At 35.0% G+C, this 252,178-nt stretch overlaps 12 protein-coding genes and 1 long non-coding RNA gene across 26 annotated transcripts; 5 read left to right on the top strand and 8 right to left on the bottom strand.

Moving 5' to 3' along the window:
* Positions 1–1,962: 1,962 nt before the first annotated feature.
* Positions 1,963–12,926, bottom strand: LOC120348413 (sodium- and chloride-dependent betaine transporter-like). The gene is made up of 13 exons (XM_039418526.2): positions 12,704–12,926; positions 12,362–12,493; positions 10,871–11,055; positions 9,298–9,386; positions 9,022–9,154; positions 8,207–8,341; positions 6,746–6,849; positions 6,542–6,635; positions 6,083–6,226; positions 5,575–5,712; positions 4,747–4,953; positions 3,947–4,120; positions 1,963–3,531 (listed from the first exon to the last, which is right to left on the bottom strand). Exons 1-13 carry the CDS (start codon positions 12,846–12,848, stop codon positions 3,409–3,411), a joined length of 1,803 nt encoding a protein of 600 aa, XP_039274460.2. The 5' UTR covers positions 12,849–12,926; the 3' UTR covers positions 1,963–3,408.
* Positions 12,927–15,018: 2,092 nt separating this feature from the next.
* Positions 15,019–145,956, bottom strand: LOC120341953 (uncharacterized). Of its 6 annotated transcripts, XM_078111550.1 has the most exons (117): positions 145,597–145,956; positions 145,348–145,421; positions 144,841–145,013; positions 133,866–133,944; positions 125,496–125,641; positions 123,737–123,900; positions 112,893–113,058; positions 112,399–112,541; positions 105,220–105,385; positions 102,807–103,104; positions 102,059–102,303; positions 101,285–101,392; positions 100,685–100,846; positions 100,073–100,306; positions 99,681–99,861; positions 99,039–99,142; positions 98,694–98,830; positions 98,293–98,449; positions 97,793–97,980; positions 97,565–97,682; positions 96,944–97,117; positions 96,458–96,647; positions 96,108–96,322; positions 95,603–95,718; positions 95,347–95,521; positions 95,169–95,219; positions 94,730–94,963; positions 93,867–94,064; positions 93,326–93,452; positions 92,860–92,988; positions 92,556–92,697; positions 91,133–91,331; positions 90,572–90,777; positions 89,851–90,126; positions 89,255–89,378; positions 88,453–88,575; positions 79,842–80,029; positions 79,337–79,490; positions 78,357–78,484; positions 78,166–78,272; positions 77,903–77,997; positions 75,401–75,494; positions 74,828–75,031; positions 73,996–74,116; positions 73,767–73,883; positions 73,380–73,483; positions 72,566–72,718; positions 72,220–72,343; positions 71,884–72,045; positions 71,636–71,799; positions 71,020–71,159; positions 67,962–68,393; positions 64,937–65,114; positions 64,640–64,699; positions 63,522–63,720; positions 62,882–63,065; positions 62,212–62,453; positions 61,593–61,686; positions 60,963–61,230; positions 60,555–60,691; positions 59,883–60,066; positions 59,024–59,157; positions 58,248–58,534; positions 58,050–58,167; positions 57,271–57,431; positions 56,776–56,914; positions 56,401–56,536; positions 56,038–56,177; positions 55,825–55,943; positions 55,376–55,493; positions 54,845–55,052; positions 54,324–54,465; positions 53,467–53,655; positions 52,736–52,862; positions 51,997–52,158; positions 51,426–51,578; positions 50,754–50,905; positions 50,525–50,642; positions 50,328–50,441; positions 50,001–50,153; positions 49,477–49,621; positions 49,257–49,384; positions 48,877–49,001; positions 47,970–48,135; positions 47,393–47,535; positions 46,563–46,781; positions 45,699–45,841; positions 44,971–45,154; positions 44,468–44,572; positions 44,012–44,155; positions 41,679–41,880; positions 40,740–40,962; positions 40,279–40,527; positions 39,844–39,988; positions 39,396–39,541; positions 38,672–38,852; positions 35,711–38,301; positions 35,468–35,602; positions 35,029–35,091; positions 25,780–34,775; positions 25,466–25,546; positions 25,287–25,387; positions 24,927–25,069; positions 24,641–24,747; positions 23,935–24,031; positions 23,342–23,477; positions 23,129–23,198; positions 22,303–22,577; positions 22,068–22,153; positions 21,494–21,742; positions 19,363–19,533; positions 18,922–19,006; positions 18,499–18,669; positions 17,760–17,925; positions 17,302–17,459; positions 16,672–16,856; positions 15,019–15,928 (listed from the first exon to the last, which is right to left on the bottom strand). In XM_078111550.1, the coding sequence occupies exons 1-116, from the start codon at positions 145,879–145,881 to the stop codon at positions 16,677–16,679; spliced, it is 29,619 nt and encodes a 9,872-aa protein (XP_077967676.1). In that variant the 5' UTR covers positions 145,882–145,956; the 3' UTR covers positions 15,019–15,928; positions 16,672–16,676. The 6 variants fall into 6 exon arrangements, with proteins under 6 accessions (XP_077967676.1, XP_077967682.1, XP_077967687.1 ...); XM_078111556.1 differs by lacking the exons at positions 144,841–145,013; positions 145,348–145,421; positions 145,597–145,956 and adding an exon at positions 137,886–138,083; XM_078111561.1 differs by lacking the exons at positions 112,399–112,541; positions 112,893–113,058; positions 123,737–123,900; ... (3 more) ...; positions 145,348–145,421; positions 145,597–145,956 and adding an exon at positions 107,828–107,978.
* Positions 126,763–128,583, bottom strand: LOC120339040 (uncharacterized). Its single transcript, XM_039407084.2, has 2 exons — positions 128,031–128,583; positions 126,763–127,857 (listed from the first exon to the last, which is right to left on the bottom strand). The coding sequence occupies exons 1-2, from the start codon at positions 128,057–128,059 to the stop codon at positions 127,527–127,529; spliced, it is 360 nt and encodes a 119-aa protein (XP_039263018.2). The 5' UTR covers positions 128,060–128,583; the 3' UTR covers positions 126,763–127,526.
* A 5,556-nt stretch (positions 145,957–151,512) lies between the features above and the next one.
* LOC120348130 (uncharacterized) lies at positions 151,513–153,040 on the bottom strand. The gene is made up of 4 exons (XM_078112324.1): positions 153,014–153,040; positions 152,145–152,288; positions 151,891–152,003; positions 151,513–151,703 (listed from the first exon to the last, which is right to left on the bottom strand). The coding sequence occupies exons 1-4, from the start codon at positions 153,038–153,040 to the stop codon at positions 151,616–151,618; spliced, it is 372 nt and encodes a 123-aa protein (XP_077968450.1). The 3' UTR covers positions 151,513–151,615.
* LOC120348120 (arylalkylamine N-acetyltransferase 1-like) lies at positions 152,888–155,179 on the bottom strand. The gene is made up of 4 exons (XM_078115893.1): positions 154,880–155,179; positions 154,666–154,809; positions 154,420–154,532; positions 152,888–153,935 (listed from the first exon to the last, which is right to left on the bottom strand). Exons 1-4 carry the CDS (start codon positions 155,036–155,038, stop codon positions 153,725–153,727), a joined length of 627 nt encoding a protein of 208 aa, XP_077972019.1. The 5' UTR covers positions 155,039–155,179; the 3' UTR covers positions 152,888–153,724.
* Positions 155,180–157,604: 2,425 nt separating this feature from the next.
* On the bottom strand, positions 157,605–159,337 carry LOC144422126 (uncharacterized). Its single transcript, XR_013475154.1, has 3 exons — positions 159,183–159,337; positions 158,973–159,117; positions 157,605–158,216 (listed from the first exon to the last, which is right to left on the bottom strand). It is a non-coding gene; the product is annotated as an uncharacterized LOC144422126 (long non-coding RNA).
* Positions 159,338–165,005: 5,668 nt separating this feature from the next.
* On the top strand, positions 165,006–174,512 carry LOC120348452 (L-sorbose 1-dehydrogenase-like). 5 transcript variants are annotated; one of them, XR_013475067.1, is made up of 13 exons: positions 165,006–165,167; positions 166,989–167,049; positions 167,662–167,806; positions 167,930–168,203; positions 168,372–168,492; positions 168,668–168,893; positions 169,506–169,610; positions 170,271–170,395; positions 170,882–170,957; positions 171,028–171,175; positions 172,445–172,553; positions 172,923–173,055; positions 173,889–173,920. XR_013475067.1 is itself a non-coding variant. In XM_078111578.1 (13 exons), the coding sequence occupies exons 1-13, from the start codon at positions 165,062–165,064 to the stop codon at positions 174,022–174,024; spliced, it is 1,749 nt and encodes a 582-aa protein (XP_077967704.1). In that variant the 5' UTR covers positions 165,008–165,061; the 3' UTR covers positions 174,025–174,512. The 5 variants fall into 5 exon arrangements, 2 of the variants coding, with proteins under 2 accessions (XP_077967704.1, XP_077967708.1); XM_078111578.1 differs by having other exon boundaries at positions 165,008–165,167; positions 172,939–173,055; positions 173,889–174,512; XM_078111582.1 differs by lacking the exon at positions 165,006–165,167 and adding an exon at positions 165,333–165,928 and having other exon boundaries at positions 172,939–173,055; positions 173,889–174,512.
* A 2,873-nt stretch (positions 174,513–177,385) lies between these two features.
* On the top strand, positions 177,386–199,953 carry LOC120348294 (L-sorbose 1-dehydrogenase-like). Its single transcript, XM_078114897.1, has 13 exons — positions 177,386–177,528; positions 178,212–178,272; positions 178,539–178,683; positions 178,791–179,064; positions 179,208–179,328; positions 193,052–193,277; positions 193,674–193,778; positions 193,908–194,032; positions 196,092–196,167; positions 196,743–196,890; positions 198,983–199,091; positions 199,363–199,482; positions 199,669–199,953. Exons 1-13 carry the CDS (start codon positions 177,423–177,425, stop codon positions 199,808–199,810), a joined length of 1,758 nt encoding a protein of 585 aa, XP_077971023.1. The 5' UTR covers positions 177,386–177,422; the 3' UTR covers positions 199,811–199,953.
* Positions 182,127–183,604, top strand: LOC120337032 (L-sorbose 1-dehydrogenase-like). Its single transcript, XM_039404790.2, has 3 exons — positions 182,127–182,285; positions 182,840–182,956; positions 183,146–183,604. Exons 1-3 carry the CDS (start codon positions 182,203–182,205, stop codon positions 183,279–183,281), a joined length of 336 nt encoding a protein of 111 aa, XP_039260724.2. The 5' UTR covers positions 182,127–182,202; the 3' UTR covers positions 183,282–183,604.
* Positions 199,954–203,426: 3,473 nt separating the features above from the next.
* On the top strand, positions 203,427–209,013 carry LOC120348522 (sulfotransferase 1B1-like). Of its 4 annotated transcripts, none has more exons than XM_078111607.1 (7): positions 203,427–203,658; positions 203,953–204,066; positions 204,680–204,789; positions 205,193–205,328; positions 205,656–205,771; positions 208,223–208,393; positions 208,826–209,013. In XM_078111607.1, exons 1-7 carry the CDS (start codon positions 203,457–203,459, stop codon positions 208,874–208,876), a joined length of 900 nt encoding a protein of 299 aa, XP_077967733.1. In that variant the 5' UTR covers positions 203,427–203,456; the 3' UTR covers positions 208,877–209,013. The 4 variants fall into 4 exon arrangements, with proteins under 4 accessions (XP_077967733.1, XP_039274600.2, XP_077967736.1 ...); XM_039418666.2 differs by having other exon boundaries at positions 208,223–208,379; XM_078111610.1 differs by having other exon boundaries at positions 208,223–208,369.
* Positions 209,014–209,053: 40 nt separating this feature from the next.
* Positions 209,054–216,289, bottom strand: LOC120348495 (protein regulator of cytokinesis 1-like). Of its 2 annotated transcripts, XM_039418630.2 has the most exons (9): positions 216,150–216,289; positions 215,826–215,949; positions 215,358–215,579; positions 214,669–214,892; positions 213,438–214,292; positions 210,984–211,258; positions 210,633–210,788; positions 210,260–210,354; positions 209,054–210,060 (listed from the first exon to the last, which is right to left on the bottom strand). In XM_039418630.2, exons 2-9 carry the CDS (start codon positions 215,919–215,921, stop codon positions 209,866–209,868), a joined length of 2,118 nt encoding a protein of 705 aa, XP_039274564.2. In that variant the 5' UTR covers positions 215,922–215,949; positions 216,150–216,289; the 3' UTR covers positions 209,054–209,865. The 2 variants fall into 2 exon arrangements, with proteins under 2 accessions (XP_039274564.2, XP_039274568.2); XM_039418634.2 differs by lacking the exon at positions 216,150–216,289 and having other exon boundaries at positions 209,056–210,057; positions 215,826–215,995.
* Positions 216,290–219,646: 3,357 nt separating this feature from the next.
* LOC120325546 (nuclear receptor subfamily 1 group D member 2-like) lies at positions 219,647–227,907 on the bottom strand. The gene is made up of 10 exons (XM_039391666.2): positions 227,843–227,907; positions 226,353–226,444; positions 224,812–224,956; positions 224,653–224,722; positions 223,602–224,322; positions 222,518–222,661; positions 222,089–222,238; positions 221,551–221,650; positions 221,327–221,437; positions 219,647–221,003 (listed from the first exon to the last, which is right to left on the bottom strand). Exons 1-10 carry the CDS (start codon positions 227,886–227,888, stop codon positions 220,780–220,782), a joined length of 1,803 nt encoding a protein of 600 aa, XP_039247600.2. The 5' UTR covers positions 227,889–227,907; the 3' UTR covers positions 219,647–220,779.
* A 9,049-nt stretch (positions 227,908–236,956) lies between these two features.
* On the top strand, positions 236,957–248,673 carry LOC120325545 (nuclear receptor subfamily 1 group D member 2-like). The gene is made up of 10 exons (XM_039391665.2): positions 236,957–237,035; positions 238,460–238,551; positions 239,938–240,082; positions 240,172–240,241; positions 240,867–241,575; positions 241,938–242,081; positions 242,362–242,511; positions 242,946–243,045; positions 243,159–243,269; positions 248,549–248,673. The coding sequence occupies exons 1-10, from the start codon at positions 236,990–236,992 to the stop codon at positions 248,671–248,673; spliced, it is 1,692 nt and encodes a 563-aa protein (XP_039247599.1). The 5' UTR covers positions 236,957–236,989.
* The last annotated feature ends 3,505 nt before the right edge of the window (positions 248,674–252,178 follow it).

Here is a 252,178-nt window from a genome sequence, read left to right on the forward strand (position 1 = left end):
TGGCTCGTTTTCGTGTTGTTGCTTGCTATTTGACAATTTTTATGTGTGTATCTGAAATCTATGTATAAAGTAACTGATTCGATGATCATTTTATTTTCTGAAGAGTTTTAGTTTAGTTCCCGCAATCGAATGCGATAGATTAGGCTAAGTTTTCAACCGATATATCAAAATGATGGATTTAATTAATTTTAGTGTATTTAAAAATTTATCCCTTCAGGTAACCTGAACTGGTACGTCTACGGAGTTCGACTGTACGAGTGTCGGTGACACTCTGATACTATAGACTAGAGAATCCTAATATATTTTACTGTTGGTACATATCTATGGTAATACCGTTCTAGGAATTTGAATTGTCGGAGAAACCACAATCAGGAACAAAAGTATGTCGACACGATGCCAGATTTGTTAAAAACATATATGTCTTCATACTAGTACCGAATATTTATAAATAACTCAAAAACTTCTTTATAAAGTCGAGTTTACTCGCGAATTCATGTCGCCGTATCCGATCAATATAAAGGATATTAACAGCATTGAACACACGTTTCTTCTGAATGGTAGACGGAGCGATAACACGTTCTTGATTATTGTCAACATTTTCAAGGTCCAATGACGCCCTTGAGACATTCTTGATTCGTCTTGTTTCTGATATTTCCATGTTTCGATTTTAAGTATATATACCTGATCTAACATTGTCCGATACCTTTGTAGCAATCCTACCTCAAACCTGAAAACGACGAAGTTGAGGCAATATTTTCATAGTTATTAAATACTAATTAGCTGTAATTTTTGGTGAAGGTTTTTCAGTTAAAAATTTTGTTACTAAAGCTCCAGAATCAGAGTGTATCAACCTAATTGACGTTGCAGCTACTTTTTTACATTGGAAATCGCTTTCTGAATGAAATACCAGAGTTTGAAAGCACAACGCGACAATGCGTCTTATTTGTCGTATAGCTTTTCTTCGAACTTCAGCCCAGCTAGCTTCATAGTTTGTCTTCATATTTCAAATCCCAATCCAAATACGACAAATAAATTTAATTCAATTTAAAACTCTGTTATGAACATAACAAAATGCCAGTTCAGATCAACAGGACGTCAATAATCATTGTTGTCTAATACACTAGATTGCGCTAATCCGATTTTTCATTTTCAAATCCGTTTGCATTCTAAATAGATAGACTCCATATTGAGGTGAATATTTTTCACAATCGGGTTATTCGGTGAGATTAAATTTTTTCGTGACTTAAGATTACTTGTGTAAATTGCTTTTATGTCAGTGATATCTAATTTTATCTGGGCCTCACTTGGATCTGGCTGTTTGCTTATTAAGATGAGAGTCAACCGCACCCACTTCCGCAACAAAAGACAAATACAAAAATAACATGAATTTTCAAAATATACGACGTTGATCGTGGACCCCTATCCCTGTTTACTGACGAGCCAAGCTCTTATTCTCCCCAAATATCTTAGGCAGTAATCACAATTGAAATGTTGTGAAAGTAAAACTGTTTACAACAACTCTAAGGATTTAAAATATGCTATTAACCATTCTTATTCTTTCATTCGTTCTTTTTTTTGATACATTCTATAAATAAACTACTCTTATTCACCACAGTTTTATAGCTATTGTTTTGCCTCTATTCTACCTCAAACCTGTATCAGATATGTAACCGTAAAATGGGGAGCCCGATCAACCGTCGTTATCTACACGATTTTTCGACAAAACATAGCGATTGAATTAGTTGCACGATAGCAAGCAATGGAAAGAGCACTGTCGATTTTCAGCAAATTTTACTTTTTGCAAAGATTGCACTATTTGTAATGTTTTGGAAATAATTACGAACTATTGGCGAATCTGAGATATTTAACCCGCAACGCGAGTAATAGAAGTTATAGTGCGGTTCCATATATTTACGCATACTTGCACTTGTACGCGGGTAAAAAATCAAAGTTCCATGATTTCTGTGTTTTCTAGTCATGGACGACACACTCACGTGCATTAGCACTTTGCATAATAACGAAAAACAGACGTCAGTTCAATTGAAAACTGACGCCATGTCGCCCAAGTTATCGTCTCCCTTGTATAATGCTAAAAATAATCATTCCATTTAATTAGCGTTTGCAAGCGAATAAACTAATCAGCATGAATATCATTTATTATAGATTAGTTCGTAGACAAGGTGATCTATTCATAATGACGTTAACTAAATGATGTTAATAAACTCCAAGATGAAAATCAACAGATTTAAAATATGATTGATCCATGTCGCATATTTGCTTCTAACAATCGTGGAATGAGATTAAAAAGCAAAGTCTGAGACGGTGGTAAAGCAACGCCAATTATTCTTCAAGATAAGAGCGATTAGCTGTTAGATGTAAATAACTTAGCTGTTACGTTCTTTTCCGCCTTGAATAACTTGGATCTATAACGTAACGTTACGCGAATGTAACGTGTAAAGTTGATCGCTGAGCGATGCCGGAAACACATCGAACATTAGATATCTTGATAACGTTTTAATACATCTACTTCACATTTTGGCCACCGAAGGTTATCTTTATCAAATTAATTAATTTATCACATACTAATAACTATTAGTCCACTTGGGCCACTTTGAATAACACATTTTGCCAGAGAGCTGAGCAATATCCTAAACAAAACCACCCCGGCTATACGGTGGAACGACATTTAACGTGGGCATTGGTAGCTGGAAATAAACACTTATTAAAATATTCAGTCACTGGTTTACTACCAATGGTCAGATGACAGGCAGAGAATGATTCAACAACTACATTGGACGCCAAACATGTTGAGGCATAGCAATGGATTGCATATATATATAATTGATTAATTGTTGGGTACAGCCCTTAAATGACTGTATGTGCATGTTGGGTTGGCTGTATATGCATGCTAGCAAGCTTTATATTTAGTTTATTGGCTGTGCATGTGTATCACTATAGTAAAACATTCGGTTGAGATGAGAGAATGAATTTTTGAAAAAATAAAATGGTCCGATTCATCTCCGCGGTCGCAAATGTAGCATTATGCAAACCATGGACTGTTGCCTGAAACAGCGGGCATTAAAAATTAATCCGCTTCTGGAACATCCAATTGTACGTACAACACTAAAAAATCGTGTCGAAAATTCCTTCAACTTGGAGTCGGGAATCGAAGTTCAAATTTTAGTAAACCAAGAGTCGAAGCTGGAGTCAGCTCAGAGTGGAGCGGGTAAACCAGGACTCATCATTAAAACTGAAAATTTTCTAACCTAAAGAGGGTTTATTAACACCATTTACGGATAAAGTTACGTCACATTACATTGATATATATATATATAATCGGTTTGCTCAAATTTAAAGAGATGTAATATTAAATTATTATACGTAAATAAATGAGTCATTAAATACAAGTCAAACATTCTCATCGTTTTTCTGACAAGAGAAATTGAGAGACTCTTTCTGTTCAGGTTCTTCGTCGATGGAAACCGGTCGTCTGCTATGAAATTGCTTTGGCACAATAGTCGAACGAAGTTTCTAAAAGGAAGAAAGAAGGATTAGGCAGTTATCTAAAACAAAAATTTTATTTTAATTTCGTCTGTAAACATGGTCAGATAGAATTAAAGACATACTATTTCAGCGCATGGTTCAGGATGTAAACTTACAGACAACCGAGGTTGCTGAGGAAAGTTTCTCAACTTCCAGTATATCAAAAACCACAATCGGGTCTCAAGCCAATATCACAAAATTTTGAATACAAAAATTCTTATCCGACATTAAGGCTTGACTTTGAAAAGACGACCTTGTGTCATGATGCAACACGAACTAAAAATGCCATTCAAAATCCACAACCTACTGACAGAAATTACTGAAATGTATTATTGGTAAAATTGTCGTTTACATGCAAGACAATACAACCCATTGATGCTCAAACAGTTCGCGAAAAGCTTACATCCAGCAATGAGTCTCCTTTTGCTTTCCAGAGCACCAAAATAGCCAGGATCGGAACGCACAATATGGAATTGAGTGCAGTCATCCATCCCAATACGTTTGTCCAAACCGGATATACATAGTTTTGGTCGTATTTGAGAGGTTGGTATGATACCAGAGAATTGATCATCAATATCTGGAAAAATGTACTAAATTTAAACAAACTGTCTAATAGAACACTGAGGCACCTACACTACATTCTGAATATTCAGACAAAAGGTTTTGAAAATAGCTATAGGTGTTTTTTATACTTTATCCCGAAGCTTCATCACTTTCAATATTTTGATATTTATTTTTATGACGTTTCCACATTTATACTTGCTGATGGGCCGCAAAAAATGTAATTAACGTTTCGACGATCTGTCACTGAAATTTTTTTTTTATTATAGCCCGCAATGCTATACCCCAACTTATAATTGAAGATGGCTCCTTTAAAGCTGGTCTTCTACAGTTACTAATGCGAAGGCTTCATTTGAAGTCCCGTCCCGCTGTTTCCATGGTCGATGCTTGGAGTGGTTTTCTTATGGTGAATTTCATTGATGCTTTTTTATGAAATAAGCGACTTCTGGTTATATTAGGTCGACCAAATGTTAACTTTTTCCTACAATTTACTGCTCAACTCAAGTTGTATTATTTTTTTTATTAATTACTGTTAGGCTACATCACAAGTGTCGTTGCTCGATAACCAGTTTTGTGATTTTTTTGACATTCTGTATGAAGTGAGTGCACTTACAAATAAACTAATGATTACTGATTACTTACCAAACTTGCAATTGGTCCGATGTACTTCCAAGAAATTATCATCCACAGTCGAGGCACGTTATATCCGATCATGAGATTTATATCATCAAGCATTTTGTCTCCTCCATATAGCCAACCGATAGTGATCATCTCAGTGAATGCCATGAAATACAAGCACCATCCACTAACCGAGTACGAGTTGAATATGTTCAAAACATATTTTCCTCCCTAGATCCATGACAATTTTTGTTCCATTACACATCAATAATTAAAAATGACGCATTATATTTCTAAATGATTAAAAGTATCCTAATTGTCATTTTTGATTTGTTACCATAGAAACAAGTCGAGTTTGTTCGTATATATAAATATTTGCGGCAATTGAGATTGAAAATAAACTGTACTACAAATTATTGCTATATTCAGAAAATGATTGTATGAATATTTTTGAGGAATGCTCAAATATATGGACACCAAAGTCTAATAACCATGCGATAACCAGCCTATGCGATATACTTTATCTGATCATTCAAAAACTTCAAATTGCTAATCACTTCCCAATGTGTAGCGATGCACATATTGGTAAGACTGCAGATAGGCAGTGAGCATCGTTTTTGTTGGGAAGAATCGCCCTGAAATATATACTGGAAATTTGAAAACAATTTAGAGTTCACTTTCAGAAAAAAAATAACACTAAATGTCATCTCAACAACGACAACAATTTAACGAAAGAATCTATATGTACATTTTGTGTCCAATAAATTTGAAAGTAATGTAATCTCTACTGCTTGTGTGAATATATATATTGCAATTTTATAAACAATTATTACATTAGGTTATAATATATACCCGTGTTGTCATAGGCAGTCCAGCAAGATACATTATAACGACTACGATTGCGATTACAACCTCATTCGAATATTTCTTTTTGAACAATTTTGGGGAAATGTCTCTCAAACACGCCATGAATGTTTCTTGATATACGAACTGTAAAGTGATAAAACGTTTCAAATTGAGATTGTGAGAGATGGGTATAAATAAGCGTCTGAATCTATGACAACCTATATGCACTACAGAAAACAGACACAAATCAAATAGAAGTGTTCGGAATTACTAGAGCTACGATTTATAGAATTCTTTTATAACAAGCTTCTTCTCTGTGAGCAATGACTTGAATTACTTGAAGTAACATCATCTATGACACAAAAGAAGTGCCAGCGGAAATAAATGTGCGCTGTTAGCGCGCTAGTATATGCAATTATCTATAATCTATAATTTGATTTCTTATGACAGCTACTACTACCTTGAGCAACGTTGCATAAAATACATAGCATTAGGCACCATAATGTATACTCACCAAACTATCATATCCCAAGAATATCAATGCGAGAAAAAATAGAGCAATCCAAAATTGAGGCAGGGGTAGCAAAGAGAGAGCTGTTGGATACGCAACAAATACTAACCCCGGTCCTGAAGCTGCAACTTCAGTGACGGTCGTGTTCTGCTCATAAATGTTGAAAAATAGTTAAACACCACAAACTATAGGATGTTTCTTTAAGCTTAGAGCCGGAATAGAAAGTATCTCCCCGTGTTTTGCACTTTTTTATCATGTATCAACGGTTACAAGATGAAATACGCTTAGAGGTCAGTTTCTCGCCTTTTTCACTTATATTACATGTGATGTAACAAATTGCGATATCCCATTGGGTTCCTTCTTTTTCTAACTATGAAAACATATTTAAAGATTAAGCAACTTATGTGAATTTCCCCACTGCTCTAAACCGCTGTTAAAAAAGAGAGTACAATTTACACTGACCTTTGTGTGAGCCAAAAATCCTAGTACGGAAAATATGGCGAGTCCTGAAATAAAACTTGCTCCTGCATTTGCCGCCGTCAGTATTATAGAGTCTCTGTAAAATAATTTATTAGTTGGTAAACGAATGGGGAATATATACTAAAAAATGTTACTCCATTATATGTCTAGCAATATTAGTTTTAATCGTGCATAACATGATCTAACCTGAAAAAGTTATGATTGTACTTGTTGTAAGCGCTGAGAGCTGTAAGTCCTCCAGTACACGTTCCAAGAGAATATAGAACTTGCGAAGCTGCGTCCGACCAGAGCTGAAATAAATTACGATATATGAAATAAAAACAGTATAAATAGCATGTTTCTTATATGTAAAAAAATTATCTCGAAAGAGAGTGTATGTGGCGATCAACCACCTTTTCCGTTTTTGATCTTCAGTTATGTCCCGGGTCAGTTGATACGGTTTCTATTTCGACATCCCATATATGTCACGTGCCACGAGCGTGCGCTTTTGCACACTCTTGATCGAATCAGACTCAATGTCAGTTCGTTGTTTTAGATTGTCCTTTGCTCTGCTGTCAGTGGAAGTCTATTTGTTTATTATTGATACGTGGTCTGTTTGTTTACTTGATCTAACGTTGATCAAGCTTGTTCGTCCTACATCTGTATAGCCTAGTTGGTAGCCGAAAAGTTCATTGCATATACAGCCCTAACGCGACTATAATATATATTACTGCAACAATCTACTAGAAGGCCGGACGAAAATGAGCTTGTGTTAATAATGTGCAGCCGGAATCTTGAATTACATAGTATAGTCTTATTTTCCTGCTACAGCCTCCTTACATTACCATAAAGGCACAAGGGTAGGATAGGGAGTTAGTCTCGCAAAACCCAACTCGTAATTACGCAACAGTGTGCTGTAGCCTATTCATGCATTTCCATCGTTATATTATCTTTAGTCAATCAAGTAGAATAAACTCGATATTATTACTGAAATAAATTTAATACATAGCGCAAGTCATTGACAACCGTATTTGTCAGACGAAGAATTTAGGAATACAGGCGGGCAACATAGTATAAGACGGAGATCTTGATCGAAACGCATTTGTCGCCTTTGCGGGGTCAAATTTTAGAGAAATCATTATGACGAAGCTGAATTTTTGTAATACCAATAATTAACGTTTTTTTCATACAGACTTTTGCAAACGAGTACTATGTTTCCCCTAAAATAAGACCGACCCTGAATTTTGAAAATGATTTTAATACGAACCCTCCCCGTAAAATAGAACCTAGTCAATAACGCAAAATTTTGTTTGACCCATCAGTCGATAGCAAGAAATCTCTCCTACACGGTTTAAATGATTGAACAAAATGCGTGCGAGAAGAAAACGTGGTATTCATAAGTAAATGGACATCGGTTTTCATACTTTGTATATTTGAAAATATCGTAATTCTCTACTTTGTACTTTTGTTTTTGATGAATGAAAATAAAAGAAAAAAAGCCTTAGTGATATTTTTCGCAAGAAAATTGGAATAAGATCCACTCTTATTTTCGGGGAAACACGTTTTTACGTGTGTTTAATTCTATGCGTGAGTTTGAAGTAAAAGCAAGTTACATCTTCAAATATTTTCCGAGTTACGGGAATCAAAAATTGAGAATGAGTAGTCTACCTCCATCCTTTTTAAGCTGACGAAATCTGGTTTTAGATAAACTTCCAATCCGTCCAGCGCTCCTTCCAAAGTTACGCCGCGTATACACACTATGGTCATCATAACCAAAGGCAAAGTTGCCGTAACGTAAACAATCTATAAAAAGAAGTGTAAAGTGTTGATGAATATAATAAATCAGCAAAAAAATTAATCCAACGGAAAGTTATGAAGTAATTAGCGTTTGGTATTATATGTGAATTAATCTGTAAATAAAACAAGCAATATAAACTGTTCATCTCTTCCACGCGAAAAAAAACTTGCATGAACATTTTAATTGAGCTTTAGGGAAATTTTAAACCAGAGCATAAAATCGTACATATTATTGTTTTAGTCCAAATTTTTTTTTACTCGAGGCTTAGGTTTACATGTATTTCTTCTTCCGTATGATGGGTTCAAAGCTGTAGCGCCAAAGTATGTTGTCAATCAAAATTGGCAAGCCTGAGGGTTCAAACCTATTAGCTTATGGATCAAGTAAGGGTAGGCCTTCCGATTAATGGAGCCTTTCTGCTTTTTTGCAAATTTTCATACTGAAAAACGTCTATATCTCCTAAAATTGGACTGGGATTTTTATTCTGAGAGGAAGAAAGGCATTTTAAAGATTTTTTTAATTTTAAGACGCGGGGAATAATTTTTCTAACATCTTGATAATTTAGTGTAATTTAAATTTGATACAAAAATAAAAACTGAACCTAGATATTTAACTTGACAATATTAACACGGCAGTTAGAAAATGTTTTTGTATATACTCATTTCAAGCTTCGATTATCAAAATCTACCTTGCTTGTCCACCCTATTCCTTTCCAAATAGCAAAATACGTCCCAATCCAAATTACAGTAAAACAAATGAGTAATTCCATTTTTATACCTCCAAGCTCATTAATGTCGGCTGTTGTATCAAGAATATGGTTTCTAAATAAACGAAAGTCAAAATTGAATTCAGTTATTATTGTGTAATGCTACAAGCATAAAAAATTCATTTCTGTAAACCTATCAATTTAGTTTTGAGCTGATATCCTAGAAATACTAATTTCTTGTAATTTTAAACAACTTACTCCCAAAATTCTTCTACAGATGAAACGTATGTCAAGTTGTGGTAAACAACGTCAGAGCTTGTGTTGGTTGAAATCTGGTCAGTGGAATTCTTTTGAAATATAATATTAATGATTAGTGCAAACTAAAGTTGTTTCATAGTGTAAAGATGACTTTATCAGTGTTATGAAACGAATAGCATTCGTTGTTTCATATGATAAACAATTTATTACATCATTAGAGTTGTCTCTCATATAGGTCTAAGGCAGGGATGGGCAACCTGACCCCACGGGTCAAATGCGAAAATTTGTACAGTTTGAATGGTTTGCGGCCCGCGAATAGAGTTTTTAAAAAAAAAAAAAAAAAAAAAAAAAAAAAAATTCAGTTTCATCTGGTACCTGCGAATAATTCCAATCCCTATGCGTATCAAAGTCTATCCTGAGTCCAATTTATCAACTATGACGTTCAATGCCTCAACAGCTAGCAACGAACAACGCATGTCGCGAGATCAATTACCAGAGTTTTTGTGCCTGAAAACTACTGACTGGAACGCCTATGGTAAATAAAGGTGCGGCCCAGGGTTTCACCCAATTATTTGTATCTGACCATTCTGTATTGGAGGTTGCACACTCCTGGTCTAAAGAATCACTTGCGGGTAGTTGTATCACTATTTTTTGATCGAATGTTTGTTCTACAAATCGTCACGCTAATAACCGAATTGCGTATGTCATTTTTGGCGATTTTGAGTTTTTTTTATAAAATAGGTATTTATGTAATGCTGCGCACCTGTCAGTTAACTCAGATTTTGTTTTAAGGATTCCGAAACCCATGAAAATGGAGATTTAGTATGACATGCACATTTGTGCAATTGTTTCGTCATAATGAATTATCATTGTTACTGCAGAACTGTTGTGACGTCACAAAGGCAAAATAACCTCGGCGAAGTATTTTCGAGTTTTTGCATCTCGGATTCTAGCTTAGCCGTATTAGTTTGAATTTATACTACAGTATAGGAAGACGTGCACTTGTGATATTTACTGTCCGATTCAAATTCACCTTGGTTGGCTTTCACCGTCCGAGTCAAATTCACCTTGGTTGGCTTTTATATTGGGTGCATTGCTGTTTTGTTATTTATATTTAATCTTATTTCGGTGGGTGTGCAGAACGTGTTATATTGATGAAATATATATTTTTAAACAGAAAAAATAATCTAATTGAAACTGATTAGCTATTTTGGGGATTAGACATTGTAGATACTGAGAACTACATTCGGTTTTGGAATGTTTAGTTTTCAGGACTGGTGCCTATAGTAAAGTTGCAAAATTGCGTATGTCCACAAGTCATAGTCACAGTGCGCCATTATGACGTCACTAAACTGCGTCATACAAATTAACTTAAATCCGGCTACGATCAAAAAATTGAACCATGGCAAATTATTGACTCTCAATGACATAACAATATCATTAGGAAGGTTTTTACGTTTTTCTCAAAACTGCTAAAAATGACTTACGCAATTCGGTTATTAGCGTGACGAAATTTTAATATTGTGACCCACAAATAAGAAAGGCAGAAGTATTTTACTTAGGTTTGACTCACTCCATTGAAGTCAATTGCAATCTCGGACAAAGGCAGACAATTGAACGAGTTCCATTCATTATTACATGTTGTCCATGGTTTGGAAGCAGAAAAACTAGCGACGAACCATCGCAGAGACCATGCCAAAAGAACTGGGTAATATAGATTGTAGTAGAACATGAGAAACAGCACAGCATATCCAATACCTGAAAATAATGGTTCAAATACAAGATTTCGTAATAGGAAATGTGCGCCTTGCAACTTTTGTGGTATAAAATCAAACAAGAAGTGTGAAATGACTTATTGTTAAATGACTACATGATTTCTATTTACATTAAAGATATCAATGGCACACTGAACCCGATATGCGACTTTAGTCTTGCATCTAAGATGTTGTCTAATTGCAGTTGACACAATACTCGGATTGAATCAAGTCAGAACCAGAACTACGCTGGGTGGGTAGAAGGGAATTAAAAACGAATCAAGAGTTTTTGTATAAACAATTTTCATAGAAATGTCGTTGATAATTTAGAAACACTGTAGTATCTGCAATCACACCTACGGAGACTTAGTTTTCGATTAGAATGAACGTAAATGTTTTGGAGGGAACTAGCGTAAAGAGCTCAAACAAACATAGTTCTTCATATATATACAGTCACATTTTGTAACCAAGCAAGAATTTTAAATTACATTCAAACGTTGTGCTGTTTTCAGGAAAGATGTTCGTGCAGCATGCTTATTTATTGATCATAATGCAAGTAAATGTAACGCGTTGGGTTTTGTTTTTTATCAATTCTAAAAAACGTCTGTTTTAAAACAAAGGATTGTTTTAAATTAAATGTTTTTTGTATTTTTTATTGGAATACTCTCTGCATCGCCGTGAAACTACGTCTAAATGCGTTATACCACATTCCATATGAAGAATTCAAATCGTTGACAATGAAGCGTTTGGTGTTTATACTGAATCTATACTGATGTTTTATATGTAATCATAACGAGCCGTGTAATTCACGATTTTCGACATACTGCGATACATCAACGAAGGACCTAGAAGTAGTGATTTATCTTAGACATAAACCAATTTGAATTAAGAGAACGTTGAATTTTTGTATTAACTACGTCAAACACCCGAAGCAAACTTTTTACCTACATTATGTCGTTCAGGTATCGTGTTTTAGGACCATGCCATGCATAAATTTTATCTTTGTGGAAATTTTGTTATCATTGATAAGTAAAGTTTTTGTTTGTAACAAATAAAAAGCAATTCAAATATAAGTCATTAAATTAATAATACAACTTTTTTGAACTTCTTCATTGCTAGCACCGATATATTAGTCACTTTTATACTCTTTAAAAAGACAGGTGGCTAACAAAAATTTCCACGTGAATTACTTATTTTGACAATACAAGTTTTTTACTTCTGCTTTGAATAGTTAGTTATTGAGGCACGCTTTTTAACTTACTTTGTATATCATTTCACATTTTTACAATTTCAAGTTTGTATGTACATACCTTTTGTTAGTGGAACAATATTCCAGGCTTTAAAAGAGCTCTGACCAGTTAGCTGTCCAAGAGCAGTTTCCATAGTAATCAGGGGAAAAATTATAACAAAAACACACGCCCAGTATGCAATCAAAAATGCACCTAAATAAGATGATAATTATTTTATATGTTAAATATACACACAAAAAGCCAGAAGGCTCTGGATTCTAGAAAGACCTCCATTAACCCTCACGTTATTCCATTTGAAATTGATATTGGTAACGGTTTTTCTGTTACTATTGGACAATTTTTATTGAAAACCGTAATTCTGTATCATAGTACAATTCTATATAGATCTTGTAAAATTTTTACCTCCGCCATTCTTGTAGCACAGATATGGGAATCTCCATACATTTCCGAGCCCAATCATGAGACCCAGTAAGCTGAACAAATAGTCAAATTGCTTTTTCCAGGTAATCGCTCTCTTCTCTGAGATGGCATTTTTCTGTTTTCTCATTTTGTGAATCGTTCGTTAGCCGTGGTGGTAGAAAAAAATTAATTTACTAATATTCCGATTAATTACTTCTATCCTATGGTGAAAATCGCAACACAATAATAAGAATTAAATACGGAAGTTGTCGCTTTATTTAGCTCGATAACTTCTACCGAAACAGATGTCATAAAGCGCGTAATTGGATGAGTAATCACTGTGAGTACGATGCGGTGTCATGTTCATTGAACATCGTTATATAATGACTATTGAAATGAAATGATGCAAGAGAAATAGCATTATAAATAAATATAAAAACTCGGAATATGTGCAGTCTATCTTGGATTTTGCTTGTCTGACTACATTTGGAATATTCAATAGACGTATTCGAAAACCTGTGTAATCAACGCCAGTATTATGACGAATATTAGCCATCGAAGTATCAGACGATACCTCAATACCATATAAGTCAGAAGGCCAATTACAAACATTTGAATATATGGGCTATTCCAAGTGACACTATAGGACAATTCCAGAAATTTTGCATGTTGTTGGATGCAATATATTTTCACATTTTCAGCTACATGTTTTGTTTCATTGTCCAATCAGTTGCTTTATTGAATATGTAAAAAATTGCAGAAAAGTTACACCCAAGACTTACTTAGTAGATAAAAAAAATATAGTAAAATATAGGGTGACACTACAGGACGGCAAATCCACCATGCACTAACAGTACGTTGTGTTGTGCTGTAAATTTTTGCGATGGTACAGTAGGAGCCCATAATATTTTCTGGTACAGTAGCTGAACTACCCCTCTATGTGTTGCTCAAGTTACTTAATGTAACACTGTAAATCCATGCCAATAATGTGCATATTGTATGTGACACTACAGGACGTGACACCACAGGACATTTTTCCACTTCGGAATAGCGCCCTCTATCATCTCTTAAAATTCTGGTAATAAATCGTAATATGGGTGAAGAAATGTCCTACAGCACTGCAAACATTTAAACTTCATTAACTTAATTCCAGTGCGTCAATTCCATATGAAATACCTGTACCACACAATCAAACACTTTGTGTCAGGAATCATCACAAAATATGTCAATTATACCAAAATTTCTACATTTCAGGCCATTTTTTATAAACCATCCGAAACTTGGGTGAAATTTTAAATTGTTCGATGAAATGAATGCAGTCCAATAAAATTCCAATGTCTTTTGATATCAAAAATAAAAAAAAATTACTTTCACTACACTTTTTAAAAAATTGATGGAATTCAACTTTTGCTTGGAATGGCCCATATATATATTTACATAACAATATATTTACATACTAAGAAGTTCAAAATATCCCCAGATATTTTCGGGCGTTCACCATCCCTCTTATAAATGAACGTTGTGTAGGCGATGGTTACTTCCGCTCCGCATGCTGGGTAATTAAGAATTATTTTCATCACAGATCAAATTTTTAATAACTAATCGGAAACGGATACTTTACCTCAGGCAAATAAGTTTTCTTTATGGTAAGCAACTAGACTATAAAATAAAATTTCATTGGTGTTACTAACCCAAATTCGATAGTAGCTATTATATTATGAATTTCTAGTTGTACACGATTTTTATACTAAGTACCTTAAAAACCTCTTTCATTCGTAATATGCTTGTTGGCTGCAACACACTTCGAAAATTATCGCGAGACAGTATACCACGACATCTCATACCGTGCCTCGCAACAACTGAAAGCATGTCGGAGACAACAATCGATCGTTTCCTGACTTCGTATATATACAGAAAAGCCGTTAGCGGAAATACACAAGGAATTCGACGCTCGGGGACACCCCGATCAATTTTTTGAGCATGCATGACCTTTTTTGATATCGGAGCAGTTCATTTGTTTGGTGCTCAGACCATGTCAGAGAGAGTCACTATTTCACATATTTCGTTGTGTTAGTATGTCGCCGTGTTGTCCTATTCATAATAAACTTGCAAGTGAGTTATCAAAAGTGTGAAGTAAATGTTCCAAATCGCTATGATCTTCATGGTCGATGTCATTTGACATCGTTCAGGTGTTCAAGTGTTCTCATGTACTTTACAAATATTACCTCTCATTAGTGTGCAGATATCAGAAATAGTTTTACCACAACGAGGCATATTTTTATTGACTTCAACCCAAAAAATGAACACTACACCGAGTATTTGAAGCATTTTCTATTTATTTCATTATCGAACATCAAAATAATATATCTATGTTTCAATACATAATAATGCGATAAGTAAGATACGACTAATAACATTCAAATCAGAAAAAAAGGAGGAGTGTAGCAAAAATGCAATATATGTAACGATTATATCAGCATTGGCGATATCAGATTTAATATGAGATCTGCGCTTTCAAAGAATGACATCATTAATGTCTTAAAATGCCGACAAAGAACGGTCGCTTGATATTGACTTTAATGAGGAAAAACCTACTGGTGGAGTGAATTACATTAATTAAAAAAAAGTACATATTTAATATCGTAAACTGTAAAATCCCAAATCTTCCATCACTGTTTTGACGCTAGATATATATTGTGGAGCAAATAGTTAAAGTAATCCTATGAAGTGAGATCCGTGCAATGTTTTGGGTGATAATGGATATAATACTATAGCAACAGACTATCCATACCATTTGGAACATGGTGAGACCAACGTGGTACAAGTGGGACCCAAACATTTTCGAGACACCCATGAAACGATATTTGATGCTACACAATCATGAAATCACTACATTTATACTACGGCGAGTGAGGGAAACGAGATTGTCGAATGTGCGATATTTGCAAAGTTTTAGATAAGTCTACCCCTTTACTATCGTAAAAACAGGCATGATTGTGTTGAATTCATACTCGTACATTAATGGGTACAATACATTTATATAAAATATTATTTTTTAATGTAAAAATAGTATGGTTTATCACTCTAATTGGAAGATTTCAAATGCATGCAATAACAATACAAAAATAATTATAGTATTTTATAGGCCGCTTGTCTTCATTGGCATTATATTCTTTTCTTTGGTAAACTTAAGAATTATTTCCCGATTCACAAATATATCTGAAGTGCCTAAAAACAAATAGAATTGAGATAAAATATAACGTGTTATCCTCCAATTGAAATAAACAGCAAATTTTGATAAAAAAAAACGGGTTACAAAAGACCCAGCAGTTTGAGATTAAAAAAATTAACAACCTTCTAAAGCAGGGTACTCGGTGGGTCGGATTATTACAAAAAATACTTCGGCATTCAGTCTTTGTTAAATGCTCGACACTCTCTGTCAACTTCACGTACGTTTCTTGGGATATTCCATGGTTAATAAAACTTAATATAAAATCTAATTTCTAAAATCTATCCATATTTAGAATCTAAATATAACTGATAACAATAGCGGGGAATGTTTACAACGCTCTCTGCTTTGACCTTATATTGTTTGTTTACCAAGTGTGCTAACCAGTGGCGTATCCAGGGGGTGGTTTTGCGGGTCGACCCCCCCCCCCCTCTACTTTTGAAATGTAAAAAAAATAAAATCATTTTTCTGTATCACAGATAGCAATTTCCCGCAGCTTGAAATGCTTTTTAGACTCCCAATACTACTAAAAACACGCGTATTCCAGCGTTCGATCGGACCCGCTAGCAGTTTCGATCTAACTTTTTGGCAAAAAAATTTCAGCTCAGAAAAGAGCGATTTTCCCAACAAGCATAAAAAAAAAACATAAAAATAACGAAAGTAAAGCCACAGCAATCTACTAAGTGTTTTGTGTCTCGTCTCTTGTTAGAAGCAAAAAGTGACTTACTTAAAAACACCTTACCATGATTAATTTGTGGATTGGATCAGACTGCATAATCGTCTGCACCATGATCGTTTGATATCTCCAGTTTTAGCTCTTAAGTTTGCTTGCCAAAAAATATTTTCTCTTTTGCCAGTATCCGTCGTTATAATGAACGTCCGATCGTCAGCAAAATCAGGGGACTCTTCAACTTGGAGTTGTTTGATCTAAAAATGTATACTTCAAAAATAACTAACTTGAATTATGGTTAGAATTACTCTCACCAAAGTAAAAGTTCACGTTATTCGTATACATTTACAACAGATTAACTTCACTAAATTCAAGTGTCAGTATGGTGGACTTTATAATCCGGAACGATGGGGATTGTCAAAAAACATTGTGTTTCTTTTCATTGTGCTGAGCATTGTAGCACATCCTATTGTTGATAATTACATGCTCAAAAAAGCAATTGGAAGTCCTATTATAGTTTAATTAGGTATTTGAAAGTATTGCAACGCTTTTGAAGTCAATGGGTAAATCGGCTTGATAATTTCCCTGACATGCCAAGGATCGAAGATGAGATTGTAACAAAAAAAACATTAAAGGTGAGGTTTTCAAACCAATTTGTTGACACTCGAAAGCACGACGAATAAATCATCAACAATCACGTACCTCAAATTGTCTGTGATATTTTGAATGAACAATTTTCCGTGATCCGACACGGCGACTTAGTTTGCATACAAGCAGATATTTGTCGAACAAAAACAATTGACGCATTTTACATTTTTTGTGTGTTGGTACAAGAGTGGAATCAAGTAGCTGAAATGCACCTGAAACATGTTTTAAAAAACGTGGAAAAAATTCGAAAATTCTTTTGTACTTTCTACATGAAAATAGTAAATTATAGTGTTTATGACTAATTCGATGTTTGTATTTCGATGAACTGTCTCTCTTATACACACAAGTCAAATCAAGAGGCAATGTTAGCTGTCTGTAGTTTACACCAGTCAGATTCATCAGAGGTATTGTCTTTTTAAGTAACATCTCTGTCATTACCGCCAATTTTTGACTCCTCAAAATACTTATCCGCAACATTCTACAAATTAAAAACGTATTTACATACAACTTACCCTCTTTTATTAGCTGTCCAAGAATCGAAGCATCCTTCGGTTTACCTTCGATTTCGCACCAACTTTGCATTAGATGACTACGTTTCGGAATGTCATCCAATATTTTTATTGCTTTTTTGTAACTTGATGCTAAATTAGAGCTTGTTGCATCTATTCCAGAAAATTGCTTGACAGGAGAAAAATTTAAATTTAGTTCAGAAGGTAATGTACATTACCAAAGTCTGAGCTAAAGTAGTCATGCCAATATATAAAAAGCTTAATTGGTAGGCAGTTTGATTTAAATATTTTAGATAAAAAATTATAGGTGTGGACATAGGGTCGGGGTTTTACGACCGACAAACATCAAGATCGAAAGATTCTGCGCCAATCCATAGTATTCAGTTATTTAAACCGATACTTTTCGGAACTTCTATTATGTTAATATATTAGTAATATTTTTTATTTTTTTCAACATAGATGATGAGGCATTCAAGTCATTGTGAATCATCGAAAAACAGTGTTTCAAAAAAGGGTCGAGCGCTGTTGTCTTACGCTTATCGCTTTTTTAGCACACTTGTCTCACTTTGCCACACTTTTCGAATTTGTCCTACACTATCCCCATATGCCCTTTTTTTATCCCGCTTTCCCCACTTGTTTCCCGCTTGTTTCAGTTGTTCCTTATTTGACCCACCTAAACTTTCATTTATTATTACTTCTCAGAATTACATCAAACAAAAATTATATGTTAATATGACAATACCTTCAGAGTCGATCGATACTGTTCAATTCTTTGAATTGGTTTCTTGTAAACCTCTGTCATATCGAATCCAACTTTACACGACAACTCGTGAACGCCTTCCACTAATTGAGCTTGTGAGTTGAAGAGTTTGGAAGCTTTGCTGGTGTTCATGAAATGACTTACGTGCAATTGCTGTAAAAAATTTAATCTCGCTCATCCGCGTGGTATTTATTTTAATTTAACTAAAACATCTTTACAAACACAAAACTTGGGTATAGTATGGCAAGAGGTAGCAGACCAATTATTATTCATTCTACAGAATTGTTAATCGGTTATGTTCCAAGCATTGTCGGTCAATTATTGACAAAAAATTACAAAACAATATTAATAAAGATAAGAAACTACTGCAGAATAGCCGAACAAAAGAAGATATTATATATTCACCTCAAAGTGCTTGGCGAATTCAAGAAAAACGTCTGGAAGGTGACTGACGTCGGAGAGACAAAGAGAGAGTTCGGGAAGAAGAAGGCTAAACGAGAGAGAAAGCTTTATTGTGTAAAACGAGAGATTATTTTCATCTCTCACATTTAATTGCATCGGTTTTAAATTTGTTAGAAAATAGATGAATCCAGCGTAATGAAAAAAAATTATTTGTGAATTAAATATGTAAAATTGATAGCTCTAATTACTGAAATGAGAAGGAGGGGCAAAAACAAGCAAATGAAATTAGTACTAACCACGGTATACCTGGGCAAAAAGAGGGAAAATTTCAAGTATGAAAGGCTTTATTAGCATCATTTCACATTTTGAACGTATTTACTAAAGCAGAATTTATCGATACTTTTTGAGCATACAATGAGTCCGAACAACTAAACATGTTTTTACTTTGCATGGAAATGATAGAGTCCTTCCAAATCACCAAATATTTCGTGAATTCTGTCATCAACCGCAGCAGGAAGATCAGAGCTTTCTTTGATTATATGATCAGCTCTTCTTAGTATTGAAACAAATTCTTCCTCTTCAAAAATGAGTCTTTGCACCAGTTGTGTGATGTAACTAAAGTTTTAATATAATCTATTGCAAAAAATAGAAAAATCATGTTGCATTGCAGATTGGGGATCCCAGGATCTAGTTCTATGTAGTTATCCCAGACAGATAGAAAGAACTCCGCTTGGCTATACCGAACCTTAAGCCAAAGCAGCTGCTTGTATAGAATAGGGTTACCATATTTGACAAAGCAAAATTCCGGACAGTGCATGAATATTTTCGGCGCTACCGAAGTATGTGCACCAAGATGGCGCACAACCTATACTATGTTCAGGTTGTGCGCCATCTTAGTGCACATACTTCAGGAGCTCCGTATTTTCAGGAGACCATATATATGCGCTACCGAAATGAGAAGTATTGTCTTCAGTCACAAGCAGAATCTCACACCAGGCGGGTAAGCATTCTCTAAATATAGCTCTAAATAAATCTCAACTTCAGAGTGGAAAATAATAATGAGAATTAGGTTGTGCCGAAAAGAAAGAACAGCAATTACATGCTTAAAACAAATTACAGGCACGCTTGTAAGTCGAGTCACTACAAATTTACTCTTCTGACCATGCATATTTTTCTGGAGATCTAATTCTCCTCAATGGGGCATTTACAGTTGTCTCCTGTAAATGCCACACATTTTTTCAAAAGCATCATTTCTTCTAAGGTGTCTATTACATAAGTGGCTATTGTGTCGGCAGTCTCGTTTGCCTTGTTCGTAAACTCAATCAATTTTGATTGCAAACCACCTTTCATCCAGTCAAAATATTGAATAATTGTAGGAAATAATTTCAGTTCATTGCAACGCCAAAATCGGTGCGATATCGTTTTCTTCAAAACTTTTCAGAACAGCATCGATAGAATATTGCGCAAGTAAGCTAGTAACAACTTTTTCTGTCTTTATGCGGCCACTACTAAACTTCTTCGTTTCATTAGAATCAGGAAAAATCTTTTTGAGTAAAACAGTACTCTAAAAAACAAAGTAATTTACCACCAGACTAACTGAACCAAATGGCTTCAGGGACTAGCACTTTCGATCCCGAATTCCTGACTAGCTTTTCATTCAAATAAAAAAATCCACAAGTAAAGCTTCGTGGTATAAAACTTTTGTATTCTGCTAACTTAACATGGAACTAACTGCTATCAAATACACTTGCAGCTGCTCAGCTAAACGGGTAAAACAGTCAGCGAATAATATTCAGAAAGTTCTAAGTGGTAAACATCATTGATAAGGAAAACGCTCTGTTACATCATAATTCCACATAACCTCATAGTATTAGCAGTGTGCACAGTACGATTGCAGATGCAGTAAAATTCCGGATTCCGGACATTTGAGCATTTTTTAAAATTCCTCCCGGACGTAAAATTTAACCCTAAATTCCGGATATGTCCGGAATTTTCCGGACGGTATGGCAACCCTAGTATAGAACCTAAGTAAAGATTCGATTAACGTGATCATGTTTGAGGATTTGAGTTTCATCTGACGTTGACTCATCATGACTTTCTGATTGTGAACTATCGTATGTTTCCCGGACTATGACACGTTCTTTTACTCTGATTGTAAGGGTCTTTGGGATAGTTTGAGCTTTAAATACAATTTTAATGTTAACGAGTATTTATATTATTGTGAAAGTTGTTAACGACAGTAATCAATACCGTTAATGATAGCGAAAGCACGGTTAGCTTGCGATATTTTTTATGGTAAAAACATACAACATATATAGTTGAATCTTTCAAAGCGAAGGTTGATTGTAGTCATCAGTTCTGCCAGTTACAATAATTTATGACTCACATTCAAATATAGAAACATTCAATGACACCAGATACACGTTTTGTAGAGTTGACATGACAATAAAATTCAAAAAGTAATTAAGCGTGGATTTGAGTTCAACCTCAATATAAGTAGTAATAATGATGTACGAGTAAGTTACATCTAATCAGTGCAATTTAGTTTTCGCATTAATGAAATGTCATTTATCACCTTCCTGACAAAGATGCAATTTCCGTGTCCACATATATCGACTCCTCGGGTATTCCTGCCAGCAACACAGAAGCGTTGACACTCTGAAATATGTCCGATTTTATATCAGGCCAAGACGAAACAGTAAAAAGTGATTCGGATACAGTGTCATCCAAGTCAAGAGATGTTGGTTTATTTATAGATCGACTCGCGCTGCATTCCGACATTGGTAAAGGACTTGCAAATCTTTGAAATGGAGACATATCTGACCTGTGATAAAAACAAAATTAAAAGCTGTTTATGGAAAAATATTTGTATTTAGCAGTGGTAGAGTGTTGATTCTACTTGAACAGTTATTTGTAGAAACACAATGCCGCATAAATGCGGTACATCGCAAGTGGACAAATGCTTTTCAAATTGAAATTATTTTCCCGTATTCTCGAATAAGCATGTCCTTGCTATTTTTATACAACATACTTTAGATAATTCAATTATGACGACCAAGCAACGACTTTCAGTCTACCTTGTTAACGCAACTTCGGCGTCCTAAACGAGAAAAATTGAAATGTTATCAATTCTTCAAACATGTACTTACTTGAATGATTGTGAGGAATTGTTTGTTGAAGCCAGCAAAACAGCTTTCCTCAAATCATCTTCTGAAGTAGATTTGATCCTGATGACCTACAAGAAACATAACTATTTGTTGAAACATTTTCAAACTGAATTAAAAAGCGAATGAGGTTGCTTTTAGAGAGAAATACAAAGGATTCAATTTGCTTTCAGCTTGCGCTATATTACAACAATCGATTTTGCTTTCAACATTAAGATACCTCTTGAGCGTGATTATTAACTGATTCCTTTTCTGTGTCTCCAGAATCGATCGATGTCGATCTTTCGCTTGATCTTTCAAAATAGTCAGGCGATGGAGGTCTTCGACGCCATTTTCTTCTTTGTCCTACTTGTTGGCAGTCGTCGAATGAAGACGGAGAAGACGTTTCATCTGACGTTGACTCATCACGACTTTCTGATTGTGAACTATCGTATGTTTCCCGGACTATGACACGTTCTTTTACTCTGATTGTAAGGGTCTTCGGGATAGTTTGAGCTTTAAATACAATTTTAATGTTAACGAGTATTTATATTAATGTGAAAGTTGTTAACGACAGTAATCAATACCGTTAATGATAGCGAAGGCACGGTTAGCTTGCGATATCATTTTTTATGGTAAAAACATACAACATTTATAGTTGAATCTTTCGAAGCGAACGTTGATTGTAGTCATCAGTTCTACCAGTTACAATAATTTATGGCTAATTCAAATATAGAAACATTCAATGACACCAGATACACGTTTTGTAGAGTTGACATGACAATAAAATTCAAAAAGTAATTTAGCGTGTATGTATTACGAACTGCAAGATTAGTTAGGACTTAGTATAGGCAACCAATAAAACGTAAAAAGCTATTGAAGTTTCACAATGTCCAGATGCTTTCAAGTTGGCATAACTTAAATTATCATACCTTGGATAAAGTGTTTGCATGAGGCGTGAAAGTGACATCTTTTACAGGTAATTCATACTATGATAAGACCCTATACGCTGACCACTACCTAGGCGTCTTTACCTATTGGGTCAAAACAAAAAAATGTGGAAGTACCTGACTTTATTGTCATCGATCCTTCATTGTTGGGAAAATCTTTTCTTGTGGTACTAACTTCTACATTTTCCTAAAAAAGACACAAAGTACATAATGTAGGTGGTATTTGTATAATAAATTATTCGCTTTTTCATATATTTTCATGTCAATCTTGAAACAAAGTGTCTCACGAAATGATTTCAGTCGACAATGGTAAACTAATTATTAGCCTACCTCGGGTTGTAATTTGATGATTCGTAACATTGCTGAACTAGAAGCGAATCCAACATCATTTAATGCAATACATGTATATTCTGCTTCATCTTCTATTCTTACTCGATGGATCTTTAGTATGTTTTCCTTCGTGTATCTGTAACAGGGTAGTTTCAAATAACTCCAGGTTTATTTTTAGCTAATAATTAATCGTATAGGACCAAATAAGAGTAACATTTTATAATAAGATGAGAGTGGTCTGAAGAAAAAAATGCAGGAAGTCGAATATAGTAATCGAGTGACGACAACTGAAATCACAGATTCATTTTATATCAAATGTTTTTATATATACCAAAAATTTCATATTATTATGTAAATATTATCGTTTGAAACTGAGCCAATTAAAAAAGGGAAAAAAAAGGATTAAATAATTTAGAAAGACTGAAGGTAATCATCACATCCCATTCAGCCAACAATACTTCTGTTACATTGTGGGCGAAAATTATTATTTATTCAAAACGCCTTTCAACATTCGAGTGAAAATTTGAAACCCTTCTCGCCGCCATCTCAATATATAAAAATTAAAGCAGTTCTTCGAAAACAAGGATACATACATGTCATGTTTTATCTCCACACCAGCAGCGTTTTCGTTCAATATTTCAACTTTTCCTGGCACAGTTCTCTGCCATCGCAATGATGGTTGCGGATGACCTAAAGAGTAATATAAAATATTACCGGAATAAATCTAGCGGAACCGTTAGTAATACCTTGTCTGTTTCACTCAGTATTATCCAAACTTTTATGATTGGATTTCGTGAGCGTTATATTCACTAACGTGCCTAGAAACGAGTCTTATGACGTCACGTTTTCTGATAGTATGTTTTATTACAGCTTTGAACTTCTTAACTTGTTTTCAAATTCACGTCATCACAAAATATATTCGCTTATAAATACGATTTTATAATTCACGCAGATTTTTTACAGTTCCATCGATGACTTCATAATATTTTGGGGGCAAAAATTAAATTACGGAAATTCAATGTGACGTGTTAATCAATTTTGCTGTTGAGTAAAAACTAACTATAACGTCCTATTATGACAGCACAAAGTTTCAGTTTATAAGCCCGCTATCAGCGGAATCTTTTGTACTTCCCAGATTTTATTCACATATATATCTTACACATGTTTCTATTAATCTCGAAGGTAGATCTTTTTCATAGGGTATTTCACACTTTCGATCAAGATAACGGTTTAAAAAAGTGAACATTGATGTGAAAAGGCTACTATAAATCAGCTTCTTTTTCAGAAAATAATACAAACCTGTAACTATGCAAATGAATGTTGCAGTTTCGCCTTCGTTCACCTCTTGATCTGCCAGTTTTACGACAAAAACAGGTTCCTCAGTTTGAAGTGGGAAATCTTCAGATCTGTAAAACAAATAACTGTTTGCTTGTTTTGAAATGCGAGCTTGTTTTATGAATTAAAAATCACTATAAGCACAAGCCCGTGAAACATTGGTCTATCCAGCGCTTAGTCGTAAATTTTAATACCTGTAAAATAATGCTTTATTATATTTATTAATCTCAAAAAAAGGATATAAAACCACCTTTCAAATATACAAGACAATTCTTCTTCAACGTTTGCAAAGCTTTCCCGCTCGCTATTCGCTTCATGCTTCATTGTACCGAATGACTTTTTATCCTCGACAGAAAGTCCACTTCCATATGTAACCCATGAACTCGAAGCAATCTATTGCAAAATCATAAAAAATACTTAGATACTATGTTTAGATGAGATCTCCAAATAGTATGATATTAGGGCGACCGAATAGAATCTTTCATCAAATTTATATAAAAAATAAACTTAATATTAAATCGACCCATTGTATTCCATCGATTTTCCTAATGAAAATGTTGCTCGGATATAAATCGTATCTTCCGCCTCTCAAAAACGAAAATATACTTACTCCCAACCCTTCGCCGCCAATGGTCCGAAAAGATTCTTGCATTTCCAGTAAGTCAACATGCTCCTGATTATTCATATTCAAATTATCTGTAAAATCTTGTCCTGAAAATTGAATTCGGTAAAAGCTGTTTTAGCTTTTGCTTTGAATATTTATTGACTGACAGATCATTTGAAACATACCGATATTCGAAATATAAATCCCTTGATTTTTTGCTTCGCTTGTCTGGCATGATAGATCCGCTTCACTTTGAGTTGTGGGTTCTGTGGGAAAAAGAATTTGTATAATTTAAATTTACCAAATAATTTTTTTCTCAGTTGAAATCAACTAAGGTAGCGTAGCCTGGCTTGTGTTTATATATCTCATTTATATGCAGTTTTGTAATATAGGCAGTGAGATACTACTTAGCGTTACTTCTACTGGATTATTTGATTTGATTCTACAGATTGTGATGGTCTACGTCTAGTTAAAATCTAGTCTAAGTTTATCATAATACCTTCGGATAGTCCAAACATTCGAGCCATCTTCTCTTCAGCTGTTTCATTGGGCAGTTTTATGTCTGCAAAATTTGGGAACGATACATTAACAACTTCATCAAAAGCAGTCGAAGTCTCTTCAGTTTGATCAACTCCAACAATAATATTATTTCCTCGATCTTTTGTTGGGAGTGTTGAAGTTTGTGGCCGAATGCCAGCATTATCATCTTCGTTAGATTTCTTGCTTGTCGATGACTTATCCAGGGTTGTCGCTACGCCTGTTTTCATATCTATAATCAGTGATGCAACATTTCGTTCAGTTGATGGACCTTCGCGGACAATTACTGCAATCGGAGATCCAGTAGTCGTCGTTGAATAATTGCTTTGAATTTGCGAGGTCGTATTCACGGTATTTTCCCTTTCCGATGAAACAATTTGCGAAGTAGGTATATTATCTACAAACTCTATACTTATGCTTGGATCTGCTCCGTCCAAACAATCGTCGTCAACAGCTACAATTTCACTGTTTTTATGGATTATTTCCCCAAAACTGACATTTTTATTGTCAAAATTTGTTTTCTTATTTTCGTCTTGCATATCATTCACAAATTTAGTTTTTTTTGTCGTTTTGCTGGAAGATTGCATTATCAAACTATTTACAACATTTTGGTGATCTACAATTGAATTGTCATTAGTAGAATTCTTCTTGCTTACAGTTTGTTTCCTAATTTTACGCATTGACTCTGCAATAGATTCTGTCATTGTTTTGGAAGTTGTCATCGTAGTATCAGTCATCGAATAAGAGACAGAATTTTCTTCATCGGATGGTGGTGAGATTGTAATCTTAGTTTTACTAGCATTGGTGAATTTTCTTTGAAGTGCTTCAACAATATTTGCTGCTTCAACGCACACGGATGATGAGTCTGCAGTACTGGACCCGCCAACAAATCTCCTAACACCAATTTCGCTAACGTGATGGCAGAAATCGCCCTCACCAGATGACTTGATAGAGTTCAGAGTTGCGTCTGGTCTCTCAACTTCTAATGGCGTGTTGGATCTAGTCGATTCAGATGATTCAATGCGAAGAGCATCTGATATTGATTCCATATTTAGGATGTTTTGAGTTAATTCCGTCTCAAATGGTGTGTTGCACCTGCTCCCGTGAGTTAATTCAAAACGAAGAGCGTCAGATATTGATGCCACATTGATGTTTTTCTGAACCAATTCCACCTCGAATGGAGTGTTGCACCTACTGCCTTGAGTAGATTCCAAGCGAAGAGCATCAGATATTGATGTCATATTGACGTTATTCAACGTTGTTTCATCTCCAAATGGACTGTTGCATCTACTTGCTTGAGATTCCAAGCGAAGAGCATCAGATATTGATGTTATATTGACGTTAATTAACGTTGTTTCATCCTCAAATGGACTGTTGCATCTACTTGCTTGAGTAGATACCAAGCGTAAAGCATCCGATATTGATGTCATATTTAAGTTATTCAACGTTGATTCATTCTCAAAAGGACTGTTGCATCTACTTGCCTGAGTAGATTCCAAGCGAAGAGCATCAGATATTGATGCCATATTTACATTATTCAACGTTGATTCATCCCCAAAAAGACTATTGCATCTACTTGCTTGAGTAGATTCCAAGCGAAGAGTATCAGATATTGATGCCATATTTACATTATTCAACGTTGATTCATTCTCAAAAGGACTGTTGCATCTACTTGCTTGAGTAGATTCCAAGCGAAGAGCATCAGATATTGATGCCATATTTACATTATTCAACGTTGATTCATCCTCCAAAGGACTATTGCATCCACTTGCTTGAGAAGATTTCAAGCGAAGACTGTTACTTTCTTGAGATTCCAAGCGAAGAGTATCAGATATTGATACCATATTGACGTTATTTAAAATTGTTTCCTCTTCATATGGAGTGTTGCACCAACCTGCTTGAGAAGATTTCAAGCGAAGAGCATCAGATGGTGGCACAGTATTGCGTTTATCTTGAATCATTTCTTTTTCAAATGGCGTGTCGCATTTATTCACTTGTGTTGATTCTAGACGAAGAGTATCAGATATTGACTCCGTATTAGGTTTATCTTGAATCGTTTCTTTTTCAAACGGATTGTTGCCTCTGCTCACTTGAGTTGATTCAAGACGTAGAGCATCGGACATAGACTCAGTATTGAGTTTATCTAGAAGAGTTTCTTCTTCAAACAGCGTGTTGCATTTCTTCATTTGAGTTGATTCCATACGTAGAGAATCGGAAAGCGACTCAGTATTGGGTTTATCATGAATCGATTCCTCATAAAATGGCGTGTTGCATCTACTCACTTGAGTGAATTCCACGCGTAAAGCATCGGATAGTGACTCAGTATTGAATTTATCTTGAATCGATTCCTCTTCAAATGGCATGTTGCATCTAATCAGATGAGTTGATTTCAAACGTAAAGGATCGGATAATGACTCAGCATTTAGATCATATTGAAAAGTTTCCTCGTCAAGTGGCGTGTTGCATCTACTCACTTGAGTTGACTCCACACGTAAAGAATTGGATAGTGACTCAGTATTGAGTTTATCTTGAAGAGCTTTCCCCCCAAGTGGCGTGTTGCATCTACTTACTTGACTTGACTCCAGACGTAGAGCATTGGAGAGTGATTCAGTATTGAGTTTATCTTGAAGAGTTTCCTCTTCAAACGGCGTGTTACCCCTGCTCACGTGAGTTGATTCCAGAAGTAGAGCATCGGATACTGACTCCGTATTAAGTTTATCTTGAAGAGTTTCCTTCTCAAGTGGCGTGTTGCATCTGCTCACATGAGTTGATTCCAGGCGTAGAGCATCAAATAGTGAATCAGTATTAAGTTTATCTTGGAGAATTTCCTTCTCAAGTGGCGTGTTGCATCTGCTCACATGAGTTGATTCCGGGCGTAGAGCATAGGATAATGACTCAGTATTAAGTTTATCTTGGCGAAATTGCTTCTCAAGTGGCGTGTTGCATCTGCTCACTTGACTTGACTCCAGACGTAGAGTATTGGATAGTGACTCAGTATTGAGTTTATCTTGAATAGTTTCCTCTTCAAACGACGTGTTACATCTACTCACATGAGTTGATTCCAGAAGTAGAGCATCGGATACTGACTCCGTATCAAGTTTATCTTGAAGAGTTTCCTTCTCAAGTGCCGTGTTGCATCTACTCACGTGAGTTGATTCCAGACGTAGAGCATCGCATATTGACTCACAATTGAGATTATCTTGAATTTCCTCCTGTTCAAATGGCGTGTTGCATCTACTCACGTGAGTTGATTCCAGACGTAGAGCATCGGAAAGTGACTCAGTATTAAGAATTTCTTGAATTGCCTCATCTGCCATAGGCGTGTTGCATCCACCCACTTGAGTTGATTCTAAATGTATAGCATCGAATAGTGACTCAGTATTGACATTATCTTGAGTTGCCCCCTCTTCAAATGGCGTGTTGCATTTACTCACGTGAGTTGATTCCAGACGTAGAGCATCAGATAATGACTCAGTATTAAGATTATCTTGAATTGCAACCTCTTCAAATGGCGTGTTGCATCTACTCACGTGAGTTGATTGCAGACGTAGAGCATCGGATGGTGAATCAATATTGAGATCATCTTGAATTGCCTCCTCTTCAAATGGCGTGTTGCATCTACTCACGTGAGTTGATTCCAGACGTAAAGCATCGGATAGTGACTCCGTATTAAGATTATCTTGAATTGCTTCTTCTTCAAATGGCGTGTTGCATATACTCTCGTGAATTGATGCTAGACGTAAAGCATTGGATAGTGACTCAGTATTGAGATTATCTTTAATTGCTTTCTCTTCAAATGGCGCGTTGCATCTACTCACGTGAGTTGATTCCAGACGTAAAGCATCGTATAGTGACTCAGAATTAAGATTATCTTGAATTGCCTCCTCTTCAAATGGCGTGTTGCATCTACTCATTTGAGCTGATTCCAGACGTAAAGCACCGGATAGTGACTCAGTATTAAGATTATCTTGAATTGCCTCAACTAGAAATGGCGTGTTGCATCTACTCACGTGAGTTGATTCTAGACGTAGAGCATCGGATAGTGACTCAATATTGAGATTATCTTGAATTGCCTCTTCTTCAAATGGCGTGTTGCATCTACTCACGTGAGTTGATTCCAGATGTAAAGCATCGGATAGTGACTCAGTATTAAGATTATCTTGGATTGCCTCCTCTTCAAATGGCGTGTTGCATCTACTCACGTGAGTTGATTCCTGACGTAGAGCATCGGATAGTGACTCAGTATTAAGATTATCTTGAATTACCTCCTCTTCAAATGGCGTGCTGCATCTACTCACGTGAGTTGATTCCAGACGTAGAGCATCGGATAGTGACTCAGTATTAAGATTATCTTGAAGAGTTTCCTCTTCAAATGGCGTGTTGCATCTACTCACGTGAGTTGATTCCTGACGTAGAGCATCTGATAGTGACTCAGTATTAAGATTATCTTGAATTGCTTCGTCTTCAAATGGCGTGTTGCATCTACTCACGTGAGTTGATTCCAGACGTAGAGCATCGGATAGGGACTTAATATTGAGATTATCTTGAATTGCCTCTTCTTCAATTGGAGTGTTGCATCTACCCACGTGAGTTGATTCCAAACGTAGAGCATTGGTTAGTGACTCAGTATTGAGATTATCTTGAATTGCCTCCTCTGCCAATTGCGTGTTGCATCTACTCACTTGAGTTGATTCTAGATGTAGCGCATCGGATGGTGACTCAGTATTGAGATTTTCTTGAATTGCCTCCTCTTCAAATGGCGTGTTGCATCTACTCACGTCAGTTGATTCCAAACGTAGAGCATCAGATAGTGACTCAGTATTAAGATTATCTTGAATTGCAATCTTTTCAAATGACGTGTTGCATCTACTCACGTGAGTTGATTCCAGACGTAGAGCATCGGATAGCGACTCAATATTAAGAATATTTTGAATTGCCTCTTCTTCAAATGGCGTGTTGCATCTACTCACGTGAGTTGATTTCGTACGTATAGCATCGGGTAGGGACTTAGAATTAGGATTATTTTGAATTGCCTCCTCTTCAAATGGCGTGTTGCATCTACTCACTTGAGTTGATTCCAGACGTAGAACATCGGATAGTGAGTCAGTATTAAGATTATCTTGAATTGCCTCCTCTTTAAATGGCGTGTTGCATATACTCTCGTGAGATGATTCCAGACGTAAAGCATCTGATAATGACTCAGTATTGAGAATATCTTGAATTGCCTCCTCTTCAAATGGCGTGTTGTATCTACTCACGTGAGTTGATTCCAGACGCAGAACATCGGATAGTGACTCAGAATTGAGATTATATTGAATTGCCTCCTTTTCAAATGGCGTGTTGCATCTACTCACTTGAGTTGATTCCAGGCGTAAAGCATCGGATAGTGACTCAGTATTAAGATTATCTTGAATTACCTCCTGAAGAGTTTCCTCTTCAAATGGCGTGTTGCATCTACTCACGTGAGTTGATTCCTGACGTAGAGCATCGGATAGTGACTCAGTATTAAGATTATCTTGAATTGCTTCCTCTTCAAATGGCGTGTTGCATCTACTCACGTGAGTTGATTCCAGACGTAGAGCATCGGATAGGGACTTAATATTGAGATTATCTTGAATTGCCTCTTCTTCAATTGGAGTGTTGCATCTACCCACGTGAGTTGATTCCAAACGTAGAGCATTGGTTAGTGACTCAGTATTGAGATTATCTTGAATTGCCTCCTCTGCCAATTGCGTGTTGCATCTACTCACTTGAGTTGATTCTAGATGTAGCGCATCGGATGGTGACTCAGTATTGAGATTTTCTTGAATTGCCTCCTCTTCAAATGGCGTGTTGCATCTACTCACGTGAGTTGATTCCAAACGTAGAGCATCAGATAGTGACTCAGTATTAAGATTATCTTGAATTGCAATCTTTTCAAATGACGTGTTGCATCTACTCACGTGAGTTGATTCCAGACGTAGAGCATCGGATAGCGACTCAATATTAAGAATATTTTGAATTGCCTCTTCTTCAAATGGCGTGTTGCATCTACTCACGTGAGTTGATTTCGTACGTATAGCATCGGGTAGGGACTTAGAATTAGGATTATTTTGAATTGCCTCCTCTTCAAATGGCGTGTTGCATCTACTCACTTGAGTTGATTCCAGACGTAGAACATCGGATAGTGACTCAGTATTAAGATTATCTTGAATTGCCTCCTCTTTAAATGGCGTGTTGCATATACTCTCGTGAGATGATTCCAGACGTAAAGCATCTGATAATGACTCAGTATTGAGAATATCTTGAATTGCCTCCTCTTCAAATGGCGTGTTGTATCTACTCACGTGAGTTGATTCCAGACGCAGAACATCGGATAGTGACTCAGAATTGAGATTATATTGAATTGCCTCCTTTTCAAATGGCGTGTTGCATCTACTCACTTGAGTTGATTCCAGGCGTAAAGCATCGGATAGTGACTCAGTATTAGGATTATCTTGAAATGCCTCCTCTTCAAATGGCGTGTTGCACCTACCCACGTGAGTTGATTCCAAACGTAGAGCATCAGATAGTGACTCAGTATTGAGATTATCTTGAATTGCCTCCTCTGCCAATGGCGTGTTACATCTACTCACTTGAATTGATTCTAGACGTAGAACATCGGATAGTGACTCAGTATTGAGATTATCTTTAATTGCCACCTCTTCAAATGGCGTGTTGCATCTACTCACGTGAGTTGATTCCAAACGTAGAGCATCGGATAGTGACTCAGAATTAAGATTATCTTGAATTGCTTCCTCTGCCAATGGCGTGTTGCATCTACTCACTTGAGTTGATTCTAGATGTAGAGCATCGGATAGTGCCTCAGTATTGAGATTTTCTTGGATTGCCTCCTCTTCAAATGGCGTGTTGCATCTACTCACGTGAGTTGATTCCAAACGTAGAGCATCAGATAGTGACTCAGTAACAAGATTATCTTGAATTGCAATCTCTTCAAATGGCGTATTGCATCTACTCACGTGAGTTGATTCCAGACATAGAGCATCGGATAGCGACTCAATATTAAGAATATTTTGAATTGCCTCTTCTTCAAATGGCGTCTTGCATCTACTCACGTGAGTTGACTCCCAACGCAGCGCATCCGATATTGACTCAGTATTAACTTTATCTTGCAGAGTTTCCTCTTCAAGTGGCGTGCTGCAGCTACTCACTTGAGTTGATTTCAGGCGTGAAGCATCGAATAGTGTCTCGGTGTTGAGGGGATCTTGAATTTGTTCTTCTGCAGATGTTGTGTTGCATCTATTCACTTGAGTTGATTCCGAATTTGGAGCATCGAAAATTGCCTCGGTTATGAGATTTTCACGATTCATTTCCTCTTCAGATGGAGTGTTGCACTCACTCGCTTTTGATATTTCTAGGCAAGATTCATCAGAAATTGGCTCGTTAATGTGGTCATTTTGAATAGGTTCATCTTCAAATGACGTTTCACAATTATTAGCTTGACCTGATTCTTGGCGAAAAGTTTGTGATATTGATCGTGCATTGACAGCGTCATAATCTGAATCATCTTCGAACGACGCGCTGAACCAACTCGCTTCAGCAATTTTGAGACAAAAATCATTCGAAGTTGATGCGATGTTGGAAGTAAAATTTGTTAATTCATTTGTCATGTTGGAACAACTGGATTGTTCATTTTCTTCACATAAAGGCGCATGGAGTGCCATTTGATTCGCATCTACTTGTTTAGTTAATTCTTGTCTAGTATCATCATGAATCGGATCCGAAATCGTCTGCTCTTTGTCGAGTTTTTTTGTGCTGGAGTGCTCTTCATCACTATTGTCAAAGATTTTTTCCCAAGACAGTTCATCAACTGCAGTTGAAAATTGTGTTTGTGATTCGACAGTGGTATTTAATGACATTGAGTGTGTATGCAAGTGTTTGTCAATATATTCTTCAGTTACATCACAATCTTCTTCTGTGTGTATTTCCACTTTAATCAATGGACGAATATTTTTATTTTCATGTTCAACTTCGTCGCTTACGGATGTCATCTGCTGGCATGAATCATCAACCCGGAATACTGTAAATCGCGTTCCTGCGACCTTGTAAACGAGTTCTTCACTTTTGTAACCGCTTGGTGGTCTACTATTATCAACAGATATATTGTCTTCGTGGCCAAAATCCTCGTCCTCAATTGGTGCCAAAGCACTCTCACAAAAAATTTCGTCTCTCACTTGCTTTAAAGAAGATGTATGTTCTTTATCTATATCTGGCAAACAAATATCATCGAAAAATTTGTCGTCATCTTCATGAAATTCAATTCGCATATTTGTTTGCACGTTAAGCTCATTGTCAGTTGTCATAAGCCAACTACTTTCTTGTTCTCCTTCTGGAATGATTTCAAGTTTTGACACTTCTTCTTGAATTTCATGAATGTTACATTCCATGTCAAGATCAGTTTGACATGAAGAAACTGTTACATTGGATTCTTGATCGGATTCAACGTAAGGGTCCACTTGTCGATTGTATACATCTTGATTCAAAGTTGAAAGCTTTACAGGAATAGTGAGTTCGGGTAAAACTATTTCCGCAGTTTCGTCACTCAAAACGTTGTCTAAAATCTGCAACATCTGTATGGAATTTGGTTCATCTAAAACATTCGCATCACTTTCAATGAAGTGAGAATCTTCCAATTTTGTGACGAAAAACAAATCTTGCACTGTGGATATTGTTTGACATTCAGCAATCTTAGCTGTTTCAAATTCGTCATCACTGACAGCTGCTTCGGTGTATCCAACGTCCAAGTAAGCGCTACTCGCAATGGCTTGTTCAACGGGTGTTCGGTAATTCACAGACCTGGCAACATGTTGATGTTCGACAAGAACATTTTGTTCTCCTTGATTCGCCATATCTGGTGAAGCAATAACAAGTTCCCGTTCGCCGAACGCGAGTTGTATCTGAATGTCAGATGTGTGTTCTCTGAAATATGTATGTATATACGATTTCACAATTGCAATTTCATACAAGTTTAGGACAAGTCATGTGCAGCTAATGTTTAACTTATTAGCATTGTTCACTTTAACAGCAGTTGTTTTACGACCCATTTGCTTCATATAGACGAGTGATGTTTGCAGTTGTTAAAAAATTGCAGTCAACTCCTCATCATTTATCTCAATTACTTGATCATACCTACATTGCAAGTGCTTCAAACAATTTATAAAAATGTACATACCTTATATTTGCCTCATGATCTTCTGCTTCTGGACTTGAAGATCTTGACGAATTAGACCCACATCTGGCATGAAATGATAATAGTTTTTTCGAAAAACGGTGATAAAAAAAACACCTTCTTGAATCTTGAAGGCAAAATATACTTTCTCGAAGATAATATTTCAAATGATTCTCCAATCATCAATAGTAAAACTTATAAATCATTGTCGAGTAATAATACAGTTTTGCCAACTAAAGTCAGAGAATTCGGATCCAAATAGCTTCCCTATAAAAAGAAGACAGCAAATGCACAACACCCCAATAAAATTCTGCTGAAGCGTAATTTCGAAATAATAATGCATTTAGAGAGTTAGAGAGGTCATGTGAGAGTTTTTACCACAGCTGCGCCAAACAATTCCATCTTTAATAGCCCCTTTTCAGTAAACATTTATCATACTCACAGTGTGTTGACATCTGACATTGCACTTATATAACTTTCGCCTTCGGTTGGAGTGGAATCAGTAGCAGTATTATAGCTATTCAATGAAGTCATCGAAGAAGCCATACTCAGGCAACTTGCATGCGGTGTTGGAGATCTAAAACACAATTTCAAGATCAGAATTTGATCAATTGTGGGCGTGCTGGCCTAGTGGTTGAAGCGTAGGACTTAACTATGATATCAGAGTAATACGAATTACACTTACTTCTTGTGCACAATATCATCATCATTTTCTTTCGAAATTTGCATCGTCGTTTTATCTTCTCCAGTATTCATCATTTCAAGTTGTATCCGATTTTCTGTAATTTCTTCCCGGTTGTTTTCACCGTGTTCTGTGATATCCTCAACACTAGTCATATAAGGTTTTTCAAATTGCATATCAGTATGTACCCGCTGGCTCGTCACCGAGAAATCGTTTGATGGTATGTTTTCAGATAAATCAGTGTAATCTTGTTTATTCGCATCAGATTTCTGGTCGATATCTTCTAACAAATTTGCATGATCACCATCTTGAATTTTTTGAAAATCTCCGCTCACTGTGCCGTCAAAACTAAGACTAGTGTTGACGGCAGAGATATCTGCTTCATCATATACAATCGACTGATCAATTTCTAATACACTGATTTCAGACGAACTTTCACGTGTAAAATCTTGTAGACCAGCTGCCATATTTTCTATAAATGATTGCGATTGATCATGGCTATGGGTGAAGTTGTCATCAATGATTGTAACTTCGACTTGCTTGTAATTTGATTCTTTGACTCCATAATTAATATCAAGAATCTCATTAACATATATTGCATCCAGCATTTCACTGTCCGTAGGCGCTGATGGAGACTCTGGTCCCGAATGGATCTCTTTATTCAAACTATCTGGGAATTGTATTTGTCCATTTCTCTCAGTATCAACATTATGTTGCACTGGTCTGTCGTCGTACACTTGTAACCCAGTCGTGCCTAAAGATTGAAACGTTGGTATGTCGTCATTAATTGTTTTCTCATGTTCGTCAGTAACATTGGATGTCTGGTCGCTTGAATCAGGGTCAATTTTTTCAATGTCATCCGTAGCCGTCTGCCTCACCGTTATATTATTGTCGACTACTCGGCTAACAATGAATGCCTTCATCTCATCAGGGTCATTTTCGAATGATTCTGTCTTTTTTTCATTCACTACACAAGAAATTATGTCTTGAAATTCATCTATTTTGCCCATGTTTTCTTTGATAATGATATTATTCGATTCATCATCAATTCCCTCACAAGTAGTAGGAGTAGAAGACACGTTGGAAATATTAAGAAATTTCTCAGAATCAGCTTTCAAAAGTATGCAATCGCTTGTCTCCCTATTCTTTTCGGGGGATTTAATTTCAACAGGGGATTCCGACCTTTCCACGGTGTCATGTTTTTCTGTTGAAATTTCAAGTCCAGTTTCATTGTCCAGGTTTTGATTATTATCACCAGTAACAAATTCACTCGACGATTGTATGATTTCAAGTTCGTCCAAACCAGAGGACGTTTCAGTCAAATGTTCCATATTGAGGTTTGAAACAGGACATGTTTCTTTAAATATTTCTTCAGCATCGCGGGTCTCACAAGACTCTGACGTACCGCCGACAATGTCTGTATATTCCTCAAGTTGAGTAGATTTTTGCTGGTCTTTAAATGTTTCGCTCACAGCAGAACCGATCACAAATTTGTGTGTCTCGTCAATATCGTCATTGTCAACAGAAGAGATATATGTTCCAATCGGAGATTCCTCCAATTGGACTGTTTGTGCAATATACTCTTCATTGTCGCATTGTGTGTTTTCGTCTTCTGCATCATGGCCAGAATAGGTTATTGCAACAACGTTACTTGATGGGTTTACATCTTCTGGTAACATCTTAATTTTATCGTTTATTTCAATATTTTCGCTCACGTCCACAATTTCCGCATGAGATTGATTTTTATCTCCATTGTTTCGGTTTTCAAGAACCAATGGTTCCACATCCTCTTCTGATGCCAAACTTTCTTCAAAAAAAGCAGGCTTCAAACCATCATTTTCGTTTATATCTTCTTCTGTCGTAATTGATTCAGTTGTACTTTCTGTATTCAAATTATGATCTAAACAATATTCTTTTTGAACATCATCGGGGGATACTGATATAACGCCATCATATTCTTCCGATGTTGAGGGCATGTTGTTCTGATTAGTAGATTGCACTCCATCCGTTTCAGCGCTTACAACGTTTCTTGATATGTCGGCTCCATCTTCAGTTTCTTTACAAGGCAAACAAGTTCTTTCAGAGATTTGAGCATAAACGTTACGTAGGGATTCATTTGAAATATCACCAAGCAACGATTCACCATCAACGTTCTTCGTGGATTTAAACTTACAATCAGTTTTCTTGCTAGTTTCATCGATTCGTGTTGCATCTCGATTTGTAAATTCAGTATCGGATGAGATAGGTGTGCTGTGTTCATTTTTATCTTTACAAATTTGTTGTTTCGAATTTATTTTTTCGCATTCAAGGCTTTCCGCTTCATCTTCAGATCTGACGTCATCAGTTGATGATGTCATTGAATATGACGACACGGAATTCGTATTTTCCGAAGATAAAGATAGTTCTTCTTCGTTGTCGTTTTCCAAATGCTTCATTTTTTCCATTGGCAAATTTATCGTTAGGTTGGAAGATGTTTTTGCTACGTTTCCCTCATATAACGAAGCAACACATTTATACATTCCGCTATCAGTGTCTTTGGCATTTTGAATACTGAGCCAGCGCTGGAAACCATCATTACCAAAAACATACTTCTCCTGTAAAAATGACATTCCATTATTATTAATGAATAGATTATAGATTTAGTATGAATATAAAACTTTAGTTCGCTTTAACTTCGATGAAGAAACAAGAACAACAAAGCGGCTCATTCACATTGAAAACCGCCGCCTATCTTTTTCAATTTTTAAACCTTGATCTTGCATCTGATTTGCCATTACAATTGTCCAATGAATGACCCCAATTGTAATAATAACCGACATTGACCCAATATTTTATTATTAACATGAATATGCTCTATCCATACCCAATACCCTATTAGTGTCAATAAATAGGATTGTAAAAAAGCGTTCATTTCATAATATCTATGTGGAGATTGCTAAACAGTATATTTATGTAATTACTCACATTTGGCTCAATGAGTAGTTGATTCTTGGTCCAAATACACTCAACTGATGGGTCTGAAACCTCACAAGAGAGTGTTGCAACGTTACCGAGTATACCTTGTACATCAGTAAGGGGAGTCAGAAACTTTATAGCGGCATCAACTTGAACATGACATGACGAACATATGTCATTGGCTATACAACTGTAAAGAATAATGGATTCACGTATAATTCAAAAATAGACTTTTGTAACATTGGATAATAAGCAAGATGCCATAAGTGACAATGTCAATTTTTTCAAGCATGATTGTGTACATTGGCTCCTACTCATAGCATTGTCAGTTTTTAGTTGCGTTTCCAAAATTTAGTTAAATAACTTGATGTTTATTTTTAGTTTAGGCGAAGTAATTGACCCAAAATTGCTGCAGTATACTAGACTGAGATTAGTCATCAGTATTTTTTTCAAACGCAAGTGGGTAGGTATTTTGAATCAAAATAACAAGAATGATCATGTAAACAGTTTGTTTGTAAACCATTCAATTTCAAAATGAACAATAAAAGTTTGCACATTTAAAATGTAGGAAGAATTTTTTCTGGGGACAACCATCCAACGGATAACCATTCGTGTGCGACTGGTGCGAGGAGTAAAAAGAAAAGAAAACAATAAATTGATTGCGCGGGAAAACGACAAAACAATCAGGTAACAAAATTGAAATACGGTATTGCGAAAAATAAGCTTAGTTCACCTGTAAACACCAGTATCTGAAAGTTGTGAATCTTCAAGTACCAATTCTCTAAGTACAGAATCTTCGAGAAGCATAACTCGTTCATTTTCCTCAATTATATGACCGTCTTTCTTCCATATAGTGTGACCACGAAACGATTTTGAAATCTAAAATAAATGGGTTAAACCATACGGCAACATTGGCATAACTACCATGTAGATGGTAGATATACAGTAATATATACATATATACGATCAGAGGAGTTGATTGGAGAGCATAAAAAAAATTAAAATAAAAAATATTTTGTGCATTTGAAATGTTAAAAATGGAGATGAAATGGACTGATGATTTAATTATTTTAAGCCATCAATTAATTTAATCTTTTTATAACTTGAGGCAACCAAGATAAATAACATGTCATAAAAGAAAAAGCAAAAATACTGGCTGATGAAATCTGAAATCACATTACCTGAAAAACTATTTCTACGCACTGTCCTTCCTTCACACGAATATCTTCAGGTTTCCTAACGAACTCTATCGGACACGTGATTTTGACACCGTCACAGATAGAGGTTTCTCCATGCCCAACTGAATTTACAGCCACAACGCTTAGCCTGTACAGGAAAATAGTATAAGTTGTTAATGGAGGGGCATAGTGAATACATGGAAAAATTATAACAATATTCATAAACAATGAATATAAACTAGTTGTTTCCAAAATATGAAAGAGGCATTTACTTTGGTAGTGATCGGGTCAGCGAACAGGATTTTTTTTATTATTGCCTTAATAAGATTATCACTTCGATCAACACGAGGCAGTATTGCTGGGCCAAGGGTCTACTTAGGTCTGGCGTGAAAAATTCAATTTATCCCATTATCGCTATCCGTAAATAAAAACACATACCTATACTCTACGTCATATTTAATCTCCTCTAACGTGGCACTTAAGGTGTCGTCAGACGAGGCTGGCACTTCTTTGTATGTCTCTACGGAATCATCTTTCGTTAGAAGAGATACAATGTAATGTTTCACATCGCTTCCATCATTACTTGCAGGAGGAATCCAGAAAACATCCAATGAGTTGTTGTCGAAATTGTATTCGTGTGATAGGTTGCAAACTTTGCCGGGAGTACTGACCACTGCAATTGTCGACCTGCGGAAGAATTCAGATTTTAACTTCTTCTGATTGAGTTTTTGGGCGCTTCAGAAGTATGTGCTCCAAAATGGCGCACAACCTGATAATTCTAACCTGGTACACATACTATGTTCGGGTTGTACGCCATCTTGGTGCACATACTTCGGAAGCACTAGTTTTTGTGGTAAAAAAAAAGTTAGTGCACTAAATCTGTCGGGAAAATATCAAACCTTGACTCGGCGTTTCTGCATTTGAATTCCAATATGGCTTCATTCAGGCTTTCTTGAATATTATCAAACGAGAGAGAGTGTAACTTCCCGATTGCTCTTCTGCGCACTTTTCCACATCCTTCCTGCCACGATGATGTCGATACCTTCTCTCCGTTTATGAACCATTCAACTTCATCGCGATCAACAGATAATGTTAAAGTACATTGGAATACAGCGCAGCTTCCTAAAGAAAAATACAACTGATATAGACAAAAATATGACATACAAGAACCTCGTAGAACAAGGTGAAAAAACATGCGCAACTGGTATGAAGCAAACGGTGTTTTTCTGTCAGCGTTTCAAACGTCTATACAGCCAATACTTTTTATTCTGTTTTAGGTCTACTCATTTCTATAATGAAGTACGTATGTATAGACATTCGAAATATGAACAGAACTATCACGTTTCATATGTTTTGCAAGTTTTACTACACATATGTGCCACAATTAATAGGTGGCCGACATCATTTAGATTTTTTTAGAAGAAATTGAAATGGAAATAAGCAATGAAACTATTTTTCGGAATTGGATATAACATTTGTAAAACAGATAGACAAGTACTTTCATACGTGATTACCGACATGTAATTTAATGAGTGATTGGGACGTCCGTGTCTATTTTCTCGTAGAGTAAAACAGTAAAAATTAACGCATGGTGGTTAGGTACTGACTGACTTGTTGGGTTGAGTGATAAGATAAAGTTGGTAATTATATCAGAATTCTGATTCGTCACTATACAACCGTGTAATAAGTTTGATAAACTATGTCAAACTGTAAAGTACGCGCCAAAAAACTCATGTACACTCTACGGTCATCCAAAGTTGTAGTGTGCAAACATTTTGAAAAACTATCGTTTTACCCACTTAACATTGACTTGAATTTTAACACCAAATTAACTTTACCTAGTTTCACTTTTGTAGTACTTTGCAGAGGTGATTCGAATTGCACTTGATACTCTGTTACAACTAGATGGCCTTGAGTAACGCAATTCCCTTGTAATGCCTGACAGGTATATAAACCACGGTCAGATACAGAAGGAGATTTGATTTCAAGATAATGAATCTTCTTGCTATTTCCAGATGAAATAGCATGCTTTTCTGAATCCTGAAAAATCAATGATAGTGTGTATATGCAACCTTCAGTAACTTTATCAGCATAAAGTTACTGAAGGTTGCAGGTTAGATGGAAGAGTCTGAGTTTGGCATGTTTTCACGAGAGTGGAAGCTGTAATCGTATTTTCGAATTTCCATCAGTCGACAGTCGGAATTTCGGACTTTCAAAGGTGATAAAAAAAGTAATTTGATACAAGATCTCGAAAAGTAATAGGTTTACTAAGCGTTTTAACAGTCTTCCAGAAAACAGCAGTAACTAAATCCGAGTCTGTATTAAGGGTAAATTCGGATGATTATATATATATATATATATATATATATATATGGTCCCAAATTCCACTTGAATTCGAAAGTAATTAGTAAACAGAAAAGATGGCGAGACATGTGAATTGGAATAACGAGTCCGTGTAAGAAAGATAGCGGATCATCACTATTGAAGATAGAATCAGGCGTTCTAAGTCAACCGCTATTAGAAAATATATGCTCACATAATAAAATTGACATAAATAGAGGTTGGTGGTTAGATTGTCTAACGAGAAACAGTTATTTGCCAGTGTTTTGGAATATCTCGTACGCATGATTCTTGGAAAAAATTTAGTGGTCAGTAGCGACAATAACACATTTTCATAGACGAGCATAAATTTATTAATTTACACGTATCTTATTTTAATACCTATATAATAATACCTAATACTTATATACTATTAAGAATAAACAACATGTGTTTTTATGCTTGTTTGTGTAATTTGACTGGGATAACTAATAAGTGGTAACTTAACATTTACCGAATTTTGTAACAAATATTCAGTTTACTTTTAGTTTGTTTGTTTAAACAAAAGCGCTTGACGTTATTATTTCAATTAATGCTCAATTAATTTTTACATTCTATTCACAAGGGTCAAATATATTGGCGATTGCCAATAACTGATATGAAATATGATGAAACAAGTCACAGTAGAAAAATGTGTTGAGTCCAACCAGTGGCGAAAGCAGGATTTCGTTGCGAGGGCCCCATTTAAAATTTGAATATTTTTGACGTCTTAATATGATGTCATATTTTGCATTTTACGCAACAATGAAAACCTATTGTGGTGTTTTTTGGATCCCCGGAAACTATATTATTACATCAGACATGATTTTATTTTTTGGGGGGATATGCGTTAACTGCAATCTTGCAATTCAATCGAACAAATTAGGAAGACAATAACCACAATAAAACGTCATAATACCAAAAAACGTGACGTCTAATAAATATTTTTTTATCGGTCTGTGTACGCGCAGTTTAGAGATTTTGAATCAAAATTCCAGGTCATTTCATTACACAAGATTTAAAATGGGCAGGGTATGCATAACGGGGATATTATTGCATTCCAAAATATGGTAACTCTCCACAGGACCGGTTACTCAGTGTATTTTCTGGAGTCAAAATCATTAGTCCAACCATTATCACCTAAAAATTATGATTATTTTTAGAAAACAATACTTGTTTATGAATTTGATATTTTGCTTTATATCAAAACTTCATATATAAAATAAGGGTTTTGGAACTTGGTAGGAATTATATTCTCCAGATTGACTGGATTCTGACCAAAAGACCTACATTCAAATTAACGCACCTATTATCGTAACGATCTCAATACTAAGTTACTACTCACCCAAATTACCCAAAATAGCACACTGGAGTATGTTTTTATGCAGTTTTATTGCAAATATCAATTAGAAAACTTTAAAATCTATATAATTTTAAATCAAATAAAAAAAATATAAAATCACACCCTTTTTCATGCAATTTTTTTTTTTTTATAAAAACATACTCCATTGTGTTACTCTCACTATTCTAAGTATTTTTTTCAACGTAAAAAATATAAAAATTGTGTTCAGCACCTAAAAAATTGTTACCCACAAAATTGTACTATTTAGAAGTCTGCAATATTTTTATTGCTTTATGTACACACCGAGCACGTGTGATATATGACGTGCGTTACATGGCAATTTTAATCCTTCATATTGGTAGTTTCGTCAAAACCTAAATTTTCCTAAATTGACTTAAATCGAAACTCGCTCGAGGCGTGGGAATATTTCGAGCATCTACGATGTCTTCCCAATAGATCTAAGCTATGTACTTTTAATTTCTTGTGGTCTTTTTTCCATACGACATCTGTGCTTCCAGAGAATTCACATTCCATTTGAGTACTCCCTGCATCATCTCTGACGTAAGCGTCTTCTATCTCACGCAAAATTGTCACAGGTGCGGGGCGTACTACAACCTGAATATTGAAAATGAATACACTTGAGGATGGATTGGCCTTATATAAATGTTATTCCAGGTTGTGGGACATATAATTATGTTGAATGCCAAGTCGATTGGAGTTACTGCAATAAAATCGACTAACAATCGTCAGCGGTATTTCAATATATATCACGGGTTAATTATGCAAATAATTTTCATATAAAACTTTACCGTCTATTTTGTAACGCTGGGTCATAATTCAGCTTTTATTTCTAATATGTAAGAGCGGTTTAGGTTATTTTATGATAGAATGAAAAACGTAAGATAGCCACTAATATAGGATACATGCCTTTGAAGTACTGAGAAGTCTTTCTCCCATCCATATTTCATATATTGCCGATGATGAAATTTGCGATTTCACGATTAGTAATGTGTGCTTTGAAAAATGTTCTCCCTAAAATAAAATGAAAAATCATGAATGAAATATAAAGATTAAGTCGGGAATAGCATTTCATGGGGGAAAGAGACGCAAAAAGCAATACTGGTCTTCGAGCCGCGATACCTTTGCTGAACTCTAAACAGTAATTGATAAAATGAATAATGACAAAAGTCGATCAGGGAATATTTCAGAGGAATTTTGCGATGTAGTACGTCGATATAACCAGAAGTTGCTTATTCCACAAAAAACTATTTTTAATGTCTTTGATTACCAGATGAGTTTTTTCACGCCCTTACTCCGTATAAGTCTCTGCACTAGAAACTACGAATAGGTAATAAATAGGCTACTGTTTTCGAATTACCGGAATTCATTACTTATTCAGACTGCTTTAAGTTGGTATTCTAAGTTCGAACCTTTTCTGTATACGTTTGAATTTCTGTTCCAACTATTTCTCCGTCTTTCTTCCACGTAACTTCAGCTCCCGAGTACGATAAAGTACATTCCAATTTCGTCTCCATACCCTCAGATAAGGTTACATCGTGAAGTTCCTCAATTACGTGAACCCGTGGTTCGCGGATTTTGATCTCAGCTGATGTTCTGAATTAGAAGAAATTGGACAATTTTGATGTGTTTAGGTGCAAATATGCAAATGCATTGAGGTAAAAACACGACCTATAAGTACGGGTCATATTGTTTGAGATGAAGGCTAATCTTTGGATTTTCCAAGTAAGTAGAATCTCCAATACGCATTTTACGTAATGTATGAAGTATGGGTATTTGCTCGACCAAATTCAAAAATTTTAACTTCTACTTCATAAATGAGACGACATGATTAGGTGCTCGACTAGAATCGGACGACTTACATTATTTGCAACAATCAAGTCGAGCTCAATGAGAGTGAGAGGATTTGACTTGACACTTTTGTTGGAGTCGAAGCTTTAATTCACAAAATTCAATAATGATTCCTAAGATTGGAAACTGGCTTGGACTAAAATTACGTATTTCACATCTGAGATTCAACTCAAATTCGGTCGTCAATGGTTTTTCTTCTAGTCCTGCGTTTAGACAAATTCGTTTTGATTTTTTCGTGCTTGACTTCATTAAGTTTTTGAATTATATTTAAACAATAGTTCCACCATACCTTCTATTTTTATATCTGCACGTATAATTTCCTTCGTCGTCATATCTGGCATCGGTCAGTTTCAGAATGTGTTTTGTACCTTCTATTGATATCGACATTTTCTCTGATTCTTCAATCTTTTCACCATCATATAACCAAACCGCCTGGAGTGGGAGATTCAAGAATAAATATTTTGATTGCGTGTCCATAAGAAGTTTGCCAAGCCAAGCTCTTCATGGTCGATTTAATTAAGCTTAATTTGTATAAGAGGCCTTAGCAAAATTAACAAGTTCAGTGAAAATGATATTGACTGAAACACATAGTAGAGTGTTCATGATCGAATTTTTATTTCATAGAAATAATATCCACAGCCTGGTTTCGCGATAGTTGTATGTATAAGGGTTCAAATGGAATTCAGCTGGCGAATAGATCGGGAAAGCCATGTACAGGGCGATTCAAAAGGAAAAATTACATTGATTTTCCAATTACTTCCACGAAAATAAAGAAATTTGTTTAACATTTAACATTTAAACTTTTGTTCGCGTATGGTTGTACCCAACCCAAAAAGTTTTAATAATGGAAGCTTCGCACAAAAGTTATGTTCTCTCCAGATCTAGAATATGTTTCAATGCATGGATCATGTTTTTTTTTCTTGGGTCACGCTTTTACCTAGGTCATAGGATAAGCGTTCCGATATATGGGATGGGAAACCCATCTGCTTTATTGCAATGAAACGGGCTGAAAATGACAGAACTTCCATCTTCAAATATGTGTGTATGACTTTATATCAATTCTCATTTAATTACTACTAAAATCTACAGTAAATTGACGACTGCAACTTAATTCTGTTATAAATACGAGTATAATTCATAAATATTAACTTACATCCAGTTCAGGCTGATTGAATTCGCATTCCAGTATGATGTTATCCCCTACTCGAACATTTGTGTCAGAAAGTCGTCGTACTATGTTCACCGGACGATCGGATACTGTTAGTTTGCATGTAGATACCACGTTCTTAGCAGCTTTGAAAGAGACAGCGGCAGAATCTTTAACATTGCTGATTTTTAATACTCGCAATTCATGTTCCTTGTAAAATTCAATCTGAAAAAGAGGTTGGACTTTATTACTATCATTTTTTCGTTTATAGCACGTTAAAAAATATTTTTAATTCAAAAAATTTTCAAAATTTAAAAAAATAGATAGTTAAACATTATACAGGATTTTTCATTAGTCAAGTACGTACCATATAAATTGTCCGTGACACAATGCTGCGTTCTATAAACATGGCTCATAACAAACTATCACGACTATTCGACCATCTATTATTTTTCAAATCACATTTTAATTGTCGATACTGAGCATATTATATACAGTTTGTCCCCAAAAAATAACATTCATAAATTTCTTGGTTACTTCTACAAAAATGAAGAAAATTTAAGTAACACTTAATCTTATGTTTGCGTATGATTGTACCCAAAAGTTCAGTAATATATGACGCTTTGTACAAAAGTTGTGTTCCCTCTAGGATATGTTCCGAATGGTCTATTTTTGATTAATCTTGTAAATGGGTAAATATTATGGGATCTTCTTCAATCCTAAACTATGTAGGATTTTGTGATGTACAACCCTGTTTTGTCATCACACTGGAATGCTTTATTGATTTACAGAAATATACTAAAAACAATCTGTGGACAAAAGTGAACACCGCTTACATTATCTCCAAGGTGTAGTCTCACGTTATCCAACATCCATTCTCCATCGACTTCAGCACAGGATACTTCGGTTCTAAATTCAGCTTCTTCCCCAACATAGACTTCGACGTTTTGTAATTCTTTGATAATTTTCACATTGGGTACTAAAATTATCATATGAAATTACTATTGTTATAAATTATGAAAATAATATGGGCATGGCTGTAACTCAAAAAAAAAAACTTTCCAGCCAGTAAAACAATCCCGTGATTTTATGTATTCCTGTTGTAATAACAAGCGATACTGTGAATCTTAATTCGCAGTCGGTGGTGAACAATTCCTCATATATTATATAAAATAGCCTGTACAATTTTCTTTTCATACATTTTTTTTATGTTGAAATAAACACATATATTGTGCACATAAACTTCCCGACATCGGTAGTACTTCAATAAATTAATTATTGATTAATTAATCAATTATTAATTATAAATTACAGCCGATTCCGCATATACATTTCCACTGTACTCATGAACTATTATGCACTTTAGAACACACTTTGAGTAAATGATCTCTAATGCTTCCATATTTTACTTACGTCGAACAAAAAGTTCGCATGCACATCTATATCCACTGTCGGCAATTATGCAAGAATATTTTCCTTCGTGATGAACGGATGTTCGTTCGATTGTCAACCTACGAACCGTACCTTCGTTCAATAATCGAAACTTGAGAAACGAGTTGTCTTCCGATTCGGGTACAATCTGTGCAACGAAGTGTTTCGATTTAGCATTTTAGACAAAGAATATGTTTAGAAAACCACATAGATGAAAATCCCGTTTCGATTTCTTCCATACAATGTCCCGTATAGATCGGAAAGGGCACTGATAGAATCATAAGCGATCATTGAATACTTGTGCAAGATAGATATTTGCGCTACAGACATATTAAATACCGATTGGACTCAAACATTTTGAATGAACATTGTTAATAGTAACGATCCACGCGGAAGGGAATTCCGCAAAAAGGTGAAAGTGGAAAGTGTGGTGCAAGTGGCACACCATATATTTGACACACCCGAGGTCCTTGGAAAAAAATCTTGGCATAGAAATTTTGTGGACAACGGGGAAATCCATAGTCAGGAAAATTTAAGAAACGTTTCTTTTTTGAGTCGAACTTACTAACAACAGATTTCATCATTTCTGAAAACTATGTCGACGAACAAATAGCTAACAGTGCACCTTAACCGTTTGCTTTGGTCGTCTAATTTCGAAATCAAAAATAAGAACTGGTTCGCTGATTACCACGACTTTTAAAAACAGGTTCGCGCAAACCAGTTTGAACCGCCAGAATCTCACCACAGTCAGTCATATGGATGACAACTATAGAGTGAAATCCAGTGGTAGCACATTTTTCGTTCATACAAAAATCAGGTTTGTTATTTTATGACACAATAAAAAAAAATCCATTACTGCATATACACTCCCCAGGCTAAAAATATCTACCTCAATATCGTCCCTGTACCAAATAACGCTGGCTTCTGCATCAGAAACTTCACATAAGAACGTTGCTGTCTTCTTCAAGTCAATCACTTGGTCGAACAGCTCTTTTGTAAATATTGGCGGTGGCTCTGAAATGAAATTAAGGTTATATCAGGTTATGTGTAAATTGGAGTAACAAGATTGTAAATTTATTCTTTTACTATAGCACAAATTTAGATGAAACGCGGCTGATGAAGCTTGAACCATACATCCTATATTACATGATCGGTATTGTATCTCCGATGCATACCCTTAGTCATCCTAGTTTTTCGAAGCGCAATTTGATCGCACTCTACTTTCTAATTCTTCACAGCTTTATAAACAAAAAGTAAATGTCTACATACTTTTTACTACTAAGACAGCTTCCGTCAGAATTTTGTCTTCAACCTTCACACGTATCAAACCAGAATCTTTGAGTTCTAGTTTTCGCATGTGTAATGCGTGCCATCTACCTTCACTCGCAATTTGAATCCTGAATAAATAAATAAATAAAATAATGTGTATTTGTTATTCAATGCATAAAGATGTCCATTACAACAATGAGTAACTGTATATTCGTTTTACCTCTTTTCCACATTTCTTAATACTTTTCCGTCTCTGAACCACGTTACTTGTACATTAGGTAGAGATAGATTGAGAGTGAACGAAGCGTTTCCACTCAAAGTCGTTTCAACGTCCTCAATATCTTCAACTATTTCAAGTATTGGAGCTATAATAAAAGTGGTAATGATAATATCATTTAATACGTATAGTGCTATACCTTTCGATATGCAGGTATGAAAAGGGAACCTAAATTTTGGAAGAGATACCCCCATGCTATTTGTCATTTGAGTTTTGCAAAATAAGATTTTTGCATGCCCCATAGAAAAGCTTGCTGAAAGTGTGTTTCGGCTATAATAATTGGCACCTGTTACTGACCTATGATCAGTTTATACCCTCGCAAATATTGAGATTGATTTGGTTTATCGAAAGATACATTGAATAGGTTAGCAGACGAAATTACAATAAAATACACCATTCTTGGCTTAATTCAATAATACGTCTAACCAACTTATTTCTATTATAAAATACTAATTTTATAACTTCACCTTCAACTGTGAGCTTTGCCTCAGTTGCGTCGACTTCCGTGTGGCATTCATACATTCCAGCATCATCAAATAGAATATTTTTGACATTCAGTGTTCGTGATCTTCCAACTTTTGCAATGACATATTTCTGAGAACTTTTTAAAACTTCTTCACCTGTAATTTAAAGTTCAAGATGAACAGTTTTAAGCAAATACAATAGCAAAATAATTTTTTGATTTTTATTCTATCAAACGATAAAGTTCAATTCACTCTCCTACAGTATTAAATACCCGTTAATTATAGTATTTATTTTTACTTAAATATATATCATCTTTTTTGCTACACAACCTTTTCTCCATTCCACAGTTGCAGATTCTGCTGAAACCTCGCAAGTAAAAATGGCGTCTTTGCCTTCTAGTACTGAGATGTTGGATATTGGCTTGGAAAATATTGCGGGAGGAGCTGAAACAAAGACAAATCTTGGTATGGATGTTCATATTGTATTTAAATTGATCTAATTATTATGTCGTAAATCTAAAGCAAACCTTTAACACTAAGTGTAGCTGTGGCAACCAGATCTTCGCACTGAAATTTTACGACGCCGCTATCCGGTCGCATTAACATTCGTACAGTCACGCTGCAAGTTGTTCCAGAACATGTCACCTGTCGTGTGAAATAGCTATGTTATTATGAGATTACGTTTCGAGAAAGGAAAAGTGAAAGGTGGAAGAGAAAAACGAGAGAATAAGCGAAGAAGAGAAGAAGAAAGCATACTTGAGATCTGTTAGAGTTAACGATGCGTTTATCGTTTAGTTTCCAGGTTGGACTGTCAGTAGGTTTTCTTGAAAGCTTAATTTGGAAAGAAGCAGTATCCTTTTCATATATTTCAACATCTGACATTTGTTCAACGACTTCCAGAGGTGGTACTGAATAACGAAATCATTCACTGTTAATTGTTAACTACTCACATATGCTGAATACAATTACATACTTACTCAGATTGTTGAAGATTTTTTGTTTTTTAAATGGCATTCAATTCAACAAAACTTCGGCGAAATAAGATCATAAGGTTATTTCCACCAAAACGCTTGAACGTTAAACCAGAAAGTTTACAATCGATTTCAACCCCGGGTTGTAAAAAAATATTTTTTTTTAACTCCGACTGACTACAAATTGGTAACAAGTTTGACTCCTACCCGAGCCAAGCTTCTGTGAAACTCCAACTTCGATAAGAAAATCTTCACGTATGCAATCCTTTAATAAACTGTCAACAACGCTTAGTAAATTCAACTTTTAATTTCTATAGAAAATTTTGACTCCGACTCGACCTCCATGTAAAACTTGACAATCGCCTATCAACTTCGATTACAACAGCTGAGTTAAAACTTTTTACTACAAATGTCAATTATCAAAATACGAATGAATGTATTTTAACATTTCCTTCACCTTCCACGATTATTTCAACGGTGGTAGTATCGTGTTTTGTTTCGCATGTGTATTTTCCAGCGTCTTCCTTAGTCACATGATTGATTGCTAGAATCCTCTGGTTCGGGTCATCGCCATCCACTTCTTCTTTTATGCGCTGAGATATCGTTGCACCTTGCACAACACAAAGTGAATTTGAACAAAATCTTCTATTCGCGTATTTTTGCAAACCACACTCTATTCTTGTTTAATAAAAACCCGTCATCGTTTCATAACAATTGAATATATAAGTAATATTTTTAAAACTCTAGGATTATGTAAGTATTACTTGTTTATCTTATGTGTTGACTTCTTCGAGACTCACTCAAATAAATTTTTGCTAGAGTTTAATTACGTTGAGGTTTACAAATAATTTGCAATTTAATATTCCTCTGAATGAGATTGAGTAAGCTTTTCGAATACCGACTCGAAAATTTATAATAATTCTTTTATTGCAATGCATTCATTATTATGAATTAAATTAAAGTATATTTTTTAAAAAATTATTCTTTGAACCATACAAGCTTCTTTAAAACATTAATTTTGTCATTACCTCTATTCTTATTATGGCTACTGCTAGTCAGAATCAACTTTCCATTTTTCAACCATTTGACTTTAGAATTCGAGTCCTCCAACGTAACCCTAAGTTTTAAATCTTGGTAGAGCACAACTTCCATCATAGATGGCAACTTTGTGGATATCATCTGATGCCGCTCTAAAAGTAAGTTAAAAAAAATATTTCAGTTTTACAACCAAGTCTGGTCTGCTTATGGACCAAATGATGTCTGAACTTGGCCGAATAAATAAAACAGTTTGTTGAGGTTTAGTAAGTTGAAAATAAGTTGGTTTATCGAGGAAAAACTAATCAAACGTTAAATATTCATGAATTTTCAGAAAATTATTGGATTTTAACTCTTGTTTAAATCTTATAATAAAACACTAAATTACATTTAAGTGAAAACAAATGACTTGGATTACCATGAAATTATGAAATACTGCAATGAAGTGCACATTCACTAAGCAGAAGGATGAAAAAATATGACGTACGACAATACTGGAGTTTGGACGAATTTTATTCATGTAAAAAAGTTGCCTAATCAACGCCTCCTGAATTGGGCGATGGAGCTAATTGGACAATTGGGCTAGATGTAAAGATTGATTCATAGCTTGCAATGTTAACAAAGAAAGACTGCGCAGCGCAATTATTACCACCAGATCAACTCCTATTTATTCATTCTGGTGATTATATCGATGCGTGAATAAGCAGGGGTTGGGTTTTCATTGTTTACTACCTTTGATGAAAATGTCATATTCAATACAATCGTTAATGTCGGACTTGATGCAGCATTGATATTTTCCAGATGTTGAAAGCTCGATGTTAGAAAAACGCAGAATATGTTCTTTTCCTTCGATAATCTCCTGAAAATAAAAACAGTCTACTTGAAATATAGCCACGAAAAAAGTTCCCACAAAACGTCCATATTATATTAGTTAGGTAAATCTGCACATGAATAAACTAACAAAGCTGCGACGTTAGGAGTTGCTTGCGAAAGCAAAGTGAATGAGAGAATCAGCGGAACAAGAAGTTTCCTATCAAAAATCTATGGGTCGTACCTCTGTAGTGCGATGTAGAGTAGAATGGTCTTCCGGAAAACATATATAACGAATTGACGGAACACACCTCACGCACAGTGAGAATGAACGAACTCGATGTCGATCAGTTTTTGAGATAAAAGGTACACAAAGCATTTAAAGCATCGAGTGTGGCCAAAGTAAGAGCCAAACCTCTGCTTACAACTGTACATGTAAGTTACTGTGTAATCTCTTACAAAGGCTTGCAAAGGGTACATTAAACAAGCCTCTATGAAATATATACATATAAATGTGATGCGTAAAGTCCAGACAGTGATAGAACAATAAAAAATATTTGGAAGAAATTCATTCCGATTTATTGATATGCCAGAAAACAGAGTACCAAGAATAATTTACTATATTATTACTTTTGTAGATAATTATTTTGAACCTGAATATTTTCATTGATAAAATCAATCGGTTTTCCGTCTTTCATCCAAACCACCTCTGTTTCAGCATTTTGTACTTCGCATCTTATTTCACCCGCTTCTTTTCCTTCATTTAAATTTACCAGGACCGCTTTTCCTTCCTTTGATTTATTCAAAAATTTTGAAAGATTTGCTTCCGGCTCCGGTATTTGCTTGAAATTCAATTAATAACGAACAGGTTATATCAATGTAAAATCTATTAATATTGCATAAAAGTATTATTACCCGTATTGCAATTTATTTTTAATTTTAAGAATTGTATGCACATATAATGGTTATGTCTTACATATTATTTACCAGTATTAGGAAGTCATTCACTTTGATCACTAATTTCCATACGTGAACCTGCTTTGTGCACATAGACATAGACTGTCGAAGGTTCGATATCGTCAATCGATCTTCTCTATCATCGTAAATATTTAGATTTTAACGGTTTGTGACAAATTATATATGCGGTAAAATGATATATTGACATTTTGCTACACGCTTCAAATTATCTCGCGAGGTACTAGTGCGTTGCAACGATTATTTTGAAAACCCCTGTGTTGAAGCAATAAAGGTGAGCAACACGCAATTTTTAATTCTTAATCTAGATTCTCAAAGACAGTGCCCCTCATCAGGTTGTTGCATTTATATTTGTCCTATTAATATAAGCGAAAAGATATAGTGTTCCTTCATGACAAAACTATATTGTCTAAAAAAGTCACAGCACGTACCAACAAAAGCATTGTAGGATTGATATTATTGAAACAAATGAAATTTAGCTCATTCATGTCAGGAAATAAATGAACTAAATCGGACTAAGAATTACATTATTTACCTCTATCTGTGCTTGTTCTTCGACAATTATTTTCGTTTGACAATGATCTTTATCTACCGTACATTCTATTATACCGGAGTCGTTTATTTCAACATCCTTGATAATAAGTTTTAACAAATCGTCTTCTTGCTTTATCACATATCTTGAAAACAAAATAGTTCACCTAGGTAAGTGCGCTATATTGGGTAGTGGCTAGGTTTGATAAAATACATGCCATGAGTGTTTAGCTTGTCATCCAACACTTTAAAATGTGGAATATTGAATATGTTCTACGGTGGGTAATTTTTAACAGAGATAAAATACAAGTCAATATATATTCAATGTGTTTGAATTCGGAAATGCAGACAAGTTCAGTTGAATAGCGGTTTATCTATTTTTATAGTTTTTTCAAAACTGAATGAAGGCGTCTATGGTCGTAAACCGAAACATCAACTTCTCATAAAGCTAATTTTTTAAATCAAACTGGAACAAAGTATTCCTAGAAAATATTAACACTGGCTGAATACCTATACTCAACTTACTTTTTGCTCTTTGGGGCAATGATTTGGTCATTATGAATCCATTTTGGTCGACATTTTGATGAACTGGAAATTTTGAAGCCTATTTCAACGTCTTCTCCCGGCGTGGCAGACATTGTTTCTGGAGGGGTTTCCACGATCTTTTGAAACGGTTCTGTGTCGAACCAACTTTTAACATACAGTTCAGCGCTCGATTTCGCTCCTGCCTCATCTGTGATATTAAAGGACAAGTTAATATCAAAATGCATTTACGGGTAATTATTGCAAAAATATAATGTAGTTATCTGTATATAACATCTATATATAAGTCTTCGAAGAGCACCACACAATTTGCCAGATAGGGCCCTTCGAAAGATTCAAAGATACAAATGAGTTAGGTATCCAGAACATTACGATGGCAATAATCTTATACCAATTCTTGAATGGCTACAGTTTTTTGAAATATGATACTTTTTTCCAGGGTGTTATTATTATAACAAAAAGCAGAAATAAATGGGGATTATGAAATATGTACAATATTACAACCAAACTGACCAGGTAGACAAAATTCAACAGTTCCAGCACCAGTGCCTTTCACATTTTTCATTGTTAATGTTTGATATTCAGCTTTCTTTTCTATCACAATATCATGATTGTTTCGAAGAAGTTTTCCCTGGAGAAAATCATATTTATAGAATTTTTTATCATAAACAAACTATAAAACCAGTATGAAAATTTTTCAGGGAGATTGTCGAAACCTTCGAGACGTAACTACAGTAAGCTTTTTGTAAAGGTCCAATATAGCTGACTGAAACATATTACATTCCTATTTACGAGGTATGTAGCAAAATGGTGTAATGTGGCAAATTTTGCCAAGTAAAATAAATCAATTTTGAAAATTCAAATTCAAAGCAAATTGAATTTTCAGCACCTAAATATTAACATGCATTTAGTTACCATATTCATATAAAAATATACATATTTAACCAACTTCCACCAATTACCTTGTATCGCCATTGTCCCAAGGTTCTCACGTTTCGAGAAAGTGCAACTGTAAAAGTTACATCTGCATTTTCTACCATCGTGGCATCTTGCAGTCCATTTCGTACTGTGACTGGTTTTCCTGCAAATTGTAAACAGTGTCTATTGGCCTAAATTCGTCAAAATAAATCATGAAACGATGAGAATTTAAAAGTATTTTATTTGCTTTTACTTACCTTTAATGATAAGATTTGATACGGTGGTAATCTTTTTGTCAACAGTACTGAATTCTACTCTCGCGCTTCCGGTCGCAGATAAATTTCTCATGATCAATGAGTGAGATTTTCCAGTTGAGTGTATTTGACAAGATTCTCCCCTTAAAATAAAGCAGAAAATTTAATCATTTGAAGCTTTTGGCGATGTGCACATATCGAAAAGTACCATATGTATCGTTTGTAATGATTTCTTCTTGATTTTTCACTCGTAAAAATGAATGAGAAAAAATTTAAAAACTTTATATCGGGAAGTATTGAAGTCCCAAAGTAGTAAAATCAAGTCTAAAGATTCCTTTTTACTGTAATACATGAAGAGATGATTACCTGGTTACGAGTTTTACACCGTTAAGAAACCATTCAGCCTGTACATCCGCCCTATTGAGTTGGACAGTGAATTGAGCTGTTTCTCCTTCATCAATCTCCTTATTTTCCAACCCATGCAAACAGCAAATCTGTGGGGCTGCAGCGTTGAAGTCGTGCGAGAGAATAAAAGTAAAGAAAAAAAGAGTCAAGAGAATTGAGAAAGAGAGAGGAAGCGAGAATGTAAAAAAAAAAGTAGATGGAAACTGAAAAGGAGAGAAATATGCATCGGAGTTGAATAAGATGGCGAGTTCCGTGTGCAGCTTATTTGATGCTGTGCTAAATAGTAAATGCTCAAAAGCTTTGAAGGTCATGTTATGGTGATCCAGCTTTACATACCGACAAAGTATTTTTCCGATTCTGTTGCTTTTTTGCTGATGCCAACATTGTTTTTGGATCGCACTCGAAATATGTATGTCTCTTCAGCAAGAAGTTTTGGAATTGTATAAGAATTCACAGTGGAAGATACCTCAGACACCTGCAATAGTTTAATTGTAAAAATCTCGTTTTTTGGTTTGTCAGTGCAATAGCACAAATAGAAATTAAATTACAATGTAAAGAAAAAGTTGATCAACAATTTTTATGAACCAGAATGTGTGAGGAAAATGAGAGCTAAATACTCAAAATACTATTGCAGATCAGACAAAGTTTTTAAAGTAGATGCCAGTCCTTTTTATTGAAAGCGGCTTGAACCTTTTAAGACAAAACGATGACTTTAACTATTCAAGCGCCAACTCGCAAAAATACTTTCAAAGTAAGCATTAACGAGGTTGGAAGTTGATAAATTTTCTGAGGTTTGAGGAAACAATCATTCTTTCAAATTATCAAGCATACCTTCTGCCATGCGTCCTCTTTGAAAGTTTTCTTTTCGATAACGTACTTTGTGACGTCACATATTTGTGAGGTCGAATTAGTTGTAGATTCAGCCCAGGAAAGTCTAACTCGCTGACCATCCAACTGAGATAATCTAAGTGTTGCAGGTGGTATCGGAAGAGCTGTGAGAAGAGTTTCACGGTCTTATACATTTATTACATTGCGAATATTTTTAAACTGATTAAACTACTAAACTTCATCAATAAATATGATTAGATTGCTGCAATTTATTTTATATCTAAGAAACTAATGATTAATAGAGCCCAATGGTGGAGGTCTGTCTTTGAAGTCCAAATAAAATTGCTTGAAGAGACAGCGACAATTCCTATGCTTATGGTCGTGATTGTAGTGCTACACTTTTTATCTGACCGAGGTAAGACTCTTCAGCAAAGAATTTTAGAACATTCAACTTTATTCTTGATATATATATCATCGTTGCATTGCCATCGCAATGACATAGAGCCACTTGTCCCAAGCGGGAAGAAATTCCTCCCGGGTAAGAATTTTGTCGTTCTTGAAGAGGAATTTTGCTTTGTATTTGCTGTTGTATTACTAATATTGAAGTAGTTTTTATGTCAGTGAGTAATAAAGAGTTCCGAATAAGCGAAGAGAAGAATTTTACAAAAAAGGTAGAGGAAGGATAACGTCGCGTGGCTCCAGCTGATAGTCACGTTATGCTAATAGTAGACAAAATATTTTCAGAAAGTGCAAACAATCATATTCATCACTGAAAATCTCACCTTCAACCTCTAATGTTGTTGTGCATAGAGAACCATTTTCAAGTTTGAAAGTTACTTCTCCGGCATCCTCTGGTTTGATTTGTCTCATTTCAAGACAATACTTTTCGTTAATTGAAATCTGAATTTACAGAAACAGAGTTATTTACCCTTCTCACTTTTAATTATTCTGGTACTTTTTTTCGAAGTCTTCACACTTACTGTACATCGATCCATGCATTCTAGTTTTGTGCCATTCAGTTCCCAGGTGCATGATTCATTCATCTTATCAACACTGTGCTGAATGACCAAGGTACCCGTTTCAGGTACTTTCATGTACGTTGGAAGCGGATTGGTGATAATCTGTGCTGATGTTGTCAATTCCTTTGCAGGTACAATAACGCTATCCGTTTCATCGGTTTCGACCGGGGTATTCTCAACAACGCCGCCAATGAGATTATCTGAATTGTTGGGCACTGAATCGTGTTGATCAGCTGAACTTTTCCCATCTAAGATTGAAAAAATGTTTAAAACACGATTCGATACACTTAAAATAGTTAATATTAGTATCGGCGTATGTCAATTGCAATTTTTGTCCCTCCAAGTAATTTGAATTAGTATCTGTGGCAAAATTGGTCACCTAACTAACGGTGTTATTATCAAGGATTCTCAAACGTTAATTTCTCGTTTACTTTTTGGTAAATTTTAAAAGTACTTCCAAAAAGAGATTAATTTTCGTAATTTTCAACGTGGTCAACAGCACCATCTGGGCACATACTTTCTGGCTTGCAAAAATATTTTTCTAAATCGATGCTTGTTAGAGGAAAAGGTGATTTAGTCAAATTCCAGCCATCTTATATCTCGTTTGAATCCGATCTTTTTGCATTGCCACTTCTTCCTCATTTTGATCAACATAATAAAATTATATTCCTACAGGATTTATTTTACAACTCGCGCTTAAACCGGCAAAAACAAAATGTATTTCTGACGTAACTTACTTGAGCTGACGTCATCATCGCTACTTTCATCACAGATTTTGAGAGTGCTTGTTACTGTCTGATCTTTAACTGTACATGAGTACTGCCCGGAATCTTCCAAAGTAACATTTTTGATCACCAGCTCTCGCAACGAACTTATATACAAATATAGAACAATAATGAAATAATATTCAATTGATTACAATTTATTGAGGCATAGCAAGTAGTGACTCAATTTCATATTTCCACGTAAAAAACATTAGTGGGGGCCTCTAAAATGGCATAGTATTCGAAACAAACGAGCAATGCTCAAATTAAAACCGCACAATTTTGTTTGGCATATCAGGTACCATAAGACTCGAACTAAAATTGAAAAAAAAAATAAAGCAATAGTATTTTAAATTTAAGTACTGAAAATTTGAAATCTGGTGATCCGTTGGTTGCGCAGAAAATCGACTTGTTCTCCACAAGAACCCAACAAACACAAGAGATTAACAAATCTATACATGGTTCATGGTTTTCAATGATAAACGTGGCAACACGGATCTCGGGGTTGGCCCACAGCCTTTACCGGATCGTAATAAATATGAAAAGCTATATAAGGAATGGAAAAAATATGGTACCTCCCTACGTAAGTGGTAACTGGCGTATGGCCCTGTTCCGGAGAATATTAAAATCCCCTACATTATTTATGTATATAATGGAATGGCATAATTAGAATTGGATATTTCAATTAATAAAAAAAAGTCGGGAAATAAGATACATCATGAAAACTATTAAAAATAAGAAATTTACTGAAACATTATGTTTATATTAGTCGCTTTTACTCCTTTTAGTCCTACTTGAAGCAACTTTTCATAAGACATTATAAATTTCTCACCCTTCATTGTTCATTTCATATTTTTCCGTACTTTGGTCAACTATCACATTATCATCTTTTGTCCATTTTGCAGATGATTCTCTGGCAGTTTCTTCCAAAACACATCTTATTTTTGCATCAGCACACTTGTGGAGTGTTATTGAACTATCGGGTGGAGTTTGGAAAACCGGAACGACAAGTTTAGCTAAATTAAATTTAGTTTAAATCAAAAGGGCGAGAAATTCAACAATCATCTATATTTATAACGTAACGGCTAGTTAGTAACTACTGTCTCAAATTACCGTGTCGTACTTGTCCCACTTGACCAAAATTATGAATCTCACGTCATAGTAATAATTTTATCAATCATAATCAAGAACAGTGATAGAAGTGGTACAAGTAAGACACGTGTGGGACACGTCAAGCAAGTATGTAACAAGTGGACAAGTATTGCATAACAAGGATAAGCGTGCAAAAAGAGAACAATTATGATACAAGTAAAACACGACATTTTTAAGACATCAGATTCAAAACAATCTGGAGAAACTGGATTGAAATCTGATTTTAATTTACAGCAATGATTAACCCGAACTGTTCTGGTACTTTATCTATTAAAATTGATGCATTGTCAATGCTCATTTTAAAAAGTGCACAATTGTATATTTTATACACTTTGTTCCATAGACAACCTACCTCGAACGTGTACGATTAAGTTTGATATGGTGATTCCAGCTGAGTTATAAGCCACAACTGAATAAGATCCTTCGTCAGTCTTGTTAACACGAACTATTTTTAATATGTATTTATCATTTTCTGACGAAACTACATATCTGAATTGTAAAATGAAACATTTAACCTTGCGCAGTAGCTTAAAATATTCGTTAGTATACTAGCATGAATTATGAATTATTTTCACAAACAGACAATAACAGATAATTCAAAGCTGCAATGACGCTTTAGTATGAGAAACTCGAAAACTAGTTTTCTGTGGTAATGTACAAATATTGCAAAACAGATAATTATTATGAGCACCGTTTACTTAAATATTAATTGTTATGAGCACCGTTTACTTTCCTACTACAAAAATACTACATATCACACCTATTTCCACTGCATATTCGTTTTCCTTCTTTATTCCAGGTTACTTCTGGCTTTGGTGTTCCTCTAACCATGAGTGAAAGTTTGATCGTCTTCCCAGCATGAACCCAAACTTCCTTCGGGGGTTTCTCAATGTTGCGCTGAACAACTGATCCCCGTGCTGTATGAATTTGTTCATCTTGATGTGTAGCACCAGTAGAAAATTGAATGCTCGGAGGAACGCAGTTTTCTCTTGCTTTTACCTCGAGTTGAGTACTACAGGACACCTCACCTTGAAGTTGAATATTATAATGTAATTCAACAAAATAGCATTTTTCAATATGTTGATGATGGGAATAAGAAAACAATGCCAAAATATATACACAGAATTCCAAAATACACTCAAAAATAGCACTATTTGGAGTGAAATACTAAGCCTTACAATACTTGAAAAAAAAATTAAAAATAGATGTATTATCCTAAGCGCGAGAAAAGCTATTTTCACCACATCAGCGAACGTGTCATAACACAATAATAGGCATGTTGGTATAAAATGACTTTGACTTTTTTAATGCCAATTTGACATTATGGTATTATGGTATACTCAAGAGTAAGGGTTATAATCAATGTATAAAATCGACTTTTGCGACGCACCTATAGGATTGGTAGCAGTACACATGTAAGTTCCTTGATCTGACAATTTAGTCGAACAAATACGAAGACAGTGATGTCCAAATATATCTTCAACCTGAAAAATAAAAAATTAATATTATATTTCATGTTTCTTTATTATGAATAACACCAATTTGTTTTTCACTCACAACAGGCCCATATGATTAGCCCATCTTTGTCACTTCACCCAGTGGGGAAATCTGATGATTATTTACAGATTGCGAGCTTGCGTACCCCCTTATAAGTCCCGTGTCCGGATGGATCATAAGAAACTTAAACTAAGGTAAAACTGTAACTTAAGTTTCGTAATACAACCAAACACTCCAATCAGCTAAATGGCAAAAAATACATACACAATGCAAAGAGTATTATGCACACTGAAGACCATTGGTCGTAAACAATATGTATCATACGCTCCACAGAACAGATCAAGCAAACTGGCATATTCCAAAAACTATGTGCGTAAATAGTTCGTTCTGTTCGTTCAATAACAAGCCATCGTTTGTCTTTAGAACCGCATAGTCCAATATTGTTATTCAGAAATATTACATAAAGTACATTACTCCATATGGTAAAAGACGAATTTTATAATAACAATCACCTTGAAATGCATATTGGTTGCAATTTGGATTCCATTCCGAAACCATGACACAGTGGGTTCAGGTTGACCAAGCACCGTACATCGAAAAATAGCTTGCAATCCAGATCTGACTATCGCACGATGAGGCCGGGTAATAAAAGCAGGAGCGACTTGGTTCAACTTTGTCTCTCCAGATGTGGAAGGGCCAGAATGTTTCTCAGAATTTTCATGAAATGTTAATGGTTTTCTGATTGTAGATTCTCCTGTTATGTAAATAAAATGATTTCAATAAAAAGAAAATAGTTCACTGTAATATCAGCATGTTCAGCATGTGGAGCTAATTATAAATATAGTAAAATCACCGAACACAATCTATCACTGACACTGACATAATAGTATACATAATGATAAAAGTTGCATTAGGATTGAGTCATTTCATCGGAGATTATATCTGGCATAGTGTTTCATTGAGTGCTTTTGGTCAGAAATTATTCTATCAACATCTTTCTAACAAAAATATAATTTGTTTGGTCCATCGATTGAGTTTTTTTTCTTTTATTTCAGATTTTTGTATAAAATATTGGCATTGAATTTTTTGGTTTATGAAAGAGTCTTGTTTAAGGTGTCCCAGTGTACAAATTTGCGTCACTGACATAGTTACGTGAATTTAGAAAATCAATTATTCACATACCGTTCATTTTTAAGAAAGATACACAGTGTGCAACTCCTCGCTCATTTTCAGCAACGCATTCGTATTTTCCTTCATCAGAGGAGCCTGTTTTAACGATGATTAAATCGTGTTTTCCTCCCTGGCCTAAGTTCATTTGACGCCTTGAATTTGCATATATCACGCGACCATCTTTTTTCCAGTGTATCTAGTGAATTACGAAACTAAGTTTATATGAAATTAGTATTTATATAAATTTACGGATAAAAAATCTAGTTCAACAAAGATTGATAAAAGTCAGAAAAGACTGAAGTCTGAAAAAAGTACTGTGCTAAAATCCGAGCCGGAGCTTTCAGGGGAGAGGGTGGGAGATTAGACTACTTATAGGTGTGTTTTGGATGAAAAACAAGGAAACAAAAATTATTGTTTAAAACATCATTTTGAGTTCGAATCGGTTCTTTCACTAAGACATTAGTCCGTCATAAATTCGGTAAAAACAATATTTCTCTTCGAGCTAAGAACTTCGTAGAAGCCTTTAGATGGGAACTAAGTAACATATAAAGCTTCATAGAGAACATTACAATATGTAAAACACTTTTTATGATTGTGGTATCGCAAATACAAATATTTATTTTTATGTTTTTCTCAGAGCATATATACTTACTTTTGGTGTTGGAATTCCCGCAACTGTACACTTGAACACTACGGTGTCCCCGATCATAAATTCAGCAGACTCGGTTCTAGTGAGAAACATTGGCGAACCATCGAATTCAACTGATTGGTGCTCTGGTGGTTCAACATACAAATCCACATGACAGGACGTCTCTCCCAAAGTATTGATTGCTCGGCATTCGTACTTGGCGCTGAGAAGCAAAGTGTATATATATATGATTAGAATTTGTGATTAGATATCGCGCTTCGGCAATTACTTCAAGGAGGTTTACACCGCGTTTTGTAAGAAATGTTCCCTCAATTTATTTATGGACAAGAGTTTGTGTTCTGGAGAAGTCTTCCACTCTTTCGCAATATCTATTTTTGTAGTAATGCAAGTCTTGCGAAAATCAATAAATTTTATTGCGCAGCAGATTCGTATTTGTTCAGCAAACTGAATTCTTATCCAAAATTTGATCCAGTTATTATTTGCTGGTATTATTTTCTTGCTTTAAAAACACCAGAATCCCAAATATGCTTCAAGTGAGCCAACTTGGCTGTCTATGCCGCCGACCAATAATCTGGCATTTCTGAATTTTCACCCATGTGCTTTCTTGTTTCTGGGTTTTTAGTGAGCACGCAGTGAGTCGTTGAGCTCCGGAATTTTGTCAGTTATAAGTTATATTTTTATGTTTATTTTTATTTATTTAGCTACTATTTGAGTGATAGTCATAAAATAGATTAAATTGTGTGTAACTGCCGGAAGAAACTGACTCCCTGATGTCTATTCATACTGCGATACTGCAATAAAGTCAAAGCAACAATTGTTGTATGGTCTATTTGGGAAGGGTTTTTCCTTTATATATTTCTGGTGTAACCCGCACATTAAATCACGCAATATTACTCCATATCATAGTTAGGTGATAGCAACAGATATTACCTTCTGGTTTTGCCTAACATATTTTCGTCAATCCGAGGCAATTTGTATAGCTAATGGCGTCAATTAAGATATTATTAAAAGGCTAATAAACTCGGCAAATATTAGGTTATGGGTACTTGGGTAGTGTTATTCAAACAGTTTCAAAATTATATTCTAATGACACAAGTCGTATTTATGTGAAATGCCCTTACCTGTCATACCAATGTGTATCCAATATTGTAAGAGAGGCGTTGTTTCCTTCCTCTGCAAAACTACAAAATATGATATATATCATTACAAACAGACAGCATCATGTCGGTACGATCGTACGACTTGTTACGTTAATAAAATAACGATTATGACTTGATAAGTCGAACGCTCAAGTAATGTAGCATAAAATGGGCAGAACAGGTATAAAAGATATATGATATGCGAAATGCGAATATTTATACATGAATGTTGCTTCCAACATTTATATAGTTTCAACATTAAAATATTTAATACCCCACCTGTAACGAGTTCCAGGAAACACCCTTGTTCCATACTGATACCATTGAATGATAGGAGCTGGATTTCCCAGTACTGAACACTGAAGAACGGCATTCACTCTCTCTGGAACTGACTGGTCTTGTGGCTTCTTCACAAATTGCGGTGATAAACCTTTCAACTTTTTATGCAACATGAAATCTGAGAGAGATAATTGGGGAAGTTAGTTATGACATCTCTCACTTCTAATCCTCTCTAGCCCATTAATGTGGTTCTACTCTTCCGTATCTACAAGCTCCAGTGCGAAGAAATTTAGATCCTCGGCGATTTTCATAAGGTGTTTTCATATATTTATTTTTCAAATCTCAGCATCCGCACAAAACTTTACAATTCGGGCGGATGCAAACGTTCTGAATCACACTAGATATTGTTTTTGTCATTATATCGTCACCTTATGCCAGTAGTACTGAAACTGTGAGTGCAGATTCTCCGGGGTCGCCTGACTTCCACTTGTAACGTAAAATATGGCACAAGTCCGTAAGATTTGAAATATGGATAATGAAATTTTTGCTGGTGATGATGCGAAATGTTTGATATATATATATTTGTTTATAATTGGAAGTGCTGTGAGCATCTTTGCGTACGTACATTCAAAATACTTTAATTACGTAGTAAAATGCAATTTAGTCTAGTGACACACCAATTAATAATTTTAATCACAAATACGAATTTGACGTTGTGCATTCACGTGTTCAGGTATGTCTGGATATATGCTCTTTTACAGTTGAAATAAGGCCCGCCAAGTCACTGTATATACGAATGAGCCTAATTTTAAAGTCATATATCCAACTACTGGCAGAATTTTGTCCCAAATCTCATGCTAGCTAGAAATGTACCGTTAGATCTAAACAAATATTTTATTACGTCTACTCAAAAACATTGCACACATAGTGATGAAAGTTACATATTATTTGAGTATCGGTAGCGACGGCTTTTCATTTGTATCAAATCGGTATCTGCAAAAAATGATATCGTTAAATTTCTAGCTAGATTGAGATTTAGGGAAAAAAATCTGCCAGAAATTAGATATATAGTAGGTCGGGAGAAGTCGGACCCACTAATAAGTTATTTTGAATAACTCTTCAAATAATGTCGCAGCTGCATTCGTTCTACGTTTGATTTATGCACCCACCCTCCAGCTATCTTGTCACATTCGCACATTGTTGCCATAGCAACGAATCGAAATTTACGCCCGATTTTCAACTAAAAAAATATCGGAGTAAGTTAAACACTTTGTGGGCAAGACGAACACACACCAAAATAAACTTGATGGTGTCTAAGATTTCGGTCATAAGACCTCGGTCAACGCCTAGATGGCCCAGGATTATGTCTCTTACATTTTTTTTTAAACAGATCACTTTTCTTGCATATTAAAAAGTATGTCCGTCTTACCCCATAAAGGACATAACAGGGCAATTTTCAAAAGAGTTTGAACAGTTTTAGGAAAACTAAAAATTTAAAATTTAGTCTGCACTTTTTCTTCTTTACACGGACTACCTCTAGAAGTACTTATTTTGTAACTGCTCGGCATAACCTTGGGCGTATTTTATACGCATATGGAAAAAAAATTTGGACAGGGTAAGATGAAATTTTACGCCGGGCCTAACTTCTAAGAGACCCAGTATAAATATGGCGATGAGTGTGCTTTTGATCTTTGTTGTAAAAGGGTACTTAGTACCAAAAAATAATTATTTATAAGTTTCGATGACGACGGCCCATTAACATTCCCAACAGAAAAATGAGTACTGGCAGTCCGCTAAAGAATTTATTCGATCTAATGCAACTACTTTCAACAAATAAACAAAATAGAACCGAGTTCGCAGACTTTTCCGGCTAAAATTATTTATCGCCACCATGGGACTCTATAATTTGACGTTTTTCTATCCCAACAACAGAAACACCCTTTCCCCAAAAAGCACCGCCTTGTAAGTTGTCGAGCCTGAATGTGAAATCTTGGTTCTGTCTTTGTTCGCACGATGTCGCTCTTTCACGCGAAGCGTTTTGAGCGACGAAAAAGCGCGTGGTGTCGCTATTAGGAGGATTTTATTTTGACTGACCATCACACCCCGGGTGTCCGATTTTCCCCGACCTACTATATGACTTTAAAGTTAGGCTCATTCGCACATCCATTTCCTTTCTTTGTTTACCTATCATGAATTATATTTCCGAGTTATTGTGGTTTAGAAGTAAGTTTCGTTTAATCATACTCTATTCGCGGTCAAGATTTGATATGAGTCTGGATAAAACTTTGAATCAGGGAGACGCAGTGACACCTGTTAGCCTCTACGATCTTAGAATGATGTAGGTAGAATTGATATTTGTGAATGATCGTAAACTTCTGACTATATATTTGCCTAGATGTGTTATAATCCTGGGCTTACTGGCGGGCTTGCTACTTTTCTAAAGTTTGCAGTTAGGCTACATGCTTTTCTAATTATTCCAAATAAAATTGAACTGATATCACAAATACTTAAAATAACGTCTGAAATTTCAAGAAAACGAACTTATGATGAAACGTCTCTCAAATTTGGCTTCGCTTAAGTATATCATGAACCGAAGCGTGTTTCTTCCCAAGGAATCAGTGAAAAAAAATATGCCCCATCGCGTCAAACCATTCAGGTTGCGTCAAAATATTTTCAACGTAAATTTTAAGCGCTATCAGCGCAGGCGAAGGTTATGAAAGTATTTACTACAGTGATTAAATCCGCTGTCTATGCTTCTGATATTGCTTCTTACGAAATAGCAAGATTGCAAAAATCGCAAAAAATATACAGCTGCATTGTTCGCATTAATTGAGATAAATGAATAGATTTTTGAAAGTCGTGTGCTTTTCTGAATGTGGGGTCGCGAACATCCGAAATTTGATATTTAACAAAATTTGGGATAGCGGAAAAAAAGTTTAGGAACCACAACCTCATGCTATATGTGGCCACTTTATTTATATATATATATTTACATATATTTAAAATCTCTTGTTGCTTCACGTACCTTTCAAAATCCGAAGCGTGTACTTGATTGTAGTAGTCCCATTTCTGTCTACGCATTCATAACTCCCTTCATCCTGGGCGGAAACATTGCATATAACCAAAACACTGGTTGTCTCGGGAAACCCATTTTTGACTTGATTATGTCGAATGTGAATTCTGTTACTACATGTTGCCAGTATTTCTTCCCTTATGGAATCACCCTCTAGCTTGGAGCCTTTGGTAATCCTAAACCATTTTGGTTGAGTAGCGTCGTCGATGACAACACTAGAATTTCCTTTCTTATCGAAACTATTGACTAGCGACTCAAAAAGAAAGGCAACTGATCCGCCAGGTTGAGCCCAGAAGACTGGAGGATAGACAGAAGTATAAGAGAGAGATGTCGAGCGTGACGAAGATGAAATTGAGTTCAAAGAATCTGATGAATCATTTGAGACTGAAAATATCAAGAAAATAAGACAATCAACATTTAAGTAGATGTACGCCGTTGTTAGCGCGATAATGAGCATCCTGCTATTTTCATATTTTGTGCTGTACTACGGTTTTACTGATTACCTGATTTTATATGACCCCTGGGATTCATAGACATCGTTAATCAACGGTTAAAGAAATGGTGACTGAAATGTTTTGTTTTGAGTTACCTTTTTCTTTTGAATATGTTGGTTGAATTACTGAACGATTGACACAAATTGAGGATAGTTCGGCATAATAACAGTAGCAAACAGTGTCTATGAAAACTGGTTAAAGAAGAAGTAGAGAACTAAGTACCGGTAGACCTTCCTGATTACATAATTTTTTTGAACGAATGCTGAATTTATTTCACTAAAATAGACCATTTCACTGTGCAAACTCTATCTTTTTAAACTAGCATGCATGCAGTTCAAATTCCATGCTTTCGTATTTATGATAGTCAGTCGCAAATCGTTTATATTTCAATATCATTAAAATGGTACAGTAAATCGGACACATACATATAATAATAATAATTCGAGTCAATAATAATACAAAGATTGGTGCAATGATAAAGAAAAACATAATAGCGAGCTGTTCAAATAATGGTTTTGTTGGATCAAGCATTTAGCTTTGAATTCATTAATTATTTTTTATCGCATTAACGTATTGTTGCGGACCATATTGTGATAGAAATTTTTAATTTAACGTCACAATTCTTTCGAAATTTTTAAATTCATAAAAAAATATTCATTCCATAAAATATTGAAGGGCATAAAGTATCGAATAACAATTTTTTTTTATCACAAAACTAAATTCTTGAGATAATATTGTAACGCGAAACACAGTTTTCCATCCACTAGATATAACCTACTACCATAATAAGAAAATAGCTTGATTTTGTGCTTAAGTGATTTTTAATGAATTGTGAGTTGTACCATACTTATTACAAAAATATGATCCAAGCGACACTGCGTAAAAATTTGCCTTTTTACATAAATGCTTTTCATATTGAACTAGAAAACACCAATAACTGCTTATGTCGTATGGGCTATATTTCATCGTTTATAATAACACCTTATCCATAAGAAAGAAACTTGCCTAATCACACACCAAACACACAGTCGGTACAATATACTCAGTGGTTAAAAAGTAGCGTTTTTGAAGTAGCATAAAAGAGCAATCAAGCGTGCAAAATGCAGAATTAATGTGAAGCATTGTGGCTATATAGAAGTGAACATGTCAATTATCGTTTTAAAGAGCTGAGCGAAGCAAATCAATGCTGAATTTGTTTGCTATCTTACAATTTAATTTTTTTTAAATTCGTTAAAATTCGAGATATCAAATGTGTCTATCTGGATTTATTACACTATTTTGATTGAGTTTCAGCCAATTTCCCATTTTTGCAACATTTCAAAATTTGGGGCGATTAAAGTAAAAGGCACTTGAAATGAATAATAAACAAAGAATGACAAAACTACTAAAATCACATAAATACAATAATTTTCTACTGCAAAAAATAAACGAAATTATAACTAAAAATTAAAAGAAAAGAAGCGGAATGAATGTGGCTAAGAGCATCGGCGATATTTAGAGTACAGGGCAAAAAAAACTTTTCAAGTACACTTAAATGATATTTTCAATGAAAATATATACTTGTACCCTTTGATATCATATCTTTTATTCATGGTCGCAAATTCAGTGGAATTTATGGGTAATCCCATAGGAAGAATAATATGTTGTAATGTCTGGATTGAGGGTGGATGGCGTCCTGTGTAGTTGTTATTGTTGGGAGTTATTGAATACGAATTTAGATTTAGACATTGTGCAATTATGAGGTAACTGACTTTTATGACAGTCTGGAAGACAAATATTGGAGATTTTGAACTTCAAATCAATAATGATCAATGGATGTTTCCCCGAGCAGCGACTTCCTGACCTAACAATTGATATTTAAGCAGCCGCTCAGACACTATTTTACTCACAAACATTTTCGATCGTGGTTCAAAATAATGTCTCGTTCTCACACTTTCAAGTGATATTTGTTGGTTTTGTTTAGTTGCAAATATGCTCCTAAAATAAGCGCTAAAATGGTGTTATGGCCATGTGTATGTGTATTTGAATCAATGTGTATTTGTAAAAATCTAAAATCTGTTTCGATTATCTCAGTTTTTTGGTTTCATTATATGCATGCAGTCAAAATATACAAGCATTAAAAATTCGTACGGTATCACATAAACAGTGCAAAAACGTGCATTGCAGTCGTGAAAATAGATTGTTGCCAGAAATGAATTTTAGTGGTACATAACAATTTATAGAGGAGCACTTCCAGCAATTTTTATTTCGTATGGCGACAAGCCAAAATCTGGCAACCAAAATCCAATCCCAAATATTCAAGTTCGAATAATTTCCATTTTCATCCAGGTACAAGGCCTAATGTATTTCATATTTTATACGCCATATTTGATTGGACTCAATATTAAATGTTTGATCAATATACCGTGTAAAATTAAAGTGTATATTAACGTTTGTCACAATGCAAGAGAAACTGTTCACTTGTCCAGGCTCACAATGGTGCTTGAGTTCACGTCATCGGACACGTGACTACATACCTGGCGTAATGACAATCAACTCGGCTCTGTGTTCGGTCTCTCCTTCGCAATTGACAGCCTTGCATGAGTATTCGGCTTCATCCGCTTCGGTAGTGTCCGTTATGAGAAGAGTACAAACGTCATCTTCGGTGTACGAAATCCTGTATCAATTTAAATATTGTTATAATATATACGATACTCATTGGATGTTTCCCCATGTACTGACTTCCCTATTTATATCCGTAACATTGACTAATCAGTAAGATGTCAAAGGTGGCATCGCAATTGAAATTCTAGCATTTGCTCAAATACTTTTTACTTTGGAAATTTTCCAGACAAAGTGGTCCTCGTGGGTTTGCTTGTTAAATGCAATTTTTAGTTGTGTTTCCGAATTTTATATATAGATTTAACAATTCAATAGTATCTTTAAATGACAGGGTTTGAAATGTATTGACACATAATGACGAATATGAAACATGTAATCCAGTTTGTAAGTACCAACTCCAAAAAACAAAAACAAAAAATTAAAGAAACAAAATGATCAGTGTTGAAGGGTCGGGGAGACATCCAGGGTGACAGAAGGATCTTGGGGCATCCCTCAAAAATTGACTGTATTTTGTATTTCCTGTTTACTTACCTGAAATGTCGCGATTCTTTAATCGGTTCTCCGTCTTTATACCACATTATTTCAGGGTCCGGAGTTCCTATAATTGTGCATTCGAATTTTGCTGCAGAACCTTCAATTACCTCAACATCATCGAATAATGTATCGAACATCGGCTTGCAGTTTTCGTGAAAATCCTGAAAAATGGAGTCACAAATAACTGGTCGCAATAAATATTGGCCCCGATCAGTAAAGTGAGAAGAAATAGGTGAATTCCCAACCTGTTCCTCTTCATTCTCCCGCAAAAGTTGGGCTTTGAGTGCCGCTAAAAATCCAGATTCTCTCGGTTGTCCGTTGGATATTTTATTTGCATTGGAGTTTTGTGATCCCAGGTTAGCGAGAGATGCGAGTCGACCTAAAGCTCGGACGGCATTACCAGTTTTCTAAACAGAAATAAAAACTTCGGACGAACATCGGCACAGAAATATAGCAAATTAAGGTATACAGAAAAGCAGTAAGTTAGTATTCGGCCACAGAAGGCAAAAGGCAACAAAATAGAGATGCTCTTATGTACAGATATAGAGTGAGATATTTATCATAATGATTACTTTTCCCACCTGCCATTTTCTTCTTGCAAGAAATCGTTTAAGATTCTTTGTGTTGAGTTTGCTCTTCTGCATTTTGTTTATGTCTTTTTTCAGCCATTTGTGTTCAAGTGCTTTGTCGACTGTGTATCTTTGGCTATAAGCACAAAGGGAAAATAAATGTAGGGCCTGAGAACATTGGCATACATTTTGTATAAGACAACTTAAGCATCTCACGAACTTGTGTAATCGTGCAATGATAATTTCTGTACATACAATTAATATGTTAAAATAGTTGGTTAATAGCATAACATTCGAGAAATTCCAATAATTTTCAAGAGCATCAAGTTTCAAATTGCAACTAAATATTGGGACTTACTTTAGTCTTTTAACGAGCAATTTGCGAATAAAATCTTTGGCTTCGTATGATATATCATCAAAAGCCTCATCTTCAAAATCCCACTCAGCGGCGGTGATGTTTGAGAGAGTTTCTGAATCGTTGTCACCCATGAATGGTGAGAGACCAGATAACCTAAAAAAATAAAAATAGAATCACCATTGGATGAGAGTTAACCATGATGAAACTTAGAGCAATGCTTCATAAGAAGATTTAATTTGGTTTATATCCATTTTTAAATATACCATTAAAATTTAAATCGCATCTCTTAATGTGATATTTGTTGTTCGCTCTTAACCGAAATTTTTAAACCAAGCGACCAAGTACTTAACGATGGTTGAATGCACTACTAGACTATTTCTTTTCAAATTTCCTACGAGTTATTATGAAGCTCGTGATTTGCATTTCTGCGAATATTGCGCCATCACGTAGTTGTGACACTAGAAAAGTCCGACATCTTTTCAACAAAACTGATGCTTCGGTTACGGTACCGGTACGAATGTGAATTGCTATGGCGATGGGACTTGATCTGCAACTTTGATTCGAAACTTTGGAATGATAAGACTGATTAACTGATTAACTGATCTCACTATTAGTCGCATACGATACCGATACAACCAACGGTTGGTGTACATATATATTTGAGCGTTTTATTCAATTTTTATAGGTACTTTTTGTGTTTTATTTTGTCTCACAGAGAATGGATGGACACGCATTTCGCATTTTTTCTAGATTTAAAAAAAATTTAAATCCCACTGGAACCCACATATACATTCCAAAATTTAATTTTACTTACAAAATGTAGCATATGACACCAACGCTCCACATGTCAGTTTGAGGTCCGATAGCATCATAATTGATAACCTCAGGTGCAACAAACTCAGGAGTTCCAAACATCACCTAATAGCAGAGTTCAAAATGAATAAGCTGGCTATAACTGCTAATGGGCATCGCTTTTAACAACTTGGAAAACACAAAATTTGAAGGGGTATATCGCACACTTGTCACAATAGTTTGAATCTCTCTCCATATGCTTTTCTTACTTCTGACCAAAGTACCATAACTAGCTTAACCCATAACATGACACGAATGCCACCTCGTATGCTTACTTTAACCATTTACCTCACATTATAAATCTAAGCCCAACTCAAAACAGTTGGACAAGTAATAATTTTATACAAACCCGTATAACTTCTTTTGGATTATATTTTCTTGCAAGACCAAAATCGATGATTTTGACTTGAGTTCCTGTTTTATTAATGCACATTATATTTTCCGGCTTCAAATCAAGATGAAGAATCTGGAATAAATAAACAAATATAAAAACATTAGAATTCGAAAATAAAAACTTGAACTACATCAAAATTACATTTTACTTTACTAAAATTTCTTTTCATGTCAAAATAACTTACGAGGGTATCATGCATATATTTAAGTCCTTCGCATATTTGAGTCATGTATTTTATACAAGCAGCTTCTGTTAATTCAAAATCTTCGTCGATGACGCGCTCAAATAGTTCACCGCCGGAGACCCTGAAAATTAAACAAAACCAATCAAATTTAAGATACACATAATCGCAATCCCTGGATTTTTATTTAAGCATCGACTTCCTGTTTATATCCGTGACCATGGTCAATCAATAATATCTTAACGGTACGCAAACAATCGAAATATTGGTAGTCGCACAGTCGCTCTTTAACTGGGCGGATTTTCAAGCATGGTTGTGAACATTGACTCGTTTTCGTCGTTTTGACAGGCATTTTCCAATTTTTAGGTGATATGTCGTGTTTAAGTAGAAATTGAAAATATACAGTAATTACTTTGTCTTCTGAAGATTTTAATTTAGTTGTAGCGACTAAAAAACGTCACCATAAAAATGAATTAAACCAGACTTGAATTAGCCGACAGTACTTTATCACGACAGAGGCTTGAATGTATTGAAACAAAATTGTGCTTTTGAGGAAGTATACCCGTTACCGAGCTTTAAATCGCTAAGACGCTTTCAATACATACAAACATTAAAATTTTGTACGAGTGAAACATCCATTACAGAAAGCTTGGCATGGAAACGAACCGGGATTAAAATTTTCTTTTACATATTTATATTGAGAAGTAAGTATTTGCTACATATTACTCAAGGCATAAGTATAATATATAGTCTAGTAGTTGACCGTACAAAGGATTAGCATGACCAACGAAATAGGACTGAAGTTTGAAAATCCTTAAAATAATAATTTACTCACAGATCCATGACCATGGTTATTTCTCTACCGTGACTGTACGCGTCTATTAACTGCACAAGTCTTGGATGACGTAAACTATTCATGACGTCAATTTCCTGCTGGACTGCCTCTTTGTCTTTCGCTTTCAGTGCTCGCATGATTTTAGCAGCATATTGCTTCCCAGTCTCTCGATGTACAACTCGATGAACTTTGCCGAAGCGACCCCTAAGAATAAGAGAGTTTGACATTTGGAGTATTCGATTGAATATTTACTCACGCTACTGGTCCAGTTTGTAGCATTTCGAAGAACTTTGAGGTTTCCAACTTTTTATGTATTCAAGTAAGCCCTTCAGCTGTGCTTAGCAGTATGAGCTGTTGGAGTGCGCCTTTCTACCACAGTAAATACACAAAAATACATGCTTTGTCGTTGTGTGAAGTATAACCTCTACCGATAAACTTGTATAAGTTATATTGAACAAATCCTTTTTGAGGACGACCCCATAACTACAACACCGATTCACTTTCTTATTACCAGTAGAGTGTCATGATTATGCATAAAGTTGATAATTTTGTATTATTTTAAAATAAACTTACTGTCCAAGTCTTTCCTTTGTTTCATATTTATGTGAGAAATTTTCGTTCGCTTTGACGACAACAATGCCATGAGCTTCGAAGTGTTCATCTTCATCTGAATAAATTGAACATAAATATAAGATTTATGAAAATACACAAAATAACACAAGTTTTATCGATGAATTCCTATAACTCGAAACAGAATTTCTTTTTGAGATTGGAATCGACGACCGAACTTACATTTTGGTTATTTCTTATTTGATGGTCAAATTGAAAATATAATGTCTTCCAATCACATGATTCACAAATTTTTTTTGTTTCATCGCTGTATAGCCCAGCTGAAAACTGAACACTGTCCTTGAAACACCCTAAATTTGCCTGGTTAGATATTTTATTCGAAGGATATTCTAATTTTTTACAACGTATGCAACATTTCTTGTGTTGGTGTGCTCCATCATATTGGAATTTCGATTTATATTCAAAGCGGACAATCTTTCAAATTTCAAACTGCACAATAATTTAATTTCTTTCACAAATATCTTGAACTATATATGCCACAAACATCTAGTGCTGTGATTATGATACCGCACAAATATTTTTGCTCTATATCTTTCTATATCATATTTGGGGTCTTACCAGAACAACCGCCCAACATGCTATCAACTGTCATCTTGTGTAAAGAATGCAAAACAAACTCAAAAATGTGAAATTGATCTCATCGCCAACAACAGAAACAGAAAAAAACTTCTCACGAAGTTGTGTTCAGGTCTTATGGACCATATAGCACATAGAGAAGTTTTAAAAATTTCAAATTACAGAATACAATTGTTTTTCAATGTACAATGTAGATTATAGATTATAAGCTGTAATGCATTTACGGACAATAAAAACATCTCAAATCTATTTAGGGACCTCCTGATGTATGCGCACCAAGATGGCGCACAACCTGAACTCAGGTTGTGTACCAGGTTAGGGTTCAGGTTATGCGACATCTTGGTGCGCATACTTCAGGAGCACCCCATTTAATGCTAATTTATATCTGTGCGTCAAATAACAAGAAACTATAGATTGTCACAACGCTGTATTTAGTACGCTAAAGCAATACCCTTATCAAAATGGAGTGCGTTCTAACACTACACTAATACAACACAGTATTTGTTATCCCCTTTTTAATCTTACTCAGAACACCACTCATGTAGAAACCATAATACTGGAAACTGACTTTTTAATTTTATCCACTCTCACATATATTATTTCACTATCATATAATTTTATGTAAACATCTGCACATACTTCTGATTGTAATTTACAGTTTTTCTTCCCGTTACCTCAATTAAAATCAGTCTGGTGTCAAATTATCAGCATTTTTCGATTGATATTGAAACACAGTACATAGCAATTACAAGTATGTAATTTGGAAACCTTTCCCGACCTTTTAGAAAAAAAAACATTTAATTTTGGATTAATTATATATTTTTTGGATGTTTTTCTATTAGAAGAATAAATTTATTGCACGCCTTAAAATCTTTAATGCCGGATGCAAATGACAGAGAATTAATTGCACATTCCAATTTTACAGAAATATTTCTCACACGAAATTAATATATCTTATTCAGGATAAATCAAATTGGGTTTTTCTCCATATTAAAGGTATCTAAAATCGGTAAATTTGTCCTATTTCATAGATCAATATAACACGGTAAAAACATACATGTATTAGAGCGCATTACTGGTCGCTTTCAACTTTTCTAACAGTACTTTATCTTGAGTTAAAAGACCTGACTCTTCTTCGAAAAAACTGGCAAAAAACTTCGATAATCCCTCAATTACTCATTTCTGTAAAATTTGCGATATCACATTAAAATAGATCTATTCAGAATCAGACTGAATAAAATCATAGAAGTCTAGAATACCAAGTTATTCGGAAATAAACATCCTTAGATGACAATACGGCGATGCTAAGCACAAACGACCTTGTTTACTATTTCAAGGTCAAATTCAAGACTCGGTAGACATACATAACCTACGTCTACACTGTCGCATTCTACAGAGTACTTCGTCTAGATTTTGACATTTGTCTAATTCCATATCATTAGCACGGTTCTGGTTTATTTCACCCCTCGTTAGCTGCCTTTTTGAGGCAGTGTTCCCTGTCAGAATTTTCGTATCATAAAATCAATTTCCAACGCCTGTTAACGTTTCGCGAAGGAACACGAAAAGGCGACATTATCGCCTCTTGATTATCTCAGCTGTCCTCTATTCGCTCTTGTCTTATAGAATTATATATTTTATATCATACGTAATTATTAAGATGCTCACTCGTGAATTTTGCTGTTAATATAGGGTCAAACATAGTACAACACTTCAAATTATTTTATAAAAAAAACTCCATTAGGCTAATGAGGTAACTTAAAAACAAAACGAAATCAGTTGAGAATGTAAATTGAGATAAAAAATTTAAATTTGGTTGTGTTTTTTTTTAATGGCCCACAATTGAATTGAAGAAAATTAAATCAAGCACACCTTCAGATGATTCTACCACTTCTGTAACGGTGTTGATGACGTCATCTGATTCTTCTCCAGGGCGACTAACTCCATATTTGTTTTCCGCACATATCCTATATTGAGAATTTTTCGAATTTATGAGCATATAGGTTGATGATCAAATAATACTAATTTATATTTGTGATCTGACTTTGAAATAAGACGAATGATTTTCTTTTGTCTAAACTTTAGCCTTAAATATCAATCATTCACTATTAGTAGATATTTAAATTCGCGATTACCTGAAGGTATATTTTGAATTTGGTTTCAAATCTTTCACGGTACAAGATGTACTTTTTGTTGATGCAACACGTGACCATTTGCGAGATACACTGGACGCAGAGATGATCTGAAAAAATCAAAAATAGTTTTTTAAAACTTGTAAAGATATGAGAAGAAGACAAATACACTGTGGATATAAATACATACGCACCTCTGCTATTTCGACTTGGTACGACGTGATTGTGCTACCGCCATCATAACCAGTTCCATACCATGACAAAACCAAAGATGTACTACTGATGTCACTTGCATATGGTTTCCCAGGTGGATCGGGAACATCTGTGTATACATACCGATATTTATTGCTACTGGGGTGGCGATGGAAATAGCCCTCAACCTTTTTCCGATACACTCAAATCAGTTGGACCAAATCATATAAGAGACAAGCAATTGACTAATTGCAAATAATAAAAACTCTATACTTGACGGTAAAATATATAATTCACTCACATATTCCTCATTTATCTCACTTTCTCAAGTGAGTGGGCACGTTAGGTTAAGTTACTATCTCTCAATAGTTATACGTATAAGTATAGTAAAACTATTTGATTAATAAAAATTATTGGCAGATATCGTTTCGAGAGTAGCATTGATAACAATGGAATTATATTTAAAAACTATTTTTTTACATAATTTATTATTTCACATATCGGCATTGAACTGGAAATAAAAAAAAAAGGACAATCTCGCTAGTAAATCTAATATTTGTATATTAAGTATGTACAACAATAGCACTATTTGATGAGAGCGCGAAATTTAACTCATAGAATGTAACAATGGAAAATGCGACTAAGGAGAGCGAGTCATGACGTTTCAACTTTCAATATTCTCAATTATTCATGTTGTTACTAATTTGTACAATTTCAGTTTCAACTCTCAATGGAGCGTTTCTTGGGCATGATCAGGTATTTTTTTAAATTATTCCAGCTGAAATTTCCCAACAAAACCACGCGTTATAGATAGTAATACGAAAGTACACACATTAATCCCATTTAACATTATCAAAACGCATTCGATCCAAACAAAAAAGTGAAATTTAGATAAGATATCGCCATTCATTTATCAATGCATCATCTAATGGGGGTTAAACTAGGAATATCCGGTTTTAAATGTTACCGATTTCTTTCTTACCCACTATAGACACATTGACCGAAAACTGGTCTACTCCTGCTGAGTTTTTGACTTGAAGGGTATAGCACCCCGAATCGTCTTTTTCTCCGCTACGTATAGTCAAAGCTGCACTTGTATTTGTGACGTCAATACTACATTGACTGCTCGATTTGATCTGAATATAAGACATAGTTAAAAATATGCCAATCAAGTTGCATTTCCTAGTTATTATAAAAAAAACAGGTACAGAAGTCGATTTTATTGATAGAAATCTATTTATTATCTGTTATAGCTTTTTTTTCTCGAAAAACAGTTCGATTATAATGTTTTAAGATGAATAAAAATTTCTACAGAATATTCTTGAATGTAATCATTCGAGTCCAAAAAACTTTTCAGCATAAAATTAAGATTTAAATAATAGATTTTCAAAGGCCGGTTTAAAGAGCAATCACCATGCTTGTGATCTTCCTATAAACAGGGCAAAACTGTCAAATGTAATAATAACCATTTTTGACTTTTAACTCACTTCATTTTTACCCTTTCGCCATACAGACTTTAGTGGTGGTGTTCCGCCTAACGCACAGACCAGACTGACAGGATGTCCACGTATAATGACTGTGTCCTTCGGACCGTCTTTTATACAAGCAGGTACGATCTCTGTAACTGAAGTTTGTTTCTTGACAAATTGAGGAGCAGATCCGCCAGTATGGGGGTCTGAATGTAGATGGATTAAACATTTATAACAAGAAATATAGAACAATATTTATTTTGCTTTCACGTCGATACGAGCAGAGAAATTTTAAGATTGAACTTTAAAAAATGTGGACAGATAACAGAAGAAGCGAACTAGTTCGCGAATGTCCATTCGATAGATAGACGTCATGTACGAAAAAAGAAGGTTTCAGCAAGGAACTTTATAAAGGCTCTCCTAATACACCATCAAATTTACATATATACTTGATATAGTTTTGATATTGGGCTCTCAATAGATGTATCTAAAAATGTTGATGAGATAGAAAGAAAATATAGGCTAATATCTGTAACTTAAAATGGCTATCCACAACAAATAACAATATAAAATTGTTTGGTGAAACCAAATAACATCGTTAAAACACCTGGAACATGAAACAACAAAGTTCCGTGTAAAACTTCAGCAATTGACTTTCTTCCCATTCTCATTCTCTGTCTCTGCAAATGCGCTTCCATTTGAGACATATCTACAGAATTCCGCCCTGCCAAAGACGCCGAAGAAGGTGACCTGTCTCTACCAGAAAATCTGGCATCAATACAATCAAACTCACAAGGCAAGGTACTAGACCTCGCTCGGCTAATTGCTGGAGGTGCAAGGGAAGACGAAGACAACTCCTTAGCAATTTTTGACGCTACCGGCACTGAATCTACTGCCAAAGGTGACGGCTGTAATGGAAGTCTTTCTATAATACGTAAAGGTACAGCAGGTATATCGCCTGACAGTTTCCGTTTTGAAGTGATCAAATGTTCTTTGAAATGTAAAACTTCTGGTCGAGTGTTGACGTAAAACCAGTCCCCGGATTTCTTTTTAACGTCGATTGTTTTTTCACAAACTTTACATAGCCATTCACGATTACGATCTCTTGACGTGGGATTTACTTTTCTTTTCAATTTCTCAAATAAAAGCTTTGCGTTTAAAACTTTTCGTGGTCTATTAAGCGAGGTATGTTGACTTAGGTCCGGTACATTTACACTTTTGTCTTTTTTTGATTCAGACCTGTCAAGATCTATTATATTACTATCGCTCTGTACATTTGGCGTAACAGTGGCAGTCGATTTAGCGTCTAGTAAAATTGGAGGATCTGAATAACTCGGTAAAGTAGTACTTCTGACCCTTTGTAGAAATTTCCCATTTTCGCTTTCACTCAAATCGCCAGATGACGAATGGCGCCTTTTTGCTTCGTTGTAAAGACGTTCTCTTATTGACCTTTTACCTAGTCTGCGTAAGCTACGTTCTCTCTCCCGGGCCCTACGTGATAAACGAGTTGCTCTCATATATTTACTCCTTCGCTTTGCTTTCAAATAATTTTCATGTGTGGAATACCCACTGTCCTTTCTACTAGACACATTTAATTGTTTTTCGTTGTTAATTGACTTTGCGTAACGATTTCTTCGCCTCGACGCGTGATAATAAAAATATTCCTCGGAACTTGACGTCGACGGTGCATTAGAAGATGATGACTCTTTTGGACGATGAAGATCTTCGTCTGTTGCCCCACTAAACTCAGAAATGAACCCTGTAACGTCGTCAGTGCTGGTAGAATACATAAGATCTTTTCTGCGATACGGAGAGGTGGGGTTTGAATGGTGCAGGCGAGGGTTAAGGTAGCCTCCTCTGTCGGATTCGTCTCTTATTGCCATTTCTTGTGTTTCAATCGACATCTCGCGTTTTACAGGGGTTATATTTACTGGGCTATTCAAAGTATAAAGCGATATGTCCTGTTTTAGCATTTCGTCTTCTTTTGGAACAGACCTATTCGAAGCCATTTGAAACAATTTTGCCGCACTTCCGTATTTTTTTGTAATGTCGGGTTTATTTAACGGCCTTTCTAGCAACGGGGTATTTAGTGTAAAAAGATCCTTGAACTTTGACACCACATCCACCGTTTTTGGTTTTGGAGTTGAGGTAGTGAATGCCCCAGGAAATGCTTTCTTCTGTGGCGTTTCGTTTGTTATTTTATTAGAGGCAATTTTCAAATCTTTTGCCATATTTTCAAAAACAGAAAACGTCGACGACATTATGGATGAGAATTTTGTCTGTTTATCCACTCGCAAATTTGGTTTATTTTCTATTGTGTCGGTCTCGGTTTCGTTATTTTTCAAAATTGAACTATCCTGTAAAGTATCTTCAAACATTGGAGTAGTGTGCCGATACTCCTCTTTATTATACAACGTAGAATTTGATTCTGACAAATATATAGTTTCATCACGAACTACGGATTTGTGATTTTGCAACGTCTTCTTTATAACGTCAATATCTTGTACTATATTTTTCGTTGGAGATTTTTCTGATTTGATGTTTGGGGTAGTTCCAATTTGTAGTAGGAAATCGATAGCTTCCTTTTCATTGAAATCGCCCAGCGCCGTGAGATATCCCGTGGAATTAGATTTTTTTGACAAACCTCCAAGTTCGGATTTGTGCGAAGGAGAAGAAACATTAGCAGTCATATACGCACTTGAATCAGAAAATGCATATTGGTCATCAGATACGTTTATAGTTGGCAACTGCTGACTATAATCTCGACGCGGAGTGGAAGTCAGTAGGCCGTGATTGCCAACATTGAAGTTGGGAAAATTACAACCGTTATTTCTATAATTGAACATGGCTTTTTCTCTAAAGTCTCTTCGTTTTTTACGCATATAAGTTATATCAGAAAATCTTCTGAAACCAGAATCGTGTGTATATACTTCGTGGCAGTCTCCATTTGGCACACTTACGCTTGATACTAGAGGAATGGTACCAATATCTCCTCCAACTAGGGATTTTCCCAAATTTTCGTTATATTTTAATGGTACGTCATCAATGACCTCACATTCTATCGTGGGTAGGTGTTCTTCTTCATCTTCAGAGTTTAAAGTCCTGTTGTTGAATGGATTACCATATCCGTTGGCGGAGTCATTTTCTCTAGCTTGGTTATCTTCGAATGGATTACCATAGCCGTTATTAGCATTGTTTTCTCTTTTATGATTTGGTTCGAATGGATTTAAATCTGAAGGATAACTCGCCGAGGAAGCGCTTCGAACTACCGCAGTCAATCCCTGATCTTTTTCAGCAATAGTAACGTTAGTATCGCCTTCTGTCGCCTTTGGGTCTCTTTCAGAAACCAACGGTGAATTTGAAACGGCCGCCAGCTTATAAACGCGGCACTTTTTGCAGACGACATGCTTACAGGCTGGGCACCTTTCCACGCCAATGAAGCTGACTTCTCCCTTGCAGCGCGCACAAACTCTTTTCTTCGGTGTTGCATCTCGTCCGGGGATCAACGCCCCTTCTCGACGTTCACGGGCAAGATCGATTCGCAGTTTCGTTACTCTCTCCTCTTCAGTCTCTCGCAAATGTCGATCGCGCGATAAAACCGCCATAATGGCAGTTTTTTCGCTCAGTGATAACTTTTCGAAAAGATTGGCACCCATCATTTTAGTTTATTTTGCAATTATGAAATCTAATCCTCAAATCCAAGTAAGCAATAGCAGGCACTTTGCCTCATAGGCCACGGACGACATCATTTTAAAGTAACGCTTAATAGTTTAATCACTGTAGTATCTTACTCATCGCCTAACTGAAAGTGAACATATGCAGAATATAATATTGCACGTTCATACACTTCTCTTCCGCGTGCTATTGGCGGTACCTGCGGTAGATCGCTGCAATTCATACGTATAAAAATGCAAATCAACAATGCTGTATAGTGAGCATTGGAGGTGAACCATTACTCACACTCAAAGTTTACACTAGCAAATGCGAATCACAAACGACTATGAAGTTCCCTGTATGCATTTTCACACTTGATTTATTATGTTTGTTATATAGGATGGTACATATTAATAATAAAAGCAATTTCGACACACGACTCGGTGGTCTCGTATAGGTTGATTAAGTTTGGGATTTTTGCAGTACACTATTTAGTCAAAACATAATAAGTAAGATGGTGTCCTCTGAGAATTTAAAACTCAAAATCCAATTGTTTCATTTGATTTGCCTTATATGCCAACAAGCTTATTGAATGAATAGGGTTGACATTTCTACTCTAATATTTCAGTTCTTGTCCCTGTCATTTGGGTGTTTTGGAATAATCTGCAAACGTGAATTCTATCGAAAAGCATAGAATCAAATAAAGATGCTTCAATTTTAATTTGCATTGCAACGAGCTGCCACATAATTTATCAAACTTCTGATTTTTAAAAATGTAAAAGAATCAATTTTAGCTCATGCATTGCCCATTAACAACCTATTTGTTCAAATTTGATAAAAGTTTTGAAATTTGTGGGACATAAGAGTGTTTTCCTATCCCATAATGCAAAGATATTAGCTAAGATTATGAGCCTTGTAACACTATCATATTCGCTAGTAATGATCTTGGTTATCGAATCAATTTTAACATTACGATAAAGATAAAGCGAATCTTATATTAATTACCCCTGCCAGTTATTTTACTCGTTCATCTTTAAATGTGCATATAAATTAGAACATAGCAGCAAGAAAAACTTGAGGTTGCTTGTGATATACTCAAAACACCTTCCTCTGTCACAGACTACCTCCATATTAACTGCGTATTCTACCTGCCTCATTGCATGCAAATAAGTATATCACAATATTTAAGATGCTGACCATACTGCAAGGTTCACTACGTAATGAACTGCACTCTAACAATGGATCTAGGAAGCGTAGTCGACTTCCTGTATATATGGTATGTATATGTGGTACGGGTTTATATTCATTCGATCACTGAAGCAGGTAACACGTCGGTAGAGCTGAAAATGTCAATTCGAATTATAATAATAATAACCGCTAGCTCTAGCCTCGATTTTTCACATTCGATTGTAGATAATTTTCGACCATGGCCGCAGCCTGCAAAATGCGGTTTAATTGCCAAGATAGCTTCAGATTTTCGCGCCGAATGGGGCAAGAATTCATTAGGCCACCTTTGACGAATTATATTTCACAATGCAAAATATAATTGCACTTCATCTTATAATTACTATACTTCTGATTCAACCAATCGACTGTGAATTAAAATTCTAAATTTTGTTGGAAAATCTCATTTAACTCATCAAACGCATTTTTTATTTACTGTGCTGTTATAACACCAATAAAACTTTTTACATTTAGTCATAATCGCCAGATACTGGTCCTTGTTACTTTAAACTCGTTAGCTAGTTCCAGCAGGTTACGTATAGATAGCATGTCGCATGCCCAAGAAAGCATATGTGTTTACATGCGTTGACTAAAACGATGACTGTATATAAATGGCAATTCAAAATTTCATGAAGTGCTGCATATTACTTCCGTCGTTTAATTTTACGAGTTTTTGCGTCATTGGAAGCCTAGATGAGCCGTATTATTTGGGATGTTGTTATCTGCTTCCGGGAAACATTTCGGAGATAACCTGCGAATAACAATAAGTGACCCATTTGAAAAGCAAGAGCATTATGCTGGGGCAATAACGTTAGAAAGAATTCTTATTTGATTATTGAGCGATTTGCAATGGGAAGGTTACAGAAGACTAAGGGTTTTTAATATAAAGTTTACTTTAATATTACGATGGGTTATACAGTTTGATGCTATTTAACATCCACAGTAATTTAAAAAAAAAAATCGGGTAATACTTCCTTCAAGGTCTTGTAAATCTGGCAACACTGCCTTACTGGTCTCGGAAATCTGGCAACACTGCGAAACAATTCGAGTTGGTCAGACAACACAGACCGGTCGAAATAAAGTTCATGTATCATCCAAAAAAACATGCAAATTAATCGTAACTTGACCTTCAATTAGTAATGAATATTGAAACTTACTTATTCAATTTCAGATACCATAGAATACCAGTTCCATTATTATTATGTTTGGACGCGAAGTGTACTTATGGGTCGTTTTGTGATTATTAATATTATGTTGTTGTTTTTGTAAGTATTTCTTTTCTTTTTTTTCTTGTAAAAAAAAATCGCTTTTCACATTAACTACTGGGCCAATTGGTTTGAAATTTTTAGTGGTTAAAGATTATATTTTTTGCTTCTCTTTTTGTGCGCGATGACGTCATCAAAAATTGCGCACGTCGTGGTGGTTCCGCGTTCGCGTATGTCATGAGGCCGCGCGGTACCGGTAGTCTACTAGGACAGATTACATACCCGCACTACTTCGTTTTGACCTTTGTGTCCATATATTTGAGCACCGCTCTCTTGTTTAGTGATAGGGCACCAAAAACTTAAGTGCTTATAAAAAGCATGAACAGGCCCTGGTTGAAAAAGTTACATTTTTACATATACGATAAAAGAGGTCTTAATTTACTTAGTTCTGCGTCACCTTGGCTGGGTTCCTAGTACCCATGACAGAGTAGAAAGTAACCTACTCCAAGTCACCGACGCCATATTGAATCCATCTGACATATAGAATCGTACCTCAATTTTTTTTCGTTGTTCTATAAACTATGTCTACTGCTGCCTCCTTGTCCCAGTTCAGTTAGTCGTGCTTTTGCACATAAATACAAGACGATTTCTTGTGAATATTATACAGAATTATAATATATTTTCGCGTGTTAGTCGCTTCGTTGAATTACCAACATAAGCTTTGCATCTCAATTAGCTAACACAAATAGTAATACAAAAATGGTGAAATTTACCAACTTTTCACAGTAACCCATCATTTTACTGCTTTTTACATTCTACGAAAAACGCGCCATTATTCCACATACATCAAAAACATGCTTGGCAATGGGGCAGTCGAACCCACAATTACTACTTAAATACTTCTTAATTACTTATAATACAAAACAATACAGAGTATAACAATTAAAAAAAAAGTGAAATGACATTATGGTTATTGTTATTGGTATTTTTAATAGTAATTCGGTCAGTAACCATGACGATGATTTTGCTTGATAAACATAACTGCATACAACGGATTGACTTGGATACAAAATGGCAAACATGGTCGTTTGGCGTTAGCACTCATATTCAACTTAAATTGTATGTTTATATATATATATAATGGAAAAATACAAAAGCCACCCAGAAGTAAAGTATTTATAATTAGAATAATTGCAACAATCCGTACATATACTGCTGAATAAAGGCACGTCCGTCAAGTCAAATATTAAAAAGCAACCAAAAATATAGGCACCCCATTTTATAGTAATTTTTTGCGTCACGAAAAGTCCATATCATTTCCCCCCTTGATTTGCCCAAAGGTCGTTTGAAAAGCTTTTCTCTGATAATTTAGCTTTAAAATCCCAAACTAATATTTAATGTAAACATGCTTGAATTTAGACTGATGGTTAATGTAATACATTTTTCGTTTTAACTTGTCAGTATTGCAGAGTACCGACGGGAGAAATACCCACCCAAACAATCTAAATATAACGTATTACCGACTTTTTTTATTGTGATCTACAGCTATCAGCCAATAAAACCCAAATTTTTAATTTTTTTATTCGCCCATGATAGGTAAATATATTCAATTGCTTATTTTTATAATTATATGAATATCACACGCCACTCATATGAAATAATGCTGGTAAGGCAGGTAAAATTTTTGCGAAAGCATAAAAAAGCTATTGCGGTTAAAAATTTCGATCTCGGCCATTTTCATTTCATTTTTGTTCTTTAATCTGATTAAGTTTGGTTTACTTAAAATGCCACCGATGTAACACCGCGGATACTGATAAGAACACTGATAAAATATATAGATAAGATAAACAGTTTGTTCCTGATTTCAACCAAAAAGGCGAGTTATTACTCCGCTGTGCAACGTCTGTGACATGCCTGCCCCTCTGGTATTGTCACTTTGTTCATACATATTGTATCCAAATACTCAGTAACGACGTTCTGCTCTTCTCAACAAGCACTGTCCAAAGCTTATCAGTTCCATTCAGATTAAGTTTATCAGAGTAAGCATGCGTGCCACAATTTCACTGTTAGTAAGTGCAGTAAATTAACTGGATTTTTTCCGTAATATTTCGTGATAAAATTTTGTCAACCATAAATCATATCTGGACCAGAAATAAATAACTGATACGCTCGGTGGTATTATTCAAGTTTCCAACCGAGTTAATATTTTTTAAATCACAGAAAAATACCGGTTAATATACTGATTTTAGTAACAGTGTAGGCTAGGTTATAGGTTAAAGAGAAATTGGCCGCACTGGGTGTGCATGGAATGACACGAGACGTCAGTAGAAGGTCAGTTGTTGAGCATAAAAAGCCCTCAGTAACTTTTATATGCAATGTAGATAGAGAAGTTAATTCATTCGTTCATTTTTTGTAATTGTTAGCATGTCCCTTCTGCGGAATGGTTCTTCCTACAAAGACAACGCTCTGTTTAGGCGTAGATGACGACGATGACGGTCCGGTTCATTCGACACACACTCAGGCGTCCTGGCCACACTCTAACTCACCGTCAGAAATCACGGTGACGCGAGCTGAGCATTTGACAACGCCATATTCGTTTTCCGCCCGGCATTCATATATTCCATCGTCATCTGGGAAGCTTTCAGGGACTTGTACCTTGCACTCATCACCTGTAAATAAATAAGTATACATGTTCATAACAGCACCCTACAAACATAGGAGAAAATTGGGCGGACACCAGAACGTAGTGTGTGTACCAGGTTAGGGTTAGGGCATAATTTCATTCTAATTAAATTCATTTTAGTTCTATTACACGAGTTCGGGGACTAACCAAGTGACTTCCGTAGTATTTGTACCTGGAATTAATATTAGTAATTAAGTTAATGTTCGGCGGCAATTCTAGAGAACATAAACAGTTATATTTTTGTGAACCCAGAGTCAATCTGAACCTGATAAATGTTTTGTACAAAAGCGCCCTAAATAAACACAAAAGGTTACATAAAAATATTTTTATGGCTATCTTCAAAAACTTTGGCGATTGATCTCGAATGCATGTTTATCCTGGCATCAACTTCTTCGTTAAATCTCACGAGGACTAATCCGGAAAAAGACTACAATGACGTAACAATTGAAAAATAAGCAGCAGCTTAGACAATTTTTACTCAGATAGAATTTCAAGCATGATTATAAATAATTGACTCAATTTTGTATTTCGATTAATATTTGTTGGTAATTAATTATCCTTCCAGAATTTATGCGAAAATCACATAACTCTGTCTTTATTTTGTTTTCATTAGTGTTTTTTCCTAGAGATGGCGTGGGATTTTATTACAGATATAATTCTCATACCATTCCTGGTAATCGAAATGTCATTGTCAGCTTGTATTTCCTCGTCTTCCAAAAACCAAGTTACGTTTGGCGTTGGATCTCCAATAACTCGACAGACTAATTCAAATGGTTCAGAGTCATTCACCTGAAAAAAAATAAAAATAAATAAATACAAACATAATTGACAAACAGTGTATTATAAAGGATTCGAAATTGCAATTAATTTTTAATTTGAATAATTTATTTTTAATAAATACATTTTACAAAAAATCATGTAATATACCACACACTCCCCAAAAGTGAATGTTTTATTATGAAAATGGTTCTGTAGCAGGAAAAATAATCTTCAAAAATGTTTCGATTTGAATCATATTTTGAATTTTGTTGGAAAAAAAAATGATACAAACAGGCAGAACTGAGAGTGGCACAAGTGGTGTAAATATAAAAATGTAATATGCAAGTGGTGTATGGTGTAATTGATACATAAATACCGTGATACATTTTGCAACTTTATTAAAATGAAAATCTAAACGCTATTTTCGCAATTCTTGGACTTACTCTGTCAGAGCCTCACTCGGAGCGAGTTTAAATGAAAAAACTAATATAAACCAACCAACCGTGACGTTTTTCAGAGCTTTTAAAAACTCAGGTGCTTTCCCTTTCGGTTCTTCCCGCTCAGCTTTTGTTCTCCTTGTCGTAGGTTCTGCACCTCTAGTTCTTGTTCGTCTAGTTGCTACGGTAGTATGATCCATTTTGATTTTCATTTTGGCGGGAGCAGCAGGAAGTTCAAAACTTTTCGTTTCTTCCGTGTCTACTTCCGGGTCATCTTTGCTTGTGTGACGCTTCGAAGGAGAAAGTACTTCTCGGAAATCGACTTGTTCCGCTCGTTTCATCTATAATTGTGTAATATCTTTGAAATTGCTATTTACAACATACGGATATGCTTTACCCGCGCTTTATCAATAGACAAGTGCATACTCGCTATTGTGATATAATAAAGATATTTATCAAATAATATAGAGCACACGAATTTCCGGTTGTTACGTCATAACTTAAGATTTGATGTGATTATAGTCGATATAGAAAATAATTTGATGATATAATATAAAAGTAAATAAATTGCAATGTCAATGGAGCTTGATCAACATGAAACATATGCGCCAACCATATGGCCAGAGATAATTCACATTTAAACTTTAACCAATTATAATTACTGTAGAAGTCTAAGTGAACTATACAATTTTTTTGCTGGTATTATTCATGGCTACATGTCTTGTATTGAGAGAACTGTTTGACTCATTGTCTTCATGTCATGTTCTGACGTCATAATGAAAATACCTTAGTGTTTTCTTCTTTGTAGGCTTTAGTTACGACTTTGGTTTTGAGTGCTTCGCCTCTAAAATCTTTCTGTTCCGCCATTTTAGATTTTATTTTGTCCTCTTCGTAGGCTTTTGTTCTAACTTTGGTCTTCAAAGCTTCGTCTCTGAAGTCTTTCTGTTCGGCCTGTTTCACTTTAATTGCGTCATTGGTCACTTGCTTGGTTTCTGTAAACACAAAATCCGATATATAAAACTGTAGCCGTCAAAGAGTAATAGTCATGATAGACCAATGAGGAATTAGTTATAATCAATTCGAGTGGCTTTTAACTTAAAATTGTTTGTATAAATATTGTTAAAAGAGCTAGATAAAGAGGCCATCAATTGGAAGCAGCATAATTTTGCAATTCTAAAATATAGAAGTTTTATGGGGTCATGGGTCGGAAAACTGGTCTGGATAGAATGGTAACAGGATGCTGCCAGAATGAAAAAAATAACCATATTTTGTAATGGTTATTCATTGTGATATGGATGTTATAAATTGGGAAACAAAATATAAATGAGTCCGAACTTATCGACTTACCAACTTTTCGGACCAAATTTGACCGAAAATCTTTCTGTTCGGCTCGAAGTTTTTTACGCTCATCTTCAGAAAGTACTTTCGTTCTTACTGGTCGAGATAAAACTTCCCTAAAATCAGGCTGTTCTTCTTCTCTTTTAGATGAAGTTGGTTCCGGGCTGAGTGGTTGTTCAGTTTTCTTCAAAACTCCCCGAAAATCGACCTTGAAAAAAATATTGAAAAGGGGGATTTTTGATTTGTATAGCGTATATAGCATAGACAAGTCAGAATAGGTTATATATTGAAACGGAAGTCAATTGGACAAATCATGACGCAGACTGTGACATCTCGTGTTGTTACCAGTAAAAAATGGGAATTGCTGAACATACTTTGTTCCATGTGAACGACCGAAGGCTTGCACGAATACGTTCATAACTAGTTTAAAAGCTTAAAAAGAGATGATCAGGTTGGCACTAGTCATCGAAGAAGATTTTACTCTCACATTGTTGCCATTTTTCCAGTTGAGTATGATCCTCACAATTGCATATGCTCCAAATAGAGACAGAGCAATTTCAGGCACTGCGTCAAACAGACACCGTGTGTAACTAGTTAAACTATCCATTCTATTCTACAAATCAACAAATAAGTTCCGACACCAAGGGTCACACCAATGTCAGACTATCTATTTAATGTGGCCAGATATTGACGCATAGCGTCTTCTGCTACCTAATAGATGAATTTAGTATTTTATTTTCATTGATATTGAATTCAAATCTATTACCCAGTTAAAATATATATGTTTGCCTTATTCCTTGTATATTTACTCAGAAGACGAAGTCAAAAATTCAAGGTAGAATAAATCCTATTCCTGTGAACTTAGCTTTTAATTTACACAAAACTTCCATAAGAAGCCCATATTTCTCCCCTGCTATACTGCTCACAAATGTAACATTTAAATCTTAATTTGATAAAAACAAATCGCTGTCCTTATCCAAAATGTAAATATCATTCAACCATCCATATAATATGATATTACTATGCTATTGCATATGCATTAGTCCGTGTTGCCATTAACAATTTCTGGCCTTTTTGAGTTCGCGACAAAATACGCCGAATTTGAATGAATCATAGCTATCACTTTTGCCAGTCATTTTATAATTATCATTGGCCACGTATATATCATAATTAATTGGGCATGATTACTAAAAATTAATCAAATGCGTCACTCTCATCCTATATGTCATAGTTTTTAGTTTAGTGTCAATTATGCCTCCTACCCATTTAGCGTGAAATATTGAAATTACATCAAACCATGTATGGCTGGCTTGGTATAATTCAATGTAAAATAAGATAAAGCTGAATGAGAGTTTCGAGGAAGTAAAGTAAATGGGCATTTAAGCCATGAATTAAATTTTAGAGCCATCAAATTCGAAAGTTTGAATTTCACCTGTTCAGGTTGGGAATCTTGAACCATTTTGCCTTTTGACGTAGATTTCTTCAATACTCCTCTGAAATCTTTTTTCTCCTCTTGTTTTTTAGCTGCGTTAACGATCAAGGACACGGTGCATGTGACGTCACCAAGGAGGTTGCTAGGCAACAAAAACAAAAAACATTACGACATATTATGGTTTTCACCAACATAACTCTATATATGAGCGGAATCAATTTTGAAAACATGTACGGCATTAATTACTTCAATTCATATGACGCCATTGATGACGTAATCAACATATCATAATATTTGATATTACCTGCTGCACGCTGCATATCTGCCAGCGTCCTCAATTCTGGTTTCAACAATTTCTAATGAATGCGTGTAGCCATTGCTGCTATTTGCGGCAGTGATCTTCAGTCTCTCGTTTCCAGTAATTGGGCGATTACTAAAATATAAAATTATGAATGTAATTTCAATCAAAATCAAGCAATAGAATAGTAACAGGGGTGCATTACGTGTATTCGATATTTTGTAATTCGTACAAAGCAAAACTGACATAATATAGACGTGTTGTTGAGAGAGAGAGAAACTATCTCACAACAAATTTGCTCTCAGATGACAGCAAAACTGAGTGAGAAATAGAACTCGTACTGGTTTAGCCGAAAATAAGTTCGGCAAAGTTTTGTACTGGTGTGTCAATAAAATTTCTCTGCTGAAAGTTTTTCCCAAAGCGCTTATTTTATAGGTATACAATTATATATGAATGATAGACAAATACGTACCAATATAACCATTTTACTGTCGGAGTAGGCTCTCCGTCAACTTTGCATGTTAATAACGCAGTTTCTCCAGCGTTTACTGTAACAGGTCTGGGTTTCAGCATAAAATTTGGCGGATCTCCGTCAATTTCTACAAAGGAAATGAACAACTTGACGTTTTAATAAAGTATAATTATATAGCATTTAAAGGTACAGGCTATCGTCAAGTAGTCTGTCAGAAATTTATTTTTGCGACAACATTGAACATTCTCTCAAAAATACCATTGGAAACTGACATTTCACCTCTTCCGGAAATGAACTTTCGGATATAAATATTATGAATAGCTGCATTCATTTCAATTTTTAGCGTGAATTAGAATTATTTAAAAAAGCATGTTCATTATTTTCCAAACCAAATTACAAAACTATTATAAGAACCAAATCGAAAATATTGCAATAATTGAAGTCAAAGTGGACAGCAACAAAAGATTTCTAATATTACACAATATGAGTGTAACTTCACAGGATGAAAGATGAATCACAGTGGCAAAACAGCAACAAATACCTTCAACGGTCATTTTCATTTGCGCGTTGGCTTCTCCTGCTGCGTTTTTAGCAACGCAAGAGTAAATTCCGCTGTCTTCTGGAAAAATTTCAGCAAAAACGAGGGTTCTTGTCTCAGCATCTGTTTCATATTTGAAATCATCTGATTCCTCAATTTCTTCGTCGTTAACGAACCACTTAACAACAGGAGGTGGACACCCTGCCAAGGAAAATAAAACAAATGAGATGGTAGTGATGACAGCATTACCTTTTTTCGTGAATACTGTTATTCAATCAAACTTCTAGTGATTTCTATCAACATCTTGAGCGATTTTTTGTGATAAATATGATGTTTAGTTTTTTCACTCAAATATACCTGTTGTGGCCAATGCTCAAGTATTTTAGTTCACTGAAGGCCGAAATTTCATTTTTTTTAATGGTGGAATTGAAAAAAAAATTTTGTTCCAATAAACGACAAATTTTTCTTCGGAAATTCAAAGGGCATCAAGTGTTACCTGTTGTGGCCAATGTTCGAGTATTTTAGTTCACTGATGACCGGAATTTCATTTTTTAATGGTGGTATTAAATAATAATTTGTTCCAATAAAAGACACATTTTTCTTGGGAAATTGAAGGATATCAAGCTTATTAAGCTTTTCTAACGGTATATAAAAGGAGTATAGATACGTCAATGTTTTTGGTATCAAAAGTTAATTTTGTGATTTTTTCCGAGTTGGAGTCGGAGTCAAATTTTTTTCAGTACGAGGCTGGGAATCGGAGACGATTGAAATTTTCTCCCGACTCCACGGCCCTGAATAACATGAAACTGCAATAAGAAATCAGTTAATTGTCAGCAATTAACCATATGTAATGTGTGATAACTTACCAGCAACACGAGCCGTTAGCCTGTAGTTTATCGAACCATCTGGGACGATTCTGTCTTCCAAATCTTCCAAGAACGTTGGAGGTCTATCTGGACCATCATGAGCCGTTGTTTCGTCTTCCGATGATTGCGCTTGATGACTGCTTTGTACTTTGGCCGTTCCATTGGTTCCATTCATATGAGTCATGCTTGTCGTAGGTGTAGATTTCTTGCTTGAAGCAGGAGATTTGACGGGCTCTAAGTAAAGTATATGAATGCTGTTTTATTCGACATACTGACTCATATTTTGGCTACAATCAAAACTACTGTCAGATGAAGAAGTTTAATAAAATGCCTCAAAGTAATGGGTTGTCTAAAAACAGCAGTTATAACCAACTACTCGATTGGTGGACGTTTGAAAAAATAATATAAACTAAGAAAATCAAAAACAAATATTTCAAACCTTTTGGCTCAACTTTGGGTGTGACATTTCGTTTTGGTGGTTTAGGATGTTCTGGAAAGAAAAAAAAAAGAATGGATTAAACGTTTCTCCAGAAAAGTTAAAAATCTTATTTTACAAAAAAGAAACACTCATATTTCAAAATATAAACAATTACAGCTAAGAGCAAAAATCAATATACCTTTAACAGTTACTTTGCAAGAGCACATCACCCTTTTTAGTTTATTTTGAGCGATGCAAGTATAAACTCCTTCGTCTTCCGGGAGTGCTTCCGGTAAAAATAATTCTATGTGACCATCTTCCGCATATTTACAATCGGCATCTGTCAAGGGGTCACCATCCAAAAGCCAAGTAATCTAAGGAAAAGGGACAATTGTGTTAGACAAATATCAAAATGACAAATGAAATGGCATTTTCAAAACTGTAATTTTCCTCACCGTTGGGCGCGGATTTCCTTTTACTTGACATTTCAACAATATATCTTGATCTTCTTGTATGGTCATATCTTCTAATTGGATGGGAAACGAAGGACCTTCTTCCGAGACTTTTTTAGCTAAAAGAAAACAATAAAATTGAAACAAGCACAGATAGTAGAAATTTAGTCGCGTCATACATAGATCTAGTTTAATGTGTGCCACTAAAATGGTGGTCGAATACACAGAAAGGAATTTAGCATATTATAAATTTTAGCCACGTAGCACCTTTGTATCAAAATTGGAGCGAATCCTACAGGAAAGGGAACAGACAGTTTGGACTTAAAATAAACATACTTTATTGCAAATTTCGAGGTTAGAAATGTAGATTTTGTACAGATGCGAAGTGATAACGAGAAAAGGAATAAAGTACGAGAGAATCAGGGATTCTGGGAATAAGGAGCTTTTCGAGAGAATCTTTAAGAAAGAAAAAAGAGAAGAAAATGAGAGAGTTCAAATGAAAGCTCACCTGCTACATTAACTTTGCAACTTGTCTTTGTTTCCCCGCCTTTAGTTTTTGCTATACATTCATATACTCCAGAATCTTCCTTCATGGCGTCTTCTAATACCATACGGGCCACTCCATCTTTATAAGAAGCATCACCGTCTTCAGCTTCTAATTTTTGACCATCCAACATCCATATTATCTGCAGATCAGGCGTGTTTGCAATTTCGCACATTAACCTGAAATGATGTATTGTTAATCCAATGCACTACATAGATTAATTGAAAACAATTGACGAAGAAGGTAAAATTGTAATAAGAGTGTTTGTAATAGGAAGATTGACCACTATTTTTGTGAAACATAAATACACAAACCTAATGTCCTCTCCTTCTTCTAAATTTAGGTTTTGCAGATTTTTCGTAAAATTAGGTTTCTTGATTTCCTGTTTCGCGCAAACCGTAACGACACAGACCGACTCTGATTCTCCAGATAAATTTCTCGCTGTACAAACATATTTTCCTCCATCGCTGCTTCCAGCTTTACGAATACGTACACTGGCTTTACCTATGACAAAATTGATGATAGATTTGAGTTGTTGACGTTTTTAGCCTTCAGCATATCTTTATTATACTGGATACGTCCGATGAATTTAATGCGACATTGTTCAAGTTATATTATGCTATTCGAAAATAGATTTTGGAGAATTCACAAGATGAAAAATGTTTATTTTCTTTTAAGCTTACAATTTCCGCAGTGAAATTATAGGTTGTGTTGGATTTTAAAAAAGAGTTATTGAAGCCTACGATTGTCAGCTACCATTATCGAAATAGCGGTCACGTATAACGTTATTATGTTTCTACCTTCTTCATAGGATGTCTCTGAGTTCAGAACGCTGAGTGATCGGCCATTTCGTGTCCACGTTACGCGTGGTTGAGGATGACCTTTAACCTGGCAACCGAAAGTGACTTCTTGTCCTTCATCGACTTCAACAGATTCGGGTAGTTTTGTAAGAAAACTGGGTGCCTCTCGTTTGGCTGCAATAAAAAATTAATTTGACTATTCTTTTTTGTGTGCGAAGTTTAAAATACCTCTACCTATTAAAACTACAAAAATGTTACCCATTACCAATTTAAGAGATGTTTTTGGTCAGACGCAAAGGTTACTTGAATACAAAATAAACTTACAAACCTAATAGGACTGTAGCTTTTAATAAATAAATATGAGATAAATTGGAATTTAAATTCGAGTTGGTAAGACAATTATACGAAATTAGCCAAGGCCAGAAAGAGGGTAAGCTATGCCCGATCAGGAGCACTATTTAGCCTCCATATCAATTGTATTCTAACATCACTTCATACATAACAATTTTGCGTAGATTGAATTGCTTTTCCGACCCTATGGCTACGCAAAGTCCGGTATATTGCTCAGTTGTCTGTTAAAACATATCAAAAGATTGGCAAATTTTCGCAACGAGTTCTCACCTCTAATATACAACCGTCCTTCATTACTAGATTGGCCGGCAGCGTTTTTAGCGGTGCATACAACGTTGCCTCCGTGATCGGGAGTAACAGAATTTATTGTCAATATTGCTCGTCCGTTCTGAAGAGAAAACAGTTCGTGAAAGAAATGTTTGCAAAATAGTCTCAATGTTTCGTTACTAGCTTAATTTAGACCTTTCGCAGTAACACAAAACGTAATTGCTTGTTTACCTCAAATGATTGTTGTGCTCCTTTAACAAGTTTTCTATCAATTTTCCACGTTATTTCCGGTTCCGGTGACCCTCTGACCTGGCATTCAAACGTCACCGTATCTCCTTCCATTGCTCTCGTGTACTCTTCGAATTTTGAAACGAACTCAGGCGCTCTTTCAATAATTGGAGGCGCTTTTTCAGGTAGTTCTGTATATATAAACATATATTGGTTATAGTAGAATATTGAACATTGTATTTGGTATTGAAATGAAATTTGAAAGTATAGCGAAGCATTGCTTGACACTTTTAGTGTATCATGCAACGCAGACTTTGAATAATTGGTATTTTAAAAGTATTGACAACCATCTTCTATATAAGCACCATGCTTTATGAAAAATGAAAAAAAAATATCACAAAATTTGATGAATTCTTAGACAACTAAAATGAACCATAAATATTTCAACAGTCATGATTACTGGAAGATATTGTTTTGCAAAAAATAAACAAAATTTGAATTACCTGAAACTACAACTTGACAGCTAGTCTGTGCTCGGCCTTCATTGTTTGTGGCAATACAGCTATAACATCCTGAGTCTTCGGGAGTAACTTGTTCAAGAGTAAGTATGGCTGCCCCGCCTTTTAGGGTCATTTCCAATCCGTCTCCCGGTTCCAAAACCTAGTTTTGTTAGAAAAGAATGTATAAAAATCGATGATGTATAAATACATCATCATCATCGAGTTTACAAAAAACTGCAATATTATCAGTCCCAAGACAGAGCAACACTCATTTGGAAAAAAGGAAATGGTTGAATAAGAAATTTCTTATTTATATTCTAGTCGAGACTGTATAGACTTTTTTAGCTAACTTTCTGCTACCAAAAGAAATCAAGGAAAAATAATTAATTTTCAATTTCATTTACCTCTTCATTTAGGCACCATTGCACCCTGGGCTCGGGTGTTCCGGTCAGCATACATTTTAAACAAATATCCTCTCCTTCCTTTGTCTTGATATCAGACAAAGGTCCAGTGAATTCAGGAGGTACGTCTAATCTCTTTTCTGTTGAATAGATAATAAAAAAACAAGTTATAAATATAGAAATTTCAATGACAATTCATCGAACTTTTCATGTTTCTTGTTTCATAATTGTTCGCTCTTCGTGTAATTGTAAAAACTTATGTCTACCAGTTAAATTTCCAGGTGGAAAACATCTATAATTTCAAGCCTTCAAGGATCAATAATTTTGTTTTCAAAAATTTTTACTTACGTTTTATCCGAACTCTGCAAGCCACTGAATCCTCACCTGCATCATTTATTGCAGTACACATATATTGACCGCTACTTGCCATTGATACGTTGCGCAATACAAGTCTAAAAATAACAAATTCATTTTTATGGGAAGCCCATACTATCGTCCCTAGCAAGACTTCACATATCAAAAAAAAGAAATAGCTGAGGTTGGGAATAGGGATGTCCAAAAAAATTCAATTAAACAAAACAAATACTTTCGAAAAAATACCCATTTTAGGATTTTTGATAAAAAACAAAATTATTTTATTCGCCGTTTTAGCTGCGAAATATTGATTTACGCTTTTCAAATACTCAATTTTCCTGAAGTAAATTGAAGTAATTATAATTAATAGCGAGATAGAATTCAAGATGACAGAATCGGTCGAAAATGGGCATAGTTTGGTTCGAAAAGCTTGAAAACCTGAATCATTTCCTATTAACACACATAGCTTCACGCCAACTAATATTATATGCTATTAAATCATGTTTATTTACATAAAATATTTCATATCTTGAATTATTTAATTAAAAATATAATTTCTCGAATATTGTCTATAGGAATTGCCGATTGATGACAACATGATATATCTACATGTGTTTGTTATAAATTAACACCTACTTTGCGATGTTGTTACGATAAAAGCAATCGCCGTCCGAAATTTCTTCTCCATCTAGTGACCAGAGTACTTCCGGAGAGGGCATTCCGCTCACTTCCGCTTCCAGGGTCAAAGTTTCTCCCTCGGCAATTCGAACATCTTTTGGTGGTTTTGTGAACTTTGGCTTGCTTTGTTTTTGCTTAGCTATAATAAGAAATCATGGAACTAAATAATTGGTGATCCCGATACAATTGGCCACCGTTATGTCAGGGCATATTACCGGATAACTTCTTATCATTTTGCGCACCCGTATTCGTCTTGTATTATACTACACCCATACGTTTATTATGCTAATCTATGCTATTTCATACATATTCGGCCAAGATGCAAAATCCATTTTATGTCTATAGCTTACTTTTTACTGTCACTCTGCTGCTACATTTCGAGTCACCAGCATCGTTTTTCGCTAAACAAAGATACTCTCCAGCATGTGAGGACTTCACTCCAGATACCCTCAGAGTAGCGACTCCATTTCGAACGTTTATATTCGTATTCGCCTCACGGTTCGAAATAGGAACGCCATCTTTTGTCCAAGTCAATTCGGGTGTAGGAGTGCCGGTTATTTCGCATTTCAATTCCAAGTCTTCGCCTGGAAAAAAGAAATTTTTCTTTGTTGATTGAGGAATGTACAAGGATTTAGGAGTTGCTGGTCTGATGCCGAATATCATCTTCTGTGATACCCGAATTATCATTAACATTATCCCTTGCACTTACTGTCTCCTAAGGAGACGGTTTGAATAGCAATTGCGACTACATAAACATCTCTACTCCTAATCGATCCTCAAATCACATCGTACGGTAAAAATTTTAATTACGGTGAACGTTGATTACTAATCATTGTTTACCATTTTATCAAGGCAGACGTGACGAATTGATAAAGTATTCGAACAGTGGAAATTCCACTATCGTTGAACTTCTTTTAAGCTTTAACAGAATTTATAGTAACTTTTTTATTTATACGGCAAACCTTCTAAAACTTGAGTGCTTGAAAGCCTTCTTGTAAAGGTTGGTGCAACTTGATTCGATCTTCTTGATCTGTATGGTGACGTCATAGTATCTTCGTTGGATGAAATCGAGCGTGACGAAGATGTGGATATGCGTGATGAAGCTAAATTTCTATTTGTCGAATCTATAATATAGAAAAGATACAAATTAAGGTACTCCCGTAGTATGTGTACCAGGTTAGAATTGGGCCATAATTTTATTCCTATTTTTTTTTTATATTTTAGTTCCATTACGACTTCTGGAGAGCCCAAATTAGGGAGTATGTGGAAGGATAGCTGTTCAAAAATCAAAATTCGGTATTAAATAACAAGAAAGCAATGCTCGAAGATATGGTACACGCAGATTAATGACTAACGCAATGTCAGGAATACTTGACTTAAAAAAAAAATAATAGTAATAGCGAAATCAGATATTAAAAATATGAAATTTATTGAACTATTATTGCGAGGAGGAGCAATTTTTACAACAATCCCAAACAGATCAATAACAGCAACATCGCACAACGATCCATGCTTGGGTTAACTTTGGGTGTAAAATTTCTTTTTCTATCCATGATACTTACTTATGGTAATTTCAAGGTGTTGTGACTTGTTGCCGCGAGTAGTGTTGTTATTGAGCTTATCTGTAATTTCATTGCTATGGACAACGGTACGACTTGGCTTTTCGTAACCTGTATATTAGTACAAAAAGAAAATGATATGGTTAATAGAACCGTAAAAATATATACTTCTATAAAAATATATAGTTTTGTTTTCAACGCGACTAATAATGCATTACATTCAAAAAAAAATTGCAGATAATTTATCTCAAATTGATATACTCTTCGCAAATGATACTTAATGAAACCTATTTGGTCATGGCCTACAGAGAACCGCTCCGTGGCCAACTAGATGGGCCGAGGACCCAGTTTGAGGAAGCCTGTACCAGCTTATTTAGAAGGAAAGCAATACACACACCAACTGAAGTCGGGCCATGTTCACAACACTACGTAAGTAGTCCACTTCTAGCTGGCGTGACACAACCGTTTTGCATATGTTATTCCTAACCCCCACCTGACTACGTCGTTCTAAAATTACGTCATGCAATAACATATGCAAAAATAGTTGTGCCACGCCAAACAGAAATATTTACGTCGTTTAGTGAACATGCGCCCGGAGGTATGCTTCATATCGACCGAGACGAATACTAAGAGCTCGGACAAACTACATCAGCCAGATATTTCGCCAGCTCATTTTTACACGGCTATGCTAGACAGAATTTTTCATATTTGTCACAGTGAGACGGATCAATCATAGAGCAAACGATTGGCAGTAAACAATTGCAAACACAAAAGTACCTTTGCTTCCCGCTCCAAGAACATGAACATCCACGGTAGCTGTTTGCCTGCCCAGTGAATTTTTAGCCTGAACAGAATATTTCCCAGCGTCGTCTGCATTACAGTCTTCAATTTCAAGGTAATGGTCGTTTCCATCTTCACGAATAATCACCCGATCATCGTTGATATCTTCAAATTTGGTTCCGTCGCGTTCCCATATTATAGTTGGTTTAGGATGACCAAGTATGGTGCATTTGAGAATGAGCCTAAAATTGATATAATTGGAGTGAAAATGCTTAATGAGAGTTTGTTCAAAAAGTTTATTGAATTACAACACAACAAAACGGGAAAATAACCTTTAAAATTTTAAAATATTGCTTGTGGGATTTTTCAAATAAGTGTACCTAATTCCAATCAAAATAAAAAAGACTACTATTGGTTGCCTACGTCTGTAAATATTCATCATATCCCATACAAATGATTTGCTTAAAATATTTGAATATACAAATTCAAGGAGCGCTGGCCAAACGTAAAGATTTCAGACAACTGGGCCCAACACCTCATCTAAGATGTATTAGATTGGGTTGGCAATGATGAAATGGAACGATTCTGGTACTTCCAAAAATCGCAGCTCCTTCAGTATGAGTGATCTCTTGTACAAAGCCTTGTTCATGGCGAAAGAGCAATACGTCATATAAAACTTATAAAAAAATGTGACGGCGTCCGCATTTTTGCCGAGAAAGTGTCACTAGTTTACTACAATACTTACTTTTCTCCAGCTTCGACATTTTGGGGTCTTGGTCGTAAGATAAATCCCGGTGCTCTGCGTCTTGGTGACGACCCACTTCCGCTGCTCGAACGAGATTTCTCTGTAGTCCATGACGATACTGATCCTGAAACTAGCCGCGAATTGGCGGCGCGCCCCAATTTGGGCGACATGGATGGAGAACTCAGGGCTGACGTTGCTGGACTACCGGAGCTAGAATAGGTGGGTGTGGCTACTTCAGAACTGTCCTGCCCAGATCGACGACCTCTTGGAGTACTAGAGCGGCTGGAGTATGAAGATTCTAGAAAAAAAATTATTACATCAGAAAGGTATTCAGATCATTACGGAGTAATTTTTATTATGTCGTCGCCTAATCAGAATCTGGCTAGGACCAAATATTTCAAAAATGTCTTGACTATGAATATTTAGAAATTAGATTCAAGATTGATTTTGTTCAGATATTCTCGCAAAATACGGTATTTGTTCCAATTTTGAAATGCAGAAATCTGATGATTTTATATCAAAACAAACCATGTTGGAATCTGTTCTCAAACATTAAAAACGATAATTATACGCCAGTGTAACTTGTTTCATTTTCGTTCTACCAACACATAGAAGTGGCTTCACAATAATGGCAGTTACAAATGAATCAAATATTTTATTGGTCTCATAAAAGAAACAGCTGGTATGGTTTAATAGTCGGCTTACTAACTCCAAAACAAGTAAGCAATGCCCAATCATATCGACACGAAGATCGCTACAGGTACAGTAAGGCCTGAAAGCATCGAATTTGCTGGAAACATACGCGGACAAGTAATACATAGCCGGTCGATCAATGCGGAACAAATAGTGTTCCAATTTAGGTAAAAACGGCAATATTTTTGGTGAAATATGGCGTCCTATAGATTTCATAGGAAAAATAAAAAATAACTAAATAAATGTGATGCCTTCATCTAACTTCAAGTAATAAAAATTTGAAATTGATTGTTCTATTGGTGACGGAGAAGAGCGATTACTTTCCAACAACAGCAACAAGGATAACAACAAAAAGTAATTAGAAAACGATCCACAGGTCCACTTAGTGTCCAATAAACACTGCAATGCAGCTTATTTTAAAGAATGCCCAATCAATTGAATTATAATAAAATACGAAATAATAATATGAAACTAAAAAAGTACTGTAATTAAACAGAGCGGCAATTAGCGCGACCCCGATTGACCTATGTAATAAAGACTTGGGAGAATTTTGTCGTTACAAAATAGATATTAATTAAGTGTAATTTAGCTCCTTTAACATCGAAATTTTCTATGTCTAATTATGCACCTGTGTCACTTTGGGCAACAAACATTCATGGGTAATTTGGTCAATGATTGATCGTCGTTAAAATATCGTTTTGCGTACTATCAAAAATTTTCATTATGCTAAGTTATTTTTGTATGTTATTACGCTCTAGAAATTGATTTCATAATTACATAAGTTAGTTTGTACATTCGAATTGGAATACAGTTAAATTCGTGTCTTTTTTCTGCTTTTTTTAGGATTGACCGAAATCACTTAACAATGAAGACGTTCTAAAATCAGCAATGTAGCATTAGAAGTATTATTTGTTAAATTAAATGTCTAGTTTATCTATGCCAAGGTCAAATTGTATTTTGTACGGTGATTTCAAGGTCATAATCGGAAGGTCATATGAGGTCATGAATTTTTGCTATAATTGGGGTATGTTTAATTATATTAATACAGTTTTAAATAATAACAATTAGGGTAGCGATAATTCGCCAAATGAACGAAATGGAAATTTACGTTATAGTTGGGATGGAACAGCAAAATTACGTGGGAACATTGGAATAGATGCAAAAAAAATCAAAAAGGGGTCAAAGTTTCAAAGATTACTAGTTAGATGGCTTTATGCGTTTTATGTTGTGTTTTTTAAGCATTGTTAAAAACATGGATTTGTACAATCAGTAACATGCAGATTGGGAGCTTAGCTGCTAATGTGACGGCCCAAGATCAATTAGATTGGACAAACCTTTAATACTGAATAAATAAAACATTGAAACCGAGATCTCTATTTCGACAAGAAAAGATTGCAAATAATAACCAAACAAGTCATGTATTGTATGTTTATTCTGGTATTTGAACTCATTTTAGAAAATTACCTTTCGTTTCGACCGTGCGCCGATGTGTTTATTATAGTTCCTTCTCGGAAAAAAATGCAGAATTAGTTTAACTTTGAGCTTGTTTGAGTTAATTGCTACTTATAATGTGTAGACTAAATTATGTCAGCGGAAGCAACAAAGAATGAGAATTAGCACCTACTCATCGGAAAACTCATGTTGAATATAACCAAGGTCCAAAGATGTATCTTAGATATTATTCGCTCCTTTCTTAACAGCTAGAATTGCATGTACTCACCTTTCACTCGCAATTGTGCAGAACAAGTCTCGTTGCCGACGTGATTAGATGCCCGAATAGAATATGTTCCTGTATCTGCGTGATCCGTACGTGATAATACTAGGCTATGAGTTCCATACATTTCCATAATACGAACACGACTACTTGCTGTGATCTCTTTTCCGTCCTAAAATGATGAAAATAAAAGAAACACTGATTTTATTCACGTGGGACTGTTTTGAAAAAACTTCCAAATAAATGAATAACAGAAAACAGAGAGATATTGTCCTTCAGAAATCCCAGGAAGGCCACTGGCGTTTTGATAGAAAAATTTAGGATATTGACGATTCGAAACACATTTAGCGATTATTATATTAATTTCTCGACACGATTTCTCGGAACAGATGAAAAATAACAAAACTCAGAAATAGGACTCTTTTCTATCAATTTTAATACAATCATCATCGCCTTCACAGCCACTATCACCTCGCCATTTACATTACAAAGACACCACGCCGCAGTAAATACGCTTGGCTGCATCGCACCAATCTCTTTATCTTCAGAAGCGGGACGTCGATCAAAAGTTCAAGTTAGCATCAAAGTTGTCGAAAAATGTAAATATACAAATTAGAAACCATTTAAGTGCTTTGAGCGACAGGTTATCGACAATATCACCACTAGAGATCTAGATTTTTATTTTATCGCTAAAAAGCGACTTTCATAAAACGATGGCCAAAATACCAAGGGAATTTTAGAAAGAATGAAAACGCATTGTTAAAAACTGGGAACTAATCGGGTATCGTACCGGCATTTTTCTAATCTATTTCTTTAATTTTGTTTATCTCCGGCTAAGATAAGAAATAAGGCAATATCCGAACCTAGCCTAATGTAAACAGACTACGTAAATAGACAAACAGACAAAAAATTATTTACGGGAAATAGCAGAGTAGAACCGAAACGTGTTTTAATAATAGTATTCATAATTTAAACCCTTTTATGATTGAAATTTGCCCTGTTCATTTAAATGGATAATTCCGTAGTTCAATCATCGCGTATTTCGAACATATTTGTATTTCGTCAATAATGATATTCGCTAATATAATATTTAAATATGGGCTCCCTTATTTGCCGAATAACCCTAGCCGTAATAGATCGGTTAAGATAAGCCACATTATTACCGTCGTCACTTCGTCTCATAACACTTCTTTACTTTATCATTAAAACATACAATTCAATCAACTTTGCAGCCCTTTATGAATAACAAATATAATCGTTATGCTAGACAAAAAACTCATTTACTCACTAATGCAAACAAATTTTTATATTTTTTCAACAGTTTCTTGCATTTCATTGCACAAGCACAGTCAAGTATGAATTATACAAAAACATTGTTTTAATGTCTCTTCACGTTTGATCGATTTTCATTTTTTTTTATTATCGCTTTCCGCGTCATAAATATTTATTGCCCAATTTTATGTTTTTATTTCTTCGCGCGTGCTTCATATTAAATAACCCTCCTTAATTTAAATGCTACATTTAGTATTGCGTATGCTACACTCGGCCGAGCGTTAATACGAACATTATTTTTTATAAATATCTCAGACAAGCAAGCTAACGAACAAAAAATAAATAGTTAAGGTCGGTAAAACTAATTTATACCGTTTGCCTACCTTGCCTGCAGAATCAATGCCGGCGGCACCATAGAACGGAGAAGGTAACCTTATTCTCCAATACTGCACAGCCTAAACAACGACAAAACAACTGAGAACTAAAAATAAAAACGGCAACACTAAACCATTTCCCAGTGTCGTCTTCGTTACGCATCAGTGAATTTGGGCCGACGGCGAAAATTCTTGCTCAGAGAAAAACGTTCGGAATAAACCGCATAGAGCCGCTCCATATAAGGAGTTCGGCAACCCGACCATAGAGAGATTGCATTCACAGATTGACGTTGTAAGCTTGCGTCACTTTCACCGCCAAAATTGGAATCCTTTTTATGACAAAGTATGTTTTTTGCCAAAAAAACAAGAGAAAATATAGCTCTGAAATCTGACTGAAAATTTTGAAATTCCATCATCAACATGGATATGACTATACCACATTTGAAAAATGAAACATCTCAATAAGAAGGGATATAGATTGTTAAGACTAAAGTGGAAAATATAGATAATGCCCGACTGCGTTTCAGTTTGACGTACCCAAAACTACAAAAAGAGGAGCTCAAAAGTGCAACATTGAAACGCCCGAGCCAAGCTTGACAATACATAAGGTCACGTTTCCAGTAAAATGCTATAAATTGCAAAGTTGACCTATTTCCGTTTTTAAATGGGGTTTTATGGATGTAATAAATCATAAAAATTGCCTAAGTTGACAATGAAATGAATTTAGACTATTCAGTATCCTAAATTTGGTGTGTAATATAATTCTACTATAGTCAATTTGTTGAATGGGAATATCTTAACATTCCGAAATCTGACTGTAGATAAATTTTAATCAGAAATTACTGAAACTTATGATAACAGTGTATGGCAAACGCGGCCAAATCTAATAGAGATACAGTATAAGTTTGGATGACAATTTCAGATTCCCACAAATATAAATACCGTTATACAGGAAAGCAATATCTTACCTCTTGAATGTATCGCGTCCAAAAGATTGGCTCAAGAGGCCAACCGGCACCCAGTTCAATACCTGACATTTAATTCCAATTTTCTATATATACCGAATTTGTAGTTATCTTATCCCTAACCCCATACCCAGCACCCTAACTCTACATATGCATATAAAACATTGAATAACAATGGCAGTATGAATGATGCACACAGGATGCACAAGAATGATGAGCACAAAAAATAACATAAACATGCAAAATTATTGTCATTTAATATCGTTAAATTATACATGAGCATGTCAATTTGGAAAACATTAAAATTACGGCAATATATAATATCACATTCTTACAGTTGCTGATCATGTCAAAACGTTGTTTATTCTTTACTTTAATGACAATATAGTCAGCTCAAAAACAGCGATAAACCTGGTAATATCATTCAGAGATAGGTCTTATAGAATAATATTTTATCGTTTTTGGTGCGATATTTTGCTCCGAATAAGGATCTACATAAGCGGACCTGGTAGATGAGGACTTCTATATTTTCGAAAAGCTGAAATTTTTCAGCTTCCGCTAATAGTCCAGCCAATTTATTACATTTCTGTGAAACTAATTGTTTTTCATATCTACATATTGATTTTTTGATTTTTTTTTTACATTTTTGATCTTTGGTTGATTTTTGATTTTTGATTTTTTGATCTGCGAAAATGATACCAACAAATATCTGACACCGACTATTACTTTATTTTTTTCTAGGAAAAAGCTTTAAAAAAATGTTGCAACGCAATTGCAAGGGAGCCTATTTTGTAAGTAGGCTGTAAGTAGGCTACCTGAAAGATATTACAAAATTTTCGACTTGAAGTTTCTGGATCCTCTCTCATGACAGAATGTGAAGCGAGTTAAATAAATAGCGTGAATACTGTTCAAATGTTGTAACTGTCTGCTCTGTTCGTAACTGAATGCCCGCAAGTCGAAATCAAACTCACTTCATAAACTCAACCCGGGAATAGGTCCGAAAATTTTGGTCATATTTTGATCCTCGTTACCGAACAAGTTATAACACAGAATAGACTAAAATTTCAAAAAAATCGGTCAGAATTACAGGGTAGTTACCGTTAAATCAGTTAAAACAGAGCATACATTAAAATGCATCAAACATTAACTTGGACTCCTAAATTGAGCACAACACACTTTCTCAAAAATCCACAAATTTTGAAGAAATCATATTTCATTGGAGCAGGTTAAACCCGAATCATGTGTTTATCCATATCCCAAGTATGGGCCTCGCATGTTCTCAATTTTATTCTCAAACTAGCAAATACAAATCTTTCCTAAACTCCCAAAAAGCAACTAAAAACCTAAACCAATGCTACATTACTATTCTCAATAAAGATATCTTTTCATAACCGACTATGCTATTGTCTTTCAGACAAACGTGGTTTAAAATAGTTGGCATAACTTAAAGCCGCGTTGCCGTATTCAAAGAGATGCGAATTTGTTTTCATAGGGACACAAAATCGCCGATATACGTAAATAGGATAATGCGACGCGTGTTCCCTCCCATTGAAGATAATTTTGTGCGCATATAACCGGATTTCGACACTTAATTCTGGCTAACTAGTGTCTAGCAAGCAAACTACGCTAAAAGGAATGTTTGAAGTATCCTTCTCAGATAATTACAACATTCGCAAAAAAAATTCTAGTTCGAATAACTTTCACACGGAAACACACTACCCATTAATGTAATTTAATTCCGTGTTAACCCAGAGACAACACGTCGCGATTATATCAAATTTGCATAACACGGGTGAAAATAAGTAATAATATAAAATCATATCACCGGGTTAGGTTATGAACATGTATGGAAATGTGTCGTTTCTTATCATATCAGACAACTTCACGCATATTGAACTATATGTTTAAAATTTGGCCTAGTAGTCGCTGATCTTGCTTAATCATACATGTCCCCGTGATATATTTATTATTTAAAAGGTACAGTTGACTTAAACCACATTGACACGAAGCAAAGCCACATCCTCATAGTTTCATGAATTTTTATAAACAAAAAGAGTATATTTGTTTATATTTTTGATAGATAGATATTTTTAGGCATTTCGCATCATGTAAATATAATATAGACAAAAATAGAAAATTCGCTCGTAATTTATATATCGGCCCGGATATGGACAAGTGCTAAAGGAGATTGGTAACACTCCGTAACTACATCTGGTATTGCATTTTCCGAATGAGTCGTCAAGCAATCAAACGCTTGTATGAAATCATGAGTATGAAATCCTTTCGTTATCAATAATGTTGGCAAATATGTTCAAAACATAGGTTCTTTGATGTGTGAAAATTTGTTAACACCGGTTATGCCTCAAGGCTAAATGTCCGATGATTGTTGAACCTGATTAACGTCACAAAATAAAAACGGTCCATCTGTGCGTCAATTCTTCCCTTAATTTCAAAAATATGCTTTGGAACCGTTATCTTTTATTTCATTGTCCTACGGAGTAGTCACATGTATGAATGGAATACTTCTGCATTGAATCATGTAATTGTACAGCTTTAAACAAAATTGGGCTCAATATGTCTCTATGACTTTTTGAACCGTTTCTAGTTGCTTGATGTCTTTTCTTCATGCCTTGTCCAATCCTTACTGTGTTTCGAATTTGTCTATCAATCTGGCCCTTTCTTCGCTTTTCCTTATACAGTATCTCTGTTTACTGCATCACATTTTCTTCCAATAAATTACCATTTTTTATGGCACATCTTCGTTTCACGCTTCCGTTGGCTAATTTTCAACCGATTCATTACAATATATGCCCTCTAAAGCGTAACCACTGCATTTCAATATCATCGAGGAGGCATATCTGCACACAGGCAAACAAAATGCTTATACAAAACCATAGATTTACGTTCAAGGTTTTTATAAACTGTGACACTCCTCCAATAAATTAATTCAAAATGGGCTTTTGTTGACAAACCAGCAACTTTTTCCTATGTGACCACTTATACAGATGTTTTTAATATTGACTTCCTCTGGCATGCGTGGTCTGCTCAGAAATCGCGTATTCAGACCAATTTTACTGCCCGTTTAATTAAACCCTAAAATAGTTGAATCTAATTGAATGCTATGAAGACTGTATATGGCCGCCAACGTTGCCCATCGAAATAACTTTTGACCAGATACAATGATATATATTTAACGATAGCCTAAAGCTGAATGGGTCAAAAAGATCAACAGTTAATGAAAATAACGTCAAGAGAACGATTTAAGCAATAAAACCTTTAAATCAGGTTTTCTGTAGAAACTCGTCTATCTAGAATTAGATAATTAAGAACGATTTAATACGATTAAAAGTTCATGAAATATGCCTTGGCCTAGTATTTCAAGATTTTTGATTGAGACCTGAAACATCAAATCAAAATATTATGGTACATCGAAAAATTTCTTATCTCCTTACATATCAATTAACTTATAGAGCTTAAAGTGAAGATGATGAACACTTCAAACAAACTAATTTTAACCGACTATAATTAACTGCGAATTAAATTTTTCGTTAAAATAAAGCTATGCTTACACTGGAAATTGTCACATATAATCATACCCATACAGTATATTCTCCGTTGTTATTTGATTAGGCAAAATGAGAATCAATTTGTTAATCTGTCTCATTTCTTACTAGACAACCAGAATATATAATATTTTCAGACAACAGTCAATATTTTTCATTCAAAGATTACAAATTCTAATCATTTTTTGAAATATAAATGATTGATACTAGTTTCCATACCTCAATAGATTATACTAAACTCCAAAACCCGCGAAACACTAACAGATACGTCTTTCCTACCGTAAACTTCTTTAGCTACTAGTGTAAAATCCAGCGTAACATTTTCGATAGCGTCCGCGCTACAATTATTGTGCGTCAACAGAGCGATGAATGATCGTGAAAAGGGTAGATATTATAATATTATAGACTGCCAATTATTGATAACATAGAGTGACATATAAGTAGGTTTAGGCGAATCAGAAATTCCTAAAATGTTTGAAAGAGCTATTTCAAAATTTTGTGGTGCGTGATAATGAGGTTAATTTCGAACGATTCCATATTTGACAATTCGTTTGGTTTTTAATATTTGCGCAATTTTTTCTATTCATTGGTCGTAACAGCCAACAAGGTATCGATCAAATAATACATACTTATACAAATAACAACAATTACGTCTCCTCTACTTCCGAATGACCCTGTTTTGAAAACAGTCTTGCAAAAATGTGAGGCACTTCATTGTGGTGTTCGGCAGTCATATATTTCCGCTAGACGGCGCTCATATTCTCGAACTTGAAGGAGTATATTTATGCGCGAGACTAATATAAGCGAACAGCTGATTTAACGCATAATACTTCAGGTAACTATGAATTGATATTAAGTCTGAGAGCATGAATCTATAATACAATAGAAAATGGTAAGAGAAAGCTTTGTATGTAGAATCCATGGCGAGATTAGTGTTTCGCGCATAAGGGTTTTCGCATAAGATACCAGTATGCAAAACGATTCAAATAGATAATCGGATAATCATGTTACCTTTTCCCACGTGACAGTAGGTTTTGGTTTTCCCTCAATTTTACATTCAAATCGAGCTCTTCCACCTTCATTGACTTCAACCTCAGTCAAAGGCTGAGAAAACGTTGGTGCAGCATCGGTGACAGATTTCGTTGGTCCTCTGGCTGTAATTCAAAAATAAACAATATGATTCAGAAATGAACATCATGATAACATATTCGTTTATGCTAAAATTTCTAACAACTAATATATAATCAGGCTTGACTCAAATATAAGTTGGCCCATAAATGTAATTTTGGATATGATTTAAGCATGATTTACCACAAACACATAACCGAGATGTTCGTACATTTATAGCGCTATTGTGTAAAAAAAATTCTAATGAAAAACTGTCCAATTACTTGATCGATTTGGTGATTGTTAACGCTTGATAAATAATAAATTTACGAATATGTGATTTCCACACAGCGTCCAATGTTTGTTATGGAATGTAAGTTGAAAATATTTTATTTTACCTGCAAGCCTCAGCTCGAAGCTAACTGTAGATTTGCCTGATCTATTCATGGCTACGCACTTATATGTGCCAGCGTCAGTTGCTTTTAATTCATGTATATTCAAGAAGTACGTTCCCAATTTTTCCGATATTTCTATACGATCGGATGGCTGTAATTTTATAGATCCCTGGTGAAAAAAATAATATGCTTATTCAATTCGTAAATTGGAAGGTTCGCGACTGTAAACGAACTGCAAATTGTCCCGAAATACCCGTGTTAAAGAACATAACGAAAGGTAAATAACACGGAGAAGAGCGACAAACAGAGTTTCACATAGGAGCTGTATTGCGATACCCTTTTTAAAATTTTATCTATGTTCTTGAATCGTTCCTTTAATAATCTTTTTCTTTAATAATCTATTTAACCCTCGTTAGGAACCGATCATATAGCCTGAAATGAGTAAGAAGTGGGGTATGGTCATAAACACACCATCAAAAATTAGTCACAGACGATTAAAATGTAATATTGCTCTAAACCGTCATGTGAAATGTAAAATTAGTATAACATTTCAGGCGCATATCATTTATTGATTCTATAGGCTAAACAATATCAAATCTTTTTCAAATTCGCTTTCCTAGTTACACTCGGATCATGCTGGTTTGCGTTCAAATCACAATTCGTTACCACAAACTATGAAAACTTATTTATCGTATCCAGAAGATCGTGCACATCTCGTCGAAAATAATCCAATACAGCTCAAAGTAAAACTTGAGAAACCACAGGATATCGGTATAAAGCTCACATTGCATTGAGATCAAATCTGGCAACATCACCGTAACGTTACACTATTCTGCTGCAGACAACGCAAATTGTAATATGAAATCGCCATTCGATGCTACAATGTTTTTCAATTCTCTCCCCACAAAGCTACGTTTGGCATGCTGATCTACGTAAGATAATTTATCAATGTATATTTTATTTCCAATTTATATTGGCTTGAAAGGAATGCATTGGACAGTCGATCAAATATTTGGGAGTCATTCATCGCTTCATATTTACATATTCTATCTCGATTATCTGATAAATGGGTCGTGCTATCTACCCACAAGAACAAATATTACTTGTTCCAGCGATTTTTTTTTTCAACGATTAGATATATTTGCATACTTTGTTAACTGTAAAGACACGTTCAATTACAGTACCCTGCAACTAAAATACGTTACGAAAACCTGGCATCCTTGAAAACTTTTATTTTGTAGGATAATTTTTCTACCGCGATCTATCACGGACTATACCAGAGATATGTCCGATAAAACGTAGTAAATGTGAAGAATTATTTAAAATCTGATAATTTATAAGTAAATGGGAAACAAAATATGTGTTAGGCTAGGTTTCGTATAAAACATTTAGGGATTCATGAAAAAATTTTGACTGAAAGGTCCTGTTACATACTTCATTTTTTTTATTTTTCACGTGTCTGTATACGTCTAAATGTCCTTTTTTGATAATTTACAGCACTTTGACAGGGAGCATAGAGTCTTACCGCAAAAATCACCCACTCTTCCGAAATATTCCAACACGAACCAGGCCATTAATTTAGGAATCAGACTATCAGTCCGGAACAAATATGCTATCTGCACATATCAATGTCACAATCAAAGTTGAAAATTCGAAAAAAAAAACATACGGAAAAGGCCACAGTCCGTTGGTGTTAAAATCAGGGAATCGCTGTATGTACGTATAAAGTATATAAGATCGAAACGGGTTATATTATCTTGAATAAATATTATTCCACATCCCGGTAAAATATGTCAAATTTTACAAAACAGCTTTGAATATATCTCACACTAATTATGTAATTTTCCATATCCATAGTTAAACCAAGCATAAATGATATTATAAACACAGTTTATGTGTGGGCCATACGCGAACGGTTGAGCATTTTCACGTTGAAGTATCAAAAATAACACGACTTTTGAGGAAACCGCCCCAGAGTGACTCAGAAATTTAGTCGCCGTGAGATATTTTATTATGCTATTGTGACTAGACACCAATAACAGTATGTATAATATATCTAAATTAAACCTAATATATTGAAGTGACTCCCAGTGTATGTGATAAACAAATTAAAATTAGTTCTTTGCAAGCATGGGTCATACATTAATTTCGCAATGCAGCTATTTATCAATGACTCAAATTTTACCACCAAAAATTTCAAAATATCGTACATATATACAATAGAACATATTCAATCCTAAATGACGCTCAGCAAAATATATCATGGTTTTCTTGATCCAAAAATCGAAAATAAACCACATAATTTTGATTGAAAGTAAAGTACAAAAACTGGGCACTGTGTTGTCTATTTTTGGTTTAAAATCGCTAATCTGTAGCTGATAAGTTTTGGGAAACTTTATTCTACATAATATAAAATTACTAAATTTGCATGTGTTTTTAGATCAAAGCTGGGTAATTTTATTTCGTTAAGATGTTGACGCACACATACCCGGTTATAATTCTAACTTTTTACTTTATTACGTATTTTTAACGCTAAAATGTATTTATTTGAAAATTTACATTATTATTCATACAAATTCCCCTAAAAAAAATGAAATCGCATTGTACTGAAATTTCAAGTTTAAAAATAGGTCGAAAATATGTTAAAACTTTTGCTAAAATGTTTACCATTAAAAGGCATTCAACCATGCAACGTAAAACATTTTCAAAAAACTGCAGTTTTGTTTAAACATTTATTTCTTAGATAAGTCAAGCATGAAACTATAATGAGCACTATCTCTGGGATATTCTTATCAATGTTCTACACATGATAGTGAATTAAGTATGCCAAGTCATGAATTATTTTAAACAAAAATATTTGAACTTTGACACCCAGTTAAAATCTCGAACACACCCTAATACGTCAACACACTTAAAGGGGGGATTCATATGAGTAATTTAGGAAAATTTCACCATATTTATCATTTCTTAAAGGACAAAAGGTGTTTAAAAAGCCTCCAGTACTTAAATACTCAATTCTATAAAGCACTGAGTTTTAAGATCAGAAAATAACTGTAAAGGATATCAACATCATAGCCCAACAATTTACTGGTATTCGGCGAGAAACTGGGAATATTTGATGAAAAGATAAGTCATTGGAAAAACCAAGTAATTCGCCGTGAATAAATTAAACAATAAAAAACTGAAAATTACAAATATTTTCCACATCGTAGAAATAACTCACAGCCCTGATCTCACAAAATGTTCATACTGTAGTTCTCTGGATGCGGATTCACTAAAATTAACAAATCATGACTCCTATCACAACTATAAACACCGAAACAGTATACAACAGCCTACTGATTACATGCACAGAAAATATTAAATTTAAATTTAAAATTAAATTTTGTACCCAACAAGACTAACACAAGCAAAATAAAATGAACCGAGCTAAATTAATATATTTTTCATTATACAGTGTCCCAATTTCAATCTCTGTTGTAATTAAAGATTTACGATCATCAATTGAGTCATAAAATAAAGTTTAGGGCTTCTCAGCTGGAAGGATATCATAGCGACTTATCGAAGTGCTGTAAACAAATCTGAATTGTCCGCAATTAACGACCATTCGTTATGTTTAATGTTGGAAATAAAAAAGTTTGCCTAGACAATCTCTCAAACAAGCATGGTCAACAGTTATGTCTTCGAGTAGAAATAATGACGTGAGTAAATACAGCTTAAAGGTCTTTATTACGAAATGTTGGTACTTTTTTACAGAAAAGCGGGAATACATAATTGTATCTTTCAACTTTTTATTCGACAAGCAATGGTCTGCAGATCTGTTTTCATTCAAATAAACTATAAATTCACAGTTGTAAAAAGTTATTCAGTTGTCGTGTCTCACTCTATTTATCAACGCAACCCCAAAATCATATTTTATTCTCTAGTAACCATAAGGGAGCCCAGACAACAAATTCACCTGACAATCTAAACACAATCCCATTTCTGAGGCATTAGTCTATTTTATCCAATGAAGTTATTATTTTGGAATAATATGGTGAAACAAAGTTGGCTCACATGTCCGCATCGGGCCTCATTACCTATAACAGGAAAGCAGTGGTCGACCTATTGAAACTTCCATATTCCTTCTTCATATTAACCGATTTACACCCTTCTAACCACACTGCCTTTATGAACATAATCATAACATTCCAACTCATTTAATCGCTAACCGCCCACCCAACGTATAAATCAGTCTAGGTTCATCTCGTCTATTGTTGAGAGTTCGCACATCGTATTCAATCAGCCATGCATGTTACTCTAATAAACTGCACTGAGATTTGCGTCTCATGTATCGCCCATGCTTCGTGTTGTACTTTATCAAAAGAACTCGATAATTCAACCAAAAGATAGATTAAAAATATATTTATGTCGAAAGATACATATCGCTGCACTATGAGAACTTTCTAGGTCATCAGAACAGCGACAGTTTCGTCTTTACTGACGACAGGTAGGCTAACCACATTCAATCGAGCGTAAAACACGCCTTTTTCGAAAATATGCGATTTTTATTAAAAAAACAAAAATACCAAAATTCGTTACACGGTAGACTAGGCCCGCGTCAATTTACGCAAAGCCGTAAGCTTATATGTGTAATTTTATACCAGTATACCAGCTTATATAATATCTTCTTAAAAAAGTAAATCTATCAACATTTAAGAACGTTTTCTCCAAAGGAACGGTGTTAGATTTCCAAACATTTTTGCAATATTTCTGATGCTGAACTGAGGTAAAGGGCATAACTATATAAAATAAATAAATTCTTTATCTTTATACGTTATCAGTAGCAAATATGAAACAAGAACATTTTGAAAAACAATGTGTGTTTCTTGTTCGAAGTTTCGATCTTCAGACTCTGAAACTTATCATACACAATAGCACACTAAAATTAATTCGTCGGTACGTCCGACAAAGTTCTTATCGTAGTAACTTGGTGAAAACGGAATTTGGTCCGAACTCTGAAATATCTGTTCGAAATGTAATGGGAATTTTAAAAATCAGATTCAATCATGTGAAATTTTATATCTACTAAGTACCATCTGTCCTATACACGATTCTGAACGACCGTTTATAATCTGTTGGTCAACACAAGTCTTAATTTTTGAATTATGAGCTTTGTCTTTCATTGAAAATCGAAGGCAATTATTACAGAATGATACGCCTCGTTAGGTTCCTAGCCTAATATGATCGCTTGTTATGAAAAGATTACTATGGCTGATATATAAATGTTATAATCATAAATCAGAAAGCAATGTATCGGTAGATAACCTTGAATGATTGATACTATATATATCTAAAAAATACAAATAATACCACCATCGTAACTAAAATAATATTAGGGATGGTGATGATGGAACGGTTGGTCAGTTGACCGCATTTTTGTGGTTAATTATAACATTTTTAACTGAATCTTTATGTATCAATTTCCATGTTTTGAAATATAAAAACCAATGTTCATGTTTTTTTTTGTTTTTTTTGGATCCATAACTCAAGTAATTCATTAGGGGTAATCGTATTCTCCTTTTCGCAGCGATTAATCGGTTACTTTTGTTTCGTTAACGGTGAAACAGTTATACATTCTGCAAAATTTTTATACTCAAATAGCACAGAATAGCTAAAAATACCAACTATGAGTAAACTGATAGAATTGAGTAGTAAATATCAGTCATTGATATTAAATATCCTGAGAGCTTGCTAAATTTCCATACCTAATGAAGAAAACTGTTTTTATTAATGCCCAATGGTAATTATAAATCGAGTTTTCCGAAGATACAGAAATCTCGAAATTGAAACCAAAAAAAAGTGAAATTCGAATATTTATATCTTGCATATATGCTGCCCTAAAAGCAAAACTCGCTGCCACACGACATCCCATATAACCATCTTTGTTTCCAATAACTATCAAAAACTCCTAATTCTTTATCTCTTGAAAAGTAATTCAATGCTGTACAATTTCTTATTCAAAATCCTCCGCCTTCTCACAAATAACACAATCAACTAGCTAACAAGCGATGGCAACCGCACAATACAAATATACAGTTAGCATCTTAAATCAGGGCTGTGAAGTTATCCAAGCATTTTATTTGCCCAGTTTTACACTTGAGAAGTTGCGTCTGCACGTTGTCTTTGGCCAAGTACGGTACGAAAATAATTGAAATTTTTAAATTTGATCGTGTGTATCCCAGACATGAATGATCTGTATATTAATCTTAATGAAATATTGGAATTTTGACAAGTTTCAAAGTGTAAATAAATATGTTACTAATGAATAATCGGGTTAACGTATCAACGGAAAGTTTTCACACAAATCAAATATGATATAAAAGTCTCAAACTGGAATGGTGCTTGAATCAGTTCGCCGCTCATTTGCGAAATTATATTGCGCAATAACGCACCACTGAAGATTTGCGTGGACAAAACAATATTTTTGACCACAAGTGCACGCTACACAAACGGAGAATTTTTACATGATTGTCGGTTTTTATCCTCGGCCTGTTTTAATAATTTTGTGGGGAGAGTTTCATGAGTTTTGGGTCAAAACAACCCAAAGTACATCCATCTTAATAAAATCGCTATCGAAAAACGATAATTTCAAACTAATTACTGGATTTTGCAAAGTACCAGTTAATCAGTCATACCAGCCCCGAATTAGTATTTCAACATACAAAAACAATTTTTCAACATTACCATCACGACGTCGTCATATTGAAACTGTAAAATCTTAGAGGAAAAAATGCACGTCATTCCATCATGACTGCAGATCGATTAAAATGAGTCTTTAAAAAAGTTAATGACTTTTAAAAGTGACAGCATGTTATAAATGGCCTATATGATACAGATAAAGTGAATACAAATTGAATTTACAATTCCGGCCTATGTGCTCATTTACCCATAATTCCTCAAATATTTCTACAAAATACAAAAATATCATTTCTCCCAAACAATGTTGTTCATATTTCCTTTCCACAAATTTCTACTCTAAACCACACAAAGTATCAATTTCTACCAAAATTATCACTTGATTTTAAATCCTGCCAATTTTCCAAAAAACAAAACAAAGTTCGAATACTTCGAACTCGCAGACGACGCCACGGCCCCCACCCAAACAAGCCGCATAGAAAAATACAGGATGCAATAATAAATATATCTCAAGAACACTTACAAATACTCAAGACGCATTGACAACCTATAATTTCAATCTCTATGACTTTACAAGCCACACGCTGCTCAACTTGCCATGAAAAATGTATCAGTGACACCTTTAATCTAATTTTTGGTAAAAAAATATTGCAATTTTTTTTTTAATTTGCTCAATTACTTTAATTTACTCTACAAAACGATTGTGAATCGTAATTTACAGATGCGTAACCCTTCTTAGGACCGACTTGAATGCGTTCTAACTGTTTGTTTATTCGGAAATTCATACAATAGGGAACACTACACGTGAAAAATTGCTGAAACGTAGCCTGAGGGCAAATCGGGAGCGCACATGAGAAAATTCTGTGTACAAGTATATACATAAACAGATTTCAACGATATCATACCTGACCGACCGAGCATTGTTAAACAAACTACTCCATATGTATGATCAAACATAATTCGAACATAATATTCCACTAACCATGATAAGTCATAGAACCATGATAAGGTATAGAAATACTTAGTGCATACTTAAATGGACATTGAGATTGTAACTCGAGACGAAGGTCATTTTCCTTAAGCCGGAGTTTAAAGCAATTTAAGAGCCATTTTATGTGGTAGAAGAAATTTTATCATATCACGCGATTAGCTTTCGAAATCCGCATAAAACAACTCAAAAGGTATAGAATTTCAATCTAGAAATACGTACCATAATTTTGGCATATAATACGCGGAAATTAGGTATATATTAAGGGTGGGGTCACAAGGGATGCTGCTATGCAAAAAATTCATAGGATTGCCAAGGACGTAAGCGCGAAAATGAACTAGCGCATGTGTTATCTTCCTTCTCATATTTCTGCTAATGAAGTGATAAAAAATAGTGAATAGGACATATTTGCTGTTTGGAGCGAACGCCAACAATATGTTATTGAGTTTCAAATATAACTTTCTACATTCTCTTTTTCGAATACTTTGCCGGGGAAATTTTTGATCTCCAATTCGCCACTGACGAATCTGTAACACACTGATCCAAGCTTGGGTTGCATCGTTGGACTGACCATACGAAAAAAAAACGAAGAAATAATCCAACAGGATCTAATCTACTTCTAATCTATTCGTTCAAAATCGGATCACGAAACTGCACTAAACCTCCTTCAAACCATGCGTCACTATTAATGATACGCTAAACCAAAAACTGGTACAAAACATATCATACACATATTACTATTGGCGAGGTTATGCGCTCTTGACGACTCTTCAGACAAAAAGAACCATTTCTACATATTTGAGTGTTCACCCACAAAAGACCATTTTTAATAATACTCAAATTAACGAAATATCATTTTTTTAGATATAAAAGGGAACACGACAAATACAACGCCACAAATACCCAAAATATATTACAATTTACACATTGTTGAAAAGGGGGGTATATAATTTGGTTATATCGGGATTGGTACGATCATAAATTTCGACTAGTATGATTATGAAGTATGATTATGCATGACCAAAAATATATCATGAAATATTTTCTAATAACTATTGAAGCGGTTCAAGTTATTCCAACCGACCAATTATACCAGCGACGGTTATCATAGCTGGCCATTGTTCGTTGTTCTTATAAAGGAATCGGACAGGCTATCTGTTGTTTTTTGGGTCAATTTGTTTACAAAAGAATCTATTGTTAAACTTTTCTATTCTTAAATATCAGCTAAAATCGTTTTTTTTTTTTTTAGAAAGAACCTAGCCTGCCCAACATACCGACGAATAACTAACGTTCACACAATTACGAATCGGTTGAGGTATCTCGAACAATTGGCCTTTTGAGTTTGAATGAGTCACATCAAATAGATTATTACGTCACCAATGACGTCATAAAGATCTTCAGTCATACAAACAACAAAAGCCTACTTATAAACACCTGAATTTGTAAACATACTAAACAACGATCACCAAACTTCTTTGCGCGTAGCATTATCTGGTGAGATCATAATAAAGTTTGGACGAATATAAATCAACCTGCCTATGTTCAGTTGCCCGTAATCAACAACCTACTCAATGACTATAGCTGCTAAGTCATATTATGACAAAATATAGATGACCTAAAACATTTTTATTCGCCCACTGCCTACACAACGTATGCACCTACCATAACACAATAACGTTCTTGAATCTACGCGAAAGCGACACAAATTTGCTCAACAAGCCTCCAGACAAATAAATTGGTAATAAAATCTGTATTGTTACCGGTAACAAGAATATGAAGGATTATAGAGTCATGAACTGAAGCTTTTCGGTAACCATAAAACGTATACTTTACTGCTCGCACGTGTTCTTTATATACGAAGGAGAAATGGTAATACAGTTATCCTAGCTTTCCTAAACTTTTGGGTCAAAATACCAGGCTACCTTTACCATTTGAAACAGTAATTTAATCCAGTAATGCATGAACTTTATATAAACTTGTTCGGCAAATAATAGAATATATACTTATGGGAAAACAGAGGTTCTCTCAATCCAACCACAAATGACGCTCTATGCGACCCCAATTTCAATACTTGATCCTAACCTCAAGAAAGCCACGGATTTTCCTGTTGTCTACTCGCGCTATTCAACACAAAAGAATACATAAATACCATCAATATAGAAGAGTTTCGGTGACAGAATGTGTAAATAATATCTTTATTTTTTATCAATTGTTGTCCGTGTTCTTGCATCCTCCCCTGAATCAATTCAAAAATACCTTTCTATACGGAATAATTCGAGAATACCTCTGCTTTTTTAACAAAAGTTTTTGCTTCATCTTGATTGGCCAAACCTTTCTATCAAGTTTTTAGCTGATATATTTTGCCCAATAATATAAAGGTTGACTATCAAGAGATTTGTCTATGTTAGTATTTTAAAACTTTTGCTATTGGGCGTCATTACACAAATTCTAATATTTTTCTAGTTTCGCATGCATTTATCATTTATTTGCATTCATGTCAACAACTTCTTTTTAATTAATTTCCGTTTCTAAATATTCAAATGGTAACCCTGCCAAATCGTACCTCCCCATTGCTCGTTACGGAAATATGTCAAAGTAATTATAATTTTTGGTTTGCCGATTCGACAACGCGATTTTCAGTTCCAACTAGGTATTGAAGCGATGCTATATACAAAGTATGTATTATCATTGTTACATGATGAATCATGAGCTGTTTCTATCTCAGGGATAGGCAATGTATTATCGACATAGAAAATATTATCTATTAGATCAAATTCCGTGCAAAGAAATGATGACCAATCCCCTTTTAAACGGAAAGCCCCTTTTCCGGTCATGCTGCATGTTCGAAAATAGCAGTTTATTCAACGGTATCAGTCTTACAATAGTCTTTATAAAACCCATCTTTTTGGCCCCATTTATTCATGACGTGTATATCAATAATCGAGTATTAAAAATTTGGGGTTGCGAAAACAACTTTTGTGCGACTATCTGACTTGAACCGTAACTATAGCTAAACCGAAATTGGATACAGATATTTAATCTAATTTGGGCACACAATATAGGAAATGCCCTAACTCAGCATGTAAAGTAGGTGGAAAAATCGATGGGTCTTGTTTTACATAAGACGCTGATCCAAAATACTGTATATTTGCCGAAGGCATTTAAAAAACGTCTTTCTCACCTTAAACCAGGATACTGTTGGCTTCGGACTTCCTTCTACCTTGCAATCAAAAGTAACGGATTCCGCTTCTTCGACCACTTGAGGTCGTGGTTGATTAGTAAACTGTGGCGGACGATCTCCTGAAGACCCCATGCTACCAAATAAAGAATCCGGAGAAAAGAGTCCTGGTAAAACAATAGCATATCAATATGTTATAAAATTAACGATAAAATCGTATCGGCTAATAATCCTCCAGAGGCATTATAGTATGAAACCGACAGAGAAAACGTATAATATAAGCAAAACTGTGGCAAATGAATATGACAAGACTAACATATTATAGTAACCAACATTTTTATTTTACAATCCCGTTACAGCGCAAACATGTAAATTCTTTTCAACCTTCTAGCGGTAGCCACTTATTGTAGGAGTATAGACCTAAATTTCACTCAACGACGGGGGCTCCAGAAGTGTGTGTACCAATATGGAAGCAACTAATTTTGTTCGTCTACTTTACGTCAAGTTGTGTAAAGGGACTGAAACCTATGGGCAGGGGGTATATTCATTTGGCTAACACCGACAGTCCCCGAACTCGTAATAGAACTAAAATAGGGAAAATCGGAATAAAATTATGGCCTAACCCTAACCTGGTACACACTCTACGGGAGTATCCAGTGACGTTTATTCAAACTATCTCACTCATTCAACCACCCCGACGACTCGTAGTTGATAAATTATTTTCACACAAACTGGACGTGGCAGCTTTCCCCGTGCTTCAAATTTTTTTGTGACTTTTCTTTATCCTGTAATCAACCTCCTACCCTAAATTCCTATCTTTATTTACTCAAAGAATCCATATAACTGCATAATATGCTGCATAACAAGCCTTTTAAAATGTAATAAATACCTACATCAATTTCAGGATTTAGGGTGTGTGTATTCGGTTACAAATTACAACAACAATTTGTTTAAATATTGCCAAAAGGCATTTTCACGTATCTATCACTGTCGCGACGCGGAAGACCTATTACATTATTATTATTATTTCTGCGGAAGTGGGAAAGTAAATTGTTGATCTCAAACCACAGGTGATTTCATTTGTACTGTTTTCAGACAACAACTTATAATTAAATCACATCGTTGTAAAAATGAAAGTAATGACTCAAGTAGATTGATCTAGAAGGTTTAGGTGTTGTTTTTGTAGATTAGAAGTAAAAAATTTACACCCACAAAAAGACGGTGTTTTCGTGTTTCTTTTCATGTGTTATTGATTTAAAAAAAAATGCACAATGATCGTAGATTTACATTAATAAGCAATTGCACATTTTCAAAATCACATATTACTACACAAAAATGATGGATATGGGGACTCTGTGTGTAATTGGAAAACACAAAATTAGGACACATAAAGCGTATACGTATTTTTGTGTGCTTTTCTATGTAGTTTAATGATTTAGATTCCTAAAAACACACAATGGCCAAAATGTTCATTGACATATATATTTAAGTTGCATATAAACACAAGAATATAGATGGCACGTGAATTATGTGTGTGATTGAAAAACACAAAATAATGACACAAAAATGTTGCGCCTAATTGTGTTTTAGATTAAGAATATTATTGAAACACGCAATGACCTGCCTATACAGAAATATCCAATTACATATACGTTCAAAGTCATATATATGCAAACGAATATAGTGGTTATGTGAACTCTGAGTGTAATTTTGGAATTTAGAACCCTATACACCGAAGGATTACAACGAATCATACGCTTACCTTGTGAAGACGCTGATACACAGTCGCTGAATACTGAAGGGGGAAAAAAACTTGACGAGGAATTTGTTTCTCTCGATGAAGGTCTGCTGATTCCACTGTCACTACTTTTAATACTATCACCACAGCTGTTGAAATCTTGTTTCTCCCTGTGAAAAGTTAAAAAAAATTTTGATGTTATCGGAATTTAATGGTCAATATTTTTTGAGGATCGCACATTATACATTAACATGGAAATAACTGCATAGAAAGTCAGTATAATTTGTTATAAAATTACTATCATTGAATCAAACCAATGTAGCTGTGACGACAAAACGAATATTACTCGAAAAAAATATATTTCAATTTTATGGGTCATTTCAACTTTGACCGAACAGAAGTGCTAATAGGATTTAGAAGACCATTCTAAGATTTATCAAGGATTGACCCAAAGAAATCACCCTTCAACCTCTAGTCATACACAACAAAATCGTAAATTTACGTTTCGTTTTATCTCGTGATATCGTATTATGTTAGCTGGCGATAACATTAATTTTATTTCCCACTCGAGAGTTACAAAATATGTATGGAATTTTACATTATTTTGAAGTGATAGCACGAGACTTCTTTATGAAAATACGTAGAAAACGATTTTCCGAGTAATCTGTCATTATCAGTAATTAAAATCTTTATTGAACGAGTAATTGTATACCAAAATTAGTAGGAGTGAAAATTAAACCTAAGATCCAAACACACCTACATTTTTCGGTGTAAAAATACAAATAAATTTTACTAGAATATAAAAGTTATAGCCGACTCGTCGTTTGTGTGGTTGGGAGCTGTGATTATCTATAACTATACACCAGAAGAAAATTCGTCTTGAATCTCCAATTATTGGCAGGTCATGCTGGCTCAACAAAGGCTAATTTGTAGGTAATAAAATTGCAAAACTAAATATGTACGAATGCCCAAAACAGGCAAATTGCAAAAATATACAAAACACATAGCACGAGACAAAATAGACGAGCGCAAATAAATGGGTTCATTTTTCTGTAACACAGGGAATTTTTTAATTACTTTGTGGGACCAGATAATGTTATGGTGTTTTCTATTGTTGTGGGCTAGTACTTCAGAAAACCAGAAAATGGAGTAACAGATACTTCAAATCCTCTTGAAATCTTGAAATATCAATCGAGAGTACCGTGAAATAGGGGTGTTAGATTCCATTGTGGGTTTTGGTTTTCCCTACAGTTGAAACTATACAATGAAAATAACGTTTGCTAAGGCTAATTTAACTCTTTCTGCCCTGGACCGCGATATCGAAAAAACACTATATTCCTGGCGTTTTCGAACAAAATTCACAAACTTTAAAAAATTGTCAAAAGCTAACCATAGGCCCAATCCCTACAGTTCTTGGTTTTTTAGAAAGGCAACTCCAAGCACAGCACCAGGAAACTAAGTTTTTCACACCTGTTCTAACAGCAAGCCAGTGGCATGGCTCAGCTTTGACACACTTTTTACGGCTCTCAAATTTCGTCCGAAATATGACTAAAATGACCACTTTCAAAGACAAAATACTCACACACAAACTATAAACACTACACATATCAAACTTACTCACAAGAAGGGTAGAGGTGTAACCTTATTGGGAAAATTTGCAGTTTTTCTCTAACTGACATGAAATTGTCATGGTAGGCTGATGAATTTCAGGTAAATGGCAGAAATTTTCGAAAAAATTGAAAATTTTGTTTCCGAAAAATCAGATATTTATATTTACATACGAGTAAAAAATGACACAAAAAAATTAAACTCAGTCAGTTTTGAAAGAATGTGAATAACAGTGGTGAAAAACAATGTGAAAAGAAAGTGTGCATACGAAATAATAATAGCGAAAATGAAGAATTACACAGTATGTACATAAAACACCTTGGTGCACGTAAAAAGAAAAATCAGTCTCTGACAAAGTCAACAAAAATCACAGTCTCTGGCAAAGTCAACTAAAATCACAGTCTCTGATAAAGTCAACATCACAATATTGCACATAAGTTTTGATTCCTATTCCCAATAGTTTGGGAGGGTGTGAAACTTCTCGAAACACGGGGTAACACAAAGTGTTACCTGGCATTTCTCACACCAATATGAAGACCTTTTTTGTTTCAATTTTCTGCTACTGCCTTCTCTTTCTCTTTCTTTTTTGTCCGGTTCAGAACACACCCTGCAAACTCGTGATCGCCGAGGGCTCGAAGCTCCGAACATTCCGCCCGTTGACGCTGCTGCTTCAGCTGGTACATCTTCAGTGCTTGCAGCATAGCGCCTAGCCGGGACTGGGACAACCTCTTCATCGGAGCTAGATGACTCACTCGTCTCTTCCCACTCGTCACCAGAACTAAAAGAAAAATTGCGTTGATTAACGACTGGATTATTACTAATAACAAGTCCAAGCTATGAGGCTTGCTCAAACAATTGCCACAGTCAGCTTACAAACTATCATTTTCTCAGAATATAAAGAAAATTTTTTTTAAAAAATAGCAGAAGAATGCATGCAGGTATTGCACTTACCTTGCATCAAAATCGCTCTCACTCTCCATTACGGTACCTTGTCTGATTTATAGCTACCAGAATCCTCATAAACTTACAAATACGTCTTATATAACAATATCCCTTTAGAACCGAAATCAACTGCATAACAATAATAAAAAGACGACTCTCGTCCGCAGTCATAAACACTATTCCCTGTGTCGACGACAAATGAATAGTCCAAAGTCTACTCTGAAGTCTCAAAACAAAGAACGAATGTTCCCTAGCTATTTTTGGTGGTTTACGAGCTTCAATTTTCAATGAACAAACATACAACTGCAGAGAAAAAAGCAGAAAAATATCAAAAAAGGGGAACACCCTTTAAATCGCCCAATACGCTCGAATGGTTCGAGCGATAGCTCATAATAACGGGCTCGAAACACACTAACGATTGATACCAAGATCGTATGCCTCGTGCCCGTTGAAGCGGAGATATGACGTCATATTTTACCCGCAATATACTGGGGTTCAGGTTGGGGGTGTTTCTCGCCATCCACATTATAGTGCGGCTCAGGGCGCAAAGAGTTAAAATCATTTTTTTCAATTGAACTGTATTAAAAAAATGTGGACGAATTATCTATCTATCTGATATTGAATTTAGTGTATTGAATTAGTGTATTATTGCGAATATACCGCGATTACTAAATGGCAAAACAAATTTCCATCAAATATGAACATAATTTCTAAATGTTGAATTTGCATATTCCCTATTCTCAAAATTTTAATGGAGGTGAAAATGAAGGTTTAAAATCATTTCGTACAAAATAAAATTTATCAAAACACAATTGCGGGCAAAATTCTGAATCCCTGCTGAGCTAAAGCATCAAAGCTAAAACAAAAACATCAGAACAGAGTGAAGCCATGGATTGGCGAATTTGGATCACAAATGACGTCACAATTATTTTGTCTGAGCGTTCAACAGTGCCATCTAACGATTGATTATTAAAAAAGTTGAAAACGGGAAAAGATAATTATCAGAAAGGCAGGCACAAAATGTGCAAAAATATAAAACTCATCACATACCTATCGAAAACATCTCCGAACCAATGTATATATTTACAATACAAGAAGCCATACTTAGCCAACTATGAGAATTTGCTTTACTCATCAATAAAAGTAAATTTGTAAAATGTCTCAGATTCTCAGCACGTTGTTGCGGGTGGTCTTATGTGATAATTGCATAAATTTCCGTTTGTGGTCGGAAGAAATATAAATTGCGCGTTTAGTTACGCATCAGAAGATAAAAACCGTAAAATGCGAATGCAAAAACTAATATGCAATTCAGCCGTGGAGAAAGTATCACCACAGGCGGAAATAGAAACCACTTCAAACGCGCAAACCAATAAATGTTTAATATTAAATATGATAGTTATTCACAGAGGTAAATATATGAATGAAGTATGTCTTATGAAAATTATGACCTTGGCCAACTTTGTGGGAAGAATCTTTGGCTGGAATGAAACGTAATTTACCATCCCGATTCCGAATAGAAGAAGAACGTTTTATTTGAAGCTTTGCAGAATGCCCGAAAATTGAAATAACGCAATCAAGTGAATAGTGTAGATAGATATATCCCGGTTATCCATGGATCTACAACTCTGAAATGGTACAAATTAGGTGGTACCGTTCTCTTTGTGAATATGTTGTAAATATCTGTCTAATTTTTGTCATATTGTTATGGGTATTTATTGGCAACGTTATCAAGCAGGTTTTGAACTGTGGCTTAAACTGCATTGTATGCAGGTCTGCGTAGTTGAAGAAATTTTACATTCAACTTTGAATCCAAACTACGAAGCAATTTAAAAAAAAAAGACTCCGACTCACGAATTCGCGTTAGCAAAAATTGTAACTCTAAGTACCGAGTCTGGGCTGAAGGAATTCTGACTCCGACTCCAGCTCCAAACTCCGAGAAAACCAAGCATTGACAACAGAAACTTTGACATAGGTAAGCCATCTAATATTATCTGTCGAAAAAAGCCAAGTTTTTGTCGGAAGATTTGATTTCAACATTAAAAATTTGAAATATCTACTCCGGATTCCAGGAAATTTAAAATTTCGACAAAAGCTCCACCATAAATATAACAAGTTAAACTTCCACTCCAGCCCCGCAACACGATTTGCATGAATTGTGGCATTCCATACCACATATGCTGAACAATAAAGATTTTGTTCATAATATACGGTGAACGATTTCAACAAAATTTCACCCTTCGCCAACTGTACAAACATATAATACTTGTACGTAAACAGAGATTACATTTGTCGAAGTAAAAGATACAATACGCATTGGTCAACTGGTCAGTTTGATGCCCATTTTACGAACCATGTAACGTAACCCCATTTGATCTTGTATATAAGAACATACGGTGGCCTTTATGTTTGGGCACGTAGCTAAATACGTCATGCTTTTCTTTTCCGCAATGTTTTAGGACATTCCAATGTAAAATATTTGACACACCTGCTTTCACACGTGTTTTCACGCGATTATACTTTTTAAAAATGTGTCAACGATACACAAAATTACATAATGTATATTTTCATATACTCAAATTGTTCTGAATTTAAATAGAGGTTGTAAAATACCAAGTTTTGAAACAGAATTCAAAAACAAAAAATATTAAAATTGATAAAAAAAAATGTCAGATGTTTTTTGATATATCCCCTACGCCTAATACCTGACCCCGCGTACAAAACTATATAAGTAAAAATTCGAGATTGGTAAATTTCCCAACATTTTTAACAGTCTGATATCTATATCCAGTAAGTATCTTACGATAGAAGTCAGATGAAAACATCAATTCCATTAGTCTTATTTGAAGTTCTCATAAAAGTAGCTTCCTGTTGCATATTCCGAGTGAAATCAACCATGACGATGCACGTGATCGTGTTAACGAAATTCACCCAAAGCGGATGAAATTACAGAAGCTTAACACCGCGCATGGTTTTCATTTATTTTGGTATCGTATCATAAAACGAATATCACTTGACCTAATCCCGCGATGAAAGGGATGCATATGATACGTATAAGATTGCCAAAAATGAAATTTTCGGATCTTATTATTTTTGTGTTGTAACTCAAATTGTTAGATTTTTTAGATACAACAAACCACTGTTCTTCAAAATTAAATTGAATGTTTAACCCTTTAATGCATGGCATTGAAGCGTTAAGATGGTCGCAGTAAAACGAAGTGTACGAAGTCAAAAAATATAAGGGAAAAAAGTATATAAATAGCAAAGTTTCCCAAATTTTTGAAATACCGTGCGGATGAACAGAGTTGAGAATTTTTGACTAGCGGTAGAGACAGTGACTGCACCGATACAACTTTATATGGTTATTGAGGTATTGAAGTTGTTTGATCCCATAAATCTTGAGACAATTATAATAGAATACCACTTTGAAATGACCACAAACGTTATTGAATACACAATGGGTCGTTTATGATTAGTTTCTGTTATTGGAAACTAAACTTTTGATCCGAAGATGCGCCGCAACACTCTTCCTGTTACTGCTTTAAAATTGCATAACGCAATGTACTTTCAGTTACCAAGTTTCCGAAAGATATGTTAAGACAAATATTGAAGAAGTCGCAATATTTATTCAACGAATGTAACCAATAAAATATAACTTTCATCTTTAATCCAACAGGTGTAATATGAATTTTAGCACCGGCACATTCGTACATTTGATTCATTCCCAACAAGCGTAAAATTAATTCAATTTTCCGCGTGGAAAAAGTTTTCAATTTGTGGAAATACGTTATCCGTCTATTCCGTGTCACTTATTTTGTATAGAAATGTACAATGTATATATTTCGTTTGTTCCGATTACAAATGAGGCATTTCGATAACAATTCGAAAATATTTTATCACGCATTCAAATGAGTTCGAAAATTTCCAGACAAAAAAGCCAAGTTAATATACTTTAAACATGAAAGCATGTTTCCCCAGCATGGACTTCCTTGTTTATATCCGTAACATTGGCTAATCAGCAAGGCCGGAAAAGTGACGTAAAAATAGACGTTTTAGCAGCTGATCAGACACTTTTGTCACCCAGACGGATTTCCAGGCATGGCTGTAAACATTGACTCATTTTCGGGATTTGCAGGCTATTAATTAGTTTTGGGTTGTGCTTCGGAATTTTGAGTAGGATTCTAATAAATCAATAATCATTTTGTCGTCATAAATTTTGGTTTAATTAATTACAGTTATCGAAAATTAGCCTGGAAATAGATGTGATAGATTAGGCTAACTTTCCTAGCGGTACTTTCAAACGACAGGTCGTTGAATGTTTTGAACCAAAATGATGGTTTGAAACATATAAATCGATTTATAGTCGCCAACTCGCGAAACCACTCTTAAAATAATCACCAAAAATTTTACAATAGTGAAGTATAGGAAATATTTTACAGGGGTCAAAGGTCGGAGAAACATTCATGAAACCATTACAAAGACCTCGGCAAACATCTCGACATTTTACGTTTTGTGTTGTTGCCAAATTCCGTGACATTTCCTTACTTATCATTCTCGTGAGAGAGCGAATATCTATTCCTGCTCTACAAACTTTTTGAAATTGGATAATGAAATATGACCGATTTTGTTGCTAAAACTCACGCTCGCGCTAATTCCATCAATAGACGATATGTTTTTCTGTAATTGTATCCCAAGTTTTGTAGTCTAGTTGACTGTCTAGTTTTCCCGAAAACAATTTTGTCAATTATGTCACCAACTTGGAATCCGTTCACACAAAAATAGCACTCATTCATAATTACCCCACAAAATGGCTATTTCATTAAATTAAGTTTGACTTGGCATGGATCAACGAAAAATAGTTGTGAGTAAAATTAGAGGGTTGACGCAATGTGACAGAACTTAATGTAGCGTACAATGTCTAAAAGCTTCTTCGATCAAATATGGGATGTCCATGGCCCACTCATACCGTCTATCCATCACGTTTGATCAAGGATAAGCCTTATTTGACATGATAATATCTTGATGATGATAAATTCATTAATTTCTACGAAAATATTGTTTTGTGTGAACCGCAATATTTGAACCTAGAAATTATATTTTATCATAGATAGTGCATACATAATTATTAAAAATAATATGCGTTTCAGGCTCGATCCATGATGCGCAACCCTACGCCCGTAAACAATCTTGGCAAATTCTTATGAGTGATTAGATTAATATAATATTTGAGTAAAACAAACGAAGATTTTTTGAAAGTCCAAAGACCTATTGAACTTTACCAATTTACCAATAGGATTGTTAAAATGAATAATAAAATCATTTTCTCAAACTATAATTTTATGTTAACATTTCTATGTGGAGTTTACACGCCGATATTCGGGAATGAATTCGGGCGGTACGTACCCCTTGGTGACAGACAAAATTTGGTCTCCGGGCATATTATTTTAAACGTGTGTCAATAGATACGTGTTTAAATCCAATATCTCCATTCTAATATTGTTAATAATATTTTGAATACAAATGTATGATATAGTATCTAGTATGATGATGTTACTATCGATGATAATATTGCCAAGCATTTCTTGTTTATTTGAAGACCCAATTTAACCCCAAACAATGAACAAGCGTTGGGTCATATGATGGATCTTAACCCCAGTTTATAAATGAAGATCCCTGAAGTTGTGGGTGGCCTCTGAAGAGCAGTAAACACAACAGAAATGTTAAGCTAACTAATTTGATTCTAAAGGTACAAAGAATAAGGAGATTCTTGAACCGAGCTTCGTAAGAGGTAATTAAGGTATGTAAAAATAATTCTGAAATACTGTTCTAAGAATTCATATAACTTACTCGGTATTTGAAGTTTTTCTCAGCGATCCTTTATAACTCCTCGGCGTTGATGGTGTGGAGCTCCTCGGAGTTGCAATTTCTGAAATTGATGAGATAAGGGTTAACTATCTCAACGCATGAGCACATAGGCAGCGAGCAAACTTGTTCAATAACTAAACGCGTCACGCAAGGATATCTAGTTTCAATATCTGACTCCACAATTTGGAAAGATTCATATTCAAGTAATGTTTTCATGGTAATTTTATATACAGATGGTGTACCGCGTATATATTAGTTCTTACACCTTACCATTTGTTAAGAATGGGAAACTAGTAGACGGTGGACATCATATGTATGGCGTCACAGTTTACATTTATGACGCCACAATTTCTGACTGAATAGTTGTAGTCAACCAAAAAATATATAAATTTTTCTCATGGTCTTAGTTCTAGTGCTATATATTTCTGTCATAATTTTATTCTTCTCGATGAGCGATAAATTATTTGAAAACGAAAATATAGTGCGATGCTTCTGTGACGTTCCAAAATTAAACTTGCCTCTTTACTTAGTTCGCCACCCTAACTTGGATTAAGTTCATGAACCCCGGTAAGGTTAAATACAAATCCTTAGTAAATCTGTAAGATTATTGCAAGGGTTAAGATCATTATGGGAATTGCAAAAGCCTCAAAAACCTGAAAATATTTTGTAGGACCTAGGGTCGGAAGTAAACACGACAAAGTTTCACCCCGCGATGAGTTTTTTTCACTGACCATTATAATAATCTAATCAAGTTACAGCTCATTTTTATTCCTATTATATACTGATTTGAGTATGAACACAAAATTTCATAGACTAAAATAGAACCACCGATATAGAAATTGGCCTAGCGTAGTAATAGATAGGAATAGGGTGACCCAAGCGGTTTTCGAATGGTATCGTATGGGGCGGTTATAGACGGTTTTGGATTTTCGGGCAGCTAAACAAGATGTGTGCTATCAAATGAATATAGTGACAACATTCCATCCCGCGATTGTCGTTAATGCAAACATAAAAACGTTTAATTTAATATTCGCGCGTGGTGTTATTAATTGTCGTGTTTCTATGTGCTACTGTTTATATAAAAAGTGCGAAATATAATAGCTTATGTAATAATAGGATCATTATCATTCATTAAATGTTTAAATGAATAAGACATTAATAACACGGATATCTTATTACAAGAAAAGGAAATAACCCGATCAATGTACCAAACAGCAAAGTTCATAACCGGTAATAGAGGTGTTCATATAGCATTGCTTGAATCATAATCATATAGATTTGTTTTGAGGTAAAGTCTCCAAAACTAGCAAATCTGAAAGTTGACTTCAATAAAATTTATGTTCATATAACAAATTTGGAATGGAAAATGCAACAGTACTACTTCCAATTAGTCGAGTTGGAAATTACTTTCTCTCAAATTTAAACAATATCAAATTAGTTTGGAATTTGATTCAATTTTTGGTAATATCAGTGATTAGGGAAGTTTTTATGTATATTCGTTACACAATACAATAATTCAAAGTGAAAACCAGACGTGAATATTTTCTGTAATTTCAATATATCTTTTGAATTTCCCCCCATATATCTTTCTTGAATGTTTATGATCGTAGCCTCAATCTTTTCGAGTTGGCGTTTGAGAATGACCTATGTTACCGAAGCGTGAAGTTATAATTTACCAGAGGTCAAAATAATCATGTAATTACTGGGCATTTGATACCAAATCTAGTGTTAGAGGTCGACCCTTAAATATATGTTAAGCAACATGATATCTGTGTGAGAAATAGCTCTCCTACGGGCATATTGACTCACAGGATAATTAAGAAAAATAAACGAAATTCATCGCAATGACACAAGCATTTTAGATCATGCTATAAAACCTGAAATAGAAAAATTGGCGTTTCAAAACGTCTATCAACCTGGGGTGAATTAGGCATTTTTGGAGGTAAATTTTTTGAGCCAGAGGCCATCAGTGTCACTTCGTTACATGATCAAATGCGGTAGGTGTTTGTACTGTTTGTACATGTTAAAATATAAAGATTTGGGAATCATTTTTACTTTTCAAATTTGCAAAGAGGTAAATGAGAGAACAAATATTGAAAACATCTGGGTTAAATTAAGATTTAAGGAACAGTAAGCCGACAAAGTTCTTAAATTTCATTCAGCCTAAAAAGGGTAAAATAATAAATAACGTCTGAGTTCTGCCTGCTACGACAGTGACGAATTGCAAATCCATTTCAAATGATTGCTGGACAATTGCATACTAAATTTTAAATAGAATTTACTAAGAAGTATCACTGATAATGAAGGGTAATTAATGTTCTTGACCACAACCGTGTTATGGGTGATACCACAGATTTAATTGGATCAAATAAAGGTTCAAAATGAGTACAAGGTGTGTGAAGTGCTTGTTGATGGAATTTACAGAAGGTATTGTTGTCATGTTAGTTTTTTTTTTTATCAGAGCATCTTCTCATTAGCGGCAAACAATAAACACCCTAAAGTTTAACGCTAGTTGACGTATTACTCAAAAGTCAACTCTCTTGCATTTTAGCTGGAAATACACATCCATAGCAAAGTATAAACATGATGAATTCCGAAGTTGCTAAGCGGATGACAGCCTATTGCCATTTAATTATAACGTATTTTCAATAGTAGTAAAACAATACATGAGACAGAAGCCCAGATGCCACGAAAGATAAAATTCATTGTAACCCCGGGGCTCCAGAAGGCAAATTTAAGACAAATTCAGCTTTGAATAAAAAGCACAACTAAACTGAATAAAGATAAATCACACTGTTATCACCCATTAATAAATAATCCTTTAAAATAGGCAAATGAAAATACTATATGAGCAGAACAATGATGCGACAATTAAGGGTATATACTGAGATGGTAGAAGAAAAAATGATTATCCAATGTCTGGTATCACTGCAAAAAAATTGTTTAATTTACCACTCCTTATTTACAGGGTGATAACAAAGATTTTTATTTCGCAACACCGTATCTTTACACCTGTTTTGTCAATAAAACGGTACAAGCACAAAAATAAAAGTTTTTTTAACCACATTGCCCTTCATGATACGATTTCGTGGTTTCACTTCAAAGAACAAAAACAATAGAAATAGTTGGTTCTGGGAAGTTATAAAACTGTTGTTTTAAAATCTATTTCTCATTAATCAAATATACTATAGGTCGTTGTCGTGTGAGGCATCTGGAGCCTGTTAGTCCAACAGAGTTAGAGAGTGAAAATTATTTTTTCATTCAGATTCTAACATCGGTTTGTTCATCGGTAAAGATTTCACATTTAAATATTTTTTTTCTTTTTTTACAATGAAGTTGTAGTAATGCTTACTTCCATATTTATTATCTGCAGAATTTTTTTTTGCCTCGTAAAATTAGTAATGTTTCTGTATTCGATAGAGGGATTTTGAGAACAAGTATGTAATCGGATTGTTTCCCAAAACAAAACACAATTTTTTTCATTCAAGTTGGTACTGAATTTTGTTAAAAGTAAAATAAAGGCCTAAAATATTTTTATTGTAGAATATTATAGCTCGGTTGACTCTTTCCATCAAAATAGATACTTATGGAAATTCAATTTTGATTTTTGAATTAATTTTGCAAATATAAAAAAACCTAAAAAAAGGCAAATTATGTTAAACATAATACTAGTGAATATAATACTATGGGAATATGAAATGTTAAGAAAAATTTCCAACTGTCTACAAATGAATATTGACCTTGGTCAATCAAACTTTATCCATCATATCGATAACCCTTAAGCTAACCTTTTCTCAGTCTTCAATCAATCAAAAATTACGCAAAACATTAGATATAATTGATACAAAAATCTAGCGTGGCCATCAGTGATCAATATGCAATTTGTGCTTGAACAACTATAGTGCAGAAAAATCAAATAAAAAATGATGTATTGCGCGCGTAAAGGCCAAAAAATGCATTACGTAAATAAACGAACTCGATGGAGATAAGTTGATAACCCACCGTTTTGGGGGTCCAATATATTTTTGATAGGGGTAGGTGGACACAAGGGACTGTTTCCGCCTCCCAAAGAGTTGTCTTCAGTCAAGAAAACGTCGTCTTCAAGATCTCCGTTTACCACTTTTGAACGAACGCAACCGGTGCAAAATGAAATCCAACGCTTTCGCCTAGAATGCTTTGGCATATTTATTGCCTATAATACTGTTGAAAAAATTCAACGCATTTAATAGTAGTATCGTATTAATCAATCAAACAAAATCTATCTAAATATAGGCTGAGGAATCACTATTAATATATATTAATCTGCTTACAAGTGACAATAAATGCTTACAACTCTACCTATCAAAACCCTTTCGATTGATTTCCACTTTTATGCCTACCCTACCTTAATAAATGATTTTTTTTTTTGCTTTTCCCGTCGAATAAAAGTTTGTATTTCTCGGGAACGTACTTTCTAAACATTATTTTTAATTAAAATCGTTATTCCAATAATTTTGAAACCCTATCTCCACGCCCAATGTTGACAAACACTACGTATTCAGAGTGAAGTTTGTGACCTGACCTCTGTATCTGCACGCTGCAATGCCTCAGGCCCGTGGATAAGCCCAACAATAACAAATGTGTTTCGTTTGTCAATTATGTGAGCATGAACTCTGAGTTTGGCGGAGCAAAGGCACGACGAAATATTAAATCTTTTTCCCATTTCGAGCCAAATTGTTCCGTTCTCAAAACTATCTAACGCAGCATATACCAATCACACACTCACTTTCTCTTCTATAAGGACCCCCGATGCTATTTTCTTCCAATTTATTTATACGTAGAATACCAAAACGTCTGTTTCGACATACAAAGCATGGCGTACGAAGATAAAAAGCCGTCCAGTTTCAACTATATTTCTGCTTATTCCTGATTGTCTTTTTCTCCGCTCACCGGGGCACTAGAGGTAGGTAGCATTTTGTGGGGTGGTTCTAGAATGAAGGGTGGACTAACCTCGATGACGTTTTTTTTGCAAACTTACTGATCGTCCATAAATAATTTTCACAAATTACAATAATCTGGCGTTTTCCTGCTTTGGCCAATCTCGTCTACCTTATCTTGCTTTATCCCCTGTCAACTAATCAAAATCCTGATCTCAATGAGAACACCTCTGGCATTTTAAGGAAAACTTTTTTTATTAACTGCAGTAAGGAAGTCCGCGGCTTCGGATTTCCTTTTGTCCCCAACTTCGACACAACAATGTTTCGGTTAAGTTTAACTTAACAAAGAGTTACGGTAGGCAGTAAAACACAAAAAAACTGTAACTAAATACCCCATGGTTCGCTTATTTGCGGTGCAAGCGAAATGCACCGCATTATGTAGGTTCTTTTTGGACACTTTATTTCTTCCGAAACTTTTTCAAATTGTCATTTTCCAAGCATGGTTTATACATAGAGTAAATGCAAACCTAGTTTACGTGTGGCTCATGCCCAATTCTTCTAAACGTGTACTAATCTTAACATGTAACCTGTCAATCTGAATAAAGCCTATCCTCGCATCTTGTAATGTTACTGACACCTAATCTTTAAAGCAAATCTTTTAATTTCAAACGATTCTAATCTACTAAAAACTTCCCCAAAAATAAGCAAACTAATATAAAGTTTATTTTTCCTGCATAAAACCGCGACGGAAACGAAATTAACGCGTGCAACAAGTCACAGATATGTCTAAAAACCACTCTCAGACACGAACAACGAACGATGTGATTTTGAGCCGGAAGTTTCGAGAGTGAGAGAACTTAAAACGAGAGAGGAAGTCGTGTTCATATTTGAGATAAGTAATAAGATATAAGTTCTTCGCACCCTTGTCTTATGTGGAGCAAATTGCACACCCTTGGTCCACCCACACATAACCAACCTTGGCAAGCCCAAATACGTACCTGGAAGTACTTCCATTTCTGAATATCTATATTTAACAATGTGTACAATTTTATCAGTGTGTATCAATGCTAATATACTCACAAATAACTAATACCCAAATAAATATTTCGGAATGCCAGCAAGTTTGGGCCATACTGACTTTGTATCGGTTGGAAGTTTCTTTATACGTTACTCAAGAATGCAATAAATGTAACAGATTTCAAAAAAAAAAATTAAAAAAGTATGTCATCATCAAAATTGCTCGGAAAACCTTGTATAACGGAAATTTTACTATCAGATAAAAATCTAATAATGGTTACAGCACACTTGAACTTAGGCGCTTGATTTTTGCATTTTATCATATATCTTAGATTGTCATCAAAATCCCGCGTACGAAAATCGTGACTCATATTATTACGATAAAACGTCTTCCGCTATTCAAAGTTATCTTTGATCGCTTGGTTATTTTTCAATTTTATTTTTATTGCATATTTTGTGCGGTAAGTGATAGAAAATCAAGTTTTAAAATCAGAGAGAAATCAGAACAAGACAGGTACAATACAAACAATGTCTGTACTGAAATTTGGTATAGAAGCATAACGGTTCTATATTCAAATTATAGACAATGTCACAAGTTCACACATGTCAGTATGACAAGTCAACATATTACCGCTTACTCACCTAAATCAAGGTCAAGGTCCCAGCATAAAATATTCAAACAGAGAAAATATTACGGGTATAAAATGTGAAAGAAATTGTACTTTGTTGCGAGTGAGCCATTTATATATCAGGCACCAATGGTGGCTTATATATATATATAACAGCATATTGCAATTAATATTGAAGGTAAACCTAGTTACGCGTTTCTTAGTGTTGGTGGGTACTGGGATGATAAAAGCACAGAAATAAGTAACGGGAGGGATGAAATACAACTTCATAAATGAATTCACCTCAGTTACGCTCACTTACGGTACATTTAGCTTCATTATTAGGAGCAAATAATTGGTTTTTAAAGACTATCAACAGTCCTTTTCCGTGGGAAAAACCACATTTCTATTCAAATTACCAGTTTCTGTTGTTAAACATCCTGAAAGTTGATTTATACGTCACAATTTAAGTACTAATTGACGTTTCCGTAAAATTACAATTATTACAATCTTTAAGAGCGGGAATTAGATAATGCTTATCAATGGAAACTAAAATAGCATTCGCAACTCGAACAGAAACAATGCAAAGTTAACGTTAGTATAGTTATACGCCACCAATTACTATGTTCCAATATGACCAAAACAAGTATTTTTCCGGGGCGACGACATATTTCAACGTTCTAGTAGTAGGCATAACAAGGCGCTATGAAAAAGCGGGGTCGGAACCCCCCACTTTCGTCATCAAATACGTTTTTCAAGAGTACAATCGTGAATTATCGACCTGAATTCCGCTCTATCTTGTTTAGGAATGAGATACATGTGAATGTTCTTCTCCGCAAAACCGGGTTCAATTTCATGACAGCTACACAAAATGTGTCCACTACTTTCCATATCGAGAAAATCAAAAAGTCACATAGCAAAAAAATTACGACGATATTAGATACACACTAAAAATGTCTAGTAGTTTTTACTCTATAGAACTGGGAGGTATCAGGAAACTATTACTTTGGTAAGTGAATAATTGTTTTGTTTGTGATCGGTGAAACGTAACCACTAAGCGTAATTCTGCTCGCTTCTTTTTAGTTTACCACTGAACCCCCGCTTTGAAAGCGACCCGTGGGGTAATTTTACCCTTCTACGGGGTCAAATTACTCTAGTTAAGCCACGAAATTCTGAGATTTCACGAGATATCTGTGTAAAAAGTCAAAGTCGGATTTACTAAAAATCTTAATTCGTTAATTATATGGGTATAGGTGCGAAAAACAAACTAAAGTTTATTTCTGTTTGAGTTCTTGAAAAAGTATCATATAATATTATAATATAGTAGAATCACTTTTGCAAACATTCCAGGTAGAATTCTCAATCATGACTGATGTATTTTGCATGCGTAAGTGTTTGAACAGTTGATTGGTCGTAGAAAAACATTACAACACAGCAGTCATGTAATCGCCTTCATCCTTTGCAATTTGCAAATACGTTTCAAAATCAGTGTTTTTTTATTAATATTTTATCACAGCAACTAAATCAATAATACTATTTGTGGTACTGGTCTCAATTCATCATATATTATTGGACATATATTTTAACTTTTCTCAGTTCACTCACACCCAATACTTGCGGTTTCACGATCCATGTACAATGTACATTATAAGCTATCATGTGACAGTTGAAAGACTCATAGCAGATATTTCAGATTGAACATGATATATTTGAGATAATGTTATAAAGCATCTGACAACGCCTGATTCACAAGAATGTGAGAAATCCCAAATTCTTGTTGAATAATTATAATGGATTAACACTATACGTAGATACTATCAGAATCGGAAAATAATTTTCTATTCAGATGCTTCGAATATAGCTTGAAAATAAAGATGAATTTCCACGAAATTGCCCACATCGTTTGTATATGCCATACTCATTCACCCATAAACAAACGTGTGTTAGTTCATCGTAAAGCTAGGAGTGAAATCGAAAACTAGGTTATTGGTAGCTATTCGATTAAGAAATAGCGAAGATTCTATTGTCACTTAGTTTGCTAAGACTGCGTTAAAATAGTAACCCTTGGGTTGCCAGAACTATCAAAAATTGATATCCTAGTTTTGTGTTGGTCAAAATGAGAATCGACATTTTAGAAATCTGCTTATAACCACAAGGAATTTATATTCATTGTGTAAAGCTATATTTATTCATGTAAATACGCAGAAAGACAAATAGCATCGTTTTCACAGCGTTCAAAATGAGTCCAATGCGCCATCTGTCGGATAACAACTTTTACCGACGCTGTGATAATATGTGAATAGTAACAATTCATTTCATGGTCTTCAACCACAATACCGCCACGCAAATCTACATCGGACAAAATTATTCAACGCTGTTTTTGAATCTTGAGTTAGCAAAATTTCAGGAATCTACCAAGTTTAATCCATTGAGAATGTGTAATACCATTCCAGAACAAGTTCTTTTTCATCCACGCAACAGGATGTTAACATGTGTAAAACATTAAAATTGCATTCAAACTATGTTTTACAAGTTTACGCTAAAATGTTGCTAAAACACAAGTGTAAGTTCGGCTAAGAATAGCCATAAATTAACTTAATCGTCTGGTTTATCTACGTGTTACAATTGTTTGGTACATAAATTGCTCTTATTTGAGTCCATACAGGCCTGATGCAGAGAAAAAAATGAATGTTTACTCGAAAGGCGCCAAGAATGTGCGTACTTTATTTATTCAAATCCTATGTGTAAATAATATTAGCGCGTATCAGACGATATGAACCTAGCATGTGCTTATCAAATATTTGGCATACTGCGATGAAAATGTACCATATAAAACTCATCAATTGAAGCTAATCATTCTAATAATATCAAAATGTATGCGTGATACGATTTATAATGTGACTGTTAAATTATCTATGGTGACAGTGAAAATGAATGAAAGATATCGAAATAAATATGACAATATTTCTAACTAATTCCTACTCATTTCATTTCTAATATACTAAACAGCTTAAAAATATATCTCTCAGTAAGAATTATTACTTAGAATTTGTTGTGTTACAAAACAATGAACAATCACAAACAAAATTAGGTAACAAATGAACTGTTTTTTGTGAGGCTCACGTCATGTAATTAACAACCTCAAAATATTCAACTATTAATACATGCTATTAGTAAATCAATTTATTGTCGACGGTAAGCAATGCATATAATCAGCAGGATAAAATATTAACAAAATAAATCCCCATCACCTAGAAATAACTTATGACTCCAAACTTATTTCGGCGCTCCAGAAGTGTGTTCCAATATGAAGGAATCTAAGTTTGTATGCCTACTTTACTTCAAATTGTATAAAGTGATTGAGGCTTATGGGCAGAGGGTTTATTCACTTGGCTAATACAGACAATCTCCGAACTCGTAATATAACTAAAATAAGGAAAAAGCTAGTTGTTATCATTAAAATCGATGTTGTTTTTTGCGAGCATTCCAGCAGTTCCTATTATATTTAATTATCATCGTATAAAGTTAGGCCTTTAAATCAGAGGAGGTGGATTTCCGCGTACACATTCGCGTAGGCTGTTAATTGGAAGAAATTGTGGGATTATATCGCTTGTCGAACTAAGATTTATGTGTGTAAATAAAACGGTCGCATATAATTTAATTGTTGACTCTCGTCGGAGCACACATGCATTGCACATCGTAACATCGTATATGACTATCTGTTTTAGCAGCATAAACTATTAGCTGTGTCTACTATGTAATTACTTGATGTCCCGATCTAAAATTATAAAGCACAAGAGCATTTTTATGCAAAGATCTACCGAATTGCAAAGTATTTGGGGCGACTGCACACGGTAAAAATTATCGCATTAGATGTCACTTCACTGGTGGCATGTATTGGAGCTGGTCAAAAGTGGAAAATACACCACTTTATAATTACAGTCAACTCATTAAAAGCATTGTCATTGTGTCAGGTTCAACCACCAGAAATGGACAATAATGGTTCTTCCGCTTTCAGCTGGCGATAAGAGGGAAGGAACCTTGTGTAACGCCGTTGTGAACATTTAAAATCGTAACGTTAAAAACGGTTTCATATATTCAGCATCAGAGTATGGTTTGATATTGGGAACGCATCAAGTTATTTATTACCAAAAATGGTACTGGGAATGACAGGTTAACAAAAGGTCTCTATCTGTGTTTTAAAATTGTTCGCGGGTGGCTTCCGCACAATCACATTGTTAACCAAGCCATTCCTAATCATCTCGCGGGTCACAAACACGACAGAAACCCAATAACCTTATGAATTTACGCTGTGATTATGCACCCTCCGCGTCTGACATACCTAGTTATATATCATAATTGATTAGGTCACCTATTATTACGTCATAGTAATGGAATAGCATAATAACGACTTACCTCCAAACTTCCGTGCAGCATTATTGAATCCTACGCTTATGTGTACATTCAACAATGCCGCTGAATTTGCCTTCCCCAATCTATTGGAAGCTATACATGAGTACCGTCCTCGATCTTCTGCTTTTGCAGGGTTTATTGTGAGAATATATTGTTCGTCATCAACTTCTAGTGACCTGGAGACATATGGTATTATGAGGTTTAATATCTTATATCTGAAAAATTGGACTGCATATGTAAGAAGCTCGATATTTGAATATTATATAATAATCGATTGCGGAACTTTACAACAGATAGTTGTAGGTTGATTATATGGTCCCAGTTGCCATTTGAATGGCTTCCACGTACAAGTCATATTGGTCCGCCATTCGACATCAGGTTTAGAAGTTACACACTATGTGTGTATATTACACAAATGTCACAGGTGCATTCGAAAATATTAATGCAGTCAAATAGTCTATTTTCCACGTCATGATAATTCTGTTAAGCCTATCTTGATTTAAAACTTACATTCTGTCAGTTGGTAGATTCAACACATCACGGTCTTTCATCCATGTCACCTTCGGCACTGGATTTCCAGTTATCTAAATATATATAATAATATATTGTCGATTTAAACCTTTGTCAAAACTACTCAAAATGTTCGGCTTGATTGCATTAGTTTTAGTCGGACTGAAAGTTAACGTAGGAATGGCCTTGTGCATTCTTGAATCACATTTCCGCTAGCCGCCAGTTGCAACACAAATAAATCCCATTTACCTTGCAGCACAACTCCGCAAAAGCTCCTTCTCTCACTTCAACTGATTTAAGTCCTTCGGCAAACTTAGGAATGGCCGGAATAATTGACCGATCCCTTCTAGAAACAGGTGGGACTTTGACATCATTTTCAAATGATGAAGTTCTTATCAATGGTTTTCTAGCTCGTGGTGGTGTCACAGTACCAAACTGCCGGGGACCCTTTTGCCATCCGATGCTTGACCTATGAACCTCCGGGTTATTGTTCCGAGGCGAACTGGGGTTACTCGAGTAAACCTTCCGGAACATATTTGCCAGTTTAAACTCCAAAATCGATCATTTCATACTGAATAAATACTTCCTATGTGAATCACTAGGCAACTTAAAACTAAAAAAACAAAGAAGCAATGCTCAAATTTATGGACACGATGGTCAATTGACTACCGCAATGCCAGAATAATTAAAGCTAGTTGTTAGAAGAACTAACCAGATGTCATATGACGGTGTTTGCACGTTCTGTTGTCACAATCCTGACCGTTGTATATACCATCAAGTCAAGCCTGTAAATCTGTTAGGCATACACATCTCATTTAATCAACGTGACCTACACCGCCTTTTGTATCGTAGTATTGAGATGAAGATATACGAGAATATCTATACAAGAATAGCTATAAGGTACTAAACCAGGTTACATTTTACAATATCATAACTCCAACCTGTAAATATTTGTCGAGAAACACTCACTTATATATATATGATAAATTTGCCCAATCCTGAAAATACATGAAATCCACGTTCCTAGGCGCAATATGTCAACGGCCAAGCCTGGTTATGATATATTTACACTTTTCCCAGCTGAACTTCATGCCAAAAATATCGACAGAAACACACAGGTTGCCAATCATATTGTGATTTAAAAAAGGTAAACCTATATTATTGAACCTAAACCACAAATACTAGTCCTACTACGAACAAGTTTTATCTGTTATATTCTTATGGACAAATACCAATTCTTGGTAACAAATGGGCCCGGTTCCAATATTTTTCATTTATTGATTTATGAATGACGTCATCCTGGAGATAATTTGGAATGCCCCTACTGTAATGCCCTATAAAACACACATAAAACGTTTTATCTTATAATCGGAATTGATCTTTGTAAAAAACTGTTTAAATGACAACAAATAGAATGCGGATAATAGATTTTATTAAATTGTGTGGCGCTATGCTCAACATGTTACTGATTCTAACCAATTTAACATATCTTATATCAAATCTCACTGGCGCGCACAAATGAATCATACCAAACGATTAACAAAAGAAAGTTAGCAATATATTCGAATTACCACACTCCACCCCTAAACATATAATTACCAATGTAACTCATATTTGTTCAATATAACTGAATAGGCAGAGGTAAACCTACACTCCTTTTGTTAGGCGAATTCCACACGCCTAGACAATGGCAATACTTTTGCTTAGCTTTCTATTATCTATCTACAACTCATATTTTGTATTTTCGCTATGTTGTGCCATTCGTTGGCCTTGAATAGAGAAACCATAAAAGTACCCGTTATCAAGCGTGCGTGCATGATCCGAAGTAAAAATATTTCAAACCAACGCAGACGGTAGAGTAGGCAAGTTAACGCTGCAGTGAAAATCGTTCAATACAGCTTTAAAGGTTCTATCTCTGTAGTCACGGTCTCTCAACTCTCAAAAGCCTTTACCCTCATGTGCATTAGGCCGAATGTATCACACATAACTTAGCGCATGATCAAGCTTAAAATGAGCTAGATCCTAGTATATCATTTCTCAACTGAAAACACACAATACCCTCTTATCAATTAAGCACTGCTCTTGAAGTGGAATTAAACCTAACAAGTTGCATAGCGTACAATATTCCAGAGTTTGGTAAATTATATCCGTGAGTTAGGAAAATCGATGGTTTGGGACATATACAAGAAAGAGCATTCGTTTACATGAAATTTTCGTACTGAATTCCAACTAAAATTTTGGTTATTATAAATATAATAACAAATATGCAATTTTTAAAAAAGGTGTTAAAAGTTAAAACGCAAATGATAATATTTCAAATTAATATTGAATTTAAGCTGATACTTCGTCCGCTATTGCCTACGGCTGTCCTGTAAAAAATATTCTTCTCGTTTGCCACGTTTAAAGATACACTATAACAAATAACACTGTAACAAATACACTATTCCTGTATATCTAAATATGAGGTATATTATACAAAATCCTCGGGTAAACGCAGATTGAATCTAGACCTATTCTAATAATAATTATTATACACTATTTAGTACCTTTATCTGAAAATGGTAAGGATATTTTAAGATTTGGTCAAAATATATAACGTGCTATTGCATTACATCACTCGTTTTCGCTCCAATCAAAGTGCCGGTACGTTTCGCCGGTATACAGATGCCACAATGCGCATTGTAAGGGAAATCAGTCTAGAATTCGATACAGCAAATCATTGAATTTGAAGTACCTCTGCAAGGTTGGCCAAGTTACGTTACTAGCTTTGTTTTTAAAGTAATTTACTCAAGGCATTTAGGAATCGAAGAAATTCTGTTTCATCATCGTTTGCGATTTATTCAGTTGTTCATAATCTAAAATTACTTTTGCTCCGAAGCAAAAGGACTAAGCACTTCACCATTTTATAGTAGTCCAGAACAATCGAACAAACAGCAAGCCGCTTGTATAAGAAGAGTTTCAACAATATCTATTGTGCTGAAATGATGGCAATGACATCATACCGTATTCAGAAACAAATCGCTCCCCTTTATTCTATATTTTTTATCCTATCTTCAGATAAACCAAATGTAAATATCTACCTTATATGTGATCATGAGCTTCCCATGGCCCTCAGGCATTAACCTAAATTTCCTTGGATATCATTAAGTCACGTTTGCTTTCCAATTATCCCAATTACTTTTATCACCGGCACACTTTGATATCCGATGAACGACCTATTGGCCACTTTGTTTCTATTTCCTATTTAAACAGTCTATCTGCTTCCCTCTCTTACTTCCTGCGTTGTGAGATAATTTATGACGTTAAGGGTGGGTTGTAACGCAATTATAATTAGTCGATATGTGAGCATAATAAAGTAGTAATACATATTTTTGAAAATATGCGAAACTTCAGAACATGATTCCATTTAGCTGAGTAATAAATGACAGAATTCCATATTAGATATACCCAACGGCAGTACTTATGTACTACAAGAATTGATTCTGTGCACCCCTTGATCTTATAGTAAGATATTGTGCTATTGATTCAGTAAGCATAATATATTCTGATCTTGTACTAAATACTTCAACCGCATCTGTACATAAACTTTTTACTGTATTACGTTCGTCTGAATTTCTATTCCTGGTTCATGTACTTATCGAAATCTACCAAAAAGCACTATGAGTAGTAGCCAATACGTTTGGTTTCGTACAAAGCGGGCTATTGTGCACCTTACATATCCATTCAATGGAAATGTATGAATTGGTATTGGTAATAACAATCACGCGTTGTCGACGGCGTACTTTATTCAGACTACTACGTCTTTTTGTGTCCACGGGACCATAAACAGTGACGTATGTTTATCTTTTCCATGTACTCGCGGAATTAAGACGTGGTATGTATATGCTACATGTAATGGACGTAGTATTTAATGCTGTTTTGCAATCAATTGAATTACTCACTATCCGAGAGTCGTTAAAATAGTATATTTTTATACATATCTTCTCTGGCAACTGGACAAAACACAGTAATCTTAAAATGAGGCTATACGCAATAGTAAATTTTTACATATAACTGTTTCATAGCATGGAATTTTAAAGTAATTAAAGTAATTTTAGTAGAATTTGAAAAATGAATTTCCTACCTATACGATATCCACATAACGTTGGGCCGGAGGATAACTATTCTAGTACACAAACCCTCATGACATTTTGTTTATATAATATATATTTTTCTGTAATTGAACGACACAGTGCAGCAGTCAGGTGTATGTTATATAAATAGTTCCGCGTCATCCATCAAAGTCTAAATATATTCCATCCTAAAACAGTCAGGATTTTAACATTTCAATTGCACGGAGTTAAACATATTTGTCAACCGTGAAGTACAGGGCAAATAAAGATTGATATACATCGCACGAATGATGTTTTGCGATTTTATCGGACAGTCTTAAGCTTCGCTTCCGTTTTTGTTCAATTTCAAACAATCCAAAAACAACTAAACTCAGTCTTATAGCAGAATGTATCATCGTTCATTCATAGTGACATCATATATTACGATACATTTTATTGGGATGTTATTTTTTTGTTGTAGAATCAGATGCATTGTATAATATTAAAAAATATCTCTTCGAGATTATTAATAATTGTTATTTTAATTTGAGTAATTTAATGTAAACTACGATATGACTAATTCTAATAAGTTTGTTTTCTTTGCAATCGCTGTTCTCAGCATATCGACCATTCACATACAGTATCACCCTTTTCCTCGAATACTATTTCAACTAATTCCGATATTTCAAGTAAATATATACATAAAAAATCAAGCGTCTCCTGAACTTGGAACATACGAACTTTCACATGCTAACATTATGCACAATGCATAGATACAAGCAACCGTCGATATTTATTTCACAAAATAACGCTGTTCATCGCCCTAGTCCCTATACGCATCGACATGTTGACGTACAGAACGCTTGATAATAAGCAATTACTTAGAAATGAGCTTAGTGTTTCTGTGAGGCAACAAATCCAAACGTAAGTATGTACAAAATACGATAAATATCGTACTGCATTATTCTAACTCAAATAAGTATACTGGAAAACAGAATTGCAACTAGCAGACAGACATTTAGTTGGACATGCGAGACGTAACATAGACCAACACATAGCTAAACTAGCAGTCTAAATTAATAGTATATTTACTAGATCCAATTTATGATAAATTATCAGTTTACCTTTCACTTATTCGCAATTGATCATCATCATATGACTTGTTGTCGCCCATGCACTCAATGCCATATCTTTAAACTGTAATAATGTTTCTCATTGAAGGTAATCATTAACCAGAAATGATAAAATACCGCTGAAATATGTCCAACTTGGGAAGCTAAGTCAACGGCGCATATTTATGTGTATAGGTCGCACGAGTGATTTATTTGGATTTTAGATATGAGAATATTTGATATTCAATCTGTTGTCGAGAATATGAAACGACCTAATTAGGATGTGTGGTTCAGTAGACAGAGTCTTATATATGAATACACATAATTCATCGTCTCTTCTCGTTTCAAACCAGACTGCAGGACAGTGTTGACTCTATTTTTTGACTCTATTGAGTATTTTAACCTAACCTCACATTGCTGACTAATTTCAGTCACATGCCCAAATTTTTACATATTGAAGATTTTTACACTTTACACAACAATAAATCTCTTCCAATTCGCGGATATTTCACAGAAATTCACTCGAATTTCCTTCACTAACTACATTCGTTTGGAATTGTCTCGATAAGGCCGGATCCCGGATGGAAAAGCCACACAGAAGATGGCGTAGAACCCCATCTCCTGTGTGGCTTTTCCGTCCGGGATTAAGTAGGTAGTTTGGTATGATCGTAACTTCATGCCAACCAAATATTGACAGTGTTCAATATTGCGGTCGTCAGCATAGTACATATCTGCCAACAGACGAAGACTGTTTGTTCCCGCTTTTCAAATAGCCCTCAAATGATATGATGACCTCATTCAAAGCTACGTTGATCTGTATAGGTTGTCTTATACAGAGTAACAGAGGCCTGGGTTGGTCTCACAATACCTTTAAAAATCGATGTCATTCGTATAAACCAAGCAGACTATCGAATTTTGTTATATATTCTTATATCAATAAAACATGGGTTCTGTGTGAACAGGACTGGACAATTTTGAGTTTAGGCTGTTGATGTGCGCTAGATGTTTCCAGTCACTTCTTTGCTCCTGTTTTTTTATTGGCCTTTGTTGCTGCCTTGGTTTCTTTCACATTCCCGGACTTTTTGGTAGTTTCCTTGATGACTCCAACACGCAGCAACAGTCTGTCGCAGTCGCCGAAATGCCATCATAACAACTGAACGAACAAAACAATAAAAGTATTCCCGATTACCATTCGTGAAATACACAACCACAAAATTTGTCATTCGCAGAAATAACATGGACCACTGAAACAAATGTTGCTCTCTCAAAAGACGCACTCACTCACTTAGTTTACATTTAAATATAAAACCATCGGAAAAATAATGAAGAATATGATATACTTCACACATAGATGAGACGCGATTCCAGGTTTCGTGTTATCTTGCTTCACCATAACTATGACAATTTCAAAATACCTTTTCTTTTTTAAGATTTGGGACTCACTTTGTAGCATCTGCAAGAAATGTTGTTGATGAATTTTACTAGATACGATTTAACCAAGACTAACTTGACTTAACAATTAAAAGTCAGCATTGGCAATAAAATTATTTATTATTGTAGCTATTATAGATTATTATTTGCAAAGAATACCAACCTGCAATGCTTGTCTGATTTTTATTGGTGTAGCTTTCTTTTGACTTGGACCTTGCTGACTTACTTGGGATAACACGTTAATAGCAACCCCACACAGAATTGATTTGTGGAACACACCGATGCTGACAGCTTGTGATATTCCACTCTAAATCAGAAATACTATCATAGCATGCAATTATTCCTTCGATATTATTATTTAGCTATTTACCTCCAGATTTGGCGTGAAGTGTGTTTCCCAATCAGTTTTATCTACATTCAGATGTGAAAAAAACGGTTGCTTATAGGTGAAATTTTTAAGTAAAAACTCCATGATGTCTTTCTCTTAAATATCACCAATTTGTAATATTCGATATTCTAACCCGGAGTCTTTCATTAATACAACCATTAACGAAACTTGTTAAAAAGCTATAGTCGACGTCGACCAAACAAATCAAAGGTAATATAAAACAAAGTTATTTTTCAAGCAACCGTCTTGATATTCATTTCCCAAAATAAAGCTGTTGACCTCCATGTAGGCATCGACATGCTGACGTACAGAAAGCTTGATAAAAAAACAGTTTTCTAAAATGTATTAAATATATTTCTCATTGAATGTAATCATCAACCAGAAATGATAAAATACCGCTAAGATATGTCAAACTTGGAAATCTCAGTCAACGGTATGTATTTATGTGCATAGGTCGCACTTGTGATTTATTTGGATTTTAGATAAAGGAATATTTGAGATTCAATCTGTTGTCGAGAATATGAAACGACTTAATTAAGATTAGTGGTTCAGTAGAAAAAGAGTCTTATATATGAATACCAACTTGTTTAAAACCAGACTGCAGGACAGTGTTGACTCTGTTTTTCAGAATATTCCAAACTAACCTCACATTGCTGACTAATTTCCGTCATATGCCCAAATTTTTACATATTGCAATAAGATCTTAAAGATTTCGACATTTCACACAACAATAAACTGTTTCCATTACACATAAATATCCATTCCGGATATTTTACAGAAATTCACTCGAGTTTGATTCATGAACTGCATTCGTTCAGGATTTCTGATTAGGCGAGGGGTTGAGCGCCATCTTTGAGTGACTATTCAATTCGGGGATTAAGTAGGACGTCTATTTTTTCTACTAAATCTTAATGGAGACGTTCATTTTTGACGAAACTATCCAAGTATTGGAAACATCATTTTAGTTCCTGTAATTCAACTTTTTCAATCAATCGAAGACATCCAACGGAAAAAGTTTAGTATACGATCTTAAATTCATGCCAACCAAATATTGACAGTGTTCAATATTGCGGTCCTCAGCATTGGTCATATCTGCCAACAGGCGATGGCTGCTTGTTCCTGCTTTTCAAATAGCACTAAAATTGATATGATAGGTCATTTATGAACGTTGGCTTCTGGTCATCCCACGAGTCTGCGAAGTTATGGATGCACTTCATTGTCATATCTTTTCATTTGAAATCGGACGTTGGAGATAAAAAGGGAAACTGTGTTGGTAATACTGAGGTCATACATCTAAAAATTGACTATCTCATCCCAAGTTATGAATAATATATTTTTCACAATAGCTGGTACATCTAAAGACGCTTGATCATGAATAAACAACACTCGTGTGGTTCGGGCATTGTCTCGAATATTTTTTCACTTGTGATCGGATCGATGTAGTCTTTATAAAAAGTCTTTTCCATCGTTTGGTAACCCAGGCGGTTCGCGGCTCTTTGCATGTAGGCACTTGTGCAAGTTATTGACAGACAACTAAGTCCGAGTTTTCTTGCTATTTCTTCAGATCTGTGAATCAAATTTGTTTTATTAGTAACTATATAGTGCTACTGAGTATTAATATCAATCAACAGATCATTGTAGATGTGCCCATGGTTATCGCCAATTGTGTTATCATTTATAACCTTATCAGACTTACATTTATCAATTTGAAAAATATTTTCTTGTCAGCAAACAAATTGCAATGAAATGTTTTATTTAGAATTTTAGATGATGAACTTTCCCTTAAAAACTTTTCAAACTCATTGGTGGCCGACCAGTTTTCGGAAGAGTCTCGCTAGACTCTAGGTGGGAAATGCCATCATAATCACTGGCAAGAACAAAAAAAATATTACCGATTAGGATTTTTTTTTCAAATACATAACTACTATATTTGTTATTCACATAAATAGCGCGGACCACAGAAGAAATTTTCCTCTATCAAAAGACACAGTCACTCAGTTTACATTGAAAATTGAAACCATTGAAAAAAATAATAAAGATTCTAATATACTTCACACATAGCCGTGACGCGATTCCACGTTTCGTATAATCTTGCTCCACCGTAATTATGAAAATTTCAAGAAAATTTTTTTCTTTGAAATTTTGTGACATACTTTGTAGCAACTGCAAAAAATATGGTTATGAAATTTACTACATGTGACTTAACCAAGACTAACTGACTTAATAATTGAAAGTCAGCATTAAATTAATTAATTATTGTGACTATTATATAATATTATTCGCAAAGAATACCAACCTGCAATGCTTGTCTGATTTTGATTGGAGTAGGTTTCCTTGGACTTGGACCTTGCTGGCTTCCTTGGGATAACACGTTAATAGCAACCCCACACAGAACTGATTTGTCGAACACACCGATGCTAACATCTTGTGATATTGCACTCTAAATCAGAAATATACTATCATGCTGGCATGCAATTGTTCCTGCAATATTTTTTTATTTAGCTATTTACCTCCAGAACTGGCGTGAAGTGTGTTTTCCAGTCAGTTTTATCTACATTCAGATGCGAAGAAACCGGTTCCCTGGAAGTGAAATGTCTAAGTAAAATCTCCATTGTGTCTTCCATATCGCCAATTTGTAATATTCGATATTCTAACCCGGAGTCTTCCATTTATACAATCAGTAACCAAACGTTTTGAATAGCTATCGTCGGCGTCGACCAAAAAAATCAAACCCAATATAAAACAAAATTATTTTTGACAATACCAGTAGTGTTAGATAAAAGCAACCGTCGTGATATTTATTTCTCAAAATAACGCTGTTGACCTCCCTGTAGGCATCGACATGCTGACGTAAAGAAAGCTTGATGAAAAACAATTACCTAAAATGTATTATTATTTCGCATTGAAGCCTGAAGGTAACCATCAACCAGAAATGATAAAATACCGCTAAAATACAGAATGGCTCAAAAGTAAACACTTTTAATTTTGATTCGCTTTTCATGTACTCATCATAGAGCGTTCATTTCTTCAGGAAACATTGTATGGATAACTAGTGAAATTTAGGTATAATTTGCATTTTATAACAAGCCACAAAATGACAAAGAGATTATCCAACAAAATGAGGAGCAAAATTGCCGATTGGCAAGAAACATATAAATCAGTAGGGCAAACTTGGCGCATTTTCAAATTTCAGAATTTGAAATTAATTCAGCTTCGAATGTTTCCTCAGAGCGTCTGATCCTTGGTCTTCCTGATCTTTGTGCATCAAACTACGGATGCAGTTTCCATGACTTTTTGGTGAATTGCGTAATTCTTCGTCGTAAAAGCACCGAATGCCTTCTGTTTTATATGCTTCTTGCCAAACAGCAATCATAGTGTTTTCCCTGGAGAAATGAACGCTCTATGATTAGTACCTGAAAAGCAAATCAAAATTGAAAGTGTATACTTACTTTTGAGACAACCTGTATTTCAAACTTGGAAATCTCAGTCAACGGTATGTATTTATGTGCATAGGTCGCACGTGTGATTTATTTGGATTTTAGTTAAAGGAATATTTGAAATTCAATCTGTTGTCGAGAATATGAAACGACTCAATCAAGATTTGTGGTTGAGTATAGAAAGAGTCTTATATATGAATACCCACAATTCATCGTCTCTACTTGTTTCAAGCCACAGACTTTAAGACAGCGTTGACTCTATTTTTCTGAATATTCCAACCTAACCTCACATTACTGACTAATTTTAGCCCTATGCCGAAACAAACTTTTCAAATCATTGGTGGTCCACCAGTTGTTGGAAGGGGTCTCGCTAAACTTGGTGGAAAATGCCATCAATTCACTCGAATTTCCTCTACTAACTTCATTCCTTTAGGATTGTCTCGATTAAGCATGGGGTTTAATTAACGCCATTCGGGGATTATGTAGGAAGATTGTGACGTTTTATGTTACAACCATTTTCTCTAAATTTGATCTTAATGGAGCCGTTCATATCTGACAAAACTATCCAAGTACCAAAAAACATCATCTTAGTTCCTGCAAATCAACTTTTCCAATCAATCGAAGACGACGGCAAAAAGTTTAGGACGATCGTAAATTGATACCAACCAAATATTGACATTGTTCAATATTACGGTCGTCAGCACTGGTCATATCTGTCAACAGACGAAGGCTGTTTGTTCCCGCTTTTCAAATAGCACTAAAATTGATATGATGACTTTATCCAAAACTACGTTAATTTGTATCGGTTATCTTTTATATACAGACCCCTGGTACTCCCGTAGTGTGTAGACCAGGTCAGGGTTGGGTCAAAATTTTATTTCAAGTTTCATTATTTTAGTTCTATTACGAGATCGGGAACTGTCTGTGTTTGCCAAGTGAATATACCGCCTGCCTATAGGTTTTAGTCCCTTTACACAACTTGTATAAAGCAGGCAAACAAAATTAGTTACCTCCATATTGGTACACACACTTCTGGAGCGCCCAGACCCCGTGCTTGGTCTCACAATGACTTTAAAAATCGATGCCATTCGTATAATGCGAGAAAATTTTGTATTCCGTTCTGTATTCTTATATCACCAAAACCTGTTTTTTTTTTAAAAACAGATTTCAATAATAATTCACTAATTTGATTTGCTCGTTTCATCGTCTACAAGTAGGACCAAAGAGAAATAGGTATGTCTTTATGTAATACCAAGCGTGCAACATTGTGCGTTTTACCAGAATACAACTTAGACGGATAGAAACCCTAACTAAGACATTTAATTATGCTGTCATACATTTATGTCGCTACGAAAGAAAGTTCACTTTAATGGACAATTTTTTATAATGTGTCGAATACCACACAAGATGGTATACAAATCTTGTAAAAAATTGCTGTAAATTTATTTAAAAATGACAATCTTTAACCAAAAATGGAGAATTTACACAACCATAAGTATAAAAAGGAGCGTTTCAAAATTGACATAGCAGCTGGTAATGATTTAACAGACTAATCGAAATAACAATCATTCGCGGAGTGTAAAATAATTCAGTTTTCTTAACGTGCAATATTGAGATGTTTCTTTGAGCACTCGATCACAATAACCACAATCTTTCTGGGTTGGTGTCTAATTTTCTGGAGTATGAAGAGTATATTTTCAATCATTACTTATCGATTTTTAGGTGTTTGTCTGTTTGGTTGTCTGTTAGATGCACGCGGTATCTCACGAAGGCGTGTTTGAATATGCTCCAAATTTTGCATCTGCATTCATCATATCTCGGACCAGAAGCCTATTGATTTCGGATGAATTATGTCGTATAATTAGCGAGTTATTAATTAGTGATGGGACACGCGGTGTCACTATAAGGTCATGAATCGAAACCGCAGTTTCGATCGATAAGTCTTCGGTCTCCGACCGAAATTCTCGTTTATTTTATTTGTTAATATTACCTAAACAGTGATGGGCCATTCATTAACGTTCACTTCATGGCTTCTGATCAACTTCTGGTAACTCTGCGAAGTTATGGATGCTCTTCATTCGCACAACTTTGTACTTAAAAATCGCTGGACGTTGTAGATAAAAGATAAACTTTGTTGGTAAGAATTGACTATCTCATCCCAAGTTCTGAATAATATATTTATCACTTTAGCTGGTACATCTAAGGACGCTTGATCGTGAATAAACAACACTCGTGTGGTTCGGGCATTGTCTCGAATCTATTTTCACTTGTGATCGGATCGATGTAGTCTTTATAAAAAGTCTTTTCCATCGTTCGGTAACCCAGGCGGTTCGCAGCTCTTTGCGTATAGGCGCTTGTGCAAGTTATTGACACACAACTAAGTGCGAGTTTTCTTGCTATTTCTTCAGATCTGTGAATCAAATTTGTTTTTATTAGTAACTATATAGTGCTACTGAGTATTAATATCAATCAACAGATCATTGTAGATGTGCCCATGGTTATCGCCACAATTGTGTTATCATTTATAACCTTGGCTATGATCAGACTTACATTTATCAATTTAAAAAATACTTTCTTGTCAGCAAAAAAATTGCGATGAAATGTTTTATTTAGAATTTTAGATGATGAACTTTCCCTTGAAAACTTTTTAAACTCATTGGTGGCTCACCAGTTTTCGGAAGGGTCTCGCTAGACTTGGTGGGTAATGCCATCATAATCACTGGCAAGAACAATAAAAATATTCCCGAGTATGATTTTTCAAATACATAACTACTATATTTGTTATTCACATAAATAGCGCGGACCACAGAAGAAATTGTCCTCTATCAAAAGACACACTCACTCAGTTTACATTAAAAATTGGAACTATTGAAGAAAATAATAAAGATTGTAATATACTTGACACATAGCCGAGAGTCTCGGCCCGAGACGCAATTCTACGTTTCGTATAATCTTGCTCCACCGTAATTATGAAAATTTCAAGAAAATTTTTTTTTTTTGAAATTTTGTGACATACTTTATAGCAACTACAAAAAATATTGCTATTTAATTTTACTAGATATGATTTAACCAAGACTAACTGACTTAACAAATGAAATTCAGCATTGGCATTGAATTTATTAATTATTGTGACTATTATAGATTATTATTTGCAAAGAATACCAACCTGCAATGCTTGTCTTATTTTTTTTTGATGTAGCTTTCCTTGGATTTGGACCTTGCTGGCTTACTTGGGATAACACGTTAATAGCAACCCCACACAGAATTGATTTGTCGAACACACCGATGCTAACAGCTTGTGATATTGCACTCTAAATCAAAAATATACTATAATCGCATGCAATCGTTCCTGCGATAATATTATTTAGCTATTCACCTCCAGAACTGGCGTGAAGTATGTTTTCCAGTCAGTTTTATCTACATTCAGATGTGAAGCAACTGGTTCCCTAGACGTGAAATTTCTAAGTAAAATTTCCATTGTGTCTTCCATATCACCAATTTGTAATATTCGATATTCTAACCCTGAGTCTTCCATTTATACAACCAGTAACCAAACGTTTTGGATAGCTATCGTCGGCGTCGACCAAACAAATCAAACCCAATATAAAACAAAATTATTTTTGACAATACCAGAAGCGTTAGATAAAAGCAACCGTCTTGATATTTATTTCTCAAAATAACGCTGTTGACCTCCCTGTAGGCATCGACATGCTGACGTAAAGAAAGCTTGTTGAAAAACAATTACCTAAAATGTAATAATATTTCGCATTGAAGGTAACCATCAACCAGAATTGATAGAATACCGCTGAAATACAGGGTGTCTCAAAAGTAAACACTTTTAATTTTGATTCGCTCTTCATGTACTCATCATAGAGCGTTCATTTCTTCAGGAAACATAGTATGGATAACTAGTGAAATTTAGGTATAATTGGCATTTTATGACAAGCCACAGAATGACAAAGAGATTATTCAAAAAATGAGGAGCAAAATTGCTGATTGGCAATTGGTAATCTCCTTGTCGATCTGTGGGTTGCTGGAAAATGCAAACAATACCTAAATTTTACTAAGTCTCCATACAATTTTCCCTGGAGAAATGAACGCTCTATGATTAGTACCTAAAAAGCAAATCAAAATTGAAAGTGTATACTTTCTTTTGAGACACCCTGTATTTCAAACTTGTAAATCTCAGTCAACGGTGTGTATTCATGTGCATAGGTCGCACGTGTGAATTATTTGGATTTTAGATAAAAGAATATTTGACATTCAAACTGTTGTCGAGAATATGAAACGACTCAATTAAGATTTGTGGTTCGGTACAACGAGTCCTATATATGAATACCCACAATTCATCGTCTCTGCTTGTTTCAAACCAGACTTCAAGACAGCGTTGACTCTATTTTTCTGAATATTCCAAACCTAACCGCACATTACTGACTAATTTCAGCCCTATGCCCATATTTTTAGATATTGTAATAAGATATTGAAAATTTTTACAGTTCACACAACAATGAGCCTTTTCCAATTTGCGGATATTTCACAGAAATTCACTCGAATTTTTTTACTAACTGCATTCGTTTAGGATCCAGGGCAATCGTAAATTCATGCCAACCAAATATTGACAGTGTTCAACATTGCGGTCGTCAGCATTGGTCATATCTACCAACAGACGATGACTGCTTGTTCCCGCTTGTCAAATAGCACTTGAATTGATATGATGACTTAATCCAGAGCTACGTTAATGTGTATAGGTTGTCATTTATATACAGCGCCCGCGCTTTGATTCGCAGTGTCTTTAAAAATCGATGTCATTCTTATATAAGTCGAACAGGCAATCGAACTTTGTTCTATATTGTGATATCACTAAAACCCGGGTTTTGTAAATGCGTTTTCAATAATAATTTACTAATTTGATTTGCTCGTGTCATCGTCTACAAATGTGTAAACAGGACAATATGTACGATTTTATGGAATACCAAGCGCGCAACATTGTGCGTTTAACCAGAATACAATTTAGAAAAATAGAACCTCGAAGACTTTGTATTATAAATAAGCTGTCATACATTTATGTCGCTACGGAAGTAAGAAATATTACTCCAATAGACAATTTTATATAATACGTCGAATACCGTACAAGCTGGTATACAGATTTTGCAAATATTTACTGTATATTTCATTACTAAATACCAATTGTAAAGATTTAAAAATGATAATTCTAAAAAAATGGCGGATTTTACACAACTATATGAATAAAAAAGAGTGTTTCGAAATTGCCGTAAAAGCTGATTCTACGTGCTAATCCAAAAAAAATCAATTGTGGATTATTTCTGTGTAACATACAATATTAGGCTTTTTCTTTTAAAGCACTCAATCAGAATAACCTCATGCTTCCTGGGTCGGTGTCTAACTTTCTGGAGTATATAAAGATATATTTTGAAGTGTTTATTTTATTTATTAATAATACCTAAACTGTGATAGGTCATTTATGAACGTTGTCTTCTGGTCATCCCACGAGTCTGCGAAGTTATGGATGCTCTTCAGACTCATATCTTTTCATTTGAAATCGGACGTTGGAGATAAACTTTGTTGGTAATACTGAGATCATAATCTAAGAATTGACTATCTCATCCCAAGTTCTGAATAATATATTTTCACTATAGCTGGTACATCTAAAGACGCTTGATCATGAATAAACAACACTCGTGTGGTTCGGGCATTGTCTCGAATATTTTTTCACTTGTGATCGGATCGATGTAGTCTTTATAAAAAGTCTTTTCCATCGTTTGGTAACCCAGGCGGTTCGCGGCTCTTTGCATGTAGGCACTTGTGCAAGTTATTGACACACAACTAAGTCCGAGTTCTCTTGCTATTTCTTCAGATCTGTGAATCAAATTTGTTTTTATTAGTAACTATATAGTGCTACTGAGTATTAATATCAATCAACAGATCATTGTAGATGTGTCCATGGTTATCGCCAATTGTGTTATCATTTATAACCTTGGCTATGATCAATGATTGGCTTTTTAAAAAAAAATTTTTTGTCAGCAAACAATATGCGATGAAATGTTTTATTTAGAATTTTAGATGATAAACTTTCCCTTAAAAAATTTTCAAACTTATTGGTGGCTCACCAGTTTTCGGAAGAGTCTTGCTAGACTTGGTGGGAAATGCCATCATAATCACTGGCAAGAACAACAAAAATATTTCAACTACTATATTTATTATTCACATAAATAGCGCGGACCACAGAAGATATTTTCTTCTATCAAAAGACACACTCACTCAGTTTACATTGAAAATTGATACTATTGAAAAAAATAATAAAGATTATAATATACTTCACACATAGCTGTGACGCGATTCCACGTTTCGTATAATCTTGCTCCACCGAAATTATGAAAATTTCAAGAAAGTTTTTTTCTGTGAAATTCTGTGACATACTTTGTAGCAACCGCAAAAAATATTGTTATTTAATTTTGCTAGATATGATTCAACCAAGACTAACTGACTTAACAAATTAAATTCAGCATTGGCATTGAATTTATTAATTATTGTGACTATTATAGATTATTATTTGCAAAGAATACCAACCTGCAATGACTGTCTTATTTTTTTTGATGTAGCTTTCCTTGGACTTGGACTTTGCTGGCTTACTTGGGATAACACGTTAATAGCAACCCCACACAGAATTGATTTGTCGAACACACCGATGCTAACAGTTTGTGATATTTCACTCTAAATCAAAAACATACTATAATCGCATGCAATTGTTCCTGTGATAATGTTATTTTAGCTATTTACCTCTAGAACTGGCGTGAAGAGTGTTTTCCAGTCAGTTTTATCTGCATTCAGAAATGAAGCAACTGGTTCCCTAGACGTGAAATTTCTAAGTAAAAACTCCATTGTATCTTCCATATCTCTATTTTGTAATATTCGATATTCTAACCCGGAGTCTTCCATTTATACAATCAGTAACCAAACTTGTTGAATTGCTATTGTCGACGACAACGAAAAAAATCAAATCACATATAAAACAAAGTTATTTTGTACAATACCAGTATTGTTAGATGCAAGCAACCGTCTTGATATATATTTCCCAAAAGAACGCCGTTGACCTTTCTGTTCGAATCGACATGCTGACGTAAAGAAAGCTTGATAGTAAACAATTACCTAAAACGTATCAATATTTCCCATTGAAGGTAATCATTAACCTGAACTGATAAAATGCCGCTAAAATATGTATAACTTGGGAAGCTCAGTCAACGGTGTGTTTTTATGTGTGTAGGTCGCACGCGTGATGTCGAGAATAAAAAAATACTTAATTAGGATGTGAGGTTCAGTATACTTATACAGAATCTCAGTCAACGGCGTGCATTTATGTGCATAGGTCGCACGTGTGATTTATTTGGATTTTAGATATGAAAATATTTGATAGTCAATCTGTTGACGAGAATATGAAAGGACTTTAATTATGATGTGTGGTTCAGTAGACAGAGTCATATATATGATTACTCATGATTCATCGTCTTTACTTGTTTCAGACCAGACTGCAAGAACGTGTTGACTCTATTTTTCTGAATATTCTAAACTAACCTTACAGTTAGATGAATTTTATCCATATGCCCAAGTTTTTACATATTGCAATAAGATATTGAAGATTTTTACAGTTCACACAACAATAAACCTTTTCCATGTTGAGGATATTTCACAGAAATTCACTCGAACTTCCTTCACTAACTGCATTCGTTTGGAATTGTCTCGATTAGACATGAGGTTTACCGCTATCTTCTGTGAGGATTTTCCATTCGTGGATTACGTAGCAAAGGTTGTAACGTTGTATGTTACGTTCATTTTCACTAAACCTAATCTTAATAGAGCTGTTTATATCTGACAAAACTATCCAAAAAGTGTTTAATACAGTCGTAAATTCATGCCACTATAGCTGGTACATCGTTACTCCCGAAGTATGTAAACCAAGATGGCGGACACACCGGTGTGTCATGTGTACCAGGAATACTTACGTCAGGAATCGGCAAACTTTTGTCGCTCGCGGGCCAAAATTAAGGGTTGCAAGTCATTGGCGGGCGTACATATTTTTAGAAAGTTGAAAACCGAACGTATGATACTTTGTATAACAAAAATCAAGCAGTGATACATCTCTCGAATAAAATATAGATTTATTTCCTCATTGCCTTGCATCTCAAAAAATTCCATTTGATATTTTCGGCGCCATTTAACCCTTTGCCCTTAGTATCAACTTTTCTGCGTTTTGTTGCCATTTGTTTAACTATAAAAGAACAATTGTGGATTATATACTCGTTAGGTTACAATATATTCTGTTACGTAAAGAATATTATCATCAAAACAGCTGTTTTTTTTTACAATAATTCAGTGAAACGTCGCCGACCCCTGACTTACGTAATCCAACCATATTATTCACAAGTTTACAACTAGTAAGGTGTGTAAATGGCGAGAACATATAAGGTCGCCATAACAGTTTTGCACCCGATTATTGTATCGTAAAACGTTATATTTCGGTATCCAACGTAAATAATAACATGTAATCAGGTTTTCACTACTACATATTTGAATACAAGCGATCAATTCGGAGAGATCCAATATACAAAAAAATATATTTGTTCACTTTTTTTGCTAGCTAATATTTTAAATATTTAAAGCTTTGTAGAATATTCTAAATGCGTCTTATAATTTACTTCAGTAACTAGTATTTCTATCATTTTCAGAATCGCGCGAAACACCTTTTTAAACCAATAGATTAATCAACATATCAGCACACTTTAAACCCCGAGGCACAAGATCAAACTCTTAAACAGGTATATCGAGTTTCTGAATAAACAATTGAACTCACCCTATAATTAAAACACAATAGACTGTGCGATAAGCGTCAGAATGATGCCCGATTTAGGATGCAAATACACCATGATCTGGAAGGTAAGTAGGGCTTGGATGATCACGTAGATAGTGTGCACAACCTGTGGCCCGCGAAAGTTTTAAAATTGACATGCAAGAAGAGATTAAGTCTGGAGTTACACAAAACTAAGTTTCGTACGACTAGGCAGCAGCCTGAATTCAATGGTAGAATGATGAATGTCACTTGCAAGAGTATGTATAGTCGACAGAAATCAATACTTCGTTTCTCTATTTGTGAGACTCAAAGATAGTAAATAAATGTGTAAAATTGTTATGATTTTGTTGTTTCTAAAAGTTTAATATAGCTATAATTAGGTCTACTACAAAATGATGAGGTCTACACTTATCGCGCTGGGTATGACTCTACTAGCACGAATGTTATACGACCCGATGATAACAAACGATGTGTCGGAGGAATACGACTTCATTGTTGGTAAGTTAATCACTAATTAAATCTGTTCATTTATTGGACACGGTAGTGGACATAATGATCGTTTCAATATTATGTTGTTGTTCTTTGACACTTTTTAGACACCTAGTGGAAAATCTAAAAAGTCGCTTTTTCTTTTGATTACTGGACCAATTGCTTTGAAATATTTAGTAGTTGAAGATGAATTTTTTCTCCAGAAGGCTATTACTTTTATTTATTTCAAATATTTCTGTTGGCTCTGTGAGATTTGTTTTTGTTTACTATGACGTCAGCGAACGTTCTGCGGACGCTTCTGTTCTTCTAATCACGTGCCATCGAACGTCGGTGGTTCGTAGTGGAATCCTTGCTTTGCTAAGATTTGAGGAATGGTGAATGGCGAATAGTGCCGTACTCGGTGTTATATTTCAGTAGTGACTCGGATCGTTGGTGTTACTACAGTTGTGAGTCGGACCATCTTGCAATTTCAATTCACGCTGTCACAAGATAGAAACTTCTAAAGATAGAGCAGTTCCGGTACCGTAACACAGAGTGGTGACACTGAACTAACTCTTAGCTGTCTGGTGAAAGTGGGGCTTGTTTTTTAAATTTTGTTCCAATAATGGAGAAGGGAATGAAACGGATTACTTAGTAGTTAGTATTTCAATTCATGTTGCAATTGAATGTAGAATAGTAGATCATTGTCACGGGACATGTGAAATGGGAGGCAGACAACTCGACTATAAACGAACAACTCACCAGAGACAACTCGATTACAGATAGACCTGGTGAGTTGTCCGTGTAGTACAATTGTCCATCAGCCCTGAACGGCTATGACAGTCACTGTACCAAAATTTGTAACCCGATTCTGGTGGTGTTGAGTTGACGCATGTTATTCAGTAATGTTTTTATGTAAAATGTTTGACTGTGGTTCGGTACCTAATCCGGTAATACGGTACATAGTTGACTCATATCACGAGATATTTCATTTGTTGTTTCAATATAATCAAGAAGAATGGATCATTGTCACATGACCCAAAATATCTATGACAGCCCCTGTACCGTCACGATACCCCGGTCCCCGATACAGTTACTGGTGAGTCACGGCGTATGATTTTTTGGGAAATTGTTCTGCGTGTCCATATATTTGAGCATTGCTCTCTTGTTTCATTAGAAGTGCAAAAGCAATGTGAGGTAGGACCTAAAATTAGTGTTTTCCATTTTTTTTCATGTTTTGGAATGAATAAAAGGTATATATAATCAGATACGCAAAATTGTAATTTCATTAGTTGATAACTTTCACGCGGTTAAAAGACAAATTTGTCATTAATAATGGTTACGTGCCACATGATTCTCAATGTTATATATGATATTTTGCCGTACGAATATATCTTATTGTATCTTCAATTTCATTTGGTAACAATACACAGATGATCTATTCAATTAGATATGTAGTAAAGTAGGCTATTTGCGTACATTTGCATGCCATTGCTTCACTTGTACGAGCCTGGTGTACTATCCAATGAAGATCCTCTGCAAATTCTGCATTCTGCGATTTTTATTTGCCTTTTTTTTATTATCTATGATGAGCATGAATTCGAATCGTGTAAACCAGCATTTTAGAACCAAGCCATGTTACCCACTTATGAAGCATACACTGAGCATCACAATAGAAATACTAATAATAGATTAAAACATTTTAAATTTTGAGACATTTGGAAAGTTTAGGATAATTTTTGCCGGATCGTGTTCGCTTGTAAAAATTATCTTACAAATGTAGAGTGGATATATGTATATAAATATATACAACGGATAAAATATTTATCTATTGTATTTTTCATTTCGCAGTTGGCGGAGGTGCATCAGGAGCTGTTGTTGCAAGAGAACTTTCAGACAAAACTGGAATGACGTATGCATTGCACACTAATTTATTATTGCTGAATACTCCGCCTTGTCTTTAATTAAGCAAACCAAGTTTAGCGAACAAGCAGCATAATATGTCAATGTTAGCCAAAACTATAATTAACTACAAGTAATATCTAATGAAAGTGTTTTCATTATCATATAGTTTTTGATAGAACAAAAAGAGCAATGCACAAATGCGCCACCACTAACTGCCGCTACGAAGACTACTGTAACGTAAGCAAACGGCATTCGTATTATCGCAAGTTGGACATCCACATGAAGGCGCAGCTTCCCGCTTACAGCAAAATGATGTAATACAAAGCCCCCGAATATAAAAAAAAAAACAGGCACTTTTCGTTTATTGCACTGACCACATGTCAGCACCGATAGAATCCCAACCTTACCTATGTTCAAATGCCCCACAACCCCACATGTATATATACATATTGTTATCCGCCTTAGATCATCTCCTCGCCAGGATAACACAAAAAAATGCCGAGAAATAGGCATCTGTGTCTCTTTCATCTTTATTGAATCAATTCTACTTTTGATTTCGGAGAATTGATGAGCTGTTTCAACTTACTTTCCTTTGATCACTTGTTTTAAATATATTCAGGGTGTTACTGCTGGAAGCGGGTGACTCAGATTGGGGCAATCCTTTAGTTCCCAGTCCAACGATGTTTGACATGTTGCAAGAATCTCCTGCCAACTGGAATTACGATATAGCAAAACAAAAATATTCTTTACTTGAAATGGGAAAGGTAACCATATCACATTTTAGTGTAAAATTGGATGAAAATCAATTGAAAACACAGATAACATAAAGTGAAAACGATAATAATGCCTGAGCAACGGTTATATCTTGAATCATATACTTTTGTTAGAATGCGAAATATCCCGGGGGAAAAATTCTTGGTGGATCAACATCAATTAACGCAATGAATTACTTAAGAGGAAGTCGTCATGATTATGATTCTTGGGAAGATCATGGAGCAAAGGGATGGAGTTGGAAAGATGTTGAGCCAATTTTCAAAAAAAACGAAAACGCCGTCGACGAAAACATCTCAGAGAAGGCAGGAAGAGGAGGTTTGCTAAATATCAGCATTTCATACCAACATCCATTTTCTGTAAAGTTGAAGACGGCGGCAAAAGAAATCGGTAAGAACAAATCAAAGCATGAAACTGCTGAGTTTCTTTATCTATTTCAGTTTTATGGTTAAATCTAGTATCTGTTTCTCTAGACATCATATTATGTTTTTGCTAGTTTTTGATGTTATAGAAAATAATGGGAAATTATCCAACTTATTTCATATTTTATATACAAAGGTGTGGAGGAAGTTGATTATTTTGATGAAATCGAAGGAATATCTCCACTTGTTTGCACCAAACACAAGGGAATAAGACAATCGTCCTCAGACGCGTTCTTGCGAACGGGTTATAAAGAACGGTAAAGCATTACGTCAGTATTAATGTTAAAAGTTTACTTCACCCAATGGTATTTAGCTACTTTTAAAAGTAACGCAACATCTGAATGAAAATTTGACTAAAAAATCCGATCCTGTGTAGCCTACATCGTTTGCAAATACTGAATACCGAATATGGTTTTTGATTATATTCTACAGAGAAGAATATTTGCACATTGTAACAAATGCACTTGTAAGCAAGGTTCACTTTGTTACTGGCGCAAAAACTAAACAGAAAGCTACTGGTGTAAGTTACATCAAAGATGGTAAAATAAACACCGTTGAAGCCAGGAGAGAAATCATTTTATCAGCTGGTACAATAAGAACTCCACAACTACTGATGTTGTCAGGAATTGGACCGAAAAATCATCTTGAAGAGATGAAGGTAGATTTTTTTTGGTACTCACTGAAACAGAGTTGAATTTATTATAATTAATATGTGATTGTTTGCTGAACAAATTAGTAGAAAAACTATTCACACTACTGAACAGATACATAAAACAGTGGCCCAATAGGCTCCAGTTAGGAATTTATCAGGACAAGAGTGAACTGCTAAACGTTTTAAAATGTCCTGGAAAAAATGACAATCAGTTGCTCATACCCAATTTCCGCAATTTCTAGACAGACCAGGAACGCCAATACAGAACACTGAACTTCTAACTTGGGCCCTTCGAAGTTTATAAGTATATTATTAAAAGGGTACTCCTGAAGTATGCGCACCAAAATGTCGCACAACCTGAACACTAACACTAAGTAACTATGAAGATAAGAATAATTTATCCACAATTTTTGACTGATCCCATGATGGATTAATCGTTCTCATGACATTTATCAACAATTGAATCTGATATGCCAATTCTGTATTTGACTTGTATTCAATTTGAAATGTTTACTCATAATTATATTATTCAATACAATTACACCTAAACACATAACGTGTACATATATAACTTGTCAAAAATTCCGAATGACTGACTAAAATACTTTTGTCTTCCAGATAGAAGTTGTAGAGGATTTGCCAGGCGTGGGAGCAAATTTACAGGACCGTTTGGAGATACTTGTTTTTCACGCAATTGACGATCACCAGTATGCGACACAATCAGTAAGTACAATGGGTAAGAAAAGTAAGAAGAGATTTCATGAATTTCCACTTCGAAATTCACCGACTAATCAAATATTCAATTCGAAAAAACTCTTTTGAAGACTTTTTTGAAAGGTCTGCTTTTGAACAAGTTTCTCGATCCTCCTGCATTTTTTTATTGAAATACCCACAATGAAACTGAAAACTGGACGATCACAGTTTGGGAGTTTAGCAATGTCTAACTAAATTAACAAAAATTTTGGTTAGAACAAGTAAAAATCTTTTCTAGACAATTCTCAACCTTATCTTTCTCTATATGGTCTTGCAAAAACGTGGCCTTTAGTACCATTAGTTAAGTTCCAACAATGCTAAACTCGGGAATATATTATACAAGTTTTATGACTTTATGTTTTATATCTTTTTTTAGGATATTTAGCCTAGAGTTAACAAGTGGAACAATACGATTTAGGTAGCAGTGTCATAGACATTTGGTATTGTGATTTTATTTTGCCCATTAGTTTATCATTCTTCTCGACCAGTCCCGTATTATAAAAAGAAACACTGGTACCATATCTTACAGCATTTTTAAATTTTAAATGAATTTTAACAAATCTCCATTTGGGTGGATATGAAAAAGTAAACAAACATGCAAATCGAAAATTAATTGAGACCGATATTTAGACAATGGAATCTATCATGGAATACATCATTAACGGCACTGGATATAACTCAGCAGTTCGGGGTAGTGGTGTTGTTCTTCATCATAAGACAAAGTATTTTGGAACTAATGTGAGCCTAAGCACCAAGTAAGCGAATATAAACAATTATTTCAAAATTAATCAGAAAAAAACTGCAAGAGTATTTTTTTTCGTAAATGTATTGAAATTTCCGCGCAATCCAAGAATTATATGCATACTATTTGTGATTTTGAAAATTGAGCTTATACAGCTAGTTGTGGTTATTTTTACCAACTGCGGTCCGACTAGTTCGGTTCGATAAAAATATCAAAAATACCCTAATATCGCAATATATCAATATATTTATCTGCTTTACGCCAAAATAACACAATATGTGCGGATTGTAACACAATGGTAAATTATGATGAATATGATGTTATTTATATACTGTATACAGTCCGGTAAATAGTAGTTTATAGACTATTGTTATTGTGTAATTTTGTTGCCTGTTCTACATCATGTAAATAACATATCATCACACGGAAACATTTACATATAAAGAGAGTTGTTTCAAGACAATATATATATATATTATAATTTCATTTTTAATTTTAGAAAACGACCATTTCCAAGTATACAAGAAATTTTTACCCCAAAGGATGCACCATTGCCTTTCAAAACAAGAGAAAACGTAAGAAAAAAAATCGCAATACACAGTCATTGAGATATTTGCCGAGTAATGAAACAAATTTATATTTTAGTATAGGTTCAATACTGCACTGTTATTGGGAGTTCAGCATCCTAAATCAAAGGGTGAAATTCGATTGAAGTCGAAGAATCCGTTTGACCAACCTATTATTGATCCAAATTATCTATCGGAAGAAGATGATATAAAGATGTATATTGAAGGTAACTCCCGCATGAAAAATTGCTTTTATTATCAACTAACATTGTACAGTCAAACCTTTCTACATGATTTCTATTTTAAGTACAATCATGATAACGCGACCTGTCTAGACTAGACCCCCATGATAAAACCGCCTACACCACTCAAACAACCATGATTACTAGACCTAGGTGATAAAATTGCCCACGCCAATCATACAGCGGTTTATGAGATTATCCTGGTTGTGGACGCCTTAACTTGTATGATATATAACAACCTATCTCAACTAACTAAATATGGACATCTTTTCAGCGGTTACAAAACTGAATTTTACCGGCATAAATCTCCTCCTGGCTAACGTTTCGTGTTATGATTTGTAACAACTTTGTTACCAGTTTTAGGCCACTATTGCAATAGGTTTATCAAAATTTATCATGCCCATTGTTGAAAAAATGCAATAAAAATATCCAGAATTTATATTTCGCTAATAGAATTCACAAACGGTTTTTATAAATATTAATGGAGGTTGCGCGAAACCAACTCCCAATCCTTCATTGATGCCTTTGCGCTAGTGGATCCGTATGCGTATATGCAAGAATACTGTAGCAAGATTAAAGATACCATAATATGCAATTCAAGAGTCCTGCTGCACACTATTACAATGTCTTTCTAAATATGAATAATTGTTTATTCATTGTTTGGTCACAATCAATTTAAAACAAACTTTTTTCGCCGTATTTACCACATGATTGTTCTTTTCTTGATATTGTTGTAAACTGCTTATCTGAGGAAATTTTGGTCAGACGAAACGTTACAGAAATACATTTGTGTTAGTGTGCAGCAGAACTGTTAAATTGCATACGGTAGTTTTTTTTATAAATGCAGAAATTTTTGTCAAGTATAAAAAATTGACTATTCTATCCAATTAAAGAGTCCAGCTGCACACCAACACAAATGTATTTCTGTAACGTTTCGTCCGACCAGAGTCAGACTTCCTCAGACAAGCAGTTTACAACAGTTTACATTGCTGTTTCCGAACTGTGGTCGACTTTCGTCGGTGCGGTTTTTAAATATTCATAGGTAGAAAACCAAGTCCACTTCATGTAAAGAGCAAGAAAAAAAAAATATAGAATCAAATTCATCAAAAAAAAATGTTTCCGTGATAACCCACCTTTAGGAAAGCTAAACAGAAATCAGAAACATTTAAAACAGTTTCGCAGATTCAGTATTGGACGCATGCATGCGTATATGAGCTTCATAATTCATATTAGCTTAGTTCAGTCTATTTTCAGGATTCAGAAAGCTGGAAGAATTCGAAATGTCACAAACTATGAACGAAATTGGGTTTAGGCTGATAACACCCGAAATATGCAACGGATCGCTCTACACTAAGCCTCCCAGGTGACGTTCCGATACTATAATATCCTACTTTCTTTGAAGTACATTTTACATTGTTATGAAGCATCCACTCATACAACATAGTTTAAAAGTATAACGGACTGAATTTTATAAACCATGAGAAGTAAGTAAGAAACAAATAGGCCTACTCATTGTGATAATATTTAAATGAAGCTGAATGCTGCTGTCTACAGAAAACTGCCAGATTGTCCGTGCAAGTATATATATAATCGATTGTAAATTTGTTTTATTTCTCGTGAAAATGACCACTGAGATCGAATATATCCATAACAGAAATTCACATCATGTTATATAGGCTGCAAACAGCTGGCAAATGTATAGATAGCCTATATTACATTACTATTTTGGTAGCAATTTTACTTCAAAGGCCAGATGAATTTTACCGATGTTACGAGAAAAGTTATGGTGTTGGATATCACGCATGCTGTACTGCTAAAATAGGAAAAGAAAATGATGAAATGGCAGTCGTTGACGAACGACTTAGGTATGTGAATAAATCAATCGTTCATATGCTGTAAAATCATGGCAAGATTTTTGTGGCATAAAATATATCTGTGATAAATACATTTTACATTGAACCAGTTAAATTCTCAGGCTTGCCCATGGGACATATTTTTCTGTCCCATCCCATGGCAATTCAAGCCCATCCCATCCCATGGGATTCCCATTGGAAATAATTTTCAATAAAACCTTTTAAATTTAGGTTTAGCGTCTACTGATTAGGACTACATGTACAAAGGGACATATAAAACTTATTGACTTTGTTAACTTAATTTAGAACAATTATATAACTAACAAGAGAACTATGCTCAAACATATGGACACGAAGTTCATAACGAAATGTTCTGCCATCAATTTCCCCAAAATCCTACGGCATCCTTAACAAACTTGAACAGCAACGGTAACCTACCAGTACCTGTATCAGGGTACCGGTAACGGTGCGCGGACTTTCCTATCTTTTCCAGGTTGTGTGACGATGATCTATGCTACATGATTCAACTTTAAAATCGTGTTCCCATGAGTAGAAAATAATAAAGCAAAATTTTAGATGAAATATCAGATCTCAAATCATTCATAGAAAATTTGGGAATAAACAAAAGTAATAGTTTAGGAGAAAAACGATTTTTTTTATAACGATATGAAGAAAAATTCGTGTCCCACGAAAATACAAATGTGTGTTGTCCCGTTCCATCTAATGTGGCGTTTCTCATCGAAATTCCATTCATATGGACAAGCCTGTGAATTCTGCATAAAATGTATATACTTACTCTGTGGAGTCGCTCCCGCATTGATGACCTCTTACCTCTTGTTCTACAGGGTTCGATATGTCGAGAGCCTAAGAGTTGCCGATGCATCCGTCATGCCTCATGAGACTTCATCTAACACCCAAGCTCCTTGTTATATGATTGGACGGAAAGCGTCAGAAATGATAAAGCAAGATTGGAACATATAATTGCAGTACCGTAACTGTACTGGATTTCCCCCTGTCCTTGGCCTCAGAATAATTCGTCTATACTTTACCACTACAAAAATTTTGGTGCATATTTTGAGAGTGATTTCTTGAGTTTGCGATTACAAACTGGCTTAAATGTTCAAAATCATATTTAAATTCTGCTGTTTTGAAAGTGTATATTCATAGATAATGTTAGCCAGATCTACCATACCTTTTCTGTTTTTTTCTTTATTACTTAAACTAAACCAACTAAATTAAATCTTCACAAGAAAATTGACAATCAAGTTATTTGATTCATACCTAAATTTTGTAAACCTAACTTCAGATTAATAGAAACAATATTTCATATCTCTAAAAAGAAAACCCATTGCTATATTTCTTTAACTTCTCCAAGGAAGCTATTCGTCAGCTATGGCGTTTGCATTTATGTGCTTGTGCTAATCAAGGTTTTCCTGATTTACTCAAATAAAACTTAAAATATCGCGCAAGACTGTTCGCAACGTTTTACAGAGTTTTTGAAGTTTGAAGTGCAAATACGTTGCTCTCATCAAAACGATCCAGTGTGCAGCATTTGATACTGTAGTAAGTTTTATTTTTCGCTATCCTATTAAACTTACCATCCTACCTGACATTTAGTAAATACTTCATTGCAGTAACGTTCACCGCTGTTGGAAAACGACGCGGCCGTCAGCGTTCGTAGCGAGTTAGCCTAATTAAAACCGAAAAGCTCGCCGCCTGGGAATTTAACGGCTCGCAAGTCCAGCAAGGCCTTTTGTTATAAATTCTCATATTTTGCATTTTATAGGTCATGACTAAATATAAAACGAGTAATATTGTTATATATATTTAGGCTACTGTTTCAGATTCAGGCACTCAAAATCACCAGCTCAAATTAGGCATATTACCATAGTTAACTGAATATAGTTCGCTCACAGTCGGTTCGCTACGCATGAGTGATGCGTTACTACGTCATCAGTTTCCTATATTTTGAAGCTTACGGTAGAGGATTTTCTTTTAAATTTATTTGCATTTTTGTTGGTTGAAATACCTGAAAAGATATACTGAGGCATTAGGATTAAACAAGGGATCGTGGCATCTGCCGGTCATCTCTGCGTCGGTACCATAAGTTATCATAGTGGAGTGGGGACAGAGTAATTCTGCTGTAAGAATTCAGATACTCCCATGTAGGGATGGACGATATAGAATACCAAATACGGAGGGTTCGAAATCCTAGGATTCGGTTTCCGCCTCTTCGGTGCGGTGCGTCAATTTTTGTATTTCGGATTTCTAATTTATTAATCAGTGACGAGCGTTTTTCTCTTTCGACGAAATCGCAAAAGCGTTTGCGACAGACATCAAGTACTGTAATCCCGGCTTGAATATTCAAAACGCGAAGACGGCGTTATTGCACCATTTTCGCGTTTTACAATTTTACTATGTATTTCGCTTATAATAATGATTAATATTTATTGGTGCCGACTGCCATCTCACAAGCAATTTTCCGATTGCAACAATCCTAATTTTTTGGAATAGTGAAACATTCTTTATTTTAAATTAAGTGTCTTTCCGAGTTCTCCCGGAAAATGATGAGTACTAGACGTTAGATGATAAAACATTATTTGCTATTAATTCAGATCAAATTTTACTTTTCGCGACACCCGGTGTCGTTTTAGTCGACGATAAATTAAAAAAGTCGCAACACGTGGTATGTATAACGATGGTAACTGGAAATTAAAATTTGGTAACAGAAATGAATTTGTCTCGATTTGTTATTTTAGACGTTCTGCTCGCAGGATCAATCGATTTCTGGCACGATATCATATCATTCCGATAACCTACATCCCCATTAGACACCGACTACAGTCAGGACTATTGAGTCAAATAGCTGAGGAGTACACGCGCCACAACATCGCGTTGAGAGAATACCATTACGCGTAACGAGAGAACCGTGTAACATAAATAAACAAAGACGAAAAAAGCGTGAGCGAACTATATTTAGTTAACTATGATATTACGATATACGAAAGGTTAGGATGATACTGCGGTAGTCTAACTCTAATGCCACACGAGTACACAACTTTTCGTTTTATTCACAAGTTAATTGCAATTAGTATCTGGCATCACAGAATCATTAACAGAATGAGCATGATGAAGCTGACAAAATTTGTTAATAATATATATAGCAGGTGTGTGCAAGTATTTCGACAATACATTGTTGGACTAATGTTGCGGACCATAGTGTCCGCGTTTATATTGTGTGTATATTTATCTACCGCAAAATATTGGCTTGATTGGGGTCCATCAGTATTATTTACGAGTTTACACAGACAACTGGATTTTGGCGACAACTGGTGACAAGACAATACAATTAGTATCTTAATGCAAGAGTGTGTAAACCGCGGCCCGCGGGCTAAACCCGGCCCACAGGGAAAAATTGTGCGGAGAAATACTAATTTTGAATGATGTGAGACCCAGAAATTTTGGTGCGTGCAAGTGATTTCAACACCTTTGCGTTGCAAATTCTATACCTAAGTCCAATTTATTATCTATGCAACAAATGTCATAAGAACAATAACCAAATTTTTTGTGCTACTAGAAAGCCTATGTTAAATAAAGGCGCGGCCCGCGGTTTCATTCAGTTATTTGTATCTGGCCCTCCTGTATTAAAGGTTGCACACACTAGTCTTAAAGCATGTAATTTTCCCCAGAATTTTTATCTATATATATAAATATATTATGTAAATCGTAAAACGTTATATTCAAGTTTAAAAGCATAGCGTATTCAGCTTTGCACTGCCACATTGTTTTGATACAAGAGATCAAATCAGAGAGTCTTCCAATAAATTCACACAAAGCAAAAATGCTCATTAATATTCTTTTGTTTTCTCATCCCTGAAACACAGAATAAAATGAATTTTTAAAATGTTGCAGAAAATTCAGACTACACCTAATAAATTCATACTAATACCCACTTTAATAAATATCAACACACTTCAAACCCCGAGGCAAACATTTCTTGAACGATTTTTGTCTGATCGCTAAAGCAAATCGTGCACATAAAAAAGTGTTCGCTAAATATTAATTATTGGAGTATGCGATTGTATCAAGATATTTCAGAATGCTCATACTTTATAGTCTGTTGAGTAGAGCTTTATGCTTGGTGAATAATGTTGGTCGTTGAATAATATAGATGGCGATGGATGCCGCTTTTGAATGACAGTTAACCACTGATCTGCAAGTCTTCGTTTATAGAGTTGTTACCAATATAAGAGAACGGAAAAAATGCGAACATTTTTTCTCTGTTTGTGAGACTCAAATTTAGTGAATAAAAGTGTAAAATTGTTATGATTTAGTTGTTTCGAAAAGTTTAATATCACCATAATTCGGCTTATTACAAAATGATAAAGGGTACAATTACCGCGCTGTTTATGACTCTAATAGCACGAACATCATACGATCCGATGATAACAAACGATGTAACGGAAGAATACGACTTCATTGTTGGTAAGTTAATGACAGATTAAACCCGTTTATTCATTTTATTTGAAGTGTAGGGTGGTAGTTCTATAAATTAGATATTTTCCATTATACGCCATGTTCTGGAATAGAAGATATGGGCAGTTGGGGTATAAAAAAATCGGAATTGCATTAGTTGGTAAATTTCATGCGCTTAAAAGACAAAATTATCAGAAATATTGGTTACGTGCCACATATTCTCAACGTTATAAATGATATTTCGCGGTACGAATATATCTTATTGTATCTCCAGTTTTATTTAGTATTGATACAAAAATATTCATCCATTCAATATAGTAAAATACTCGTTTATTCTATCTTTTTGTTATGAGGAAAGAAGGATTTTGGAAATGTAGAAAAACATTCGCTGCATCTGCACGAGCCTGGTGTATTACTCACTGAAAATCCTCTGCAAAATTCTGCATTTGAATTCAATTTGAACATGATTGCGAATGAGCACCTACTTACATTTAGTGATCGTCGAAAATGAAAATAACATTAATATATTTGAGCCCTTCAAAAGCTTTGCATAACATTGTTTTGCCGGATCCTATTCGCTTTTGAAAGTCAGCTTGCCCACAACTATCAAGTGAATATTCTATTGAATAAGTATATATATGTCTCATGAAAAAGAGGTAAAATATTGGAATATTTTCTTCTTCATCTTGCAGTTGGCGGAGGTGCATCAGGAGCAGTTGTTGCAAGAGAACTTTCAGACAAAACTGGAATGACGTACGCATTGCACACTAATTTATTATTTCTGAAAACTCCGCCCTACCTTTAAAATAGCAAACCAAGTTTTGCGAACAAGCAGCATAATATGTCAGTGTTAGCCAAAACTCTAATTAATTACGCACAAGCAACATCTAAATGAAGGTGTTAACATTATCATAATGATTTTGATAAGCGGAAAAATCAAATGCACAAATGCACCATCATGAGTATTTGACTCAAGCTGTTTCATATTAGTTCAATTCATTGATCACTTATATATTCAGGGTGTTACTGCTGGAGGCGGGTGACTCAGATTGGGGCAATCGTTTAGTTCCCAGTCCAACGATGTTTGACATGTTGCAAGAATCTCCTGCCAACTGGAACTACGATATAGCAAAACAAAAATATTCTTTACTTGAAATGGGAGAGGTAATCATATCACATTTTAGTGTAAAATTGGAAACTCAGATAACATAAAACGAATACGATACTGATGCCTGAGAACCAGGTAAATTTCGAATTATATACTTTTTAAGAATGCAAAATATCCCGGAGGAAAAATTCTTGGTGGATCAACATCAATTAACGCAATGGATTACTTGAGAGGAAGTCCACATGATTATGATTCTTGGGAAGATCATGGAGCAAAGGGATGGAGTTGGAAATATGTAGAGCCTTTTTTTCGGAAAAATGAAAACGCTATCGACAATAAAATATCAGAAAAAGCAGGAAGAGAAGGTCTTCTAAATATCAGCATTTCATACCAACATCCATTTTCTAGAAGGTTGGTGACGGCGGCAAAAGAAATCGGTAAGAACATTATGAGTTTCTGTATCTATTTGAATTCCATGATAAAATCTGCCACGTGTTATGCTTTAAACATCATATTATGTTATCTGCTAGTTTGGTATCAGAAGGTATTTGGAAATTACTCAACTTATTTATTCTACAAGGTATAAAAGAAGTTGACTATTTTGATGAAATTGAAGGAATATCTCCACTTGTTTGCACCAGATACAAGGGATTAAGACAATCGTCCTCAGACGCGTTCTTGCGATCGGGATATAAAGAACGGTAAAGTATTACGTCAGAATCAATGTTAATTAAAAGTTCACTTCACCCAATGGTATTCAGATACTATTAAAGATAACGTACATTTGAATGAAAATTTGACTGCACAAATCCGCATATACATATTTTGCAAAATATTGAATACCGAATTTTTGATTATATTTTGTAGACAAGAAAGTTTGCACGTTGTAACGAATGCTCTTGTAAGCAAGGTTCACGTTGTCACTGGAGAAAACGGTAAACAGAAAGCTACTGGTGTGAAGTACATCAAAGATGGTAAAATAAACAACGTTAGAGCCAGAAAAGAAATTATTTTGTCGGCTGGTACAATAAGAACTCCACAACTTTTGATGTTGTCAGGAATCGGACCGAAAAATCATTTAAAAAAGTTGAAGGTAGATTCTTTTGTTTGTACTTGTTGAAACAGAGTTAAGTATATTGAAATCAGATTATTTGCTGAACAAACTAATAAAAAAAACTATTTACACCACGTTTTGAACAGATACATAATAAAGTGGCCTAATATGGTCCCGTTAGCAATTTTCAAGGCAGGAGTAGATTTCAAATCGTTTGAAGTATGTCTTGGTAGAAAAGATAATCAGTTGCTCATACCAACTTGCCGTCATCTCTAGATCGACCAAGAAGAACACAAATACAAAACACTGAAATTTTGATCTGGGCCCTTTGGCGTTATGAATGGGTTCACAAAAATGTATATCATCAAAAGTAATTATGAGAATGAGAATATTTTATCCACAATTTCTAACTGAGTTCACAAATAAAAGGTGATCGCTCTTATCACTCTGATCAGGGAGAGCATTTTTCAACAATTGACTCCAATATGTTAATTCTGTATTTGACTCGTATTGAATTTGAAATGTTTCTCTCCTAATCAGATTATTCAATACAACTGAATCACCATAAATACATAACGTGTAGGCATGTATGACATGTCGTTAATTCCGAACGTTCGACTGAAATACTTTTGCCTTCCAGATAGAAGTTGTAAAGGATTTGCCAGGCGTGGGAGCAAATCTTCAGGATCATATGGGGCTTTACGTTTATCACGCAATTGACGACTACCTGTATGCAACACAATCAGTAAGTACAATGTGTGAGAGAGTAACAAAAAAAGATTTCATGAAACTTCACATCGGAGCAATGTCTAAATTAGCAAAAATTTTGGTTAGAACAAGTAAACCCGCAACCTTATCTTGCAATATACGTCCCTGTAAAAACCAACAATAAAAACAAAACGTGGCTTCCAGTACCGTTACATGAAGCTCTAACAATGTTGAAGTAGGGGAATATATTCTAGTCTTTTGACGTTATGTTTCCAATCATTTTTAGGATATTTATCGTCTGAAGGTAACAAGTAGAATAATATAATTTAGGTAGCAGTGCTATATACATTTGATAGCGTGATTTTACTTTGCCCATTAGCTTTTTATTCTTCTAAATCAGTCCCGTATTATAAAAAGTAACACTGGTAATAACACCACACATTAAGCATTTTGAAATTAATTCCAACAACTCCCTATTCGGATGGATATGCAAAAGTGAGGAAAAACTGCAAATTGAAATTTAATTGAGATCTCTATTTAGACAACGGAATCTATTATGGAATACATCATGAACGGTACCGGATATAACTCAGCTGTTTGGGGTAGTGGTGTTGTGCTTCATCATAAGACAAAGTATTTTGGAACTAATGTGAGCCTAAGCACCAAGTAAGCGAATATAATTTTTTTTCCAAAATTGAAAATGCACTAATATAATTATCTGCTATACGTCAAACCAACATATTATTTTACAATGGTAAATTATGACGAATATGAATATACTGTACACTATTTTGTTGATTTGATATGACAGTCCGGTAAATAAATAGCAGTTTAAAGAGTATTGTTATTGGGTTGTTTCAAGACCACTGTTATGTAAGATGATATATATATACAAATATATATTGTAATTACCTTTTCACTTTTTAGAAAACGACCATTTCCTAGTATACAAGCACTTTTTACCCCAAAGGATGCACCTTTGCCTTTCAAGACAAAAGAAAACGTAAGAAATTGAATCACAATGCATGGTTCTTAAGACTGTTGGCGCGTAATGAAACAAATTTATATTTCAGTATAGGTTTAATACCGCACTGTTATTGGGAGTTCAGCATCCTAAATCAAAGGGTGCAATTCGATTAAATTCGACGAATCCGTTTAACCAACCTATTATTGATCCAAATTATCTATCCGAAGAAGATGATATAAAGATGTACATTGAAGGTAACTCTCCCAGGAAAAGTTGCTTTTATTATCGCCCAGTCTTGAACAGTGAAACTCATCTACATACTTTCAATTTTAAGTACAACCATGATAACGCCACCTGTCTAGACCTCCGTAATAAAACTGCCAACACCATTCAAACAGCGGTTCATGATGGTCATGAACGGCTTAATTTGACAATCTACCTCACCTAACTGAATTAGGAGCATCTTTTCAACGGTTACAAAACTGAAGTTTACCGGCATAAATCTCAACCAGGCTAACGCTTCGTGTTATGATTGGGGACAACTTGGTTACCAGTTTTAGGCCGCTGTTGCAATGGTTTTACCATAATCATCATACTTTTATCATGCCAATCATTGAAAAGCATTTGACGCAGGATATCATACAAAAAATTTTCCAAAATTTATATTTCATTATTAGAATCCACCAAGAGTTTTTTTATGAATAAAGAAATTTTTTTCATGTATATAAAGTTAAACCATGAGTCTGGCAACTACATTAAGATGAGCTAAACATAAAGCAGAAACCTTTCATTAGCTTGGTTCTCAACAGGCTATTTTCAGGATTTAGAAAGCTGGAAGAATTCGAAATGTCACAAACTATGAAAGGAATCGGGTTTCGCCTGATAACACCAGAAGTATGCAACGGATCGCTCTACACTAAGCCTCCCAGGTGACCTTCCCATATTATAACTAATTTTCTTTTAAATACTTTTTACATTTTTATGAAACATCCACTCATACAGCATAGCTATAAAGTATAACGAGCTATATTGTATACAGTACACGATTGTATAATTTGTTGATAAAAAAAATACATCATGATACCATTTAAATGAAGCTGAATGTTAACTGCTGTTCAACAGAAAATTGCCAGATTTTCCGTGCAGGTATATGTTTAGGTGACCGTACATTTGAACCCATGTGTATATATACGATTGCTAAAACCCATGGGTTAAGTTAGTATAGGTTCAAATATCCGCAAAACAAAAAAAATCCCATAGGTGCAATAATAATATGCAGCTGCAACTGTCGTGGATTCAAATGTACGGGAACCATATATATATTTATATCACCGATCGCAAATATGTAATGCATTATCGTGAAAATGAGATCGAATATATATATATTTAAATATAAATTTCACATCCAATTCTACAAGCTGCAAAAAGTTGTCAAATATAGATATATTACATTACGATTTTGGTAAGAAAAATTACTTCAAAGGCCCGATGAGTTATATCGATGTTACGTGAAAAATTATGGTGTTGGATATCACGCATGCTGTACTGCTAAAATAGGAAAAGAAAATGATGAAATGGCAGTCGTTGACGAAAGACTTAGGTATGTAATTGAATCAATTGTTTATATATGCTGTAAAATTATAGCAAGATTTTGTAATTAAACATATATATATATATAATATATATATGATAGATACATTTTACATCGATACATATAATGCTGAAATGTATAAAATTTACTTTGTGGAGTCGATCTCGCATTGTTGACCATTTGCCTTTTGCTGTACAGGGTTCGTTATGTCGAAAGCCTGAGAGTTGCCGATGCATCCGTCATGCCTCATGAGACTTCATCTAACACCCAAGCTCCTTGTTATATGATTGGACGGAAAGCTTCAGAAATGATAAAGGAAGATTGGAACATATAATTGCAGTGTCATTAACTCTACTGGATTTCCCCCGACCCGCGACCTCAGAATAATTCGTCTTTACTCTATGACAAGAAAATTTTAGATGGATATCTCGAGAGTGATTTCTTCAGTTTGCGATTATAAACTGACCTAAATGTCCTCCAAAATCAATATTAAAATTCTGCTTTTCAAGTGTTCATAATCATAGATTATGTTAGCTAGATCTACCATAGCTTTTATGGGTCTTTTTGATTACTTCAACTGAACCGAAAGAAAATACGGTGCTCTCATCAAAACAATCCCGTGTACAGCATTTGATACCATATATATTATAAATTTTGTCATCTTCATTCTGCTAATGCTTCTATCACGCCAGATACTAATAGCAATTACCTTGTAAATAAAACGAAAAATTAGGTACTCGTGTATGATTTATAATATAAAGACACAGTGTGCCACATTCTAGCAGAATCTAGGACATAGATATTCAAGAATACCATTTTTTTTAATTTATCTATCATAAGATTAATATGATATTTGTTATTCAGGGGTGAGGGCTGATTACAACGAAACAAATTCTTTATTTTATTTTGCCAAATTTATCCATTGCCAATTCGGATTTAAGAACTTTTTTTGGTGTAGCCTAATAGAGTACTTTAATTTTCTTTTTAAACAATAAGATACATTTCCAATTTCTCAAGCACTTTAGGTGTATAAGTTTATTTCGACTCCATAACAAGCATAACAGGCAATAAAGTGGCTGAGAAAAAACAAATAGATTATCAAAACCGATTATCTAACAAAATATATAAATTATTCTATCAAATTAAAGGGTCCAGCTGCACACTAACACAAATATATTTCTGAAACGTTTCGTCCGATCAAAGTCAGACTCCACCTACCTCAGACAAGCAGTTTACAACAATGACAAGAACGAAACAGCAGGACTCTTTAATTGGCTACAGTATCCTTGCAGTATACGCATACGGATCCACTAGCATAAAGGCAAGATGGGGAGATAGTCTCGCGCAACCAAACTCAACGTTAATATACGATAAAATATAAGATAAAACTACTCAATAACAAATATTTGACAACCAAGTCAAATTTACCTATTTGTTTCTATATTTCCGATCTCATTTACATTTATGTTCGTCGCTGTGAAATCGAGAGCCATATGCCTATATTCCGATGTCTCATATTTTTTCGGGTCGCGGTGTGGCGCATCGGGAAAGCGAGATTATTATTAGGCGGGAGGCTTGCTGGACTCGCTATGTTGGTGGTTCATGTCGGTTACGGCTTTGCACTAACCCAGGGTCGTGCAACTTTTTTGACCGAAGGGCCACATTTAGTTTACTATTATGTGCGCGGGCCCTCGCCACTCGACATGATAGTTTTGCTACACTGACTACAGGTTAATGAACAAACAAACAATACCCTCACGCCAAACTTTCACAAATATTAGAACAATAAAACTGTTGTTTACCAACCACTGATGGACCGCCATCGGTGGTCATTCCCGAAAGTTTTGCCGAAGACGAACCAAGACATTTGATCATTTTCATCACAGCTCCCAACAAATCAATACCTGAGGTCGTGCCCATAATTGGGACAATGGCTGAGAGCTCTTCGATAATTTCGCAAATCATCAATAACTCCACACATAATTAGCAGAAGACTTGATGTCAGTGCTTTTGTCAAGCGCCAAGGAATACGATGAAAACTTTCGCGCTTTCGCTCTTCAACACGGCGAGAATCGTCTGTCTTGACATGCCTATTTTGGCAAACGCCACTTTTATTTCCGGACATAAAATATTGGCAACCCGAACAATACATTGCTTAACGAATTCTCAATCTGAGAATGGCTTCGATTGTTTTGCGAATATTTCTGCCATGAAGTAGCTCACTTTTATGGAGGTATTGTGATTTTTGTGTATGTACGTAGCGACTATAGCACTTTTATGTATTGATATCTCCTCCCAATTGGTTTCGATTCAAAATGGCACTCATGGCTCGTCTGAAAAGGCCGGCAGAGTGCATTTCAGGAAAATAAATAAATCGTTTGTATTTTTGCATACTACATCACTCAAATAATAGTTATACTCAATTTTTTTTTATTAAATTTCAATATATATAACAAGAGGGCTATGCTCAAATATATAGACACGTAGCGTCACCTAGTGGCAAATTCGAATGACGTCATAGCACACAAAAAAACGGATCCCATGCAGCTAACCGAAATATTTGAAATAAATAAAAGTAATAGCCTTCTAGCGAAAAATATAATCTTTACTCACTGAAAATTTTAAAGCAAATGGTCCAGTAATCAATAAGAAAAGCGATTTTTTCATAACGATACCAAGAAGAATACAAATGAGAACAAGAGAGCTATGCTCAAATATATGGACACGTAGCGCCACCCAATGGCAATAATTTTGATGACGTCATAGCGAAAAAAAAAGTAATAGCCTTCTGGAGAAAAATTTTATCTTCAACCACTGAAAATTTCAAAGCAATTGGTCCAGTATTCGAAGAGAAAAGCGACTTTTTAAAAACGTGTCAAAGAACAAGAACAACAACAAGGATAACAAGAACAACAACAACATAATATTGAAACGATCGTTATGTCCACTACGTGTCCAACAAGAGAGCAATGCTCAAATATATGGACACGCAGACAATTCCACAACAATCATATACGGTGACTCACCAGTACCTGTATTGGGGCACCGTGACGGTACAGGGACTGTCATAGATATTTTAGGTCCTGTGACAATGATCCATTCTTCTTGATTATATTGAAACATCAATTGAAATATCTTGTGCTATGAGTCAATTATGTACCGTATCAGGTACCACAATCAAACATTTCACATAAAAATGTTACTAAATAACATGCGTCATTTTAACACCACCTGAATCGGGGTACAATTTTCGGTGCAGTGACTGTCATGGCTGTTTAGGGCTGATGGACAATTCGACTACACGAACAACTCACCAGGCCTAGCTGTAGTCGAGTTGTCTCTGGTGAGTTGTCCGTATGTAGTCGAGTTGTCTACCTCCCATTTCACATGTCCCGTGGCAATGATCTATTCTTCTTCATTCAGTTGAAATATGAATTGAAATACTAAGTGATCCGTGTCATTCCCTTCTCCATTATTGAAACAAAATAAAAAAAAATCTTTTCTCTGATATTCACATGCGGTACGGTTGCTTTAGCTTACCAATATACCTGTAATGCCAGATGCATCTTTTTTGCAAAACCAACTAATTCGATTTATCACGGTATTATAACATCAGATACCACAGTCTACAAATATATTCACACCAAGCAAAGCAGTGCAGTTCGGTTTACCGTACCTTTAGCCTCACCGGTATCCTCGAAAAACTTACAATTTTTGAGTAGCAACGATTTTCAGAATCCGCCTCCACGCCGACGTTTGATGGCACGTGATCATGCGTCCGCAAAACGTTCGGTGACGTCATAGCAAACAAAAACAAGTCTCACGAAGCTAACAGAAATATTTGAAGTAAATAAAAGTAATAGCCTTCTGGAGAAAAATTTTATCTGTACCACTGAAAATTTCAGAGCAATTGATCCAGTATTCAAAGAGAAAAGCGACTTTTTAGGTTTTCCACTAGGTGTCCAAAAACGTGTCAAAGAACAAGAACAACAACATAATACTGAAACGATCCATAGGTCCACTACGTGTCCAATTAAATATATGACGGCCAGAAATACAATTAGAAGCCCAATTTTTTCACGCATTACTTCTTATGCTCTAGTCTCGACGCAGCAGAAACGATGTTCAAGGCTTGAAATCCGTGGTCGCACACCGGTCGTTCGGGCGCAAATACGTCTTCCGAGTGTTGTACTTTGGTGGCTTGTTGGACACTTTAGTGGACATAACGATCGTTTCAATAATATGTTGTTGTTATTGGACACGTAGTGGACATAACGATCATTTCAATATTATGTTGTTGTTGTTCTTGTTCTTTGACACGTTTTTAAAAAGTCGCTTTTCTCTTCGAATACTGGACCAATTGCTTTGAAATTTTCAGTGGTTAAAGATAAAAATTTTCTCCAGAAGGCTATTACTTTTTTTTTCGCTATGACGTCATCGAAATTATGTGACTCTACGTGTCCATATATTTGAGCATAGCTCTCTTGTTTTTCTTATTTTTCTTCGTCACCATCATTATTATAAAATCGCTTTTCTCTTCGAAATTTTCAGTGGTTAAAGTTTGATTTTCTTTCTAGAAAGCTATTACTTTTATTTATTCCTGAATTTTTATATGAGATCTGATATTGCTGATATTGCAAAATTTCATCGTTCTAAAATTTACTCACGGGAACACTGTTTTAAACTTATTTCAAGCGGTTGCGTAATTGAGCCTGCAGGTACGGTACTGCCCAGTTACCGTACCACAGTGAAATTGACTTATTAGACACGTAGTGGACATAACGACCGTTTCAATATTATGTTGTTCTTGTTGTTTGACACAGAATAACATACCTAGTGGAAATATTAAAAAACCGCTTTTCTCTTCGAATACTGGACCAATTGCTTTGAAATTTTCAGTGGTTGAAGATAAAATTTTTCCCCAGAAGGCTATTACTTTTATTCATTTCAAATATTTCTGTTAGCTCTGTAAGATTTGTTTTTGTTTGGTATGACGTCATTAAACGTTCTGCGGACATTGGACGCCATTTTGTGTCCTACTGTACTGCTTCGCTTGGTGTGAATATATTTGTAGACTGTGATCTGACGGTACGGTAAACCGTACTGTACTGCGAACAGACGTGTCTATATATTTGGGCGTAGCTCTCTTGTTCCTTTCGCGATCTTACTATTGCAGTAATGTCATATGTAGGTTTTCTAGCAAATCTAGCCAACCGTATTTGTTAATTTTGATGAGAGCGAATTGAATTGAGTTTTTATATGTCAAAGAAGAACCGTTCCACGATCGAATAGCAGGCCGACAGTACAGTAACAGGTACTGGTAAGGTACCGTACGGTACCTCTGTGAATTACGCTCTCATCTTTTCGTTACAGTTCTGATGTAAACAACATAAATCATTACCACCGGACATGGAAGAGCTATGACAGTCCCTGTACCGTTATTTGTATCCAAGTACTAGTAAGTCAGTTACCATAGCCATGTAGCTATTTCAATGTTCAGATTCGTCAGGATACCGTACAGAAGGCGTAGGGTACCCTATGGGTTTCGGTGAAGTGATGATGATATATTTCGTTCATTCTACGTGTCCATATATTTGAGCATAGCTCTCTCGTTTTAAAGCAATTGGTCCAGTAATCAAAGAGAAAAGCGTTTTTTTTATATTTCCACTAGGTGTCTTATTCTGTGTCAAAAAACAAGAACAACATAACAACAAAACGATCGTTATGTCCACTAACGTGTCCAACAACATTTGCTCATTTCGGTTTTAATCAGGCTATCTTGCGACGAACGCTGGCAGCCGCGTCGTTTGCTAACGGCGATAAACGATACTGTAACCGTAATGAAGTGTTCACTAAATGCCTGGTAGAAAGCAAAGTTTGATATGGTTTATCTACCGGGAAATTTGGCTTTATACAGTGAAAGGTAAAACATTGCAGTACAGACAGGGTGTGCACATTTTGCGACAATACATTGTTAGACTAATAGATCGCAGGATTGGGCATTCATACGGAATTCAAGTGTTTACATTCTTATTTCCCCGGTATTTTCTGATGCTGAACAGGCTGTTCGTTTTAAAATAAAAAAAGTAGGCTGCGCTACTATCGGAACCGAAATCGTAAAACATTGCGTGCTTCTATTTGGGGTCGCCTTGCTAGAAGAGCACTCGAAAACAAACGTGGGTACATTTTACATCGTATATCTATTTGACAGTTTAAAATGCCATTGGTTTAATACAGCCCGTACCGAAAGAAAGTTCCATTTCATGTCAAGATCCTCTTTGTCCGTTGCTTCAGTTGGTAATATTTTTTATTTGTGAATTAAGTTTTTGTTTTTTAGCTCTGGAAGTATGTGATGCTTTGCACACATGGAACCTAATCCGCCATGAGTCGAGATTACAATAAAATTTGGTCAAATCTAATTAAATAAATCTGAATTATTCTTGATTATTATGCCGTGCTTATATTCTAGTTTTTTTTTTTATGTAATCTTCTGTAAACTGCGAAGTTTCAAGTAATCGAGGTATGTTCAGTGAAATGAAGTAGCCTATATGTATATTGATTTAGAATTAATGCCATGCCAGATCGACATATTCCCTGAAAACGGCACTGATTCGCCATGAATCGAGATCACAAATCCAAGATTGCAAATAAATCATAATTATATATATATTGTACCGTGATTAAGCTATCAGTGTTTCACATAAAAATGACTATTTTTAAAATAAATATCAAAACACTTCAAACCCCGAGGCAAATAAGTGAGTCCTTGAACAATTTTTATCTGACCACAAATGTAAACCATGTACGTAAAAAACATGTATTTGCTAAACATTAAATGGAATTGGAATATGCATTAAGATTGTGACAAGATGGTTCAGAATGCCCATACATTATGGTTTGTTAAGTAGAGTATTATGCGCATGTATATTGGTCAGGTGTACACAACCAATAGCAGCCCAAAAACTTGAAAACAGCACGCAAGCGATGCATTTCTGTTGCACACAAATTATATGCCACAACAATTAGAATATTATTCGTTTGAACCCTTGATACCGTTTTTGAATGACCGTCAACCACTCGTGTAATACGCTCTATAGAAAGAATTACTGTAACCGATCTCGTTGATCAGCATAAATGTTTTTTGAATATCTTTTTGCAAATTTCAAATTATTCTGGTTTCAAATTGGGTATCAAGTTTTTATATTATCTAATACAGCTCCTTTCCTGATCAACTTTATTAAGTTCAGTCCAAAGTGAAACTTTCTTGGCCAAATATTCGAGTATGTCAGTAAAAATGGAATTACAAAAAGGGATAGAAGAGGGTGAATAGTTGGCTGCAGATAACCAAGTGATAGCATGTATCAGCTTTATTTCTTGCGAAATTTGTGATAAGTAACGGACATTAATATGTCATTGTGAAATGTTGGATAAATATTCCAATCTTGAATTTGATAGGATTAATCGATGTTAGAATAAGGAATATTATTTGCAGGTATATAATATCCAGAATCCAATATTTTGTTCTTCTATCTGTGATACCGAAAATACAGAGAATGTAAAAAAAGTATTTTTTTTAGTTGTTTCGTAAAGATTTTGTACAGCAGTATATGCAAAATCAGGCCGATAATTGAAAATGATCAAGTCAACATTAGTAGCGCTGCTTATGACTCTACTTGCACGGAAATCGTACGATCCGAGGATAACAAAAGATGTTTTGGAAGAATACGATTTTATTGTTGGTAAGTGGTCATTGGTTCTATCTTATTTTGATTATGAGAGCAATATATAAAAAAAAAAAACATAACAAAAACATACATGTCGAAGGAAACTTTATAGTCGCTGAATAAAAACAACATTTACCTCCATCTGCATTAGCCCCGCAAAATGAAATGAATGTGCAGAATATAGGGCCCAACATATGAAAAAGAAAAAAGGGTCCCAACCTTCTCCTACTTTTCAAAAAATTCATCAGTCTTTACTTTTACAAATTTGCAACAACCAGATGTTAACTGCTTGCTAAACTTCTTCAAAATTGTGTCAATAACTTCCTGTTAGTTAAGAACGAATTAATATATCCATACACAAATGTTTGAGGAATTTTTGAATTCCAAAATATCTTTTTTTCCTTCTTTTTTTGCAGTTGGGGCAGGTGCATCTGGAGCTGTGGTTGCAAGAGGACTCTCAGACAAAACCGGGATGACGTGAGCAATTATTCCAATTCAAGAACTGGAGAAACCGGCTTTTAATATTATCAAATAAATGGCAATCACCAACCTTAACCAAAATATTCAAATATACTTCCTATTAGTATCTCAATCCATATCTTTTCTGAAAATTTTCTCACGATTTATAAATGTACTTAATATGGAATACCGAGCAAATTATTGCAAATTTATCTCTAAAACTCTATAGATTAAAAAACTGAGTTTACATACAAGTCTAAAAATGTTGTTACATTGATATGTTTCTCCAATCATATAGAAGTTTGTTTAATTATAGTGCTCTATACTTTAGTCACGCGTAGAAAAGATAACATACCATGAACCGATGCCTCACAAAGAGAAGATTTGACTCATGTAGTAAAATAGCTATATTACAACATGAATTATATGTGGCTTAATATTCTATTTAATTTATTTTCATTGCTTTACAATCAGGACCCAACGCGAGTACCAATCAAAACAACGTCAATGATTGTTGAACTCGAGCTTTTTCAGATAGACTCCCATTGATCAGCGTTTGTTTATATCCAGGGTGTTGCTATTGGAAGCGGGTGACTCGGATTATGACAATCCTTTAGTTCGTGGTCCGATGGCATATGATATGGTGCAACAGTCTCCTTATAATTGGAACTACGACGTGGCTATGCAGAAATATTCGTTGTATGCAATGGGAAAGGTAGTCGAGATAGCTGAATTGTGTGCTATATTTTATAACCTTTCTCTACCACAAGCATTTACCGTTAGATTACAACTGCTTTATTGGGGAAACCAAGATTTTCCCGGTTGGGCGTTATTTTCCCAATTTTCTGCGCCCTGGGTGAGAAGATGGGAATGATGTCTAACCCCGATTCTACGCAAAACCGTATACACAAAATTAGAATTAATACGGGGATAAGAGTCCGTATGTTTTTGGATGTACCGGAAAACAGTTACCTCCACTTCAGCTTCAAAACACAGTTATTTAATATTTCTCAGAATCCTAAATATCCTGGAGGAAAAATTCTTGGTGGATCAACGTCAATTAACGGAATGAATTATTTGAGAGGAAGTCCTCATGATTATGATTCTTGGGTAGATCATGGAGCAAGGGAGTGGAGTTGGAAAGATGTCGAGCCATTTTTTAGAAAAAATGAAAACGTTGTCGATGAGAAAATATCAGAGAAAGCAGGGAGAAGTGGTTTACTAAATATCAGCATTCCAGGCGAAAATCCATTTTCTGCAAAGTGGGTGGCGGCGGCGAGAGAAATCGGTAGGAACACATTTAAACTATGGAACTGATAAGTAATTGTATCGATTAAAATTTGTGACTGAATCCACGTCATATTTCTCTCAATGGCATATGTAATTTCATAGTTTATGTTGGAAAATATTGGGAGTGTATTTACCTTTTTTTATATACAAAGGTATAAAAGAAGTTGACTATTTTGATGAAATTGAAGGAATATCGTAATTAGTTTGCACCAGATACAAGGGATTGAGACAATCGTCCTCAGACGCGTTCTTGCGATCGGGATATGAAGAACGGTAAACGTGTTGATATTATAAAATAAAATTTTGCCATATGCTTAAAAAAACTACTAATTTAACTGATTCGTTCATTTCACTCAATGCAATTTTTATGGAGTTAGCAGCTGTGGTCTTGTTATTTGAGTAATCAACGAGGATGATTTCACCTTTGTGGTTTCAATTGCCGTATTCGAGCGAATTTTTGTTACAGCCTTTTTTATGCAGTAATTGTACACAAATTTCATACACAGTATCTACAAAAGTAAACAACAAATTTATCCTTGTAAGATTTGCATTCAAGAGTAAACTCATCTGAATTCTATTTTCTTTGGACTAAAAAACTCGCATACTATACTTCTCAGAATATATTTTATAGACAAAGAAGTTTGCACATTGTAACAAATGCACTTGTAAGCAAAGTTCACTTTGTTACTGACACAAACGGTAAACAACAAGCTACATGGGTAAGTTACATGAAAGAAGGGAAAATAAACAACGTTAAAGCCAGAAAAGAAATCATTTTATCAGCTGGTGCAATAAGAACTCCACAAATATTGATGTTGTCAGGAATTGGACCGAAAAACCATCTTAAAGAGATGGAGGTAAACTTTTGCGGTAGATTTCACTTGCGAGCAAAGAATTATATTAAAATAGAATTAACATATCCGTGTTCAAGTTTGTTCAAACAGTAAGCGGAAAACATTTACATAATGTCTCAAAAACATACATAGCTGAAGTAGATTGAGTAAGAATCAGATTTGGCCTCACATAGGAAAAATAAATTTCCTTACAAAAAGTTTGAGCAATAACCAATAATACAAAGCTGGATGAAAGTGTTTTTTTTTTGCTCAGATTGAATCCTAATTGATTTGTTCATTCTAAACTTCCTTGATTTGATTTTTTCGCAAATCACAGTTATCACGAGACTTTGGCAAAGTACCTACCGTAAACCATGACACAAATTTCAATGTTAGACTACAGTATTTTTTATTTTCCAGATAGAAGTTGTGGTGGATTTGCCAGGCGTGGGAGCAAATTTTCAAGATCATTACGGGATATTTGCATATCACGCAATAGACGACAACCAGTTTGTATCACAATCGGTAAGCTGAAGTCGTTTTTATACAGGTATTGTGGATATGAAACCGTAACGTTCATGAACAACTGCTTGAATGGTTATGCGAGAATGGTTTCGCAGCGTTAACCGCAAAGTAATTGAGACTCATGTTCAGACACCGGAATCGATCAAAGAATACATCATGAATGGCACCGGATACGACTCAGCAGTTTGGGGTGGTGGTGCTGTGCTTCATTTTAAAACAAAGTATTTTGGAACGAACGTAAGCCTAAGCACCAAGTAAGCGGATATATATTGTAAATTATTTTTCAAATCAACCCAAAAAGGTGGCGAGGATCTTTTAGTATCGTAAATGCAATAAAATTTGCTGCCATTTCAAGATGTTTTGCGTACCATTTCGTGTTTTTCAAACTAGGTAGTTTACCGTTTCGCCGTGAATAATTTCTACTGAGAGCAGTATAGAATATTCATCCGACATACAAATTTTTGAATACTAATTATTTCGCGCAGTATCTATCATACTATGTTTTCAATCCATACAATTCGAATAAATCTAAGAACATATCACAATGTATACACTATGATGAATACGTTGCCATGAATTATGTTGTAAATTTCAGGAAAATACTGTTATGTGGGCGCTCCCGTAGTCTGTGCACCAAGAAGGCGGACACCAGAACGTAGTATGTGTACCAGGTTAGGGTTAGACCAGAGGTCACCAAACTACGGCCCGCGGGCCGGATCCGGCCCGCGACGTCATTTTATCCGGCCCGCGGCGTCATTTTATCCGGTCCGCAATAACACACAAAAATGGCTAAATTTTTTTCCAAGGGAGATTTTCACGAGCATCGTCGTCTTTGTTTATTTCGTAACATTGGCCAATCGGCAAGATGCAAAAAAGTGACGTAATAATAGGCCTTTCCGCGTCCGCTCAGACACTTTTGTCACCCTGACAGATTTTCAGTCGTGGATGTAAACAAAACTTCGTTTTTGCGACGAATGCTACCATAACGTAACGTTTTCTGCGATATACTTGTACACTCGTGGCGCGTGCTTTCGACGAAACTGTTTGTTTTTTGTGCTAAAATAAAAAACTGCTCCAGTGGAAAGATCTGAGTAAAAATAGAAAACAATACCAAGTTTACAATAAACGGTCAAGAAATAACGGAGATATCGGAATTTTAGTACCGCCCGACAGGTCAATTTTTTCCATAATGATTGTATTGCTTTTTTGATAAGAACTGAACTAAATATGGAAAAATAACACATATCAAAATCACTAATCTTTCGTTGTGCATCACATCTATGGTATATTGAGACTATTTCAGATTTTTATTCTGGCAACGGTCATTGACACCGCCGAAAGATCGTCGCAAATAAACGCTGGAGTGGTGCATGATAGTTTGACAGTGGTTCATTGTGGGTAATAATTAACGATGTTCTGATTGTACGAACTTCATAAAAGTTGTATCAAGTTAAGAAAGAAATACACACGTCCACATACATTTTATTGGTGTCCATTGACAATATCATTAATTTGCACTACGTATAACTGGAGCGTAATTTTTAAAAGCGTCGAATGTTGGGAAATTTATGCGCTAATGAAAAAAAATCAAATACCAGATAATAGTTGTTTATTTTATCTAAATTATGTCAAAATTTCATAGAATTCCAAGCTACAGCAGGTAGTCGTTTTTATGAGAGGTATTTCAACACGGCGTAACGGTACTTAGCAGACCGTAGTAGTATATATATATTTACGAGCAGACGTGATGCGTACGTTTTTTGCCGCGGATTTTGTAACATTTCTAATTCATGACAGCAACGTTTTGATAACAGCTAAACTCAGGATAGTTGTCTAGGTATAGAAATCTTGTTAATTTTTTTCTTAGGATGTTCTCGATCTATATTCTGCGATATTCCCAACATTTGTGAATTTATTGTATTGTATTGACAAAAATATTCATCCGGCCCGTTTCAACACAATTTGAGTCATACCCGGCCCGCGGTCAGAAAAGTTTGGTGACCCCTGGGTTAGACCATCATTTCATTCCAATTTTCCCTATTTTAGTTCTATTACGAGTTTGGGGACTAGCCAAATACACCCGAATTGTTTGCACCTGAAAATATGACCTAACCTGGTACACATACTGTACTACGTTCCGGTGTCCGCCATTTTGGTTCACATACTACGGGAGTACCGTTATGTGTTTGTGGTGCTACAGCATGTCAATTTATTTAACCTTTTTGGATCAATCTCTCAGAAACCAACAAAAAGAGAATTTGTTCCAAGGTTTGTGATATTTCATAAAAATATATAATACTAATTTCTCTTTAGGAAGCGCCCATTCCCTACTATTCAAGTAATTTTGACTTCGAAAAATGCGTCTTTCTTTTTCAAGCCAAGAGAAAACGTAAGAAATCAATAATTATACACGATTACTAATTTTTCATAACATTCAACTTTTCTGACTTGAAGTTTTCACGTTTCGTAGTCTAAACTCATTTATTTTTAATATGTATTTATTACAAAAATTATATTTATATAAAATTGACTCCAGGTTTTTAAAGAACAAATTGTTGATTTCACACTTCCAACGACGATATCCAGCATAAATTGCCACTTGTGTATATATATATGGTATAAATTCATATAAAGACTGGTATTTTGCAGGTATATCTTGTAGTTGATTGATGCTAAATGCGTAAACTGCTGTAATTTTCAAGGTTGTACATCAAGTTGACAAAAATACTGTGAGCCTGTAATTTCATGTTTCACGATTGATCGTCATGTATTTGATTCATTTACGAAGTTTCGACAAAAAGTGCTGGACTATAACAATTTCGGACAAAATAAGACTCAAACATGAAAAGGGGGAAGAAGCTGACATCTTAAAAAATATGATATAATTTCCGCCATGTATACGATTCTACCGAGTATAAAGTTTGATTGCAAGATTACCTATCTAGTATTGTGACGTATTTTTAGTATAGGTTGCATACTGCATGGATGGTAGGAGTTCAGCATCCCAAATCAAAAGGTGAAATTCGATTGAAGTCTGCGAATCCGACTGACCAACCTATCATTGATCCAAATTATCTGTCGGAAGAAGATGACATAAAGATGTACATTGAAGGTAAATTTATTCTCTGAAAACAAAAACATTCAAACATATATTTATCTTGAACGATGAAACTATTCTGTATTTTACAATACGTGAACAATGAACATACTAGCCAATTTAGTAGATTTAGATTCGCGCGGCCACGAATTAACTAAAAAGCGATAAATTAATAGTATAGTATATAGTTAGTTTCTTTTATTGAAGTGAGTGAAAAGATAAAAGGAGATTCAATTGCGGAAAAATAAATCAGTGATTCGGTGATGGTTGAGAGATTTTAACAAGTAAATTTTGCTTTCATAACGATCATTCAAAGTAGACACATGACAGCCGGACTACACATCTCACAGTATGAAAAGCTAAAAATTTCAATACAGCTTATATTTCATCCCATTTATGGCAGTTTTATGTAACTATATTAAATTCCTAAACACACAATCTTTTATTTGCGCTTGAATTGAGCGAAAATCCTAGTCAGATGTCACAAATTATGTTGTGTGAAACTGGTCATACCTCGAGACCAGAGGTCCACTTAAACCGGGGTTTTTCGATATGGCGTCCCAGGACCCCTTCAGGTTCGTGATGACCTTTTATTTAAACGTTGCGACGTATAACCATTGTTGTCAGAAGAGACAATTGAAATTTAATTGCGTTTTGCAACATGTGTAAGGCAGCATTTGTCATAAATTGTTCCAGAAATTGATGAATTGTGTGTGAAGAAGAAAGCTCATCCCTCACATTAATGTTGAAGCCCTGACTTAGACTACACTGACCGGGAGTTAGGATACCGTACTATTATAAACTTAAACTTCTTAAACTAAATGACTTATATCGTTATGAAGTTGCAAAATTTATGTACCGTACGAAACAAAACTGTTCTCCAAATACGGTAATGAAATATTTTCGAAACATGAGTTTAATCCACAATCATGGCACTAGATATTCATAGCACAACCTATTTGTTCCAAGGTCAGACTCTTCGATTTTACAAAAATCCATATTGTTTCAAGGTCCGGTTATTTGGAATGAAATTAGTCAGGAAATAAAAGACTTGCATGCTTCGCCCGAAAACTTGAAAAATATATTGATAGCTACAAGTGACATACTCACACCATCGGTCCATCCACCATTTTTGAGCGGCTCCAAAACTGAACTTTATCGGCATAATCTCATTCTAACCTGTCGTTACAAGTAAGATCGCTAAGGCATTGGGTATGTCATGCTCGCAAAGTGTAGAATTTTTTCAGATATAAAAAATCAAATCATGAGTCTGTCAGCAACACTTATATTTTGCCATTGCAAAATTTTTGGGGCTTGTTTTGAGAGTGGTTTCGAGAGCTGGCGGCTGTAAAATGGGGTATATAAATGTTTCAAACCATCGTTCTGATTCAAAGCATTTAACAATCTGTTTTTTAAATGTACCGATAGAGAATTTTAGCCTAGTCTATCACAGCTATTTCTACACTAATATTCGATTACCGCATTTAAACTAAAACTCCAACATGATCATTGAATTATTTGATTTATACTTAAATTTTCGAAACACAACTGAAAACTAACGAATAGAATTCAAAATCGTGAAAACGGGATATGTTTACGACAACGCCTGAAAATCTGTCTGAGCGGATGGGGAAGAAGTCTATTGTTACATCACTTTTTGCATCTTGCTGATTGGCCTGTTAGGAAGTAAACAAGGAAGTCGATGCTCGGGGAAACATCCATTTCCGAATGGCATAAGAAGGAAGAAATCGAAGTTTCGCGTAATTTTTACTGGTTCCTCGTTTTCAATATTAAACTAGTCAAATGTCGTAACCTAAGTTTAGTTCATTACTTCGCAAATAATTTCCCGTGTTTCACAGATATGAGGCTTTAATTCACTAAAATAGCACCTTAAAACATTTTACAAATTAAAGCACCCAAAAACATGACTGAGATAAAAGTATGGCATGAATAGAGCAGCAGATAAATCACAGTTGGCAGTAAACAGATACAAAAAAAGTTAAGAATACTAAAAGCAATATTAATCATGCAAAATATGCAATGTGAATTACCAAACTTATGGTAACGTGTATTTAATGTCAAGTTAGCTTTCATTCACGCTTTTTAGGATTCAGAAAGCTTGAAGAGCTTGAAATGACAAAAGCTATGAAAGCAATTGGGTTTCGAATGATAACACCTGAAGCATGCAATGGAGCGCTCTACATTAACCCTCCCAGGTGATCTTCCGACAATATAGGAATTTTAGGGCTTTCGTTTCAAGTATCCACTTATACAACAGCCAGTGATAACATGTTAAAATTTAGAGAAATGGATTTAGTAGGAAGCAAAAACCTTATATTGTAACGCATTTCTCATGCTTAACTTTGAAATGACTACTGGGAGAGAATACATATATACTTAAATAAAATTTCAATCATTCACGTGTCATGTTCAAACAACTAAGAAATCCAGTTACACCAAATTACTGTCATAACAATTTTATTTCAGGCCAGATGAATTTTATCGATGTTATGCGAAAAGTTATGGGTTTCCTGCAGCCCACGCATGTTGCACTGCTAAAATAGGACGAGAAAATGATGAAATGGCAGTTGTCGACGAACGACTCAAGTAGGACAATCTTTCTCTCCCATTTTTTGTTATTTACAGTTGAATTAGGATAAAGCTATCTGACTTAAACTAGAATGTCTCTGTACAATTTTTATTGATCCAGCAGTAGACACAGAATCCTAATTTACCACTAGCATTTTTTGTCCCCTATCCGCCTTGTTGACCTATTGATTTTTTTTTGTGAAGGGTTCGACATGTTGAGGGCCTAAGAGTTGCCGATGCATCAGTCATGCCTCATGTGACGTCATCTAACACCCAAGCTCCTTGTTACATGATTGGACGAAAGGCGTCAGAGATAATAAAACAAGATTGGAACATAAATGAATAAAATGCATTTTATTGAAAGAAATGTGTGTAACAATAAATAAGGAATATGATATATACTTCCACTGATTCTGTTGTTCAGTTCAACAATACAAAAGCGCAGATACAAATGATCTTAGTTTATAGGTAAGTTAGTGGTACTGGTAAAAGCGCCGGATTTCGAAAATTCTCCATAAATGGAACTCACCATAAATGGAATTTTCACCATTATATTTATAGAAATCTTCTATATACTATCCAACACCATGCAAAACAATAATATTAATGTCAACAGACATCAAACCCGTACGCCAGGGGTCGGCAACCTACGGGCGCGAGCCAGATCCAGCCCGCGGAGTAAAACAAACCGACCCGCGACGCCCCACTAAATTATAGCGACAAAACGGCGGTTTTGACAATGAATTAATTTTTTTTTAATCTACATTTGAAGAGTACATTATATTCTTTACACGTAGCCTAACAGAATTTATTGTTAGACACATGTACACTAAATTATATTATATTACAGGGGTTCTCAACCTTCGGTTCGCGAACCCCCAGGGGTTCACGAGAAGATTTCCAGGGGTACTTGGACGGCAGTCGAGTTTTTGTGTGTCGCTGTTTTTTAAAACTCCTTAATACTATCAGAGAAAAATGCGTGTCGATTGAAACTAGATGCCAATTGAAACGTAGATTTTCCCTGATGGGTTGCGTTGTTATAACTGTGACGCAACAATGTAAAATTCAGGTCTTTCGGTGTCTGATTACCAAGGGGTTCGCGTTGGTTATTTCGAGACTCGGGGAGTGCTTGACAGAAAAAAGGTTGAAGGCTCGTTTAATGAGCCCACAATTTAATTATAAAAAGAGAAATGGCAGAAAAAACGCAGTAAAGTTAATGCTGAGTGCAGAGGGTTCAAAGGCGCAGAACAAAAAGAAATAGAACATTACACGTCATTATGAAACGAAACATTCCAAAATAGGCTTAGAAAAACAATTCAAAGAAGATATTTATGGCCAAAAGAAGAAGGATAAGATTAAACAATTCAAAGTCGGTTTAGAAAAACAGAGCTCTTCCTTTCTAAAGCAATATACAACGAAAACGAACAAAATACTGTTGCCTCTTTCGAAAAAGCTTTTTCAAATTGCGTAACACATGAAGCCCTTTGTCAATGAAAAAGTGGTATTGTATGCCATGAAAAATAAAATTTATGTCCCAATATCAGCCTTTCTGCTATAACCGTGAATAGGCGAATAGAAGAAATGTCAGGGGATGTGAAACGTCGTCAAAAGAATGCTGACGTTCGTCCTCTTGAAAATGAATTTAGGATGTTTAATACTCCGTCTATTGCCAACATGAATACGGTTGCAGAAAATATTCAAATGGAGCATCTTGAGATGCAATGCGGAAATAATATCTATATTCGAGAGATGTATCACTGCTTGATTTTTATAAAAAGTATTCATGAAGGAAATCTCTATCCAAATTTGACAAGTCATGCGAAAAAATTCACATCGATGTTTGGAAGTACATAGGCGTACGTACAATTATTTTTGAAAATGAACATTACAAAGAACAAGCTGAGAACTCGGATTGGTGATGCCCATCCAGTGTGCCGCCTTATGTCGCCTTATGCCATTTGTAATTTTTTTTTTTTTTCGGTTAGACGACTGAGTTCACAGTCTTCGCACGCTGTTTGAAATCTGAAATTTCAACTTTTGATCTGTTGAAAAAAATTTGTGATTCATTGGCCATCCGTTCGATTTTTAACATTCTAAAAATATATGTGGCCCGGCAAGACTTGCAATCCTCAATTTTGGCAGGCAAGCGACAAAAGGTTGCCGATCCCTGCCGTAGGCAAATAACCATGTACCTAAACAGGTTCCATCTAATTGCTGAATCGCACATAACAAACATTGGATTAATAATCAATAGATATGCAATATGTATCACGATGGTATCAGATTTAGAATGCAAGACAAGCGCAATTCGAGCGTAGTTGAATCTGCTACATTTCTGATGAGTATTACGTTTTTCGAACCAATTGATTGAACGGAATATAACCACCTTTATGCTCCCATTTTATTACGTGCGTAAGACGTAAGGGTAAGAGTGACAAGCACCACAAACATAATATGTCAGTTGTCAATTTGGATCTAAGCAGATATACACTCTTATTTACACACTTTTTTTCTCGAATGCGGTTAGGAATAAATGATGTTTGCAGTAATACAGAACAAGTTCATGTATGTAGAAATGCATCCAATATGTAGGGAGACTTTTTTAGGAAATATGGCTTAGTTTTACCTGATCAGTGTATTTACTAACAACGGTTCATACATTCTGTCACAGAGTATCGGTCTATCATCGCAAATAGCTTGTTTAGACTAAACCACAACCGCGTTGTAGCAGTTCAATTGGGGTGAATTCTGCATTCAGATGCGTGACGAAGCTTCTAGCATTTTATGTGGACCGTTTGTTAATATAACGTCGCGCATAAGTAACTTTTATCGACTTATAAAGTTTGACTTTAAATTTAGGCAAGTCGGAGTTTTAGAGGCAAGTTTATACCATTAGGTACCAAAGTTGTAACACAAGTGTGTTGTAAATGATAACTCTTAGGTAGCCGTTTAAAAGATTGTCTCGTTTTTTGGGTGAAACACTACTCCATTGTACCTATACGGGCGTGTGTATGTATTGCCCTTCTCTGTTCATGTTAGTAGGAAATTGTTAGAGATAAACAGAGAAAATTGCGGCGATGACTTAATCAAAGAAATAGAACACAGGCCAACAGCTCAGATAATTGTCGGTAGGCTGAAACATGAGGTACCAAAACTTTAAATAAACTTTATCTTAATTTCTTAGTTAAGATTCTATTTATATCTTGAGTTTATTATTCATCCAATAAATAATAAATTAGTGAAAGGGTGTTATCGTAATTCCGAAGTGATACTTGGGTGCTTGCCGCCGTACTAAAATGTATCGATTAGTTCTATACCAATTTTATAATCGATTTATATTCGATGAGTCGTTTTAGAGACATGGCGAATTGTAAATTTCATTTTTCTCAATAATTAGTGTAAAAAATGGATTACTGTCATTTCCGTGGAATTGTTGAATGAAAAAGGGAAAATATTTGTTGATTTATACACAATCTAATATGGACAGCATATAAGAGAACATGGTTGGGCAACATGACCTTGGCAATGTTGTTACATCAAAATCATTCCGCTATCGAATGTTTGGTTGGTGAATGTGGTTAATGTTTTACTCGAACACGATGTATAGAAATCAGGAATTTGGGAGTAATTGTTAGATAAAGAGCAGCAAACATAGTTTTTGGAGTTAAAAATATTAAAAAATATGTTTTAGAATATTGATTATTAGTATATATTATGAGGTCTTACTCTTGGCTGGCTGACGAAGATAATGGCATGGAATCTATGCCATAGAATAAATTATAGAATATTGCGCATTTGTAAGTCTCGTGAAAATCGATATAATGCTCTTTGTAAATATACATAAAAATGTTAGCTCATTTTCAAAATTGTCTTCTTGAAGCTTTGTACCTACCTTTAAATGTTTTATATAGTCAATAAATCAATATTAATATTTCTGAACGTTCGTATTATTTTGTAGTTTCTTTACAATATAAATCAAATAACATTTAAACATGCAAAATAATCTGGATCTTAACTCAATACAACTGCATTTAACGGAACATATGAAAAAGTTATCAATAGCGACTAACGGCCCAGAAGATTATAAAGGCTATCAATTCATGCCTGGATTTGGTTTTGAAGCCACTAAGTATGCCCACGATGAATGGAACATCCCTGAAAATTCAGTTTTTGTCTCAAGCTTTCCAAAAACAGGTGAATATTGTTTCATTTATCAAAAACTGTGGCCGCACGAGGGATGAATACCATTAGCATTGATTTTCAGTTTCATGCCCGAAATGCAGGTTCGTTTTTCTTATCCAAGACAAAATAATGTATAAAATAAAAGTATAAAGAATGGAATTAAAAAATAAGATATTCCAGTATAATATTGTTTTTTTTTACTAAATACTAGACTTCTTCAATTTTTGCTACACTTTGGCTATTATTTGTACTGAAACGAAATCATTAGTTAACATTTAATTAATTTTCAAAATGGTTGCGTGATAGGTACGGCATGGTGTATGGAAACTGTAAAACAAATATTGTACGGCAAAGATAAGAAACTTCTAGATATGTATTGTGCTGTTCCGATGCCAATGTTTCTGTTAGAAATGAGTTTCCGTAAGTAAATTTGTTTCCGTATATACATAATATACATACATACATAAATATAAGTACCAAACGTCAAGTCCACAGCCATTCATCGTTAGAGTCTTTGGTCAAGACCAACTAATTGCATATTATATCGCTGATATAAATTGAGTCCCAACTCTACTCAGTCACAATTCCGTTTTTTTCTAGTCCAGTTAATTAATGGCAAAGTGCTTCATTTCAAATACTCTAATCAAGTAAATCTTGGTAAGTATGAATTCATTTAATCTGGAAGGCCATTGCCATTCTGATAGTCGGTAAAAAAAATAACCCAATTCGACTTAATGAATCGGGTCTAAATAGTCCAAACAAGTAAATTCAATAAAATTATAGTGATCCGAATACATATTTATACTTGACTAATATTGATAATACATCCGTGTCGTATGGTCGTCTTTTAACTGGAATATACATTGAAGCCCAATTTACATTTTGTGAAAATTCAATAACACCTCTCACAAAGAAATATCAGGTTAAATCAGGTTTGGAAAGCAATTTTTGCACGTGTGTATACATAATTACGTATAGTATGATGATGATGATAGTATAAATGATATAAAAATATTTAAACCACCAAATTTAGCGGGAAAATTCGATGTGTTTGACAAACTACCGCATTCGACAAAAGTGTTTGCGACTCATTTACCAGTGGAACTTTTCAATTATGAGAAAATGAGAAGATCAAACAGTAAGGTATGTTAACGCAATCGATATTTTTATTTTATCTTTATCGCGTATTTTTATTGCGTAAATATGCACCACCAACAAAATTACAACTAACGCATACTGAAACGCATTCTGAATCATAAATTACTTCTTCTGTATCAAAATTTAGCCTTAGCGAAAGTGTTTGTGGTTCGAACAGCATCCACAAAGACGAGAATCAAACACACGCAAGTTAATGATACTTTAAAACCATTTATAAAATCATTTGAAGTGGCACAATATACAAGTAGTACAATATATACTACCCCGAAGGGCCATTCGCTAAACTTGATTTCGAAATTATACAGAATTAAAAAATATTGCAATATCAACCCTGAATTTATACCGGCTTCGCAGTAATTTTACTATTATGTTACTGTTACTTTCGTAGATGATATACGTCATGCGCAATCCCAAAGATCAAGCTGTTTCCTGGTTTCATTTCTCCAAGAAAATACCACTGCCTGATGAAACTAAGAAGCAAATGGGAGAAGAGTGGAATAAATTTTTCCATAATTACGTAAATGGTATAATTAAATGTACTGTATAACAATTCTGCTTGAAATAAACAAAAGTATTTTTCATTTATATTCATTTTAGGGCCTGTTTGCAAAAAAAGCCCGGATCAGAGTTTCAATAGAAATACTTTTTATTGAGTAAACTCTGCGGGAATTAATTGCGAGCCCCAACATATCGCTTACGTTGTAACGTATGCTTAAACTATGCGTGTACATGATAAACGAGTAGCAATTGTCTGTGCAAGGCACTAGATTCTGAACTCAACGTGTTTTTATATCGTGTATTATACAAAAATTGAAATAATGATAGATTTACATTTGAGATATTCTTTTCAGGACAACATCCACAATGCAATAAAGAAGGTCAGTGGTATCCAGACCACATCAAGGAATGGATGAAATATAAAAATGATGAAAACTTTCTCGTGGTTGTGTACGAAGATATGAAAACGGTAAATATTTTTTGGCAAAATATTTAAATGTCCGCCCGGTCATGTGCCGGTACGGTAAGGTCTGTGCTTAATAAGCACTAAGCACCAAATAGATCGATGGACAGGCGTGGCGGGGGTATACAAGCCCGGCGAAATATAGTGTTGCAATAAATTATAATAAAACAGCAACAATTTAAGTGAAATACCAACTCTCATAGAACTCGAATTTTTTTTTTAACAAACAAGAGAGCGATGCTCAAATATATGGACACGAAGGCCAAAACGAAGTAGTATAAAGTTCAATATGCCACAGTAGACTACCGATACCGCAGTCATCACTACTTCGCTTGACTAACGCGAACGCAAGACTGCCACAGGGCGAACATTTTTAATTTTTATGACGCCCACAGTGGCCACAGAACTTTTTGAAATAAATAAAAGTAATAAAGAAAAAAATACAATATCAACTACTGCAAATTTTGAAGCAATTGGTTCAGTAGTTAATGAGAAGAGCGATTTCTTTTCATACAGAGAAGAAAAGAAATACTATCAAAATGAACAACAACTTAATAATAACAAAACTATCCATATGTTTACATTTCGTGTCCAATAACTGTGATAGCGTCTCCAGCAATGTTCCCTCTAATTTTTTGTAGTATGTGTGCGCAGAAATTTCGGTGTGTGCGCACTTTTTTGGAAATGACTAATATTTGTGCAAAAACCAATGAAGAAATTTTGTCGTTCTAACCGGGTAATGGGTGGGCCAACAACAAACTTTCTCAACCTGCCAACCGAGCACATTTTTACATTACATCGAAATACGTCTGTGCGCAGTAAAGTATGCGTGTGAGCAGCCTCTGAAAGCTGTGTGCGCGCGCACACGCGCACACCTTAGAGGGAACACTGGACTCTCCAGTCATCTTTGAGTACTGAAATTTTAAAATTCATTGATACATTATTTGCAAGACTAGCGATTTTATTTCTCGACAACAAAAATCTTCTCAAAAATATTAACAACAAAAATTTAGCAAAGCGGACCATATGTACACTTCATTTTCAATAACATACACACATGCGAATAAACCATATATATATATATATATATGTATTTATCTATTTTATCGTTTTGGTCGGCAACACGGGGTTATTTTCGCTGTATTTGGGCGTCGAAAATATTTGGGCAACATTTTGCTGTCGCCCAAATAATTTGGGCTTTATTTTTTTTATGAATCCCGTGATCAAAAAATTTCCAACATTACCCTCAAATATCACCATAAAATGTTGAATATGAAATTCGAGCAAAAAAACTCTGGTTTTTGTCGTCAGTTTCTAGGCCTAACTATCTTTCATGTAGTTATTTTTGCTAAACTGTGGCTACAAATATATATCATGATTTTCTCTTTTCTAACTTCAATACTTTTTATTCGACCAGAATTGGAGGATTAAAATTTTGCTATCGTATTGTATTCCAATGATTCATCAGAAACTTTATCTGGAAGTTATGACACTGTTATGGTAAATTTCACCCTGATAAAATGTGCAAATTTGCAGACGAGACTTATGTCATATAATGTCTGTGTCTGCTTTGTCAAGAGAGATGAGAAGTTGGTTTTAGTTAACTAGCGATTTAAATCAAAGATGAATTTAGTTTGTACATAACGATAACGTTCGCTTTACCGTACTTGGCATGGATTTCCAATATTTATTCGATTGGATGGCGATACTTTTTTAATTGCTAATATAATAAATTATCAGTGACTATAACCAATGACTATATATATATTTCTTGCGGTGTCGACCATTTCCAATGATGTTCCTCATTTCCGCAAATAGGCTAAAAAAAAGTAGTCTCTCGGAATTGGGCAACTCGACTATATTTTGAACAAACTGTATTACTTGCGTGAAATTTTGTCACACAACTTTTTATTGAATACCGCTGAAAATAGCTCACTATTTGCTAAAGAAAACGAGAGGCCCAATTGCAGCATAAATTAGCATGTAACCACAACGAAGCAAAAAGATAAATATATATATGTTCAATATAACTTTTTGCAAGGATGGTGACTTCTCACCTGTTAAAATATGTCTGCAGTTTTAAATATGTTTTAAATGATAAACTAGAATTTGGTTGGAAACCGAAGACTTATCGATCGGAGGTTAAGGGATCCCCCAAAACAGTGGTCTTACTCCATAGTGACACCGTGTGTCCAATCACTAATTAATTAATAACTCGCTAATTATGCGACATAATCCATCCAAAATCGATAGGCTCCTGTTCCGAACTATGACGAATGCACATGCAATTTGGAGCAGATTCAACCTCGCTTTCGTGAGATATCGCGTGTATCTAACAGACAAACAAACAAACAAACAGACAAATACCTATCAACATACTTACCAATCTTAAGATCGATAAGTAATGAGTGTATTTGTGTGTGTTTTATTTGAATTAATATCTGAAACTAATTCCAGAATTTTCAAAGTGAGATTCGTCGAATCGCTAAGTTCTTAGACGTAGATATTGGCGACAATGATGTCGCTAATGTTGCTGAAGTATGTTCTATCAAATCGATGAAGGAACAAGCAGATGTTGAGAAAACAGGATTTTTGAAGATTAATGTACGGAAAGGTATGATTATGACGGTGCGTTTTCGCGTGGAAGAATTTTTTAACCCTATCAACGTATGAAAATGTGTTGTTCAATACATGGTTACCAAATTCCTAAATATTTTATTTAAGACGAGTTAATCCAACAAATATTACCGACGGTTGCACTTGAATCCCAGTTTTTACGAAAGACAAAGTTGAGACTAGTCAAATGAAATTTGGCTTTTTATTTTTTCCAGCTGTTAGTATTTGATACGCATTTGATACTGGCGAACTGCCGCGTTATATTTTTGCGATTCATGATGACAAACAATAGTGTCACCATAAGCTGAGGGCTCCCGTTTCTATAAGCTTTGTTCGCAACTCATGTGGCAATACTCGTTGACTGTCTAACGCTAACGATACTTTGCAATTAATTTCCCACAACCAACACTGCTGGAGGTGCGTAAATGTGTACTTTTCATCCAGGAGAGATCGGTGGGTGGAAAAACCAGTTCACAGTGGCGCAATCTGAACTAATGGATAAGCTGATAAAAGAACAACTAGGCGACACTGGCATCGAATTCACATACGAGATATGATTGAATGGGAACTGAACCTCGTGATCACGAATAAAGCAAAATGACTTTGGTCACACTTATCGTCGTTTCGTCTTTTTTACCAACTTTCAAGACATCAATTTTTTCATTAATGTTGTATTTTACATGCCGAAAAATATATTACTCGGTAAGCAAGCAAATGAAAACACTCAAGTTTAATGAAAAGTTGAAAAGTCAGTTGACTTCTAGTTGACTAGAAGATATTTACGCCCAAGATGAGAAAACAAAGCGTTTAGTAACAAAGGATCGTCTTACAAGAGGTCGAAAATACGTAGATATAAGCGTTTAAGCCATTTGGAATGAATGCTGAAACTTCAATTAAATATGGCCACGTGTGTGCTATCAAAACCTATGAAATAAAGGCATCCATGCGAAACAGTGCAACATGATTGGGTGAGCGAATGTTTATAAAACAATATTTACAAACAAATGTACTAACATTACACACATACAGCAACACATATTGTTGCAGAGATAGGTAAACGTTTATAATAATGGGTAGATTATCATTTAGCTTAATGTTGATGAATTATCAAAAAAAGGCCATTTTGATCACAACAGGAACAAGGAGTAGGACAAACGAATGTACTTACATTACAAACATACAGTATCACATCTTGTTTGAAGTTACAGATATAGATGGAGTTGGCAGATATAGGAAAACGTCCATAACGATGGTTAGATTATCATTTAGCTAAATGTTGAAGAATTATTGAAAAAAAAATCAATTGGATCACAGCAAGGAGTAGGACAAACAAAGGTACCAACGTTACAAACATACAGCATCACATTATGTTTGGAGTTGGGGATATAGAAACAGTTATAATGATGGGTAGATTACCATTTAGCTGAATGTTGAAGAATTAACAAAAAATGTCATTTTGATCACACCAAGAGGTAGGCATCATTTTATCTAACTTTTCTGCTTGGTATTATACTACTCCTCGCATTTCTCGGTCTGTCACCCAACAATTCACGATCAAAATCATGCTGACTCACTGTTGAAAATCTGGCACTGACACTCTGGTCCATACATGATGGTCTACTTTCGATTGTTTCACTCAACATTGATAGTGTACTTTGCTCTGCACGGCTGCTTATCTGCTGAAAGCGAAATGTATTTAATTTACATTTGTAATAACTATTTCTAGTATGTACAGTATATGTGATTTTACATCACTTGGTTTGGGTCAGTATAAGGGCACTCCAGATTTAATTCAAATATCTGGAAGTCAATAAAAGATATCTTAGTTCATAATGAACCATCCATTTTCAATGAAACAAAGCAAAAAAAAGTTCTTACGAATCCACCAGTGGCAATTCGAGTGCTTTCGTGGCGTCTCTTTGGCGTGAACATTTTTGATGGATTCGTTGCTGACGGCAAAGGTAAACGGCTACCTGTATGGTTGAAAGGGGTTTAAAAATTTTGGCAAAAAAAATATGATCATGGTTTCAAATTCATCGCAAAACGAAACATAGCCTCGGAAAGAAACAAGACCGTTAAGTCGGGAACCATTGTCGTACAATAAGAACAAGTATTTTAATTAAATAGAATTCTATTCGTGCGGGAGATCTCGATTGAAGCATTACTAAATTGCACATTTTTTGCCAGTGTCCTATTACATTTCTATTATGAATTTATATTTATTATTAGTTTAAATGAGGTAAATGCTTGCCTGGTTTATAAGCAGATAACTTAGAATGTTGTGTTGCGTTATCCTGTACCATGCAGCTAAGCGATTTTGATCGTCTACGCATTTTTCGATTTGCAAATGTTCCACTTGTTGACGGTTCCAGCAGATTGTCGGTGGTAGCAGAACTTTTTCTGCAACCTGTATATTTCAAATAAATATGAATTTATTAAGCATACAGATTTCAAAATAATATGAAAAACAACATTTACGTATATTTATGCACAGAACACAATTTCTACTTCATTTGCCTATGCCTCGACTTGACACAATAAAATGTGGTTTTACAAAATGTCCCCTGAGCTGCAATATAAATTTGTACATATGGATACCTACTTATGTTCGTTTTCAGTACTTTTGACGTATATTGTTTTATTGCGACTCCGACCTTTGTCATCTTCTTAACTTTAGAATCCTTAGACGTAGTTGTTTTTGGTGCAACTGGAGGTTTATTAGGAGAATATCTCATCGAACCCCAGGCTGTAAGTTTGACCTCTCCCAATGTGGAACCGTTTTGCGATGACGTAGCAGTGTCGTCATCATCTTTGCTCAAAATTATTTTAATATCAGTTCTTGACTTCTTCGCCCTATGATGATTCGAGCTGCCGTACCTGATGATAGATAAATTTTGAAATTATAGCAATGATTTTAAGAAAGTTCAATATTATGCTAATCTAGTTATACGGACGATTTAAAAATTCCTTTTGGGAAGAAATATATAGTTTTGGGCTTTTTGGTCATAAATGAACAAACTTGCAAAAAAAAAGACGTACCGATTAACATATTCATTAAAATAGCAGCCTGATTTTTCTTACTTCAATCTTGTAACTAGCTTGTATTATGGACTAAAATGACTATCAATGCTCAATGCAATGACGATACTCTTGACAATATGACGAGTTGATAATAGACAATACATCTGAGTAATGAGTGCCCTTCAGGTTGGCTAGCAAAAAACTCATGTTGCTTAAAAAGCCTGGCGTCCATTGACACATGGCTTAAAATTTGAGTATTGAAATTCTAATGTATGAGCAACAATGGTAAACAACAACATCGGGCATGCTGAAAGCTAATTATAGAAAGTTTGTAGTACATGTTCGCAGCTAGCAGAACGTTTATATATATTGAAAGATGACGTGCGAGTGAACTAACAGTATTGTATTGTATTGCGTAGTGTTTTGTTGGGACGTATTCTTGCAATCATTAGCATCCACAAATTGGTTAGCTATTTTTATAATTAGCCTAGGGCAGGGGTGGGCAAAGCGCTAATGCAGCAACAGAAGTATCACTGATATAGAATAAGAAAAAGGTTGCCCCTGGCCTAGGGTATCAACCATGGCCTAGGGCATAGGTTCTCAAAGTGCTCCGTACGGAGCCCCAGGGCTCCGCGAGAGAAACCCAGGGGCTCCGCGAGCTATTCGATTACTTTTCAAAATAATGACTAGTTTTGTAACTGTTCAAAGAAGCAATAACAACTTTGATAAAATGTGACAACAATATAGCCTCGAAATATGGCAAAGAGGCGCAATTAAAAAATAAAAATATTATTTATAAGCTGGAGCACAGCCAGGATTCTCAAGAGGTGGAGATTTGAATCGGAAATTTCCGCGCAACATTCTTTGCGATTATAAAAAACGGATAACGAGATTTCTGTTGCGTAAAATATTCAATGTTTGGCCGATGCGAGCATTTAAAGTGTCTTGTCGTAATAATTCAATTGTACTCATAGTTACTCAAGTTTCATTCGAGATTACTATTGGGATTACTAAAATGAAAGAATACTATTCTAAAAATTCATAAAATACGTGATAAACTGCCAACTATAAATAAATTGGAGTCGTATTTTTGCGATCTTGGAATTTGTCAAACTTGATTTGTTCTTTTGCACTCGAGATTATTATTAAGCAAGATATCGTCGTCTAAAAAATCACAAGATCTGGGCAAAATACGATTGGACTTTATTTTAATGCATGCGGCTCCGTCGGTAGTTTCAAAATAAAAAAAGGTAAATCGCGCACACAATTGACTGTGTTTCGATTTCGCAGTTACTATATACGATGAATAAATATTTTAGAATGCCGTTTTTCAATTAAGAAATTTGGGTTGCGGATTTACCTCTTTATTATTAATTATTATTTTTAGCATTTCGTCGCCGATGACTATATGGTAACATGTTTTTCACATTGAATTCATAATTCCCCACGAGAACAAAAAAGCAATTATCGTCGTCATTGTGGAACAATACATGTATATGCCGAAGAAAAGTTTTGATTTAGAGAGAATAAACACCGGCGTAAAGATGTTTAAAAACATGCCATGCTGACGAAAACTATCGGTGATTGTAACAAAATGCAATCGCGCACGTTATTAGCGGCCTTTTAAGTCTTCCGAAAATGTCAGAAGGGAAAAGATTCGACCCCTAGTTTATTAATATGTTTGTCAAGTGTCAAATTTACAGCTTTAGTAAGAGTATATATAATTTATCTTTGAAATTTTGATTTATTTAAGACTTGCATTAACCCCATTAAAAAAAGGTTTAGCATTTAAATCAAGTTAAGTACTTTTAACTTACTCAGGAATATTTATCGGAAAGCTACAATTTTAACATTTCGTTTGGGGCTCCGCGAATAATAGTCAACCTTTTCAGGGGCTCCGCAACACCAAAAGTTTGAGAACCCCTGGCCTAGGGTATCAACCATGCGAACAACTGCATTTCCTTTGGGCTATTAATAAATAAAAAACCGGCCATATTTTTTGAAATTTGGAGTAAAGTCTAAATTCTAAGCTTACTTCATTTCGGTTTCCAGTTTTCGTTTCTTTTTCTGTTGCTCTTGCGTCTGTTCATTTTCTTTTTCTTCCCTTACTCCTTTTCTAAAGTCATCAACAGTTATTCCATCAATAAGAAACTCGCCATTATTCTCTTCCCACATGGCAATGTCTTTCATCATAGCTGCTGTTATTTTAGGCAATGATTTTTCCAAAAGTTTCCGTTTTTTCTCTTCATTGAGAAGATTGCCTCCTCGATTTCTGAGACGAGAAGGGTCTTTCGCTTTGATCGCGAATGCTTTCAACTCATTAACCGTGTCTCTCCAAGAATAGACTTTTTCTAAAATAGGTTGCCTACTTTGGAGTAGAATTTTAGTTTCTTCCAATGTATTTGTTATCAAGTCAAGGGATTCTTCAGAAACTGGCTGGTTTACAAAAATTTCTAAATCGGGAGCCAATAAGCGAGCTTGTCGTCTTATATTATGTAGCTCATTTAAAGTTTTTTCTGTCAAGTTTTGAAGAGAATTACGGCGCAGTTCTTTTAGCTTATCTAGTTCGGCGTATAAAATTGCCAAGTTTTTTTGTTTTAAACCGTTAGCCTCATTTTCAATTTTGACTCTCTCTTCAACCGATATTTCCATAAGATCCCACATTTGAGTTACTTTCAACTTTATATCTAATATTTCTTTCTCTCGTTCATCCCTGGAGTTTTTGGTATTTTTCTCAAGTTGTCTCAAACGATCCATGTTCTCGTTTGTGACAATAAATGCATCATCCGGTTCCACTAACAAATTGATTTCAAATGTGTCATCAGGCGATATTCCGAGCTCTGTCATCCACTTGGCAACGCGTGGTCGAGTTTCTCCGAATTCTTGCAGACTGAAGAACGAAGCAAAATATGATTCATTATATTTTGCACATCGGTTATTTACAATCGGAAATTTTTTTTATAAAATAATACCAAAAAATAATTTAGGTGCATTTGCGCCAGTGAATTTCCCTTTTTGGGTGTAAAATCTGATTTTCATTCAGTGTTCCGTAAAAGACCTCCGAACGTTCCGTATAGAATTGTTGTTTCACAATATTTTTCCGACATATTAACCAATTAATCAGCACGAACTTGATTTTGGAAAGAGTCGGTTGCGTTATAATAAGAATATATGAACTCTGAAATCCCAGAATCTCTTTTGTGGTTTCATTTGTGGTTTGCGGATACATGTTTGAAAACAAAAGCTAAGTTACTTGAAATACTCACCGTTTGTCCTTTTCTTTTTTGAGATCATTGGATGAATTTAACAAGTTGTCAATCTCAAGAATTGTTGGTATCCTGTCTCCAAATTTCACAAAGGTAAGCTCGTGTGGAATAGAGGATACTTCACGCGATAAATTCCGGCATTCGTCGATGAGCTTAGTTGTTTTTTGAATTCTTTTCACTTTGAGTTTTTCTAATACTTTGATTGTGTCTTCCAGTCGCTTATTCTAAAAAAAAATCGGGATGGAATACCACACTACTGGTTTTATATGAACTATAAAGACCTTAATAAACATAATATAATATTGAAGAATAAACTCTTTGAAATTACAACACATACTCAAGCATTACGTTACAGGATATACATGTAATCGTTTGCGTTATATATAAACACGATATAGAGTTGCCAATCGATTTGGCCCTACTGAGTTTTACAATATCGATTCCCACTCATAGCTAAAATGTTCAGGGGACCCGCCTAAATTTTAAACCGAATGAGTGCTTGAAATTGAAGGTGTTTGCAAGCCAGCGTATGTACCTGCAAGTACGGTAGAGTAATTTCACTTGTTTAGTTATTTTAGGGAACTTAATTTACATTTAAATTATTGAAAATGAGTGAATTTTTACTTTTTGTAAAATTTGCATATTCACTAAAGACCCATATTTACACAAACAAAGGCAGATAATTTGACCTTAACCAAAATAGTTTCACTCATTGCTTCAGAAGGCGCTTGTTTGATTAATATTTCTTCTTGCTCGCTGAGTGTTCCCAATTTTTCTTGTAAGATTTCTGATATTTGTTCGTTTGCACGAATATTGTCGGAAATTCGTTTTTCCGTTGCTGATTCTTCTTTGACCATGTTTTCCACAAGAAAGCGTAAGTGATTCACACAATCACACCGCCGATCTTGTACCTGAAAAATTAATGTGATGATAATGTTTATAACTTCATTTCAATCTTTATCAGTCTTTTTAATTAATCTCCATTGTTCATCTTTGGTAAAATCAAACTTGCTATATGCTAAAGTTATCACGTTGAAAATGACAATATTTGACGTGTGATATCATCTTAAATCTGATTGAACATTGAAATTCAGTCACCTATTGACTCATGAGATCATAACAGTTGTCCTCTAAAACTACCATTATGCAACTCTTACTTTATTTTCTGGTATTCCAAGACGTTTCCAAATATCTTCAAGAATAATCATGTTGCGATTGAGAATACAATTTATCTCACGTTTTGTTTCTTCCATCCTGCTTTCATAAAAGTACTCGCAAGAGCTATAAATAATCGTCACAAAAAACTAGATAGCCATTTGAGAGAATCTATATATAGCGAACGAATGTATTAGCAGATGCTCACATTGATTATTCAACTAATATACCCAGTAATCAACTTCATTTTGCCAATTGAATTACATTGCTTTCATTAAGCTTTGTATATTATAAAATACTATGAACTAGTCTTCAAACCTACTCACTGAGCATGACTGTGAATAACTCCTCTGTGCAACTTCACGTTAAAGTTACCTTGCGTTTGCCACGCTTCGATTTTCGCATAAATTGTTGACGCTGCTAAAACCAAAAGCCTTCAGTGTCCTTGCTTCATTTCCGAGACGTCACAAGGAAAAACATTTTGTTTATAATCGTACGGCACACGTAATAAGGCAGATGATTGGCTCTCCAATTAAAGAGAAAATTAGGCAAGTGGGACTGATTGTTTTGCGCAATAAAATCACGAGAGCTTTGCTCAAATATATGGGCAGTGGACACGAAAGCCAAAACGAAGTAACATCAAATCTTTCACAGTACCGTAGTCTGACAATCACATCGCTGAAATGCGGTCATGGAACCACGGTGAGGTTCGCATTTTTCAATTTTGATTTCGTCATCGCACATAAAAACGAATCCCAGTCTAGCGAAAAATACACACTTCAACCATTGAAAATTCCAAAGCAATTGGTGCTGCGAAAAGCCATTTTTTCATAACAATAAGAAGAAAATACTAACAACATAAAAACACAGCAATTCATTCGTACATTTTGTGTCCAACATGAGGTAACGCAGTGTTCACGACTAACACGATGTTAGTGTGTTATGTTTGGCTTTTTACACTGATAGTTTAAAGCTTTTGTGCGCAACGCGTGGCAACATGCCAACACCATTAGTAATTAATAACCTAGAATTTCCATTTTTACTTGAGGCGTCATTGACAGATTTTTTTCCTCTGTCCATAATTCTATGTCGTTTTGCGAAGACACAAAAAGAAATTGTATTAACATGAAAATTTTTATTTGACGTGTTTGGCTTGAACTATTTTGGGTAACTATCGTTAAACTACGTAAAACACCATTAGTACATATTTAATCAGTATTTTAACGGAGAAATGAAAAACGCATTCATCACTGAAATGCTGGGTCCTCATGCCGAAATCTGAAATGACGACTTCGAGGAAGAAAGTCAACATTATCTGTTGCCGATGACCGCTTGAGGGATTTTGCGTTCGCTTGGCCAAACGTATAGTTTTTCAGGAAATAAATTTCAACCAAGATGTCCGCTACGGCGCATGATTTAGTAATATTTGTGAGAAAAGAGAATCGACGGAGGTTCGATCGAAAGCATGCACAGGAATAATCACACTGGAAAACGAGATCAGCTATTATAACGTAATGATAAAATCGAAATAACTCGGGGACTCGAGAGTATCGACCATCAGTCACCCGCCTCACTTCCAACCCTAGATGAAAACTGTATTTAGATGCTGTATATACCCTATGACATTCATTAGAATTATTCCATTCAGTAAAAACATTCGAACATCCATCGAAACTTTTTTCAGTGAATTCGTTATCATTTCATGAGAGATTCAGATGCAAGTCAATAAGATATACCAAGAAAAACCAATTTTTTAACCGCAGCTAAATACTAAATATATATATCTCTTGAGGATATCGATCTCGCTGGCGGTTGTAGTTTTTCCTTAAAAAAGGTACGATAAAGTGGTCGTTTATAGAAAAAAGTTGTACTGACTTGATGATAGACTTTTTGATAGGTATTCGATATCCGATACGAATTCATAATCCAAAACGGCTACATAATCCGCTAGTATATGTCGCCTCCTTTCACACTGAAAAATGCCACATATTTTTACTCAATTCTGTATTATTCAGTATGGTGAACCAGTGATTTCCCTACACCCCCTAATTTTCGGGTGTGACACCATACTTTGATGCCTAATCTAGATAAAATTGTATTCGAACATGCAGAAAGTGACTCATATGCCGTTGAAGATGATCAGTCAAATACATAACACATTTATATAAGTTACAAATAGTTTTATCACTAATAACAAAATATCTCCCCCCCCCCCCCCCACGAATATATTCACGAATTTGTTGAAATTCACCAAATTTGCTGAGCCAATAATTCTATCGCTTAAACTGAAAATCTTCAATAGCGTATCTGACACGAAACTAGCACATTTCATGGATAACAGCAAATCAGCAAATACAACAGTTCAGTGACATTTGTAACTGTTAATCAGACATATTCGGTTTACTGTTTTGTCATGTCTTGCTGTTTGAATTTTAAAATCTGTGTGGGTAGTTTAGCAGTTTTTTTCATTCTAAAAGTTCAGTTAGTCATAGAAAGGTTCACTATGGACTTAAAAAACATGTATGATGGTATTCATACAGTGCTGTTTAGATCAGTGCTCTTTGTGCTTTTGTTATTTTGGAACCCCTGATATAATTTTTCGTTTTTTATGGAACCCTAATTAACAAAATAAAAATAAAAAACACGAAATACTCGTGACACGAAATAATTGTAATTCAAATATTTCTACTTCAACAACGAAACAGAAAGAATGTAACAAACGTTAAAATCAATGACTAGGTTGTTTTTGCATTTACTTTGCAATCTTGTTGAATCGTGATATTTCGCGCCTAAATTTGAACACACTAGCCAAAACTTTGCCACGAGACAGCCAACGAACTTCTGTATGTAACAGAAGAGTGTTATTATCAGCATCCATTTCTTCACACAGTTTTTCAAAAACTCTGGTCAAAAAATCTTTCTTTTACCACTACATTTTATGTAATTCCAACAATAGTTAGTTGCATAACAACGACTAAAGTGACGCAACAACCGAATATATTTCTGTTTTGTCTATTAACTGCACTATGACTAAACCTCCTGTTTAACGAACTGGCCTACTTGGAGTTTGAATGCGACACGGTGGTCTAAGAATATTTATAATGACTCATCAACATGCTGGAGCAAGAAATGATTTCCCCCCCAAAAAAACGGAACACCTAAGGAAGCCTATAAACTCACGGAACCCCACTGCATGTATTGCGGAACCCCTGTTGAAGAGCACTGGCTTAGATAGTAAAAGACTTTGATGTAAGGTAACTTTGAAATAAAAACACATTTTGGTTCCTCTGAAGGACATCCGCATACTTATGAGGACTGAAATACAAGATCAGAATGCAATCAGCCTCACTCAATCGAATACTAAAATGCTGGATTATCTTGAATGTAGACAAATGTAATTTTGTTCTATATCACCGGATTACTTTAGCAAAAATGGTCTATACGAAATTTTAACGATACCTGTGTAAAAAGTTGTTCGCCTCTCACTTCCTATTGCATCATTATTGGGAATCTTGTGTTTGGGGTATGTAAGTATGATAACAAGACGAACATATATGGATATTTTTGATTTGCTAGGTCTTCTCCATCCCTTGTCATTCAGCATAATATTTGAACATACGAAGTCTACAGTTTTCTTGTACTTAAAAAATTCTTACCGAGCTAGCTTTATGATCCTGTCTCGTTACAAGGAAAGATTTAAAAGGAAACGATTTTTGTTTTCAACAGGCAGACTTAAATACCTAACTATTTTCTTATTTATTTCGTTTAATATTCAAATTTCCTTGCGGAAATGTATGAATCATACGAAAACACCTGATTTCAAATCGTCCATTATATTTCAGGTTTTATGTTACAACACAGCCGTCAATGAGACTAGAAACCTATGGTAAACACGAACTATTGGTTTACGGAATCAGGGTTTTGTCCCACACTTCGGATTTTATATTTGGACCCATCCCAATTTTCTGAATTGCACTAGTAAATTTCATCTTGTAAATTAAGAGCCACGATTATCAACAGAAGTTTTGACACAGAAATATCATTCAACTTCCTATATATAGCTCTGTGATAATTCAAAAAGAGATAAAATAAACATTAAAAAAGACTTTTACTACGCACTAACAAGAATATATTTCTGTAACGTTTTGCTAGACCACGGCCAAATTTGCTCGGCAAGACTTCTGAATCACTTAGAATAGTTGCCGTGACTCTTGCTACATCATCCGTCTATTATAGATCAACCAGAAAGACTTTTGATTCGCGCAGTCTAACTGCCTTATTGCAGCAGTATGCTTGCTTTAGGTATCCACGAGCAATTTTCCGTATTCACGTAAAGTATTATTCTTCACTGTAGCTACATTGAATTCTCGTTTGTCAATTCATGGACAGGATTATTGATTGCCGTCCTCACTCGCACTTCCTACAGCATTCTTGCGTTATGGGTCCTTTAGCAAAACTTTTGAGTGACTTAGCATATCTGTTTTTGCTCTCGCCAGATCATACTTGCATGATAGATCCACCGCAGCAAGATTCTCGAATAATCATTTCGAATAGTTGCCTCAACTCCTGGCACAAGATTCTCGCACTATGAATTCACCAATACGACTATTGAATCACTTAAATAACTGTCTTCACTTTTGTTAGATCATCCTTACATTGCGGATACACAAGCAAGAGTATTGAATTACTCTCAATAGTTGACTTCACTCTTGCTACATCGTCCTTGAATTGCGAATCAACCAGTATGACTGTTGTATCACTTAAATATCGTGATGGTCTTTACCCTTTTTGCAGGAACCACCAAAAGAATCTTGATTCTAAAAAATGTAACTGTCTTTACTCTTGCTACGGTATCCTTGAATTACATATCCAAAAGCATATGGGATGAATAGTTTACCCCGCAGAAACCCGTTTGATAGCATTATTGAATTAGATACCAATGGAAGATTTCTGTGTTTATTTGGAAACAGCAACATGGTCAGTTGTTTCGGCGTCACAGTAGTCTCTGAGTTGATGATGAGATAAGAAACTTAGTGTTCGTAACCCCGCTAATTTGATCAATAATCTAGCATAAGTATTATCCCACATTCCTCTCGAGGCCGTCATGCTTTGATGCAGCACTTGCAACAGTATATCTTGGAGTTTACGAACAGATTTATTGTCGACAATACCTGATCTATCTAAATGCAAATGTAATAAGTTGACAAACCCACTTATTCGTATAAACTAAAACTTTTTATGTTACTGTATTAATGTAAAAAGGACTTGCATTTCCATTTTAATTCAAATTATCACGTTACAAAAATAAAATAATTTTGTAACGATTATGTCAATATAATATTTATGCTATAGGTCTACGTCAATACTGAATCTGAACCACCAGTAATGATTCATATACAGTAATTCTTTTTTTCTCTTTAATATGGCTAACGCGCCTGAGATTGAAATAATATTTTGTGTTTAAATTTGGTCATATCTGTTTACACCAATTTGTACTACTCACCGCAGGTTATCAGTACCAATGCTGTGAATATAGCAACTTCTTCTGGGTGAAGACCAAGGGAACTAAACTGTTCAGCAAAATCGAATGTACATTTGACGAATTCTCCCAGATCTGAGTCAAAATATATGTCACGTTAAATTGTTCAATTGCATGATTGTGCATTTGTATGGTATAACCAACTCATATATCATATTTGTCGATATAGTAATAGAAACTGAACATACCATTGGAAACTAATTCAGATAAACCCTTCCGTTTTCCATCTGGAAATAGAAATGTTTGGTTGACCGGGTTATAACCAGATACCATAACGATGAGCATGACCTGTAAATGAAGTTAAAATATTTCTATTTATATAAATAAATCAATTATAGTTACATCTGTGAAAGTCTCGGCCCACAGCCGGCCAGAGAAGGAGACATGCTAATTTGAACGGTGCATATGAATAGAAAAAAAGGGAAACATATAAAAAGAATTATAGACATATCAGTTCTGCGTCCATATCATATCACAAACGTTGCAACATAGTTGCCTTGGGAAACTTTGTGATCGAATTGTTAATATTGCACAAATTACCAAACTTTCTTGTAATAATCAGCGAATTTGATGATTGAATGAATTTGGTCTATTTCATCTGTGAACTCACCGAAAATCAACACGATAAAATTTTTCGAAGGATCAAGATTCAATATAAAATAGATTATGTAACGTCTGAATCAAAGATTATTTAATTTTGGCCATATTGTTTGTTTTGTCAATTACCTCGAGTAATCCTTTTTTTAAGAGATGGATTTGATCCACTACCTTCAACATATTGGTAAATCCAGGTATTTGTTTCGCGAATTCAACGACTTCACAAATCGCCATGTTGAATGGTGATGTGTCTTGAATTGTAACGTTATATGTTGCTTTCTGCCAGTTTCGTATGAAATTGAGTACAATATTATAACGTTTTGTACATTGCGCTAGTTTATTATTGAAAAATGATATTATTTCATTTTTTGTAAAATACTACTTCGTGGTATTGGGCACGTCGTTATAGTCCACCAACAGTTTTATTGTTCAATGCATCGGATTTTTTTCTGAAAAATCGAAGTCAAAACAATGAATCATATCAAACAACACGCATCCGTGGGTGTTTTCATTTTAGCATAAAGCTGTGTATTAGTTAGTTATGTTATTATACTTTACCTCGAGTTGACTGTGTCTCTTTCCCTCGACGTCTGCGCTTAGAAAAAATCCTCGCTTGGCCAGAAAAAAAGTGGCTTGAAAACCGACACGAAGTGTATTTGCAATATCATCATATACACAGGGGCTTTGCTTGCTCTCCGAATGCTACAAAATATAATAATGGTAGAAATGGATGGTATTTAAATTCCTGAAGCTTGTTGCCTTCTACTGATTCAGTGATTATACTGTACAGCTTGTATGAAACTTATGTTAAGCATAAATGTTAAGAATAGAATATATAGAATATATATATATAACAAATAACTGTTTCAATGCAACCTGAATGAAGCATGGGTGGAAGCAGTCGATGAAATTACAACAGGCTCTGTTACTTATCGATTTTAATCGGTAAGTTTGTTGATAGGTATTTGTCTGTTTGTTTGTCTGTTAGATGCACGCGATATCTCACGAAAGCGAGATTGAATCTGCTCCAGATTTTGCATGTGCATTCATCTTATCTCGGACCAGAAGCCTATTGATTTTGGGCGAATTATGTAGTATAATTAGCGAGTTATTAATTAATTAGTGATGGTACACAACGTGTCACTATGGAGTGTATATAGTGCAGAGCTGTTTTGGGGATCTCCTAACTTTCGATCGATAAGTCTTCGGTCTCTGACCGATATTCTCGTTTAAATGTTACTAGTTTCGGTAATGCAATATTTAGGAGTTTAGTAAGTTCTGATAGATATGATACAACGTTATATGCTTTAACTTAAAATATGAAATAGGGAGCAACCAAAAGTGAATACTTCTTACTACCGCGTTCTATGCTAAAAATGAAATATTGCGCTTATTGAGGTATGTAGGGCTCACCTCATTATGTAGGATTTGGTAGGTCATACTGAGAATCACAATGAAACGATATTTATCGTGATTATCAGGCCAGCACGTATTTTATAAATAATTTGTTTTCGAAACAGATTAGCATGATTGTAATCATACATATATGTTATATATTATTGGATAATATACCTATTGGATATATGTGATACGAATAAACAGTTGTATTGTTATGAAGTGAAAATTAAGTTATTTAAATTACCTGATTGCTCAAATTTGTGTTTACCACGTTGTTCATGCTCGCCAATGTGTTAGTACTTTGATATTCACTGTCTTCACTTGAAAATTTGCGCTTAGTCCGTGAGGAGCAACAACTGTCGTGGGATGATGCTGACCACAAACGCTTCTTCTGGTTGTATGGTATGTGAGGCGAGTTTGAGGCAGGCAAGGAATTGCCCTTCGCATTTTCTTCCAGTCGTTCGGGAAATTTATCAAACGACATATATTTATCTTCTCTGTTCAAAGTCGACGACTGAATATGCCAATGGTCCATTTTCGTTGAATCATATTGAAAAGCTTTGATTAAGTTCAGGTGCCTAATTTTTTCAGATGTGGATTTTTGATTTTCAACGACGACTTTTGGGTTCCAATAAGGTTCATTTGGTTTACAGGCGGAATATATAAATTTCTGACGTGTTACTGAATTCTCTCTGTCTTTGAAAACGTTGGGGACGTCATCACCAACACTTAGCAAGTGCGAATGGTTCCTCCTTGTTAGAGATTGACCGCTCCCGTCATTTTCGATACGACTTTGTATTAAATATTTTGCAGTTGGTAAATGTTTACTTTTCGGTTTCTTGGCAGGGTTTAGTAATACATTAGCGTGTTTTATTGTTTTGCGGTCGTCAGTTGTCTGCTTTAGTAACGTTTCGTTTTTACAGTGAAAACTCCCGGTAGCATTCTCATCCGATCGTGCATAGCTTCTAAAAGTTAAATTTTTACTTATGAATACCATAAACCAAAAATGACACCGGGTAGTTAGAATGCTATAAATTGCCTAACGAACAAGACAGAATTAAAAAAAATCCGGGGTTAGAAATGACTTTATTTATTACCGTGTAGCAATTCCAAATCATAGAAGTTCTTGAAAAAAGTGTTCCATATTATGCAATTTTCTTCACATTGGACAAACGTTACGTCATTTTCAATCACGCAGGTATAGAATGTGGAATTATCGTATATACGTTTGTTATTTTAGAATGTAGATTATTTAAGCCGCGAACAATATTTTCCGCCAGTAAATACATTAATACCTCCACGCTGAATATCTTCGTGTCAAAATTTTAACCTTTTCTCTTTTTGGTATTCTTCCATACTTGACGGCTAAACAAGAGATAAGAATATGATTAATTTTTGTGGCTTGAATTTATTACTTGTAGATGAAAAAGCAAACATATAAGGACCCGTCTAACCTTCTCGAGACATTCCGACTTTCAGGCATGTCTCATATCTACATGACTGACACCTGTTTCTAGACTCTCTGTTTATTTCGCAATTTTCTCCTAATTTGCAAACTGGATATTTCAGATTCTGTCCCGTGGTTCGCCGGAAAAATCCCTGTAGAATTTAACACATGAAAATAAAAATGCAAGTGTATATTTAGGTGTATAATTTATCACCAGACAAAACAAATAAACGATGGAGAAAATATTGATCAAATAATCTATTCAACCGATAAATACAAATTAAAACTCAAATATTTTTCAATGAGGAGTAAGGAATAATGAGCGTTCCAGAATACTGTTTTTTTTTCGACCTGTACTTTCACACAGGGGCGCCGCCAAGATTTTCGAAAGGGCGGCGGTTACAAAATCGAAATCCGATGAAACGGTCTTCGCGATTACGCGTTTATTGAAAGAGCAGGCGCAATTTGCGGACGGAATAATGTGTGGTAAACTGTCCGATTATAGTTGTTTTGATGCGTATTTTTGCAAATTCGTCATCGCCGTTAGAAAAATTCCAAGGTCTGCAATAAAATCCCAGAGATTACAAATAAATTTAGTTTAAAAATACATATAGAGTATATTAGAATATCAAGAATACACCTTCATCGCCTCGAAGTTTGTAGCGAAATGGCTTTTAAAACGGTCGTCGCGATTACGCCACTCATTAAAAGAGTCGACGTTTTCAAAGGATATATAATGATTTTTTTGCTGCATAGTATTCACTCCTTGACCGATATGGGCATATTTAAAAATGCCTTACTATACTAATTTAATTGTATTCAATTTTACCTGCGGTTGCACCGGCAAAATAAAAGCATCACAATTCTAAATTACCATGGCGAACCGTGGACAAAAAAATGTGTAATTAATTGCCTGATTATATCTTGTTGCGATTCGTAGTATGTTTGCGAATTCAGCAAATCTGAGCTGTTCTTGCAACAGCTCTATCGCAATGCTGCCATTCAAGATTATTTTCAAGATATCATCGTTAAAAAAATCCCCAAGTCTGGAATTGAGGAGTAAGGAGTAAAATTTATTTAAACAAATTAGTTGAATATACTTCACGTTAATTATCTTATATCATCATAATCCGGGAGAAAGTCGCGTCAGACCCGTTGGTAGTTTTAGAATGAATAAAAAGGTACTTCGCGTGCACAATTTTGAGACTCTCGACATCTAAAGAAACGTTTTAATCTGTTGCGATTCTTTTCCAACAAAACTTATGGTGTTGTCCGTTTTTTTCTCAGTATTTTATATTGCCGCTTTCAATCTAGAAAATTTAGGTCGTGGATTCACCTCTTTATTTACGGCTTAAAAGTAACACCAACGCCGACGAAAACAATGGTTGATTTTAACAAAATGCAATCGCACGCGTTATTAACTTTTTCATTCTTCCACAAGTTTCAAAATAGGAAGGGGGTGTTTGATTTCCATGTGAAATAATTCAACAACTTCAATAAAATCGTATTTTAGGGCTATTGGCCCCACATTTATTTCAAGTATTTTACCTTACACCCTTCGCACGCATCTACTCCGTAATGCACACCCGAAGCCTTGTCACCACAAACTCGACAGAGTACAGCAAAATTGTATTCACCATCTAGAACAGAAAATAGACCATGACCTCGGGTATAAAAACTGTCGTTTTGTGACGCTTATTTACGTTATTTGTTCCGAACATCATCATCACGTGATGTGTTATGAGCTACCATTTTTGGAAAGACCGGCATATTCACGGTTCGTCATTGCTTACCCAATTTATTACATCCGGCGTAAGTTGGTGAGCCTGGTAACCTGTGGAACCAAGATAAATAATCAAGTTTAACGCTTCAGCCACTAGGAAGCTGCTACTGTGGCATTGTTGCTTGTGATCAGATCATTGTTGCTTGTCCCATGAATTTGCGACGCTATCATCATTACATTTCGTGTTTTAGGATTACCTTCGTATGCCCATCTAAATATTTTGACTAAAAACATTTTTCAGATTTTCAATTTGCTAATGCAGTATAAGTTACCGACGTATGCCATGTCTTTTTACTATTCTTGGTTTGAAATGTTTGAAATAAACGAGATTATCAGAGACATATACGATCTACCATATTTCTCAAAAAATTTACGATTATAATTCTATTGTAAAAAATTATATTTATGATCAAAAAATAGATTTGTCGATAGCTTGGTTGTTAGTTTATCATGAAAGAAATCGGATAACGCTTTTGTGATAATATTATAGTGAATGGTAATCATTCAAGTTCACCGCTGTTTACCTCATAACTACGCCGATCTCGCCCAGTCATCAGAATTCTAACCTTAATTCTAACTTTATTCTGGCCTGGAGCTAAATGACACGTCAAGTGACCCAGTTTGTATGCAAATATGTAGTGAAAATTCGACTGATTTAGAGTTAGCGATTTATCTTTTTATCTTCAATGATGTAAACATTTCATTTTGTCCATGACCGTGGTCACGTAGGCAGAATTCGTTAACTATATATTTTTATTTAACACCTCCAAACAATAATAATGGAATTCGTGTAATTATTAAAGTGGGATCCAATGTTTTTTGACATGACCTGATTTATACAAAAGTCATATTTTTGAGCAAAATTCATTAAATTAGCGTTCGCGAATCGCCATTAAAATTCATATAGTAATATACTTGCTAACCTATAAACGAAATAAACATCACGTTTAATTTGAAATAAGTGTTTTTAGTTTTGTTCGGGGTTTTAAGATATTTATCTTCAGATAATCCAAAAAATCAACAGAATTATATATAATTGAATTTTCTCAAGATACGTTTAATAAATTTATCAATCCATTAGCATTCAAGGCACCCGTGGCAAGTTATCAACTACAACGTGAAATTCATATAACCTAAAGTTTCTGTTTAAGTGTGAGAGACTGCATTATCAAGCACTGGTGTTCTTGAAAACATCTCTGAGTGATTCGTAAACATAATTTTTATACATGAAACAATTTACATGAAGATAGTTTACCCAATATTTGATCCAGTGTAGGAGTCTGTGTTTTTGTTTCATTCATTATAACTGTCTTTATATCATCGATTCAATGCAACACAAACTGAAATAGCAAAAAAAAATACTTTTTGTCGTAGAATGTGACAGTCGTAGAATAGTGTGATTCTCACAAATGCAATCAAGAAAATCACTTCTCGCTTCTCCAATGGTGCTACATATAGAATTACAGTGATCTATTAGAAAATAACGAATTATATTTACATATATTTTAATGTTTATTAGATAGCTGTTCTAAGCTAATGCTGCATTGTAGCCCTTTAGACGATGAGAGATGCCCTAGGGCCTAGGAACATTCGGAACACCAATAAACAATGCAATGCAGTAGTGTATGTAACTTTCCTACGATTTCTAAACGGATATACTGTATTAATTTGAATGTGTAGAAATGCCATTATTGTCAATTTTATCGGCATTCCAAACCGGAAAGATTCCGGTCCTACCAATAATAATAGCTCCTCATATATCGCGAAAATAACAAAGACATAATAGAATATATGAATAAAAAAACAACACATTCTTGGGCCAGTGGTGAAGATACTGTTCACTTTCATTATACAACGGCTATAAAGACGATTAAAACTGACGTGAAATGTAAAAATCAGCATGCAATTAATTGAAAAATGTCTTGTCACCTATAATTGCGCAATAGCTTTCGCTATAGTCTGACTAGAGTTGCAGTTCTGCGGGGGGCGAAAGACTTGATACAGGCGCGACGAGGAGAACTGACGGAAATGTAGCTTACCGAATTCGGATATATGGTTAAGTGGTTTCCAACTTAACCATATCCAACTCTTTTTCAAACGACCAAATTTTGTAAGAATAAATTTCGCCAAGGATATGCTTAAATACTGTACTGAATGGGCACATGGTACTTCTGTGACCACAAAATTAAATTACAACTGAAAACAATCATTTTTACATGAGATTTATTTTCATTATTTTAACATTAATATTTGTTTACCATCAACGATTTTTTGAAATCACGGCGTGGCTTAACTTAAGCAAAATAGATGCTCCCAAGCCTTCTATGCTATGATACGTTCCACATATAGAATTACTCCTAAGCAACACCTCAATACAAAATACAAAGTGAACAATAAAATTACTAGAAATGAAAATCAATACATTTTAGATTTTTGTTGAAAAAAAAGACCCAAAAGAATTTCCAGCTTTTGGTCGCGAGAATTAGATGACCCAAATACTCACGTCAAAATCACAAATCATACTTGAGTCTATGAAAGGTATCAAAAATGTCTGATTACAGCCTTATTACATCGCAGGCCGCTTGAAACAGCCTTGCCCTAGCCCACATTTCGGCAACCTTTACCTTTGGAAGAGCCATTTAGCATCCTTACCGTCAAACTCAAACCTACTCGGAGCCACAACATCTACTCTGATGTCAGTAGCTACTCACTGGAAACCATTTATGATACGGCGAAATGAAAAGAACTTGAAAAATGAAAAGAAAAAGTTTGTTTTGGCAGATTTGAATCTCCAAATGCGACCTATTTTCCCGCTCTGGACTTATACCTGCTGTGACGTGTAATTAGTGAGTAGTAATCGACTTTATGTCCCCGACTTTCATTGAATTGCCACTGTTCTAACAAAAAACTGTTGTAGCCATTTTGATTCAGGGGAACCAGACCTCCTTGAAAAGTAGCTACATCCGCAGTTTGCCGATCGCGGCCCTAGCCTATGTCATTTTTGAGTTTAGGAATCCGTTATGACGTCATGTATGTATTTCACCGTTATGTAAAATGTACTGGGTGTCCATAAAGTCCCTTCACAATTTCAATTTTATTATGAAGTCAGTTCTCAATATATATTAACCAGGTTTGCTGTTTTTTGATCAGTAATTGTTTAAGTATTTTTATTTCATTTAATACATCTGTGAGGTCTCGAAAAATTCCCTTTGCAATTTAAAAAAATTAAGACTTTGAGGACACCCTATATTATGACGTCAAAATATATAATATTGCGTGAAATGCGACGTTTCAGAGAGTATTTTAAGTATAGTGAGTTCCTTTGAAATAACTTTAGAGAAAACTAAAAGCTGTATTGAAACTTCACGGCACCAGAAAATCCCGACTTCATAATACCAGTTCTGATCACAATGAATGGGGGAGGAGAGTCAAGGTCAAATTATCGATAAATAAACAACATTAGTGATGAATAAAATTTATTCCTTTTTAATGAAAGTGTCTACAGTAAAAAAAAATTAAAAAGTATAATAATTTTTAGATTTGTTGTAGCTTAGATAAATTAGTATAGATATATTCCTAGCATTTTCATAAAATAAAGACATTAGTACGATAAAAACTATAGAATTATTTAAAAACAAGTATGTTAAAGGGGGTAGTTTTTCAGCTTTAGATAAATTCATTTATTTCACCGTATTTATTTTTTACCCATTTGAACAAGACTTATTAACCTCATTGAAAAATTCAAAAAAAAAAATAACGACCAAAACAAAAAAGCTATCTTTACCGTGTGTGTCAACGCACCACCTTGACGGCGTCGATTATGTGGAATTTACGTCTCTTTAGCAGTCATTATTCCATGAATATAATTTATCAGTAGAGCCTCAACAACTCGTAACTTTAGCTTTCGTGGCTGTAATTTTATAGCAATGTAGATAATAATTTTTTAATAATTGTTGTTTTAGTTTTCCGAACTGCCTGCCCTCAAAGCAATCGAATTTTGTAAATTTTTACGTGAAAAACAACAAATAAACAGAACCTAATAACCAAATATTGCCTTTACTCATCTTAGATTTGGCGTTAAATGTTTGCATACAAAACCTGCCCTTGATAAACAAAAATTTCCTATTTGGAATTAAAAATCATGAAACGTTTCTTCAATTTCATACAAAGAATTCATCCTAAGCTTGCTTGGCTAGCACAATAACTATATCTATCGATAATATTTATAATAAAACTATGTCGACTCTCTATTTTGTATACTTCGTCTCTCCAAAATGGCGACGCGTCGAAATCATTTTTTCCCCGCATGCGCACGGCATGATTTGAAGAATGATGTATATAAACAGACATTGTGACGTTACAGGTATCGCAACATTTTCTAAATAATCTCGCAATAATCAAGTTTCATTACATCTATATGCAATATGCAAGTAATATAATGCAGTCTACCAACAAAAGAAAATCTCAATATTTATTTTATCTATTTAGCTGTTATATTTATAGTATGTGATTTAGATAAATCATTAGGATTATTAGTATAGAACAGTATAGAACAAGTTATATATATGGCTATATAGCAAGGGAATGAACGAAAAAATCAACTCCATGATTTAATACTACACGATCTGCGCTTGCAAGTATAATTGCACGCTATACTATCTGATATAAAGATTTAATTGATTCGAATTTTCATACTTAGATAGAAAATAAATTTAGAATTATATAGTCTGGATCACAGTCTCAATTTCAAATATGCATTGCGCAATATCTGAACAAGCCGTTTTTCTCCTTTGCTTTCGCTTTTATTCGAGGTATTCAATGAAGAAAAACTACAGTGAGAGTGCGACGGTATATAAAGTTTAGGCGCACTCTCCCGATCGCGCTGGTATCGCTGACTTAATTGTTATGTATTAGACTCCTAGGTATAGTCAATTATTTCATAGCAACTCATTTTAATCACTGAAGCAAGTTGAGCAACTGTATAGACAAAAAGTTATCGAATACACTGCTGGAAGATTTTGGTAGACATGAATTCAGAAGAACGTAACTCATCTGAAGTGTATCTCATAGTTACTAAGCATTTTATACAAAAATGCAAAGATTTTGGTGTCTTTCCATATACTTTTGATAAAAACAATGTCAAGAGGTCTTACATAAAGGTAAGTAGATCCCTGATAAAGATATACATGCTGTTCAGTAATTTCTGAAATCTTTTAAAACGCAAAGGGAATTTATCGATACCATATATCCCAGTGAGTCGCGCCAAGGTCGGCAGAGCAAGTGCGATCTAAGAGGAGAGGCCGAATCTTTCATCTGGTCCAATTTAACTTTGGTATTTAAAAACAATGAAATATTACTATCAGTATAGGTGCGCGAGATTCCCTCTCAATCCTTTCTCAATGCCTTTGCGCTATAGGATCCGTATGCGTATAATGCAAGGATGCTGTAGCAGGATTAAAAATACCATAAAATGTTGTGAACTGCTTGTCTGAGGAAGTCTGATTTTGGTCAGACGAATCGTTATAGAAATACATTTTTGTTAGTGTGCAGCAGGACTTTTGAATTGCATATAATGATATATCAAATGTCATTTACGAAAAGAATTGTCTTGAACGCATTGTTGCATCAAAATTTATATATGTATACCAGTCACGTGCCTTGTGTTATGGTGTCGGTAATCATACACGACGCTAGTTGTTGTTAACACCCTTCGTCTTTCTGTGATTGAAGACCCAGAAACACAGCGTCTTCGATCGGCTTTTCCCACAGGTTCCTTGTGGTTGAGTGTGTTGGTTTGGCTGGAAAGATAAATAGATGTGGGATGTCATGCGGACCGGTTTCGCATTCAGGGCAGATTTCTCTTATTGCTGGATCAATGCGTGCCATGTAGTGGTTTGTTTGGCGACTCCACCCAGAGCGTAGCTGAAAGAGCGTGCAGCGTGTAAAATCTGGGCAGGGAACTTTCGGATTTGCCGGTTGGTGGTAGACGCTAGTCGTTGTGCTGAGCGCGCACAATGCCATTTTACTGACGCAAAATAACCAAAAATGGATGACTTCTTTGGTAATGTGAACTCTAATATGGAAGGTCAAAAAGAAGTTCATCTCTCAACATGAGATGTTTCAAGATCTAGAGATAATGTGGTTTCAGCTCGAGGCCCCAGTTACTACTAACAAAGCATTGTGTGCACATGTGGTGAGTGCGAGGCAGAAATATAGCTTAGCTGGGATGTGTGTTTGTGACGGACAGCGGTACATGTAATTAGAAACGAAGCCAATAATTGGAAACTAGTCAATAATATTTCTAACATCATTCGCGACCACGCATCTGCGTGAGCATGGAATTTCGGCACCGACGGTAATTAAAACTAAGGCCCGCCTCGATTCTAGTGACGATTTGCGCATTGCGCTCATTAAAATAGAGCCGTGTATTGAAGATATAATGGTGGGAAATTTTAGTTTCCCTTTTCAGGCTGAGTCAGTGGAATGTTTCTAATAAATGTATTCGAGTCAAAGAGTACTAACATTAAAAATACATTTTTCGATGTTTAAGATTGGGTCGCGAGTATTCATAAAACTATTCATAAAGGTTTGGGTCGAGCTCAAAAAAGTTCAAAAACCACTGATATATACAGTTAGTTAGTAGTCTCCTTAATGTCTTATTTAGTGTAAAAACTTAAACGAGAATATCGGTTGGAAACCGAAGACTTATCGATCGATAGTTAGGGGATCCCCCAAAACACAAACTGCAGTTTCGATTCATCCGCTCTTGTAACTTGCGCACTGCGCATCGCACACACACACTCGGCGGGTTTCAAAATTCTCTCGTTTTACAAAAATCTAGATCACTATATCAATAATTGATTGATAACTCGCTAATTATACGACATAATTCGCCCAAAATCAATAGGCTTCTGGTCCGAGATAAGATGAATGCACATGCAAAATCTGGAGCAGATTCAATCTCGCTTTCGTGAGATATCGCGTGCATCTAACAGACACACACACAGACACACAGACAGACATACATACAGACAAATACCTATCAATATACTTACCGATCTTAAGATCGATAAGTAATAAGCAGTGATTGAAATAAAATAAACTGGTTAAGATAGATTGAGAACTGACTTCATAACGAAGTCGAAATTGTAAGAGACTTTATGAACACCCTGTATATCTCTATCAATAGCCTACTTACCTTCGACCTTAACGTATAGATAGATTGGGTAGGCAATGCCAAATGTCATGCGAACATGTGCCCGTAAATATTAAAATCAGCAAAATTTGGGGTGAAATATCGGCTCTCGTAGGACCAGTGCGCATAAAAAATATGGAAGCGATTGGTCTAAAACTTTTAGACAAAAAAGTTTTTTTTCATTTATCACGACGGAAACAATTTAGTAAAATGATCCAAGTTGACTCCGCGTTTATCAATAACATTATTTACCATTACAGCAGAACAAGACTAACATCAGAAAATCAAAAAAATCTATACCATGCAATACAAGTATTTTAAGTGATTGATTTTTAAAAGCGATAAACACCAAATCGAAATATTTGAAAAACCGAGCTTTGATCTCGTAGGCATCTAGAGTAAATCCCATATCTGAAAACACAATAGATGCTGTGCTAAGAAGCCATTGACTTGCTTTTGTTCCAACAGTTATAAATATTTCGTTTATTTGATATTGATATAAATTGTTTTTGTTTTTTAAAACGGAGGCAGCCGATTTACCAATAATTTCTCTCACTTCACTCACTCACTTCACCAGTTCAGATAGAGAGTGAGTGATAGATAGTGCCGTGACGTTTTATTACAGCCTTTAGTTTACTCTAAAGTTATTTCAAATGAACTCGCTATACTTAAATCCCTCACTAAAACTTCGCATTCCACGCAATATTTTATATTTTGACGTCATAATATAGGGTGTCCATAAAGTCTCAATTTTTTTTAAATTGCAAAGGGAATTTATCGAGACCATATTATATTATTCCAGCCCTCACAGATGTATTAAATGAAATAAAAATACTTAAACAATTACTGATCAAAAAACAACAAACCTGGTTAAAAATTATTGAGAACTGACTTCACAACATAATTGGAATTTTAAAGGGACTTTATGTTTATGGACACCCAGTACATTTTACATAACAGTGAAATACATAGCATGACGTCATAATGGATTCCTAAACTCAAAAATGACATAGGCTAGGGCCGCGATCGGCAAACTGCGGATGCAGCTACTTTTCAAGGAGGTCTGGTTCCCGTGAATCAAAATGGCTACAGCTGTTTTTTGTTTGAACAGTGGCAATTCAATGAAAGTCGGGGGCATAAAGTCGATTACTACTCACTAATTACACGTCACAGCAGGTATAAGTTCAGAGCGGGAAAAATAGGACGCATTTGGTGATTCAATTCTGCCAAAACAAACTTTTTCTTTTTATTTTTCAAGTTCTTTTCATTTCGCCGTATCATAATTGGTTTTCCGAGAGTTTTAGTAGCCACTGACATTAGAGTAGATGTTGTGGCTCCGAGTTTGACGGAAAGGATTCCAAATGGCTCTTTTAATGGTGAAGGTTGCCGACCTGTGGGCTAGGGCAAGGCTGTTGTTTCAAGTGGCCTGCGATGTAATAAGGTTGTAATCAGAATTTACATTTTTGATACCTTTTATAGACTACTTTTTTTTTCAACAAAAACCGAAATGTTATTGATTTTCCTTTCTAGTAAATTTTATTGTTCACTTTGTATTTGGTATTGAAGTGTTGCTTAATAGTAATTGTGTATGTGGAACTTATCACAGCATAGAAAACTTGGAAGCATCTATTTTGCTTAATACAGACACGCCATGATTTCAAAAAATCGTTGATGGTGAACAAATAAAAATAAAATTAAAATAATGAAATAAATAATAAGAAAATAAATTTTATGTAAAAGTGATTGTTTTTAGTTGTAATTTCATTTTGTGGTCACATAAGTACCACGTGCCATTTAGTACAGTATTTGAGCATATCCTTAGGCGAAATATTACAAAATTCATTTTTCAAAATTTTGGTCGCTTGAAAAAAAAGTTGGGAACCACCTAATTACATATATCCTAATTCGATGAGCTACATTTCCGTCATTTCTCATTATCTCTCCTGTATCGAGTCTTCCGCCTCCGCAGAACTGCAACTCCAGTCAGACTATAGCAGAAGCTATTGTGCAATCATAGGTGACAAGGCATTTTCAAATTAATTTCATTCTGATTTTCACATTTCACGTCAGTTTGGATCGTTTTTATAGCCGTTGTATAATGCAAGTGAACAGTATCTCCAAAACTGGCTCAAGATTGTGTTGTATTTTTTCTGTTTATATATTCTATTATGTCTTTGTTATTTTCGCGTTGAATAAAACTTCCGAAAAGTCGTTATTGTGTTTACGGTACGGTGAGTAATTCGTCAGAGCTGTTTTACCCGTTAAATTCTGATAAAATTGACAATAATGGCATTTTTAGACATTCAAATTAATACAGTATATCCGTTTAGAAATTGTAGGAAAGTTACATACAATACTACATTGCATTGCGTATTGGTGTTCCGAAATTAAAACAAAACAGCCCACTAATAGCAAAAGTTGTAAGTAAAATCTTGCGTGTTCATCTGAAGTCGGCACGTGCTTTGTGCAATCCAAGCGACAAGTGACACAAGGCTACGTGTTACCTGATATTCGAATAGTAAACGCCTTTTGAATATTCTAATATTCGATTTGGTATTTGAGCATTTTTCGCAGTCATACACATTAGCGAGTAATTACGAACTTCATTGATTTTATCTAAACAAACTCACGTTTCAGACTTTTGTATTATATAAATTGGGTAGGCATGGCCTAGGGCAAGGCTCGGCAACCTTTCGCGCTCGCGGGCCAAAATTAAGGGTTGCAAGTCATTGGCGGGCCGCACATATTTTTATAAAGTTAAAAACCGAACGGATAGTACTTTTTAATGTTAAAAATCAAGTAGTGATTTCTCGAATAGAATATAGACTTTTTTCCTCATTGCATTGCATCTCAAAAAATTCCATTTGAATATCGTCGGCGCCTAGCATCAACTTTTCTGCGTTTTGCTGCCATTTGTTTAATTATAAGTAAATTATAGGCTCATTAAACGAGTATTTGTGAATTTTATTTTATACTATTAGATTATAACATAATTTAGTCTACACGTGTCTCACAATAAATTAGGTTTCGTAAAGAATATAATCGTAAAAACAGCTGTTTTGTTACTATAATTCAGTGAAGCGTCGCGCGCTGTATTATATTACCTATATTTAGCCTATTTACGACAAAAAGTATTTTCTTTTTGCTATTTCAGTTTGTGTTGCATTGAATCAATGACAGTAATCGATAACTAAAAAGACAATTATAATGAATGAAACAAGAACACAGACTCCTACACTGGATCAAATATTGGGTAAACAATATTTCTAAATTATTTCATGTATAAAAATTATATTTACGACCTACTCAGAGATGTTTTCAAGAGCACCAGTGCTTTTTAATGCGGTCTCTCACACTTAAACAAAAACCTTAGGTTGTATGAATTTCACGTTGTAGTTGATAACTTGTCACGAGTGTCTGAATGCTAATGTTGATTAATGAATTTATGAAACATAACTTGAGAGAATTCAATCATATAATCCCGCTGATTTTTTGGATTATCGAAAGATAAATATCTTGAAATCCCCAACAAAACCAAAAACACTTACGGTATTTAAAATTGAAATGTGATGTTTATTCCGTTCATAGGTCAGCAAGTTTATTCTTATATGAATTTTAATGGCAATTCGCGAAGGCAAATTTAATGACTTTTGCTCAAAAATATGACTTTTGTATAAATCAGGCCATTTCAAAAAACATTGGATCACTAAACATCCCACTTTATTACTTATACGAATGCCCTAATATTTGTTATCGTTTGAAGGTGTAAAATAAATATATATAGTTAACGAATTCTGCCTATACGTGACCATGTTCATGGACAAAGCGGAATGTTTACATCAGTGAAGATAAAAAAAAAATCGCTAACACTAAATCAGTCGAATTCTCACTACATATTTGCATGCAAACTGGGTCACTCGACGTATCATTTAGCTCCAGGCCAGGATAAAGAAATTAAGATTAGAATTTAGATGACTGGGCGAGATCTGCGTAGTTATGAAGTAAACAGCGGTGAACTTGAATGATTACCATTCACTATAATATTACCGCATGAGCATTATCCAAATACTTTCACGATAAACTAACAACCAACTTATCAACAAATCTATTTTTGAATCATAAATAAAAAAATTTAGAATTAAAATAATTATAATCGTAAACTTTTTTGAGAAATATGGTAAATCGTATATGTCTCTGATAATTTCGTCTATTTCAAACATTTTGAACTTATAATAGTAAAAAGACATGACATACGTCGGTAACTTATACTGCATTAGCATATTGAAAATCTGAAAACTATTTTTAGTCAAAATATTTCGATGGGCATACGAAGGTGATCCTGAAACACGAAATGTAATGATGATAGCGTCGCAAATTCATGGAACAAAAAACAACAATGCCACAGTGACCTCCTTCCTAGTCTAGTGGCTGAAGCGTTAAACTTGATTATTTATTTTATGGCATCACAGGTTACCATGCTCGCCAACTTATCCAGGGTGTTTGGGTAAGCAATGACAAACCGTAAAGATACCAGTCATTCCAAAAATAGTAGCTCATAACATATCAGGCGATATCAGATGATGCTTCAACATGGCCTTGTTCGGAACGAATAACGTAAATAGGCATCACCAAACGACAGTTTTTATAACTGAGGTCATGGTCTATTTTCTTTTCTAGATGGTGAATACAAATTTGCTGTACTCTGTCGAGTATGTGGTGACAATGCTTCGGGTGTGCATTACGGAGTAGATGCGTGCGAGGGGTGCAAGGTATGATAATTGAAATAAATGTAGGGCCGATAGACCTAAAATACGATTTTATTGAAGTTGTTGAATTGTTTCTCACGAAAATCAAACACCCCCCTCCCTATTTTGAAATTTGTGGAAGAATGAAAATGTCTAATAACGCGTGCGATTGCATTTTGTTGAAATCAACAATTGTTTACGTCGGCGTTGTGTGTTATTTAAGCCGTAAATAAAGATGTAAATCCGCGACCTAACTTTTCCAGATTGAGAAGCGGCAATTTAAAATACTAAGAATAAAACGGACAACACCATAAGTTTTGTTTTAGGGGGACCGCAACAGATTAAAACGCTTCTTTAGTTGTCGTGAGTCACGAAATTGTGAAGTACCCTTTTATTCATTCTAAAACTACCAACGGGTCTGACGCGACTTTTTCCCGGATTAAGAATATATAAGATAATTAACGTAAAGCATATTCAACTAATTTTTTTAAAAATTTTTACTCCTTACTCTTTTATTGCAGACAGGATTTTTTAACGCTTATATATCTTGAAAATAATCTTGAGTGGCAGCATTGCGTTAGAGCGGTTGCTAGAACAGCTCAGATTTGCTGAATTCGCAAACATACAAATCTTAACAAGATTTAATCAGGCAATTTACCACACATTTTTATGTCCGCGGCTTTTCATGGTATTTTAGAACAGTGGTGCTCTTATTTTGCCGGTTCAACCGCAGGGTAATTTGAATAAAATTAAATTAATATAGCAAGACATTTTAAATGTGCCCGTATCGGTCAAGAGTTGAATACTTTATGCAACAGGAGAATCATTATATATCCTTTGAAATCGTCGACTCTTTTATCGAGTGGCAAGTTTAGAAGCCATTTCGATATGAACTTCGAGGCGATGAAGATGTACTTTTGATATACAAATGTACTTCATATGTATTTTAAACTAAATTTATTTGTAATCTTTGGGATTTTATTGCAGATCTTGGAATTTTTCTAACGGCGATAACGAATTCGCAAGTTTGCATAAATATGCATCAAAATCTATAATCGGACAGTTTACTACACATTATTCTGTCCGCAAAGTGAGCCTGCTCTTTCAATAAACGCGTAATCGCGAAGACCATTTCAAAAGCCTTTCATCGGATTTCGATTTTGTAACCGCCGCACTTTTGAACATCTTGGCAGCGCCCCTGTGTAACAGTACATGTCTAAAAAAACAGTTTTCTGAAACGCTCATTATTCCTTACTCCTCATTGAAAAATATTTGAGTTTTAATTTGTATTTATCGGTTGAATAGATTATTTGGTTAATATTTTCTATATCGTTTATTTGTTTGTCTGAAAATAAATTTGAAACTTAATTATACACTAGTATTTTTATTTTCATGTGTTAAATTCTACAGGGATTTTTCCGGCGAACCACGGGACAGAATCTGAAATATCCAGTATGCAAATTAGGAGGAAATTGCGAAATTAACAGAGAGTCTAGAAACAGGTGTCAGTCATGTAGATATGAGACATGCGTAAAAGTCGGAATGTCTCGAAAAGGTTGGACGGGATTTTATATGTTTGCTTTTTTATCTACAAGTAATAAATTCAAGCCACAAAAATTAATTATATTCTTATCTCTTGTTTAGCCGTCAAGTATGGAAGAATACCAAAAAGAGAAAAGGTTAAAATTTTGAAACGAAGATATTCATCGTGGAGGTATTAATGTATTTGCTGACAGAGAATATTGCTCGCGGCTTAGATATTCTACATTCTAAAATAACAAACGTATACACGATAATTTCACATTCTATATCCGCGCGATTGAAAATGACGTAACGTTTATCCCATGTGAAGAAAATTGCATAATATGGAACACTTTTCTCCAGAATTTCTATGATTTGGAAATGCTATAAGGTGATAAACGAGAATATCGGTCCGAGACCGAAGACTTATCGATCGAAAGTTAGGGGATCCCCCAAAACAGCGCTCTTACTCCATAGTGACACCTTGTGACCCGTCACTAATTAATTAATAACTCGCTAATTATACGGCATCATTCGCCCAAAATCAATAGGCTTCTGGTCCGAGATATGATGAATGTACATGCAAAATCTGGAGCAGAATTAATCTCGCTTTCGTGAGATATCGCGTGCATCTAACAGACAGACAGACAAATATCTATCAACATACTTAGTGATTAAAATCGATAAGTAATAAAGTCATCTCTAACCCCGGAAAATTTTTCCAAATTCTGTCTTGTTCGTTAGGCAATTTATAGCATTATAACTACTCGGTGTACTTTTTGATTTATGATATTCATAAGTAAAAATTTAACGTTTAGAAGCTATGCTCGATCGGATGAGAATGCTACCGGGAGCATCGAAAAGTTACTAAAGCTGACAACTGACGCCCGCAAAACAATAAATCACGCTAATGTATTGATAAACCCGGCCAAGAAAGCAAAAAGTAAACATTTACCAACTGCAAAATATTTGATACAAAGTCGTATCGAAAACGAGGGAAGCGGCCAGTCTGTAACAAGAAGAAACCATTCGCACTTGCTAAGTGCTGGTGATGGCGTTCTCAACGTTTCCAGAGACAGTGGGAATTCAGTAACACGGCAGAAATTAGTATATTCTGCCTGTAAATCAAATGAACCTCATTGGAGCCCAATATCCGTCGTTGAAAATCAAAAATCCACATCTGAAAAAATTAGGCAGCCGAACTTCATCGAAGCTTTGCAATATGATCCAAGGGAAAAGGAACATGGGCATATCCAGTTGTCGACTTTGAACAAAAAAGATCAATACTTTTCGTTTGATAAATTTCCCGAACGACTGAATGAAAATGCAAAGGGCAATTCTTTGCCTGCCTCAAATTTGCCATACACACCATACAACCAGAAGAAGCGTTTGTGGTCAGCATCATCCCACGACAGTTCTTGCTCCTCCCGAGTTGAGTGCGAATTTTCAAGCAAAGACAATGAATATCAATACAGTAACACATTGGCGAGCATGAACAACGTAGTTAACACAAATTTGAGCAATCAGGTAATTTAAAAAAAATAATTTTCACTTCATAACACTACAGCCCTTTATTCGTATCACATATATCCAAGACATTGAGTTTATGTAAAATTACAATCATACCAATCTGTTTTGAAAACAAATTATTTATAAAATACGTGCTGGCCTGAAACCGATGTAAATTTAAAGTTTAAAAAATCACAGCTATGGTCTTTTGAGGCGTCCCGCTTTGAGGTCACAAAAATATGGTAGCCCTACCTATTCTTAACATTTAGGCTTAACATAAGTTTAATACAAGCTGTACAGTATAATCACGCAATCAGTAGAAAGCAACAAGCTTCCGGAATTCAAATACCTTCCATTTCTACCGTTATAATATTTTGTAGCATTCGGAGTACAAGCAAAGCCCCTGTGTTTATGATGATATTGCAAATACACTTCGTGTCGGTTTCCAAGCCACTTTTTTTCTGGCCAAGCGAGGATTTTTTCTAAGCCCAGAATTTGAGGGAAAGAGACACAGTCAACTCGAGGTAAAGAATAAAAACACAACTAACTAATACACAGCTTTATGCTAAAATGACAACACTCACGGATGCGTGTTGTTTGATGTGATCCATTGTTTTGACTTCGATTTTTCAGAAGAGATCCGATGCATTGAACAATAAAACTGTTGGTGGACTATAACGACGTGCGCGATACCATTAAGTAGTATTTTACAAAGAAAGAAATGATATCATTTTTTTCAATATTAAACTAGTGCAATGTACAAAAAGTTATAATATTGTACTCTATTTCATACGAAACTGGCAGAAAGCAACATGTAACGTTACAATACAAAACACATCACCATTCAACATGGCGATATGTGAAGTCGTTGAATTCGCAAAACAAATACCTGGATTTACCAATATGTTAAAGGTAGTGGATCAAATCCATCTCTTAAAAAAAGGATTACTCGAGGTAATTGACAAAACAAACAATAAGGCCAAAATTAAATAATCTTTGATTCAGACGTTACATAATCTATTTTATATTGAATCTTGATCCTTCGAAAAGTTTCATCTTTTCGATTTTTGCTCAAGGTGAGTTCACAGATGAAATAGACCAAATTCATTCAATCATCAAATTCACTGATTATCACAAGAAAGTTTAGTAATTTGTGCAATATTAACAATTCGATCACAAAGTTTTCCAGAATGCAACGTTTGTGATATGATATGGACGCAGAACTGATATGTCTATAATTCTTTTTATATGTTCCCTTTTTTTCTATTTATATGCGTCGTTCAAATCAGCATGTCTCCTTCTCTGGCCGGCTGTGGGCCGAGACTTTCACAGATGTAACTATAATTGATTGATTTATATAAATAGAAATATTTTAACTTCATTTACAGGTCATGCTCATCGTTATGTTATCTGGTTATAACCCGGTCAACCAAACATTTCTATTTCCAGATGGAAAACAGAGTGGTTTATCTGAATTAGTTTCCAATGGTATGTTCATTTTCTATTACTATATCGACAAATATGATATACGAGTTGTTCATACTATACAAATGCACAATCATCCAATTGAACAATTTAACGTTACATATATTTTGACTCAGATATGGGAGAATTCGCCAAATGTACATTCGATTTTGCTGAACAATTTAGTTCCCTTGGTCTTAGCCCAGAAGAAGTTGCCATATTCACAGCTTTGGTACTGATTACCTGCGGTGAGTAGTACAAATTACTGCAGTGGCGGCGCGTCAATAGGGCCAACCGGGGCAATGCCCCGGTTGTTTTTTCGGTATAATAAAAAATATTTGAAAAATACCTCAATATCGGCCAGCCAATATCAATATCTAGCCATATTCTCCCGACATGGTTCATTTTTCGCTCGCAAAGCCTTCGCCGAACGTCGACGGGGCGAAGCCGATTTTGCCCCGGTTGCTCATTGTATATCGTATTCTCTCTTTTATCTTCCACTCGCCGCGTTTGTCTCGTTTGTTTTCTGTTTCTTTTACTAAATCATCGGGGCCGATCGGGGCTAGCCCCGAAATTATGACGACACAATGCCGACGTTTCTTACAACAACGTGTTGACATATTCACGCATTCCTTCTCGTTCGTTGGTTGCTTGAAGAGTTGATAGTTTCCTCGCCTTCGTTTTTGTCGCTTGTTTCGCTATTTGAATCAGTTAGAGACCTGTAGTCCATTTGCTTTCGATTTTCCACATTCCTTTTGAACTCCTCGCTTCTTTCCGGCTTCGCATTTCTTAGCCTTAGACCTCATAATGAATAAGGTTGATGCACTACTTCGCACTCCGTTTTCGCAGCTGCCGCTGGAACAAAAATTAGAGGTACAACGTCTTGGGCCTTATCAACCAAAAAATTGTTCACTGGAACAATCCCATGACGGAGGAAAGCGTCGGCGTACATTCTGCGCAGAAACTTGGTATAAAAAACACGAATGGTTGTGTTACAGCGAGGACAAAAATTCACTTTTTTGTTTTTATTGCCTACTTTTTGCTACCGCCCGTGACTCACGTTGGTGTAAATTTGGTTTTAGAGATCTTAAACATCTTTCCGAGCGTGCCAGGGATCATCAATCTTCTATGGAGCATCTGGACAATGCAGTAAAATACCGAACATTCGGAAATGTTAATATTGCAGCACAGTTGGATGAAGGACGCGCGGTTTCTATTCGTCGGCACAACCAAAACGTCGAGAAAAACCGCCATGTTCTCGGTCGATTGATAGATGTTTTGAAGTTCATTGGTTGTCACGAGTTGTCCCTCCGTGAGCACGATGGCTCTTCTAATAGAGGGGTATTTTTGGATTATGGTGGAATACACCGCATCCCTGGATACAGTATTGAGAGATCATCTTGATGCCACAACTGTTTCAAAAGGGACATCTAAGGATATCCAAAATGATTTGCTCGACTCAATGTATAAAATTTATTTACAACATTTGGCTCTGGAAATTGAGAATTGCCAGTTCCTTTCGATTCAGTCTGACGAGACAACTGACATCACGTGCGTTTCCCAACTGGCTGTGATATTTCGGTTTGTGAAAGATGGTAAACCTACCGAGAGATTTTACAGCTTTGTACCAATCGTTGGTCGCACGGCTTGCGGGATATCGGCTGTACTGAAAGAAGTGTTACAGCTTTACAACGCGAAGTCAAAATTGATAGCTCAAACTTATGACGGCGCGGCAGTCATGAGTGGGTCGAAACATGGTGTTCAAGTTTATATAAAAGAAGATTTTCCTCATGCGCATTTTTTACATTGTTATGCACACCAATTTAATCTCGTTATTAAAAATATGTGTCTTGATACCCCTCTCGTCCGTCTAGTTTTTGCAAATGTTTCGGGGTTTTCTTCATTTTTTTCCGTTTCGCCAATGCGCTCTGACCTCCTTCGCCAGATATGTAGCAGCCGTCTCCCAGCTTGTGCACCAACACGTTGGAACTTTCAATCACGCGCGGTGCAGGGCGTGTCCTAAATTAGGTCTGAGCTCATTGAGTGTTTCAATGGCATTTAGAGCTCTCCGGTTTGGGACGAACGCTCTGTGAGGGAGGCGGCAGGTCTAAAGCGCCTGCTAGAAAATGGTGAGTTTTCATTTTTTCTCGCTTTTTTCTCCACAATATTCTATCACGTGGATGTATTATACGGCGCATTACAGTCAAGGCTAATGGATGGAGCGTCTGTGCAGTCGTCTGTGCAATCTCGTATCCGGGAAACAATAAAATACGACGACACATGGAGTGCTTCTTTACGCCGCGGGCAAACAACGCAGCGTTTGATTTTGTCTGCAAAGGAATGCTGTGACATTCTGATGAATCAAATAGGCGATCGTCTGCGCACTGAACACCTTGCCGCGTTCTCTTTGATGAACCCCCCCAACCCCAATATTTCAAAATTTGCACGTCAATTTCCCATCCATTTGTTGGCTACTGTCTCCAAATTTTACCCCATGATAAACGTGGGTAAATTGGAAAATGAATTGCGATGTATATACACCAATCAAACTTTTTTAAACATCACATCAACTTCCGCGCTCTATGGGTTCCTCATAGATAACACTCTAGTAACTACCTTTGCGGCGTCTGCAAAATTTCTGGACATCATTTTGACGACGCCTATTTCTTCCGCCGACGCAGAGCGAACATTCAGCACGCTGAAGCGTATTAAAACGTATCTCAGAAACACAATGAAGCAAGATAGATTAAATTCCTTGGCTGTTTTATCCATTCACAGAGACGTTATTTCTGGGATGCATGACTTAAATCAGCGCGTTATTGAGCATTTTGCTTTCAAGAAACCGCGGCGTGTCGCATATATGTTCAAGCAGTAGAAGTCTAGCAGCATATATATCTATGAGTGAGCGACGCATGTCCTTATCTTTGCATTAACTTTCCTTTCTTCATAGTAACGTTTTAAATCTTATTTTAGGTTTTGTCTGCTTTCCCGAAGTTTCTGTTAATATGTCATTGTATTTATCCGGGTAAATATTGCCTTTCCTTTTGAAAGAGGTTTCAAAATAAACTATGTCTATATTTATTAATCCCTTGCCTTGGACCGGTTTTAAAGACACTTTCTTATCGTTAAAAATTGTCGCTTTTGCCGATTGGTTGTTACCGATGGAATGGTTTTTATACTCATAAAATGATGGGAGAACTTACAGCGCTCATCCTGTCCCCGTAGATGGGGGTGACTTGGTCCCGCAGTAGCTTGCCCCGGTTGTCAAAATGACCACGCGCCGCCACTGCAAATTAGTATCATGTCCGGTTTGGTCTAAACTTGCAAACAGATATGACCAAATTCAACAGAAAATATTATTTCAATCTTAGGCGCGTTAACCATATTAAAAAGAAAAAAGAATTAAATGGATCATTACTGGTGGTTCAGATTCAGTATTGACGTTTTACAATAATACAGTCACATAAAAAGTTTTAGTTCATACGAATAGGTGGGTTTGTCAACTTATAACACTTGCATTTAGATCGATCAGGTATTGTCGACAGTAAATCTGTACGTAAACTCCAAGATGTACTGTTGCATGTGCTGCATCGAAGCATGACCGCGTCGAGAGGAATGTGGGATAATACTTATTCTAGATTATTGATCAAATTAGCGGGATTACGAACTCTAAGTTTCTTATCTCATCACCAACTCAGAGACTACTGTAACGCCGACACAACTGATCATGTTGCTGTTTCCAAATAAACACAGAAATCTCCCATTGGTATCTAACTCAATAATGCTATCAACCGGGTTCTCCGGGATAAACTATTCATCCCACTTATATGTTTTTGAATATGAAATTCAAGGATACCGTAGCAAGAGTAAAGTCGGTTACTTTTTTTCAAATCAAGAGGTTTTTTTTGGTGGTTCCTGTTGGGTGGACACTGCAAAAAGGGTGAAGACAATTGCGATATTTAAGTGATACAACAGTCATACTGGTTGATTCGCAATTCAAGGACGATGCGGCAAGAGTGAAGTCAACTATTGAAAGTAGCCTAATTCAATACTCTTGCTTGTGTATCCGCAATTTAAACATAATTTAACAAAAGTGAAGACAGTTATTTTAAGTGATTCAATAGCCCTATTGGTGAAGTCATAGTGCGAGGATCTTGTGCAAAGAGTTGAGGCAACTATTCGAAGCGATTATTCAAGTATCTCGCCGGTGGATCTATTATGCAAGTAAGATTCAATTATTCTAAGTCCTTCAAAACTTATGCCGAAGGATTCATAATGCAAGAATTAATACTGTAGGAAGTGTGAGTGAGGACGGCAATCAAGAATCTTGTCGTTGAATTGACAAACGAGAATTCAATGTAGCTACAGTGAAGAATATTACTTTACGTGAATACGGAAGATTGCTGGTGGATACATAAAGCCAGCATAAAAAATGAATTCATTGAAGTCACAAAATTTTCGGAATAAATAAAATAAATGACCTTCTAGTAACAGCACTGTAAGACGATTTTTTTGACGTCATTATCAATGCTCAATGACGCCTCGTGCTATATGTTATATCCATAATATACTCAAGCATCCTGAATAGTTGTGTGTTTACCCACAAACAAACATGGCGTCAGAATCGGGCTTGAAGAATTCAAAAAGTGTCATTGAGAAATTAATTTAGAGATGGCTGATTCGTCATTGAACAGACCAGATCCTCAGTTTTTTTTATGTGAATGCTGCTGAAAACTGGAGAATATTCGTTCGTCAATATGATATTTTCATCAGGGCATTGCATAGCGAAAACACTGACAAATCTAAAGCCTTCATATTGCTTGATTTAATTGAATGCCTGGAAAGAAAATTTAATGAAATGTGCCTACCCAAGCAAGTCAAACATAGGAACAACAAGACATCAATGTAACATGAGAGCACAGATGCCAGGTGAATCAATTCAATTATTTGTTGTAGAATTGAAAAACAAAGCAAAGTATTGTAAATTGAGTGATCTCAAAGATGAGTTGATTGAAGATAGAATTTTGACGTTTCTTATGATAACCTGCAACGACAATTGCTAAAAGAAGCTAATCTTACATTGAAAAAAGCTATTCATATATTCGTGATACATGAACTTATAAATGAGAGAATGAAATCGCTATTCGTAACTGCGACGCAAGAAGTTGATTCTGTTTCTCACCATTAAAAAAGATACACGTGCATATAACATTTCCTGCAAACAATGACAAATTTCATAAGCCTGCTGGTCATTTTCAGAGTGTATCAGAATTTAATTGTGTTTGGTAGTACTGTGATTTATATCATGTTAAATCTTGAAATTCTTGTCCGTCATTTGGCAAGAAATGTAATTTTTGTCACAAAATGAACCAAAGTATGTTTTAATTGAAAGTGCTCAATCGAAAGAACCTTATAAGCATTTATATGATGTTCATAAATACCAATGAAAACCAGATACCAGTGCTAAGATTAATGACATGTATATTGCTGATTATTATTGTTGGTTCATTTCATTTTTTTTTTTCAGCTAAGAATACTGATTCTGATGAAGCTTATGCTGGTTTAAATGTGAATATTAACAGTGTCAGTGTCAAACACAATATTGATACTGGTGCTAAATGCAATATTCCCAATATTCACAAAATGACTTGAGTTGAGTCTTGGATTTGGCCTCATTCTCCATTCACTTTCACTAGAAAAAGTTATACCGGGCACAAAATTAGAATTATCCTGAATTTTTTCAAAGCAATGAATTAGCTGAAAATGCTGTAAAACGATCTCGAAATTTACTTGAGAAATGTAGACGATTTGATCCTTACCTTGCTTTATTAAACATTCGAAATGTGTCCAAAGATAAAATGCTTTGTTCCTCTGCACATCGTTTGTTATCGCGTCAAACTAAAGATGATATACCTGTATAAAAAAGAATTTGGTGAATTCTAGAAAGAAAAAACGGTACTCCTGGAGTATGTGAACTAAGATGGCGGGCACCACAACGTCTATACGTAACAGGTTAGGATTAGGCCATAATTTCACTCCAATTTTCCCTATTTTAGTTCTATTACGAGTTCGGGGATTAGCCAAGTGACTTCCATGGTATTGGTACCTGAAATTATGGCCAAACCCTAACCTGGTACACATACTTCGTTCAGGTGTCCGCCATCTTGGTTCGCAATACCACAGGAGTACCAAAAAATTTAGTAGAAGTGCATGATCAATTGCTTCACACAAGAAGCCATTGTAAATGATAATTCCAATTTTGTGCCCAGTATGACTTGTACTAGAAGTGGATAGAGAATCCAAGATATTACTCTGGTGATTTTTACAGTGAATATTGTATTTTATAGCATTGTTGATGGATGAAAAATTGTTCTAAATGAGATGTGTACATTCCAATAAGCATTGCTATCATGTTGTGTTATTGCATTAGTGTTATATTTTCATGTGTAGATATTGTTGGTATTTTTTCAAAGGAAAAGGGGATGTAAGGCGATATTTATGACGTCATTATTACTGCTTTAATTATGTCATTGTTGAGCTCTTTCTCTTGCTGTACTGCATTCTGCCTAGTGCTATAATTCATGTCTATATTATATCCATAGCACATTCAAGCATTCTGAACAGTTGTGTTTTTACCCACAAACAAAAAACACCATCCTTCAACACTGAAATTCCAGTTCAGTGAAACTGATCCAATAATTAAAGAGAAAAGCGAGTATTCCACAACAACAACAAGAATACCAAGATGAAGAATACTGACACCAATATATTAGCAAAACGGTCCGTAGGTCCGCTACATGTCTAATAAAAACATTAATTTGATAGCGATGAAATTGAACTACACGAGGGGCAAACAAAGGGCTATTAATTATCAGAGTAGGTAAGCTTAGACGTAAATCGCGAATACTGAAACCTTTGGGAATTTCCACGATTCAACTAGGCCACAGGTAAGAACTGACATGGGCCAACTACCGCCAAATCCGGCCCGTTGGGTAATTCAATCTGGCCCGCCTGATGCTGCCACGACCAAACTAAAACCAAAACTACAGAATTCTGCAATTTACAAAGGTCAATAAACCTAATTTAGGCAACTTTCACATCCCAGCAGCATTTTCTAACCCCCAGGAGGCATCGGATTTTATTATTCAATATCAAAGAGGTTTACCTCAAGTTTTTTACATAACTCGAACCTATGCCTTCTTTTTTCAGAATATAGGGTATTCTCGTGGCGAAAATGGCCTTATTTGAAAAAATTAGGTATAGCGAAAAAAGCTAATTCAGCCAATTTTAAAATCCCAGCAGCACACTCTTGCGCTCAAGCGTCATCCGATTTGATTATGTAGGATTAAAGAGGTTCACCTGAAGTTATTTACACAACTCGAACTCAAGCCTTTTTTTTAGAATCAAGGGTATTCTCGTAACGAAAATGGCCTTATTCGGAGAAATCACGTATAACGAAAAAAGCTAATTTAGTCAACTTCCAAAGCCCAGCAGCACACTCTATCGCTCAAGAGGCATCCGATTTGAATATATGATATTAAAGAGGTTCACCTGAAGTTTTTCACAAAACTCGAACCTAAGCCTTCTTTTTGTCAGGATTTAGGGTATTCTCCTAGTGAAAATGGACTAATTTGGAAAAATTACGTATAGCGAAAAATTCTAATTTAGTCAAATTTCAGTTGCTGAGAGTGTTTCCTTTATCCAACAGGTGGACAGATACAAATAGCTAAGAGCACCATTGATGTATCATTGCCAAGTAAAGCTTCTATCCGGAACTCCATACGGGGAATCCCGGCAGAGACTTCATACAGCACGGCGGTCACGAAGATCAACCAGCTAGGCCAGTGATTCTCAAACTAGGGTTTGAGAGCCGCATGCGGCTCTCAACAACTTTACCTGCGGCTCTTGTTAATGCTTTAAAAATTAATTACTTTCAAAGAAATTTTTTCATTGAAAACTAATCATTGACTTAAAATTAAAATGCGGAAGTCTATTAGTTAGTCGAACGGATTCCCCCGTGTTTATTTGCGTAGCGTTGACTAATCTACAAAATGCAATAGTGACGCAACAGCAAGCGCTTTCGCGACCACTCGGACACTTTTCACCTGGAAAGATTTTAGACATGGCTGTAATCATTGGCTTGCTTTCGTGGATTTTTAGTTTTTGTCGCATTTCCGAATATTATGTATAAATCAAATGACCCAATGATTATTTTACTTTATAGAGCATTTTAATTTTGTTCCGGCAATCGAAATTAGTTCCAAAACATCTGACGATCATCACAAGCAGCTACTGCACCTTGCACCCTCCACGATTACGACCCGCTTCGGCAAACTTATTAGGAATTAAAGCCAAATTAAATGGCTGTTAGTCTAGGGTAGGCAAAATCGAATCTTTTTTCGAATCGAATAATTTGAATATTTTTAATACCGAATAGTCGAATAATGAATATTTTTTTTTGTACAGAACAGGGATCCAGATAGTCGGAGGTCGATACTTCATTTGGAAATTAATAGAAACATTGAAAAGTCGGCAATAAAGCGTTTTTTACTGGGTAATGGGTAATTTCATCACAATCGCTTATTGTCTTTGTCACCGTGATCGTTTCGGCGGCGATATCCTGAAGTTGGTATTCTATATCCCCGCCCTTTCTCGTTTTTTTTTTTGCAAGTATAACGGTTCGACGGATATCGAAGTTCCATATTTCTAGTATACCCCCGCGTTCACATCAGCGATAAGCTGTTGAATACATTAACGGCTGATTTCAAAACCAAATTAAGTTTTATCCTATGCCCTGGATTTGTTCTTCATTATCGCCGCTTGTAAATTAACCGTGCCTGTTTAAAGTGAACGGTAACCGAGATGCAGATATTTATTAAAATGATAATTGAGTTTCTCATGCTTTTCTATGGTGTTCGTGTTATTTTAGTATTAGATAGATAAACCTAGCAAATTAACGAATGCGTGAATCCTGAATGTTGATTTAAAATAGCGAATAAATGAATTGGCAATAAAGGCATTTCTAGGCCTTTGTGCCTAATAGAGGATCAGACGCTAATTATAACTAATTCCTCCAAGTTTTAACTTTTTTTTTTCTTCAACAAAACAACACCCCGATGGTCATTATAGCTAAATTACTTACTCAGTAATGCTCAAT

This window comes from Styela clava, chromosome 1 (genome assembly GCF_964204865.1).
Source record: "Styela clava chromosome 1, kaStyClav1.hap1.2, whole genome shotgun sequence".
Lineage (NCBI taxonomy): Eukaryota > Metazoa > Chordata > Ascidiacea > Stolidobranchia > Styelidae > Styela > Styela clava.

What these genes read in the sequence shown, in the direction of transcription:
- LOC120348120 (XM_078115893.1), bottom strand. Translation starts at nt 155,038, where the DNA reads ATGGAAGACTCCGGGTTAGAATATCGAATATTACAAATTGGCGATATG. An exon ending in ACTTCACGCCAGTTCTGGAG is followed by an intron (nt 154,810 to 154,879) that starts GTAAATAGCTAA and finishes TTTCTGATTTAG; the next exon opens with AGTGCAATATCACAAGATGT. An exon ending in GCGTCACGGCTATGTGTGAA is followed by an intron (nt 153,936 to 154,419) that starts GTATATTAGAAT and finishes TTTGATTCACAG; the next exon opens with ATCTGAAGAAATAGCAAGAA.
- LOC120325546 (XM_039391666.2), bottom strand. Translation starts at nt 227,888, where the DNA reads ATGAATGAAACAAAAACACAGACTCCTACACTGGATCAAATATTGG. An exon ending in ATGCGTGCGAAGGGTGTAAG is followed by an intron (nt 224,957 to 226,352) that starts GTAAAATACTTG and finishes TAAATTCTACAG; the next exon opens with GGATTTTTCCGGCGAACCAC. An exon ending in ATCTGAATTAGTTTCCAATG is followed by an intron (nt 221,438 to 221,550) that starts GTATGTTCAGTT and finishes ATTTTGACTCAG; the next exon opens with ATCTGGGAGAATTCGTCAAA.
- LOC120325545 (XM_039391665.2), top strand. Translation starts at nt 236,990, where the DNA reads ATGAATGAAACAAGAACACAGACTCCTACACTGGATCAAATATTGG. An exon ending in TACACTGGATCAAATATTGG is followed by an intron (nt 237,036 to 238,459) that starts GTAAACAATATT and finishes TTTCTTTTCTAG; the next exon opens with ATGGTGAATACAAATTTGCT. An exon ending in ACACAAATTTGAGCAATCAG is followed by an intron (nt 241,576 to 241,937) that starts GTAATTTAAAAA and finishes AATATTTTGTAG; the next exon opens with CATTCGGAGTACAAGCAAAG.
- LOC120339040 (XM_039407084.2), bottom strand. Translation starts at nt 128,059, where the DNA reads ATGGAGAGTGAGAGCGATTTTGATGCAAG. An exon ending in GAGAGCGATTTTGATGCAAG is followed by an intron (nt 127,858 to 128,030) that starts GTAAGTGCAATA and finishes TTTTTCTTTTAG; the next exon opens with TTCTGGTGACGAGTGGGAAG.
- LOC120341953 (XM_078111550.1), bottom strand. Translation starts at nt 145,881, where the DNA reads ATGTTCCGGAAGGTTTACTCGAGTAACCCCAGTTCGCCTCGGAACAAT. An exon ending in GAGCACAACAATCATTTGAG is followed by an intron (nt 97,683 to 97,792) that starts GTAAACAAGCAA and finishes TTTTCTCTTCAG; the next exon opens with AACGGACGAGCAATATTGAC. An exon ending in ACAGTAAAATGGTTATATTG is followed by an intron (nt 92,989 to 93,325) that starts GTACGTATTTGT and finishes TTTATATTTTAG; the next exon opens with TAATCGCCCAATTACTGGAA.
- LOC120348452 (XM_078111578.1), top strand. Translation starts at nt 165,062, where the DNA reads ATGATGAGGTCTACACTTATCGCGCTGGGTATGACTCTACTAGCACGA. An exon ending in CGAACGGGTTATAAAGAACG is followed by an intron (nt 168,493 to 168,667) that starts GTAAAGCATTAC and finishes TATATTCTACAG; the next exon opens with AGAAGAATATTTGCACATTG. An exon ending in ACCAGTATGCGACACAATCA is followed by an intron (nt 169,611 to 170,270) that starts GTAAGTACAATG and finishes ACCGATATTTAG; the next exon opens with ACAATGGAATCTATCATGGA.
- LOC120337032 (XM_039404790.2), top strand. Translation starts at nt 182,203, where the DNA reads ATGTCACAAACTATGAAAGGAATCGGGTTTCGCCTGATAACACCAGAA. An exon ending in CTCTACACTAAGCCTCCCAG is followed by an intron (nt 182,286 to 182,839) that starts GTGACCTTCCCA and finishes ATTACTTCAAAG; the next exon opens with GCCCGATGAGTTATATCGAT. An exon ending in GTCGTTGACGAAAGACTTAG is followed by an intron (nt 182,957 to 183,145) that starts GTATGTAATTGA and finishes TTTGCTGTACAG; the next exon opens with GGTTCGTTATGTCGAAAGCC.
- LOC120348495 (XM_039418630.2), bottom strand. Translation starts at nt 215,921, where the DNA reads ATGGAAGAAACAAAACGTGAGATAAATTGTATTCTCAATCGCAACATG. An exon ending in GTGAAACTATTTTGGTTAAG is followed by an intron (nt 214,893 to 215,357) that starts GTCAAATTATCT and finishes ATTTTTTTTTAG; the next exon opens with AATAAGCGACTGGAAGACAC. An exon ending in AGTACTGAAAACGAACATAA is followed by an intron (nt 210,789 to 210,983) that starts GTAGGTATCCAT and finishes TGAAATATACAG; the next exon opens with GTTGCAGAAAAAGTTCTGCT.
- LOC120348294 (XM_078114897.1), top strand. Translation starts at nt 177,423, where the DNA reads ATGATAAAGGGTACAATTACCGCGCTGTTTATGACTCTAATAGCACGA. An exon ending in ACCATCTTAAAGAGATGGAG is followed by an intron (nt 193,278 to 193,673) that starts GTAAACTTTTGC and finishes TTTATTTTCCAG; the next exon opens with ATAGAAGTTGTGGTGGATTT. An exon ending in ACCAGTTTGTATCACAATCG is followed by an intron (nt 193,779 to 193,907) that starts GTAAGCTGAAGT and finishes ACTCATGTTCAG; the next exon opens with ACACCGGAATCGATCAAAGA.
- LOC120348130 (XM_078112324.1), bottom strand. Translation starts at nt 153,040, where the DNA reads ATGACGGAAATTAGTCAGCAATGTGAG. An exon ending in AAATCAGACAAGCATTGCAG is followed by an intron (nt 152,004 to 152,144) that starts GTTGGTATTCTT and finishes CATTTCTTGCAG; the next exon opens with ATGCTACAAAGTGAGTCCCA. An exon ending in GCGTCTCATCTATGTGTGAA is followed by an intron (nt 151,704 to 151,890) that starts GTATATCATATT and finishes TTGTTCGTTCAG; the next exon opens with TTGTTATGATGGCATTTCGG.
- LOC120348413 (XM_039418526.2), bottom strand. Translation starts at nt 12,848, where the DNA reads ATGAGAAAACAGAAAAATGCCATCTCAGAGAAGAGAGCGATTACCTGG. An exon ending in GATTTTTGGCTCACACAAAG is followed by an intron (nt 6,227 to 6,541) that starts GTCAGTGTAAAT and finishes ATTTATGAGCAG; the next exon opens with AACACGACCGTCACTGAAGT. An exon ending in GACTGCCTATGACAACACGG is followed by an intron (nt 4,954 to 5,574) that starts GTATATATTATA and finishes TCATGGATCTAG; the next exon opens with GGAGGAAAATATGTTTTGAA.
- LOC120348522 (XM_039418666.2), top strand. Translation starts at nt 203,457, where the DNA reads ATGCAAAATAATCTGGATCTTAACTCAATACAACTGCATTTAACGGAA. An exon ending in TCTGTTAGAAATGAGTTTCC is followed by an intron (nt 204,067 to 204,679) that starts GTAAGTAAATTT and finishes CACCAAATTTAG; the next exon opens with CGGGAAAATTCGATGTGTTT. An exon ending in GAAGATTAATGTACGGAAAG is followed by an intron (nt 208,380 to 208,825) that starts GTATGATTATGA and finishes CTTTTCATCCAG; the next exon opens with GAGAGATCGGTGGGTGGAAA.